Raw genomic sequence first — 215,850 nt, 5'->3', positions numbered from 1 at the left:
ATATATATATATATATATTGTAATAAATTTGCTGCAATGTTTCAAGTATTAATGGATGAAATAAACTACTCAAACTTGTTGTGGTTTGAGGGAAAATTTGTAATGTTGGTCTTGAATATTGGTCTCGTTGCGATTTAATTGCTCAAATTAATCAAATTTCAAAACTAGCTCGCTATTTTGATTATCAGCATACATGACGAATATTGCAATGTTCCTTGATTTGATAAATTTTAAACATTAAAAAACAATTGAAATTGTGTGAAAAATAACTAGCTAGTGGTCTGATGATGTTTCGATATTTGTTGAACTCTTTGTGATATTGTTATTTAATTTCAGTTTAAAATGATTGAGAAAAATTTCCTAATTGAGAGGGTGATTGTGAGTGAGTATAATATATATACTTTTCTTCATTAAATATAAAATTTAATGTTAAGTAGTTGATGAATAGTTGGTATATTATATTACTTGCTGAAATTTTTTTTCTTTTACATAGGATAATATGACTACAAGAATTTCCAAGATATCTCAAGCTACTATCGAGGGGTAGGAGCCACATACTCTATCACAAGATTCCATAAACGAAATATATTACGAGGTTGTTGGAGGGATGAAGAAAAGATGCATTTATGGACTTGGCTCCCAATCAAAAACTGCCTTTCCTTGTGCGATGTCTACTTTTATGGGAAAGGTTCGTCCAAGTAGCTCATCTGTTGAGATACAAGAGTTGAGGGCAGAGAACGCAGATTTGAGGACTCGACGAGGAAAAGATGCGTGAATTTATGGCTCGTATGGTGTTTTCTCAAAAACTAGATCATGCTTCTGTTTTTCCATACTTTTCTTCACCCATTATAGATTCTGATGAGACTCAATCCCCCTAGACACATCCCAATATTTAAAGTTTGAGTTTCGAATGGATTGACTTGGAAAAGTTTGGAAGTGGTTGAAAATTTTGTAAAATGAATTTACATTTGTTTTGAGATATTTCGCACTTGAATAGTTGGTATAAATATTTGTATTGATTTTGGTGTTGATAAGTTGTGTATTGGAGTAGTTGTATTGATGTTAATACTGTGTTGTGCTTTTTAGAATGATATATTGACGGATTATGCATATTGATTGTGTCGTGATTGTTTGAATTGGTGTAAATAACAATAAAAGATGAAGGATTGGTGTTCAGTCTCAAACTTAGAGATTCATTGTACGACATCAGTCTCTCATTTAGCGACCGACTTATGAATCGGTCTCAAAATTAGAGACTGACTTTAATTATTCGGTATCTAAAGTAGAAACCGCACAAAAAATATCGGTCACTACTTCAGAGACCGATGACGTAAATATGATAGCTAATTTAGAGACCGGTTCATGGTACCGGTCTCTCACAATTAACGACCAAAGTTATTGATACCAATCAAATCGATTGCTAATCGGTCTCTATTTTGGAGTAGAGACCGATCCATGTTTTTCTTGTAGTTATTACATTCTAATTTTGTTGGAGAATGGTGAGCAACAATAATTATTTTTAAATTAATTGATTTATTGTAATTTTTTTAAAAATTAATTGATTTATTGTATATTATTAATTATAATTTTGAGTACAATTTATATTTAATAATGCTGTAGTCGAGCTGTAAATCTAAAGAGGATTTGTGTGAAAGTTATGGACATTTGACTGTTTCCCGAGAAGAAAATCAAACGTCAAAAAACAGCTTGGTTTCTTTATTCAACTACTTGAAAAATAATATTATCTCATGACGTAATATGCCAACTTGCATTTGACTTTTATATGAAGTCAATAACAGAATAACATGCATAAGATAAATTGTTTTTTAATTAAAGTAATTTAGTACAGGAAAAATTATCAAAACCGTAATTGTAAATTAAATTATCTTAGATTTTGGTTGTCTTTTTTTCACTTTAAATCTATTTTTTCCCAGAATGCTGACATGAAATGCCCAAAATAGATTAATAGAACGACACAAATGGCATGTATTTATTTTTTCGTAGGTCTTTCATAAGACGGTCTCACAGAGCTTTATTCGTGAGACGGATCACTCATGTTCATATTTACAATAAAAATTTATATATTTGACATAAAAAGTAATATTTTTTCGTGGATGACCTATATAGAATATCTGTTTCATAAAATTGATCCATGAAACCGTCTCACATGAGTTTTTGTGTTTATTTTTATGGCGAACATATAAATACAAAATTTGAAACTAAGATAAGTTTATAACATATATTAATTACAATATTTCGAGCCGGTGAGATATTAAATAATAAAGGAGCTCAAAACTAGAATTCGAATTCAAGTTCAAATGTATACAAGTAATGGAGAGATTAAAGAATAAACACTTGGAAACAAGAAATAATTTTTTTGGATAAAATCATTATTAGTAAATGTATGGATTTGAAAGACTTTGAATAATGTATATTTTGGTTTAATTCGATAAAGTTAATTTGACTATTCTATTTGAGCAATTCTAAAATAGAAATATTTTGGGAACTTAAAACTTTTTTTTTTCTCTCACCTACCTCCACCGCAAGTTGTTTCTATACACACACTCATGCATGTATTTTCTGAATTCTTGGTACTTAGTAACGTAAATTGTATTAGTTATTTCACAATATTTGGATGTATTTTCGCATTATCAGGTTAAATTCAAATTACAAAAAATCTATTGTGAGACGGTCTTATGGGTCAATTTTATGATACGAATCTTGCATTTAGATCACAAATGGAAAAATATTACTTTTTATTGTAAATATGAACAGGCCGATTAACTCATCTCAGGAATATAGATCATTGAGACTGTAGATACATATTCATTCAATTAATATGCTTCAGATAAAATGTATTTGAGTATTCGTTAAGTGATGACACGGTTGAAATAAAAGTTTTTATTTATTTATTTATTTAATAAAAATTATGGTAAAAACTTGTGTGCGACGGTCTCATGGGTATAGACATATATCTTATTTGGGTCATCCATGAAAAAGTTTTATTTTTTATGCAAAAGTATTACTTTTTATTGTGAATATCAGTATGGTTGATCTGTCTCACAGATAAAGATTCGTGAGACGTACTGTCTCACAAGAGACCTACTCAAAAAGTATTCTTTTATTGTTCAAATCAGTACTTCCTACTCAAAAAGTATTATTTTATTGTTCAAATCAGTACTTCAGCTGAATTAATATGAGAGACTAGATACGGACATAGATATATTTTTCAATGATTTAGATTGAATAATCTAATTAAATTCCCTCGAACAACGACCAAATCAAATGGGATTGATCAGTTGAATTTTTACATGAAATTGAGAATATAAAAAGCTGGGATCGAACAACCTTTTTAAAAAAAATTATGTCAGGTACGTATATATACGCGTGGTAGAAGTCAACAGTGAACAACAATTCTTTTTATTTTATTTTATTTTATTTTTACTTTTAATTTGTCCTATAAATAGTTGCCAAGAAACCCATCATCTCCATCAACCTCAATTGCAATCAATATTTTGATTCTTAATCTGAGTGGATAAATAATTTCTCCAATCAAAAATCTTAAATTTCTAATAATGGGTAGCTTTACGAGTTCATTTTGCACTCTTTTTTCCCTTACATCCATCTTGTTTTTACTCTCTAGCATCTCATGTGAAGCACAACTATCCACAAGTTTTTATACCAAAACATGCCCAAATGCACTTGCTACGATTCGAACATCCGTCAGACGGGCGGTATCGGCGGAGCGTCGCATGGCGGCCTCACTCATTCGGCTCCACTTTCACGATTGTTTTGTTCAGGGCTGCGATGCATCGATTCTGCTAGATGAGACGCCTTCTATTCAGAGTGAGAAAACAGCTTTTCCCAATATAAATTCTGCAAGAGGATACAACATCATAGAGGACGCTAAGCGTGAGGTCGAGCGCATATGTCCTGGTGTAGTTTCATGTGCGGACATACTCACCGTAGCAGCACGTGATGCCTCAGTTGCTGTAAGAATTTATACATATATATATATACACATACATACATATATATATATATATATATATATATGTATGTATATATACACTTTCTCGTATAAACTATATAGTTACTACATCTAGGTAAATAATGTTTTTGAAAAAGCAAATTCATACATGCTTAATTTTTAAAGAAATGAAAATACATGCATGCAGGTTGGTGGTCCGACTTGGGATGTGAAGCTCGGAAGAAAAGACTCCACCACTGCGAACCGTGCTCAGGCAAACACCGATCTTCCCAGTCCTTTTTCTGATGCCAACACCCTTATTTCCGCCTTCGCCGTTAAGGGACTTAACACAAGAGACATGATTGCACTGTCAGGTATACGATCTAGCTAGTTTTATGTACATGCATGTACATATTGCATATACTAGACTTTCGGAAGTATGACATATTAATGCTTGTAGGATCACATACACTCGGCCAAGCCCAATGCTTTTTGTTTCGGTCAAGAATATACAGCAACGCAACTGATATTGATCCTGGATTTGCTAGCACTCGAAGGCGCCAATGCCCTCAAACAGGTGGTGACACCAATCTGGCTCCACTTGATTTGGTGACACCAAATTCATTCGATAACAACTACTTCAGGAATTTGGTACAGAGAAAGGGTCTTCTTCAATCCGATCAGGTTCTTTTCACTTCCGCATCAACAAACAGCATCGTCCTTGAGTACAGCAGGAATCCAGGAGCCTTCGCTGCTGATTTCGCTGCTGCCATGGTAAAGATGGCGGAGATTCAGCCATTACTTGCTCCAAATGGGATCGTAAGACGGACTTGTGGCGCTATTAATTAACCAAGTCCAAGCATATTTGTAGCAAAAGCACGTAGATTGGTTTAAATTTCTTGTTACTCTTAATTTGTTATAGTTAATCACCAATTTATATATGTGTGTGTGTGTGTGTGTTGTAATATCTAAAAGTCATCTATCTTCTTTGTATCGTAATAAATTTCACTCTCCCACAATTAGGGTGTTATGTATCTGTTAGATATTTTTGGAATGATATTATTCATCATTCTAATGCGCTTTAGTTCCTTATTTGTTAATCATATAAGTCAATTATTAGTTTTTTTTATTTCTAACTAATATATATATATATATATAATCATATAAGTCAATTATTAGTTTTTTTTATTTCTAACTAATATATATATATATATATATATATACACACACACCCACACATATATCAATTATTTTACCTACCCAATACATGTGCCGAAATAGTAGTATTTTTTGTGAGAGAGACTTTTAAAGGGCATTTGGGGAGATGAAATTGAAATCTATAGATTTTGATTATAGATTATAGTTTTATTGTTAACAATGAAATAATAGATCATTTCATAATTTAGTTACACAAAGTAGAATGAATTCAAATTATATCAATATTGGGTGAATTTGAAATTTATCATAATTAATTTGAAACATTATATACGTTAGGGTGTAAACGAATCGAACTTATTTGCGAGCTTTTCGAGTCGTCTTGATAAATATTTGATTCGTATTCGAATTTATCAAACTCAAGCCGAATTCGAACACGTTCGAACTTTTTTCGAACCGAACTCAGGCCAAAATTATTTTATTCGATAGTTCGCGAGCTTTAATATTTGATTAATATAATATTATTATATATTGAATATATATACGTTTCGAGCTTTCGATCCTACATTCTTGGACCTTAATATCCGAGCAATAGGCAGAATAGCTCGCGGATATATTCTTATAACATTTCGACCCTAACGCAAATTAGAACTTCATTTCGAGTCGAACTTGAGCCAAAAAGTCTAAAATTTTCGAGCTTCAAATATAGCTAGAACTCGAATATACTTAATTCGAACCGAATTTGAACCTTAAATTTTTACTAATATTCGTCTCGATTAGATTCTTTTACACTCCTAATTTATATGCAAGTGATGGATTGCAGTTCATGGTCTTTCTTATCTAAATACATTTGACCTTTGAAATCCATGGATATGAAATTCATGAATCCAAGTGCAACCTTAGAGAAACTAACTTTGGTGTGATCGGTGAAGTTTTTTGTGTTGTAGTTAGGGGTATAAACAAATCGAGCTGGTTCGCGAGCTTTCGAGCCGCCTCGATAATTATTTGATTCATATTCGAAGTTATCGAACTCGAGCCAAACTTGAACATCTTCGAAATTTTTTTGAGCCGAACTTGAGCCAAAATTATTTAGTTTGATAGTTCGCAAGCCTTAATATTATATTAATATAAGATTATTATATTATATATATATATATATATATTTCGAGTTTTTCGGACGTTTCGAGTTTTTGAACCTTCATTATTGAACCGTAGTCTGAATAGTTCGTAAATAGGTTCGAATATTTCGAGCCGAACGCGAATTCGAACTTCAATTTGAGTAGAACTCGAGCTAAAAAATTTCGAGTTTCGAATCTAGCTCGAACTCAAATATGCTTAATTCAAACCTTGCATATTTTTATTATTCGATATGATTTGATTAATTTATCCTTTATACTTATACTTAAAACAACACAATTATTCTAAACTTCAACTCCTATTTTAAAGGTGTAGAAATTATTTAAAATGTTCCATCATTTATAATTTTATTTTAAGAGAGAACACAAAGTATATTACACAAAAACACACAATTGGCATCTCGAAAAGATTTTTTTTCTCATATCGGTGTCTTATTCTAATATTTTAATATGGAAAATATTTCTTTTTCCAATAATTTTTTTTAACTGGGTCCACTAACTTTTTAGTTTTTTTATTTTATTTTGGTATGAAAAATTATGAACTTGCCTATTTTGGTGCATCTACCTCTGAAATGTTAAATTTCAGCAAAAAAATATTGATTAGATAATGGTTAAAACACATTTTGTTGTCACAATCATTGAATGATTATGGTAGAATGCCTAAAATTTGTTTGATTTGTTCGATTTTTTTAATATTAAGTTGCTTCCAAATAAATCGATGTCCCTTCAAAATCAAGAAATCCACAAAATTTTGGCAGCTTTAGATTTAGTCGCCGTGTTACAAGCGTTTTTTGACAAAAAATAACTTTCTGGTGATAGATTAACCAAAATATAGTCAAAATTCAGAAGTTATTGAACCAGAAGTTAATGGACAAAAAAACAAGAGGAGAGAGACAAGTTACTAACCAAAATATTTATTTTCCCTCATAAATAATATTTAATAAATACAAGTTTCACTATATAATTTTTTACATTTCGCATTAATATTATTTTAGATTCTGTAGCAATCATGACTATTAAAAAAATTAATCAATTTATCTATCCGTGTAAAAATTTATTTTTAAATAAAATATATTAATGTTATTTATGTCATTTAATTTCTTTACGTGTATTCGATTATAAGATAAATATTATATATCATCTCATCTAATTTGAATTTATGTTATATTTGCAAAAAAAAAAAAAAATTAATGTTTAACACAATGGCTAAAATTGCCAACATTACATACGCAAAGTGCAGAAAGATATGTAAAACAATTATCTATAAAATTTCAAAAATAATATAAAATTACTGATAAAAATAATAATTTTCTAATGTATTAAAGAAAATACAACACACTTAATTATATCTTCTAGAAAAAATAGTTATTAATTGTAAAAATACTATATATGGAGTACACAATTTATTAAAACATGTATGGCTTCTACATGATCATGCACTACAAGAAATTCTGCATACAACAACGCACATACGACAACGGTTTTTCACAAAAACCGTTGTCGTATGTTTTTTAACAACGGTTTTATCGAAAACCGTTGTCTTTTGGGGGTCAAAGACAACGGTTTTTAAAAACAGTTGTCTTTTTTGGGTCAAAGACAACGGTTTTTGAGATCATAGAACCGTTGTCTTTGAGCGTTTTTTTTGGGTTCATGACAACGGTTCTATGAACTGTTGTCGATTAGCGTGTTTTTTTGAACAATGGACAACGGTTTGAAGAAATCGTTGTCGATTAGCGTGGTATTTTTGACAAACAACAACGGTTTTGGAAAACGTTGCAATATTTAGCGACGGTTATTTCAAAATCCGTCGCTAATTTTAGCGACGGTTTGTCAAAACAGTTGCTAATTTTAAATTCGCGATGGTTTTAAAATAACCATCGCTAATTTTAGCGTGGTTTTTTGACAAACAACAACGGTTTTGAAAAACGTTGCNGGGTTCATGACAACGGTTCTATGAACTGTTATCGATTAGCGTGTTTTTTTGAACAATGGACAACGGTTTGAAGAAATCGTTGTCGATTAGCATGGTATTTTTGACAAACAACAACGGTTTTGGAAAACGTTGCAATATTTAGCAACAGTTATTTCAAAAACCGTCGCTAATTTTAGCGACGGTTTGTCAAAACCGTTGCTAATTTTAAATTCGCGATGGTTTTAAAATAACCGTCGCTAATTTTAGCGTGGTTTTTTTGACAAACAACAACGGTTTTGAAAAACGTTGCAATATTTAGCGACGGTTATTTCAAAATCCGTCGCTAATTTTAGCGACGGTTTGTCAAAACCGTTGCTAATTTTAAATTCGCGATGGTTTTAAAATAACCGTCGCTAATTTTAGCGTGGTTTTTTTGACAAACAACAACGACTTTGGAAAACGTTGCAATATGTAGCGACGGTTATTTCAAAAATCATCGCTAATTTAGCGACGGGTTTGTCAAAACCGTCGCTACGTTTAAATTAGCGACGGTTTTAAATTAACCGTCGCTAATTTTAGCGACATTGTTTTCGCGAATTTTAGCGACGGTTTGAATCCAAACCGTTGTCAAATAAAAATATGCGACGGTTTAACCAAAACCCGTCGCAAACTGTCTATAAATATCTCCACTTTCGTTCCATTTTCCTCCACAACACTTCACAACACTTAAAATTTTTCTCTTTTACACCATTTTATCAATTCACACAACACTTAAAATTTTTTCACCACTTCATAACACTTAAAATTTTTCTCTCTTACACCATTTCATCACTTCACACAACACTTAAAATTTTTTTATCTTACACAATTTTATCACTTTCACACAACACGTAAAATTTTTCTAACCACTTTATAACACTTAAAATTTTTCTCTTTTACACGATTTTACTACTTCACAACACTTAAATTTTTTTTCTTTTACACGATTTTAGTTTGGATAATTAGTTTCTTTTAGATTTATTAAATTATTAAAAGTATTTTTTTTATTTTTCGAAACAAATTAGCGACGGAACTATTGAAAGATGACGGTCGCTAATATTAACGACGGTCATGATTTCTACCATCGCTAATTTTAAATTAGCGAAGGTTTATATAACCGTCGCTGATTTAACTAGCGACGGTTTATGTAACCGTCGCTGATTTAAAATTAGCGACGGGTAGCAATCACGACCGTCTCTATTTTTATTTGCGACAGTTTTAAAAACCGTCGCAAATTTGATCTACCACAACTTTCAACAACACCCTCAGTTACAACAGTTTTTAAATGGCTACGACAACGGATAAAATCCGTTGTCGTTTGCCGTTTTTGTAGTAGTGATGTCTATGTGAAACATGTATATCTAAGGGTATATTATACATATAAATTTACCATGATGTAAGACTAGCTTATCTAATTTTAAGTTTTGATCTACCAGCTTTTCAAATTTGAATTTTGATAAATTAATTTTTAATTTTTGGTTATTTAATTCAATTGATGACATGATATCAGATACATGAACAATTTCTGATATCATGTCAGTATTTTTCGATATCAGATCAACACTCTAGCAAAGTAGGCCCGAAAAAGCTTAAAATAATATAATTTAATATATTAAAACCAAAATTTGAAAAATTAATGTACAAAGTTTGTGAATTATAAAAATTATTTTCTTTATTTATTATTTGATCAGCATTCACATTAAAGGACTGTACGTAGATCGGAATCGCCAAATGTTCGTTATGGCTTTTGAGGCAAAGTCTGAATGAAGAAATGTGTCATATATAAGCACTCATTTTGCAGATTAAATTATTATTACATAAGTTCATGTCTTCTTATTCTAGTAAATAAACTGATATCAAGCCGCAAGCAAGCAACTTGGATATCATAAAGAATCCATCAAATGCATGCAATATATAGTTATGTTGGAAAGAATTTAATGCAATCTTCCGGGATCTGTTAACGAATCATAACCGCGATAGGACTCCTAACCGAATACCTGGTTGAACTCCACTTCAAGAAACCTTGTTGGACAAATGTGATGTTTGAGGTCGTAATATTCAATCGTGTAAACGTCACTTGATATTGCTGTTTCTGGTTAAACTCTGAGAAATCGAGCTTAGCGGGTTGAACAAGGACTTCGATTCCAGGGGGTGGGACAATCTCAACGACGTAAGATGAGTTCGGCTCACCGACATTTGTCACCATTCTTGAATATGTCTGAGGTGTTGAAATATTGAATGATGGAAAAGTGAGATAAAATGAAGGATAGTTGAGCTGCGCTTCCGGTATACTTGATTCCACCAGGCAATCTACCTTGCGTTGAAGAATAACCCCGACTTGTCTGTTTGTATAGTTTAAACCACATAGGTAAGGGATGTAATCTTTCGGTTGGATATCGTAAATCAGTCCTGGATCGTTTGCTCTGGAGGGATTGACATGTCCTGATCCAGTGGCAAAGATGTCTGCAGGAAGAAATGTCTCGTCCTCGATTGGATTCTTGGCGAGATTTACGACATCAGCTGTAGTCATGATTGCTGACTTTATGGCTGCTGGAGACCAATCAGGGTGCACGCTTTTGAGCAATGCCGCGACACCACTGAGGTGTGGGCATGACATTGAGGTACCAGATATTATGTTGAATGTGGACTTGGTGTTTGTGATATTTTCAACTGAGGTAGGCCATGCTGCGAGAATGTTGACTCCAGGGCCTAAAATGTCAGGTTTAAGGATGCCGAGGCTAACCCGATTTGGCCCTCTCGAAGAGAAAGCCGCGACCACTGGGGCTCGATCATCTCCAATGACAGTACCTTTGAATAAAATTGTGGCCGTGGGTGTGGAAGTTGAATTTATGTAAGTCTTGATGGTCAACCCATCTGCATAACTGACATAAGCTGCTGGAAGGCCATAGAATTCTGAAAATGTTGTATTCGCATACCGTGCATTATTCACCATAATCATGGCAGCCGCTCCAGCATTCTTCACTGCTTCACCCTTTTCAGTCGCTGTTACTATGCCTAATTCGCACACCACTATTTTTCCCTTGAGGAGGGATGTTCTGTTCAATGATTCCGGGTCACAAAATGGAGCTAAAGGATCACTTTTGTTAATCGTCCCGGCATATACAAGAGGCAACGGTGTCGTTGGGAAATCCGTTGGCTGAAAAGCGGACTCGCCATCTAATTGTTCGTTGTTTCCAAGGACTGCAGTAGCCCTTATCTTTCTGTCCGTAGTACTTGCACCTACGGTTAGAATCCAAGGGGCCGAATTATGTACTGTTCTGTCACTCGGGCCATTATTTCCAGCTGAGCAGCTAACCAAGATCCCCTTCTCCATAGCACTAAATGCCCCAATCGCTATGTCATCGTCGTAGAGACCAAAAGAGAATCCTCCAATAGAGATAGAAAGCACATCTACTCCATCCTCAATAGCAAAGTCCATCCCAGCAAGAATATCACTGTCTGAACAAGATAAGTAACAAACCTTGTAAATGGCTAAATGAGCAAGTGGCGCGATGCCAGATGCTGTCCCATTAGCACTGCCGAACAAGTTTGCTCCTTTCACAAAGTTTCCGGCAGCAGTTCCCGCGACATGCGTGCCATGGCCATCATCATCTAGTGGACTCTCGTTAAGAGGCTTCCCAAGGTACCGAGCTCCAATAATCTTATTGTTGCATGTTGTGTGATTGAACTCACACTTCCCCTTCCATTTCGCTGGTGGAGGTGGCATCCCTTCATCGCTAAAGGAAGGGTGTTCCGGTAAAATTCCAGTGTCCACTACTCCAACGATCACACCTTTGCCATAATTGGAATCTCTCCAGAACCCCATGTTCTGGTTCAACCCCAAGAAGTTAGGCGAATGAGTTGTATCCAAGGACAATTTTCTTTGGGGACGTGCTGATATGAATCCCTCCTTATTTTCCATTTCTTTCACTTCATCTGCAGATAATCTAGCAGAAAAGCCCTTGAACACGTGATGATATGTGTAAACCATTCGGTCTCCACCGGTTGAGGACGTTGCCATGGTGGTTGGCAAGAACGACCGGTACCATTTGTCCCAGTCGAAGCTGCCTGATTCAGAGGAAAGCTGTGCATCAGGTTCCTCGACACGAACTATGTAAGTCTCCAAATTGGTTTCACCTGGTAAATCTTGAGCAAATGTTGTTGATGAACTGAAATTCAGTATGCAAATAAAGATAACAAATAACAGGAATCTCATGTTTTTAATTCCTTTATTGGTAAATGAAACTTTGGTTTCCAATGCAATTGGTGTTTAGTTTTGGATTTGTCAACTATTTATATAAGTGCTTCGTCCTTAACTTTGAGTTTTCAATGTTATTATTACATAACTAAGTACTCCAACGTCATTGCCGACCAAGACTTGTTCCTGTGACTATGTCGCTGAAGGAATCGACTTGGTCAGATGCTTTTGCATGAATTTTCACAAGGTCAGACACAGGAGAGATTAGGGGTCCGAACTCATGGATGCTGCATTTATCTTTGTATTCGAGCTTGATCTTGAGTTGGTTTTGAATATTCAACTTCTGACTCGAATTAGAAATATTAGAAATCGAGCTTGAATCATTTGGTTCAACCTTAGTATTATAAGTGGAATTTATTCCAAAGTGGAGTCAGTCGAATTAGTAGGGTTCTAAAATATTAGAGTAAGTCTCTTATGAGACGGTAAAGTCGAATTAGTAGGGTTCTAAAATATTAGAGTCTAGAGTAAGTCTCTTATGAGACGGTAAAGTCGAATTAGTAGGGTTCTAAAATATTAGAGTAAGTCTCTTATGAGACGGTCTCACGAATATTTCTTTGTGAAACGGGTCAATCATGCTCATATTTACAATAAAAAAATAATTAATATTTTTGGCATATAAAGTAATATTTTTTCATGAGTAACCCAAATAGAATATTTGTTTCACAAAATTGACTCGTAATATTGTCTCACGTGAGTTTTTGTGAAAATATTACAAGTGATTGCAAAAAATACAGATTGAATAAAAATAATTTATTGGTGACCGTGTCCAATTAATTTCACTTACGAGTATAAACACGCGTATGCGATACATATTTTTTACTAATTCAAATTGCATCATTAAGAAATGAAACAAAGATATGTCACTTGAGAATAAATGGAATTTTCCATTAAAAAAAATTAGACTTTTAAAGGCATGCAATTATTGACCTTTTCTTTTTCTGCAATTCATTGTGTTACATTTATATTAATGAATTTGAAACTAAAGATTTCAAGTAATAACAAGTCAATTAACTTGTTTCGGTAAATCCACCTGAGAATGAATTTCAAATCTCCAAGTAATTTTACTTACCCTCTTTGAGTTATTGTGGTGGATTTCAATTTCACACAATATGAAGTTATTTCAAATCAGTCTTTCAAATATTCATTTCAAATCTAAATATTTCAATCTAAACGCAATCTAAATTGTGTATTCAATGTCAATAAAAATATTCATGAATTTAAGCAAATTTTTTTCCTCTTTTCAAATTAAAATAAGCAAGTAGGCGATGTCTAATTTCTTAATCAACTTTGAGGAATTCAACCCCACGTACCTTGATTATGTTATTTTTGAGGATTAGAATTAGCCAACTGATATAAACTATTTAAATTTTACGAAATAACATTCTCGATCGACTATCGATTTTTTATTACATTGGTCAATAAAGTCAACTAATCTTAATTTAATGACGAGGTTGCTAGTCTATCAATATCATACTCGCCAAATTATGTGGACATTTCCCAGCAAAGATATCATAGATCAGGCGTGAGATACAAGTCTTTTTTTCTTTTAAAAAAACACCATCAGGCTGGGTTTGAGGGTTTGGCAGACCCCAACACCCCAACCTGTATATATATCTCAAAAAGTAGGGGTGGACTAATCCAAACCTCCAATGAATTACCACAACCAGGACTTTTTATAGCCTAAATAGGTAAAGCAGTTCTATCTAGCTTTATACAGCTCAAGTTGTCCCTAGAAATATTATTCACATCATAAGCTTTGGCAAATTTATGAACATGTGCCTCAAGAGCCAAATGATCCGCTGCATAATTCCCTTCCTTATGCATGTGCATGATGAGGCATGTGTCACGCCCCATTTCCGGAGCACATAACTCCGGTGTTGTTTAACATTGTAAAACAACAAGCTTCGTGGTAATCAAATAACCAAAACAAGTCTATTTCATAAAATAGTTCATTGTCTTTACAATGCAGAAGTCAAAACGCGTAAAGTGGATAAGCAATAACAATTTAACTAAAGAAAAACTAAAATAATTGCATGATCTTGAGCTTAATATTTATCACCAACCCAAAAAAATTTTCTTATTCCTCTTCATCTAATTATTTTTTGTTCTTATATGAGGAGAAGAGTGTAAGAGGTCAGTATTTTTAAGAAATACTCAACAAATGTATGTCGATCGAACATATAAATAATATAATATACCACATATATATAGAACTTAAAACTTATGATACATGGCAGAATCATAACATAACCTTGTATATATACGTATGTATATCATTGAACTTCATCTCATTTCTATGGTTTAATGATCAATCTTCAATATGTAATTTATCTAAAAGGTGAAGTTATATATCGGTTATTATTACTCATCGTATCAGGGTAATAATTTGTCGTAACTTATCATGTTTCGGAATATTTTCCTTAACCATTTTTAATTTGAATCATATTAGTTCTCTTGAACTTATAACATGTTTGTGACGAAATGAACATTCTTATCAAATCAAATGGGCCGAACAAAGGTCGAATAGTACAAGAAAACATATTATGCACGATCGAGATAAAACATACATTTTTATTTTAAAACATGAGTCCGTTTACCAAATTATGCTCCACTTGTTGGAAAATTTGAGTTTTTTGTCTCGAAAGTTGGACAGAAACTTCTTCGAGCTCGGACTTTACTTTGCTTGGACTTGAATATAAAAAATTGCTCAAAAATGGACAAAACTTTGACAGAAATGCTTTGAAGAAAATTCTCCTGAATGCTTTGAATTTGGCAGCCTCTTTGCTTGAATTATAGTGAGGTTTTGGTGTGATTTAATTTGCTGGATCTTCAAGGTGGTACTTAAAGGGAGAGAATGGTCAGCTGAATGGACAGGATTTTAAGGCCATTGATCATCACTTTTAAGGCCATATTCAATCACCATTGAGCTGTTACAAGTTTGGGTCAAATTGGTCATCATAGGCTTGCTAAAAATGGTGTTAAATGGATGCAAAGTGGCTATTACAATCTGAATGTCGCTGCATTTTCGAAAATCGACCATTATAGGCTGTTGCAAAGTCGTTGTTGAATGTGTTCAAATTTTCGAATTCTTGGGCTTGGTACAAGACTGAACTTGGCTGCACATTTTCGAGTTCATAGATCCCACATCAAATGATCTTGCCCCAATAAGCTTCTAGTTGCACACTGTTGCCTTGAATTCACACTTACCCTTCCATTTAGCAGTTGGAGGTGGCATGCCTTCACTGCTAAACGAAGGATGACTGGGGAATATCGGTGTGTCAAGAACTCCTATGATGACTGTGATACCCTTGTCCTACATATGAAAAATCAAAGATTTAAAATGAGTTTATAATGGTTTACAATGGACTTCTATAGCAACTTGGGTTAATCATTTTCGTAAAGCGAGGACGAATACGAAGTAGTTGCTATAAGGGTCCATTGTGCAGTCACGCAGGCGCGGGCCCGGGCCCGGGGCGTGACAGAATGGTATCAGAGCCGGTCACCGGCATGGAACACCGGGAAATAAGTGCTATGCAGGGCAAAGTGCTACGTGCATGGGAGCCACCTCTTGAACCTGCGGGGCAAAGTGCTACATGACGGGAGCCACCTCTTGAACCTGTAGGAGCCACCTCTAGATTCTCGGTGCTGGTGGATCGAGGGGTCAGGCCGCGACAAGGACGTCGCGTTCTGAAGGAGGGGTAATTGTGATACCCTTGTCCCACATATGAAAAATCAAAGATTTAAAATGAGTTTATAATGGCTTACAATGGACTTCTATAGCAACTTGGGTTAATCATTTTCGTAAAGCGAAGACGAATACGAAGTAGTTGCTATAAAGGCCCATTGTTCAGTCACGCAGACGCGGGCCCGGGCTCGGGGCGTGACAATGATCCTTGCCAAAATGTGACTGTTCCCAAAATCCTGTTTCTAGGTGCAATCCAAGAAACTTGGGAGAATGTGTTGTTAGAGGATGTAGAATCCTTTAGGGGCTTGCTGAAACAAACCCATCTTTCTCCTTCATGGGCTCAAGCTCTTCAGCGGTAAGTCTTGACTAGAAACCACTGATGACATTCTTGTATGAGTAGAGCAATTTCTAGCTTTGCTCCTCGGATGAACCGATAGCCATAACAGGCAGAAACGACTCGTGATAGGTTTTCACGTCCTCGGATTGGGTAGAGACTACACGGCCCTCGGGTTTCTTCACATGCACAATCTTTGTCTTGAGCTCACTTTTTTCGACCCTGGCGGGGAATCCATTGCCGAATTATGAATCAGGGAAGTTAACAAAAATTGAAATGAGAGCATACATTAAAGTGACTCGCACTGCCATATTCAAAAGCTAGGAGCCTGGATTTGGTTCTTCAAAATTTCCCTGCCAGGATATTTATATTGTCCTATCTATATTCTGGACTTGAGAAGAAAATTGCCCGCAGAAAACATAAGAATTGAAGAAAATTGCTATCCATATTCTTTCCAGGCGGCAAGCAGATATATGACCGTGGTGGTTGTACGCTGCAAAATCAGGGAAAAGAAAAATGAACTACAAACTCTGCATATGCTTGTAAATTTAAATTTTGATTCAAGCTATAACGATACAAAAATTTATGAGGTGGTGTACACTGGGAACTGCAAAATTAATGGTAAAAATCAAAAAATTTAAGAAAATATATTCGTAATTTTTATTTTTATTTTTTGGGTGAATAATTGAAATTGCTCAGCTCAATTTAAAGCAGTAGTTGCAGGATTCCACTTGAGATAAAAGACAAATTAATTAAAGCTTTAAAATGTTCATAAATTACGCTGTGGCGGCATGTCTTGGTCTTAGTATTAAAACTTCATATATAAGTAATTATGTTCAAGTCGCAATCTTAGCATGATATCAGAGCTCATGTTTCATCGTTATGTATTGGACTGTCCGTAGTCAGGACACGTATAAATTTCATGCTCCAGATATTCATTATTAGGCGTGAGTGGGTATGTTACTTATTACATATCGGTTAGATAAAATCTCAGGAAGTTGTATATATGAACTTGATGTGTTACTTGTTCCGCGCATCAGTTGTTTAAAATTCCTGGAAGTTGCATATATAGATTTGGTCAATCGTCTTCTTTGAGCTAACTTTGGAAATGAATTATGTTCAAGTAACAATCTTAACAATAACACTCATTAATTTATCGAAAACCCGTGTAACTTACCATAACAACTACTCTGAGCCGAGCTAGATTGGTTTTTTTAATTTTTTTTATAGTTATATGTGTTAATCGAGATTAATTTAAAATCAGTGTTAAAAATAATATTAATTTCAAATGTACATAATATGGAAATTCTAAACTTATTACCATGAAAAAAATAAGAGACATAATAGACCAATAAAAACGTATCTCTAACATACAATTTTTGTGGTTCATAATACCAATTTTACAGAAATCGGAATTCTAACCGAGTATTTGGGAGAAACCCACGTAATGGATCCTTGAACGTAAGACTCAATTTCCTTGAACTCATGTCTACTAAAGTAAATCTTATACGTCTTCCTTTCTTTCACCTTCGTAAAGGTAAGTACCTCAGGTTCCACGGTCAAGTTCACTTCTGGGACTCTTTCGATTTTGACATGATACGCTGAATTTGCATCGCCAACGTTTGTCACAGTCCTGGAATATACAGGTCTTTCGTGATATCCTAGCTCCAAAGAAACTGACGGATAGTTCAGCTCTGCTTCAGGCAAGCCTTTGTACTTAGAACCATTGCAATCGATTTTATGTTGCACGATGATTGCGGCTTGTTTTTCATTGTAGATATAACACAAGTAAGAGATATAATCATGGGTCGAAATGTCGTAAACGAGCCCTGGATCCAGTGCTCTCGTTGGGTTCACATGTCCAGCTCCGATGGCAAATACGTCGGCAGATTTGTTTCTTTCATCGAGAATACGCCTTTTGTCGAGGTTTGTTTGGGTGGCGGATGTCATGATGGCTGATTTAATCATTGCAGGAGACCAATCAGGATGTGAACTTTTGATCAGGGCTGCGATGCCACTAAGGTGAGGGCAGGACATTGAAGTTCCGGAAATCATGTTAAAACTTGCCCGTTCGTTCTTGTTCTGGTCCACCGATTCAGACCATGCTGCAAGAATGTTCAAACCTGGGCCGATGATATCGGGTTTCAGGATCCCTGGACTTGCAAGATTGGGGCCCCTGGAGGAAAAAAATGCAACACTTGGAGCCGTTTTGTCTCCAATCATTGTCCCTTTGAATAAAATGGTAGCCGTTGGAGATAAAGTTGAGTTTATGTATGATTTAATCCTTTCTCCCGAAGCGTAAGTAATTTCTATAGCTGGAAGCACATGAGGATCAGCAAAAGTGGTGTATCCATCGGGTTTTTCATTCACCAGGATCATCCCTGCCCCACCAGAATCTCGAACTACATGCCCTTTCTCTACTCCATCTATTGGTCCACCTATCTCACACAATACTATCTTTCCCTTCACATCAATGTCGTCCAATGATCCAGGCAGACATAATGATGCACTTCTAAATTTTTTGTCCCCCCTGATGCCTGGAAAAATTAATGGCCAGAACCTAGAATGAAAATTCTTCGGCTGGTATAGCGTCTGACCTTCAAATTCCTCATTGTTTCCGAGCAATGCTGTAGCAACTATTTTTCTGTCGATTGTACTTGCACCAACTGTAAGAATCCAGGGAGCAGCATTAGACACTGAAAATTTATTGGGTCCGCTGTTACCACCTGAGCAGCTTACAAAGATTCCCTTCTTCATGGCGGAAAATGCACCCAATGCTATAACATCTCGATAAAATAGAACAAGATCTGTACCAAGGGAAACAGAAAGAATGTCGACACCATCCTCTATTGCCGCATCCATTGCGGCTAATATGTCGAAGTTGTAACAGTCATAGCCACATGCTTTGTAAATGGCAAGGTGAGCCAGAGGAGCCATGCCAGATGCTGTGCCATTGGCTTGGCCAAATATGTTGGCATCAGGGACAAAGTTTCCGGCAGCTGTGCTGGCTGTGTGAGTTCCATGCCCATCATAGTCGACAGGTGGCCCAGGATCATCGCTTGCAAAATTCCTGGCACCAATTACCTTGTTGTTGCATGAAATTTTATTCAGTTCACATTTCCCCTTCCATTTCGCAGGCGGTGGGGGAACGTTTTCACCGCTGAACGATGGGTGTCCAGGTGTTATTCCGGAGTCCACTACTCCTATAATCACACCCTTTCCATAGTTCGAGGCAGGCCAAGTACCAAGATTCTGATACAATCCCAAAAAGTTCGGACTGTGAGTTGTATGTAAAGAGTATTTTTCTTGAGGCCTGGCATGCAAAAAACCTTCTTTCTTCTCCATTTCCTTAACTTCATTTGGGTATAACTTAGCTGCAAATCCAGTGATCACGTTTCGATACATATACACCATACTAGACGGCGTCCTATTCAGATCCTGTATTCCATCCAAAAATGAACCATACCAGCTTTCCAGAGCCTGTGATTGCCCTGGAAAGTGACCTTCCGGCAAGTTGACATAGATGATGTAAGTTTGTAAGATTCCCTGATGCGCCATTTCTAGATGGAAATGGAATGCAAAAATGAAGAAGAGAAGAAACATGGAAGCCATTCTTAATCGCCAACTTTCTTCATCTACGAATTCCAGGCTTGTGTAAAAATAAATACCACTTTTGTGTTGACATTTTCTGTATTATTGGAACTCATTTGCGTACAGAAACAGGTACTCTTCTATTGTCAAATTTCGTTGGCTGAAATATATATAGAGTTTTGATATGCAGCACACCTCGTTGGCTTACCGTGCATACTTATGTGAGCACCAATGAGGTATCACTCACCTATTGGATGCGCAATTTTTCTATATTTCATCACATCCAATAGATGAGTGACACATCATCGGTGCTCACATAAGTGTGCACGATAGGTGTGTAGCATATCAAAACTATATATATATATATATAGACACACACATTAGACCTTGGTACTTCGAATGAACAAATTCCACCTTAGACTAGGCCTTCATTATTTGAGATCTCAATTAATTCCCCAATTAAAATGTCATCAAAGGTCGTTCAATTTTGAATATAAATTATATGATAATATAAATAGTTCTCCATTGCTTTCCAGTTGCCTCGAGAAGAGGGAAGGCCAACCTATAAACATTGGGTTGTTAATTATTTGATTAAAGTGTTGGAGAATGTAATCAAATAAGGGTTTGTTTTATTCACGGATTTGAGTAGGTCTCATATGAGACCGTCTCACGGATATTAATTTGTGAGACGGGTCAACCCTACTCATATTCACAATAAAAAGTAATACTCTTAGCATAAAAAGTAATATTTTTTCATGGATGACCCAAATAAGATATTTGTCTCACAAATACGACCCGTGAGACCGTCTCACACAAGTTTTTGCCCACGGATTTTGAAATCTTAAAAACCAGTGAAATGTTAGACTAAATTGTTGTCACAGCATAATCCCACCATCAAACACAACCAAAAAAAGAAATTAATAAACAGGAAAAATTGCAGATATTCAGAGTTTTATAAAAGTAATAATTTTATTTGAGATCTAAAAAATTTAATTCGAACATTTCGTTGGATTTGCAATGGATAGTACTCAACTCTAGTTGGAAATGGAACGTGAAAATGAAGAAGAGAAGAAACATATATAGATCGAAGCCATTCTTAATCGCTGAGTTTCTTTCTTTTTCTACGAATTCATAGAAGTTCATCTTGTCCATTTGGAAAATATATATATTTTAAATTTACTGAAATTCAAAATTTTAAACTAGTTTATTATCTTTTTTATTTGAGTCTTTATATCTTATTATTCATTTATTTTACAATAAAAATATCTAGTAATATAATTTCCTTTTTTCTAGTAATATAAAATTTGATCTTCACCAACTTTTATTTTTGTAGTCCTATCGAATCAGACATCTCCTTTTTTTTTTTTTTTTNCTATGATAAATTGTTATAAAAACTCATAATAAAGACATTTAAAATATAAAATGTGTCACAAATGGTTCTTTCAATATTTTTTATATAATTTACTCATAACTACAATATTTAATTCACTTTGAGAATTTACAAATTCATGTATCATCTGTACGAATTATATATTTAAATAATTACATTATCGTTATCCAAATAATAATAAAAAACTATAACAAAATTTTATGAATCAACTCGATTTATTAATTATCATGATCATGATTTATATGCATAATAGTAATTATTTTACACAAGCATCACATGTGCATAATAGTAATTATTTTACACAAGCATCACGTGTGCGTCGTTCGCTAATCTATACTAATACTAATACAAATACATAAAAGTTGAAGACCTCAGTTGTCCGACTTTGTGACACCAATTACTTTTTATGAAAATACTATATTCATTTAAATAAATAATATTTTTCAAATATTTTACTCATAACTACAATATCTAATCGAGTTTAAAAATTAAAATATTCACATTTTATATGTACAAATCTATACTAATATATAAATGTTGAGACTCTTAGTAGTCTGAATTTGTAACACAAATTAATTTTTTACAAAAATATTATATCAGTTTAGATAAGTAATGTCATTCATATAATTTACTCATAAGTACAATATCTAATTCATATTTAATATAATTATATTATCGTTAGCTAAATAATAATTAAAAACTATAACAAAATTTTATAAATCAACTCGATAAATTGAATCTATTAATAATTATGATTCGTAATAGTTATTATTTTATATATGCATGTGTATGCGTTGTTCGCTAGTGTGTGCGTATATATATACATACAATTTTGATATATTACGTACACAAATATGTACAATAGATATGTAACATGTAAAAATTGTGTAGAAAATTTCACCTAAAAATTTCTGAAAAAACGTGAAATTTTTAGAAATGAGGAAACAAAAGACTCGCAGCTCATAAAAAGGCTGGAAAATGGCTTTTTTGCGGTCAATTTTGACAGCAAAAACAACAGCCATAGCAGCGGCCGCCGCAGTCCCAGCGGCCGCCGCAGTCTATTCCTTCTCTTCCTCTTCATTTTCAAGCTCTTCTTCTCTCAAAAGGGTATCCAAAAACTTATCTTTTGGATCGCTCAGTTTTTCTTTGAATCCGAATTACAGGCTCGAAGAATCGTGTCCTTTCAAGAGTTTTGGGCATCCGCCTTCCGCTACTGTTGAAATGGATCAGAACCCAAGGTCCAAGGTAGTAATATCTTTGATTTAGGTGGTAAAGTTGTTGGGTTTGGTTTTGTAAGCGCATTTTTTAGCACAAAAGTTTAAAGCTTTATGTTGGGTTTTTTCTTGATTTTGCCTGCAGAATGGTGCCGCAATACCGGAGCTGATGGTGAGTTATAATCTTTTGGTCTTAGTTCTGATTAAATTGTTGCTCCCAGCTCTGTGGTTTGATAAATCGTATGTAATTGTTATTTTGACTACAATAACATACCTCGTGTTACAGATAAGATTTTGAGGGTAAAATATCCATCTTTTTACATCGTATTCGATATTTTTTTAAGGTAGACAATATTTCTGATGGTCACCCCATTGAACCTTAGAAAAGTATGGATGATTTCATACAGGGAACCTGGGGAGGGGTGTGATTTTTCTGAACTTTAACATTTTAGGCTTTTCTCAATTGTAGATAAAATTTAATGTTTTTTTTCATTTGATTGCTCCGCTGAATCAAGGACAATGTAAAGATATCAATTTTATTCTTCTGCCACCAAGTATCGAAGTTATGAGATGATTGTTGAACTGCTTGTCAATGAATGCATTCTCTCATTGATAAATATGAGATCCCCTTTAATCTATTGTTTGAGACCTTGACCATATCTTCGAGTAGATATATTTGATCGTGGGCTAGTGATATTTAGTTGTTCAAGTGTATGGATTTCCAATCTGAAATGAAATTGCTCAGGGATTGAAGTTAGTTATCCAAGAATATTTAATTCCTCTGGAAGAGGTGTTCTAGATGTGGATTTGATATCCACATCTCTCTGATTTATGTCTGTGTATGTGCTAAAATTGGGTATTGTTGGTGTTTATCTCTATTATTGACAGTTAAATATTTATGCAAATAATATAACTATATAACTGTGCCTGTTGGTGGTAATTTAATTATTTACTACAGATTTGTAACTGTTTAATTGCTAATGTCTGCACAGACTGAATTTATGGTGGATATGTCATGTGAGGGATGTGTTAAATCGGTCAAGACTAAACTTCAGACTGTTGATGGTGAGGGTTAACGCTAATTTTTACGTTATAGTTTAACTTTTGTATCTTCTTCCAATGTTGAGGGCAATTAAACAATAGCTGCTGGTCATTTAACTTTTGTAGCTTCTTCCAACGTTGAGGGCAATTAAACAATAGCTGCTGGTCATTCCTAAACTTGTATTTGTAGGTGTTAAAAATATTGATGTGGACTTAACTAATCAAGTTGTGCGAGTTCTTGCAACTTCACCTGTGAAGATCTTGACTGAAGCATTGGAGCAAACTGGGCGGAAAGCACGATTAATTGGACAAGGAACTCCTGAAGGTGACTGTGAACCGTCTCTTTCAAATTTGAATCTCTCCCATTGTTGTTTTGGAATTAATATCTATCATGAACAATTGTGTCTCGGGAATTTTTTGTCTTCATGATTCTCATATGTATGCAGCATCGAAGATTTATTGTACAAAGAGGTGACTTTCTTTTTTCTCTCTTTTTTTTTGTGGTGGAGATTTTCTTGTTTCAGCTGCTGTTGCTGAGTTCAAAGGTCCAGTTATTTTTGGAGTAGTTCGTTTAGCTCAGGTGAATATGGAATTGGCTAAAATTGAAGCTACCTTCAGCGGTTTGGCACCTGGAAAACACGGTTGGTCTATTAATGAATTTGGTGATTTGACCATGGGAGCAGCAAGCACTGGGAAAGTGTTCGATCCGACAAACTATGATAAAGAGGTTTGTGATTTTGTTTCATACCACTGAGATATTACTTGATAAATGCATGAGGCCCGAGTTTTCTTTATTTTTTAGCAATTTTGCATTTTAAATACTTCCCAAATGTGCCAGATATTCTTGTTCACCAGGTTTTTTCCCCCCTTTTTTGGACTTGTCTCGTTCACCAGGTTTAAAGTAAACTAAGAGGTGCTTTCTAGGCTGTGGTAGCTCTGCAATTGAATAAATATTTCTTTTGGATCAATGAGAACACCTGAGAAATAAATTTTCTTTGCGTATTTGTAAGGGATATAATAAAATTTATAGGCTCTCCATTGATGATGTATCATGTATATTATTGTTTCTTTTTTATTTCATGGACATTCTTGAAATTTTGGTGTCTGTTTTCTTGTTTTTTCAGCCACTTGGTGACCTGGGAACACTAAATGTTGATGTTAAGGGCGATGCCTTTTTTTCGGGTGTTAAAGAAAAGTTGAGAGTAGCTGATCTTATTGGACGTTCCATAGCGGTGTATGAATCTGAAGATAGGTCGGATAATGGTCTAGCAGCCGCGGTGGTGGCTCGAAGTGCTGGAGTCGGTGAGAACTACAAAAAGTTGTGCACTTGTGATGGTACAACTATTTGGGAAGCAACTAATGCTGATTTTGTACCAAGCAAGGTCTAATCTTTCGATCTAGCCGCTTCATGTTTGCTACATTTTGTGCTTTTAGAGTTCCATACTTTACTCTTTCACGACTTATGTAACTTTTATTTGAAAATCATCAGTGTATATCTGTATACAGAGATGATGAAAGAAGTTTGGTTGTACCAAATTTGAGAATTTTTAATATTATTTTATGCAAATCTGGTAGTAACTCATAATATAATATAATATGTATTTATGAATGTATATAATTTGAAGATCTTGTTAAATCGTAGTCAATAATATCCTTCACAGATTATTTTGGCGTATGTTATCTCTGGTTTTTTTGAAATTCTACCGCTTTCTCAAAGTTTACTTAACGATCAAAGTTGGCCATATATTCCAAGTCATATTACATGCGTTTTTCCTGGGGAAAAAACCTCATTTCTAAATAATATATTCTTATATGATCACTCTCTCCAAAATTTTCACTTACCTGAAACCATTGATAAGTTCATGTTTTCATACTTAAAACCATCTCAAGTCCCAAGGGGTAAATAATTAAATCAACGCAACTCCTGCAGATGTTTAATATAATAAAGATAAAGATTCACAAAAGGGGCTCTCTTTATAACCAGTCGTAGCAAAGAAACAATGAAAAAGAAAAGTCGCAACTATTCAGTTTAGACATGTTCAATTTCTGAGAGGGGGCAAGAACCCATCCCTTTTGGCCATTTCGTACAGCGCAATCGCCATGAGTACTTTGGCATCGGATGTCATCCGCCATAGAGTTTTGTAGGGAACTACATGTACCTTTATCAGTTCCCCGTGATCTCTAAGACCCGTTTGCTTCCCTTGCAGCTGTTTAATTATGTCTTTATCGACTCTTCCTCTATACAGAAATAGACCAAGATCCTCATCGCACCCACCCTACTACCAAAAGAGTTGGTTTAGCAGCCATACAGAGAGAAACATGAAATAATAACTTGAATCAAATGTGATACATAGCTAGCTCAAATATTATCACTTAGAAAACGTATGTATAAATCTTCATATTACATTTGGCGGCAGTAAATTTTTCTGCAACGAATACTCCTCGCATTAATCGCAAGACTATCCATAGAGAAAGTAAGGCTCAACATCTGGAAAACCTATCAAGAAATTCAAGGATGCACGATTCTTTGTTTCTTGCTCTTTCGAACATCTCTAAAACTTCTATAGTTCTATAAACAATGACACCAAGTAATAGTCCAATACTGAATATGAAGATAATTAACAGGGCAGCCATGAAATCATGCAGTAGTTTCGAGACAGATTCTATTGAGAAATCTTTCTAATACACCTTTTTCCCGTCTGTCTAATACACCTTTATTTCTTCAAAAATGATGATTTGCATAAAATTTAACCAATAGCTAGTTTAACAATATGTTAATAATCAATATCTTGTATACTAAAATGAATTTTACGCCCTTAAAAACGTATAGATGGCAAATATAACAAGGGCAATACCGGTGAAGGAAAAACTCGGCATCCAGTTGATGGATCCAGAAAAGCTGTGAGATCAATTACATCATTGAGATTTAAGTGTAACCCAGTCTCTTCCTCAACCTGTTAAGACATCTGAACAAAGATGTGAAATTTGAAACCATATCATCCTGAAGCGTATAGGAATTTTTGCATGTTAGCCATCATGATTTTGAATGAACCATGAGCAAAAATGAGAACATAATGTTGTTGATCATTAAACCTTAAAATTGAGATGGTTGAAATACAATGATTTAAAGTCCATCAAATTGAAATTCATCAAGCAATTCATAAGAGAGCTGTAGATGTGCATGCGTATGTGTGTGAGAGAGAGAGAGAGAGACCTCGCGAATGGCTGTTCCAGTTATATCACCCTTGTCATCATCCAACATTCCAGCAGGTAATTCTAAAATAAGCCTTCCAACAGGGACTCTAACCTTCCAATATATTCAATTGAATCGGAGTTGAGAGAGTTAAAACTTAACGATAATTAAAATAAAGTTTTATCACCAGTTACGACTTAACAATAACTAAAATAATTTTTCATTACCAAAAAAAGAAACTAAAATAAGGCTGAACTACCTGTTCTGTCAGCACAGCGTAGGTCTCTTCATCTGAGTCCAAAAGGATTAGCACTGCTACAGCAGGTCCTCGAACAAAAACAATTCCAGGAACCTGTCCAAATTTGTGAATGAATGAATCTGCAGGGTTCTATTTGACAAATAAATAGAGAAGCACCTCTGATAATAAGAAAAGAACCATAAACGAAAAAATCTATTGACACAGCATCATATATTTGTTAACACAGGGATATATAAAAGAAAAGATATTTCTTTAAAACCTAAGACCCACAAAATCAATAACTAATACAACAGCCGATTGAAGGATCTCATGGCTAACAATCTCAGCTGGTTTGTCATCGACCATCTAAATCCATCCTGCACTGTAACTAAAAATAGTACTATAGGAACATAAATGAAAAATGTGGGGAATGACAATTTTAGATATGAGTAATCATTCAGTTGGATGAGTTGGGAGCAATCCAAATGCGTGAATGTGAAATACCTTTTTACCCGTTTCCTTATCAATTACATCAGCTTTGAACTTCAAAAAACCCAAACGACTGCCGAACATATCTACACTCTGTTGCAGCAACATGAAAAGAAGTGAGACATCTTGAGAATAATGAGCTGCAAAGGTCCATAACACCTACAACGTTTCCCAGCATTTAATATGAACTTCTGGTACACGAAGTCACCAAGATTATAAAAGTGCTTGATTACCAAGAATGCAATCACAACTTGGGACTGCCACCAACAGAGATTATCACTTCCACCTCACATTTTACCATAGTTAAACCAAAATTAGAGTAGCCTTTCAAAGAATAGAAGGCACACGGCATCAATACCTACCTTGTCTCTATAGCATTGATTACATTCAAGGAATTAATCTAGAATCATTTTTGGATGGAGCCATTAACATTTATATCCTTACATGTTTAGTACAAAGTAATATAGTTCAAACAATCAGTCAACTCCTTTAAAACACATTCAATACAAAGGAGTAGGTGCAAGTAATATTGCTTAAAAAATATTCCTTGGCTCTGCCATCTAGAAAGCCTATCTGAGTAACTACCTGAATGAGCACTTTCTTTAATGACATGGCTCCATTAGCCAAAAGTCCTGTTTCCATTTGTATGTTTTTCAACCATTGTTTAAATAAGGAGGATTCAATGGCATTCCTGCAACAGTGGATAACTCGATCAAACCAGGCGAGCAGCCATTATGCCATCTATTGAGGAAAAAGCAAGTTATATTTGTCTGAAGTGATCAACAAACCAGAGCGGACCATCTCTACTAAACAAGCATCACGAAAGAGCCCACTCAATTAACACTTGAAATTAATAAAGCATGATAATGGAATTTTCATTCAATTTCGTGTTAGGTGAGATATTAGAATGAAAGAATATTATTGGCACTAAACCAATTGAATAACGGAATTCAGTGACAACAGGTTGTGAGGCACCACAGAACTGCACTTCTGTCAGCACCATTGTATGTTCTATCCATCCATCAATGAGAAAAATAATCACACATCTACTCAAATTTATGGTATAGTATAGGTCCAAAATATGAAATATCAGCACTCTGTTATATTTAAAGTGAAGTTACCTCTTATTTTAAAGGAGGGTGGATTAACCAAATTGAGCTTCAAGATGCAAGTAACACAGGACAAACTTCTATATTCAAAAATCAACAATAAAATCTTAACTAAAGTTGTACCAAAGTAGATTTTGAATAATTAGCAAGTTACACATTTGAGATACAGAGAGACTCTATTTTTACTAACCAACTTAAACTAGATGCTCTAGCACAAAACAAGAATTTCTTTTAATCCTCAACCAAGATTTACTTCATTTCTATTCGAACACCTTCCATATTTTCATAACCGGACCTGAGGGAATGCTCAAAAGATGACACAGCCCAATTTTGAGAGGGGCCAAAAAAATATTTATTGTTAGGCAATGAACCGAATAGACTGGCGACTTACCACCAAAACTTACAAAGAATGAGTGAAGAAATTCTCCCAACTTTAGCTTGATCCTCTAAATTAAATAGGAAATTTTTCAGAACAATCTAAAAAATCCTCTGAAATTAGGAAAAAAATTCTGAAAAATCTAAGATTTTGCCTTGAGTTTTCTCTTATTTCTAATTTTCTTGGAAATTTCATTAAAAGTTGGGTGATTTTGTGAATATTTCTTGAATTACCATTTTTCTTTGTCATTTGATGATAAATTTCTTATTATTGAACTGTTTTCCATCCCTAACATGTCATAACGACAAAATAAGTAGTATTTGATTAATTATTTAGATTTTTTATCTTCTTATTCGATTATGAAAAGAATAAAATTTATTCTTTAATTAAATTTTCCTTTTGATGATATTGTTTTTATTAAATTATAGAGTTTTGCCTTTCTAGACCGTAGATATATATGATAAGAACTTTAGATATAGCATTATTGTTTAAAAGAATTTATTTTCTAACAAAAGTCTTGTCTCTGAGACAAAAGAAGCTCATAAGAGAGAAGTCGAGATTGAGAGACGCCCCAGAAGAGCAAGGACGAGAATTAAAGCTTTACATCGAAGAAATCAAGTGCTCAAGTCGAGGCGTATTGTTGTGTTGCCGTGGAGTGTTGAAGACACGCAAATTCAACACCTAATCACAGTACTGATTAGAGTGTTGTTCATCAAACAGTTTTTCGGCTTCACAAACGCTGCATACGTAGTTTTAGTTATTTGGTTTGATATGTGTTTTGGATACACTTTTGAACCTTCATTTTGTTAAGGGATTTAGATTTTCTTTTATTCACTAGTATTGTTTTTGTGTAAACTGAAAGTATTTTCTAGTTAATCTTTTGCCAAGAGACACCGCACAAGTGTGTTCATTTGCTCATAATTCTGTGTCTTATTTTATTTATATAAAGTTTTGTGCATTAAAATATTCCGTTGTATGTCATTATATGTTACAACATGGCACAAAACACTTAATTCTGAAACACACAATCACTTTATTACACAGTACTTTTATGTCACACAACCACCCTTTCAGATCACATTACAAATATTTCAAATATTATATTAATTATATATTACATTACAAATATTTCAAATATTATATTATTATTTATGCTTCACGAATTTAGTTTGGAGAAACTCTTGAAAAATAAAACCTATTGTTGGTCCCAATTCTGTAAGTTAAGCTCAAACCCAAAAATATAGGTTCTGCCCTGCATATCTCAAGTGTCGGTTGCAACCGGCTTCAAAAGGCTAATCATTAGAGGTTGGAGATCAACAGCATCAACATTTATATCTTATCTTAGTAGCAAAAACACTAAATTTAGTAGACCTGAAATCAGAGTCACAGACGCCAGCGGCAGCCACGATGGTAACGGGTTGGTCGATCTGGGTCGGGAGGTTGATGGTCAAATGGGATGAGGCAGACTCCGTTTCCGCCATTTTTGAACAGAAAGGTCGAGTTCTGCGAAGATTGCGAGTGGGAAGGGAGGAGGAAGTGGGGAAATTCGCGATGAAATTGAGGAATTTGATGCTCCTGGAAACGGCAAAAGGCTTCGAGGGAAGAAGAAGGGACATTCTAGTATCAAAATAATAATATCGTGGATTTTGAAGGGTAATCTTGAATTCTTCTTTTCAAGGAAAAACAAAGAATCAGATCAAATCAATCCATTTTTATGTGGACAAATTATGTTGAGTTTTTAAAAATTTAGAAACCAAAGTATTAGGTAAAACTGTTTGGAGATCAAAATTATTTTAGTGGAAAATATAAATGTGTTTTTCCACATTAACGAACCATTAGAAAACTTTTTAAAAATTTAGAAACCAAAGTATTAGGTAACAATGTATCGATTATTTAATAGTGTTTATCACGAAATTTGCGGGCGTGCCAGGCACATGTTCGTCCGGAATTTGTGAAAATTATCTGACTTCGTTTACCAAACGTTGTCGTTCGTTCTAATTACTTCGAAATGACTCCAAAAACTAAGATCACGGAATGAGAAATATAATTGAATTAACTTGAGAATCTATAAACAACATCAACGTTTGTTATGCCGTTATAAATTCAAATTAAGTTTTTACAATAAACTTGAATGAACATGCTGAAATCTACGGAAAACGATTGCTGGAAATAAAAATAACGACCAAGGAAATAAGAGGGATTTTTGTAGAGAAGTTGCTGTAGCTTTTTTGTGTGAATTTGTTGAGAGCCTTTTTCTGATCTTCTTCACTCACTTTTGTTCCATCCTGTACGGCAGTTTTCCCTTCCCCCATCACTCCACGTTCTTCCACTTTCTTCCACGTCGGGCAATGGCAACAAACTGATACCACGTTTCTTCATTGGGCCACTATAATTTCACTTGGGCTTTTTATCTGTTTGGGCTGTAGCTCCTGGGCTTCAAAGACCTTGGCTAAACAACTGCAAGTTGGGTTAATGACCCATTTATTTGGGCTAAACAATTGCCCCCGTAGCCAGTTTGGCCCATGGGCCAATTTGGCTATATCTTCGCATGTCCCTTTTCAAAACAAACGGAATTCCCTCGCACATTTCCCATTTCATCTCTTCCCCCAACAAGTCACTGATATACGTGGGTTTAGGGCATTCCACAGTTCCCAGATTCACCTCTTTTAAAGGGTCCTGAGTCTCCGGCTGCCGATCTTCCATCTGAGCCGGAGCTAAGACTATGTCTTCCAACTGTAACTCTGTTTCCTCACTATTATCAAATTCATCTTCAAATATTATTTCAGTTCCGTCAATGTCCCATAATCCCTGAGATTATACTTTAGTCATCAGCTGCTGCAATGTGGCTTTCCACTCGGAAGTTGCAGCCACTTCCATCTCTTCCTTAGTAAATTTAATCATCGACCTCCTCGATAATAGGTCGAACCATGGGTCTAGGAGAGACCATGGCAGTGGGTTTGATAATTTTTTCAACTGCTTCCCTTACTTTCTTGGTGTCCATGTAGACTGCTCCTTGCTGTCCATTCACCTTGTAATCTTGAATTCTGATAGGTCCGAAGGCTCCATCATAATATCTAACCTCTACCGTGTTGGAGTTAGACTGATACGGCTGTGAATCAACCTGTACCACTTCCACCTCATCTCCTTTCCACATCAACAGCAACTGGTGCATGGATGATGGTACACAATGATTGGTGTGAATCCAATCCCTTCCTAACAAAGCGTGGAAACTAGCACTGGAATTTACTACGAAAAAGGCTGACAACGAAGATCGGGACCCTACAGTGACGTTTGCTGGCAACACTCCCAAAGTTTTTGTAGATTCCCCAGTAAAAGCCGCCACAGAGACTTCGGTAGGAATCAAATCTTCAACATTCTTGCCCAATTTTTGAAGGATTTTGTAGGGTAGAATATTCACAGCCGACCCATTATCTATTAGTACCCTAGACAATGGCTTTCCATTCACGTGTGCTACAATGTATAGTGGCTTGATATGCTTAGTCATTTCGTTGGTGGGTCGCTTCATCAATACTCTTTTCTCTTCATCGACAAGAACACCAACGCTTTCATTCACCATATCAGATTGAATGGATTCTGCACCATTTTGATTTCCAGTAAATACATCGGTCTCATATGTCCTTTTGCGTTTAAACTCCTCTGGCAACATTAACGAGCCAGTGGCACACTCAAATGAAACGAGGATCTGTCCCACCTTGATAGTAGCCTTCTTGACCTGTTCACTGTCTTCTTCTGATAACAGATCGTCATCTTCTTCCTCATTGTCTTCAGTGGCCCTCCTTCCAAATTTTTTCTTCTCTTTACCTGGTTCCTCCATCTTCAACCTGCGCTCAGCAGCTTTTTCCCTCAACAAACGTCGCTTTTGGGTCCGAGAAAGAGGTTTTGGAAACTTTGGATGTTCTACTTGCCTCCAAGCGCCGTCGGGAACTGCTCTAGGAGGAACAACAAAGCGGGACTTCCTCTCATATTTTTTATCAGTATCCCTTAAAGGATGGCATCTGTCTTGTCTCCTGAAATAACTGTCGGTCAGCTCTCCTCTCGCCATTCATCGACCAAGGATGTGGGCCTCTTCTGAGGTACTGGTCTTCCGACCAAGGATGTGGGCCCCTTCTGAGGTACTGGTTCTCCGGCCTTTTGGCCATGGATTCCCTGTCATACCTCATATTCCTCCCAGCATAATGCAGACCGCCTCCACTGTAATAGTGGTCTTTTTCGTGAACAACTTCTGTCTTCTTCTCCTTGACCTCGAATATCATTTTTCGAGGCAACCAACACTTCTTTATGGTGAATCTTGGTTTGATGGACCTGTCCCCGTATCCGTTCCTTCTCCTCTCATCGATCAAGAAACGCAAGTCAGTACTGCCCATGTTCACATTGGCTACCGGGGGAAAGGATCTTCATCCACTATCATCGCTTCCTTTTTCTCGGGAAATTTCAGGACTCCCTTGTTGATTCTTTCCTGCAAGACATTCTTGAACGCCCAACAAGCATTAGTATTATGGTTGAAGGAATTGTGATACTTACAGTAATCTCTTCCTTTCAACTCCTCCCTCGTGGGTAGCTTGTGATCCGGGGGGAATGTTATGAACTTTTCCTTCACTAAGTGATCGAAGATTTCCTCCGTCTTTGATGCATTGAAAGTATAAGGAGTTTGCACTGGAGGAATGTTTTTCTTGGAAAGTTCTTCACTCTTGCGCTTCAATAAAGGGACAGTGCGTGATCCGGAATTTGCTACTTCTGCCAGTGCAACTTCCTCCATTTCTTGGAAATAAGAACCCACTGTAGACTTTCTTTTATGACTCTCTTCTCTTAATAATTCTTCATACTCTGACACTTTGGCAGCAAGTTCATAAAAATCACGGAATTCCATCACTTGGAATTTCTTTCTAAGTTCAAAATCAAGTCCTCGCTGTGCCATCTTCACGTATTCTGATTCAGGGAGGAAAACTCGGCATCTGCTTCTCACCTTCTTGAACTTACAAATAAAATCATTGGCAGATTCCCCCGGTTTTTGGATCACCCTTGACAATTCCGCTATACTAATCTCAGGTACTGTCCGGAAGAATTGTGTATGGAATTGACGTTCCATTTCATGCCAAGTCATAATAGAGTTCCGAGGCAGTGTTGCATACCATGTGAAAGCAGTGCTGGTCAAGGAATTTGGGAACAAACGTAACTTGTAGTTAGAAAAGTTTTCCAAATTTGCTAACTCCTCGCACTGAATTGTAAATCTGGCCACATGTTCCACGCTAGACTGACCATCTTCCCCAGAGTATAACGTGAAGTCTGGAATGCGGTATCCTCTTGGGTAAGGGTTATCATGATCCACAATATCAGGATACGGTTTATGGAATTCTGGTCAGTTGATTGGCCTCACTCCTGGGCCATACAACTCTTGAATCACATCACGTACCATCTCAAAATCCAACACTGGAGTTTGTCTTAACTGGTGAGGAGGATAGATTACCCCCCGAGTGTTATTCCCCGAACCTGGCACTGAATATCCACGCATTCCTCCATCAACATACATCCCTGGATGTAAGTTAGGAGACGTCACAGAGAACACGTTACCAGCCATTTGTTTACTGTTGCTGCAGTTTTGGAATTTCAACCCCAACTCCTGATCCCTTTTGTGCGGAGGGGTGTATCTCCCTTCCTTGGCAGATTCAGGAATTCGTGCTTCCCCCAAGCGGCGATTTTCACCTGCTTGCGAAACCCCTGATCCTTGGCCTTGATCTTTCAGTAGCTTAACGTCATTCTCTTGAAGTTTATCATTCTCTGGGGTAACCGCTTCGCCTTTTGCAGATTTCTTCCAGTCCTTCATCTCTGCCACAAATTCCATCATGACAGTGGCGAAGGCTTGAGTCATTTCTCTGAGATCACTGCGGATATTTTTCTCCATGGCCAACATGAAGTTCGGTGAAGGCCCACCATCACCAGAAACAGCATTTCCTTCCTTTATAGTCTCTTCCTCGAACTGGTGTACGAGCCTTTCAACCGTTCTTCCCTCTGCATATGTTTCTTCCTCCTGTGAGCGATGACCTTTCCCCTGTGATGGGGGAATTCCTTCGTTCTTTTCTGTGCGCTTTGGAGGCATTGGGTCCCATCGGGCGTGCCAACTTGTTTATCACGAAATTTGCGGGCGTGCCAGGCACATGTTCGTGCCAAATTTGTGAAAATTATCTGACTTCGTTTACCAAACGTTGCGGCTCTCGATTCGATCGTTCGTTCTAATTCCTTCGAAATGACTCCAAAAACTAAGATCACGGAATGAGAAATATAATTGAATTAACATGGGAATCCATAAACAACATCAACGTTTGTTATGCCGTTATAAATTCGAATTAAGTTTTTACAATAAACTTGAATGAACATGCTGAAATCTACAGAAAACGATTGTTGGAAATAAAAATAACGACCAAGGAAATAAGAGGGATTTTTGCAGAGAAGTTGCTGTAGCTTTTTTTTGTGAATTTGTTGAGAGCCTTTTTCTGATCTTCTTCACTCACTTTTGTTCCATCCTGTACGGCAGTTTTCCCTTCCCCCATCACTCCACTTTCTTCCACGTCGGGCAATGGCAACAAACTGATACCACGTTTCTTCATTGGGCCACTATAATTTCACTTAGGCTTTTTATCTGTTTGGGCTGTAGCTCCTGGGCTTCAAAGACCTTGGCTAAACAACTGCAAGTTGGGTTAATGACCCATTTATTTGGGCTAAACAAATAGTTAATTAATAATATTCTATTTATTATCATGTTTATACGTAAACTACACATGGATGTGTAATAATACAACAATGTTTATAGACTATAGTAGTCAAAGCCATTTATTAGACCTAGCTAATTGAAATTGATGATCCTACCATAAATTCACATAAACAACACTGGGAAGGTGATGGGAAAAAACAAAAAATGAGACCAAAATGGTAAATTCACAAATAGTAGGTATGGATGGATAGGCATGGATGGATATAAGCACAAGAGCATAAAAGGTAATTTGTTATACACTTGGCACCAAAATAAAATGTTATATGTTTATGCCAAACTTTGTTTGAAAAATTAACTTCACCAAATACAAAGTAAATGGGATAAGAGGGAATTTCAAGATTGAGTTCAACCCGACAAAACTACTTGCACAGCACATCCACGCCACTGCTAGGAGCCAGAAAAGGCTACGGAAGATGGGAACTGTTACCTTTGCACATGATCAACATTAAACTCGGCGCTGATAGTTTCTTGCTGCTCGTGCAGACTGCTTCGTAGTGCCATCATGAAGAGGCTATTCTCTATAAAATCTAAGAGCAGGCTGAAGGCAAATTCGACATAGCAGGTATTTCAAGCTTTAGTTCAATTGGCATTGGGAGAATGATATGCCATGGACTGCCAATGACAAACCGAATAGATCAATGGAGCAGCAATCATAATTTACTTCACTGAACTGGATCTTGAGGATGGCAACTTGAACATGGGATATGACATACGAGGACCATTGGAATGACCATAGAACGGCTAAGCCTATAAAAGTGTTCCTATTTAACCACAAAAACGACGTTTACATTTCAGACCATTATAAGTTCGTTACACCTGTAATTTCCAAGAACGTCTACTATGGTGTCTATTTTCTACTGCATTCCACACCAATCTCCCATTTATGAAGAATTGAAGATGCATGCTCGAAGATTGAGAAATAAGAAATGGGTGTGCTTGCCTGGGTTGTATATCAGCAGGTTCCACATGCAAAAATGAGTCACATTCTTGACCACCAAGCTCCAAAAATCCCATACTTTTTTGGTCCTAAAAATGGAGAAATTATTGTGCGCTCGGTGATGTCAACTCCAAAGTGAATGGCTACGAGCTGCAACAAAATAACACCACCAAGTTTTCAACTAATCCTATAAAAGGGAAAAAAGACTTCACATCCATGAACCCTCACGCGGATATCTTGGACAGGTGTTTCCACGCGGATATCTTGGACAGGTGTTTCCTTCCTGAATAACCCCAACGTAAAAGTTGGAGTCCCTGATGACGGTACACAGATAACTAGCGCTTTGGGGGTGTATTTGGCTAGCGAAATTTCCTGTGCAGAATTCAAATTTGACCTTAAAGTTCCCTAGCTTGATCCCAACTACCAAAAAATGGAAGGGCGTCCCTGTATAGTCCCATAACAGAAAACTCCAAAGAAATTCCAGATCTTCATGAAGTTAATAGGAAAAGATCACAATTGCTCTAGAACGAGCCTAGATATATGTGCTCCACGTCATGCAGTGCTTTCTCTTGTTTCATTCCTACAAGAATTTTCAAACCACTACATCCAATCCTACAATTTGTTAAGCATCTTTGGGCTAATATGCTTTTCTAATGAATAAAACAAGGTAATCTTCAAACAGGACCAAGTATAATCCACCATGAATTTGTCTTCCTAAATCTCAATCTGAAGTCATTTATGGTGATGTGGTCATTGCACATCAATGCCTAGAGCCGTGAGGTTATTTCTCCAACCAAATCAGGTTCTTTTTTGCCAACAGCTTGAGAACAAAGGTAAGACAGAGACTGCAGCCATGAAATCAATGCTGGCTTCCTTATAACATCATCAGATTCTGCAATTTGTTGATACAACTGATTCAGGAGCATGTTCTGTCCATTCACAGGTAGCTGGACAATCAGCTGGGCCAACAACTTCATTAAACTAGGGAGAACCTGAAATAAGGAATCTCTGGATTTTACTACCTTTGAAGGCCAAAATAAACTGACTAAACGAGGTAGAAGTTTCAGAACGAAAGTACGAAACAAAGGTAACAATTAATAATACTCGAAGGTTGAAGTCAAAGTTGCCAGGATCGAGATCCTAAGTTACAAACTTACACAACATGATAAAGAGAAATTGAAAGCCTACCTCAAGATGCTTGCTATTAATTCATAATTTGTTTCTTGATCAGCGAAATTAACAAGGCATTGCATCAAGAGATGAAAATGTTCATTTCTGGTAAATAAATAACTTTACTATTTTCGGCCATACATTTGAACCAAGGACGATTTGTCTAATTCAAATAACTTTTCAAAACCAGAGATGAATCGAGAATTGCATACACTATCTCACAAGAAGATGCTCTCATTCTAAATTACATGTAATTATATTACGATTAAAAACCAAATGGGACGTTAACCACACCTTCTCCAGCACCAAAATCTACAAGTAAAATAGGGGAGAGACCAAGCATGTGAACAGAACCTATAATTTTTGACACAACACCAGCACAATCCAATAAAACAGCATAAAATTTTAGTTCTACCTGTATATCAACAAGGGAGAGTAGTCGTAAAAGCAGATCTAGCACCTTTTTTGAAGGTTCCAGTTCTCCTTCCCAGTGCTTCCAAAGATCAATGTCTTCACGGTTGACTGCACTGCAGAGGGTATTAACTTTTTCCACAAGACAGTGGATACAATAAAATATAGATGGACAACCAGCAGGAAGATATCTGACAAGAGCAACAACTCCAGAAGCCATTCCCTCAAATGGTGTAATTCCAGGAAATGCCTATATTGCCAATTTGATTGACCAAACAGAAACCTTAATTATGACTAAAGTCAATTTCAACAAGCATGTGGATTACAAGAGTTTCAATACCTCTAGAGATCTCTGCATGTAATAATAAACGAGTTGCTCCTTCAGTGAATCTCTTTCATTCTGACTGGGATCTTTACCTGAAGATATAAAAGCTACGAACATCGAATGCGCATATCTGGCAACTTTTCCATTGGGATGTCCCAAAAAGCTGACGAGATAAATATGTAAGGAACCAATGGCCATAAAAATTAGATATTGACAAGTTTACATACAATTAAAAACTTAGAGGTCCAACAAAGGATACAGGAACATGGTCGGAGCTACAACCTTCCTGAATACAGGGGCTGGTAACTGTTCAATACATGTAGGAATAACACGCATATAAAATATGATACGAGCGGTCTGAACCCCATCTGTGGACCAGACAGACCGCAGCTTCGCCATTTCGGAAGAACCTGCAAGGCATGCAGTATTAAAAATAGGCGGCAGGATTGCTGACAGCTGATGATAAGAAAATGGGTAAAACAAAGGTTACTTGCAAAGATCAAAATTAATACCATGATTGTGTATCAAATCATCATATGAAGGAATAGACTCCACAAACGAGACACAAGCTGATTCATTCTCCTGAACGCTAACAATCACGGCTCTAATTGTATCCATGTACTCTGGCAAACGCATTCGGCGGAAATATTCCATACAAGACAATGCAATCAATATTCTCACTGAAATCTGTAATTGAATTTCTTGGTTTACTCTTGAGTCTAGCCTGTGTTTTGTTACCCCTAGGGAGAAAACTACTACCATGAGAAAAGCAGATTCGGAAATTTTCTCTAGTTCACTGATCAGCTTATCCTGGCAGCCCAGAAGAACCAGTGTCACCTGTCGGTGCCACAAGTAGATTTTCTGACAATAATCCCAAATGAGATTCTCTACAAAACCCCGGGTATCCTCATTGGCTGAGGCATACTGGTTGCACAAAATACGAGTTATTGCTCCAGCTTCCTTGAAAATAACACTACTAATATGTTCTTCGATCTCATTAAGCACCAAATTCAAATTTTCCTTAGGGAGTTTGACAACTTTATCATAGATTCGCTGCAAAGGAAATACTTCAGTCAATAGTGCCAATGAAAGGGACACAAGCAGAGAATCGCGGTAGGCGACAGAACCACTTCGAACCAAAGCAAGTGCTATACACTGCAAAAGTAGATTAGGTTTTGGATTGTTTTCAGAATGGCCAATACATTCGGTTCTAGAAACCAAATCTCTTGCCAAGATCTCAATTCGTCCCTCAGCAGCATTAGCAAGATGCATAAAACCACTAAGACCAGATCTATTAATAGCTCTCAATGTTCCAGCTGCAGCCATGACTACGGCAAATGAAGAATGAGTATGGATAACAGTTTCTAAAACCCCTTTTACGAGATCAATTTTATCCAAGGACTGTGACCTCAAGGAATTAGAAAGAACCCACTCAATCAAATGTAGTAGCATGAGGCCCTGAGAAATAGTGCCAGAGGGGCCATCTTCTTGACCCCAAATTCGAAACAAAATATCTAGAATTTTTCCAAAATATATGCTCATGGAAGAGGAGAGAGCATAACCAATCCCCGCAAGAACATTGGAGACAAGCTCATCAGACAATAATATATCTCTGCAATCTTCTTCCAGTAACTTACAAAGAAACTCCAAGCAGACCCTTTTGGATTTATCAGTTAAAGAAGTTTGGAAAGAAATGGCACCTAGGAGGAGAATCCCTTCAGATAAGAAAAGGGGGCTTCTGTCAGAATGAGATTGAAAAGATAAAAGGTGCAACAAAATGTCAATAGCAGATTCAACAACCTGAGAAGACTGTCTGGATTTCCTCAACCAAATATAAAGAAGCCTAAAGAATAGGAGATAAGTTTCTTGGGGCAAAGACAGGTTTTGCAAGGATAAAATAGAAAGGAGAAGTTTAGCTTGTGGATCTGCAACGTGAAGAGATGCTTGAGAACTGACGAGTAATTTTAAAGCTTGGAGGTGATGAGTATTAAAGGATTGACGTTGAAGTGAATCTCTGATATCAGCCCAAGCTTGAATTATTTCCTGGGCAGAGAAAGAAGAGGGATGTACCAAACCACTCTTCTTGTTATCAGTTATGATGGTATTCCGCAGCCATTCTTCAAGGAAAAAATATTGAGACTGCTTTGCCATTTGAAGATCTTAAGTGTGAAAATAAGTATCCTTGACCACAATACCTACAACGTGCAAAAATAATTTAAAATTTTTCATTAAATAAACTTAGAACATAGGTTTTCGTCTGTGATTACTGTCATATATTTGTTTTCTAAATAAGAGTAAATGTTGAAGCACGCGCAATTACAAGAGATTTAATCTGCAAAATATTAGCTTGTGAGTCATGCAATAGCCATATAGAATCAACTTGGATGTTATTCATTGTCCTGATGTCGATATTTTCAAAGATGAAGGGGGTGAAACTGAGAACTCTTATCTTTCCTCCATAACCGGCAATGAAATATATTAGTGACCAGAAATTAAAAACCGGATCAAAATTTGCATCAGCTAAGACGAATAAATAAACAATATGTAATTGCCGTACAACATAAATTTTCAACATAAAACCAGAGTTAAGATCATTTCGCTGTACTTTTCACCAAATCCAAGTTCAGGTAACGCCAACACACGCCTCTCTGTTTTAGCGACCAAAAAATTTATACAAGCATTACGCATTCGAAATTCACAAACTTAAAGAACTGATATATGTAAATTGCATCTGCTTTTAGCCTTTTACAAAGAACGCCTCGAGAGTTAAAAATGTTGTCAAAAGATCTACAGGCATACACAAAATGTAAAAACATTTCAAAGGGAACAAAACTCCGGGATTAAGACAAGTGAAAAACAAAAACCACTTTCAATTGTAAAAGCCCAAGAAATTATGGGCGGCACAAATATAGTCGAAGCAAAGTAAATTAATATCAAATCCAGTTAAAAGCAAAGAGGGTTTCGAATGGCAAGCATTTACTCAATTTCATATAACTGAGGAGTACTTCCTCGTTCAGGCATTTTATCAAACTGCTGACGACATATGTATATTTCGACAAACACACAACCTCCCCCGTTTGGAAGACTTGCCTTAATTCAAGCCCACCCAACAAATGTTGCTGGAAGAGACGAGCAAAATCACCGCAGCAACTGAATGGGGTACGAGAGACGAAATTGTCGAAGAGGGAAGACGACTATGGAGAAAAAGAAAATTCCCGCAAAGCTGAACTGCCAATCGATATGACAAAGCCTAGATAAACCCGACTCCACAATAAATTGGCTGGCGCGCGGATCCAGTTATCGATATCCTGTTAACTATATCATTTTTATATGAACGAAGAAGAGTATTTTGTAAGACGATCTCACGAATCTTTATCAGTGAGATCGATCAAACTTATCGATATTTATAATAAAAAGTAATACTCTTAGCATAAAAAATTAATATTTTTTATAGATGACTCAAATAAGATATTCGACCCGCGAAATTGATATGTGACATCGTCTCACCAAAGTTTTTGTGTTGAATTAATTATAGTTCTATTAATTATATGTAAATGATTCATTTTAATTATTCTCGTTTTAATTACATAACTAAATTTTAGTTATAATATAATGTTAAATTTTATGACCATTTAATTGAATTAATTATCAAAATATAATTATATTTAATTACATGACTAAATATATCACGCTTAAATTTTAAGACCATTTGATTGATTTAATTATCAAAATATAATTATATTTAATTACATGACTAAATATATCACGCTTCTGATTATATAATAAATTATAATTTCTTATATTTATATTACGATATTGTACGTCATAGTGTTGGTACTTTGACAATTGTCCAGGAACTATGCTTACATGTTTTTTGAGGGGCCATTGCGTCTTCCTTAATTTATTTACATCGATCCATTATTTTATACTAGGTAAGGGGCACCTCAAGAATTGAGGTGTCTTACTCAGGTTTATAGTTCAATATATGAATATTTATATTTGTCTTTAGACAAACTAATCATGTGTTCATATTTGTGTAGGTCTTATTTAATAATTTAATTTTAAAAGTCATAAGTATTTTGATTATTGTAATTTTTTATTTTCTTTTATATCCATAGTCATATTATTAGTATTTCGAGTTGACATTGTGCTTAACAAAGTAAAAAAATATGAAAAAACAAAGAATTTATAAAATCGAAAATAGTTAGGAAAAATATTGAATTGGTATTAAAATAAGAGAATTTTAATAACAAGTCTCAAACTGGACATAAAATATTTGTTCATCTTAAAATTTAATCATAGATCTACTCCATAAATAGGTAATTATAAATTCGAAAATAGAGCATCCATATTTAAATCAGGGTAGTGGTTGTAAGGGTGCCACAATTAATGACATGGTTAACGTTAATGGATTTACGAATGTGATAACTTTAACTTAAATATTAGTTGTAATATGAACAATTAAATAATCGATAAGAACATTTAAAATGTTAGTGTAATCAAAGAGCTTTGAAAACTCGTTAATGTAGATAGGATTTCAATAGATATAACATTTTTTACTTGATAATTTAGTTGATGTATTTATGAATTTTGTAATTTTGAGTTTTTAAGATATTTGAACATGATAATCAATTTAATACACAGGACAGCTGAATAGATGATTACAACGAGAAACTAATAAAAGAAATCAAAGTATCTGAATAGAAATTGTTTGGAACTCGTATTAAGAAGAAAACGCAGGTCAGTAACATGTAAGCAAAAGAAATTAACATAGAGGTGGTTGATGTATTATAAAGAAAATAAAGTAACAAAGTGGGGGAGCAGTTTTCATATACGTTTATTTGATCAAGCGTAATCAAAAACTTATAATATGTCTACACACATGGACTATTACTAAGTATTTTCGATACTATAAGATAAATGTTTTATTATTCATTTAATGTACATGGTTGTTTTGATGGAGCTCGTTGGTATTTAGAGTTGTCTCAATGTTTGTCGCACAGTTTAGCAGGAGCAGGCGCTTTGATTCCATGTTAAGTATTCTTCGTAAGATGATTGTACATACTGAGTTGGAGTAAAATCTTTTTATTAGTTCTTCAACTTCTTTTTGAAATAGATAGTTGTATTGAAATGTCCACAGTCGATACATGTACAATAAAGATTGTTTTCCAATGAATTTAGTTGATATATTGAACATATAATTAGCAAATGATGGGTATTGAGAAACTATAACATAGCAAGTATTTTTTTTTTCCTTTGTATCCAAGGAAAAAAAACACATCACTTGATCGAGCTCCTAATTTTTCTTTCATTTATAACTTCCACGAAAATGACAATCTTGCAAATTTTTTTCTACAAATTTTTAAATAATATTGTAAATGTTTACACTTCAACCTAAAATGACTCGCTATATATCATCACAATTTAAAAGAGTTAATTATTAAATCTTAGTTCTGTCTGGGTTAGTAAATGGTAATAGTAACTCCACCAAAATATTATTGTCTTGTTTGCTAACATAAATTTCAACGCGTATTATGATCAAGTTTAGTCTTCTCATTACGCGGAAAATTATATTTTCAATATCGTAATGTACACAGTTTTTATTTTTTGTTTTCTTTTTATTTTTTAATCGATGAATTTGCGATTTTAGTCTTTAATTTAAATATAGTTTCAATTTTAATAATTTTACTGAAATGTTATCGTAACACCGATAAATACTGACGACGACAAAATATATACAATATAACAAGTGTAAATATTCATTGTATCTATTTGAATATTTGTCATTTGAGCATAAGCTCAGATTTAAGGTACTTTCAGTATCATATATTTTTTTTATCTAAAGAGTTTTTATATACTCGTCTTCTTATCCTATTTAATATTTGATAATAGATACATATGTATATTTGGATTTGTTGAATTTAATAAATAGTGATCAATATTATATACATTCGGTAAAGTCAGAAAATAATTGGATCGCCGACACTTAGTTCAGTTTTTACCATTTTACAGTGGATGCTTTTGAAAATAAGAAAAATGATTTTTTAATATAAAAAAAATCATATATTGCTATGCTTCTACACAATAGAAACAAGAGAAAAAAGACCGTAAATTTGTGCTTCATTTTTAAATATTTGAAGTAAACTACTTGTTAGTTACACTGATGTAAATGAGGAGGGTTTATTTTTTCCAAAAATAATAAGTTTTAAAAATGGTTAAAATCATGTTTGATTTCATTGGTTAATGTTAGATAATTCAAAAAATAAACTTGTTCAGTATAAAATTCAGTCTGTACTTCCATGTGTTTTTTGTCAGTTGCTAATGTACACAACACAACACAAGACAACCACTTTCTTTGAGCTTTCATCTTCTTAATTAAATTTTCTTCATGACTGAGAGAAAAAATAAATTGCATTAAATTCCCACAATAAGTCACTCAGTATTGAAAAAGTATACAAAGATAATCCTGCCATCTGTCACAAATTTCTTAGTTCATTTGCCTTGTTTGCATAATAGAAATCATACATACCCTCTGAGCTATATTTTTTTTATTTTTAAAAAATGATCAGACCTTTGTTTTAGCTGACCCCTAGTTCGTCAACGTGCACTAAATTTGACTGTAATTCACCCAATTTTTTTTCTCAATAAAATGGAGACGTGAGAATGAAATGAAATGAAATCATTTTTAATAATCAAATCATTATTTTTAACTAAATTCAAAATAATAGCTAAAAAAATGTTATTGTTATTGTTATTGTTATTATTATTATTATTTATTAAAAATAAAATAATAATTATTGATACTCTTTTAATTATTATAAAATTATTGTTATTTTTTTAATTAATATAAATTTATACAATAATAATAATTTTTCGTTGGACTTTGATTTAAAACAGCTGAAAAACTTATTTTAAATTTTAATTGAGCTTTAAATCTAAAAACCCAACAAACTTTTCAAATGAAAATATTTTTTTTTATTTTCAGCCGCCTAAGTCCGTGTAGATGCCTAAGTGGTCAATTAGCACTGTTTTGAAGCGGTCGACCGGCGTCTAAGCGGTAGCCTATGCCTATTTTTATATTACTTGTTAAATTAAATATGAGAAACTTTTGGTAGAAATATAAGAATGAGAAGTTTGGAAATAACATTCTCATTTAAATGTGATGTCAAAGTGGATACAAAAAATACATAATTTTAAAAACCTTATTTGAGTGAGACAGGCTTCCCATGAACGTATGGTATATTGATAAAATTTACATTTATATTTTTAATGAAAATGACAATTGTTGTACCCAAAAAAATGTACAGTAAGAATTGTCACATCAAAAAATAATATGATTATGTTATAAGGAAAAGGAGGGAGAAACAGCCTTCATTTTGAACTGTTCCATTGCAAGTACCCAAGAATCAATTGCGATGGCATTGGCCCCTACCCTTTTTTAGACTATGGTTTTTACACTTGGAAATTACAAGCATCGCACGTGCCCAATAGTATATTAGTTTATATGATTTCAACACCAAAAGTATATTAGTTTATACACAAAAGGACCAATGCTTGATTTATATTTTTGAGAAATAAATGTTTGTTTTATCTAATAATGTTAACTAAGTCCATTGATAACGTGGGGTATATGCGGTAAATTCTACACAATTTATACTAAACTCAATGAAAACGTTGGACAACATACCTTTTGTTTTTAAGATATTGTACTAATTTCTCTAAATTTCGAGTTTTGTCTCAACCCAATACATTAATTCAATACATGGATTTACTGGTGTTAGCAAAAATCTTTTGAGTACAATGAAACAAGAAATGGATTACATCTGCATTAGTTTTACCATAAAATCGCCAAATGCAGCAGTGTGCTGAGACTGGAAATGCAAATTTCAAGTGGGAAGACTTGATGATTCATATTCAGATTTGTGAAACGCTTTGCTATTTAGGACAGAAACTAAAAGCGTTTTTACCAGCATATGTGTATGGATTTGTATTTTTAGTACACAAACTCTGGATATCCTCTGCGAGTCGGTGTGACGAGGAAGACAAGCTCAAAATGTTGCGGCTGCTTTCATATCATCGAGTAGTTGTGATGGGATGAGTTACGTGAATTGGAAGCTGCGAAACTTGCGTTAGCGAATCCTGATGATGCTGCGGTACATAAGAAAGGTATGGGAGGATAGCCATGAAAATGATCGGGGGATGTCCAAACAGTCCAATTGGCTAAAGAATTCATTTCCATGACCTTCATTCCTATAATCGTTCCCTGCACAAAACAGATGTTGAGAATGAAGTGAAGTTATAACACAATGAAGGATAGGTACAGCAAAAATGGACTACTTTGTATATGGGATGAAAATTGGAATCTGCTTCACTCCAGACTAAAAGGTGTTCAGCGTTCTGCAGCAAGAAATGAGAAACCGAATGAGAGATCACATTCAAGCTTACAGAACAAAATCATGAGAAAGCAAACTCTGTATTTGAATCTAAACAATTGCCATTGCCTCATCTTGAGGCAGTTTCTCTTACCCAAGGTCGAGCATAAAACTTCCCGTCTCGAGGTTACGAGTTTGTCTATTGGTGACATGAGGGGGAGCTATGCCCAAGTTCAAATCTAGATCATAGGCTTTTCCAGCTAAGAGAAATCAAGGACAGCATGTGAATCAAAACAAGAAATTTTTCAAAGGTCTAAAGCGAAGAGTTGGACAATATTTCGAGCGTGTAGGATTAAAAATGAATTACGTTACTCAACGTGGTTACCTCCATTGTTCGTCTCGGAGTTCATCTCCTCATTGTATGTGCGCGGCTCAAAATTGGTGACTGCTTCCCTTCCATTACACTTGATAGCAGCCTTGTCATATGCCCTAATCAACATCAACAGATGCAGATCAAACCAGCATCCTCAGACAAATTTAGACATGAAGAAGGCTTTACTAAGTGATGTTTCTTGAACATTCACCTTGCAGCCTCTATCTCACTGTCAAACAATCCAAGATAGATATACCTTCAATGCAACATACCAAAAACGATGAATATCACACCATTTCTTGTATATCATTATGATTAATAACATATCAATCTTTTTATAAGTAGTCTCAGTTTTTGTGATGCCGTTTTACTTCTTGCCTAGAACCTGCCCCATCCGTGCTTCCCATCGTCCACATTTGTGCAATGTAACTCCCCGATACTTTGAGCTCCCTCTGGAGACTCGACTATGAGTACAGATGTTCGAATACATCAAGAATCTAAGTTGAGCTCAAATTATGGTGGTTGATAACCTGTGTGCCACCTTGTGCTTCTTAAATAAACTAATGACCTCAAGCAGAGCATTTGCTCAATATCACTCGATAACATGAACCTTAATCGAATAAGAACTTCAATTCAAGGAAAAAATAATTCAATTTTCTAATTTCGATCGCTCGTTTTCGCTTCGGCCTCCTCGAACTTACCCGTCGATTTATCAGCATCTGATTCGGAGGACGTCGCTGTGATGTTTGAGGAGGCATCTTTCGTCGTCGGATCCGAATCCAGATTCAAGAGGTTTATAGGGTTTTCGATTTTGATAGCAGTTGCTGCCGCCGCCGCCATAGCAGGTGCGTATGCGGAGTTTTTCTGTGTATATGTTAGAGCGTGAAGTAAGCCGAATGAAGCCTAAAGTCGACAGAAATGGCAGATGAATTCCTCACGGTTGCGAGTAGATCGATTTTGGCCTTGATGCTGAGCTCAGGAAATAATAAACAAGTGAAGAGAATGTTAGAAAAAAGGAAAGGAAAGAAGAGGGGAGAGATACTGACCTGTTCTTTTTCAACCGGGCCCACAGGTTTCTTTATTTTGTTTGTTGCGGTGGAGGGTCCAGAACAACACACGTAAAATTTTTGTGACCGGGAACGGAACAAAAACAGGTCCATTTTAACTTTTTGGTGCTTTCATATATGTAGATAATATATGTGAAGTTTATCTTAAATCTTTTTATTATTAAATATTATACTAACGATCTCTCATGTCTATATTCGTGAGACCAATTAACATGATTTATACTTATCATGAAAGTAATAATTTTGAGATAAAAAAATCCATATAAATTAATTGAATTGATGAAAAAATCAAGAGTAGATCTCTTGTGAGACGGTCTCACGAATTTTTATCTGTGAGATGGGTCAATCCTACTTATAGTAACAATAAAAAATTATACTCTTAACATAAAAAGTAATATTTTTTTATGGATAATCCAAATAAGAGATACTCTTAGCATAAAAAGTAATATTTTTTCATGGATAATCCAAATAAAATAGTATTACAAAATACGATTTATGATACCGTCTCACACAAATATTTGTCAAAAATCAATTGCCCAAAAAAAGAAGAAAAGACACACGCAACTGAGAATTAACGAAAATAACGAATCACGAAAAAAAAATTCAATTGATAATAAACCTAGATTTGGGGAAGAGATTTTTCAAAACGAAACTTCATTTGTTATACCGACACTCACTGGGCCCCGCCTCAAATCATTTTCATTCCTCCATCTTCATCCAACGGTCCTTATTCTCCCTGCTCATAAATCTAAATCTCCACCGTACAATCAGTTCAAACCACCACACCTTCGTCATCATCAGCCAATCTTATCCCACACTCAGATCTCAGCGTCAGAATCACACACTAAACCCCTTAAACACGATTGCTCTTCTCAGGATTACAGTCATGCACTGTATCTAACACCACGAAGATCGATACCCATTGTGGTTAAACGCCCAAGAAACGCGTACTATACATGAACTGTATCTAACACCACGAAGATCAATACCCATTGTGGTTAAACGCCCAAGAAACGCGTACTATACTCTATACGCACACTTCTCTTCGTGTGGGTGTGTGCGCGCTGGGTGAAAGAAAGTGATCTTCTTTTGTAATGGTGGAGGCACAGTCATGGACGACTAGAAGGGGCAGCAATCCACGGCTGGAACCCAGCAACGATCAGGTTTTGGATATTCCGGTGACCCCAACTGGGGAAATCCGCCAGCAGCAATATGCATCTTTGATCTCTCCCAATATTACGACGGCCGCCATTATTGCGTCTTGGTATTTCTCGAACATTGGTGTCCTCTTACTCAACAAGTACCTCCTCAGCTTCTACGGGTATAGGTACCCTATTTTCTTGACCATGCTGCACATGTTGTCATGTGCTACTTATAGCTTGTTGGCAATTAAATGGCTTGAAATCGTGCCCTTCCAGCAAATACACAGCAGGAAACAGTTTTTCAAGATCTTTGCTTTGAGTGTCATATTCTGTTTCTCTGTTGTTTGCGGTAATACTTCTTTGAGGTACCTTCCGGTGTCGTTCAATCAGGCTATTGGGGCTACCACGCCTTTTTTTACGGCCATATTTGCTTTTGTGATCACTTGTAAGAAGGAATCTGCTGAGGTGTATTTTGCCCTTCTCCCTGTGGTTTTGGGAATTGTCTTGGCTAGTAATAGTGAGCCTTTGTTTCATCTTTTTGGGTTCTTGGTGTGCGTTGGTTCTACTGCTGGCAGGGCTTTAAAATCTGTTGTTCAAGGGATATTATTGACTTCTGAAGGTGAAAAATTGCATTCTATGAATTTGTTGTTGTATATGGCTCCAATGGCAGCATTGATTTTGCTGCCATTTACTTTGTACATAGAAGGAAATGTAATGGCAGTAACGGTGGAGAAGGCCAGTGTAGATGGATATATGGTGTTTTTGTTGGTTGCCAATGCTACAATCGCGTATTTGGTTAACTTAACCAATTTCTTGGTCACAAAACACACAAGCGCATTGACATTGCAAGTGTTGGGGAATGCCAAGGCAGCGGTGGCCGCTGTTGTATCGGTCTTGATATTCAGGAATCCGGTAACGGTAATGGGGATGACCGGATTTGCAGTTACCATAATGGGAGTGGTTCTTTACAGTGAGGCCAGGAAGAGATCCAAAGCTACGGTTCATTGATAGGAAATGTTGAATTGAAGGGATAAGGTTGAAATCTTTGTTTTACCAATGTGACCCTTTTTGTGCCTTTGATTTAAAGCTCGATTCCAAGACAAAAGTAAAGATAATCTAGTTGTCCAGGAAAGCTGGTGTTGGGAAAGGGTTCTCTGTTAATGCTCCTACCTCTTTTGCTTTCCTTTACATATTTGTTCTGATATGGGTTGGTTTAAGAGGATAAAGTTTTCTCTTTTTCTTTCCCTTTATGTCATTCCATTCGTTCTTTTTTGAACGATATTAGAACACGGATAAAGACTCGATTCTTTTGGTATTGTTGATTATAACTAGCCCAAGTAAAATTGTAAACAACGTTGTTTTGCCATAGACCTATCTTTCTTTACCTGGAGGATACTACAGTCGTGAATCACTTTCATCATTATTGCATTGCAAACATATTTTTTCTATACTAAGCTGTGGTTGATTCTAATCTTGTTAATGCGAATTTTCATTTCTATTATCTTATTGTTGCTAAACTTTGACTCTCCCCTTGTTACTGGTCTTTTGTATTGTTGAGCTTGATGAAGATTATGAATTTAAATGGAATCAAATGATGAAAGATTAGGGATCCGTATTCACTTGTTTTCAACAAATAACCACCACAGTTAATTAGTTCCGGAGCAAAGGGATTAATTCAGCCCACTGGTGTTCAAACGGTGAAGGAACTAGGTGACTTCGACGTTAACATTAAACAGTAAAAATAGAGGGATGAAAGAACAAACGACTGCAAATCATTCCCTCAGAAACAAAAAGCTGACCGTTCTGTGATCTTGTCCTTTTGTTGGTGGTAGCAGTCTGGATTCTCATTATGGAGTGTCGAGAAAATTCTTATAATCTAGCAAGATTCATGAGCAGGTTGCTTCAACATATTTCTTCAAAATGTTGAATTGAGTTCATGTTTCAAAGTCTTTTTTTGAAAATGATGTTGAACACACGTTTTTTTCAATCTATCTGTTGATGCTAAATGTGTGGCACAAGTCAAATAAGAGATCTTAGCTACCTGGCATCTCTATTCCCACCCCTTGCTTGTCGGATTGAAGTAACACTTCTACTTATTTTTTTCTCTCTGATAATACACAACATTTGGCTAACTCAAAGCTAGAGACTTGACTATGTCCATCTGTATTCACTGTTGTAACCTGCGACCCTTGACATTCCAAACTTCACTGTATGATTGAAATTTTCTGTGTTCTCTAGTCTTAAAGTTTATGAATTACATCACCTGGTTAACCATCACCATTTACTGAAAGGTGATGAATCTTGTTGGAAACTTTGAAAGGTTAGCAAGAGCATTAAAGTTCTTCAAAAGTTGGTCTGGTTTAGATTTTAAAATTGGCCGTTGCATTTCCAATTCAAGAGAGAATTCAAGAGCGCTGTCCAATGTTAGGCTGGCCTGTTCCATTACTTTATGTTGCTAAAAATAGACAATTATTCAAACAAACTTCACTTTTTTCATGGTTTCCTCTGGTCTCCCTCTGCTGGCACCTGTCGTTGGTACAATGTTCACATGGGAGGATAGCAACTCGATATCCAGCTCATAATATGTTGTACAATTTTTGCTCACAATATTTATTGACTGGTATTTTTTTTAAAAAAAATGATTGAGTGCAATCTTAAATAAATCTCATTTTTTTCAGTACACAAATAAACTGAATTTCATGCTCCCACATACAATGCTAATACCTCGTTTGATTTGATCAAATTACAATCCCTCTTCTCTAAAGACACAAGAAAAGTAAGACAAAAAATCGGTAACAAAATTTGGATAAATTGGGATATTCCATCCAGAAATTCGATGGTAAATGGAAACTTTAAAATATGATATATACTTTAATGCGTCACACATTTAAAATTTAAAAATAGGTAAAAAGTTAAAACCTCTTTTAAGTATTTAAAGCTAAAACTCGAGAATTTTTACATTAATCAAATCCACTCATCAGCGTAAATAATTAACTGAACCATATTAGAATTGCGATAAAATTTAACTGGGGAAAAAATTCCCAAAAACATGGGCTTAAAAAAAAAAAAGAAATACATGAAATTGTGTCATTCGGATTTTGGTGCGACCCATAGGCAATGGTACGGAAATGTAATTGGATAAGGCAGCTTTATATCCCACATCGATAGATCTGTAGCAGCGGAGATTGAAAATGCCTATAATAACGGAAATCCGTGAATTAAGAAGCTCATACCTTTCTCGGCCTTTTGGCTAAGATCAAGTGTAGTATCTGTTCTTATCAGTTTAATATCTGATACGTGGGCCAATGGCTCACACGATATTAAATTTATTTTTTTAGGGGGAAAGCTCACCAAGGTAGCTTGCTGCCTGGGCTTTCGCGCGTTGCTTGGGCGTTGCACTACTGTCTTGGCCTGGCGCACCCCACCAAATCTAGTCTGAAATTAAAATGTCATCACGGTTAACCCGACTTGGCCACCAATCGGCAGTCGACAAAGGGTTGGACCAAGTTATATATGAATACTATTGGCAATAAAAAATTTGGTAGAAAAATGAGTGTCCGTGTCTTGCAAATTTTAGCCCAAGACATGCAGATGTTGATAATTAAAAAAATCAATATTTTTTTAGAAAATAAATAAATATACATCAGGGAGTAGATATTTTTACATACAACAAAAACCGAAAAATATGAGACGTTTCATTACATTAGGGATGGATATGGTTAGATCCAAGATTAGACCCAAGATCCGTCTCATTAACAAAACTTTGATATATTACTCGTCCCACCTCAGTTAAATATTTTTCGAATCCGCCTCACCCAGAATACAAAACGGGATCGCTTAGACCCGTGAGACCCAATTTTTTTTAAATGAAAACAGTAATTTTCTACTTACATGACTGAATTATAAAATAAATCAACCTCCAAATACAAAGTAATAGAAAACTAACCACACTTAATAATAATAAACAAAATATTTTCACGACATAATGAATTACATAAAAATGAGTTATTAGCTCTCAAAAAAAAATATTGACATAACCAAAATGGACATTAATAAAACTAAAACCTTAGAGTATTTATATGCACATATATAGGTCGAATATGAGATGGGTATTATAGGATCCGTGACCCGCTTTATATCCGGACGAGTTTGAAAAATTGGACCCAAGACCCGCCCATTACCCATTTAGTATGCCAAAATCCTCCCCAAACGGGACAACTCCATTGTACCCAGACCCATTGCCATTCTTATATGACATTATTGGAGACGAAAAATCTGTCGGAAACGAAACACCAAAAAACATAATACCACGTCTTCTTCTTGTTCCCCAAACCTCATTGGCCAAAATTTGTTGATAAACTGACATGCTTAACAAGATGAAATGATAGATTTACTGTGTTGTAATCTAGTATTATCTTACGTTTACTTTATATACCACCAAATACAGTTTTTCCGAAAGTCTCGTGAATTATTAAATATTAATAGTAGCAATTATGAAACAAGAAAAATAAATGAAAGAGATGAAAATTATGTTGTATATTTGAAGTAGAAAAATGTTATGAAACACAAAGAACGGCCACAGCTATAAAATATAAATTATACACCGTGTGCATAACTTTCAAAGATGTTTCTTGCCACAAGCTTGGCTGTATGTGTAGCATTCAAACCCGTGGAATGGAAAACTCCCTTCCCCAGCTTTACAGCAAATAGAAGATAAAATGGAACACCTGTATTTGCTGCCATACTTCTGAACCACAGACGGTTTTCATTCACGAGAAAACCATTACAATAAAGCCACTTTTGGAACCAAAAGTAGAAACCATTAACTTCTCTTCGGAATTACAAGTAATCAACCACCTCCGAGATCCTTATTCTCGTGATCCCCCTTTCGAAAGTCAATAATATATAGTGATCACTGATATGTGAAGCTTGAACACAACAGGAGTTGAGATAGTATTCATGGTAAACATGGAAATGGTAAGTACCTTCCCAAGATCCCCTGATGAACAATTTGTTGATATCCATGAGGTGCCAGAAGAAGAAGAAGAACAACAAGAAGAGCAAGAACATCAACAAAATAATACAGTAAAAACAGGGTATGCAAAAGAAGAAAAACAGTTCAACAAACCAATCAAAATTCGAGAATGGAAGAGGCCATACCGGAGTTTCAGCAGGCAAGTTTCCCTGGAAACCGGTTTTTCGGCTTTCAACAGAGAGCAAAAGGATAGGCAATCATTGGCAAGAAGTGGGAATAGTTTTGGAGGATTTGGTTGTGCAGAAAGAAAGAAAGGGGACTTCAATATTTTCAGAACAAGATCTGGTATCGTTAGGCAGAATTCGAGGTTGCCATTTAGAAGGGACAGTGGGACTAACGTTGAGCAAAGTGATGGATTAGGTGGGATTGATGAATCTGTTGAGGAAACAGTGCCCGCTGGAAGATACTTTGCCGCTCTTACGGGACCTGAATTAGACCAAATCAAGGTGTATATACATAATTGTGCGTCTGTTTTTTATTTCTTCGGAAGAGACAATGGCATATCTAATTCGATTATACACATAGAATCAGTCGTTCCTAGTTCTGTCTGAAACCTTTGACTAACATATTTTTCTGGTTGACAAGTGACAACCCTTTCATCCAACTTTGCAGATATAAAGGAAGAAACGAAAAAAAGATCAACTTTGGTCATCCTAGTTTCCCAAACGAAATTCTTCCACGTGTAGTTTTTTTAGTCTCATTTCATACAAAAACTTGCGCCAAAGGGACAAGATTATTGCCTATGTTTTGTTGTATATGTTAAGTTATATAATTTTTTATGATGCATTGAAATTTTTGCCAAAAGTTTTAGTTTACTTGTAATAATTTTTAACACACTTCTTTTGCAGGAATCCGAGGACATACTTCTACCCAAGGATGAAAAATGGCCCTTCCTCCTACGGTTCCCTATCGGCTGCTTTGGTATATGTCTGGGCTTAAGCAGCCAGGCCATTCTTTGGCTTTCTCTATCCACAAGTCCAGCCACCAAATTCCTTCACATTTCACCCTTGATCAACTTATCAATCTGGTTATTAGCCTTATTTGTGCTTCTTCTAGTATTCATCACGTACACACTAAAATGCATATTCTATTTCGAAGCTGTGAAAAGAGAATACTTCCATCCTGTCCGAGTCAACTTCTTCTTCGCTCCTTGGATCGCATGCATGTTCTTAGCCATCGGTGCTCCACCCGTTGTGGCACCAAACATACTGCATCCCGTCATCTGGTGCGTGTTCGTTGCACCTATCGTATTTCTTGACCTGAAAATATACGGACAATGGCTTTCAGGGGGGAAACGTCGTCTGTGTAAAGTTGCAAATCCTTCTTCACATCTTTCGGTTGTGGGCAACTTCGTTGGGGCGATTTTGGCAGCCAAAGTGGGGTGGGAGGAGGCAGGGAAGTTCTTGTGGGCTATAGGGTTCGCACATTATCTTGTTGTGTTTGTGACTTTGTATCAAAGATTACCTACAAGTGAAGTGTTGCCTAAGGAGCTGCACCCTGTTTATTCTATGTTCATTGCTACTCCAGCCGCAGCAAGCATTGCATGGAGTGCAATTTATGGTGAATTTGATTGCTTGGCCAGGACTTGTTACTTCATCGCTTTGTTTCTCTATTGCTCACTGATTGTGAGAATCAACTTTTTCAGGGGATTCAGGTAATCAAATAAATCTTACAAAAATTTATTATAATTGAGTTTTGTTAACGACGTCGGTAGATTGACATTTAAAATTGCCATCAGAAAGACAGACTTCTAAATTTAATCAAAAAATTAGAAATTGGTTAATAGTAGGTTAATGCATCAGAAATTGTTTATTTAATTCGGTATAATCTTAAAGGGCTAATTAATTGATGCAATTTATCAAATTATAACAATCTAGCCTCAACATTATACTTCTGAATTATGATGTGACAATTATATATATTTCTATTATCTTATGGTATTGACAGGTTTTCAGTGGCATGGTGGTCCTACACCTTTCCAATGACAACGGCTTCAATAGCAACAATCAAATATGCAGAACAAGTCCCTTCTGTAATAAGCCAAGGACTAGCTTTGACACTTTCATTCCTGTCATCAACAATGGTGTTTATATTGTTCTTTTCAACTATTCTTCATGCTTTGGTATGGAAAACATTGTTCCCTAACGACCTGGCCATCGCCATAACAAAGAGAAAAGTAGGGAGGGAGAAGAAACCAGTGAAAAAGACGTATGATATAAGACGATGGACCAAGAATATGCCCTCGTCGTATGGTTCAGCTAATGGAAACAACTCAGTTGACAAGGATAATGAAGCCGAGAAATAAGCAAAGCAAGACAAAGGCGTCAAATATCTAATCAGAGCAATAAAAGATGAAACACGTAGGGGAAATGTATGGTCACAAAATATTGTGGATCCTCATTTCATTGATAGGTTAAGAATTGGAAGATGTAAATCAACGAAAGGAAAAATTGTCACAACGAATATGGTCATTACTATAATTATCTTAGTGTATCATTATCCATTTCAAACTGTGTGTTTCATAAGAGCACAAAACCGTTAGTCCATAGAACAATGGCAAATTGAGGTAACTGCAACGTACTTTATTGAACATCGAACAAGATAGCCCAGTTATACCGTTCTTTTCTAAAAAATATTAAAGAATAAAAAGGATTATATTGCTGAATGATCCAAAGTCAAAAATGGTCCTATGCCGAATATTAGCATTTGTGTGGTAATCAAAATTGCTATTATAATATGGTTGAGTATTTCGAGACCACCTGCTCGCCCGTCGTATAGCCTCGGACCGCCTATAGAGACTGCTTTAGACAAAGGCGAGGGTGGTCGAGGCGGCTTCTTAGTCGACCGCCATTTAGAACACTGGTTCTAGTTTTGATAGTTGTTTAATCTGTCATTGTTTAACAGGAAGACAACTCTGTGCCGAATTATATAATTAGTCAAGTGAAAGCCAAAAGTCAAAAGCATAAGAACTGAATATGACACTTTTAAGTGAAGCTATAAGGGGCCATATATTACCTCATTTCCTTGCTGGAAGCAACCCCATCCATCTGTTCTCTTTTGAACCCTGTTAACAAATCAATTTCTTCATAAAAAAATATCAAAATCGTGTTTTTTCTTAACATGATAAAAAGACATCAAGGAACCTTGGTTGATATGCTGGTAGACCGAGCCAGTTGGGACACAAGAATGGTACTCGGTTGTGTTTCAGGTGCAAGAGAGAGCTGTTTGCAAAAAGAAAACTGTGAAGTCATAACGCACGTTTCTTCCATGATTCAATTGGTTGATTAAATTAAAATTACTTTGCAGTAATATGAATTACTGAAGAATGAGAGCAGGAGATGTGGACTGACAGTCTAGCAATTCAGAGCAGCAATTCATTAATGCATCTTGAAAACAGTTCTAATGAAGCAGTGGTAAAGAGCTGGATGAGTGGAAACCAAGCAGATAGTTATTCATAAGCTCACCTTGCTGAATAGATCGATTGGAGGATTATGATGACAGCTCTTGTCTGTGGGAAAATTGAACTCCTGTGATGTAGGCAAGGCAAGTTATTCCACTTTTACACATCACTTACATCTAGAACAGGAATTTCATGGTAATTACCGAATGCACATTTGATTCCTTCTTACGATTGTGGAAAATTCCACTATCCTCCTTGCTTCTCAATATCTAAGACCGAAATAATAATATGAATAAACCCTTAGTGCTTACAAAAATATACAGGTTTAACATTTTTTTCCTAAGGCATTACCTTCTTGTTAAGGGAAAGAGCTTTTAAGCCATGGGATGACCCACAAGCCTCTGGCTTTGAAGCATTCATAAGGCTGAGTCTGAAAAGTAAAGCACAAACATTTATTGTGAAAAAAAGGGTAAAGGTGGCCACGAAACATTTGAAATACCGAAACAAACGTCAAAAGTAGTAAAAACATTAAAACATCAAAAGATCTGACAAACAGGCATTCTGATGAAGAAAACAGTGTGCACTGGTTAATAAGAATACGATGACAATGCCCATGAATAACCATAAGAAACAAGCCTAACCTACGAAAATGATCAACAAGAGTGAAAAAATGTTGAACAGTCACTTCCACCATATAAAATAATCACTGAATATCATATCAAGAACTAGGAAAGTAAGTCACGGTGATGATCATGTCGCAGGGTAAAAGAGTCCATGGCATAAATAGAACAAAACTAAAAATCCCATCGTACTACCTAGAAAGTTCTCGGTTTCCACGCTCTGAGGTCACTGTATATCTATGTGAGGCCTGCAACAATTAGACAGAAATGAACATCGCCTAATCTCAACTAAAATTGATGTTTGTGCATCGTACTAGATTTAGGATAAGTCTACCCTAATCAATACGAAAACCTCAAAGAACAACGAAAAGCATATTGATATTGATAAGTCGATAGCATTAATAAATTGACTGCATTAATTTTAGCAACCTTCGCAGATTGTTGGCACGTGACTGTTGATTTTGGAACTGCTGGGCTGTGGAGCATAGCCCTCTCTGACGTTTTCAAGTTAAATTCCTAAATGTAAGTCGCAAGGAAAATTCAACATCCACATATGCGTGTCAGTTCAATTATACATAAACACCTTGACAAGAAAATGCTGAACAGAACTCTGTTTTTACAACTCACTTGAAAATCTGTAAGACAAGGAGAGTTTCTCTTTGGAAGAAGCGAAGGTGCCTCGAGAATCTGAAAATGTAAGATATGGATCTGATCATCATTTTATAATCTGAAACTGGCCGACCCTTATGGAAGATAATAAAGATACCAACTTTTCTGTTTAGAGGAAGAGCTTTGAATCTAGGAAAATATGTTGGCCCATTTTCGGCTTCTTTATTATGTTTTGACCTGAAACTCAACCATCGAGCAGGACTCTCAAAACCCCATTAGAGTAAAATCTCACTCTACGGCACCTTAGCGCATAGAAACTTAAGAATACAAATGCTGCATGAATTGACCAAACCAACCTCGTTCTTAGAGCCCTTCGTGCCGTCTCAAGATCTGGGTCTCTAGGAATTGTGTTTCTGCCTTTAGAATGAGTTCTGTTTCCCACTGGTAATCCATCCTGTCAAATCATTTAAAAGAACTTAGATCCACATCTTTGCCGCAATTCAATTGTAGGCCCTAAGTTCATTTCATATATCAACAGTTCATAGATCAAGAAGATAACAGCAGACATGATGCTGCACAATGTACTTTCTGCAGTTATTTTATTCTTTCAAATACATTTAACAAACCCGATTTGGTGCCTTATGGACATAACTAGTTTGCTGCAGCTGCATTGTATCCACGACCTATAATGAAAGGTGATAAAGTTTCAGAAGCCTTAAAAAGAAATAAATAATTTCATACAGTCACTACGCTGTTTGTGAACTTATCAAGCAGACAAAGTAGCCTAAACTGCGTCAGCTTTGGCAGAAACAAGACAGACGAGAAATCGATACAGATGAAGTATTCGAAGGGGAAGATTCTGTCACCAACAGAAGCTAAAATAATTTAAATCTAAGTAAAATAATGTGGATGTTCGATATTCCCAGAAAAATCCATTTGCACCTTTTAAAATAATAGTTACCAAATACCAATTAACATTCACGCAAAAGAGGCAAAATTTTAAAACTTTTGCATGAAAATTCATATTACTTTCGATAACAGGACATCAAGGTATCCATCTTTAAAAAAAGAGCAGTAAAAAGCAAGTGAAGAAAAAAAAACTGAACTAGCTATCTAACAAGAAATTTATCCATACCTTGCGAAGAAGACCGTTCTCAAGCTTTTGTCTTTTTGCAGCTTGATTCTCAACCATAGATGTGCTACCTAAGCTTTTGGACATTTTCTCCATGAATGATGCGTTTGACCTGGAATTTGAACCAAAAAAATATATCATCAACCAATCATGACACATGAAATGCCCCTGAGTGATGGATTCCTATGACCGACAATTGTTCAACATTTGAATGATCTGATTATCTTTAAGGTCAAACAACGTAGCAAAATGCAGTTCTACTTGGCAACACAAAACAAAATACTGAAACTGAAAGTGCTGTGAGTCTGGAGACATTAATTTATTTTTGCATTAATGAGGAATCATCATCACCTAGGATAACCAGTCAGGAAAGGACCATTTTGCTTGGCCAATTGGCTTGCCGTTGGCTTCATAAGAGTTGAAGTCCTTGGGAAAGATGGCTTCTTCGGCAACTTGGTTTCAGTTTTTGATGTACTATTGTCCACCATGTGATTATAAAAGGTTAATCCTGCAGACATATAGCATTACGAGAAGACATCGAAAAGTATGTCAATGACAGAAAACAAAAGTCTAAACCATGTATGCAAGGGGATCTTCCGAGATTCTTCATTTAGAGAGGATAACCAATTCATTTGGAGCTAAATTGCGAGAAAAAAAAACATGGGTAAAATACTAGAAGAACAACAGAAAATAAAATTGAGACTTTTTCTATTAAAATGAAAAACAAGGCAGAAAGAAGACCTGAGGGTAAGTTTTTGTGTGGATCCTGAAACTTCTGATCGCTACCAACTTGTAGAGTGGTGCAGTTTCCATTTTTTTGCCCTTCAACATCTAGATGATGAAGTTATATTAAAGTGTCAACAAAATAACATCAATATCAAGATATAATTAATTGAACGACAGAGTCTTGTCATCTGAATGAAAAAAAAAAGAAGTAACCAAAAAAAAACTCACTATCCAGTCCATCCTTTTATGCTAGAACGAGGAGAATATACCACATCTTCTATTTTAACTAAAACACTCTTCATGTTGCAAATTATATAATTAAAGACAGGTGCATGAAAATCTTGTTTTCTAAGCAGATAAAAAGCCATAGCAAGCTGATGCAAATCTTCTTCCTTGGCAATATGAAGGGATACATAATTAAACATATTCCAAAGGAGATGATCAAGAGGGCAACATACCTCACCACATGATTTGGCTAGATCTACATATGCAAGCATGTAACTTTACATCAAGCACAACAGAGCAAAAAAACAATACTGCGAGGCATCTCCAACACTGAACTTTCAGGCCATTTTACACTCTTAAATCCCATTCCCCCCCAATCATCTTTTGCTTAAATGTTCACATTGTAATAGATTACAGAGTAGCAACATAATGTATCGATCTCCTTGATCTGTTTAAGTTGCAGCTCTATCCCCTATATCAGAATATGAGGTGCACTCCGGCTTACACCTTACAAATCTTAACCTCTTTGTGAGCTTAGGGTGAACTTTGATATGAAAAAAGGAGTAAGGTTTTCCTGTTACAATCAAGTTGAAAAATCTATAGCAGCCATGGAAATGGTACATTTGAGCAGCCATGGAACTGGTAGATTTGAACTAAGCAGGTCTCGAAATTAGGTGGATGCCACATAAAAGTTGAATCAAAAGGAAGAAGCACGCAGTCTCATCACATGGTGGTATATACAGATACATTTGTGATTCTTGGTTAACAGAGATACTGAAATTCCTTATGCTGAGCTACTTTTACAATTGTACAAAGGATAAATTATTACACCAAGTGTATCGGAAATTAATAATAAAAAAAATCGCAGCTAGAATTAGAAAACTACCAATTTTCCGTCTAGTCACCTAAAAAAGGTTTAACTGTAGGCAGGAACCTATGAATTTGGAATCTCATTAGTATGCACTGGAGGTAAACTTTAATCCACATTACAAAGAGTCAGCTAATAGATGCACAAGGTTCTATATTAGTTTTATTAACGTAATTCTTGTTGCAAACAATATATGTCTGATGAACACATGATTAAACGAACCTCGGTAGTTCATGTACACAACAGAAGTTTCATGCACCCCCTCAATATCAGAGTCACCCTCAGAATAGTGCATGTTCTCGACATCTTTAGCACCGGGGGAGATACTAATATCTTCCATCGACATTTCATCTCTAGGTACCAACCTTGCCACAAAAGCTGCAAAAGAAAACTGCCAAAGGTTAGTTAATTTCGACTTAACACATAACATAGCAAGCATTCTATAGCTAAAACAGATAGAAAAGACTCTCCAAAATCTTCTAATTGTCATACACCGAGAAAGTTTAAAAATTAATTAAAAGTCCAGATTACAGTATCACAAGCTGATGAAAATGCCGCTCTGAGGTTCACGGACTTCATCACAAAACAAACAATTAACCCTATACAACAGTGTCACGCCGAGGCCAGTGCCTCATACTCCGAATTAATTAATTATTTTTAGGAAAAAAAATAGATGAAAACCGAAAAATTCCATTTCCAGCGCGAGGTGTGAACCATAAAAAAAGAACCGAGCACATCTCGTCAGACTTGAAAAGCAAAAATTTGGTGCGGAGACAAAGAAGAACGTTACGAGAAGGAGGATAGCTTCCGGCGAAGTCGAACCAGACTTCAGCTTGGCGCGCCTCCAGACTCGACTCGGCTCGGCAGAAGTCGAAGAAGCGAGCGGCATCATACTCATAGTCGAGGTCAATCTCATACGCCGTGAAACTGTACTCCACCATATCATCATTCGCAGCATCCTCCACCATTTCTTCCTCCATTTCTGGCCTTCCTCCACGCAACACGAGTGCAGAAATCACTTCAGCTCGAGAATCAACAAAGTATCCGAGGGCATAGAGACAGTGACTGGATTCAGAAAAAGCCGAGAACTGAAGAATCGATTATTTGAAACGCGAGAGAATGGAAATTTGGACTGTGGTGCGTAGCACAGTATTTTCAGTTTTTGGGAGAGAGAGAGGGAAAGGAGCTTCAGGATCCGGAAATTTGAATAATTGGGGCAACATCACGGGTATGGTTGGATCCGACTGTATTGTATTCGTCACCTGACCATTTTGTCCCTTGCAAGAGTTTATTGAATTAATTTAGATCACTATTATAGCTCTTTCTTTTAATTTGCATGTTCAAATATTATTTTAAAATAAAAAAAAAAAAACTAAAATTCACACAGTTGTTCTTAAATAATTTTTAACATATATATTTTTTATAATAATAATTTATTTGAATTGAGAAATTTGAAATTATATTTATTTAATGTCATTCTATGACTTTTCTTCCGAGAAAATGAAAATGAAATACATAATACTATTTGACAATAAATTTCAAATCATAAAATTGTTATTGTTTGAGTCATTGTAATATATTTTAAATTAATTTCAATAAAAAGTCATTTCAAATTAACCTTTAAATCTAAATCCTTCCATCCGAACACAAAAAAACATGAACTAAATTAATTATAATTGCCGCGAAACTAATATTGATATCGAAAAAAATTATATGTGAATTACAACGATTATAATCATATTTTATTTACACAAAAACTTCTTATGAGATCATCTTTCATATCAGTTTTGTGATACAGATTTTCGATCCAATTCGACAATGAAAAATATTACTTTTCACTTTAAGTATAAACAAAATTAATTAATATTGCTATCCAAAAAAAGTTATATATGAATTACAACGTTTATAATCATATTTTATTTACATAAAAACTCTTATGAAATCATCTCAAATATCAATTTTGTGATACGTACGTATCTTCGAGACGATTCGATAATAAAAAAAATATCAGTTCTCACTTTAAATATGAAATGAGTTGACGTGTTTAACCGAAATAAATTTAAATAATCTTTTATTTATTGGTTGAGTAATAAGTGGAGGTTGTTTGGTGCCTTGCATGCTCACCTAGCAGATGATTAGATGCCGCGCAATTAAGTTCGTAGCGGTGCGTATTATGCAAAACAATCATCCCATTGGGAAAGTAATTACATGCAACACATTATTGATGGAAATTAATAATTCGCTCAACTTTAATCAACTGTAATTTGCATATTTACCATTTATTTTCAAGGAAATCAACTTGATTAGGGTTGAATTAGTTTTGTCAGGACCCATCATCGAAATTTTAAAATGCATAGGATTCTTTTTTTCTTTTTTAATTAAATATGCATGGACACAGTTTGGCACTGACAGGAGTTGTTTTTATCTGTGCTTTTCCTCGTGATTGTACTCAATTAAGGACAGCTGATTCCATGCACTTATGGAACCATGATTTTTTATTTATTTTTTTTAAATGTAGGATACGAACTACGTACGTTGGGAATTTTACATAAAACTTCGAATGCAAACAATTCTTGAGATTAAAAAAAAACCATTTAATATGGTCATTTTTTTCATCTTTTTATATATTGATTTTATCATTTACATATACATCTAATTAATATTAAAAAAAAAGTGGGATTTAAACTAAATATCACATGAATATTGAAACAACGCTCTTGCGAATAGGCTAGAGGGTCCTTTGCAAAATATCGATATTATTGATATGCTAAGTTTTATAATCTTTTAGTAATACCATATTATTATATAAAAAAGCGCGTCGAAGCGATAGAGAGAAGTTTCAAGCTTAAGCGGGGTTAATATAAATTTAAGCTAATTCTTTTTTAAAATTTAAGCTAAAATTTTAATTATTTCGAACAAATAAATGGAGTAAAAATGAATAATATATTAACTTTAAGTTCATGGATTAATTTTATGTTATATTCTAATTCAGTAATTCATTTTTATCTCCCGTCTCATCAAATAAAAATCTGTTGTAATTATACTATTTTAAAACATTAACATCGTCGGTATCTGTACTGCATATTCTTTATCGTTACACTTAACTATTCAAGATTAAACGTTGCTTGTAAAAGTTCTAATTTATGTTTATCTTATTCTTGTTCATATTTAAAAAAATCGCACTTCAGTGTTATTAAGCACGATTGTATAATGATATCTTCACTCACTAATGAAATCATTTATATGTATATTGTACTATTTATAATGCATGAACTGTTAAGATTGAAACTTGAACATAACTCAACCCCAAAAGCTAGCTCAAGGGGGAGGATTGTCCAAGTCCATATATGCAACTTCCAGGTTATTTATCCAACCGATGTGAGACAACTAACACACCCCCTCACGCCCAGGAATGAACATTTGGAGCGTGAAGTTTACAAATGACCCAACTATGGGCAGAACGGGTGGCCTAACTATAGGCATTCCAACACATAACGGTTGAACTTGAGCTCTGATATCATGTTAAGATTGAAATTGGACCTAACTCAACCTCAAAAGCTAGCTCAAGAAGAGAGGATTGTCCAAGTCCATATATACAACTTTCAAATTATTTATCTAATCGATGTGAGACAACGAACATGAACTAGTTATATTTGACCTGTTGGTGGTGGTGTTTTTCTCTAGAGTGACTCCACAATCACCAATCTAACAAATTTGTACTCGCAGATATTAATGCTCATTGAATTTGGAGCAGAAAATAATTGAATAGGGTTTGATTTATTTATTTTCCAAGTCCATTAACGATTTCATTAATTGCTTAGGAATCAGATTGGCAGCCTTTTCCCTTCTTTTATTTTGAATAGGTAGCCTTTCCTTTCTTCGTGCTCTTTTGGAAATTGGGGCTTCTGGTTTGACCACTTCTCTTCTTTAGTTTCATGAAATAAATTAATGGACAGTAGTAGGATTATTTACTTTAACAATAATATATTTGGGGTGGAAAATAATAAAAATTATACTTTTAATTCTGTAAACTAATTTATTTTTAGTTTTACTCATATAACTTGTAATGTTTGATTTTCATCTAATAATTTGATTTTTTGTTTTAGTATTTTTCTCCAAATCCATTAAATATATTAAATATTGTTTATTTGATATTGATACTCTTCTACATAACTCATATAATAAGAGTAAAACTGATATATACACATTAAAATTTATCTAAGAAAAAATAAAAAAGACGAGTTTTTTCTTCTAATTTTGAAATATTAAGTGTCGTTTTATTTTAGTTTTCTTCTTTGTTTTTGCTTAGATTTATTTTAGTGTGTGTAATGTAGGTTTATTCTCGCTACAACAGCTACGTAGGAGAATAACGGTGTCAAATAAATAATATTTGATGAGGTTAGTAGTTTTCAACAAAAAAAATATCCAAGTTAGTGGATGAAAACTAAACATTGACAAATCACAAGACTAAAACTCACAAAGATCATATTAAAATCACAATTTTTAATTTAACCGAAGTTGCTTTTGACATTTGTAAAATTATTTTTGGGAAATAAATTCTATAGTTGGTTTTTTTAAAACAAAAATATATAACTGTTATTGCTGATTTCAAATAATGCTAAAAAAATATTGGATAAAATTATTTTAGGATCAATTTCGAATTTAGTTCGGCCTTGGTCAGTATAAGTTAAACATATCAGTTGTGAGCTTCGGTGGGAGCGATAGATGAGATCCTACCTATGTGGACACTACCCTCACTTCATTTTATCGGATAAGATCTTGCCACACATATAATTTCAAAAAAAAAGTGGGTCCTATATATGCATGGACAAATCTTGGTCATCCATCCTATCATGGTGGCAATGCTCATATGGGTAAGATGAAATAAACCGAGGGGAGCATATCGGCCTAGTCTCCGAAAGAACTACTTTGGGTTTAATTGATGATCAATTTGTGCTTGACAGGATGGTTTTGAGTGGGCGGATTTCAAAATTTTTTGACTTGGTTGTATCGACAAAATTCAAGGTTATATTTGAATTGTTGAATTTTAAATCTAATGTATTTTAAATGTATCCAGATGTATATTTGTTATTTAAATAATAAGATCATAAACTCAAATCTATTTCTTATATGTTTATATAGTATTTCATATTAATAAAAACGAATTTATAGTCCATCCAATAATAGTGTCATTTGAAATTCATTCTAGTTTGTATTACTAATATGTAAATAAGTAAGGTGTGAATTTAATATTTGATATATTGTTTCATTGTAAACAATAAAATCAATTGAAACCCATGAATTTCAAATTCATGTCCTCAAGTATCCTAAAGTGAATTTCAATGCACATCATATATGTCAAATCATACATTTTTCACGGTAATTATGATGGTTTTCACATACTCTCAAGATATGTGTCATTTTAAATTCATTTATAAATCATTCTCGAAATCAAATCTCTCACTCAAATCAAATTCATTATTCCAAACACAAAATAAAATAATTGTGATCATAAGTTGCAATTGGATTGACGAATCTAAAGTTAATGATTTCAAATATATGATAACATATATATTATTTTGTCAAGGTAAATTCATTTAATAATGAATTTAAATTCAAACTAATTTTTTTTTTTTATCATTATATTACATTTAAATGTGGAGTCTCTTAATTCAAATATTCTCTCAAATTCAAATCATATCGTCCTCGTTCGGACGGGACGGAAGGATTTGAATTAATGAAACATTAAGATAATGATTTGAAATGACTTCTTTGAACCAATCTGAAATTCATCATAATTATTCGAAAAATAAATATTTTGAATTTGAAATTCATTGCTATATATAATTGTCAAAACAAACCAATAAATTTGTTTATATATTTGAAATCTCTAACGTCAAATCCATATATCTAAATGCAATTAGTCACACTTCTATGATGTAAACATTACAGGAAAGCCAAACCAAAAAGTAAAAATAGACCACTTTGTTGGAGAAATCGGTTATTAGGCTACAAAAAATGGAATAATATTATTGCCAATTACAAACAATCAATGACAGTAACTTCAGAATAAATTCAAAAGAATTTTATGTTTCTTTGTACCATTCAAATAAGTAAATGTTCCCCTCGTTACTGTTTATGACTCTGAACCATTTCTTATAGACTCAAGAACCTGAACAACCTCGGCCATGCTTGGTCTCCTTGAAGGAGATTCATAAGTGCAAATTAGTCCCAACTTCATAACCTGAATCAGCTCGTTTTCTGTAAACCCCCTCAAACGTCTATCGAAACAGTCTGAAGCTGAGCCTTGTTCGATCAAAACTCGCACATAGTCACACAATATCACTACCTCATTGACAGTTGGGCTTTCCACTGGCTTCCTTCCAGTAACCAACTCCAACAGAATGACACCAAAACTGTAAACGTCACATTTATCACTGAGCCTGGAACTTTGAGCGAGTTCTGGTGCAATATATCCCACGGCATTGTGAACTTTCGTGAGTCCATAACTATCCAACAGAGGGAGCAGCTTCGCCAAGCCATAATCGGAAATCTTGGTCTTGTAGTTTTCATCTAAAAGAATATTAGTTGATTTGATATTGAGATGAAGAACCGGAGGCTTGCAATCATTGTGAAGATAGGCTAGAGCTCGAGCTGTTCCGACTGCTATGCGAAATCTTCTGGACCAATTTAACTCAGGATTACCGGCACCAGTGCTGGTACCAGGGTAGCTGAGTCCATGTAAGTTATCATAAAGATTCCCATTCTGAACGAATTCAGACAAAATTAATTGCATGCTTGATGACCAATAATAGCCTTGAACCTCAACAAGGTTAGGGTGTTGAAGGTTTCCTAGACGTCCTATTTCATGCTCGAATTCATCTTGGTTCCTGATTCGTCCCAATGTCTCAAGTTTCTTCACTGCAATTGAAATGTCACCTTCAAACGTTGTTTTGTACACAGTTCCAATGGAACCTCCACCGATTAAACATTCCTTGTCGAGCAATGCTTTTGTGCCAGCTTCCCAATCCTCATACTTCGCGGGTAAATTTTTACTGAAGAGGACCAATTTACCGATAATGACATTCGAGTCTGATGAAGCTAATGGAGTGCTCTCCACAACCATAGTTTCATCTTCTCTTCTTCTCCCACGAGCCTTCATGTTAATAACAGTGATCACACAAACACCAGTTGCAATCAAGGCTGCAGCAACTATAGCTATAATTGAAGAAACACTGAGCTTCGGTTTCCTTGATGATGCAGGAGGAGCACCACTAGAGCACGTGTTCTCTAATGGAGCACCACAAAGACCTGGATTGTGGGAAAAAGAGGAGGATCCGAAGCTTTGGATTGTTTGAATGGAAGGGATGGAACCAGAAAGATTGTTGTAAGAGACATTGAAATGAGTTAAGTTTTTCAGATTTTCGAGCGTTGAAGGTATTGGACCGGAGAGCATATTTTCGGACAAATCTAAAGCATGTAAATTAGACAAATTTCCAAGGTTCAATGGTATTGTTCCATTAAGACGGTTATGATGTAAGTCGAGAATCAAGAGGTATGTCATGTTATCAAGATTTTGCGGAATCTCTCCCTCCAAATAATTTCCAGAGACATCCCTGCAATTATATTTAAAAGTTCTGTCAGTCAGAATAAAATAAAACCGTAAGATATAGACAGATAATGTGAAAATGGGAATGGACTCACAGCTCAAGAAGAAACTGGCATTTGCTGATTTCATCAGGGATTTCACCACCAAGTTCGAGGCTATGTAAATCAAGCACTTCAAGCCATTCTATACTACCAAATTGTGTAGGAATCGTCCCATCTATGGAGTTAGACGCCAATCGAATTACCAAGAGCTTCTTCATATTAGCAATGTCAGCTGGTATGCTTCCATTAAGCTTATTATAACCCAAATCTAAATACTTAAGGCCACTGCATTTAGTGATGCCTGCGGGAATTTCACCATATAAATCATTCCCAGAAACATCAAAAACTTCCAATGACCCAGAGCAAGCTTCTACATTTGGAATCTCCCCCTGAAACCCATTCCAGGACACGTTGAAATACGTAATATTTGCCAATCCAAGAACCTCGAAGGGTGCGAGTCCGGTAAACATATTGCTACCAAGATCCAAGAGCTCCAAGCTTTCACACTTTGAAACTTGGTCTTGAACACTTCCTGATAGCAAATTACTCCTCACAGATAAGTACATCATTCCCGGAATGTCACAAATTTCTGCAGGCAATCCCCCGCTGAGCCCATTAAAAGACAAATCTACCCCTTCAAGATTCAAACAGTTACCAACAGAAACAGGGATTGACCCCGAAAGATTGTTATGTGCCAAAGAAACGAACTTGGTGTGGTAACACTTCTTGAACAAAGCCGAAGGAATCTCCCCATTGTACCCATTTCTTGATAAATCAAGAAGCCTTATGTTAGGTAAATCTCCAAGAAATTCTGGGATCGATCCAGAGAGAGCATTGGAACTCAAGTTGATCTTCCACAAAGAATCAATCTCACCGTACTCAAATGGAATATTGCCAGTGAATTTATTTCCATACAAGGTCAAAGTTTTCAAAAACTTTAATCCAGATAATGCAGGAGACAACACACCACCTAGACCAGTGTCCCACAACACAATCTTCACCACATTTCCATTTGAATTACAAGACACACCGCTATAATATTGACACGGGCTTTTACTAGGATCCCAACTCCTTAAACTATCACAAGGGTCATTCGAAATATTACCCTTAAATTGAAGCAAAATCTCCTTTTCGGTAATCGTGAACCCTTCAACTACTATAAACTCAAGCGAACAAAACACGAAAAGGAGAACGAGGCAGTAGAAATATGTACCTAGTATTCTCATGTTCCCTACATAACCTCAGCATTATATCAGCTGGATCCAGTTCTGCAACCCCCTGATCTCCGCCTCTTCAAATTCCCTTGCTTTTTCCTTCATTAACCTCTGCAATATTTTGTTAATGGGTAGCATTCCCAATGCTGAATCTTGCCGGAAAACTTCAAGAAATTCAATTGCATTGGTGAGTGCTAGAAACAAAAATTTCTTAACGCAATCAATTGTGGGATGATCTCTCTTATGTGAGCATTGAATTTGGAACTTTGGGTGGTTTGTGCTTGAGGGGGTTGTCAAAATCTTAAATTTAATGCTCGCCGAGTCTGAAGAAAGCGGAAGAGTTGTGAGTTTGCGCTGGCATGCTTGTGTAGTGCTGAAATGGACAATAAAAAAATTGCGTGGACTGGCTGGAAAGAGAAGCATGAGGCACCATTTTTTAATCAATTGCCTCCTCTTTGTTATTAAACTTGTGGCAAAGTGTGAATATGTAAATAAAAGAAATTTTGTATTTTTAATTTGTTTTGGATTTTAATATTGTAAATTATTGGAGTTTGATTTTTATCTTAATTTATATTTATTTTGTTTAGATAATTTTTCGTCGGAAACCATTAAATACATCTTATTTGATACTGACATTCTCTTATATGCAAGAATAAAACTTATATTACATACATTAACATTCACTTCAGCAAAAACAAAGATGAAAAATAAAGCAAAACAATACCAATATATTCAGAATATAATGAAAAAAATTTATCGTTTTCTTTTGTTATTGCTTAGATGATTTTAATATGTGTAACATTCACTTGCCACATAGAAAAGTATTGATATCAAATAAGTAATATTCGATAAGTTTAATTGCTTCCTATAAAACAATGACTAAAACAAAAAAAAATTAAGTTATTGAAAGAAAACAAAAATTTGATAAATTAAAGGTTAAGATGCAAAACATGTTAATTTATAACTAAAATTACAATTTCTCTCATAATTAATTCAACCCTCACCTTAATACTATAAGGCTAAATCCAAAGGACCACATTGCATTTTTCATGTGGGAAAAGGTTAGGAAAGACACTTTAAATATCAAGTAACTAATTGCTATACTGGTTTTGTTAATAAACAAGTGTATTGGTCGTTGCCTTTATTTCCTACCATATGGCAAAATAAGGTAGGTGGTAAAATATAATTTGGGGGAATATGATGGTTTTATGTGTTCTGTTTAGAAAAAGCAAATTTAACATGAAAACTTGAATTTCTTAATTTGAGGCTAATGACAGTCACACATGATTTTCGCAAATATAAAATTTTTTGTTTACCAATAAAGAACAATAAAAATTCACATATATATTTTTTAAATCTTGAGAACCCACTGTCGTTATTTTTTGATACGATATGCGTAAATCTAAAGGACCAATGCAGAAGCCTGCAAACTACGCTAACCCCGTAATCCACACTGGACAAACCTTGTGTTACGGACTCAAACTGAGAAGGCAGAGACAGAGAAGAATTGGAACATCTTACATGTTCGTGAATGTCCGTCACACCCTACCATCCTAGCTACCCATTTGGGGTCAAAAAAAAAAAAATCACTTATCGGAATAAGTTTTGATATAAATGTTATCACAATAATAACGAGCATGCGAACAAATTCAAGATGAATTTAAACATGCTAACCATCACATATCTCTTATAAAAAAAAATTACTTTTTTAAAAAATGAACACAAGTGTTAATGATGTGAATGTGCTTATTAAGCAACAAGAGTACTCTTGTCTGCATAGAGTTTGGGCCTATATTATACCATATATGCTTTTATTGTAATGTCTGTTTCATCACAGAAAAGTAGCATTTATTCCTTGCAACAACCTCACCTCCACCACCACTGCCTCAAATCATGCATAATTATTTCATCACCCAAAGTTTGGAAGACAAGAAATTTAATATATGGAACGGAAAGGGATTGAAAATGATATGAGAATAATGGCAAGAGGCTGGTGCAATTTAATTCGATCACTTATTATTTTATGCATTTCAAGTAGTAGTACTCTTTGCCAACTATATCAAATTTTTTCTTTGGGGGAATATTACTAGAAATTTGATGGAAATACTTTTTTGCCAAAAATCGTGCCAACATATGTGCCACCAATAAGGTGATACTCACGTATTGGATGTGACGAAGCATATCAAAATTGTATATTCAATAAGTGATTGTCATCTCATTGGTGGACGCAGACGTTGACACGACTGGTGTGCTGCATAGCTATACTGAATATTGGAAAATGCATAAATAATATGCATTTAGTGTTGGGGGCAGAAGGGTAGTTGGTAATCCCCACAAGGTAGAGATCATGTTGCAGCCTTTTGATCTATACTCCCTCCCTCTCACACAAGGCCAAACAAATCTTACAATGAATTGCTGCACAATGTTGCTTCATCTTCCCTAAACAAACAATCGAAAGTGTTGGAAAAAGAATGCTTACTTTGGAAAACGCGAAGAGAACTCTGATGGGTTGTTATCATATGATTTCAACTGCATTTTTTGCATTATAATTATGCGCGTGGAATCATGGCATTTTGCATCATTTCGAAGGTTTTAAAATGTACATAAAATCATCACTTCACGAAATAATTAATATGGTTGAGCACGAGTATCTTGCATATAAATGTTTATGAATATATAGAGGTAAAGCAAGTATGAGAATAAAAAGTATTTCAGAATTTGATTTTATTTCGAGCGTGATGAATACAATGTCCTTAAGAAATTATTGTTCACAATATGTTGATGCTGGAATAATGGTAATTTCCTTACATGATACTCCAACAAAAAATAATTTATAAACAACAAATATATAAATTCTCCCAAAACAAAGAGAAACGAATTTTGATTGCTACAGAAAATGAATAAAGAGAAACGAAAATTGTTCTATCTGTGTTTATATCATAACATTATATTTATAATATATACATAACATTTAAGAAATGATGTAACTTTTCATACACACACCATTTGGAGTAGACACTTTTTCATTCAAATCCTTTACGAACATACACGCATTGCATGCTTGTATATTATTTTTTATAATTCATTTTGTTTATATTTAAATGAAGATCAAAATATAATTATAAGAAATAGTGAGAGAATGCACTGTAATTTTGGTATATTAATTACAAAAATAAATAGAAAAAAAAAGAAAGAGAAAAAAGGACCAAAGTAGGAATTGAACTTACAACTTGATGTTTAAGAAAATAAGGATCTATCCGTTAAGCTACATTTGACTTGCATTAAAATTTTAACACTTGATATTAAAACAGATCATAACACCAAAAGTTAATTATAACTCTAATGCAATGTTTGGTTGGAGGGATTAGGTGTGTTTATGGTTTTTTAACCCACATAATCTCATGTATGGTACGTTTTTTATTTAACCAAGTCAATCCCTCATATGAATGATTAAGTTATATTAACTGTGATAAAATAATCACTCATCACTCCTTAGGATTATTTATCCCACTCTTAATCCATTCTATTTTTCTAATTTTACTCTTCTCCTAAATCCAAACTCACCACTACCGACCGCCGGCCGACCACCGCCGCCAGCAGTCGGCCGCCGCCTCCGTCGTAGACTGCAGACCGCCGCCTCCGCTACCGACCGCCCCGCCGACCATCCCCTCCTCCTGTCGGCCGCATGCCGGTCGATGGTCGCCGCCCGTCGGCCGCCACCGGCCGCATCCGGCCGGACGACCACCACCGCCACCGATGACCGCCGCAAAAGTGAAATGACAATTTTATCAATTCATCAAAAGATTATTAATTATCTCATTTTTAACAATCATACCAAACATAATATTATTTTATAATTATATATTATATTTCTACTTCAATCATTCTTTTTATCATTTCTCTCTTAATCATTTTATAATTTTATCCTCCAACCAATCGTAGCCTAAAGGTCTTAAACTTAATAATAAAATATATATTATTAAAATAATAATCAAAACTCTAAATCCGGATTAATGTTAATTAATTCTAATTTATCTCCTAGTACCCCAAGTGCTGAACAGCTGAAGTACTATCTTTTGACAATTAAATATATTTTTTTGACAATTAAATATATATAATTTAAACTTTCCCTCCAAATATTTTACCAATATAATTTAAATTTATTTGAAGTACATCTTTTTATTAACTCTTCGTCTTCTTTTTTTCTTTCCACGTGAGAACAATTCTATATAATATACCCACTATTTCCAACACGTTTTATACCATTTTGCTTGTGGGATATAGGACGATGTAATTATACAACTTAAACCAAACATTAAATTGTAATCAACTAATGTTCCATTCTTTGTATCAAACAATGTCTCAGTTGTAATCAAATCGACGTTAATGATAATCCTACCATGTTTGAAGTTTGAATTGGTATATTTCATTATTCGAGGAACACATTAAAGGGTCAAGATGACACCATCATTCGAGACAAAAAGTTGACATCAAACGACAAAAAGATGAGATAGCCCGTCGATAATAAAGTAAACAGGAATAATACTGCACATAATAGGTTAGCACATAAGGGATGTTATTACAAGAGGGGAAGTGGGGAAATAAAAAAGAACATAATCAAATGAGAAGCGAGACATTTTCCGATTTGATTTTTGTTCGGTCTTAATCTCAAAAACTACCGCACACAACACACAATGTCATAGGAAAGAGACCATTGAATGTTAATGTGTAATATGCATCGATTCGGGTGCGCGAGGTTAAAAAAAAAATACTGTAAAAATATGTCGTATGTGGTTAACAATACTCGTTTTTATGTCTATCACATAGAACTCAAGCATGATCTTTTTCATAGTTTTTGTTTATGGTACGTTAGTGTTTGTATTAATAGTTTTTTTTTTCCGGATATATCACCATATGTATATCATACTAGGATATTTGTAAAAATTAAATTGAGAGCTTCGATATTCACTAAGAGAGTATTTTTCCAGTTAGAAAAATATATATTTTGGCTAATATAATAGTAAAATTGTATTCAATGTAGAACTCCGTGAATGTGTGCCATAGTTTGAGTCACTCGTGCTGTGGTGACAATATAGTGAATCCCTCGGATTTATATGTATGTAGTATGAAGGGATGACAACAATGGGGTGGGACGGGGTGGGGAGGGGTGGGGTGGCTTTCCCCATCTCTACCTCTACTACAGGGTCGAAGGACACGAGAAAAATGAGACGCTAAATTTTAGGAAAAATAAAATTTTTAGTCCATTAACTTGTCCAACATTAGGTTTTAATTCATTATATTTTAAATTTTGGTTTTGATGTGCTCACTTTTAATTTTTGTTATTTTAGTCTAATTGCTGACATGATATAAGACAAACCAACAATTTTCGATGTCACGCCAGCATTTCTTGGTGCCATGTCAACAATCAGACGAAACAAGACTGAAAGTTAAAAAAATGTGAAGCCAATGTATCAAAACTAAAGTTTAAAAACTTAGTTGATTAAAACTCAAAACATAGAAAGTTGGATGAAAAAAGTGTGTTCCCTTGATTTTATTGCAACCAAGCCTTTTGGGGGATTGTTTGGTTTTCTTTTTAAAATAATTTAAGATGGTTGAAAATTGGTAATATAATTATTGCACTCAAGAATATCTTTTCTAATAATTGCACTCATGACAATCAATGAGAATCAAACTCGTGACTTTCGCTCTGATACCAAATATAAGACTGAGTATTTGCCACTTTACCAAATCTATTGGGTGTTATAATTGTTCCTGCTAAGTAGAGCAATTGAAACGTAGCGTTTGTACTACTGTGCGGTTTAAAATATTTGAGTTGCACCATTATCACTAGTTATAGCTTTTGATAAAGCGGTAAGCGCTCGGTCCTACAATAATTATTACACCCAAAAATATATACCAACATCATATTGTATTTTTAATTCAACACATTATTAGAATATCAAATACACATGGTCTAAAATAATTGACAATTTTTTGCATGATAATAAAGCCGAATAAAATAATTTTTCTACAGAAATTAAATAAAATTACCATTCATTTCTTTTGCCATTTGGCAAAAAAAAAATTGTATTAACTTCTTTTAGAAATTACCAGAACCCAAAGCTGCTCAATTGATTTTATTGTTTAATTCAATGGAGAATATTTCAAGGAGGGATGAAATCGTATGTATTGTTTAGTGTAAAAGACAAGACAATATATTCTTTTCATATATTTGTTTTAGTTATCAAACTTTTGGATCGAGTTTTTAAAAATATAAGTTATATATACTCTTCTATCATGTATGGATAATATGAAAATGTACTAAAATGAGTTTAATGATATTTTTATTAAAAAAATATATAATTTTTTATAATTTGAGAAAAAAAATTTATTTTTGGTGTATACAAAACAAAAAACTACACCAAAATTAATTACTTTATTCTATCTGAATTGATGAATTTTAAATATATAAATTCAAATATTCAAATATATTTTGTAGTTTTAGAGAAACAGAACCATAAAATTCAAATCATTTCTTGCATTTTTATACAGTGTTTCATGTTAGTTACGATGAATTTCAAATTCATCCAATAATGTATGTATTTGAAATTTATATACTTTACATTACTAAAGTGTAAACATGCAAGATGTGGATTTAAGATTTAATATATTATTTTATTATTAACGATAACACTATTGTCGAAATCCATTAATCCAAATGGAACATTAGTCTCAAATTTAATAAAATAATATAAATATTTCAATATTTTATTCTCATATCATACAAAATTTATCATTACATTTCACGACCAAACAATTTGTTATATGATTCAAAATCAACTTGGTGAACAAGACCAGTTCAAAGAATGTGATATCGATTTTATAAACTGCATGAGACTGATTATCCATATTTGTATGTATCAAATGAAACTCAAGTTTATATATTAATGCAAAATTTTAATTATGTAAATTTCTTTAATTTGGTATTTATTAGATATTAAAGTTTTCAAGCAACCTCACCTACTTGTCCTATACATCTGCCCCCACCAAAAAGGCCTATTTTTAACAATAGTAGCATATACATAAAATTTTAGTGGAAAAAACTTAACTTCTGAATAAATACATAAAATAAACCGTAATAATAAAATATATAATTAACCTAAATTTTCATATCTTATAAAAAAAATCTGATTATATATTGTACAATAACATTTAATACAATGCATTTTAACTTTTTTAAAATATTTATGTTTTATTTTAAAAATTAATTATATATACATACATATTAATAAAAGATGTACACGTATTACATGTGTTATCATTATTTTTAATTTTATTAAATAATACTAAATAATGAAAACAAAATTATTTTTAATTTAAAAGATTTCTTCGACTTCAGCGATAAATTTTATTTAGATTTTGTTTATATAAAATATGGAGTTTTCCACGCCCTCTATTCCTTCGATACTATCCGTGTCAGGGTCAGACACACAAAGATTCCCGCTTCTTCTACGCCGATGATTTACTCCCAACTTTCAGGTCTTTTTCTTGTTTGATTTCTCGCTTTTATGAAAAGAATTGATTACTAGTTATTGTTTTATTTATTGAATTTCAGTTCTTTTGCAGGGATATGTTTATCGAGGTCCCCAATTCATCCGGGCTGTGGATGTTTAACTTAGTTATATATTTTTTAAAAATATTAGATTCATTGATCTATTATGTTTACTGTGCCGAAACAATTGTGTGGTTGCATGTGTTGAATTAATTTAGTTGATTTAGGTGGGATTTCTGGATCATTGTTGGTCGGAAAGTGTGTGCCGGATAGTTTATCACCAGAATTGTCTTCTAATTGTTCATCACAGTCTCCTCAGGTACCACTTGATCATAGTTCTAGTTCTAGTACAAAAATAGTTGGGTTTACTGCATAATATCTCAAATTGATTGGCCCCTCGTCAGATGAAGTTTTTATCATCCAGTATCGCTTAACTAACGGCGTGATGAGTTCGTTGTGAATCTTGATATCTAATGAAATTCGCAGAATTAAACTCTAGGGTGATGGTTCTTGTGGACTATAATGAATCAACGAATGATTACTGCCTTGTCAATTATGAGCTTGTTTCGGGTTATTTTAAACATGTATAGCAATTATTTTAAACATGTTGTTCATCCTTAATCAACTAAGTAAAATGAGCCGGCTGACTACTCCAATAGACAACATGAGATTAAACCCTTCATTCAAGTGGTTCACGAACAGGTTTTTCCTACCTTTCGTTGACTGAATTTGGTTACTCATACAATGCCATCCGCATGTTTTCACTGCATGCTTACTAAAAGAAAATAGTTGTTTCTGTCTTATGTGGTTTCTATAAAACAATTGCAAACTATTTATTTCGGGCTTAGGAGTTTTGCGTTCATTATGAAATGACAAAATGCTGTATCTATTTACCTTGTGCTTTTGATCACATGTTTAAATTATTCAGGTATTATGCTCCAGCATTAGGCTTTTTGATGTTTGCAGTTGGGGTTAACTCGAGCGAGAAGGATTTTCTTGAAGCATTCAGCAGACCAACAACCATTCTTGCTGGCTATGTCGGACAGTTTGTTGTGAAACCCCTTCTCGGGTATCTTTTTGGCACAATCTCAATGTCTGCATTTGGTCTTCCAACCTCCTTAGGTAGAATTTCCTGCACCTTATTTCGGATAAATTGACGATAAAACTAACTTATCCTGTTGTATGGATCAGCCGCTGGGATCATGTTGACTTCTTGTGTGAGTGGAGCACAACTCTCCAATTACGCACTTTTCTTACAGACCCACCAATGGCCCCACTTAGCATCGTCATGACATCTCTATCGACTGCTACTGCTGTTTTTGTTACCCCGTTCTTGTCCTTATTGCTTATTGGCAAAAAACTACCTGTTGATGTGAAGGGGATGGTTTCCAACATCATGCAAATTGTGATAACCCCGATTCTGACTGGTCTAATTTTGAATAGGTAAATGTTTATTCATGTATGCTATCACTTGAAATCAACTTCGATATCAGCAGCATTATTTTGTTTCTTACCTTAATAAACTTTAACCTGCAGATTCTTTCCCTGAATTTGTAGTGCAATTCGGACATTTTTGCCTCCACTTTCTGTTTTTGTGACTGCTCTTTGTGTCGGAGCTCCACTTGCTATCAATGTAGTGTCGGTCATGTCTCCTCATGGGCTGTCTGTGTTGCTGCTGGTGATTGCATTTCATGCATCAGCATTCATTTCCGGATTCGCTTTCACTGGTCTTGTTTTCCATGATTCTCCTGATGTAAAAGCTCTGCAAAGAACACTATCCTTTGAAACAGGTTATTTCATCTGTGCGGTATCATTTAATCAATGCCGGATTACAGTTATAAAACCGTTTGTCAGCGACTGCAACAAAATCAACATTTGACTATATATCAGTTTTAAGTGTCGTGTTTCGATCGCTTCATAAACAGTCACACAGGATAGCATTAGCAATCGCTGCTTTCCAATAACAGTATCGACGTTGTCTAACTTCTAACTGATTTCGTACTTCTTTTTACAGGCATGCAGAGCAGTCTTTTGGCCCTTGCACTTGCAAATAAATTTTTCCAAGATCCACTTTTCAGCATACCTCCTGCTATTTCTGTAAGTCTATATATGCATTATAGCAGAGTGTGACAATCACAATGATGTTTGATTATTTTGCTGGGGCTAACTCGTAGTATTACAATTTACAGACTGTAATAATGTCACTAATGGGATTTTCTCTCGTAATGCTGTGGGCTCAAAGGAAAGAAACTGCTGTCAATTGAGGTTAAGTGGCTATTGGTGTATTAATAAATAAAGTTTTTTTGAGTTTGTTCGACAGCAATCTGCTTGAAGAATTGAGAGCAAATATTTGAAAGCCAGTCGGTTATTTTTCCTAGTTTCGGATTGGTGATTTGATTTGAGAAGTGAAGCATGATTCGCCCTTGTCATCACAACTGCCATTTTCATTCAAGTGCCCTCTGGAGATGATAGACAGTGAAATAATCGACTCCTTCAGCTGAAAACTTCCACCTACTTCATTTGAATGCCAACGAATGTCTCCACAGTTTTTTTTTGCTATTTTGACATTAAAGAGAATCATGTATACAACTCTCATTATTCATCAGATAGGGTAGGACTAGCAAGGATGAGAATGAAGCAGCTAGATTTTCCATGTTTACTCTAGCTTATACATATTGAAAAGTGGGCAGACTGATGTTCTCCACGAACCTCTATTTCCGGCCTATGTATCTTGACATTGTGTAGCTAATGCAGCATTTAGTTAAAAAGTTCCAAGATTTTACATTTCATATTGGAATCGGATCGATATGTTCTTTATTTTCGACGGTCTGGTTTGATGAAAAGGAATATCTTTAGTTACTTAAATCTGTATAGGATTCGAACTCTGAGGTTTTTGTCTCAAATGACAACCAAACTTTAGCTGTACCTAGACACACAAAGTTTTGTTCTCTATGATGGCTGTGGGCTGATCAATCTAGTGTATTGACTGAACTTCTGGACTTTTACACTGTAATGCATGTTCTAAAACAGCAAGGGATCATTCGGGGAAGATCGAATGTTTTTGCTTTACGACCTGTGTTGTTGAATAAGATTATCATTTGAATACCAACGTTCATGTGTTGTATATTATTGTAGTTATCGTCTCTGTGTGTTCAATAAAGTCAAGAAAGGTCAATTATGTTTTACGAACACAAGGTTACACTGTATGATTGTTTGTTTGACAAATGTTGTTAATGTTTTTGGTCCAAATTTGTTTGATTTTTCAAAACACTCTCTCAATAATGGTTTTTGACCAAACACGGGGAATTTCGCACGGTTAATCGAATACATTCTCTACACTAAATAAAAGTGCTTCATTTTGTCGATTTCGTGTTAAAAAAATAATAATAATAATAAAGGCAGAAAACATTTTCGTGTCACGCCTTGAACTAAAAAAATAATGTTCCTGAAAACTCAAAAAATACCGAAGTACAAAAATAATCGATGCAAATTATTTTAAAAAAAATAAAGTTGAGCTTCAATTTTCTTGTTCTAGGCTAATTAATCTGTACGTGGATGCTTGCGAGCTAGATATCTTTTGTTCAATATTTAAAATTTCGAGTACAAATTAAATAGGTAAAATTGTAAATTTGGTATTGGATGTTTTTTTTGTCATTTTATTCCGTCTTTTATGTTAACAAATTTAAGTTTTATTCCATTTTTTATTGCAGTTGTAGTATGTTTTCTACTTGACACTAGAGTGGGGAATGTTATATAACTTCTTCATANATGTCTCACAGATAAAAATTCATGAGACCGTCTCACAAGAAACTTATACTTACATTATTCTTCATTTAGATTGGGTAACGGATTCTATTCAATTCGGTAGAAATGGTTATCTCTAATGATAACACAGAGGACTAAACTAGTAGAAAATCGAACACGGATAAAAAGGAAGAAAAGTTTTTTCCCAATTAAATATTATTGGAAAGAAAACTCCAAAAGTATATATGACAATGAGTACACTTAAATGGTGGTGGAGGATTGGGTGAAGTAGGTGAGTCACTTCTAGACAGAGAGTCATGATCAAATCAAACCCATGCAACGAAATTTAGTGTCACATAAAATATTTTTAAATTTATAATTATAACTTTTAAAAAATATATTTAATTTTAAACACAATCTTTAATTAAAGTACAAAATCTCCACATTTTTCATCCAATTAAGGTGTCAAAATCAAACACGATCTACCAACCTGAAAAAAAATCAGGTTTGAGTTTGAGGTTTTCGGGTTTGGGTCGGTCGGAAAAAATGATCGGGTTGGGTTGGGTTCGTGTCAACCAGGGTTGACCTGAGTTGACCCGAAAATTTTAATTTTTTTTTAAAAATATAATTAATAAATATTGCCTAAAATTCTATATATTGTATGTTTGAAAAAAATATTTATTGTATATTTATATCATAAATTTTTATATTTTAATATTTATTTTGAAATTTTTTTTTTATTTTTTTACAATTAGATTTTCAAATTTAAATCATATATATAAGGGAGATTTTGTTATTATATGTTTAAATTAAAGTATTATTATTATTTTTTGTGGGTTAATCGAGTTGATTCGGGTTCGGACTGAACATTTTTTTTGAACAATATTATTGTTCAACTCGACCCGACCCAAATTACTCGAATTGACACTCTTAAATTAACCTCTCAATTCAATTCTTGATGGCATTACCTTTTGGATAAGGTTGTCTTATAAATCATAATATCTTATTTAATTCAAGACAACAATTATTTTATATTTTAAAAAAGAGAACTATTATTTTTCATTGTTATATGCCACATGGAAAATGATATATAGAGTGGGAAATTAAAATTTTACATAGACAAAAAATTGCTGAAATTCTTATAATATTGACGTTTAAAAATGAAATTAATCTACAATTAGACTTCTTAAGAATAAAAATTAACTTTTAAGCATGAGAAATATCCGAAATGATGAAATAATTAATCGTTAGATCAATATTAAAAATTCGATTTCATCTATCAATATTTTTTTGAACGAACTTGTTGTCAAAGTTTTAAATGTGATTTACTTTGCAAGTTACGGGGAAAAAAAAACTTTTGTATATAGTAAAGGTATCACAATATTCATTTTCTTTATTTTTTTTAAAGAAAAATCTAATATGTAAAAAATACAAAACAGGAAGAAAAATATTAATATTTTATTGATACTGTCGGTTTTCGACGACTTTAATTAATTTCTTCGAGATATTTTGATCATAAACAGTAGCTTATGAATTAAATTTGCAACACCACCAATAATTTAATTTTTTCAAGGTTGAAACAATAAATCAAGGTAACCAAATAACTCGAATCCCTCTCTTATTATGAAATAACTTAAAGAAATACAAAGGGGGCAGTGCATTAAAATATTACATCAAGAAAAATTACTCAAAACAAGATTAAATATGATTTAATTAATATCATTAATATTATTCTGTATCAAGATATCGCTGATTGGAGTTTTAATGGACACGGGATTTATATTATTCCCGGAAAATTTCTTTTGAAATTCAGACACCAAAGCAAGGTTCTCTTGGTGGAGAAGAGTGGCCTTCTTCCTTAATTTTTCGTTCTCTTCGAGGATGCTGATGTTCTCCATGTACAGCTTTATGTTCCTTAATTGGATATCACTTCCAACCTTCTCTTCCCATTGGTTCCTTCTCCTAATCAATAATATTATATATTCATTCTATAAAATAAATAAATATAAACAGTATTGACTCGTTTCGGGAGACCGTGATATTAATCAAAAGAATACATAATCAAATTACCATTTATATACATAACTACAAGCTGTGGTGATATAATTATTAGAAAAAGAGTAACAAAATCATATTCAATTCTATGTTTCTTATTTATTTAATTATTTCTAAATATTTTCATTCAGAATTCGTTAGCAACAACTTCGTATCCATCACAAATAACATACCTAGTGAGCCTGTGGAAATGAACCCTAGTCCGCTTCTGGTTTCGCAAGGAAAAGAGATGTCTGTGCAGATGTAACCATTGAGTGGTACTAGTGCACATACTGATTCAATTCAAGAATCTGTGGTTTAACTGTTCGGTGAATGGAAACTAACAAGATATATATATATAGCAAGAATATAAAGTTGGGATGAAAACGGTGTACTTAAGTATGCAGCAAGTTGTCCGCAGGATTGTACATGAAGTTGTGGGGAGTGTTTAATTTTCAAGAATGGTAATGATGGCATAAGACAAATAGTCATGATTACTAAATTCTGCAGACCCATCTATCTATATGTAATCATAATCATGCATGAAGAGGAAAGCCAAGTTGGAAAATTGTTGTAGCATGTGTGAAGTTTGTACCAGTGGATTTTTGGTTCAAATTTGAATGGATGTTATATGTATGTATATAACTAGAAAATCTTAAATTTGGAACGATATTTCGAGTTTGAGATTCGATTACAACGAACTTCTTTTTCAAATTTAAGAAAAAAATATGTTTGGAACAGAGAGAGTGAAACATATTTATTAAATTTGTGGAAGTACTCAATTTTAAATTGTAGAGAGTAAAGATATACTTACTTTTAGCATGAGGTATCTCGTGAGACGGTCTCACGAACTTTTATATGTGAGACGCGTCAACACTATCGATATTCACAATAAAAAGTAATACTCTTAGCATAAAAAATAATATTTTTTTATGGATGACCCAAATAAGAGACCCGTCTTACAAAATACGATCCGTGAGATCGTCTGACACAAGTTTTTGTCCCAGAAAAATGGTCAAAAATAAATTAATGTCATTTGAATTATGTGTATATATAAAATTATAATGGATGTGGTACATTATGAAGGGGCATGAAAGATCAACGCATGCGGGTGACCAACTCCTTCACCAATCCTCTCCGATTTCAGTCATAGTTTGACAATTTGTTGATATGGTATTATGACTAAATCTTATATTAATTCCACCATGACTTTCTATTATTTTATTTTATTACATCAGTTTAGATATCACTTGGCGTGGATTTATATATTCTCAAGTAGATTTATAAATTTCAATTTTATTTAAGTTTTGCGTGGGTCGGGTTTCCATCTCAATTTTAACTTGATCTGAAGGGTGAATCGGGGTTGAAAAATCTTATTTACTCTATTATATTATATATACGTATATACGAGTTTTGATATGTTGCACATTTATTTGAGCATCGATGATGTGAAATTCACGTATTGGATGTATAATTTTTTCATATTTCATCACATCCAATAAATGAATATCATATCATCGATGCTATAATAAGTGTGTAAGATTAATGTGCAACATATCAAAACTATATTTTTGTTCATGTAAATTGTAGATTAGTCATTTTTCTTTGTTATTTGTCAATTCATGGCCTTATAACTCTACTAATTTGTATTTTTTCTCAATTTTAGTCATTTTTTATTGGAGTGTCGACGTGGCATCGAACACTTAATAATACAACTCTCCAAAAAATTTCTCTTCACAGCCTAAACACCTATCCACCAAAATTGAAAGTGTAGAAATAAATGTTATAGATTAAAAATGAGATAATATCATTTTTTACCTCTGGAAAAACCTAAAAGAAAAAAAAATTTATTAAACGACTGACACTTTATATCCATATGATCAAAAATAGCTATAAAACCCCACGTATATTCTGTTGTATTTACACGCATTTTATGCAACCCATTATACAAAAGTATTTGAACATGAAGTGCATGTAATTAAATACAATTAAACATCGAAGGTTTTTTTTTTTTTTTTTGCTTATTTTAAAAAACACTTACGGTGATGTAAATTACCATTAATTAATTAATAGGGAGGTGTTGTGCTGAAAACTCTTCATGAGAAACATCGATTAACTCTACATGTTTTCAAATCTTGAGCATGCGTACTCTTATTTTACGTGTTTTCATGGATACATGTGCTAATTATTTGAAAACACATGCATGGAGTTAATATATCATTTTTTCATGAAAGGGTTTTCAGTAATATCGAAATTTCACAATAATAACACATCTAATTTTTCCTTGATACATTCACAAAGGGCTAGAACTTTTGTAAATCTTCAAACAACTATTTATTGGTCAAGCAAGGTATTAATTAATACCCCTTCTATGTTCTTGTAATCCTATTTTTGTCTCAGCAGAGTCTTTCAGTGGCATGTTTGGAAGAGATTTATATCTCTGAATCTAAGCTATCTCGTCATAGTCAATCAATCTATTTATCGCAGTCAAGAGTTGTTCCTGAGAGAAATCTTACGACATCAAGCTGAATCAAATTAACTATATATAGAGAAAAAGAGAATAGAAGAAAGAGAACTACGATTTCATATAATAATAAATATCATGAAAAAATATTCAAAGAAAATAATTAAGTTTAGTAGATAGAGTTACAGATTAAAGATCAAGAGAACTAATCTATTCTTACAAAGTAAATTAATCAAATTACTCTGTCACAATCAACTCTGATGTTAAGGTAAACTAATGCATGCTAAGTAGAATAATTTAGAGACCAAAAATATTATATAAAAGTATTTACGACAAAAAAATATTTCAATTCCGAAATGATAGTTTCCCTGAAATTTCTTTGAAACCTCATTTTGAAAAAATTCTGGAAGTTTGATTTTAATTGGAAATGCAAAAATATTTGGTAAAATTAGAGGTCAAACAGAAACATAATGTAACTTAAATAATGTATTTGTTAATTTATTCGAAAAAATTATATTTTTGGTCTTGTATATTTGTTTATTTACAATTTTGGTCATCTATGCTATCGAATTTAATTTAGTCTTGTATTTTCTGATTTTTAGCAATTTTAATCATTTTTAACCTAGAGTGCTGATATGTTACTACACACGTCAGCATCATGTCAAAGAAAATGACTAAAATTTGTAAAAATAAATTATAAACAACTAAGACTGAAAAAAATAATCAAATTGTACCCTCAATTTTTTAACATTTAATATCTATTTTAGCTTATATAATTCTACATGTTTCAAATTATTTTTTCTTCGTCAAGATTCTCATATCAATGCAAATAAATGATGCATTTTCTCGATAAAGATAATTCATTAACTGAGAAATGAATGATAATTATGTACTTGGAGAAGTGCTCGGTTTGACCCAGCTTAAGGTTGTTGATTAGTCTTTGAGAAAATAAAATAAAATCGAATATATTCATTTATTTTGGGGAATTAAATAATACCTGGATGAATACAAAAAGGAGTACTCGATTACGGAAGGAAAATGCGGCACCCCAAATAGTCTTTAAATATCATTACCTTTTACAACTTGATAGAAATAATGTAAACTGCAATTAAAAAAACAAAAAAAATTGAAATTTTAGTCTTATAAATTAATTGATTTTTTAGATTTTAGTTATGTAATTTGTTAAAATTTAGTTTTTATCTCCAACTTTTTTGGTCATTTATTTAGCACAAAGCCATTAAATTCAACGAATATTGCTTATTTGACATCAATGTTCTCCTATATGACTCATGTGACGAGAACAAAATCTATATCATATATTACATGTAACTACGGACTTCAGTAAAAAAAAAAAGATAAAAAATGAAGAAAAAATATACAAACTACAAAACTAAAAATGCAACTTCTTCGTTGACATAACAAAAAAATGAAAAAAAAAAAACATGCAAGTTACGTGAATAAAGTTCAAAATAATTATTAACATAATCAAGAATAAATATTATAGTACCAAAAATATAATTTTTCCTCAGTTACAAACCTAAAATTGAAATTTTCCTCTATGTATATAATATATATACATATACATACATTATATAATATGTACGTATATGTATGGTGGCACAATTTTGATTGAGTTCGAGTCATTTGCAGAGTAAACTTCCACCTATTAATGATATCGATGACAAGCAAAATATGAGGTATATAATAATGGGATTTTGAAGAATACAAGAACCACTCAATCCTTCACATACTTATTGCTTTGTTTTACTACTAGCTAGCCACTGGTATTGTTATAATTATTATTCTTATTCCAATATAGAAAAATGACAATTGAGTTGGGTTTTTGTGGTCAACAAGATAATTAATGAAATTTTATATGCCTTTAAATTTTATTCTACAAAATTTACAAGTGTTTTTGCAGAATTCAATTGCTCTTTCCCTGTCTATTTGGCATGGTTGCAATTATACTTCACATGTATCAATCATGCATTCGAGTGTGTTTGGGCCCTTTCATCATGTTTTAGGGGCTACTTGATGTTGAAGTATTTGCGGGACTAGAGGTGTAAATCGAGTCGAATACGTATTTCATTTATATATATATATTCGAGTTCGAGTTAGAATCAAGACTTATCATAACGAGTTTGTCCTAGTTAGAATTAGCAGACAAACAAGTCTATGTCCAAATCTGTATATCATAAAAGCCAAAATCCATGTCAATAGTGGACTTAAAAAGTGAGTGAGTGGGTGAAATAATTCATCCATTTTTAAGCTATATATGTTTCTATAATGATTGTATTCAAAATATCCCTAAAATTCACACCAATTTCATTAAACATACATGTGTATTTTCAATGGCCTTTCGTCCAAATACCACCAAATGTGTCAAATAGTACCACAAGATATCGACCCCGACCCCGACCCCGACCCCGACCCGCTATATCTATCGGAATCGCCATCAACACCTCTCTTCTTCAAGATGTTTCATCCATATAGGTGAGTGATTCGTGCGTAGATTTTTCCCTAATTTGTTCGAAAACATTTGTTAAACATCTGCCAATATAAAACTTTTAGTGATAATTAATGGTTGAGCATAAAAAAACATCCCATTAATCAAATGAACGCAATTTTGTATCGTCTCTTTGCGAAGCTGCTCAATTTAAATATATAATAATTAGCATACAACTATAAATTCGAGTCGGACTCGATATTTGAGCACGACGCGATTATTTCAAAATTCGAATTATTCTAGATAGATACAATTACAATACCTTTAGTGGGATTCTTTTTATTCTAGATTCAATCAATTTCTGCACAAATATAGGAAAAAAACCCCCATGAACAGTCTTTACCAAGCAATGGTATCTCTTCTGCTCAAAGAAGGTGAAGAGTTAAATACCTCCTGCCCGAGCTCGTTTATCTTGTTGATCAGAAGCATCTTCTCTGTCTCGAGTTGAACCATGTACTCTTCTTGAGTATCATGCAGAGTCTCAAGCTCGCTCAGTGATTTTGAAACACTTTCAAGATCGCTGTCATCAATCAAAGATTGAATCTTGATCATCATCTGCTTCATCTGATCAATCCAAAAAGCAGGTCAGTCTTCTTAGAATAAGAACTTTGCCAAGTTTTTTCATATGAAACATATTTATAAAAATTGGATACGGCCACTTCCAATCTTGTATCTTCTACTACCCATACAGATTGTACATGTTCCTCACTATTTTACCTGCTTTGAGATTTCATGGTGCAGTTTAGTTGGGGACGACTCAGAATCTATGCTTGATTTCTTCTCTGATTCGGGAATTTTTTTGGTAATCTGGATGTGGATTTCACCTTTTTTTACTCCTTGCAGAGGTATCCATTTTTCAGCCATCTGATTCGGAGCTAACATCTGGTATTCGACGACACAATCTCCTATATTGGTTGGGGGAAGCAACGCGTTGTGATCCTTGACATGCAACTCAAGGGGACTACCATCATCGGGGAATTCAAATGTTTGATGCCATTTTGGATCTAATGTCTTGTATACAACCTGCAAAAACATGGCCAAACAATAGTAAGTATGCAGTGGCAAGCCTTGAGTGGCACAACACATGTAAAAGACTCAGACCTCGTACCTTAGTCCTCCTTTTAAGGTTTCCATAGTGAACACTCACAAATGGATCGCTAGTTCCTCGGAGATCAGCTGCAACAAGATCTCTTGCTTCAATTAGAACAAGTTCAACCCAAGAATGGGCTGAACTCCCGTGTGACCCCTGAAAATTACAAAGAAATTGCAATAAACGTCTCATACTCCAACTTCCCACTCTATAATGAATGTCCAGAAGTCTAAATCCAAAAATTACAAAGAAATTGCAATAAACGTCTCATACTCCAACTTCCCACTCTATAATGAATGTCCAGAAGTCTAAATCGTAGCTTAAGCTTTTTGATACATGTACCTTGGAATTTTCAGTATCGGCAACTTTCACCGCTTCTATGTGAAGATGCAGCTCTCCCGAACTGACTTTTTCGAGGGGAATCCATACATCTCTTATGGAACCTTCTACGAGTCCTTCCAAGTTGACTCGAGCACTACCTATGTTATCATCGGTAAATGTCTCATCTGTACAACATCTTATCTTCAAATATTCTCCGCCTGCAACCTCATCAAATTCAAACTTTTGATTCCAAATTGGGTTGGAAGAATGTGAAACACTTCTTGTTCTCTGAATAGCCTGGATCCAAATTTATCCAAGAATTTCATGTTAACTATCCATGAAAACCAAGCTCAAAATCTCGATGAAGAGAGTAGAAGTAGATTGAATCTATTAAATAATGATTAATGGTGGCAAATGGAGAATTAATTATACTTTCCCATACTGCAATTTAACATAAGGGTCAGATTTCCCCATTTTGTCCTTCACAACAAGATCCTTCCCGTCAACCACCGCAATGTGAATTTTCCTTCCAGTTTTCGGGGAATAATTCGATATCCCGTTCACTGGATGATAAGAGCCTCGACCAAAATTAGTCAGGCTATGTGTACCATCGGAAAATTGCCACTCTTTAAGTACAAGCTTCACAGTCAACTGCAAGATAGTTAGGAAAGCATGTCTTAGAAAATTCCATCTTTATTGCATGCTAGATAGTGACAAAGAAGAAACTTTTGACGTTATGTCCAGATAGAGCGGTAAAGCTAGATAGTGACAAAGAAGAAACTTTTGATGTTATTTCCGGATAGAGCGATTTACCGAGAATTTGATATCCCCAGTTGTAATGATCGCTTTTAAATATCGTGAAATTAACTAAACAAAATCCATTGATTCCAACATTTTAAAAAGAAATCCACTGATTCCAAATATGTAGCTAAAGCTTAGAATTTACTACTTTCATTTTGTTAAGAAACATTTTTGTGATCAAACTAGAAGCAAATGATTTCAAATCTGAGGTAAAACCTTCAATCAATATGATGTGACATTATATACGAAGAGCTTCATGTTCCTCAGAGGTCTTCAAGAATATTAAATTTCAACGAAATTACAATCATTATAAACAAAAAGAAAAAAGGCAACAAAAACATACCTCTCCTGAATGAACCCCCTCAAAAGGAACAGTCATTTCGATTTCTTTTCCACAAAACTCAGCATGCTTGGCCATCACCAGGGAATCAGCCCCGATGGCCCAAAATATGGTCGAATCATCTGGAGCATATCTCATCTGGCATTGGATTAGGAGAAAAAGTTGTCAAATTGGAACACAGATAAGTAAACCATAAATCAAACACATCAAGCATAAAACAATACCTTAATTTCGCAGCTTGACAGATAGTCATATTTTACACTTCCAGGAGTGCATTCGTAAAGATTGAATTTAACAGTTCCAGCATTGTCATGTAGGATAAGATTGAATGTGGAGCCCCATTTAGGATTTGATCCCATACTCATGTTCGTTTTCCTAGTTAATTCCTCAAGTTCAACCTCTAAAATTGTACGAAATTCTGTATTGGAGCTGCCATCTTCACAAGTATCTGTTGAAGAGTCTTTTTGTTTCGTGAAAGGGGAGCCCCTAGAATTACTCCGACAAAGTTTACTGGCAGAGACCACTGTAACATATAATACGCCAGCCACAGCTTTCTTTTGTAAGTCTTCAGCTGGCAATGCAAGACACTGGCGTCGAGGTTCGACCATCTTCTTATTCAATGTATCCGTGGTAATTTTAACCTTAAAAAACAAAAATGAAACAGGCATTTCTATAATTGGAGATGCCTAAAATTATTGTTAAAATGTTTGTGATACGACTGTCCCTAAATTTTATTAAAATTTTATGGACACTTTCCCAACTGGTCTAACACTTTTATGAGAAGAGTACAATGTCGTGTCTAAATATCTATCACTAATATGCATATAAAAGATAACGAATGATGTTATAGCAACTCAAGAGTTTATCGTTTTTTTAATCTTTATAAAAATCAAGTGTTTATCACTATACCAAAAGATATACTAGTGATGTAGGAAAATTTAAACTGCCCGACAGCTCACGTGCTGAAAATTGATCGTTGTTCTGCATATGCAGGCAGTCATACAGCCATACAGGACAAGTGAGGCTGCTATTTCTACTCAACCACCACATTGATTGGTATACCAATGGGATATGATGAATCCAAAGACTTCAAACTTATAACAGACATTTTGTCGTTCAAAAGACCTAGAACACAATTAGATGAGATGTGAAAGCCATACCAGCCATGAGGAAACGCCTGGTAGCTCGGTTGCAGGCAGAGACTGGCTTCCACCACTTCCAAAAGCAACACCAATTCGCACTTCAGGAGTTGATACAAATGAGTATACAATCGCTTTTCCATCTAATATAGGCACCAAAAGCAGCTGAAAACACAAATTACAAAACACTACATCAGAGACAAACATCAAACTAATTAAAAGCGGGACCATAAAAGATGGAAAAAGGCGGGTCATTTAAAAATTTGCACAGGATTATTCATGACTGGAAGAACAAGATTATTATATGGTACATACATCACCCTTAATGTGGATGCTATTCACAATTATTCTAGCTGTTCCCAACTGCATGGCCAGTTTAGCAGACAACAGGATATCAATGTCAGTTGTGTCCCAGTCGAAACCCAAACGCATGACTCGCTGTTTTATAAGAAAATGTCCGTCATAATTCAATAGCATCAATGACAGAGAAAATAGAGACACAAAAATCTAAATCATCCAAAGTGTGACCCAATATTTGAAGCCTTAATCAATAACAGATAAAATAAGTAACGAGGATAAGGAAAAATCACAAGATGCTTTATTCTATCAACAAAATAAATAACATTTAACCTGAATTTTTCTGACTTACTAATTTTATAGATATAGACTCGGGTATCACCTAATCAATCAAAGATATCAACTGAAACAGAAAAATTCATAGGAATGATATTACAAATACGTGAATGTGAAACACTTAGCTCTGCCATTTGAAACCATGGTTTTCAACCAAAAATAAAACAAAATCCGTGTTAGAAAGGAGGTTGTGTGAAGCATCTAAGAAACATTTTGAGTCTCACAAATTATTGCAACTGAATCAACAAAAGTTGATTTCAATCTAAATCTTTATGGCAGACAATATAAAATCTGATGTGTTAGCAAGAAGGTTAAATGCTTGAATCACGATTTAAAAATAAAAAAGTATGTCAAACCTGATAACCTGAAGTTGTCCAGCGGATACCATGCAGCCCGAGTAATGGAGGACGTGCACCAAGTGAAAATTCTTGCAACTCGATATTTTCCTGTTGAAGCGTACTCGCACTATCAGCTACCCTTTTACATCAGTTAGTTGCTAAAAATCCTTCAAGTGATGTGACAAAAAACAGAACTTACAATTAACTTTGACTTTGGATGCTTCAAGCGCCTCTGCACATAAAAAGATAAAAAGCAATAGCATATAAGAAACAGGCAAACAGCCTAAGAATTTAGTGCCAAAACGCTTTTGATGTTTGCAAAAGAAAAGGATGCCAGGATAATTAGTTGAAATTTGTATATATAAAAAAAAGATAATTAGTTGAAATAAAAGTCCGTATTGAACAAAAATTTACCCTAAAAACTTAACCAATGAGAGAGTATTTTTTTTAAAGATTATCAGAAGTATATACTTGTGAATACATTCGTGGATGAAAGAAGGCAGTAATGCTGGTCCTAAAATGTCGTTGAGAACAGATAGTCACCTCAATAATAGATGAAAAACGCGAAGAGAGCTTTGGGTTGATATAGTTTGGCCAAATATCAATCAGCAGCTTGTTCAACCATTCACATTGTTCTAAAGGTGTAACTGGCTGTGCATACATAAGAAGAACAATGCACAAAAATAAATAAGCACAAGCACACAGAAATAAAGGGTACGCACTTGTATGTGCATGCGTGCGCACACACACACACACACATATATATGTGTGTGTGGAAATAAGCAGGAAAGATACCGAAGCACGTAAGGTCAAATGCATCCATTTCTTGTTTAAGTCTTCCTCTAATATTCGGCGTCGATAACTTCCATACTACAAAATATAGAATGAGTCAATTTTTACAAGTTTGTCATCATCTGCTCAAACAGGAGCCTTGACACAACAAGTTATTAAAATCGACAACACATGAATAGCATGTTATATTTGGCGAAACAAAAATCATAACTACTATGTATAATGTGATTTATAGAGCTTATGCAAATTGACAAGTCATCACTATAATTCATCACATCTGCTGTCATTTTGTATTCAAATGTAACTTGAATAGCATGTACCTATAAACATCAAGAATCAAGACCAAAAGCAATTTTCGAATCCTGTTTACCAGCATGTGCAATGGATTAATTCTAAGCAACTAATTTATACAGTGATACTGAAGCCATATTAATAATTTGCTCAAAAGCACAGTTTGAGAGCGTAGTCCCAATTACCAAAGCATAAAAAGGGTGCTGCAAAACAGTAGTATTCACTGCATTTGAACTCCTTTCAAGTAGGCCAAGCAAGAAATGACCGAATCAGTGAGCAGTCATTTATACACTCCCTTCAGATTATAATCATTTACTCGATACTTCAAAAAAAAAGGCAAATTTTTTATGATATCCTCTCATATCGATAAATAACTAGCCCAGAATAGCTGTATAAACAGAGAGTAAAGTCACAATCCAAATGAAGGTATGAAGATCAGAACATCTTTTCTTTGTTCGGAATCAGTTCAACGTTTCAAGTTTTGACAATGATAAATATTCAAATCATGAAAACAGTTTGACACTATAGACTTTAAACGATTACAAGAAACTTCAGTGAAACTAGTCACAATAATTTGAGACATGTTAATTAATAGTGTGAGACATATATTTGCAATGTAAAAACTGTTCAAAAAATATTCATGACAAGAAGGAACGCATAATCTACGATAAAAATCAGACAAAAAAGGCAACGGTTGCTTAAATTACCTGAATTGTAACCCAAACAGCAAGAATAAGAGGAATCCAATTGGAGAGATGAAAGAACCATCTCTCGATGGTCCAAAGTACCAGCAACAGAGGAACTACAAGTGGAAGTAGAGGCTTCTCATCCAACAACTTGTTTGAGAGTTCTAAAGCACTATTCCAATCCAAAGCTCTCATTTTTACACCGCCCTTCTAAATATTTTCGCAAAAAAAGATGCGTGGAATTCGACAGATTGCTAAGACTGTCACTTTTCTTGAAGAGATCTATCATAGTGTTAAAGACATCAAAACGAAAGGTTGCCCTTAAAAGAGGGAAACACGAGCGATTCTTGTTCTCGTCTTAAAAATCATTAATCAGATACTTAATACGACTAATAATGATCCAGCAGTTGAGGAGACGCAAAAGGGAACCACAATTTGAAGTGCGTGTTTATGTGTGGCTGCGTCGTGATTTTGGATCCTAAAACAAAAGTCCAAGACTCCAAGTCAACAAAGGGGTGTTCAAGCACTGACAACGAGATTAAAAAGTTAAAGACAACGGAAGTAAAAATATGTCAAATGATAACATCACACCCTTATTACAAAAATGCAGTTGTTTTGACCGACCCTTTTTGTTTTCCCTAGATTCTTGATCCTACAAATCAAGAAAACGAGAAACTTCGCAACCCCAAACAGTACCATTTTTGTCATTTAGTTGATGATTATAATTTTTTAGCCAATACCAATATCTGCACTGAAAAAATTATTATTGTTATCGACTCAACAAATGTCAAATGCCAAAAATAGTTATCGTAAACTTGAATTCCCTGATTAGGAAAATGATAGAAAGATCCTAACTGCTATTTTCATCTGTTGGGAATCAGCAGATTCTTCTAGAAATGCAAGGCGTGTCTGCTGCGATCTTCCAAGGCGGCTTTGGGTTTTCTTTTATTTGAATGAATATTTGCACAATATAATATAAATATCGCTTGGATCCTATTTAATTTAACGAATTTTGTTTTTTTTTTTAAAAAAACGTGCCGTATTTGAGTTCAAGCCCGACCGAAGACAAGAACACTATTGACAAAGAAGACCATACTACGTACGTCCATCTAGAACGAAAGACGATTTATATGCAATGTGATATTCGTGTGACCTTTTATTTTTCTCAGCCATTAGTAGTTGGTTTATTGAACATGATTCTTGTGAGACCATGAAATATTTAGACTTGTCGTGTAGTCTCATTTAACAAAAACATACGTTCCGACAAATATTGATCAAACATTTTGTAAAATACATAATACATATCGGTGAGGGTTATTTTTATGTATAAAAAAATATTTGATCAAGATCATTTTTCTAATTTTTACGATATTCTATCTAGAATAATGCTAAAGGTACAACCAAAATATCGTACAGCGATATTTACAACAATTAAATCGTGAGATTTTGTTATTATATCGTGAGATTTTGCATCGAATTTATCATGAGATGTTGATAAATGGAATTTTTGTATTGAATTTTTTGTGTTGTAAGAATTTTTGTACAAATTTGGTTGTACATATAGCATTACTCTTCTATCTATGAATGATGTCATGTAGTGTCTAATAGAAAAATAATAATAATTTTTATATGAAAAACAAAAACGATCCCAAAATTATAAGTACAAAAGAATTGCAATAATTCACTTGTTTTTAAAGCATATAATTCACATTTTATAACCTGCAGTTCGTCAGTAGTTGATATTGTTTCGAATAAAAATTACATGATTTTATAAAATAAGTCAGGGATTATCTTTATTGAACATCTTATAAGAATTTAGTATCTCATTTTTTAAACATTATATATTTGTTAAAAATTAACAAACACTTATAAATATCAGACTAAAATAAAAAGGTTGAAATCAATTTGTTCAATTCAATTCAAAAAGTGAGCAAATACAAAAGAACAGTTGAAATATGTGTATATATATTTTACAATATATAAAAATCCACATTAATATATTTTCAATATAAAATAAAACTCATATCACACACATCAAAATAAATTTAAACAAAAACAAATCATAAAAATAAAATAAAATTACACTCAATATTTCAAAATTGATGAAAAAAATTTTGTCGTTTTCTTTTATTTTTGCTTAGATAAATGTTAATTTACATGATATATGTTTTATTCTTGTTATATGAGTAATGTATGAGAATGTCAGTTTCAAATAAAAAATATTTAATAGATTTATTAATTTAAGATGAAAAATGATCGAAACAAAAAAATTCCAAATTAAAGAATGGAAATATATTAAACGACTAATTTTAAAAAGGTATCAACTATAACTAAAATTACAATTTTCTCAACTTCTAACTTTATCCACTCAAAAGTCTTTCTAACAAGAAGATGAAAAGACAGAAGTAACCTTCCAATTATCCAATATCACTTTAGACGTAACTAAAGAATCTCTCACAAAATTAATTTCTCAGATAATTACACAGTATTTTTATGATATAAAAATCAATTTAAATAAAATCTAGTTGACGCAAACATCAAGCAATTGATGAAAACACATATCGTGACATTTAATACTTCTTTTTAAATTATTATTTTTACCAAATATCTTAATGTCAGAAATATTTTATTTTAATTTTATAATACCTAACAAACTAACTATAATTTTTACAATATATTTTAAATGAGTAATACACTATCTATATTTACCACTTGTGTAAAAATCTTCCACCAATACAACCCATCCCCTTACACTATTTCAAATACATTTTCAACTCGGAGATCAATATATCATGTTTGGAACACAAATGAAGAAGCAAGGATAGTATAAGCCCCAAAGAAACCCGATCTTTAGGCGACGAGGAAAAGATTTAGTATGCACAAATTTGTGACGCCCAAATTATTTTATCTAGCCCAAATTCGAAGCATCCAAAACTAATCTAAGGTTTACAAACTATTTAATACACCAAATATAGATCGAAGATAATATCTTTTGTATTTGAAACCTAGCTATGAGAATGATAGATTGCGTCCATATAATCGGATTTTATTTAAATAAAGAAATTTATGCATCTAACTAACATTATAGATTCATCTATGCAACTGTCTCATTAATCTATATCCGTGAGACAGATAGATTCGGTTCATACTTATATTGTAACGTCTTTTCCCGAACATCTATATTAAACATAACTAGCATGCAATAATAAAACTTAATCACATATAATCAGAGTATGAAATCCATAACCAACAGAAAACACATAAACCATAAATATCCAGGATACATGTGGCTCCTACACTCACTCAAAGATCTTGAACCTGAAATATCATGGGTCACCGTAGCACACTGTTTCGTAAAGTTAATGAGCAGTTTCCCGTACCCAATCATTCAAGAAAAGAAGGCCGAGTGGCCTTACTCAACAAGTTTATATCAAAGATAACAGATTCAACAAGATATACAAATAGTATATATAATATGATATAAAATACATGCTTCGTATGACACATGAAATGCAACGCATATATATAATTAATAATAAAAATAATAAAGAATATTTTTGATTGTTTTGAAATTTATTTAATAAAATATTTTATAATTAAAAATAACTTCATTTCATTCATGTTTCATTTTTTACCAATTTTTTGACTGAAATAAAGCTATTATTCCATTCATATTCTCATTTCATTCCAAATTTGATTTCATTCATATCTTATTTCATTCCAGTATACCAATCATGACTTTATATTAAAATTTCTAAAAAATTATTTTGACCCTCTCCATTTTTTATGTGAACCACAATATAATATAATGATAAAATAAATTGAGAATATATATAAATTTGGACCCACGCATCACACGTTATAATAGTGAATTCTACCTCAATTAAATGGCGATGCGAAATCCCTATCATCGACCCAACTCATCTTTCCTTCTAGGCTTTTCCACTGCTCAACTATATTCATTTCATGACTTGTAGTTGATCAAATTCATTGTAATCCAACGTTTAAACTCATGTACTAACCCCGCCCACACCCACGCCCACGCCCACGCCGTTTAAACTAATGTACTAACCCCCGCCCCTGTCCACGCCCATCCCCATGCGCGGAGCTTCCATTCGCCCAATGTGAGCATCTTGACGGAGCCATAGATTTGATACTATCCGGGCTAAAAAAATTTCTTACCAGAAAAAAATTATACTACACGTCAATTAACTTCATACCTTGAGCTTTATTTATTTTTTTCTGCTAGGGCTAAATACAATTTTTTTTAAAATTTTTCTAAACTTCATCTTTCATTTTATACTCGTGTTATTTGGGCTAAATACAAGTTGGACTAAAATCTCAATGTAAATAATAAAAAATTGAAGAGTCAACCCAGGATATAGCCCAGGTGGACGTATATTTAGCTTAACCCTTGTACTGGTCCCCAAAAAAATAGAATTTTTTTAAAAACCAAATTGCATATCCTTCTATTAAATTTAATCAAATTTATAAAAATAATAAATTACGTTAGTAATGGTTAAATTATTGTGGACTTCTTAAAATTATAAACTCAAACATCTTACGTCATACATTATATAATTTCATTTCTTCGAAGAAATTAAAATATCTCATATATTACCACATAATCACAATAAATAATCAAAATTTTAATAATAACATATTTTATATATAATCACAGTAAATTACTTTATAAATATATTACTTTATAGAGATGATATTTTCAATTAAATGAGTGATGATTGGATGATGATTGTCTTGTTGTCTACGTAGAGAAATAAATATTCAAAATATAGAGACTTGAAAAAATCAATTGTAAGATAATTATTTTGTGTATGAATACTTGATTAGAAGATTTTTATTTTTATTTTTATTTATTATTTATAATATATTATTGCATAAGTTTTTACGTCGTCTCTGCTCACACCCATTATCTATAAAATAATGGGTTCAAATATAGGTAGATGACATTTCTGTTTTACCTATATAACTCGGCCTGTAAGATAGTTTTAGTGTCATTTAGAGTTTTAAGTTTTATTTGTAACATAATTTCAAAATTGATGATTCATAGCTCAATTTAACGTAAAAAAATCTCTAGTTTGAAACGATATATTTTGTTCGAAACTTAATTGTACCAATATCATCATCGACTTTAAAAAAACGTAATATAATTTTAAAAAATCAGTCACTTGTAGACAATATTTTTTAACTTTTTTAAAAAATTACATAAAGTGGCACGATTGCTTGCATATTCAGCATGTTTTCTTTTCATGAAAAATCATAAAGCAAACATCGGGCTGTGCTTCTTTATGAAGAAGTTAGGTAATATTTCACTATTATCTTTGGTACATCGCGCACTTTATTTTCTTATTACAAATGCACTTACCTTCACGAGTATAAGAAAATAAAGTTACGTCTTGACTAACAACTATAGCTTTTGGAGTAATGGTAAGCACTTGATCCTAACCATCACTATCAGAGCGAGGTGCATATTTGTATACTTCGTGGGATAATATTGAGTTAAACGTCCACGAGTGAGAATGTGAGAGTAATAATGAGATGAGTGACCTCATGAGAAGTTTTCGTGCGTCAAGCTGCTGTCGTTGCGCTGTTTGATTTGGTTGGTTTGGTGGGCCGTAAAAAAATAACGTGAGATCTTAACGGGTCATAATGTGTCTGCTGAGGACATGTCAGACTGTAGGCAAATAGTAAGACTGATATCTAAGATATACGAAACAATATCAGCAGATATACACGCATCTCCTCAAACTAATGGACCTAAGAGCTCGACCTATTAACACCTAAATAGATACACAATGTGTTACCACTAATAATATAAAAAAAAAATAAAATTGTACATTGTGACTAACAACCATAATTTTGATCCAATGATAAATTCTTGATCCTGACGTCCAACTTTACTATATAAAATTAACAACGTTAGTTTTTGCCTCTAATTAAAAATCACAGAGCAATATAATCTAAAGCTATTTATTTTTTATTTGATGAAAAATTACAATGATTTTTTTTATATATATAAAAAAAAGCGAAGGAGATATTTACAACCGAATTGTTTAGATTTATGTGAATGAATTCCATGACCCACCCCTGCTTATGAAATTCTTACCTTAAAAACCGCAATCCATTAAATTTATAAAGAACATGGACGCATCAAATGCAGTCGGTGGACCATATTTAATTGGATTTTGCATCTTCGAATTTCAAATAAAGTTCGATGCATGGCTTTTTGGAGTTAATCGACCTCCATTATTATTTGACAAAAATTTGTGTGAGACGGTCTCACGAGTCGTATTTTGTGAGACAGATCTCTTATTTGGGTCATTCATAAAAAATGTTACTTTTTATGCTAAGAGTATTACTTTTTATTGTGAATATCGATAGGGTTGACCCGTCTCACAGATAAAGATTCGTGAGATCGTCTCATAAGAGACATACTCTTATTATTTTCGCTTGAAACAATTTCTAACGTATAATTAAAAAAAACAACATATTTTATTTATTAATATACCGGAATAGCGATTAAAAACTCACCAAAAAAAAAAGAAAAAAAAAGAAAAAAGAAGTATTTATCCACGTCGCAAAATGGCAATCATGTCAAGTAAATGGGGAAGTGGCCCTCAAATTAAGAATACCAGTTTGTGTAATATATAACTCGTTAATTATTAATTAAAAACAAAACAGAGGGCTTATAAAATTAACTAACGTCCGTGGCACACGATACATATATACATATTAAAATGTTTTTATGTTAAATAATATTTGGTTCAACTTCCAGAAATATATTAAAATATATTATAATTTTTTCTTTTGTTAGAGATGATATAATTAATCATTTGAAAATTCAAAAATATTGATAAAAATAAGAAAGTGTTGATAAGACGAAAAATGTTTTTATCTTTTAGACAAACTTAAAATTACTTCATTTGTTTAGTATACATGATTATCATATCATATTATGTTTTTTGTGAAACGGTCACACAAATCTTTATTCGTAAGATAGGTCAATCATGTCCATAATATTTTTGGCATAAAATTTTTTTGTGAGTGATTCAAATAAAAAAACCGTCTCACAAAATTGAGTCATGAAATTATTTTAAATTTTTTTTTGTGTTATATAATAATATAGATGAAAACTGTCACATCTGAAATAAAACAGCCCTTTTGGCGCCTTCGAAGTTCCAATGCTCCCCCACTTTATAAAATTGTGCCCACTTGTTTTCAAATTAATGACCATCTAATAAAATGGTTGATTTAATTGTTCGCGAATTCACGTTTCTTTACCACCGAGACGCTCGTTCGAACCGACTGAAACGTGATTAATCAAACACTACCTTGCGTTTATACAAAAACTAACGATAAATTCGATGAATATATATATATTTTAGGATGTTTAATATCAACTTCCTATTTAATATAAGCGTGACTCAATTTATCTAATACTATAAAATATCAAAAAATTATTACACGGTGTCTTACGATGTTTAGAAATAAATAAAACCAAGTTAAATGAGTATTAAAGTTGGTTATAAATATGAGAATAATAAATGAAAATATATTTAGTATTAGTAAACATATTTAGTAACGCAATAAAGGACTTTTTTTGTCTTTTTTTTAACGAAAATTTGCAAATAATTTCATAATATAATTCAACTGTTATTTTAATTTAACCAAACAAAAAATATTAATATTATTTACGAAAGAAAAGAATAGAGAAGATGCAAAATAGCAACAATACAAGTCCCGCTGTATACCCTTTTTCCGATAACTAAAAAATAAATAAATTCCAAGTTTCAGTTCATTTCTTCAGCTGTGTGCAAGCAAAGCAAAAGTCTCTTTCGTTCAAAACTCTCTGATCACTTTACTGGAAAGTTATTAGGAGAAATTATGTGAACTGTAGAAAAGTTGGAAGAAAGAAACCCAGAGGAAATGTCGAGCTCTAGTTTCAGAAATGGCAGCGGCGGGGTATCCAGAGCAGGAGCAATGAAGATTGAAAATTACAATCCCAAATATTCCCCTTCTTCTTCCTCGTCATCTTCTTTTAAGTCAAAGGTGCAGCAGCATTCGACTGCTTCTTCCGGTTTTCGGCGCAGCAGCTCCGGTTCACTTGGTTCAAGCCGAGATGATTCTGCTGGTAAAGTTTAATTGATGTACTTGTGTGAGATATGATGTGGGTGTTGGTTGTTTTTGTGTAAAATCTGTGTTTAAGGCTTAGCGAATTCCGTTTTTGGAATATTTTTGTGCGTGTCAGTTGTGGTGCGATGTAAAGATTTGAATTTTAATGGTTTCTTTAGTGTGTGTGTGTGTGTGTGAATGGTAGGTCATAATTGGAGAAAATCGAGCGAGAATTTAGCGTTTTCTCCATTGTTATTTGCAAATTTAATTTGAGAGGACCGTGTTTTTCTCGAATGCATCTCAGCTTTTTGCAAGAAAGTTTTTTATGTTCCCTTGATGATTTCCTTTAGTAGACTTTGGTGCATGTTGCATCGATGGTTAGCGTATTAATTTCTTTGAGAGGTTTCTATAGTTCAGCTGTCGCAGAGTTATCTGCTAAGAAGGGGAAGGTATTTTTGGAACCGGTAAAGGATATTTTTGTCTCATTCGGAAACCAAGAGTTCTGTAGTATGTAAATCCCTCGTTCTTTTCATATTTGGGCTTTCTCTTCTTGTTCTGGTGTATTTTGTTTGCACAAATTGCATTTATCAGTTATATTTCAATCAATAATTTACCGTCTGCTTTGCTGCATTTCATTCCGCTTTTCTTTCATTGATGTAAGCTGATTTGGCTCTAGTAATCACACCCATATTTATGTGTTTTTCATGGTAATAAGACTACTGAAAATTGTTTTAAGGCCTTTTCCCATTCAAAATAGTGAAATTATATCATTGTGAAAGGTGTATAGAAATGGGAATTACTATTACCATTTACCCCTATGATACACCACTTCAAATAAAAATATGAGTGATTTCACCATGAATTGTAGGAATATTGTGATTTTTATTGTCTAGCCCTTCTTCTATTTACCAATCCTAATGACATGATATTACCTGTAATTTGTAAATTGTTGTTTACTTATAGCATCTCAAATATTGAAATCTTTGAAGTAGTTTCCGGGAGGGTTCGAGTTGCTGTTAGATTAAGGCCTCGAAATGCTGAAGAGATGGTGGAAGATGCTGATTTTGCCGATTGTGTGGAATTGCAACCAGAGGTAGAGCCTGCCTGCCATTGTATCGAGATATTTCATTTTGCTATAAACAGAAGATCATTTCTGAGATTCAAATTGGAATTTTTCACGTGAGCTCGAATTTAATTTTTCTTTCTCCTTTTCAGCTTAAGAGGTTGAAGCTTCGGAAAAACAATTGGGATTCTGATACTTTTGAATTTGATGATGTATTAACTGAGTTTGCATCACAAAAACGTGTATACGAAGTTGTAGCGAAGCCTGTTGTGGAGGTAATAACAAACTTGATTTTTATGCTGATACTCAATATTTTTCCACTTCAAATTTTCACATGAAGAAGTTCATGCTGTCACCTTTGGCCTCACTGATGATCCTGAGTCCTAAACTGTAAATATCTAAGACTTCATTTCACTCAGTGTTCCTGCTCTGAGTTGTGCTTGGTTAATATTGTGTTGTTATCATATGGACTTTTGAATTTTCTTTGATTACAGTGTTGGTCAGTTTCCTATGTTGTCTACCCCCCACGTGCCTCTGAACTTTCCAGTTCATTACATTAGTTATATAAGCACCGATGTTTATTGTTTTCTGCAGAGTGTTTTGGATGGTTACAATGGAACAGTTATGGCATATGGACAGACTGGTACAGGGAAAACTTACACTCTTGGAAGACTAGGACAAGAAGACACCGCTGATCGTGGAATAATGTTGCGGGCAATGGAAGACATATTGGTAGAAGCATCACCAGAGAATGATTTGGTTTCTGTCTCTTATTTGCAGGTTGTTACTGATGAAGAATGCTATTTCCCTTTCAAACTGAAAACTCCGCATTTCTTTCTTTTTTTAACACTGGCTGTCTGACTTGAGCAGTTTAAGGTTTTCTTGTTGGCGTTTCTACTTGCGCAACATTGATTTTCTTCCTAAATTTATGCAGCTTTATATGGAAACGATACAGGACCTCCTTAATCCAAGTAATGGTAATATATCTATTGTGGAAGATCCAAAAAATGGAGATGTTTCTGTACCTGGTGCAACACTAGTAGAAATTAGGGATCCCAAGAGTTTCGTGGAATTACTGCAATTAGGGGAAGCTCATCGTTATGCTGCGAACACAAAATTAAATACAGAATCATCGCGTAGCCATGCCATTTTAATGGTGATATTATGCATTTCTACATTATCCTTTGTTCTGTATTAGTACCTTCTTTTTTTTCTTCTTTTTTTTCCCCTAATTTTAACTTTTGTCTTGAATTTTTTCTTTTGTAGGTACATGTAAAGAGGTCAGTTAAGGGAAGAAATTCTTCTCTTTCAAGTGAAAATGGCAGCATTACTCTGACGGGTAAAACGCTGAAGCCTCCCATTGTACGGAAGAGCAAACTAGTTATTGTGGACCTTGCTGGTTCAGAGCGCATTGACAAATCAGGTTATGTATGACATTGTGGGGAATATGCATATTTTCTAGTGCAGAATATCAGCAGCCAATATTTGATTGCTTATTTTATTTCACCGATTTTGGATCCATCATGAACATTCAATCATAAGTTCTTGGATGAATCTTTGTGTTTGTTTTTCTTCTACCATTTCTTTCCAAGAATCCTTGTCTAGTTGTCTATATGTTCTTGTGCCGATTCTTTTCCAGTTTATTTTCTAAAGCCATCATCTAGCAAAACAGTTAATTAATTATATGGCAATGTTGGGTGTTGTTAGTAGACACCCATGAAGTTTGAAATATTACAGCATGCCCTGGTCAATCTTAGGAGTTCAAAGAGGCTGATGTAATTTTTCAAACCTCAAGGGGTTAGAATTTATTTAAACCAAATCTCTGGGTGTCAAAATTTAGTTAACCTTGGAAAAGACCGCTACTATCAACATAGAAGTTTTTAAGTGCTCTTTTTTTTCCTGTATTAGAGGAAGGGATCACACAGGACATTCTCACTGGTCATTTGTTGTGCTTAGCAGGAAATCAAGTGTTAAAGCAATGGATTTGGCATGTCCAGGATTTAATTTCAACTTTAACTTTTCTTCCTTATGTTGAAAATTAGCTGTTTCCATGTTGCAGGCAGTGAGGGTCATACATTGGAAGAAGCAAAATCTATCAATCTCTCTTTGAGCGCACTAGGGAAGTGCATTAATGCATTGGCAGAGAACAGTGCACATGTTCCTGTTCGTGACTCCAAGCTCACAAGGTTGCTTCGAGATTCTTTTGGAGGTGATTATTTACTGAAATTAAGGTTTTTATGAATAATGTGGCTCAAAACAAAATATAGCAACATAAAACTTTGGTGAAAGAAAACAGTGGCCGAAAGACTTGATAGACAATTTCCTCTCTCATCTCTCATTCATTCTTTGTTATTTTATATTTATAATGTCCTGGAAAACCTGGATATTTAAGTCATGTTCATTGGAGAGTCATGATGAATTTAATGAAGCAATGTGTTCGAATTTCGAAGAATATTTTGTCCTGGCCTGCTATACTTGTTTTTTTGTTTCCTTTTTTCCCCCTCAATTTTTTTTTTGCCTATTGAGGTTCTTACATTAGAATATGCGTGTTTCAGCTTCGAGTAATCTTTTATTGCAAAATGAATGTCCAATTATATTTCTTAGTTTCTATTACTCATAGCTGTTTGTTGGATCACTCCTCCCTTCTTGAACTTGATTGTACTTTTGTTGGTCTGGATTGTTGAATGTGTGATTACAGCATCTCACCAGCACAATCCAGATTCTGCCAAAGATCCAGGACCTTTATATTTCCAACAATTCAATGCTAGAATACTAGGACACTGAGTAGGATGAATTCCAATTATGTGATGTTGCATGAGAAATGGTGATCAAATGATTTGTGGCATTTTATGCCGGTGGTTGTTGACTGGAAACTTCACACATTTTGTGATCTCTTCTTCTGCATGGGTGTCTACCTTTACAACCATCGTTTAGACACAATGAAGACAGAATTAAACAAAGGAAATGGTTTAAAATTCCTGTCATTAATTTTTTTTTTTAACTTAATGTTCAATCTTCAGGCACTGCTAGAACCTCATTGCTTATTACTGTTGGACCATCACCACGACATCGAGGAGAGACATCCAGCACCATAATGTTTGGACAAAGGGTAATTCATTTTAACAAATGTGCATCTAGCCTTATCGTGTTATTCAACTGTGGTTTCCAAAGTTCATTGTACAAATTTGTGGTCGTTTGAATGATTTCCTATTGCAAATATTTTTAAGAATGAAGTATGTAATTTTGGTTATATGATATTTAAGTATGGCATCTTGTATAACATGTTAAAATGGGACAGATTATTAATGACATTAAGTTTCCATGACTTATTTCAGGCTATGAAGGTAGAGAACATGTTGAAAATTAAGGAAGAATTTGATTACAAAAGTTTGTCGAGGAAGCTTGATATACAGTTGGACAAGTTAATTGCCGAGCATGAAAGACGACAAAAAGTGTTTCAAGATGAGATTGGAAGGATAGCTTCTGAAGCACAAAAACGTGTTGCTGAGGTGGAACAGAACTATGCTGATGCACTAGAGGTATGTGAATGCACTCAAGGGGTATGATTCTTGGTGCGAATATCCGTCGATTTTCATGCTCATCTTGATTTCATCTGGTATCGGATCATGTAATACATATGATGTCTTCACTCTGAGGATACTATAGAGGGAACTTAGGAACAGGGAACTCGAGAATAATATCGTCATTTTTCTATTTGAGAAACGTCTACATAATTTCAGCAATAAATAATTTACTATTGAACCGTTCGTACCCATAGCATTTCTACAAACCAAAAATAAGAAGCTATAAAATTTAATTCGACATAGTCTCTATTTGTTTTTAAAGTAGTTGCAAGGCCAGTGTTATCTATTGTATCAACTACATTTTCTTAGTTCTAATGCCTGGGGAGTAAAATTCATTAACAATTTCTGTCAATCCTGTTGTTTCAGCCATGATAAAACTCATGTAGTTGAATATATTGAACTGTTATTTCCTAAAATTCCCGAAAAATACGCTGTTCAAAGTTTTAGACCACAGTCACATTCTAAGATGCATATATCTACACATGGAATGGAGAATGTGGGCGAAGTCGTCACCTGATGTGGCTGACTAAAAGATATGGGTTTCTAAGACTATGGAAATTAGCATCTGCGTGCTTTTATGCACACTCTTCTCGTTGTTCGGTTGTTTGTAAACTTGTTGGATAATTGGCTAAGACCTCAAGTTATTCTTTCTCCTTTAATTGGAGATTTGAAAGGGATTTGCAGTTATTTTAAACCTTAGTTTAAGCTGAACTATGATGTGCTGTAACTAGGAAATTTCACGAGCTTTGATTTAACGAGCAAGATGAAGGTTTGATCATCTATGCTCATCTAATGGGTTTACCTGCTTCATCTGTTTGCATCTTATCTTTTTAGCTGGAGAAACTCAAGTATGAAAAGGACTATATGGAGTCAGTAAAGAAGCTTGAGGAACAATGGGCAATAAAACAAGAAAAGCACGGACAACAAAAAGTCAAAGTTGGCCCATCTGAAAATGGCATCGATCAGAGGTCAAATGCGGAGGTATCTCATTTATGATTTGTTTGTGCGTGGTCTTAGGAGCCTTCAGTGGTAAAGTTAACAATATCTTGTTATTATGAGATTTGGGTAAATAACTCCTCGCTACTTTTGCAAGTAATTTGGAAGGATAAAGCTGTAAATGAATTATAATTTCATAGCGTGCACCAGCTGAAACGCCTAAAGATCTTGGTCATTTGCTTACTGTCAACTTTCTTTAAGGTCCCTTGCAATTTTAACTTGTTCGTGGGAGGACTGGAGGAATCAATTATCAAGTGAAATGTGAGAGTTAATCTTTGTTTTAGACATCAAAAGTTAAACGTTATTGTGGTAATGATAAGCCATTGCTCTTCATTAAACTTAGAGTTTTGAAATTAGAAATCTGTTGGCAATTTTTTTAGTCAAAATTAAAGTTTTTTAAAAATTTTGACTATAATTTTTGTCCTATGTTTTTCTGTATCCTTTTTATTTGTTATTTGGGTTTCTGAGACACTTATGATTGTTTTTCCAATGCTTCAATGATAATTCTATGTTACTTATTTCAACAGTTTTATCTAGTTTAAAAAAATCTATGAACTTCCTTGTTTTGTTGATGTAAAGCATTACTATGTTTGATTTACATTCTATAACAAAAACATATATCTTCTATATTATAATAGTTGAGAGGGTTAGAAAAATTGTTTGAGAATGACACCAAAATTTCTTCCCTTTTTACCATCCTCTTCAATACCAAAAAACCTTCTTTTTTCTACCATAATATTTTATTGAAATTAAGTTTAATAGAAAAATAGATTTTTTGTCATACACAACAACATGTACGAATATGCTAATTATAATATTTATATCAAATTACAAATGTCCAATACCCATTCTATAAATTGATTAAACAATACTCCAAAATCTAATATTATGTTATACGCAACGCATGTGCCTCAGTCATTAGTATTTATTATAAGTGAGATTATGCTGATGATATTCATGTGGTCTCAACACTCAACATATCATCCACCTTGACATAGAAGTCAATATATTTCTTTACTGAACAGTTAATGAAAGCCAAAGTCACGTGTTCGAATATTTTCAATCTAATAATTTCATTATTGATTTGAAAGTTTACAGTTTTTTCGTCTTTTCTCGTTTCTTTGAGCTCTAAATATTTTTTATTGTTCGGGAAGTTGGGTTATAAATTTTCCAAGTTCTTGGTACTGGCATTATCAGTAAGTCTAGTCAATTTTATATTCTTGCAGTCTCCTATGCTGTCTGCTTCTGGAGAAGTGGCAGAGATTAAAAAGAAGTTTCAAAATGAAACTCTTTCACGGAAAGCTGCAGAAGCGGAAAATGATAGATTGAAAAGTGAATTGACTCATTGGAAAAAAGCTGAGGTGTGAATTAAGTGTGCGATTGACTATTCTTCACTGTATTATTTCAACTTAATCCCTATAGCTGTGGCTTACCACCTGATAAATATCAACCGACTCTCTAGGCTGCTGGGAATGCTGAACTTGTGAAGCTTCGTAAGATGCTGGAAGATCAAGCATGCCAAAAAGCAAAGCTTGAAGACGAACTCTCACTTCTGCAAAGGCAATTACTGCAAATAAGTTCTGATGCTGATGAGGTATGCCTTTACAAGGACCACTTACTTGATCAGTGAACTGTGTTTCCAAATTAACTACACATGAGCCTAGCAGTGACCTTCTGTCCGACATATCTTTAGGGTGCCTTTCTTCCCAGTTTTCCTCCACTTACAAGTTCCTCATTTTTTTTGTCGTTCTTTCAATTACTTCATCGTGTCATTTTCCAAATTTCAACTTTGATGGGAGCAGGTGGTCATTTTTCGTATTTTTGAAACAATGTGTGAGAATGATTTGGTTGCCAACTCCTAAACTTCGGGGTCTTGCCATCTTTCTGAAATCTGAATCAGTACTAATAGACTTAGTGTTGCTTATTGACTGCACTTGCGAGCTTAGTACTCTTCATTGAAAACATTACAGTCATGACAGTCTTCTAGATGATAATTACCGAAATGGCAACGTCTCTGCCCCTCCGCTTAATCTTTTTTTTTTTTTTTACTGAATATCATTCTGCAAAATGTTGTCCACAACTTTACTTCGACATTGTTGCATCTCCATCTGCTGTCCTTATTCTTTCTGTTGAAAGATTCAAAACAACCGTTTTTGCAATTGTTCTAATAGATGGAACTGATAGTAGAGAAAAATGTAAACTAATTGCGGTTATCTTTAATTAGATGTAAGCTAGGGAGATTGGGTTGGTCAGCCATCGCTGAAAATAAGAATGCTTATGTTGGCTGGAAGTGGATTACCTTATATCTGTGGCGAATTTTCTTGGTCCCTGGAACTTATTTATCTGAGCTTCAACATTCTATGAATTTCAAGTTCAAGTCAATGTTACTTTCAGTTATTAATACTATTTGCGTTGTTTAAGCTAGATTGGCTGGAAATTGTTGCAATTGAATGAACAATAACACCTTCTGCGTATCAGGAATTTAACGTGCTGAATGAACATGTTTATGGTTGTCATTTGCATGAAGATTATCGACTTTTTTAATTTCTTTGGCTGCACAGACAAGCAAAAACCTAGACAGAGGTTTGAATGGACGAGTACCTAGTTCCCTGGATTCTCTCGTCCCTCAGATAAAAAATGAACAGCTAAGAGACACTGGAGATGGAGAGAGAGCTTCAATGGCGAAACTTTTTGAACAAGGTGGACCATTTTTTCATGTTTGATTTTTCTCAAAAATGTGTGCTTTATCCTCATCAATGTTTTCTCCTGCTGAAATCTTCTGCATTGCGACAGTCGGCCTTCACAAGATATTGTCATTACTTGAAGCAGAAGATGCTGATGTTCGCATTCATGCTGTGAAAGTAGTGGCTAATCTTGCAGCAGAAGGTAATGATAGTGACGAATGCCCTTTCTTCTATCGTTCTTTGTTTTCTACTTTGTTCGCCTTTTAACATTCAAGTCTTGATCCAAACTTCTTGGATGACCATATGTTTTATAAGTTTTTGGATGAATGGATTGAGATGGTATTGCCGGTTGAATTGTAAAATCCTTGGGACTCCTTTGATTGTTATTTTTTTCACTTGGTCAGGTTTTTTGTGACTAACGTACTGAAATAGTTAGTTATATTATGTTGACAATGGCAAGTATCTTCCTCTGCCAATTTCCACTTAATTAACTCTTGATTTGTCTTGGAATGTAACTCATTGATTCATGAGGCTTTAGATACTTGTTCTCTGGTGTCAAACCAGTGTTGTTAGACTGCATTTCATTGTCATTCCAAAAAAAGAAGTGATGCAAAGATACCCTGAGTTGTGAAGGGAGGTGGTCCCGTAACAAATCGATTTGTGAATGCATGTTTTCCTCTCTAAACAAACAATCACTGACAGATTATTGACCAAGTTAAAAACAACAAATGAAGGAACTTACGCTTGCCGCACTGTTCACTAAATTCATTTCATATTTGATCACCTGTGTTTCCACCTTGATCTTCTTGTAATGTGTCACGCTTATTATCACATTACTGTCGACCATTTATTATCATTTTCCCTTGATCCCGCTTCTGCAGAATCAAATCAAGAAAGGATTGTTGAGGCTGGTGGACTTACGTCCTTGCTGACAATCCTGAAAAGCTCCAATGACGAGACCGTTCACCGGGTTGCAGCTGGGGCAATCGCAAATCTCGCAATGAATGGTAATTCTCATTACCTACACTGGACTAACTCACATATAAGATTATCCCAGTTTATCACCGGCTTATAAGTTTGATTCGTGGTAAATGGCAGAACTTAACCAGGAGCTCATCATGTCCCGAGGGGGCATCAGCTTGTTGTCTTTGACAGCGACTCGTGCAGAGGATCCTCAGACTCTCCGTATGATTGCTGGAGCCATTGCTAATCTCTGTGGGAATGGTAATCAACCTTACCCATATTTGCACTGACATTAAAAGCCAATGTTTCTAATTAGAAATTTCTTTATCGGGTTATATTGTTTGCTTTTAACAATAACTAATTTTACGTTTTCAGACAAGTTACAAGCGGAGCTAAGAGCTGAAGGTGGTATTAAGGCTCTTCTGGGCATGGTCAGATGCAGGCATCCAGATGTTCTTGCTCAAGTTGCTCGAGGAATCGCAAATTTTGCGAAATGCGAGTCTAGGGCATCCAGTCAAGGTGAAGTTTTTAGGCTCCTGGAGAACATTCCCACCCGATGAAATATAAATTCTTTTCTGCAATTATAAACCATACAAATACGGATATATTTAGTGCTCTCTCTTAATCTCTTTTATACCCTGTTCTGATTCATCGCTGGTGGTTTTCCAATTCTCATTCAAGTTTGGATGACATATTCTCTTCTGAGAGTTTGATATGGAATTCGAAATCTATGCTAAGTTTTGTCAACTTTGCCACCTGAAGTCTGTAAATAACTCAGCATCGACAATTGGTTGTTGCAGGTACTAAGAATAGGAAGTCTATTCTAATCGAAGATGGAGCCCTTCCCTGGATTGTACTGAATGCTAACAATGAAGCTTCTCCAATCAGACGCCACGTTGAGCTAGCACTTTGCCATTTAGCACAGCACGGTACACCATTTTCATTTTACATCCTAAAGAAAGATTCGTAGTATTTAGATTCAGTTCCTTAATTGTTTCATTCCAGAGGTCAATGCGAAGGAAATGATAGGTGGAGGAGCCCTGTGGGAGCTTGTTCGTATTTCCCGAGATTGTTCACGAGAGGATATTAGGACTCTCGCCCACAAGACCCTAAAGTCCAGCCCCAGTTTCGTGGCCGAGTTGAACCGACTGAGGATTGATCATGGATGAAGTAGTGCAGAATGGAATTTGGCATGTTTCGATATGAAGACCGTCATGAGAAAAAAAGATCATTAAGTAGGTGAGCAGGGTTCAAGATTTATGTTATATGTAGTTTATACCTTTCATTTATTTCTCATCCTGTGGCCTTATAGACTTATTTTAAGCTGTAAATAGTCGGTTCTTAATCTGAAATTTGTATCTTTCTAAAATTTATGTATTGGCAATCTGACATTGCGTGGGATGAGCTTGAAAGTATTTGTATATTTATTTGTATTTATTAAACAACTGTTTTTTTTTTATAGATGTTATATAAATGTTACTGATTGGATCTAAATTAGTGGGATTCTGTGTCTTTTCGAAAACATGAAAATGTTACTGGCTTCTGAAAAACTCATACATAATACATTATGAATTGGTCTCCAATATATGGTAAAACACATAAAAGGAAAGAACCATAAAGAAAAGTAACAAATACAAGAGTAGGTCTCACAAATCTTTATTTGTGAGACGGGTTAATCATATCGATATTCACAATAAAAAATAGTACTCTTAGCATAAAAAGTAATATTTTTCATAGATTACCTAAATAAGATATCTGTCACATAAAATATGACCCGTGAGATCGTTTTACATAACTTTTTGTCCAAATTACAATTGCAGGGGCATAGGTATACAAACACACAGATGGTATGTTTTCAGTGCTCAAATTTGACCAAAGTCGTCACACAAAAGATGTATACAGCCAAACATTTCTTATGATAATTAGACAATAATGGGACATCGATCATTTTGACTTATTGAAGTAACCAACCTTCATCAGTGGATAAGAAAATAAAATTCCTTATCCGAAATAATTTTAAAATGCAGGACGTAAGATGATTATTTTGTTGGAGAATTACACCGAAGCGATGCCGATCAAGATGATAATAGTACCCAAAAATGCGGAATAAAATAATCAACAAGAACACAAAGATTTACGTGGTTCACCCAATATAGGCTACGTCCACGAGCACTGCAACTTTTATAACTGGAAGAAATATTACAACAAGTGTATACACCGATACACTCAATATTTCTCACACTCCCAACCCGAGTATACCGAGAAAATAATTTCTTTAACTCACACAAGAGAATTCTTGCACTCAATTAAAAAATATACTATTTTTTTCTATGCACTCTCTTTTTATCAAAGCTGAAAAATTTTTGATTTTGGGATACAATAACTGAAGGAATTGAGTTCTATTTATAACTAATTCCCTCGTTCCGCTTTGCAACTTTTTCGATGTGGGATACGTGAGAAAACAAGTTTTTTTATTATTTAATTTAATGTGGGTCCCACCCTATTAAATTCTTACTTAACAATTCTCCAACTTGAAGACTTGATTTCAATCATGTCTTCACACCATCAGTGCAGCTCATACCTCCTTTGTTAGTCAAGGAGACCAACTGAAGTCAAACACAACTTCAGTTTTTTAATGATAACAGCCTTCGTGAGCATATCAGCTGGATTCTTGCTTCCAGGAATGTGGGGGCCCGTGCTCCTGATTAATATTTAATGACCAAACAACCAGGATTTTTTAATGTAAACAGCGTAAGCGATTAAAATTTTCCATTTTGGGGCTACAGAAATTTCGGCATGACCTATTCGTAAACAGGACATCCCAAAAAATCAAAACATCACAAATAATATTTATATACTCGAAATAAAGTCATAACATCAATTCACAACCTATAGCCGCACTGGCCAGGACTAAACACATGCAGAGCCGGCAAGGCTCGATCACACAACTATCAATTCAAAACATCGTAAAAATAACAGTACAGCTACACGGGGCATCTCCCTGGTAAATGTATGACTCCATAATATAGTATATATATCTGGGAACTCTCAACCATGACTCGAAGACTGGGCACCACTACCTGACGCTCCACCAGACGAGTCAAATCCTCCTGGATAACCTGCTATGGCATCAAAAACAACCACATCATAAAAAGAAACGAGGGGTCGGGCCCCAGTACGACGAACCAGTAATAGTACGACAAATATAACTGACATGAAATGAAATCAAGTAAAAGGCGATGCAATGCGTGAAGGGTAACAACCGATAATGGATACCAAACGGAGTCCAAATGAATCGCATCAACAACAGTAACAGTGGCCACCCGTGCCAGGAACGTAGCAACGCAACATCAAGTCGCCACTCATCCATGCACGTAGTATCGAGGGTAAGGAAGCTACCCCCTCAGCCCTCATGCAAGTCATCAGGAGTGCTAATCCTACCCACCCGCTCCATCGATGACGCAACAACTCGATAGATCAATATCAATAGTAATCAAAGGAGTCAAGGCTCGAAATGCTATGCACTAATAGTATCAACTCAAATAAATACATGAATGTAATCACGTATTCACAGAAGCACATAAAGCACGCCACAACTCATTACAACATACTCAACGTCATCTCACGTCATAATAGACGTCGTAATGAAAACAGTTCATACGTACCTTAACTGACTTTAATGTACCACAAAATATCTTAAATATTTCTCGAAAACTCCAATCCTGTGGCAAAATTATTTATTGCACATCAATTTCTATCTTAGTTAAATTATCAAGGAATTTATTGAAAGAAATTCCAAAATTCACTAATTTAGCCTAAAATTTCAAAAATCCATAATTTAGGCTTTAAAATTCCTAAAACTCATCGCACGTCAAATCTAGCGATTTATTTAACTTCAATCTCTCAATACCGGACAACTTGAAATTTCGAAACTTCAATCGTATCGAATCTGAAATTTCTGATATTTTCTAGGAATTTAACGCCATAAACACATCTCAATAACAATTTAACATTTCAAAAATCATCAATTCCCAACTAATTAAATCTGAATTTTCGAATTTAATACAAATAAATTCCGAAAATCTGTTAGATACCTCTAATTAGCTCTGATATAGCACCTACAATCAATAATACAATACATATTAATTATTGGAGCTCAAATAAATAAAAATACCCAAAATTCAAAACCCTAAAATCTGAATTTTGTACCTCGAACACTTCAAGTTTCGAATACAACTACAGAATTAGATGTAAAAGCTCGAAAGAACACGAAATCAAGGAAAAAGAGAAAAATTCGAACGAGCCAAGGTTCACGGGTTCGAACGAGATCGCGATAAAACCTTGCAAAAGAGGTATCAATGGATAGCTCTCGTCACGGGCTTTCTGAATATATATTTACTTGAATTTTTCGACGACCGGTGCAGCCACAATCGAAGGAAGAAGATTTGAAATTGAAGAAGAAAAGAAAACAGAGCTCGGCCGATGCAACTTACGGGAGAGAAGCTTCTGTTTCTTCTTTCTTTTCTTTTCTATTATTATTATTTTATTTTTTTAATTTTTAACTTACTCCACATGGGCTGGGCTTTAGGGACAATTTGGGCTGGGCTCTCACATTCTCCCCTACTAATAAAAGATTTCGTCCTCGAAATCTAACGTACACAAAATTTATACAAAAGTGGTTTACAAACATTTACCACTGATAGTACATAGGAAAATCAGAATACATGGAATAATTTATTACATTTTCAAACAAATGAGGCCATTCCTGACGCATTTTAGCTTCTAATTCCCATGTAGCTTCTTCTCTCCCATGTCTACTCCATTGCACCATAACCAGTGGAATCGTCTTGTTCCTCAGTTGCTTTTCTTTGCGATCAAGAATTTGCACTGGATGCTCAACATAGCTAAGGGAACTATCTAACTCCACCTCATCAGTCCTCAAGACATGAGAAGGATCGGGCTCGTACTTCCGCAGCATAGATACATGAAACACATCGTGTATCGCAGACAAACTCTGTGGTAAGTCCAAACGATAAGCCAAAGTGCCAATCCTCTCAACAATCGCATATGGACCAATATAACGCGGAGCTAGCTTCCCTTTACGCCCAAATCTCATAGTACCACGAAATGGTTATACCTTCAAGAAAACCCGATCGCCAACCTGAAATTCTAAAGGCCTACGCCTTTTATTAGCATAACTGGCTTGACGATCTTGAGCTGCTTTCATTCTTTTCCTGATCATTGCAACCTTCTCTTTCATTTCTTGTATAAATTCTGGCATAGATAGCTGTCGTTCTCCTTCATCTTCCCAGCATATCGGAGATCTACACTTCCTGCCGTATAGAGCTTCAAATGGTGCCATCCCGATGGTTGCTTGGAAACTGTTATTGTAAGAGAATTCAACAAGTGATAATGATTCCTGCCAACCACCCCTAAAATCCATCACGACTGCTCGCAACATATCCTCGAGTGTCTGAATGGTCCTCTCAGACTGACAATCTGTCTGTGGGTGATATGCAGTACTCATCGCCAACTTTGAACCCAATGTTGATTACAAACTACCCCAAAACTTCGAAGCAAACCTGGGATCACGATCCGATACTATAGTTACAGGCACACCATGCAATCTCACTACATGATCGATGTACATTTTTGCCATTTTCTTATAAGTACAAGTACGATCATAAGGAATAAGATGGGCTGATTTAGACAATCTATCCACAATCACCAAAATCGCATCACAACCACGATTTGAACGAGGCAGGTGTGTCACAAAATCCATAGCAATGTGCTCCCAATTCCACTGTGGCACTTCCAGACTATGTAACATACCACCAGGTCTCATTCTCTCAGCTTTAACCTGTTGGCACGTCAAACATCTAACCACAAAGTCAGAAATCTCCTATTTCATACCTTCCCACCAGTAATGAGATTTCAAGATATGATACATCTTTCTGATTCCAGGATGAACACTGTGTCGACTACAATGAGCTTCTCGAAGTATAGATTCTTTCAAATCTATCAAATTCGGAACCACAAGTCTACCATTATAGCGCATACATCTATCTGAAGCAACAATGAACTTGTCTGATTGACCTGTCATAGTCAATTCTTTCAATTTATAAACATGCGGATCAGTTCTCTGTGCTACTTTGATTTTAGAAACAATTTGTGGTTCAACTTGAATAGATGAAACTATAAAGTAGTCGCCCTTAGTCCGATAAGTCCATCCTGAAGTTCCCAAATGCTCATGAACTTTTGAATTAGTCAAAGATGTCAACATTTTAGACTGAACCTTTCTACTCAGAGCATCTGCAACTTGATTCATCGTCCCTGGTTGGTATTGAATATCACAATCAAAGTCTTTAAGCAATTCTAACCATCGACGTTGTCTCATATTCAAATCAGATTGTGTGAAAAGATACTTCAGACTCTTGTGATCAGAATAAATCACAAATTGTTCCCCGTACAGATAATGACACTATATCGTCAATGCAAACACAATGGCAGCTAACTCCAAATCATGAACTGGATATTGAGTCTCATGTGGCTTCAACTGACGAGATGCATATGCAATCACTCGCCCATTTTGCATCAAAACACAACCCAGTCCATTTAGAGAAGCATCTGTACAGACAACAAATCCACCTGAGCCTGAAGGAAACGCTAGCACTGGAGCTGTGGTCAACTTTTCTTTCAAAGTCCGAAAGCTAGACTCACATTCTGCAGTCCATACAAAACGTCGATCTTTCTGTGTCAACTGGGTCATCGGCTTAGCTATTTTAGAAAATCCCTCAATAAAACGCCTATAATACCCAGCTAATCCCAAAAAGCTTTGAATTTCAGACACATTTATTGGTTTAGGCCAGTTGATAACAGCTTCAACTTTACTAGGATCAACAGATACTCCTTGTGCAGATATAACATGGCCTAAAAATAAAACTCTGTCTAACCAGAACTCACACTTAGAAAATTTGGCATACAATTGTGCTTCTATGAGTGTCTGAAGGACTAGTGCCAAATGTTCTTTGTGCTCTGTTTTTGACTTAGAATAAATCAAGATATCATCAATAAATACAATAACGAATCTGTCGATGAATTCTCGAAATACACGGTTCATTAAATCCATAAACACTGCGGGTGCATTAGTCAAACCGAAAGGCACAACTAAGAATTCATAATGCCCATATCGTGTCCGAAATGCTGTCTTAGGAACATCTTCCTCTCGGACTCTAAGCTGATGATATCCGGAACGAAGATCAATCTTAGAATACACAGAAGTACCCTGCAACTGAGCAAACAAGTCATCAATACGCGGCAGAGGATATTTATTCTTCATAGTAGCCCGATTCAACTGCCGATAATCGATGCACATTCTCATCGTTCCATCTTTCTTCATTACGAACAATACTGGAGCTCCCCAGGGCGACATACTTGGTCTAATATAGCCTTTCTCCAGTAAATCCTGTAGTTGTTCCTTGAGTTCTTTCAACTCTGTTGGAGCTAAACGATATGGTGCTCTAGAAATAGGATTCGTCCCTGGCATCAATTCAATGCTAAGATCTATTTCCCTTTGAGGTGGAAAACCTGGAATCTCATTAGGAAATATATCTGGAAAATCCTTGACAACGGGAATGTCTGAAACTTTCAATCGTTCTTCCCGTGTTGCATCAAGAGCATAAATAAAAAAATCCTTCATTGCCTATTGACAACAACCGGAACATTTCCATTGCACATACTAATGGAATTCGAGACTGTGAATCATAACCATAAAAATTTCATTTGCTGCCATAATACGGTATAAATCTGACAACCTCATGGAAACAATCCACAGTAGCTCGATAATTTGTCAACACATCCATACCCAGAATACAGTCAAAATCAGTCATGGTTAATTTGATTAGATTTGTTATCATAATATTACCCTCAAATCTAATCACACAGTTCAAAACTATCTCACGGGACATCAAATATACACCGGCAGGAGTAGCAACTGACACAGTATCCAACAAAAAAATAGTAGCAATCTCATGCTCATCAACAAATGCAGCAGATAAAAATGAATGAGATGCTCATGTGTCTATCAATATGCGTGCAGGATAGTCAAAAACATAACAAATATCTGCAATCACTCCTCCTGGTGCATCTTGAGCATGGTCCTGAGTCAAAGCATGGACTTGGGCTTGCTGTGGCCCTGGAAATGGCTGCTGAATAGGACCTCTGGGAGGTGGGTAACTAGATTGCTGGAATGATTGGGTAGGAGCATATGGTCTAAAGACTGGTCCACGGGGAACTTGACCAAACGGTTGTGGCTGGAACTGCTGTCTCCCTGCATTAGGACATACTCTGGCGTAATGTCCAATCTGACCACAATTATGACAAGTACCTTGAACTCCTACACATTGGGAACTGAAATGTCGACCACCACATCGGTCACAATGCACCGTGCTAGACGACCCAACAGAACCTCCTCCTCGTGCACTGCCTGAACTGGAGGAGCTGGATTGAGACTTCTTCTTGAATTGCTTTCCTTTTGCCTTGTACCTCTGCTGTTTGGGTTGTTGGTATGACTGTACAGGCTGATATGGAGGTAAATCCACTGGCATTGACATACTACTCCCAGATCCCTGAGAAACTGATGATGGACCTGGCTGTGGGTCTCCTCTGAGCAAACTTGCTTCAAATTTCTTCGCCTTTTCCACTGCTTGAATATACGTATTAGACGATCCAGTCATTACCAAAGTATGAACAGTCCGCTACAACTCGTGCAGAAAACGTGATAGTTTAGCCTGATCATTCCTAGCAACATGTGGAACATAGGCCAAAAGAGCAGAAAACTGTGAAGCATATTCCACCACTGATTTATTGCCCTGCACCAGCTGATTGAACTCTTCTTCTTTAGCAGCATAATATGATGGTGGTGCATATTCTTGGGTAAAGTGAGCACGAAAAGCATCCCAAGTAATAATGTCACCAGAGTCCTTCATTGCTTCCTCTGTGGCTTCCCACCAGAGTTGTGCTAGGTCTTTAAGTTGGTAGATGGCAAGCTTCAATCTAATATATTGGGAATGCTCCAACAAATTAAATAGATGATTTATACTTTTCAGCCAGCCTGCTGCTTTTTCTCCGCTCTCATTGCCAAAGACTTTTTGAGGACGTAATTCCTGGAACTGAGAAATTATTAACTGCATTCCTCCAACTTTCTGTGTCAGCTGTTCCACTTCTTGCTCAATCGCTACCTGTCTAGCTCCAGGTCTTTCAGGTCGAGGAGGTTCTTGGTTCACTTCTTCAACATTTTGAGCGACTTGTCCTCGAGGTCGACCACGTCTACCTCTAATGATATCTACTAGTCCTCGAACATTTTGCGCCTCAGATTCTTGCGCTATTTCTTTTCCTTTTCTACCTCTTCCTCCAGCTGCCATTCTACAAGACACGAGGATTAAATCCACAGGCAGATAACATGTAAAATAAAGTTATAGGCAATTTCTATACATTCAAGCAAATCACACCAAATAATTCAAATAAGAGCACATAGTCAAACACATTTACAATCATGTTATTTGTGTCAAGACTCAAGTGCGCTAGACTCTAATTCGAGCATATCCCAGTTACGCTCTGATACCAACTGTGGGGGCCCGTGCTCTTGATTAATATTTAATGACCAAACAACCAGGATTTCTTAATGTAAACAGCGTAAGCGATTAAAATTTTCCATTTTGGGCCTACAGAAATTTTGGCATGACCTATTCGTAAACAAGACATCCCAAAAAAATCAAAACATCACAAATAATATTTATATACTCGAAATAAAGTCAAAACATCAATTCACAACCTATAGCCGCACTGACCAGGACTAAACACATGCAGAGCCGGCAAGGCTCGATCACACAACTATCAATTCAAAACATCGTAAAAATAACAGTACAGCTACATGGGGTATCTCTCCGGTAAATGTATGACTCCATAATATAGTATATATATCTGGGAACTCTCAACCATGACTCGACGACTGGGCACCACTGCCTGACGCTCCACCAGACGCATCAAATCCTCCTGGATAACCTGCTGTGGCATCAAAAACAACCACATCATAAAAAGAAACGAGGGGTCGGGCCCCAGTACAACGAACCAGTAATATTATGACAAATATAACTGACATGAAATGAAATCAAGTAAAATGCGATGCAGTGCAATGTAATGCAATGCGTGAAGGGTAACAACCGATAATGGATACCAAACGGAGTCCAAATGAATCGCATCAACAACAGTAACAGTGGCCACCCGTGCCAGGAACGTAGCAACGCAACATCAAGTCGCCACTCATCCATGCACGTAGCATCGAGGGTATGGGAGCTACCCGCTCAGCCCTCATGCAAGTCATCAGGAGTGCTAATCCTACCCACCCGCTCCATCGATGACGCAACAACTCGATAGATCAATATCAATAGTAATCAAAGGAGTCAAGGCTCGAAATGCTATGCACTAATAGTATCAACTCAAATAAATACATGAATGCAATCACGTATTCACAGAAGCACATAAAGCACGCCACAACTCATTACAACATACTCAACGTCATCTCACGTCATAATAGACGTCGTAATGAAAACAGTTCATACGTACCTTAACTGACTTTAATGTACCACAAAATATCTTAAATATTTCTCGAAAACTCCAATCCTGTGGCAAAATTATTTATTGCACATCAATTCCTATCTTAGTTAAATAATCAAGGAATTTATCGAAAGAAATTCCAAAATTCACTAATTTAGCCTAAAATTCTAAAAATCCATAATTTAGGCTTTAAAATTCCTAAAACTCATCGCAAGTCAAATCTAGCGATTTATTTAACTTCAATCTCTCAATACCGGACAACTTGAAATTTCGAAACTTCAATCGTACCGAATCTGAAATTTCCGATATTTTCTAGGAATTTAACGCCATAAACACATTCCAATAACAATTTAACATTTCAAAAATCATCAATTCCCAAATAATTAAATCTGAATTTTCGAATTTAATCCAAATAAATACCGAAAATATGTTAGATACCTCTAATTAGCTCTGATATAGCACCTACAATCAATAATACAATACATATTAATTATTGGAGCTCAAATAAATCAAAATACCCAAAATTCAAAACCCTAAAATCTGAATTTTGTACCTCGAACACTTCAAGTTTCGAATACAACTACACAATTAGATGTACAAGCTCGAAAGAACACGAAATCAAGGAAAAAGAGAAAAATTCGAACGAGCCAAGGTTCACGGGTTCGAACGAGATCGCGATAAAACCTTGCAAAAGAGGTATCAATGGATAGCTCTCGTCACGGGCTTTCCGAATACATATTTACTTGAATTTTTCGGCGACCGGTGTAGCCACAATCGAAGGAAGAAGATTTGAAATTGAAGAAGAAAAGAAAACAGAGCTCGGCCGATGCAACTTACGCGAGAGAAGCTTCTGTTTCTTGTTTCTTTTCTTTTCTATTATTATTATTTTATTTTTTTAATTTTTAACTTACTCCACATGGGCTGGGCTTTAGGGACAATTTGGGCTGGGCTCTCACAAGGAATCTTCTCAAGCTTCAAGACTCCATTCACCCGATCTCTAAGGATCTCCATTCCAATGATTTGTTTTGCAGCATCCAAATCCTTCAAAGCAAATTCCTTTGATAACTCTTTCTCGAGTGTATCAATCTCCTCCAGACAAGCTCATGCTATCAACATATCATCTACATATATCAGTAGTATGATATAATAACCACCAAGCTTCACATAACAACAGTGATCAGCCTGATACTTCAGAAAACCATCATTATTCATTACACCATTAAACTTCTTGTACCACTGTCTCGGAGCTTGTTTGAGACCATACAAGCTCTTCTGAAGTTTGCACACCATTTTCTCTTTCCCTCGTACTTCATATCCCTGTGATTGATTCATTTCTTCATCTAGCTTTCCATGAAGAAACCTCGTCTTTACATCAAACTGTTCCAGATGTAAATATTTTTTTACCATCAATCCAAGTACACTCCTGATAGTAGTTAACTTTACCACCAGAGATAAAATATCAGTGTAACCAATGACTTCTTTTTCACCTTTTACACCAAGTATTTCTTTGTAGCACTTGCTACCGTCATGTTCTAATCGGTACTCCCACTTGCTATGTAAAACCTTTTTACCTTAAAAAAGTTCTGACAACTCCCACATATGATTGGATGACAGTGAATCCATCACATCTTCCATGGCTAACTCCCACTGTTTAAAGGTCTCATAAACATCCGATTTATTTTCACAAAATAAACTCAAGATTTTCTGCTCGAATCGTCAACAGTAGTACCATAATATCTTGAGTGATCTCCAAGAGATGTCACAGAAGATGGTCCACATACATCGGTATGTACCAGCTCCAAATCCGCTGATTTCGGTTCTCTAACATCTTTTGAAAAGCTCACATTTTTCTGCTTTCCAAAAAATACAGCTTCACACAGCTTGTGTTCAACGATCTTTAATTCCGGTAGCTTTCCGTTTGAAACAAGCATTTTCATTCTCTTCTCACTCGTATCCCCAAGCCTACTGTGCCATAAACTTGAATTAGCTCCAGCATCCACAGCCGCTAATTTATTTCTCAAACTTGAAGTCATATAAAGTGTTTCAGTTTTCTTTCCTCGAGCAACAATCATGGCTCCCTTTTTCACTTTTCAGGAACCATCACCAAAGGTCACATTATGACCTTCGTCGTCAAGCTGTCCCACTGAAATCAGATTGTGTGTCAACTTTGGTACATGCCTTACTTTGTTAATTTTCCAGACAGATCCATTTGTCATCTTCATCCGGATATCATCCATACAAATTATTTCCAAAGGTTTTCCATCAGCCAGGAAAACTTTTCCGTAATCTCCCACATAGTAATTATCGAATACATCACGATTACCAGTGGTATGAAACGAAGCTCCCGAGTCCATAACCCAAGAATCAACCGGGCTTTCCATGGATAGTAATAGAGCATCATGTACCTCCTCAGTAACAACATTAGCGTCGTTTTTTGTTGATCTGCAATTCTTTTTCAAGTGACCAGTCTCACCACAGCTCCAGCACTTCACATTCTTTTCAAAATTGCTTTTGTCTTTTCCGTTTCTCGACTTGGATCTACCATGCCATTGGTTAAAACTCTTTTCGCCACTCCTGCCCCTTCCTCTATTCTCGAGATTTAGAGCAGAACTTGATGATGTTCCTTCACCAGAATCCATCATGCGAACTTCTTCAGCAAGAATTTGATCTCTGACATCATTAAATTGTAGCTTTCTTTTTCCAACAGAGTTGCTAACCGCTGCCTGCATAGGTTCCCAATTTTCTGGTAAATACGCCAAAAGAATAAGTGCCTGAATCTCATCATCAAATTTAATTTCAACTGATGTCAGCTGTGAAACAATCGTGTTGAATTCATTGATGTGTTTAGCCACCGATACATCTTTTTCATGAGATGTACTTTATTATTTGCCGATGGCTTTTCACACATGTCCGACAAAATGGACATCATCTCCTCCGTTGTTTTTGCCTCCGCCACGTTATGCGCCGCGTTCTTCATTAGGGTCAATCGTATTACACCTAGCACTTGTCGGTCAAGAAGCTTCCAGTCATCATCCTCCATCTTTTCCGGCTTCTTTCCAGATATAGGTTGATGCAACTTCTTGCTATACAAATAATCTATTATCTGTAACCGCCAGAACGTAAAATCTGTACCGTCGAACTTGTTGATACCAGGTCCCGATCCATCATCTCCAACCATCACTTCTCTAGCCTTGACAAAAAATCTTTTCTGATGTGGAAGATCAGACAGAGCTACAACCACAGAGCATACTCAGAATTTTCACAACAAGGCTCTGATACCAGTTGTTGCGGAATTACACCGAAGCGATGCCGATCAAGATGATAATAGTACCCAAAATGCGGAATAAAATAATCAACAAGAACACAAAGATTTATGTGGTTCACCCAATATAGGCTACGTCCACGGAGCACTGCAACTTTTATAACTTGAAGAAATATTACAACAAGTGTATACACCAATACACTCAATATTTCTCACACTTCCAACCCGAGTATACCGAGAAAATAATTTCTCTAACTCACACAAGAGAATTCCTGCACTCAATTAAAAAATACACTCTTTTTTTCTATGCACTCTCTTTTTATCAAAGCTGAAAAACTTTTGATTTTGGGATACAATAACTGAAGGAATTGAGCTCTATTTATAACTAATTCTCTCGTTCCGTTTTGCAACTTTTTCGATGTGAGATACGTGAGAAAACAAGTTTTTTTATTATTTAACTTAATGTGAATCCCATCCTATTAGATTCTTACCTAACATATTTAACTCATCAAAACTCAATTATCTTAATCACATTATTTTTCCTCAATGGGAAAAATTGTGTTTTTTTTGTCTCATTATGATCCTGCAATTTAAGTAGTCAAATTTTCTTTTGGTATGTATCTTTTGCATTTTTATTTATTTTTATGTGAAAATATATTGATGTGACCTGAGATATTTTTAGACTGATGTTAACAAATCGTTAACGTCGTTGTCGATTATCACTGAATTGTCTAGCACTATGTTAACATTCCTACGAAAAAGTGACTAAATTATAAAACCAACAAAGCTTATGAAAATTGAAATTTGATTATCGAAATGACCGAAATTGTAATGCGACCTTTGTTCTCTTCAAGAAGCTGTAACTTCTAATTAGTGTCTTGTCATATTAACAATAAAAAAATGAACACTAGCTTTCTTAAATACACACACACTATAACTACATGTCCATTGATTTTTTCAATTTTGGGTTTTAGTCAATTAAGTTTTCAAGTTTAAATTTTGATACACTGAATTTTAATTTTTGATTACTTTGATCCAATTGTTGATATAACATCGGTCAAATCAGATATTTTCGAAGTCAGTCGGCAATTGTGTCAAAATATTTGAAAATTAAAATTTAGCGTATCAAAACAAACTTTGAAAATTTAATTTCTCAAAACCCAAAATTGAACAAGTTAGTAACTACATATGCAACAATATTTATAGCTTCCAACAATCCATCTATTAATAATTGATATATTTTGAATTCATGTTAATCGAACATATGAAATTTGTCATTAAAGTCAATAATTAGATCGACTGTTTAATTATAGTTGATAATGAACGACAAAATTCAAATATTTATAACTATATTGTCATCTAAATGTACTTCGTTCCAGCCAATATAACACATGGACAACTATTTATATATATTTTAATTCAATATGCTTAGTAATCCAGCTAAGTTACATATTGGTCACACCTGGAAGCTTAAGAAAATGGGTTGTTTCTTATTTAATTTGTGTACCCAAAAAGAATAAATAAGCAGATGCCACAAAAACAAGCCAAAACAAATAAATACTTCTCCCAAACGAACATTTATTATTTGATTTCAATAAAAAAAAATTATAAACTTCTAAACAAATATATATTATTATTTTATAAAAAAAAAAAAGAATGTAATTAAGTAAAAATACCATTCACCTCAAAAAAACCCTTCGTTGTTGTCATCAATCATGGATAATATACTCCTATTGGCTATAAATGAAAAATCTCATGAAACCAATTAGAAGTCAGATAAAAGTCATTAAGTTTTAATAAAATCTAAAAGAGAAGGAAAGCTGACATATAGTGTTCATTCCAAAAGAGGAAAAACAGTTAAGCTTCAAGTACTTTTCTTACATATGGAGTGCGAGTGTTTGAGAAAAAGAAAACATTAATCAATGTTAAGAAGTATATATTAAAAGGGTTTACTTCAGTTCAAAGAATCTGATCGGCTTCTGCCTTTCAGTATTCAATTTTTTGTTCTTAGAATATCCATCTATATATGTGTGTGTGTGTGTGTGTGTGTGTGTGTGTGACAGATCAATTGTCGACTGATGGAGTATAAGCTGTATTGTCCATGTTTAAATCTTATACAATCATATTTAGAATATAAGTTTGATATCATTCTCAATTACGATCTTCTCGAAACATAATCCAGATATCTTATTTCAAAATAATGTTGATTCATTCGTCATTTAACATGAATTGGAATAGAGGTTAACTAAATTTCAAGAAACCTTAAATAGTCCTCCTCCAGGAACTTTGTCCCTGCTGTATTTTGCCTTTACAGTCTAGTCTGTGTGCTTTGCCTCGAAAAAGAGCTTCTTCTCACAATTGTGCACGTGTGTGCCAAGTCCTAGACATCTCCATATTTATAAAATAAACCCTAAAAAATCTCAAAATCTCTGAAATATGAAATCTTGGAAATTATATTATGAAGCCCGGCCGCCCATACCTCTTTGCATCTCGTGAAATGTTATTGAAACAGTCAATGGCTTTAATGAAGCTGGCTTTTCTTTATTTATGAGTTTGGTCAGATTACATGTAATAGCACTGATTACTAGAAAATCTTAATCAGATTCACAACAAACCAACATACAATTATTAGGGTTCTGATTATGGTAAGATATGTTTAACAGTACTCTTGCTACACCAATAAAGTCAAGTTATGAGTTTTCACTGAAATTTCTTTAAAAAAAATATATATATTAAAAGAACAAGAAATTGATCTTGACTGATAATGAACAAAATTTAATAGATATATGTTCTAATTGTTGACAATGCTTTTAAATTAACAAAAACTCTTGATTCGTTAAGGCATAGAAATAGTTAATTGTCTCATGAAAATCAAGCGCACACGCACACACACGTATATAGCGCTCTGATGACTATAAATCAATTCGTCAAGTTCAAACTCAAATGAAAAAATATCAGTACTAATGTAACAGTAAATGAATATATTTTCATAGTAAGCAAGAAGTTTTTTGGGGGTATAGGATGATTTTTTTATGTCAAAGTGGTGATCTCAAAGCTATCTTATTTCATGTACTGGAGTTCTTGCAAATGTAAGTGACTGGAGAACTTGTGATATATATGATCTATCATGCATTATAGTAACCAATCTTTACGTGAAATATGAGATTTAAAACCAATTATTTGTATTCGACACTCACATATATATGAAATCAAGAACTAAGCTAGACAAGTATTTAATTTTACAAAAGTACGATAATGACATTACAATATTCAGCATCATCAAACTCAGAAAAAGCTAAAAGGAAATAAACTCATAGTGATAATTGAAACCCAACAACTGTAATGTTAACAAGAAAACAACCACAGATAATCTAACCTAGATAAGTTTCTTGCTAGAAGTAATTAGTTCTTGATTATAATCTGAAATCAATTTTGAAGACAAACTAGCAAAATAAACAGAAAATGTTACCCTTCTTTGACTTTAATCCCGAATGGAACTAGAAAGATGGCCGACCGGTAGCCCAGAACGCCTCGTTTGGCATCTGAATGGAGTTGAGGAGATTCGGTGGCATTCCTTGAAACAAAGACGGATCAGCCAATATTTGGGGCTGATTTTGCGATGGCTGGCCGCCGATTCCTCCAGGCGGCGATCCTAGTGAAGTTCCTTGAACTTGAATTGCATTTTCTTCTTCTTCAAGCGGCAATCTTTCGTATGCAGCATTGCTAAATGAAGCTGCCATTATAATAACTGGCCCTGATGCCAGAAGCTGCCCCACCACACTGCCCCCCACAACCTGCCCCTGCCCTCCGGCCAGGTATATGGTCAGTCCGGTGGCTGCAGGTGGAGCTGGTGGCGGCAGGAACGACCCCGACAATGACAAGATCTCGAATCTGCCATGTAATGTTACTATTGCTCCTGGGGAAGCCGGTTGCTTTAGGGTTACGTTCGTCACGTTGCCACTTCCACTCATAATGCATATTCCCCTCTGGCGGCGGCGAGCGAAGTTGGAGACACCCTCCATGATATCGCAGCCGTCTGAGATCTCCATGACATGGGTTCGGAGTGCGTTGGCGCTGTCTCGAGTGATGATGATCGGTGGCTTCGGCTTGTTTTTCGAACCGGCGGGACGGCCTCTAGGCCTTCTTGAGCCAGACATTTCTCCTTCTCCGCCGGCGGAGCCACCATCCTGGCCTGCGGAATCACCCTTGCCTTCGTCCCGGTTACGCTTCTGTCCCATGTTTAGGCCTCCTCCACTGGTTTCGCTTTGCTCATCCTCGGAGTTTTGGCTATGGTGATGGAACTGGTGTTGCAGATTGAAGTCCCTGGTGTTGAATGGAGGTGGAAGAGAATGGTTATCCATGGTTATTTTTTCTTGCTCTTTGGTTCTTTACTAAAGAAAATTACGAAAGGAGCTGAGGATATGGTTTAAAAAAAAAAGATTGATTAGTGGAATTAATTAAGGAAGAAAAAAAAGGAGAGCACAGACTTTAAGGGCCTCTTTTCTTCACTCTTTCTTTTTTTCTAGCTTTTGTAGCTAACTTTTGTTGGGTTTATTGCCTTAATTAATGAATCAAGGTTCAAGAAAAGGGGTGAAAGAGTGGAGTTTTTATGTATAACCCACCAAACTCTATGCTGAATCCGCCATTCTTTCCACTTCTACGACACCCCTACACGGCGGCGCTGCACTTATCTGAGGAGGAATTTTTCACTGGACAAGATAACAAGATTGATGTAATTGTGTTTAGATTTCACAGGGTTGAGTTTTGGATTAGCTAGGGTTTCTCATGGGCGGTGGAGTACTTGTACCTCTTTCACGCACAAAACACACTTATACACACAGTGATCATGTGTGTGGAGTGTATCTATTGTATGTGTGTATACACCTCAGCAAAAGAAATGATGCAGAGTTTTTTTATATCCATGTAAATCCAAAACTCTCTCACAAAATTCAACTTTGTCTTTGTCCATATGTTTCACTAGGTCTCCATCAAATTACAACTCAATGGAAGAGTGGCATTTTCTTTTTTGTCAATTGGGAGCAGCTTTGATTTCTTATAATATATATTCTCGTGCTTGTGATGTTTCATTGGTTATTTGCCACGAGTACCCATAAGACTAAAATCCCAATTTTTATTTATTTATTTATATATGAGATTTTGAAAATATTTTTTACTTGATTGGAACGGACACTACTCGTCTCTCTATTTTCTAGAGACGTTTCTACACAAAATGACACTTTTGTATGTACACGATTTCATTTCGAGATGATTACAGATAGAATTGACCAAAAAATCATTAATTAAGTAGGAAAAGGAAACCATGCAATAATTGAGACTACAAAATGAAAATCCAAAATGGTTTGGTGTTGGATTGGGATTCTCGAATTTGAGTAGCTAGGGTAATTCGGATCGGATGTCCTACCGAGTATGGGTTTTTTTTTTTTAATATCCAATTTGAGATACAGAGATGTTCATCGCATATAATCGTGAAAGTAGGTCTCTTGTGAGACAGTCTCACGAATCTTTATCTGTGAGACGAGTCAACCCTACCGATATTCACAATAAAAAGTAATATTGATCTTAACATAAAAAGTAATATTTTTTCATGGATGACCCAAATAAGAGATCCGTATAACAAAATATGATCCGTGAGACCGTCTCACAAAAGTTTTTACCTAATCCGTGAGCCAAAGAGCTAATCTTGTCTAATTATGCTTTTCATAAAGACTAGCAGATTGTGACACAAACTATATGTGTGTTTCTTATAAAAATTAGAGAATAGAGTAGTTTCTGTTATTATTATTATTTTAAAGTGAAAACTATAATTTTTTAGATAAAATAAAATGTAAAAAAAAGTGGTATATATCTTTGGATAATTAGAAAATATTTGTAAATTATAAAGAAACTTTACCACCGTATCAAATTAATTATATGGTTAAGAAAACATATATTTAGATAGATAAACAGAGTTAGGTATATGTTTGAAGAGCAGACGAACGCATGCGAGTATAATATTACATAGCAAAGCATCGAAATGAGAGCCAACTCATTTTTTTATAACAAAACTTAAGACCGACTGTTTTATGAGACGAATTTCTTATATGATCTGACTCATGAAAAATATTAATTTTTATCGTAAAATATTATTTTTCACTCTCGGGTCTATTCGTCTTACAAGATATCTAACTACTTTTTTTTTTATTCAATTCAGTTAATTGATTAGGTCCGGTGGATCAAAAGTGTAGAATCAAGTCTAAATCTATAGGCATAACAGAATTATTTTTGCAACATTAAAGAAGAGGAAGCGGCACCATTTAATTGGGGTCTGACTTAATTGAGATATACGCATGCATTAATTAATTTAAGGCCAATGCTCGACAAATATAGAGTCAAAGTTGTAGATAAAATTATTTAATTTGGCCTTTTTTTTTCCTTTTTACCATATTGATAGCATATCATAGCTAATTTATTCATGAGACGACATANTATAAGATCGATTGATATGTGTAAGAACCAAATAGATAAATAGAATACGAACATGTCTATTGTTAGACAATCTTATGGATTTATATCCGTAAAATGGGTAGAACGAAAAGTAATATTTTTCATGAATCAGATGAAGCAGAATATTTATATCACAAAATTGACTCATTGATATAATATATATTTGGAGATATCTAAAAGAAGGTTGCGGTCCATGAGATGATTTGTCATTTTTTCTTTTGGCAAAAACTTATGCGAGACAGTGTCACGAGTCGTATTTTGTGAGACGGATCTCTTATTTGGGTCATCCATGAAAAATTATTATTTTGTATGCTAAAAGTATTATATTTTATTGTGAATATCGGTAGGGTTGACACATCTCACAGATAAAGATTCGTGAGATCGTCTCACAAGAGACACTCTTTTCTTTTTATGTTTATTTATTCTCAGCACCACATATCATGCATATACCTCAATTGATCTTTTTAAGAATATAAATAGACGAGAGGCATAATCTGTCTGTACGATTTGCCACGTGTCGCCTCCCGCACGATCTGCGGGTCTATTCGTTGAATAGTGGTTAACTGCTGGTCCTCTCCCATGTAAAAATGGCCGATTCCTCCAAATATGAATCATATTGAGTGCTTTTTATAAATGTTCCAAGGATATCTCTTTCTTCTTTTTATTATATGGGTCGGGTACCGTCACCTGGATCCGAATCTCGAGTGTATCAGTAGAGATGTCAATGGGGCGGATATGGCTAAACCCAAGACCCGTCCCATGAAGAAAACTTTGACCCATTACCCGCCCCGCCCCGGTTAAATATTCTTCGGATCCACCCCACCCCAAATACGAAATGGGTTCGGGTAGACCCGCGAGACCCGTTAGACCCGAATTTTTTTTAAATTAAAACTGTAATCTTCTTATCACATGACTGAATTATGAAACAAACAAGTCTCTAAATAAAACACAATAGAAAACTAATTCATGTCTTCGACCACACTTAATAATAACAAACAAATTATTTTCACGACGTAATGAATTACATTAAAAAAAAGTTACTAGCTCTCTAAAAAAAGTCTTGTTATCCCCAAAAATAACTCATCAGAACGTAAACATATCAATGTAAAATCATCGAGTAAGCAATATTTTAGACACATTCTTCATGATCATCTTCCTCTTCATCAAGAATAGTAGGACAAGTTGATAAATTACTTGAAGAATTACCTACAAAATTAAATAGAAAAAATACATTGAAAAAATAAAATTGTAATTTAAAACCGTAAAAAAATGTAATTTAAAGAGAGAAAATATAGTAACAAAATTAAAATGAAAGTACAATAACAAAATAAAATTGTGATTTATTTACCTTCCACTTCATCCCACAACCATCTTCGCGAGCATATCAATTTATATCCACATATATGGGGAGGGTATGGGACAGGTATTATAGGACCATGACCCGCCCCATACCCAGATGGGTCTGAAAAATTAGACCCGATACCCGCCCCATGACCCATTTAGTATGCCCAAACCCGCCCCAGATGAGGTGGGTCCATTGTGGGTCTGAGTAAAACCCGGACCCATTGACATCCCTATGTATCAGAAGTGGGATGATCCAAAAATCTCTTTTTTCCCCATTTATTCTCTTTCTTTATCTAAAAAATAATGCGATTGAGAATAATTCTGATTGGATTAGGTTATTTACATTATTTGTACTAAAAAAATAAAATAAAATATTGATCCATAATATCTTACCTACAACTCGAGAAATATAAATGATCTATATTTGTATTTGATTCCCACAAATTGCGTACACAAAATTAGTAATTTTTGTGATAAAAATAAAATGACCCGATTATCTTGTATAGTTGTTGTAATACGATGCACATTATATATTATTATATTAGTATTTTGACTTGAACAAAGTGGTCCTAAGACACCCTCTCGTCCTAAACTCGTAGGTATATAGTTCAAGATACACGAGTTTGCTCAGCCAGGACAACGGAAATTAAGATTTTACACGACATATTTTGATCATAGCAATTGTTTAATTTAAACCTATCCCGCGTCGCAGGAAATATTTAATCCAATATGCTAGAATTGAGAATTATGTATAGAGAATGGGGTGTTTGATTATTACTATATCTCGTTCATTATATTACATAGCCTATAAAATCATACTTTTTGAACATGTATAAGGTTTGGACATATATATTTTGAACAAGATATTCACGAGTTTAGTCTGAGAATGTTAGTTTGTGTTTGGATTTATAGATTTGAGATTATTGATTTAAGGAGTTACGAATTCCTAGAGTTGCTTGGATAAACAAAATTTAAGTTGATTTAAAATCATTTCATATCAGACTATACAATTCCTTGGGTTTAAGCTCAAATCCCGTCAATAGTGTGAACAGTTACATAATAATTTTGTAGTATGCAACAATATCATACATGTACTTAAAAAAAATACATGTCACCAATTAAAGAATTTTCTTAAAACTACATGTCACCAATAAAAAAAATTTCTTATGAATAAATCTAACATAAATGTTTGTCGGTTCATGTTTATTATTTGAATAATGGATTTATCGTTATCTTTATTAATATGCAATGATGTTAAAATAAATTTAAATTTTTTTTAAAAAAATATAGGTTGTTTTATAATAATAAAAAAAATTAACTCATAACTTTTTTATTGACAAAATTATTTTTTCATAAAATTTAGGCCACGATGGCAAAATCCTTGGTCCTGCCGATCTAGAAATTACTAACGCGTGGATGACGCTGACACCATCACATCACAGAGCAGCAGCCTGCGCCAGTGACCAGAAATCTATGCAATTTGATGCTTATTGTAGGAACAAAATTATTACTATATCAATCACATCAGATTCCGACCTTGTTATCCAAGCCGAATGCGGTAATTTCGAGTCAATTTACAATACTTGGTTTAAGTCATTTTTTATTTTTATTTTTTTGATTACGACTCACGCGGAGAAGAGAGATCGAACTCGAAAAAACCGACTATTCTAGAAAGAAATGAAACCACTTGAATACGAGCCCGATCTAGTTTGAGTCATTTTGATTCAACTGAAACTAAAGTAGACTCATACTTTCTTTGACCTTTTACTTTGGAACAGATTATTCTAAAAATTGATTTTTAATGTGATCTCACGTACCAATTTCGATTTTAAGAAGTACAGATTTCTGTTATTAAATTGGATGTGATAAAAAGAAAATATATAATCGAGTCTATTTTTATAGTTATTAGAGTAGTTACCTCAACATTTACGTGTAATCTTGTGAGTTTCACGTGTTTAGATTGCTATGAATATCAACAGAGAATGAAAATAATGATAGTATAAATATCAGTGTTGAATATAATGTAAAGTAACTTATAATAGCCAAAACAAGATGATACGAAACTTATCATGAGAACGCAGAAAATTATACACGATTTTCAGGAGAAAAAATTGCGCAGACACGACATATCAAAGGTTGGTTCGATAACCTCTTAATCGTCTTTGAATCCAGGTTCAGATATCAAAGAATGGAGCTCCTTGGCTTTCTCATCACTAAATCCTAGGGACACCAATACTTGATGGCCAAGTGATTCTTGTTGCTGCCATAACCCAACAAGCATATGTGCAGTTGTTATTTCCCCGTTTTCACCTGAGTTTTGTTCACAGATATTACACACCCAGACATCTTCAAAAAAATGCACCATGGGAGAATCCAGACCAGAGATTGCATCCAAAACGTTTTTTTTAGAAAAAAACTAATCTTTCGATCTAAAACCAGACATAATCATGAACATGTCTTGCAACAGGAGGAACTGGAACTTGATCAGAATAAAAGAGACTACTTCTTTGATAAGACTGAAACATCCATTCCTATCATTTAAGATAACTTTCAGTTTCTAACTCAGATCATATATGACCGAGATTACATTCATCGATATGAATGGTACGCATTAAAAAATATTTTCCCTTCACATCCAAACACATGTAGATTTTATATTTATTTTTGCTATATTTGTCATAATCAATTTGTCTGCGATTCTGCACTAGGCTTTAAAAACTCATGCCAAATGCAATAACTATTTAAAGCAATCAGATTACCTGATTTTAACTTTTCGTTGATAGCCCAATCGAGGGCCCTTTGAGTTGCTTCAGTCAAAGGAGGATGCTCAGGGCTGAAGAAGAACATATCAAGTTTTCCCCGTTTTTTCCCAATTTCATCACGCACTTTAAGAAGTGTAACACCATTTGCTCGCAAAAACTTTGAAGCAAAGCTAGTTCCTGCTTAAGAAAGTACTGCGGTTAGAAGTATGATTCTATTAGGCAAACAATTTGCATTACTAATTACCATCTTAAGATGCATAGATAAATAAGAATGCTGCATAGGTAATACAAAGACACAGAAACAAAATTCTATAAATTTCAATAGGTTAGGATTCAAAAAGAGACGATTCAAACAATTTATATATAAATACATACTAGTGAGTCGTGACACTTTGCACGCGTTGCGTGTTTATACTTTTGAAATATTTACCTAAACTTGATAATTTCTCTTATTTTCAAATTAATGATTTTTTAATATTTTATTAGGAGTGTTAGATCATGAAAAAATTTAAAAATATAGTTAAAGATAGGATTGAATTCAAAAATAAGGTAAAAAACCAAGTTACCTTTTTCAATAGCTAAATCCTTGGCTTTTAAATTTTGTAAAATGTCCCCTAGCATCACTTCAAAAACAGCAAAACTATACAGGTTGTATCTGATACGATTGTTTATTGTCTACGATACCATATCGGCGTTTTTCTGTTTTTTATTTTAATCCCTGATTACTCTTGTGGCATATGAATACATCGAATCCATCTTATATCCTTCACAATTTCGTAACCAGTGCAGTATCCTAATATGTTTATGGGGACCCATGCATAACAGTACACATGTCATTTTAACTTTTGCTGTGGTAATTCTAGCTGCAAAGTTTATCTTCAGAATTTCTAGCAGTAGCTTACATATAAGCATATAATCCAGTTCAATTAGAATGAAACTTAAAAATGTTTTGCTATTCAGTGCAAAAAAAAAAAAAAATTTGCTACTCACGCGAGCCAAAACTAGATCCTATGGCTTATTTTCTGAACCCTAACGATTAAAGAATAATCAGCCCTACACTTCCACAACATCTCATGAGAATTATTTTTCTCTCACACTCATTGCCTCTCTCTTTCCTAGTCCAACATAATACTTAATGATAACAATGGCTCCAATGTTCACATTGATTGGTGTACTCTTTGCTTTGGCAGACAAGCTTAGCTAAATCAGTGAATCACTGTTAGACAAATATTTGCCCCAATCAGATACTGACTTCAACCTTTCGACATCTAAAAATCTGCGGCAAGTTCCTATTAACGGCCAAGTAAGCTTGGCATCCTTGACTGTGCTTTCCAATAGTATAATTTGTAACTAAATTTCTTCACAGCATTTAATTTTCTTCTGAAAGTAAGTATCGTTGTTTATTTCTGACATATAGAAGGTCTTGAGCTAAGACATGCCAGAACTTATTTACTTGATCTCCAGAGGTTGAAAGTATCCATGATTTTAATTTTTATACTTATGTTATAGCAAACTTCGAAAGTTGAAGATTGTTCAGATAGATCTCTCCTTGATCAAGTTTTTATATTGAGGACGAACAATGTTTATTGACATTTTTTATCATCTTAAGCATCTGAATTCTTGCTGATCTCATTATTGAAATTCAAGACATTCACAAACTCACCTAGATGATTATTGGTAATCCACAGATTCATGTTATCATGATTTTAATAAGAAAGCGTAACAAGATTTTTCCCACACTAAAGGGTAATACTTAATTTGCAACAGCTTATGAGACGCGTCGTGGTATTATTGCTATTTTGCATTCAACGAGAAATACCAAAAGGTGAAAAGAATATCGGAGAGAATGCCATTTTGGTGGTCTCTCGGTTGTCAGATAAAAATGTCTCTTGGAGATATGTGAAATTTGTAAATGGCTTGTTGCAATAATTTAAAGATCAGCAAATCAAAAGAAATTCTCGAGTATAAACTTTTTCAGATCTTCGAATAACCTTGACCAAGTAGCAGATTTTAACAGTTTTAAATAACGAGAGAAATTACAAGGATTTCATGCCAAACGAACATGATGGTCAATGGAAAGATGTAAAAATTAACATCACACAGACTGAGACAAAAGGTTATTTGCAAATGTCTGCATGATAACTTATGTATATACTCGCCGCTCAACATCAGTAACAGTTTTTCCAAAAGTTCAGGCCAATATGGACCAAAGACAATTCAGGGTTGTATCAGCACGGAGAAGACAGAAATGTAGATCAAAATTGAAGCATGCAAAACTTGAGAAAGAAAAAAAAATGGCTGACCCTCAATCAAGATTCCCATAAGAAGAGCTTCTGTGCCTGTGTTTGGGGACTTAATTTTCCTTGCTTCCAACTCGCCCATTGCAAATGACTTTATTGCCTTCGATGACCATCTAAAATAACACTCAGCTCATTAAATAACACCTCGATTCGAACATAACCAAACCAATCAAACAAAAACACCCCACAAACACAAACACGGTACATCCATTTTAAACAGGAAAAGATGAAAAAAAATGATAACTGAATTCATACTCACTTGGGAAGCTTCTCCGCGGAACCAACGGCCTCCGGATTACTGCAAAAGTTTGTGAATAATGCCAGCATCAGCCTTTTCAGATATAAAAGCACTCATTTGAAGCATCAAAAACCAATATAATTATAGACTATCTAATCCACCAACCATCAAACTTTTGGTATAGGTAATGAAAACTTGAATGCTAGTTGAATATATCTCTTACATGAAGATGTAACCGAAGATTACTACGATAAAATGCAAACCACATTTCCAAATATGTGGCATGAACGACCAAAATTTTGATTAGCTTCAAAATATAAGCCATTCTTTCACATATGTATCCACCTGTGATGTGTCTACAACTCATAATTCTTAAGGCTTGAACTATGCTCTCCGCAATAAATTCCACACCTCACAGGCAAAAGTCTCCAATTTACGGCCAGGAAACTGATATCTGAACTATTTATCAACATTTCCGAGTAGAAAGCAAAAAACGACCCTAAAAAATATACAGCAAAGCAAAATATCCGCACAAGCTAAAAAGTTTGAGTTATGCAAAAATTACACGGTGGGGAGGCTCAATGAAACCGTAGCGTTGATAGGAGGGTATTTCGGTGAAAAAGGTCCAAGATTTGAGGGATGGCGCGTGAATTTGATTGCTGTATTTCCAAGCCATTGACTTCGTAGGCTATTACTTGGATTGAGAGAATTTGGTATCAGTAAATCCGGGTTGTGTTGTTTGGTTACGGGTCCCGTCATTCGGTTTGAGACTGTAAACAGTGATTGAGCTGCCATTTTCCAAGAAATGGACGAGCTCTGTTGCGTAGGAACGAGAGCTTAAGGTATTCTTTAGTGGAAAATCTGGATAAAAGGGATGAGCCAGACGACGTCGTTACATATAAGTCCAGTCCACTTAGGCATAAATTGGATCGAGGCCCAAAATAGCGGCAATAGAAATCTCAAGGCCCAATGAATACTGTGGGCATATCTCTCTCTGTACAAAGCCTTTCATCACCTTTTAAATTCATAAAACTTTGGAATTTTTAAAAGTATTAAGGAAAATATATATTAATCTTTTAATAAAAAAATACGGAAAAAAATTATAATAGTAACCCATTAGAATTTAATAATTTGTCTAACAAATCTCGTCTGATACGTTCCTATATCCAGTCACTTCAATATTATCCGCAATTCAATTAAACATTTATTATAATCTATTTAAATTATTAATTTTTTTAAAAAAAAATTAATAATTTATAATAGAATATAATTTTGAACATATAATAATTGCGTACACACTACGCATATTTCAGGTCTCTAGCTAGAAGGACAATTTGTATTTATTATCCACGTGAATATAAATATATATACATTATATAACCCAAATTATAATCAATTATATTTTAAAACTTAGTATTTTTAAAAAAATCGGGCACATTTACTGTATTTTCAAGGGTATTTTACTACCGATTTGTTTTAAAAGGAGATACGTATATATGTTTTTTTGGGTTTTACAAGCAAAGGGACCATTTCCTCCTGGCTAGTGCATACAAATACACTTCATGGCATTAATTAAATATGTCTTAAAATAATAAAAATGAATTATTTTTTTAAATCAAATTCACATGATTTACATAAATTTATCGAAATACATATGCCATGAAATTTAAAATAAATTTTAAAACAATAAGCCTCGAGGACCCTTCTCCGGCTCCGGGTTAAATTATTTTGTTGTGCCTGTAAAATATTGTGTTGAAAATCAAATGCAATTTAATTTGGACGTATGAGACTATAATGTCCGGGTCGAAGAGGAGGGAGAGCAATGAGATAGATTGCTTGTGTTAAGAGGTTACATAAACAAATAACGGCTCTTGACAGCTTTTAAGCGAATGAGAAAATGAATGAACAGATTTCACATTGAAATGAGAGGTATTCTAAGGCCGTTGAGGTATGAGACTATGCAACTAAGGCTTGATTAAAAGATTTAATAGATATTACTCATATCAACAAGATGTAGCATATTTTTGAGAGTTCGTCAAACGACCTCCTAAAAAGTTTCTCCAGATGCGTGTGACAACACATAGGAAAGACCAGTGTTGATATGGTAGAGATATTCGTCGAACGTGGAACATTAGAGAGACTATGATTGATAGAGTTTTATTTTTGTATTTACTAGTATTTATTGTTATTGTTATTACTTCTCTCAAGTTATACTCTTGTATGTATTAAAAAACATTGTTTTTTTGTGGTCATATGTTAATTAACAATAAATCTGATAATTCATTTAGGAGATGCAGTGAGAAGCCACGTAGGAAATTATTTAGTTATGGAAGTTAAGTTAATCAGTTACTCATCTATACTTTTATATTATATTATATTATTAAGTTTGAAATGTTTAGAGTAACTAATTTTTGGTGTCATGGTCTGTTTTATTAATTATATATATAAATAAAGTGTTAAAATTTAAATCAAATCGTGTCAGCCACCAACCACATTTATTGCATGTCGGGCAAAAACTTTTATAAAATGTGGGTTGGCGGAAATTTCCACTGGCGGAAATTTCGTGGTTTCAGATAAAAGAGAAAACACGTATTCACACGGATAAGGGGCTCTATAAATAGAGCTCCCCTCTTCATTTTCAAATCATCCCTTCTTCGAGTTTTCTCTCATTCTATAGCATTTGAGTGCTTAGTTCTATAATATTTGTGAGGTGTTTTGTAATCCTGTATTAAGAGAGTGTGTGTTCTCCTTGGAAACACAGTGAGTGAGTTGTACACTACAAAATATTATAGTGGAAATTCTTTTCATCTTGCCTGTGGTTTTTACCCTAATAATTTTTTAGGGATTTTTCACGTAAATCTCGGTGTCCATTTTATTCTTTATTTTCGGGTTTATTATCTCAAATTACCGCAAGTGTGACCAACAAGTGGTATCAGAGCCTGGGTTTAAAATTTCTTAAAATTCTGAGTATGCTCTGTGGTTGCAGCCTAGACCGATCTTCCACATCAGAAAAGATTTTTTTGAGATTTTTTATTTAAGGCGGGATTATTTTGTCCAGTCTACTAAAATTGTTGTATACATAATGACGGGCAGGTACGAGATAGCAAAGTTCAACGGAAGCAATTTTATGCTGTGGAAAATAAAGATACAAGCAGTTTTAAGAAAGGAGAATTGCTTGGCGGCTATTGGAGATAAACCGGTGGAAATTATGGATGATGGAAAGTGGAATAAGATGAATGACAACGCTGTTGTCAATTTATACTTGGCTATAGCAGACAAAGTTTTGTCAAGTATCTTTGAGATAAAAACAGCCAAAGTTATCTGGGATACTCTGACAAAGATGTACGAGGTCAAGTCGCTACACAACATGATTTTCCTAAAGAGAAGGCTTTATACTCTTCGGATGACGGAATCCTCATCGATCACCGACCATATCAACACACTAAGTACTCTATTTGCCCAACTCACTTCCATGGGACATAAAATAGGGGAAAATAAACGTGCGGAGCTTCTACATCAAAGTCTACCAGATTAATATGATCAACTTATCATCAACATAACCAACAATATTCTTATGGGCTTTCTAAGATTCGACGATGTCTTAACTGCGGTTCTCGGAGAAGAAAGCCGACGCAAGAATAAGGAAGATAGGTTGGAAACATCGAAGTAGGCAGAGGCTTTACCGATGATAAGAGGAAGATTTATGGACCATGACTCCAGTGGGAACCAAAGACGAGGTAGATCAAAGTCGAGAAGTAAGAAGAAAAATATTTACTGCTTTAAATATGGTGGTAAAGGGCACTTCAAGAAAGAGTGTACGAGTATCGAGAAAAGTTCTCAAGGAAATGTGGCCAGTACTTCAGGCAGTGGTGAAATATTATTCAGCGAAGCAGCAACAGTTGCAGAAGGCTGGCACAAATTTTGTGACACATAGATTATGGATTCAGGAGCGACGTGGCACATGACGCCTCAGAGAGAATGGTTTGATAATTATGAACTAGTCTCAGTAGGATCTGTATTCATGGGAAATGATCATGTCTTGGAAATCGCTGGGATCGGTACTATCAAAATTAAAATGTTTGATGGCACCATTCGTACCATACAGGAGGTACCGGGTACGACATGTGAAGGGACTGACGACAAATCTTTTGTCCTTGGGGCAATTAGATGACATCGGGTGCAAAACTCGTATCGAGAACGGGATCATGAAAATTGTGAAGGGTGTGCTTGTGGTTATGAAGGCGGGAAAAATTGCTGCAAATATGTATGTACTTTTGGGAGAAACACACAAGGAGGCAGAACTAGTTGTTGCATCAAATGGTTCAGGAGAAGAATTAACAGTGTTATGGCATAGAAAGTTCGGGCATATGTCAGAACAGGGGTTGAAAATTCTCTCAGAACGGAAGCTGTTGTCAGGACTTACAAAAGTTTCACTACCCTTTTGTGAGCATTGTGTTACCAGTAAACAACACAGATTAAAGTTTGGCACTTCTACTGCCAGGAGCAAAAGCATATTGGAGTTGATTCATTCGGATGTTTGGCAAGCACCGGTTGTATCCCTAGGAGGAGCGAGATACTTTGTCTCATTCATTGATGATTTTTCTAGGAGATGTTGGGTGTATCCAATCAAGAAGAAATCAGATGTTTTCCAGATATTCAAATATTTCAAAGCGCGAGTTGAACTTGATTCTGAGACGAAAATCAAGTGTCTGAGAACTCACAATGGAGGAGAATATACCAGTGATGAGTTTGATGCATTTTGTAAACATGATGGCATCAAAAGACAATTCACGACGGCTTACACACCTCAACAAAATGGAGTGGCGGAGCGGATGAACAGAATCTTGTTGGACAGAACAAGAGCTATGTTGAGGACTGCGGGTCTAGACAAGTCATTTTGGGCGGAAACAGTCAAAACCGCTTGTTATATTATCAATCGTTCTCCTTTAGTGGCGATTGACCTGAAGACTCCGATGGAGATGTGGACTGGGAAGCCAACAGATTATTCTCTTTTGCATACATTTGGAAGTCCTGTGTACGTTCTGTACAATGAGCAAGAAAGATCGAAGTTGGATTCGAAATCCAGAAAATGTATCTTCTTGGGTTATGCTGATGGAATAAAGGGGTTTCGCTTGTGGGATCTTACTCTTCACAAGCTTGTCATCAGCAGGGATGTTATCTTCGAGGAAGATAAAGTAAAGGGAGACAAAGGCACACCGAATTCAGAAACTACCATATTTCAGTTGGAAAATAAGATGGACGAAGGTCAAGTTTCTTGTGAAGCAGTACCAGAGCACGAAGAACAAGAACATGTTGAGTCTGAAATTTCCAATGTGAGGCAGTCAACTCGAGACAGAAGACCACCAGGTTGGCTTTCAGATTATGTCACTAAAAGCAATATTGCGTATTGTCTATTATCAGAGGATGGTGAGCCATCGAGTTTCCACGAAGCTTCTCAAAGCTCGGATATATCCTTGTGGATGATAGCAATGCAATAAAAATTGGAAGCATTAGATAGGAATCAAACTTGGGATCTTGTTACACTACCACGAGGAAGGAAAGCCATTGGAAACAGATGGGTCTATAAGATCAACGTGATGACAATAACCAAGTGGAGCGGTATCGTGCTAGATTGATCGTAAAAAGGTATGTTCAGAAAGAAGACATTGACTTCAATGAGATATTTTCTCCTGTAATTCGGCTTACAACAGTCAGAGTGGTGCTGGCATTGTGTGCGGTGTTTGACCTACATCTAGAACAGCTAGATGTGAAAATAGCATTTCTTCATGGAGATCTTGAAGAAGAAATCTATATGCTCCAGCCAGAAGATTTTGCGGAAAAAGGCAAAGAGAACTTGGTTTGCAGGTTGAACAAATCTCTGTACGGTCTCAAACAGGCGCCGAGGTGTTGGTACAAGAGATTTGATTCCTATATCATGAGCCTTGGATACAACAGACTGAGTGCAGACCTTTGTACGTATTTCAAGAGTTCTGGTGATGATTATATCATTTTGCTGTTGTATGTGGACGACATGTTGGTAGCAGGCCCCAACAAAGATCATGTCCAAGGATTGAAGACTCAGTTGGTTAGGGAATTTGATATGAAGTACTTGGGACCAGCAAACAAGATTCTAGGGATGCAAGTTTACCGAGATAGAAGTAACAGAAAGATTTGGCTTTCTCAGAAAAATTATTTGAAGAAAGTCTTGCAATGCTTCAACATGCAAGATAGTAAGTAAATTTCGACCCCTCTTCCTGTTAACTTCAAGTTATCCCCCGAGATGTGTCCTAGCAGTGAAGCAAAGAGGATTGAGATGTCTCGAGTACCGTATGCATCAGCAGTGGGAAGTTTGATGTTCGCCATGATCTGTACAAGACCGGACATTGCTCAAGCAGTTGGAGCAGTTAGTCGGTATATGGTGAATCCTGAAAGAGAGCATTAGAGCACTGTTAAGAGGATCCTTAGATACATTAAGGGTACCTCGAATGCTGCATTATGTTATGGAGGATCGGATTTTACACTCAGGGGCTATGTCGATTCAGATTATGCAGGTGATCCTGATAAGAGGAAATCTACTACTGGTTATGTGTTTACACTTGCAGGAGGAGCAGTAAGCTGGGTTTCAAAACTGCAGACAGTTGTGGCGTTATCTACAACGGAGACAGAATATATGGCAGCTACTCAAGCTTGCAAGGAGGCAATATAGATTAAAAGGTTAATGGAAGAGATCGGGCACAAACAAAAGAATGTTCCTTTGTTTTGTGACAGTCAAAGTACCTTGCACATCGCAAGGAATCCAGCCTTTCATTCCAGGACGAAACACATTGGAGTCCAATTTCACTTTGTGCGGGAAGTAGTAGAAGAAGAAAGCGTGGATATGCAGAAGATCCATACAAAGGACAACATAGCTGATTTTATGACCAAGCCAGTGAACATTGACAAATTTTAGTGGTGTAGATCCTCAAGTGGTCTAGCGGAAACGTAAGCAGCAGGAAATGACAAGATTGAAAGGATGTGTGGAGATGTGTTTGGTTCTCAATCAAATCTCCAAGTGGGAGAAATGTCAGCCACCAACCACATTTATTGCATGTCGGGCAAAAAAGTTTATAAAATGTGGGTTGGCGGAAATTTCCACTGGCGGAAATTTCGTGGTTTCAGATAGAAGAGAAAACGCGTTTTTATACGCGTTTTCACACGGACAAATGGCTCTATAAATAGAGCTCCCCCCTTCATTATCAAATCATCCCTTGTTCGAATTTTCTCTCATTCTATATCATTTGAGTGCTTAGTTCTATAATATTTGTGAGGTGTTTTGTACTCCTGTATTAAGAGAGTGTGCGTTCTCTTTGGAAACACAGTGAGTGAGTTGTACACTACAAAATATTATAGTGGAAATTCTTTTCATCTTGCCCGTGGTTTTTACCATAATAATTTTTAGAGGTTTTCCACGTAAATCTCGGTGTCCATTTTATTCTTTATTTTCGGGTTTATTATCTCAAATTACCGTAAGTGAGACCAACAAGTCGCATGTAGCTCAGCGGATAGATCTTTAATTTTCTAACCATTAGGTAGGTTGTATGTTCAATTCTTACCTGAATCTTTTTTTTCTGTTCTTTTTTCTTATTTATTTTTTTAATTCATATATCAAAATTACAGTATATCAAAATTACAGTATAGTTTGTCATTATTTCTTATAATTATATTTTAATTTTCATTTAAATTATATAAAATATTGTTGTGTGCATCAGTACAAAAGTTCAATTAATTTATGAATATTTATTAATATACTCATTGCTTGAATGATTAGAAATCTAGTGTGAAGTTCCCAGCCGCCACGGCAGAATGGAGCGGTGGCTGGTGAGGACTGAGGAGCCAAAAAAAGACACTAGGCTTTCTAAATCCCCACTCTCCCTTGATAATGTGATTATGATTGGTTGAAATTTACGTTAAATCTAGAAATTAGATATTTTTTAATACAAATATAAACTTGATATTTATGTCTTTGAAGGTTGAATCTATAATTATTTCCTATAAAAAAATATAAAACCAAATTGATTTCAAGAGAAAACTAGATTGACGGATTTGAGATTATTGATTTCAAAAATTTTGACGTGCTTTGATGGAAAATTGAGGTGAAATTTATATAAACTTCATTTGATCATTTCAAGTTATTTCTCGTGTCACTTATCTTAAAGATAAACATTTATCAATATATATAATGTTTCACTGATTTTTCCATTGAATCTATCTACTGAATATGTTTATTGAGATATGATCTTACAGATCTTTATTCGTAAGATGATCAACTCTGCTCATATTTACAATAAAAAATAATATTTTTGACATAAAAAGTAATATTTTTTTATTAGTGACTAAATAGAATATATGTCTCACAAAATTGATCCGCGAGTGCTAATTATATAGATAAAATTTCATCCTTAGATAAAAAGGGTAGCATGAAAAGTTCCTCAACTTATGTAATTTCAATAATAATTAGGTGAACTTTAAATACATCTAAGATATCATATTTCAAATCTTTTGACTTCCTCAAATTAAATGTAAAATACAAATAATGATTCGTGCGATTCCGTCCTACTAACAACAAAATTACTATATTTGAGTAAGAAGCGTATAATTATTAAATACCCATGAAATCTTTAGATGACAAAAGTGTGCCAAAATTACTATCATGTAAATATATCCTTACAAATACACGAAATGACATCCTTCTAAAAATAACATGTTTTAAGTGCACGCAAACAGTTACGGGCCTAAACCTACTACTAGAATTTCACTTTTGACATAATCAAGCCCACTTTTAGGATTATTGACCCGAATATTTAATGGGCCCCTGATTCTTTTTAAAAATTATGGAGACCATTCACTTAATTATCGCTTCGTGTTTACGTGAAATCCATTTTACACGTGTGCATGCAATATCGCAATTCTTGTGTTTCCTAAAATTAAATTTAGTCGATGAAAAAATTTGGTTGTACTCGGATTGAATTTCAAATTCATAATAATAATAGTAATAATATATTAGTTTGTTTGTACAAATCTAGTTGATAATAAATTTGGAGTTCTAAATAATTATTTTTGAGTCGTTACGATGAATTTTAAATTTACTCTAACATGAAATCATTTCAAATACTCTTCTCCGAATCTATCTTCAATCCAACTTCCCAATCCAACATGAAATCAAATATATTACATAATATTTCCTAATTTCTCCGCGTGTGGTTAATAAATGTTATCAGCCCCACCCAATTGAGCTCCTACATACTAAAGCTATGGCCGCCTATTCTTTATTTTACCGCCCCCAAGTTGACTTTATTACTAGATACTGTTTTAATACCAAATCTTACCTATAAATATTTGCAACCACTCACTTCTCCAAAATTCAAGGTATCAAAATCAGACACGACTCATTAACCCGATACGGTTCAACCAGAAAAAAATCATGTTTCGGTTTGAGATTTTCGGGTTCGGGTCAGATCGGATTAGACAGATAGCTCAATCCGACCAAACTCACTTGAATTGATACCCTTACATGGTCATTTACTTTTCTTGTTAAAGTCCAATAATTACAAATAACAAGAATTACAAGTGCATGGTTGAGTTCAAATGAATTTATGAATTATCTTCACGGTGGATACAATGGTCATCATTGCCCTGAAAATAATTTTATTTTGTTTTAGGCGTAAAATAAATATGTTTGGATCAATGATTTATGATCATCATCAGAATATACAATCATGCCGTTTCTTGAAAAAAACAAAATTAAAAACCACTAATATGTGCTTTATAAAAAAATTCCGAATTTCATTTTCTTTGCTTTTATTATTTATGTTTATATTATCAAATATAAGTTTTTAAATTCATGTGAAAACACAATAATATGTGGAGTTGGTTTTTTCATTTAGATAAAAGATTTATATTGTTGAGTCTGTGTTTCTCGACCGAATCCAGTTGTCACGTGGGGACTCCATTATTTTTTATAGAATTTATATTATGTTATTTTTATTATTTGCATATACGATAGTATATTATTTCGTCATAATATTGTTACTAATTTAATTATTAAACAAAAGTTGTATAAAACTTTTTATAGATAACAAGATTTTTAATAATTACACAAAAACTAATGTTAGATCGTCTCATGAGTCAATTTTTTAAAACGATTTTTTGACTCGATTCGACCCATAAAAAATATTACTCGTTATGTTAAAAATATCATGTTTCACTACAAGTATGAACTGCGTTGACCTATCTCACAAACGTAAATCCGTAAAACGGTTACAAATGAGAGCTACTCTTATAATCGTTAGGTGCCTTGTGAAACAAAGAGAGCTAGCTGTCTGGGGTAGTTATTTTTTCCTTCAAACAAGAGGGATTAGGTCTCTCCTGAGACCAAACAAAGAGAGCTGTTTGGGGTAGTTATTTTTCCTTCAAACAAGAGAGATTAGGTCTCTCGTGAGACAGTCTCACGAATCTTTATCTGTGAGACGGGTCAATTCTATCGATATTCACAAATAATATTTTTTCATAGATGATCCAAATAAGATATCTGTCTCAAAAAAAACGATCCGTGAGACCGTCTCAAACAAGTTTTTGTCAACCAGAGGTAGATATATAGTGAAGGATATGGTATATTATTTCGGTATTAAAGGGACATATTTGATTTTATGTAATAACAAAGTATATATGAAATTGTAATCTTATCTGTTTTAAATCTGAATAGAGGAGAGATGCATATACTATTTATAATCAGATTTGTATCTTTATAGACATCAAACTTGATGACAAGGAGAGCAATCTAGGTTGCAGGCTGTGGCCAAACCCGTGATTTATTTACCAAAAGATCAGCTGAAACTATACATGTTTACCAGCCGGACATATATAAATTTAAGATAAAGATGAGATGTGAATAAAATTGTTGCGAATGATCAGTACTGAGAAAAACGTTAAAGGCAAGCGACCGGCCCTTTGCCTAACGTTTACGTTTTTCTTAGCCACTCGTGCGTGCGTATCTTAGGCCTATCCAAAATGTGTCAAATCGATAATAAGCCACTGGATTGTGATATGTATGATCTTTCTGTGCCCCACAAAAAATGTAAAAGGCTCCCCAAAAATTTAATTGTGCTGCCAGCGCTTTTATTTGGTGTTATCAATTGATGTGACGAGGTAAAAATGGGTATGATATGTCTGGATAATTTCACCGTGTCGGATTATGAAAATGATGAGAGCACAACGAGATGCGTCCAAACCGAAGGTTTTTCTCGCGAGAAAAACTGATGATGTCCTGCAAACATGAAGATAACCACGTGAATGGGCGTCGGAGAGATGTCCGTCGTAGCCACTACGATGCTTAAATCAGTGGGTGAATAAAGAAAATTAATGTAGCAAGGAAAAATGTTGTATTAATGGTGTGTATCTGAGAGTAAATGATGGGGACAGAATATATATGAATGAATTCTTCAATGTTAAACAAACCTGATATTTATAGAAAGAAAGTCAACGATGACCTTGTTCTCACTACACACTTACTAATTATGATAAGGTGGTTGCACATACCTTTTTCTGACACCAACTTGCCAAATTGTCCCTTTCGCCTTGTCAAATCCATACGATTTTGTCAGTAATGATTACTCCGATAAGGTACCACATGCTTGTGCACTCGAGTGCAGTGCTATTATCGAGGTCACCCGAGTAAAAGGCCATCACCCGAGAACTCTTCTGAAAGCTCGGGCTTCTGCTAACCCGAGGAAATGATGTCTAGGGCATTCATTTGCCCAGTTATTATCGGATTGACCCCAAAACTTCTCATAACCTGATCCATGACCCGAGATCATCTAATACCCATGACCCGAGCCTCCACGGGAGCTATCATAAATCTTTTGGATTTACATCCTCTTTTTGTGCATGCATGTTTTCAAAACCAATATGAGAGATGAAGTTTTGCTTCTCTTACCAAGTTTAATTACGCGAAAATTGTTGCAATCAGAAGTTTTAGTAAAAAGGATGGGAAATTAATCGGTTGAGATGACAATAAGAAAAGGTTTTTTTAGGGAAAATTTAAAAATGGGTCTGTTTTCAAATTTCATCATTTAGGAATTGTGATTTTTCAAAAAGAAGTAAGAAAAGTAAGAAAATCAAATGTAATGGGCAAACTTGGAAGAGTAGGTTTCATACGTTTATTTGTGAGACGAGTTGAATAATTATTATGAAGTATAATATTTTTGGCATAAAAAATTATATTTTTAACTTAGTTGGATGGGGTCTGGTCGGATCACAAATCGTTCACAAAATTGACACGTGATACGGTTTCACAATAATTTCTATAAATTCATTAAGAATTATCAATATATGCCTTTATGCATCCAACAAATCTCGAAGGGTATCTCCAACCTCCAATGGACAAAATAGCTCAGCCGCATTTCCTCTGCGACAAATTTGGTGTTGAGTCCAATTTTTTTAATTTATTTTTTGTTTTTATTTATTATAAATATTTGTATTAAAAATTATAAATATTATTTAAATAACAGTATAATATTTATTTTATTATTTTAAAAAATTGATATGGATGTTGTATTGGGTGCAGAAATCACACTATTTTGGTGTAAAATTTATACCAAAATAGATTTTGTAGTTATAGATGACTTAATTTGTATTTCATTTTTTCATTGTGAACCAGATTGCTTTAGGAAAATTTAGATTTACGTGCCTGGTGGCATATCTACGGATTTTAACGAGATGCAAGAACATAAGTTGCTACATATAGACGTCTAGCACATCTAAATTTATTAAATAATGAAATTTAATTCTCATTTTTAAAAATAGTTCTTATCCCACTTTGGTCTTAGATTCATCCAAAGATTAATTATTCTAAAGTACCATTCTCATTCTCGATACATATAATTTATATTTCGTTTCCAATTGAAACAAACTAATCTAAATAACATCGATGTGTATCTCGATATTTATATATCACATGACACATGCAACGAATATGCTTAATCGTTAGTATATATACATATGTAAAAAAAAAAACCCAACAGATTAACCCCTAACCTAATCTCAGCATATGTATATGTTGGACGGTGTTTGAGGTTAGGAGTGTTAAATGATACTGCCGGCACAATTCCAGCTTTCACAACAAACATTGGCTTAACAAATAATATTTTCTTAATGTAAGCATGCTACAAATCGTGCTAGACTGTGGCTTTCACGTGCTTCTAAACATTGACCAGAAACCCCCAAACCACGATTTCTCACATCAATTTAAAAAAAAAATTTAATTAATATAAATTGCATAAACCAACACGAATAGGAAAAAGATTAGTTAGGACCCACATTAAACATGCTTAATCATTGAAAATTAAGCAACACGATTAAGTCTATATCCGTTTAGATTTGCAAGAAAACCTTTCCGCTAAACATGTCCAAACATGTATCGAGTTTTTATTTTTTCTTTAGAAAATAGTTTCCTGCAAGAATTTTCTTTTCAAAATAAAATATTTTGTTCTATTTCATGAAATGTGTTTGGTTATTTTTTTATTTTTAATAAAAAAATAGAATAGATATATTCCCTTTGGAAATTTGAATCTTGGCGGTGATTTGAGTGGTCAAAAAGCATCGTGTAGATAGAGTGTGGATCGTGAGAAACTAAGAATTCGGCGGGTTTCTCAATGAGACAACCTATGACCGGTGACTGAGCTGTCATCTACGTGTCGCTATCAATATAATACGTGAAAATATTTAGTGGGGCCCATTTTCTTAGACATAATTAAAGTTACTGGATATAAGATCAAGGGAGAATTGACGGTCGGTCCCCAAACCAAACCAAATCAAACCAAAATTTTTCCTTACTCCCTGGTGAGAAAAATTATTTTAAAATATGACACCAATACCCTTATTCTTTATATAATTTAATTGATCCTTCCGCGCTTCACAAAATGGTATCAGAGCTTAAAGTTGATTTATTTCAAACACAAAATTTATTGTTATAAAGAAACAAAATGTTTGAGGAGGAGAATTTCGAAAAATTATGAATCCGAACTTATGTTCGAGAAAAATAATTTACATGAATTATTCCAATATGTTGGAATATACACAAGAACATCTAACTATTGTTAGATATCCAGAGCAGAAAGGGAAGCCTCGGCACCCTCAGGTAAACTTATGATTCAATCTAATAAGTTTATGGAAATAGTACCAGATTCTTCAAAGCTCTCTTTAGATCTTAGAGAAATTCAGAAAACAGTACAAAACTATGGCAATAAGCTATATTTTGTACCGCAATGAGTTGAAAAAATCCTTGAAAACCAGGAAGAAATTCTTAGAATATTAAAGGATATTCAAAAAAGAATTCAAAAACTAGAACAACAACCCAGTTCTAGTAAACAAACTTCAAGAGGTTGGTTACCACCATCATTTGGTACTGAACCTTTGTTACATCAACAAGGGAAAGCCAGAGTGGTGTCGAAACCGTTAACTGAAGAAGAAAAAATGATCAATCTAATTAAGTCTGTCTCAGAAAAGAAATTAATCTGATGACAACTCTAAAAAGGATTGGTCTGGAGGATCTACAAGAACTTGCGGAATCTTTCGCAAATCTCAAAGTTGTAGATCTAAATATGAACACAGCAGGAGGTGAAATACCTGCTATAACTTGGTCATCTTCTTAGGAACCACCAAGAGAAAGTATAGGATCTCAGAATATAAATATGAGAGAATATCAACCTGATTTCCATACTGGTGGAGGATTACACCCAGCGGGAACAAGGACAAGGAGAAATCAAATTCCCTTGCACCAAACACCCTATGGGAAAACTGTTTTAGATCCTATACATCCTTACGGGGTTATGCTTAGCCTCGATGTATTAGATTTCAAAAATAGAGAAGAACTTATAGACGATTGGACATCTGCTATGAGAATCGCAGCAGGAACACTTGATCTCAACAGAGAAGGATTCATTAAACTCTTGGAAATGAGTCTTGTGGGATTAGTGAAAATTGCTTGGTACATGACTTCGGTGGAAACCAAAGAATCAGTCCTAGCCGGAGAATCTCTAAGCGAGATAGCCGGAAGAATGGCTACCCTATTTAAAGCACAATTTATAGGGGTAGATTATTTTAATAGTCAAGATACAGAGAAGAGGAAGAAATATACTCAAGCTCTGTATAGTCTTGAATTACATGACATATGTTTAGTAGATGAATACATTATGTTATTCACTAAATATAGATGTAATTCAGGAGTCGAAGGAGACATAACTATGCAGCTTTTCTTCGCAAAAATGCCAAGTCCCTGGAGAGAAATGCTCATAAGAGAATATGTACATGGAAATCCAGATACATTGGCACGAAGAGCTTCTTTCCTTAAAGGAAAATTGGCGGAATGGTGCCATTTGGCAGCATTACAAAATAATTACAAACGATTAAGGGGAATTAACAAACGTACTCCTTTGTGTTGTAAGAAAAATGATCTTCCAACAATTATTAGAAGTAAACCACAAAAGCATAAAAGGAAAAGTTTTAGGACTCATCCTTATACTAGAAGTGGAAGAAGTTCTTGGAAACCAAGAACAGTATGGTCTAGACAGAAAGCCATATCTTATAAATCTGGACAAAGAAGCGGACCATCTAGAAGTAAGACATCCTCCCAAGCATCGAGTACATCTCAAAGCACAGGAAGAACACCTACAAAGAAAACTTTTAGAATGACTCATACACGAGCTAATGAAAGTTTTAAGGACTGTAATTGCTGGACATTTGGAGCAAGAGGACATATCTCGAATAACTGTCCAGAAAATGAAAAAAGATGTATTAAACGCTTCGATCCAACTCCGGATATTGAAGAAGCAGTTTATTACCAAGATCTTATTCAGGTATACCGATTCGAGGACATTGCCTCAGATGAAAGTATATATGAAGAAGAAGAAGTCCTAAGTCAGGAAGAATCCGATGGAACTAAATCGAAATCTGACTGAAAACGAGGTGTTTCGATACGAAACACATGAGGATTTGTCTCGGTTCTTTAGCCAGACAATAATATCTCATAACATGGTCCAAAGGATCATGAAATAAAATCTTAGTCTACAGAGATATCAAGGATTCTCTGCAGGACATGTAGAAAAGTTCTTATTAAATCTTGGCCTAAGAAACAGAAAGCATCATCTGATATATAAAGTTTCTAGAAGGGAAATGACAATCCCAATAGAACTTACTGGAAATAGAATGAAGATGCAGTTAATTCTTTTTGAAGAAATTAAGGAGGAATTACAAAAACTCAAGATCGAAGTAGCAAGGACTATGTCCTGGATTCATATTGGAGCAATCCAGATTATGATAAAAGCTACTTTCAAAGAAGGTATATATTCACCCATTGATATTGCTATATGTGATAAAATAATGGGGAACCTTCAAGATTCAGTGCTTGGAACTATCTCAGAAAATCTCTGTGCAGGCAAGATTGTAGGAGTTATCTATCCAAGGATAGCCTACAATCTGGCAGATCGAGATTTCAGTCGAGCTTTGACATTACATCAAAATTTCAAGGAAAAGAGGCTGATGAAGGAAGGTAATAGACCATATTCTATTACTTATCAGATTTCATATGCTCTATCTAATACACATCATTCAGAATTTTTTATTAGAAATGAGTTCATTGAAATACCTGAGATATTTGGAAAAGTTGCTCAGGCAATTTATCCAGAACGGATTGAATTTTCTATAATACAGGAAACATATATCCAAATACAAGACAAACCGATTCTACAGAGGAATCAGAGTCTTAGACTGGAATCAAGAAGACTATCTTTCCAAGGAGATAGAATTACAAGCTACAGATGGGAAAAAACCCATGTCCAAGAAACCCAACATGAGCTAAAAAGTTTTTCAACAATAGGAAAGCTTAGATGCCCAGAAGGGTGGAAGGAAGTCGAAATAGTATTTGAAATTACGAAACAAAGGAATCAATTTCCTTGTAATACCATCTACTATTTAGAACAACCTATGATAGGAACTTACCAAGGAATGATCCAAGTTGGATAATTGGAAGTTCATATCACAGGGATTCCAGGAAAAGAACCAGATCAATTGGTTCTTGGACTAGAGTTTCTCGAGGAACATAAACCTTGGAAACGTCTAGAGTATGGAATGGAGTTTATGGCAGAATATAAGATGTGGAAAATCCAATGACCACAAGTCCATTCTCCATATACATTCCAGTAGGAATGTTATATCAACAATATAAGGCAGAATATTTTGCTGCTTATATTGATTCAGGGGCTGGAATCTGTACAGCAAAACGAGGAGTTTTTCCAAATAATTTGGAAGAAGAATTACCAAAGATTGCTGAAAGAGATTTTTCCAGAAGAATCTTAATCCTATGTAAAGGAATTAAGATGACTGAAATAATGATTGGCGGTGCTGGGCAAACACCTTGGTACAAGGTAAAAACACCACCAATTTATTTTCATGATACAAGAGCTGATATTTTGTTAGGAAACAATTTCCTACAAATGTTTAAGTCCTATACTCAAGAAAATGAGACTAGAAAATTAGTGTTTACAACTCCTTGTAACCACAAAATTATAGTCCAGAGACTCAGAGAGGCATTTTATAAAAAATTGCCAATCCAGTTTCGCAGTAAACGTGGTGATTCAGGACAACTTCTGAACTCAAAAATGAAAGATTCTAGAAGGTTTGGAGAAACAATGCTCCAGTTGAGAGCAGATAAAACGCTCCAACAAGAAGATATGGAATACCTGAAGATAAACCTACATCAGAATGAAGTAGAGGTTGAATCTAAGGTATCCTTAGAAGATGTCAAGAAAAGGATCAAAGAAAATTATAACGAAGATCCTTTGGCATGGTGGGACAGAAATCAACTCAAAGCTTGCCTTAAAATTAAAGAAGGCAAAGAGTATGAATTTGTCCGTTGCAAGCCTATCCCAATGAATATTATTGATCAAAGGGATATGCAGATTATAATTAAGGAACATTTAGACCTTGGTTTAATCAAAGCAGGAATGTCACCATATAGCAGTCCAGGTTTTCTGGTAAGAAATCATGGTGAGATAAAAAGAGAAAAACCCAGATTAGTTATTAATTATAAAGAAATTAATAAGATTCTGGAGTTTGACGGGTATTTTATACCTAGTAGAGAACATCTAATAAGTTGCATACGCAACGCTAAGATATTCTCTAAGTTCGACTGTAATTCTGGATTTTACCAGATTATGATGCAAGAAGAAAGCAAGAAATTTACAGCTTTCTCCACACCTCAGTGACATTATATTTGAGAAGTATTACCAATGAGATTGGCTAATTCACCTCAGATATTTCAAAGAAAGATGGATAATCTTTTTAAAGATTATTTTAAATTTATGTTTGTTTATATTGACGATGTTTTAATAGCGTCTAAAAATATGAATGAACATGTTAAGCATTTGGAGATTTTCTCTAATGTTTGTAAAAAAGAAGGACTGGTTTTATCTGAAAAGAAAGCAGTCATTGCGATAAGAAAAATCGAATTTCTAGGAATATAAATCGATGAGTCTGGAATTATTCTGCAAGAACACATAGTAGAAAAAGTGCAGAATTTTCCAGAAATTTTCAAAGACAAGAAGCAACTTCAAAGTTTCTTAGGAGTTGTTAATTTTGCTGGGATGTTTATCAAGAATTTAGCAAAACACAGGAAAGTGTTTAGTCCATTATTGAAAAAAGATGCTAGATTTATATGGACGGATGAACACACAAAGAGACTATGCCAATTAAAGGATATTTGTAAGAATCTTCCAAAGATGGCTATTCTTCAAGAAGAGGATGATCTGATATTATATACAGATGCTAGTGATCATTGGTGGGCAGCAGTTCTTACTAATCTCACACCAGATGGAGAACAACCATGCATGTATTGTAGTGGTTTATTCTCAGATGCAGAAGCCATCAGATGACATATCAACAAAAAAGAATTTTATGCAGTAAAAAGGGCTTTTGAGAAATGGCCATTATTTTTACTTGCAAAGAAATTCACTTTGAAAGTGGATAACACACCGGTGAAAGCTTTCTTAAGGAATAGAATTGAATCTAAACCTGAGCAGGCCATATTATTAAGATGGCAAGCATTAGGTCACAATTATATTTTTGATATTGTGATTATTAAATCTCATGAGAATATTCTTGCAGATTTTTTAACAAGAGATGGACAGCATTGACATTGATGCTATTATCAAGATGCAGAGGCATTTGAGGGAACACCTTGAAATGCTTCAAACCGAGTTTAACAAGTTAGCACTAAACGCAGAAGTTGCGGGTAGGCTTCAACAAGCTGATAAGAGAATTGTCTCTGATCGAATTACAGGATGTTTACAGGCATATACTCAGTTATGGTCTGTAATGCAAAGGCCTATCCTCCAAGGCATTGAGAAATCACTGGTTTCACAAATGGAGAGTTTTCGAATACAGGACTCTATACCTGGAGCAGGGGATTCAAATACCCCTAGCACAAGTGTTAAGTCGGGATCATCTCCAGATGAGTCGGCTGAAACAAAAATTGAGACTCCAGATCCTTGTCTCGAGTCCTCAAGTCAACCCTTCAACTCGGGGATTGAAGAGGGAGAGATCAACTTTAGGCCTCGTGCTGACAAAGGCAAAACTAAGGTTGGTACTAATGAAAATGCAATTTCTCCATTTCAGATTTAGCAACAGAATTGGGAGAAATTAAACACAAGAATTGGCATCAACCCAGCCATGGTATGAGTTGATGTTGCAGGAAAATATCCAAGGGTATGGATGAAAAAAAATTCATATTCAAAGGAGGTCAAAGCCTGGTATGAATTTGGGGCTCTTGCCTCAGTTTATACTATTTCGCCCAGCTTCCCGGAGATATCAACATTACCAAAATGGATTCAGGAAGCTGTTCATGAGACTTGGGCAAATAATGATCATTTGTCCAGAGGAGATGTTTTGGAGCTATACTTTTTCAGTGCAGCACCAGAACCAGCAGGGAAAGGCTCACACGAAGCCTTTCAATTCATCAAGCTAAGGAGGCCAGACATGAATTCTCAAAAATTTATAAAAGACCCTCCTACAAATGAAACCCCCTTAGTCTCTTCATTCAATGAAGATGACATATCTACCAGGAGAGCATGGGGTATCTGGGTCTGTCTCACGGAGATGGACAAAGTCAAGTTTCCATTTAAGTTTTACCAAAATTCTTTAAATGGATCATTCCTGTTAAACACTATGACAGGAAAAACTACAAGCTTTGCAGAAGACCTATTCGAAAAGAAAAAAAATCTTCTGTGGAACAGCAAGCTGCCGGCCAGTAAAGAAACTCGCCGAAAATTCTGTAATATGGCACACATAGGAATATGGTCAGAAAACATCTTTCATGAATGCCAGAATCAGAAAGAACCGGAGTTCGGTAAAGGTTTCAAAACCGAGATCTGATCGGAAACATTCTACCGAAGCAAGGACAAGTGGGGAAGGACCACATTCACATTTTCCTCGAGGATACAAAAAGCCTAAGATTCCTCGACAAAATTAAAAGGGACATGTGACCAAGCCCACTCACCAAAAGAAAATCCACTATGAGAGTGGAAGGACAGGACCGCCAATAATCAGTGGAAAAATGACAAAGAACATTAGATACCTTATCTTTAAAGATAAAGGAAATCCAATCAAAACAAGAAACTGGATCCAAAAATTCACAATATAAATACGGGTAATTTGGAACCAGTAAAACACACAAGAAAATCAAAACTCAAATATGTATCGAGTATATCTTAAAGTTTTGAAAAGAAGGATAAATTACAATAGAAGTGAAGCTGCTGCTCTTAGATCAATAATTAAGATGTACAAAGAAAAGGGTAATGAGATAACAACAGATCTATTCCAGACTCATCTCTATTGGTATCTCGGAGAGCTAAAAGAAGATGAGAAGTTGATTTCTAGATTGATAATCTAGAAAAAGACGAGAAAAGTGGAGGGACCATTTTAAAAGAGCACTCAACCACTACATGGTCCTAAAGCAAGCTGTAAAGGCTTATCAAGATTTGAAGTCCGAGTTTCAAATCCGAAGAAGCCTTCTATAAATAAGGCAGGAAGAAGGAAGTGAAGATCATCGAACATTTTCCTCATTTCTTTCAATCATAAGTGTAATATTTTCTCTTTAAGTTTATGAGTTTTTAAAGTTCGGCTACTATCAGTAGCTAAGCAAGTTCCTCCTCCTCTATAGGAGGTTTCAATGTAATAATAAATGTTTATGTTTGAATAAAGAGATCTTTGCTCTTAGCCCCTCTCATGTATTATTTTCAAAATTTTATCTTTTACTGTACACCCTAAGGTATGAAACGAATTAGGGTTGTGTTAAGTGTTGCTGAAGGAATCTGCGTCTGTAACCATCGGTTGCGATCGTGTGGTTGGACTGTGAGGAGCAGTTCGTAAAATACGGTGGATATAACCCGGTGGCAGTCCGGTCAAAAAGGTATAAGATTTAATTTATTTTACGGAAGCATGATGGGCCATTAATATAGAAAAATCAATTTTAAAATATAAGGTTGAGGGATATTTTGGGTAATTGAGAATAGATAGGGAGTGGAAAGAAAGTTTGAGAAAAAAGGGTACTGAATAGAAAGTCTCCCTAAGATCAAATATTCTAAAAATAAAATTAATATAACTAATTTTAAAATAATCTAATGTGTCCGTTGATTCATGGAATGCGTGAATCGTTTTTTGTACGATGATCAAATTCATAATCATTTTTTTTGTGTATTAGATAAATTTTGGACTAATACAGTAGTCTGTAAGTCACACTAATTAAATAAAATACATTGGGCATAACCTGTGCGATAAGCTAACATGATAAAACATTAATAAAAAGAATACAATTCTTGGCCATTAGTCAATAACTTAACTATTCTATCAATTCGAACGTCTTTAAAAAAAATTCGAAGCAATTTTTTGTATAATGTTTAGTGATGTGACTTCGTTGAAATGGATGAGCCGGGTAAGGAGCTCCAACGGTTCAAATCAATAATTTATAGTTTTTAGGGAATTTGAGTGAAGATAATGGCTTCAATAGCACCTGCAAACAATGAAAGGAACTCGTGAATGGGTGCCGGAGGGGTGTCCGGCGTGGCCACTCCGATGCTTAAGTCAGCAGGTTGAAGATGAACCAAAGCAATATTTGGTAGAAAATATGTATAATGCTTAAGAGTTCCCAGATTTCAGAATCTGTAAATGACATTAATACCTGCTATTTATAGTAGAAGATGAGGTAGGTACCTCGATTCCAGTGTTACCTACTAAGTATGACAAGTCGGCTGCCCATACCCTATCTTCTGATGACTTCTAAGACACTCCAAGCCCAAGTTGTTCTGACAGATTAGACGTCCAGTATCAATCATACTCGAGTGTGGTTCAATTCTCGAGGTGGCCCGGGCAATTGGTTACCCGGGTACCTGTATGAGAGCCCGGGCTATGATGACTGCCCGGGAAGAGAAAAAAATGCGTGGGTGCTTGCGCAAGAGACCGAGCTGTTCGGAGAATTTTTCGGAAATATGTAGTGCTCGGGCTCTTGATGGTGTTCGGGTCATCAGCGACCCGGATCCTTATTGGGGTATCACCACCCATCCCTAAAATAGTCGGGCTAGAGCTTGACTCGCTGTCCCGATCAGTCCAAGATAATTAACAATGTACAACATTGGAGCCTTCAAATATCACAGAGATGAGATGAAATGCTGAGACCTCCTATCCCCCGGACTCATAATAACTTATTGTCTAACATTCTTGGGCCCTGTCCTTATTACCACGATGACACGTGTCATAGCATGAATTCCCGCCTAAAAGACGTTTCGCATTCCGAGAAGTGGATAAGTCTGATGCCTCGATAACCGTATACGTCTTTTCACATCTTGGCACCATTTCCAAAAACACATCCTAGACGTTCGTGCATTTATAGATCAACGGCTGTGATTAGATCCTTCCTCCTATACATAGGGCCACTCACCCATTTTTCAATCATATTAACAAATTGTCATCCAGGAAACACAATGACTGGTGCAAGCAGTTCGAAAACTCCGAGTATGACCGAAGCCTTCAAGGATTCTACTCTAGAGATTCGAAAATCTACTATAGAAGATGAAGTGTTTCACGAAATTCTTGACTATTGGGAAGAGCTTTAGGGGCTGAAGCTTCTTTATGACTCTGGAAAAGCTATCACTCCCAGCCTGGTAGCTAAACTGAGGAGAGTGCGAGAGCACTTGCATGTGGCTGAGTGGGTAGACATCTTCACAGATGGTCGTATCTATCAATTAATGCTTCGGAAAGAAATAAAGATCCTTAAGCGCATTGCCGATTCAGACAGCTTCCTGAAGACTTCCACCGGGCCTTTAGCTGCTTGGTTGAAAATATGGATAATTGTTGTAGAAGAAGAATATGATGATGTAGTACGAGCTAATGTTTATTGTTGAATAAAATATTAATTCTAGCCTGTCTTTGTCGTTACTTTGCCGTAATCCTTTAAATTTATCAGTTGATACATATATATCGCGAGTTGAACAAGATTAATTGATAAATTATAATGCCAAGCCTTAACATCTCCTGGGCTTTCCTTGAAATGCCGGGGCCTCATGCCTCCCGGGTTCTGAATACGGTGCTTTATCGGTTATTCTTCTCGGGTATTCCAAGAGACGCCATTATGACACACGCTTCGCATTCATATCATTCCATATTCCAAGAATCTGGTAATTCCGATACATTGATATCTGTAGCTCCGTCTTTCTTCATAAATAAAGAACGTTTAGACTAGCTCACGTCTTTCCACCTTCTTTAGCATTAAATACCACCTGTCTATAAATAAGAAGATGAAAGTGAAATAAGAACAATAATCCAATATGCCGAGTTCGAGCGAGTCCACCGTTTGTAGCAGCATGCATGTCCAGGCGCCTTCTCCGATACGTCCTCATTTGGAGGAACTGAAGAGGACCATTGAGGAATATGTTCTGGTTAAGGTCATGTCCACCTTTTATAAGATTCAAGACCTTCTGTATGCACACCAGAATGGCTTGTCTTTTACTCGACCGCAAAGAGCAGTGGCGAGGAAATACAAGCGGGAGTTTCACGTAAATTATGTTGCAGAGCTGGCCACTGATCAAGTTCTGCTGCAGGCGATGCTATGGAAGGAATCGCATCAGCTAGACAAGATTGCTACTACAGGGTCTTTCGCCAACCTCCGAATCCCCGAATTGACTAATTGGATATCGGAGTGGCAAGATTCTGTAGGCTCTAGAATGGCAGCTGTAATATGGGATCGATTCCATTAATAATATTTTAACTTGCGTACTTTGTTTCTTCATTTTTCTGCAACTAAATTAATATGAACTAAGCCAGATATAAAATAATGTGTCAGGATCTAATGTGTCCTGATCTCTAATTTAACGTGCCGGGTTTTAAATAAAGTATCGGGGCCTCAAATCTCCTGGGCTGATAATAAGATTCCGGGCTTGTTATCATCCGGTCTTGTAATATAATATGCCGGGGCTTCGTATCTCCCGGGGTGATAATAAGGTGCCGGGGCTTGATACCATCCGGTCTTGTAATATATTATGTCGGGGCTTCGTATCTCCCGGGATGATAATAAGATGCCGGGGCTGGTTACCATCCGGTTTGGAAAAATAATAGGCCGGGCTTCGTATCTCCCGGGATGATAATAAGATGTCGGGGCTTGATACCATCCGGTCTTGTAATATAATATGCCGGGCTTCGTATCTCCCGGGATGATAATAAGATGCCGGGGCTTGATACCATCCGGTTTTGTAATATTTTGTCGTTTAGCTTTTCCGGGCTATGAATGCGATGTGATAATGACGCGTGCCCTCCCATTCTAACGGTTAGGAACGTTTCGTATTCCGAGGAGCCGATAAGCCTGACACACTCATGATTTATTCGTCCTTTCGCATACTGGCACAATTTTCGAGGCGCATCCTGATCGTCCACGTGTGCTTGGATCAACGGCCTAGATTTGTTCCCACCGCCTATATATACTAGGCCTCTCGTTTTCGAAAAAACACTTTCAAATTCAAACTCTCGGCGAAGCCCTTGCAAAATTTTTCCTCGAAGCTCCTCGGCGAAAAATACTCAACTCCGACACTCCTACCGTCTTTCCTCCCAAAAATTTGTAAGTTCTCTCTTTCGAATTATGTCTGAATCTACCTCTTCGACTTCAGGAGCCAATGCGCGAGGTTCGCCTTGTGATGAGTCCATCGCGCTACGCTCTGATTCCTCTCCTTCTCCGCCTCGCCGCTCTATTACTCAGCCTCCTAAAAAACCCTCCGTTCACCAAACTAAACAAATCTCTTCTAGACCCTCCGCTTCTAGCCATGCCCGAGCTCTTGCCAAGAGCAAGGGTAAGGGTAAAGCCCGGGCTTCGAGCCCTCCTTCTAACGAGACCCCGGGAGCTCCCTGGTTCTCATCCATGAGCAGCACCCTGCGCTTGGGGGCAGAAGAGGAGCTTCGGGCTCTGGGTTGTATCCCCTCTATTTTTTCCATCCTGATCTCTGGTCCTTCTGATCGGGCAGATCGCCCTCGGCTATACTACATTTTTCCGGGATCAAGTTAGAAATGGTCTCCGGTTCCCCCTCCCTCCTTTCTATATCGAGGTTGCCAATTTTTTGGTGTGCCTGTTAATCAACTTCATCCCAACTCTTTCAGGATTATGGCCTCGACCTATGCCCTTTTTAAAATAAACAACCTTCTCATCACCCCCCTCATCCTTCATTATTACTTTAATTGTCGGCTCGTGGATAATGCATTTTCCCTGACTGCCCGGCTAAAGGCCAAATTCCTTGATGATATCCCCTCTTCTCAGAAGGGTTGGAAAGAAAAGTATTTCTTTATCCAACTCTTGGGCCCCCTCCCCTGTCTTACCGGTTTTCTCCCTTCTCTACCCCCTCAACCTACACTTCCCAAGGCCTATAAATATGAAGAACCCTATCTAATAAGCCAACAATTAGTAGAGGGTAAAAAATACCCCTCCACTATTCTTATCTCCACTGATAACCTGATAGCATACGGGTTGAGCGTCCGGGCCGAGGACCCCCTGGACCGGGTAATCGACGAAGCTGCAGGCTCGGGTTATCAACCCAGTAATGCATCTCTCTTCCTTTTTCTTATCTTTTGTTTTTTGCTTATCTTTATTTAATTTCTCATAACCATGTATCACTTTATTCAGATAACTCCGAGATGCAGGCGGCCTTTGCCAAGAAGCGGGCAGCTGAGAAGGCGGCTCGAGAGAAGGAAATAGCAGCTCGCCGAGTAGCTGTTGAGGAGAAAAAGAGGCGAGTGGAGGAGGAGGAAGCCCTGAGGGATGAAGCGGCCCGGGCTAATACTTCCCGGGATCAAGAAGAGAGCAGAGTCAGGGCTAGGGATGCGGCCGAACTTTTAGAAGATGCTGAAGACCTCATCCCTCTTAGGCAGAGGAAAAGAAAAGCTCTCGCAGTCCCCGAGCAGATTATTCTGGAGGATTTTCCCGAGGGTGGCCCGGGCACTTCTCGGTCTGCTCAATCAACTCCCCTTCGCCAACAACCCTCCAATGAACCCGGTCAAGAGCTCCCTCAAGCTGATCAGCCTACTCGGGCTAATATATTTTTTGAGAGAGCTACTACTACTGGTGTTATGCGTCTCAAGCAGATACTCAACCCTGCTGAGGAGGCACTTTTGAGGAGCAATCCCGCCAGTGTTTGATTCCTGGAGGGATCAAACCGACTCTTATCTGTAAGTTATATCCTTATTTTTTTTCTCTTCTTTTGCTGTTCTTTTGTTGCTATATGCTGTTTGTTGTTTTTTTTACAGGCTGCTCATATGATCATCTCGGCCTTTGAGGAGGTAGCTGCAGTGGCCACGAAAAAGGGGCAGCAAGCCCGGACTGCTCAAGAAATCAATGATCAACTGCAAGGGGAGCTTGCTCGGGCTCAGAAAATTCATGAGGATAAAACTGCCGGTCTCCAAGCTTCCCTAGATAGGGCTAATCAGCAATTGGCCTCTGCCCAGATTGCCCGAGATGAGAGTGTGGCCCGGGAAGAGAGCCTTGGGAGGCGGATTGCCCTCCTAGAGTCCCGAGTTGGCTATCTTGAGTTTGAAGCCAGCATACAGCAGCATCGGGCCGTTGCTGCAGAGGATAGGCTTAGGCTCCTGCAACTGACTCAAGAGGAATGGCGAACCGTCTTCCTTCACTCTTCGGAATTTCAAGCGGCTGTTGAAGACAAGTCTTATAACTACTTCAAAGTCGGCTTCCAAAAATGTCAAGAGCAGTTTGAGGAAGAAGGCCTTATCCCGGCAGACAAGGAGGGCTTCCCAGACATAGATAAAGCCATCGATTCCCTTCCCAAGGACGATGCTGCTGACCAGGAAGTTGAAAAGGTTCCTGAAGAGCCCGGGGAGCAATCCTCTATAGTAAATTTAGAATAGGATTGCTATTTCTCTCTTTTTTTTTTTTGTAACTTTCAGCCTTCAGGTTTTTACAAATAATAGTATAGCTTTCTTCATATGTAATCTGTGTCTTAACGATGCTTGGATAAATCCTTAACCACCCAATCACTAGAACTTAAAAAATTTTAAGTGTTCCAAAATAACCGAGAATTTTGATAAATAACTCTGAATAAGGAACCAGTTACCCGGGTGCAAATCCATGTGCTTCTGCTATATGCAAGAATCATATATATGTATATATTTTAGGTTAAGACATAGTCTTGAAGGACCAGGAAATATAAACCTTGGATCAGGAAGCTTGTTCTGGAATGCAAAAATGGTCGAGATATGGAACCCCGTGCCAAGGTGTTCATACCCTGGGCTTTTAGAACCAAGGTGCGGAGCCTTGGGCCGGGGAACATGTCCCGGGACTTGTGAATGGTCGAGGTGTGGTTCCCCGAGCCAGGGTGTAGTGCCCTGGGCTTTTAGAACCAAGGTGTGGAGCCTTGGGCCGGAGAACATGTCCCGGGACTTGTGAATGGTCGAGGTGTGGTTCCCCGAGCCAGGGTGTAGTGCCCTGGGCTTTTAGAACCAAGGTGCGGAGCCTTGGGCCGGGGAACATGTCCCGGGACTTGTGAATGGTCGAGGTGTGGTTCCCCGAGCCAGGGTGTAGTGCCCTGGGCTTTTAAATTGGTTCTTCCCGAGTCTAAGATACGACAAATAATATAATACTTCTCTTTGAGAAAAACAGATCTTTCATTATATCTTCAACCAATCAATTACATCTGTTAGGCATAGTACTGCTTTAAATTAAATACATTCCAAGGCCTTTTGAGAGAGCGTCCTTGCGTGTCTTCTAAATAAAAAGATCCCGAGCTAACCCTCCGGGTAATTTTATAAGGTCCTTCCCACCGAGCTTCTAGTTTCCCAACATCCCCGGCAGGATTAACTTTTTTCATGACTAAATCCCCTATTTGAAAATCTCGAACTCGGACCTTTTTATTGTATGACTTCATGACCCGACCTCGATATGCTTCCATTCGAATTATTGCTCGATCTCTTCTCTCTTCTACCAAATCCAATTCCATGGCCCGACTTTGATCATTGCTGTCTGGGTATACCCTGGGAGAAGTTTGCCCAATTTCAACAGGAAGGACTGCTTCAGAACCATATACCAAGTTGAAAGGAGTTTCTTGAGTAGGTGCTCGGGGAGTAATTCTGTACGCCCAGAGAACACTGGGTAATTCTTCCACCCAATCTTTCCTTTACCATGTAGCCTGGTTTTCAATGCTTGTACAATAATTCTGTTAATAACTTCTGTTTGACCATTAGCTTGAGGGTAGGCAACAGAAGTAAAAGACTGAGTGATTTTCATTTCATGACACCAAGATGTAATTCCTTTGCCCTGAAATTCTCTCCCATTATCTGAGATTAGTCTTCTGGGCACTCCAAACCGGCACACAATGTTTTTCCACAAAAATTTCAATACTTCCTATTCAGTGATTTTAGCCAATGGCTCGGCTTCTAGCCATTTGGAAAAATAATCCACAGCCACCAGCAAGAACTTCTTTTGAGCCCGGGCAGTTGGGAAAGGGCCAACAATATCCATGCCCCATTGATCAAAGTGGCAAGATGCCCAGATAGGCTTCATGGGAGTGGCCGGACTGTGCTGGAAGTTTGAGTGATGTTGACATCTCTCACAAGCCTGGACCACTCGAGCACAATTTTGGCTAAGAGTTGGCCACCAGAACCCGGCAAGCATTGTCTACCGGGCCAAAGCCATTCCTCCGAGATGTTCAACACAACATCCCTCATGTATTTCTCGGAGGACGTAATCCACTTCTCTTTCAGATAAGCATTTTAGCAAAGGTCCCTGGAACGATCTTCTGTATAAGATTTTATTTAAGAGAACAAACCTGTGAACTTGTCTCTTGATTTTTTGAGCCCGAGTCCTGTCTTTAGGTAATTCATTTTTTGTAATGAATTTGATCAATGGCATCATCTAGGAGTCCTCGGGTACTGGTAATATTTCTTCCTCGGTGGACAGGAACAAACGAGAAACATACAAAATTTCCCGGGTGTCGACTTCTGATAATGAAGCAGCCATTTTTGCTAGAGCGTCTGCCTCTCCATTCTCCTCCCGTGGCATTTGTTCGATATTCCAATCCACAAAGATAGCTGCCTGGGTTTTTATGAGCTGTAAATATTTGAGCATCCTGTCATCTTTAGCTTCATAAGCACCCTTTATCTGCTGAGTGATTAATTGTGAATCAGAATACAAAATAACACGGGAAGCTCCAATCTCTTGAGCAGCTCGGATTCCAGCAAGGACAGCTTCATACTCAGCTTCATTGTTAGTAACCCGAGAATCAATTCTTAAAGCCAATTTAATCTTCTCTCCTAGAGGAGATATTACTACAACACCTACTGCACACCCTGCAAGGCTAGACGCCCCATCCACAAACACCCTCCATACTTCATCTTCATCGGGTTGTACCATCTCGGACAAAAAGTCTGATAAGGCTTGTGCTTTAATGGACACCCGGGGTTTGTATTCGATATCATACTCTCCTAATTCCACTGCCCATGTGATCATTCGCCCAGATACTTCAGAATGAGTCATGATCCTGCCTAAAGGACTATTAGTCAAGACAATTATTCGATGGGACAGGAAGTAAGGCCTTAGCTTCCGGGCAGTCATGATCAAGGCCAGAGCAATCTTCTCCACTTCACTGTACCGGAGCTCGGGTCCTCTCAGAGCATGGCTGACATAATAAACAGGCTTTTGATCGGAGCCTTCTTCTTTTATTAGAACCGAGCTGACAGCATACTCTGTGGTGGATAGATAAACAAATAATTTTTCCCCGGGCTCTGGTTTCACCAACACAGGGAGCTCTGCAAGATGGATCTTCAAGTCCTGGAAGGCCTGTTCACATTTGTCATCCCATCCGAATTGCCGGGCCTTCCTCAATACTTGAAAGAAAGGATAACTCCTGTGTGCTGATCGGGAAATAAATCGAGAGAGGGAAGCAATCCTCCCGGTCAGCTTTTGTACGTCTTTGACAGATCGAGGAGATGGCATGCACAGCACGGATTTGACTTTCTCCTGATTCACCTCAATTCCCCGATCTGTCACTATGAATCCCAAGAGTTTGCCACTCTTTACGCCAAAAATGCACTTGGCTGGGTTAAGCTTGATCCCGTAATGTACGAGAGTGGCAAAGGTTTCTTCTAGATCATCAATAAAGCTGGCAACCTCCCGGGTCTTGCCCAGGATATCATCCACATAGACTTCCACGTTTCGTCCCAGTTGCTTCTCGAAGAATTTGTTCATCAAACACTGGTAAGTAGCTACTGCATTCTTTAACCCGAAAGGCATTACAATATAACAAAATGTACCTCCCGAGGTGATGAAGCTAGCTTTATCCTGATCACTTTTGGCCAGGGGGATTTGATGATACCCCTGATATAAGTCCATGAAACTCAGTAATTCGAAGCCCGATGTGGAATCCACCAATTGAGCAATACGGGGCAGAGGATAATGATACTTGGGACAAGCCTTATTGAGATCGCGGAAATCTACACACATGCGCCACTTTCCGGTAGATTTGGGTACTAATACCACATTTGAGAGCCATGTAGGGAATTGAATTTCCCGAATGTGGCCGGCGTTCAAAAGCTCTTTTACTTGCTCATCAATAACTTTGTCCTTTTCAGGACCAATGTCTCTTTTTTTGCTTTATCGGGTGAGATCCAGGGAGGATATTCAGTTAGTGCTCCGATATCAGGGGAGAGATCCCCGTCAACTCCTGTTGGGACCAGGCAAACACATGAATATTAGCATTTAAACAGTCAATCAGACTAACCCGGGTGGATGCACTAAGGTCCCGAGCCACCCGAATTTGCTGGCCTGGTCCGACTTCTACCATTTCCTGCTCCTCCTCTGCGACAAAATGCACCTCTCCTTTCTCCACCACTCTTCCTCCTACTTCATCCATTCTAGCTTTCTTCCCTTCCCTCTTGGATTTGCTCTGGTTCGCCCGGACTGCTTCCACATAGCATTTTCGGGAAGAAGGCTGATCTCCCCGGACTTCTCCTACCCGGGCTCACACAGGAAACTTTATCTTTTGGTGGTAGGTAGATGCCACAGCCCTTAGCTCATTCATGGCCGGCCTCCCTAATATGTTGTTATAAGATGATGGGGAGTCCACCACAGTGAAAGAGGTCATCACCGTTTTCTTGATATCCTGGGATCCCAGGGTTAGTGGTAAGACAATCTCCCCTTCCGGGTAGACCACATGGCCAGCAAAGCCAAAGAGGGCAATTTTCACGGCTTCCAAATGGTAACCCTGCAAATCCATCTGCACAAAGGCATCTTTAAAAATTACATTTACAGAGCTGCCCGAGTCAACAAAGACTCTCAGAATGTCATAATTTGGCACCCGGGCTTGGATAATCAGAGCATCATTGTGTGGTAGATTCACCCCCTTTAAATCTTCTGGGCCAAAGCTGATTACTGCCTCGCTCTTTCTCATTCCATCTACCTCCATACACTGACTCCTACTCCTCGAATTCCTCGCCCGGTTGGAGTCTCCATCAGTAGAGCCTCCTGATATCATTTTTATCAACCCCGTAGCAGGAGGTGAATTCTTTTTTGTCTCAAGTTCGGGATCTCTTCTCCTCCCGGGATCTTCTCTCGGTATACTCCTCATACCCCCTCCTCGAGCGCTGGACCCTGGCTGTGGAGATGTCCATGGCAATCTCGGCCTCTTATTGGCTTGACTTTGTTCCGGGGCGGAAGTGGTGAAATAGTTTCCCTTCAATGTTTTGCAATCCTCGGTGTTGTGATAACACACCTTATGGAGAGTACAAAATCCTCTTTTCTCAGGCCGGGAGAATTGATGGTCCGGGGCCAGATCCCTACTACACTCCTGGACCTCTCTGTCCCGGGCAATCTTAAGAGGCACATGGTGGGAGAAGTGTCCTGGATTATCCCTTCGCTGTCCTTTCTCCTCGGGCCTAGCTACCCGGTCTCCTCTTTCTTTTATTACAGCTTCCCTCTTCTGCTTCTGGGCTTCCTCCATGTTGATGTATTTTTCTGCCCGGGATAATAAGTCCTCGAAATCCCCAGACACTTTTTTGGTCAACGATTTGAAAAATTCACCCTCCCTCAAGCCTTGTGTGAATGCCGTAGTTTTTGTTTCAGTAGCGCAAGTAGGTACATCCAAAGCCACTCTATTAAATCTTTTGATATAAGCCCTCAAACTTTCATCCAGGTTTTGCTTAACTTCGAAAAGACTAAAAGCAGTAATCTTGTATTTCTTGCTATTACTGAAGTGGTGTAGGAACACCTTCTGGAAGTCTTTAAATGAATAAATACTCTTAGGAGTCAGTCCTTCGAACCACCTTTGAGCTGAGTCCACCAAGGTAGTAAGGAACACCTTACACTTGATTCGATCTGTATAACAGTGTAACATAGCCATGTTCTCAAACCGGGCTAAGTGCTTATCAGGATCCGCATTGCCAACGTAATCTTTGACTTTGGCAGACTTGAAATTCTCGGGAAGAGGTTCCCGGACAATGATATCAGTAAATGGGCAACCCTTAGCAGTAGCTCGAGAAATGCTACGACTCTCCAACTGCCCTTCCAGAAATTTCATTTTCTGCCTTAATTCAAACAACTCCTCAGCTACGGTAGGTGATTTGGATCCAGCACTAGACTCCTCATCCTCTCCTCTCACTTCCTCCTCCCTCCGCTCTTGCTCTTGCTCCTGCTCCTGCTCCTGCTCCTGCTCCTGCTCATATATTTTCCTCCCTCTCGGTGGTGTAACTTGATGAGAAGCTTCTCTCCTGGCCACAGCTTTCTCCACTGCTTCGGAGATTATTCTAGCCAACTCTTCCGGGGTCATGGTAATAAGGTTGGGTCCTGTGGGAGGAACACCGCCACCCTGCCCCGAAGCACGCGTATTATCCCCATGAGCCCGGGAATTATCTTGGTTAGTTCTTCGAGTATGAGCCATATCAACGCCTTAATCTCAACTTTCCCACAGACGGCGCCAATGATGTGACTTCGTTGAAATGGATGAGCCGGGTAATGAGCTCCAACGGGTCAAATCAATAATTTATAGTTTTTAGGGAATTTGAGTGAAGATAATGGCTTCAATAGCACCTGCAAACAATGAAAGGAACTCGTGAATGGGCGCCGGAGGGGTGTCCGGCGTGGTCACTCCGATGCTTAAGTCAGCAGGTTGAAGATGAACCATAGCAATATTTGGTAGAAAATATGTATAATGCTTAAGAGTTCCCAGATTTCAGAATCTGTAAATGACATTAATACCTGCTATTTATATTAGAAGATGAGGTAGGTACCTCGATTCCAGTGTTACCTACTAAGTATGACAAGTCGGCCGCCCATACCCTATCTTCTGATGACTTCTAAGACACTCCAAGCCCAAGTTGTTCTGACAGATTAGACGTCCAGTATCAATCATACTCGAGTGTGGTTCAATTCTCGAGGTGGCCCCGAGCAATTGGTTACCCGGGTACCTGTATGAGAGCCCGGGCTATGATGACTGCCCGGGAAGAGAAAAAATGCCTGGGTGCTTGCGCGAGAGACCGGGCTGTTCGGAGAATACTTGGGAAATATGTAGTGCTCGGGCTCTTGATGGTGTCCGGGTCATCAGCGACCCGGATCCTTATGGGGGTATCACTATTTAGTATTTATAATCTCAAAAAATAAAACATAATTATTTTCAAAAGATAGTATATTTACAGCGGTGCCCCGGTCCTGAAACAATTGGTATCGATGGTGGCGCGGGAAATGGTCGCCATCCCACCACCGTCTTCCGTCCAGATCATTACAATGTCAACCGTGGCGACGGCTATTAGCGGACCGGCGATCAATACGGTCCATGCATCGGCTTATTTAATTGGAGCCCGACATGCGACATGACGAAATCGTGAGAAGTATATTGCGAAGATCGTGAGGTGGGACATTAAATGCAACTTCTTCTTGCAATAAATTCTTGGTTTTTTAAGGCTCTCATGAGCAAGCCTAGTGACTTGCTGTAGTAAAAATATATAGGGAATTAAATAAATAAATATCTGGACTCTTATTTAAAATACAAAATGTGAGATATATATGATTTTTTTTTTAATTTTTGTACTGATTGGGGTGGCACGTCCTTTTTGGTCGTGGGTAGTGGCAATGATCTGATATTACGGCATGTCTTTCAATACACGTGATTGCGGCGAATTAAGGAAACTCCAATATACACGTAGTATTAGTGATTTTTCACATCGAAACATTTTTATCGGAAATTGGAATACTTTAGATAATTTGTCTGATAAAAAAAAAAAAGAATTTCATCGTAGAGACAGTGGCCTCTCCGATAAAGAAGAGGCAAGCTTTATATTTTGATATATTCTTCTAACCTTTGAAAATCAGTGCTGGTTGAATTTCAGACGAAATTAGGAGGTGGATTAACATAATAAAGTAATGAAATTTATATTAAGAATGATAAAATAGAACGTGGTTTCGAAGGGGTATACACGTGCTTGTCAGAGGAAGGGAAACCCCATGTTTTAAGCTGATTTTAGGGGGCGAAAGCATAGTCGTGCTCCTGCGTGTCGATCGGCGTATGGCCGAATATTTTAAATCCAAAAAATTGTTAAAATATTTATAAAAAAAAATTCCGACAAACGTACATGGTAGTGTGGTTCCACGACTCCGTATGACTTCAAGTCATGCCCTTATACTTGTTCGCCATGCCTCATTAAATAATTGCCACTATTAGGCATGCAACTCAGATATACTAAAATCGCGTTAACGTTTTTTAATCGACACGTGACGCGACTTCCACGATAAATGTATTCTTTGACCTAACCGTGAATTATAAACAATTCAGCTTAGTTTTGCAAAATAACTAAAATTGTATTTATTTAATTCATCAACTGAACTCAAAATTAGCTGTCTGTTAACACATTGAAGTCAAATCTTAATTGTTAGGGTCAATGAGAAAGTACGCTAATAGTACATACTATCTCAATGATGTATCTAAAGGTAAAAATGTCATGACATTTTCTGATGTTATGTTTCCGAATGTTTTGTCCGTGGATAATTTTGTAATGTTTATATGTATTATATTTATGTACTTATATCCGTCTGAGAAGTTTTTTTGAGTGTACACTTTAAATATTAAACTTGTTAATTAACTTTATATAGTATTTATTGCAATTTATTATTTAAATTTTTGAATGTAGGAGGGGGTTTGTTACTAAAACTTCAAATTCTATTGTGTGATATGATTTGTCACCCAATAATAATAGTAATAACTAATAACAATGAAATGAAGCAAATCAGTTATTTTTTTAATTTTTTTTAAAATATTTATTTGGTATTATATGAATTGCGAATTTATACGAGGACAAGAGGAGTATCATGCTAGGGTTCGTTATAAGCGGCAGTAGAGATCAGCGCCGCCGAGAAAAACAAGAAACCCGGCCGGGAAAAAGGACAATTAATCAGATGAAAAAAGCCGATTCCATTGGTGTCATCACGTGCCTACGTCATAAGTGGTCGGCAAATCTCGCGTTAATCTCTGATCAACACCTCCCAAAGTTACTAATCCCACCCTGCTTGCCACGTGGATCCATTCCTTTTTATCTCGTGCCCCATTTACTGAGATTCGGTTCCCATAATTGTTTTTGTTTAATTCCTAAATTACCTCAAAATTCGAGTATATTATTGAAATTCCAATATTCTGATATGGTTAAATTTTAGTTGTAATCTTTATTTAAAAAATACACCTATTCTTTTCCTATTTAAGCTATATATGCATAATAATTTAAGTTGCAATAAACACTAGTTGTTTTGCATGAATTGGAAAGATGGAACATGGCTATTTAAGTTTCGCAAAAATGATTTGTGAGACGATCTTATGAGTCAATTTTGTAAGACAAATCTTCTATCTATTAAAAATTATTATTTTTTATGCCAAAAATTTACTTATTATTGTAAATATAAGTATAATTGACCCATCTGACGAATAAAGATTCGTGAGACCGGTCGCAAAATAAATTTACCTTTAAATTTTTGGGAACAAAATATCCGAAAAGATATAATTACATCTTTTTTTTGGATGAAAAGGTTCCTTCGGATCACATTTTAGCGAAATCTGTTTAACAACTATAGGCTTTGTTTTGCATATAAATAAATTTTCACATTTAAAAAATACATCAAATCCCATCAAATATTCTTTTCTTTTTTGCTTCCAATTCATTTGAGTCGAGTACACGCAAAGCACAATACTTTAACAGAAGTGTCGTCCACGCTGGCAATCCGAAACACCTCCCCATGTCCCAGGATCTAGACACGTATCAATTCATTGGTAGTTAACTTACCAGTAATCAAGTAAACTTTAATTAATCTCCTCAATTTATTGTTTTATGCTTTATTTTTAATAATGCTAAATTCCGACATATATATCATCGTATATCGATATTTACAACAATTATATCAACAGATTTTATGATCTTATTAAATTTTATATTGAATTTATCAAGAGATTTTGATAAATGAAATTTTTGTATTTATTTTTTTGTTGTACAAATCTCGTTGTACATACAGTATGACTCTTTTTTCTTTTAATTAGTTGTTTAAACGATAACATATCATTGTACCAAAAATTATGTTTGAATTGTGATTTTACTAAAACATATTTTGCAAAATAGCCTTCAAATACTCAGGAAAAACAAAGTTCAAGCAAAAGTTAATGAATGTATTTTTTTAAACAGAAAAATTCTTCTGAGACAATCTCCACGTATCAATTTTAGGAGATTGACCTCAAACCCGACTCAATTAATAAAAAATATTATTTTTTATAAGAAATATTGGTCGGACCTATTTCACAAATATAAATTCGTGAGATGATTTACAAGAGTCATATTCTCTCTTTTAAACTGCAAGAGTCATATTCTCTCTTTTAAACTGATCACATTCGAATTCCATGTCGAATGTATGTATATTTTTAGAATTTATTTTTTTCGTTTTCCACATGGTTATAATATCACTATCCAAAAAAATTCCAACAGGATATTTGATACTGTAAAATAAAATATCCATAATTTTATAAAAATTAAATAAAGTAGTTGCGAAGAGCGGCGAACCGCGAATACATGCCAATTGTGTGCAGATTTTGAAAGTAGGCATGGCTATTATTTTTTAGATTTCTAATATTTTTTTTTTTAAAAAAAAAGAAATGAGAGAGAAATTTGAAGTTCTCAATTCTTACCCAGTTGAATTTTTTTGAAAAAGGAATTGCCAAATTTGGTCAGCACGGGCAGCCAGCATTAGTCACGCATGTGATTGGCCAATACTTCTCTCCGTGGACCCAACTTTTAAGAAAACTTAAAAAAATCCCATTATTATGGTAATTTTTACCATAACGGATTAATATAATCATATTTAAATTTTTAAAAATAATTATTACCTTATATAAATACTCTCCTTCCTCTCGAGCGAAAAACAAAGCAATCCAGCCTTCTGTGGATGTTTTAGAGAGAGAAATTACTGAACGTGAATGCTTCGTCTGCCAGGGTTTTCCCCAGAGAGAGAGAGAGAATAAGGTCCGCAATATCCACAGAGGTCGAATTCACGGTCTTATGAGTTTCGGGAACCACTGATTTTTTTTTTTTTTTGAATTTTTCAAGGAGTAGAAGAATTATGGAGTGGCCAACGTATTTGGATGAATATGAGAAGCTTATTACTAGAATGTCTACCCCAAGGTTTGATTTCTTCGTCATCTTTCAACTGTGTGTATCAGAGAGTCTCCGATGTTGAAAGATTTGTTTCTATATTTCTTTTTTTTTTTTTGGGAGGGGGAGGGGGTTTTCTGTGTATCGTTCGGGATTTTAAATTTTATTATCCGATTTTGGGGTGTCATTTTGTGCTTATGACGAGTTTTCTGGTTTGTGGAAAATGTTCTGGGTTTAAACTTTCCCCCAGATTTTATTGTAAAAGTTATTTTCTGGGTTTTTCTAGATAAAGCTCCTCTGATATTTTTGGTGGAAATAATTTTTCTTCTGCGATTTCTCAAAATACACTCCCCGGTTAGGATTCAGTTTTTTCGTTTTTAAATTACAGTGATTTTCCGGGCTTTGTAAGATCTGTTTTGACTCGAAAATTTTATAGTTCCATGTTTATCTCCTTCGACAGAGATTTAACTGAACCTGGTATGTTAGGATTTGATGATTATTCCCTATTTTCCTAATCTCTGGAGAGTTAACTCCTCACTCATTGTTTAATTGAAGAAAACTCTACAGAATCATTCAAAATTTTCTGTAATAATTGAATTTTTCGCTGATTTCTTTTCTTTCAAGTTACTCTGACTCCGTCAGTTTTCGGTCTTCAATCTTCCAATCCCTTGAATAAAATTCCAACAATGCCCTCATCTGACTGTTTCCCCGTCGCCATCTTGCAGGGTCATGATCGACAATGCTGGTTGCGCAACCGCTACGCGAGTCATGGTAAGCCGCTGATTAGTAAAAATTAATACAATTCGTATGTTAATATAGGAATATTATGGTTAATTAGTTTCTATTTTCTTGCAGATTGATAGTGGGAGAAAGCATAGGATCCTGTTGGATGCCGTTCAAATTCTTATAGATTTGAATCTGTCGATTGAAAAGGCTTATATTTCTTCAGATGGTCTGTGGTTTATGGACGGTGCGTACCCGACACGCGCCGCTGTTTTTTCCCCTTTAGCTTTAACTGCCATTTAATCCACATAATAAATGGGCTTTATTGGTTTTCAATGAGGCTGTTCTCACTGTACGGTTTCATATTTCTTGTGAAAGCTGCAGTTTTTCATGTGACTGATTTGAGCGGAAACAAATTAACCGACGAAAGCGTGTTGAGTTACATTGAACAGGTAATTATTTTTTCTTTTGTAATGATTTATCAAAGTTTAATCAAGAAGATATTGATAAATTTAATTTAACCTGTTGTTAATTGATGATTTTGGCCTTGCTATTGCAGTCTCTTGAGACAGTTCACTGCAAAAGATCTAGAAGTTTCAACGGCTTAACAGCATTAGAATTAACTGGTACAGATCGAGTTGGTCTTTTATCTGAGGTTTTTGCTGTTCTATCCGATTTGAACTGCAATGTTGTCGAAGCTAAGGTCTGGACTCACAATGGTCGAATTGCTTCCTTGATTTACATAAAGGATGACCATTCGGGCTCACCGATTGAGGACTTGCAGAAAATAGAAACAATCGAGGCCATGTTGAGGAATGTGCTTAAAGGTGATAATGATATCAGAAGTGCCAGTACCGTCGTCTCGATGGCTGTCACACATACTGAGAGAAGGCTTCATCAAATGATGTTTGCCGATCGTGATTATGAGAGGAAACCAATCATCAAGACTAGTGGTGATTCCCCTATTGTCTCAGTTCAGAATTATTTGGAGAGAGATTATTCGGTCGTAAATATTCAGTCCAAGGATCGAACCAAGCTTTTGTTTGATGTCATCTGCACGCTAACAGACATGGAGTATGTCGTATTTCATGCCACTGTTGACACAACCGGAGATAGAGCATCCTTGGTATACATATATTCTTCAACTTTCGTTGAATTTTTTCTTGTGGTGTGTACGACTATTGTATGATTAGAGGTGAAATGGAATAAAATGGTTTTTTTATTGTAGGAATTCTTCATGAGACACATGGATGGAACGCCGATTAGCTCAGAAGCTGAAAAACAACGTGTTGTTCTTTGCTTACGAGCTGCAATTGAAAGGAGGGCGTCTCAGGTCTGAAAGTGGTTCTTTAGTCGTTCATTTGATTTGGTCTCTTCTCTTGTTCGGTTATAATAATTTAACGTTCTTGTTTCTTTTATCACAGGGTGTGAGGCTTGAGTTGTGTACATCTGATAGAAAAGGACTACTAGCTGATGTGACTCGAACATTTCGTGAAAATGGCCTAAATGTCACAAGGGCTGAGATATCCACGGCCGTTGAAACGGCCCATAATGTTTTTTACGTGACGGATGCCCTAGGGAACGTTCCAGATTCCAAGATCATTGAATCGGTTCGCCAGAGGATTGGCTTGAGTAATCTGAAAGTAAAGGAACTGCCCTTTATATGCCACCAAAAAGGCGAAAAGGAAGAGGCCACGGTGGGTACGGGAGGTGCCATGTTGTTCTCAATTGGAAGCCTTGTGAGGAGGAATCTATACAATTTGGGATTGATCAGATCTTAATCTTGATTGGTAAAAAGCAACTTGTGAGGCGAGATATTCTTTGCTTAGAGGGGTAGTATGATGAATGAGCTGGGGCATTTTGTACATAGTAAATGGCATTTACTTACAAAGCGGATTTATTTGGTGATGGTAGTTAAAAGTGGTTGGCTGGACAGGTTTCGGAAATATATGCACAGAGAATGGTAGAGGCAACGGGGGCCCATTCTTTTCTTTTTAAATGTTGGTTTGTTAGAAGGGATAGATTTGAAATTGGTTGGGGGAGTCGGGAATTCATAGAGTGAGAAGTCTTGGGTGGGTGGTCATTACTTGTCTCCCTTAGCTGGCAGAAAGAGAGAGCATGTGTAAATATTTCTACTTTTATTTTCAAGGAAAGGATTTCTCACTTACTTTACAACTTTTTTTGTGTTTGATTTATTACACAACTCTTTCTTTGGGAGGTCACCAGGTGTGGATGAGTTGAATTAAGTCGAACCATTTCTACTCTAAGCAATTTGAATAAAATAGTATGTATGTTACATTGTGTATTCAAACCGGACGGACATCCATTTAAATAATCTAATGCAAGACTTTTCTATGGATCCGTGGTCCGTTGCCCCCAAGGAATTGAATTTCGGACAGCCCTCGAATAATTTATGCTTTAATTTACGTGTGTCCTCGAACAACTGGCGACCAGCTTAGTGTAACGTGCACTCTGGTTGACATTTCCCTTTGTCTGGAATATATTTGACTTCTGACTTTAAGATGTTCATTTCATCCAATCGCGTTAAGATTACGTTCCCACGCCTAATTCTTATTAATTAAATATAGTAATGTCATTTCATAATTATTGAGGATATCACCAAATGTTCTAATATCCATTTATTCCAAGTTCAACAGCTCTAGAAACCTTGGATTCATAAAATATTCAATCAAATAACACCTCTTTTCTTTTTCTTCATACCGTGCATTGAAAGAATACTTGATAATTAATATGATTCAATATCAAAGAATACAAATCTTATGTGAGAAAATTACAATTTTAGTTTTGTAAATTGACACGATTTATGTTTTAGACCTTTAACTTGTCAAAGTTTGGTTTTTCATCCAGTAACTTGAGTTTTTTTTGTTTTGATATTTTTTTGTTCAAAACATATAAATGCACGAGATATCGTTTATTTAACACTTATACACTCTTACGTAACTCACATAACAAAAATAAAGCTTATATATCACACATTATTTGTGTGTATATATATATATATATATATATATATATACACACAAAAATACTGGAAAAGACAAATTTTTTCCTCTCGTTTTGAAGTTTTGGGGTCGTTTTGCTTTATTTATTTATTTCTTGATGAGATGAATTTTAATTTGAGTAATATGAGCTTAATTCTCATCACATGTGCTATGTAGGAGAAATTCAGTGCCAAATATTCGATGAGTTTAATTGTTCGGGAAAAAAAATGACCCAAAAAAAAACAAATTATTGTATGAAAACTAAACATTGACTAGTTACACGACTAAAACACAAAAAACAAGTTAATTTACAAGACTAAAATTGCAATTTTCCCAATAGAAATTAACTCTGTTGGAATCAGTCCATCGCACGCAAGCCGGTCTGTTTCGTTAATATTGAAGATGTTGTCTCATTGATTGTTCCACCCCTTTGTGTAGATTCTGGAAACTGGTTCTGTTCGTCTTTTGTATATATATGTGTGAACAACTATAGTCGTCTTGCCCAAAAAACATTTAATATTAAATTTGGCGATTTTTTTTTAAAAAATTGGTTTGGCTTTTATTAAATTGCTTTGGTTTTATCAACATTCTGATACTCTAATTTCGTCTATTAAATCCTCTAATTTGGTCTTGTGTTTTCGTAGGTGCTCAACTTATTAATTTGATTATTTAAAACATAATCAATATTTTTTTTCCAGACTTTATTGTTAAGTTTATTTTGTCGAGTGTCATGCAAAGCATTGTGCATGCATGACCGACAGGCGCGGGGTCGGGGTGCGCAACAATGTGGCGGCAATTACGTCGGTCTGTATGCTTTTCAGCGGACTCCGCTCTATAAAAAAAATATAGGTTTAAAAATACTTCTAATTAAAGTTAAATTAAGTAAGTTTCATCTTGATATAACATTTTCAAGTTTTTTGGGATAGTAAATGAGGGTGGTGCATGCAATTACCTAAATAAACCATATGTACTCAAAATTCTTCGAAAGAAAATAATACTTTCTTTCTCAAGGTATTATTTCGAGGGTAGCATCGAATTAAAACTGAATTAAGAAATATTTCTAAAAATTATGTCTACAAATTTAAACTTTAAGATATGTAGATACTACTACTACTACGCTGCAAGGCTAATGAACATAAATCTTAACATATGAAAAACATTTTTTTAAAAAAATTAGATGAGTAAGACCATCTCCAACTCATTGCACTACATTCTGTACAACATTTTGCAGTACATTAGTGTTACGTAAAATTCATCTCCAACTCACTACATTACATTTTGTACTACGATAGAATATTCTCATAACATTATTTTTTATTTCGACGTTAATATTTCTATTTTCATGATTTTTATTTTTATGTTTTGTAGTTTTTTAATTTATAATTAAAGATAAATAAATAAATTTTATTATTTAATTGAAATATAAAATAGTTCAATTAAATTAAATTATTTAGGAATTTTTTTTTTAAAAAAATAAAATTGTGAGCAATATCAAGAGTTGTTCCAATCCAGCGTTGAATTGGTTGTTGAATTGCAGCGACTGGAGATGATCTAATAACCACACTTGAAAAACCGAAAACTATGCATAAAAACAAAAAATATGAACTATTCCCATCCAATAACCCATATAATTGACGGTAGATCCCATGAAGCTAGNTAGGTACAAATATTTTTGAAGAAAAAAATGAAATTTCACAAAAACCAATGGTACTTGGATGAACTTCAACGTCTTTTTTTTTTTTTTTTTTTTTTTTTTTTTTTTTTTNCAAATATCTAAATTTCTCAATTCCCTTCACAGATTCTTATATTCTTTCTATTGTTTTCAGAATTTGATTAAGCTCACGAGATAATAATTTATTAATTTGGATCGACTATTCTCGTATCAGAATAAATATTTTCCAAAAGTGGTAGAATTTATGCTTGGAAATGATTCAAAACGATTTTTTTTTTAATAAAAAAAACAATTATTAAGCTTGTAACAATATTAAGATTGGAATATGAGCAGACGCCACCAAGTATATTGGGTGATGATATAAATGACTAAAATTGTGAGATATCTTTAAAAAAAGTGTCCCAAATATCCAATTATTAATCTAAATTTATATATAGAATATGAATTTTGAGATTATTCAAATTTATGTCTTTTTTCTTTTGTCGTACTTCCAGTTAATGGATTCCATATGTAATCTTACATGTTATTGTCCGAATCTCTACGTATAAGGCTTACAAAAGCCCACCAAGTCTACAATTGCTAAGTGTACGTAAGAATTTGAAATTCATGACTTTAAATATTTATTAATTGTTTATATAATTCACATAAAAGAAATTCAAATGCATCTTTCTTTCTTTTTCTTTTTTACATTACAATTGTATTAATCATCATGATGAATTTTAAATTCTTAAAATATTTGATCTTTTGAAATTTATTGTGATTAGTAAAATTATAATATTTAATAATGAAATTTCGAAATCCAATTACAAAATATCTCACATCATACGTTAAAAATAACAAAAAGTATAATATTATTCAAGAGCCAGTAGTTGAGGGAATAAAATTAAATTGTATTGGCTAAGATCGAATATTTATAATTGCTTGCAACTTAATGTAGAAATAATCACCAATTCTTAATGACAAATTTGTTCAAATCATATTGGATAAACATCTACTTAACCCAAACCTAAGAAATCTGTATTTCGTAGTTATATATTCCAATTGAAAACGTAACAATTGTTTATTTTGTAAAATAACCATAATATTTAAATTTTTTTACCATAAAGATTATTAATGCGCCATATAATTTTGGAATATTGATTAGAAATGTAAGCATTAAATTTAAATAATTGAGTGTTTTTCTTCATTCTAACATGCGTTCTTTAGCTTTAGGCAATCACATGTTCTATTCTCTACTATTTTTTTTGGACGAGTTTGTCACACTAGATAAGACTTTCCTAATATAGTTTACTTGATTGACGTAGTTTGTAGAGTATTGCGTTAAATTTGAAGATTTATTCAGTATGCACTTATGATTAGTGACCGCGTTACTGGCTACTGCGTACGTCGAATACTACGTGGCCCAACGAAAACAATATTTAGCAAATAATGGAAGCCCAGTCTCAAGAAACCTGGGTCGAGTAAAATGTAATTGAAGCCCAAAACTTAGATTCTATTTAATTTGAAGTATATCATTTCGAATTTATTTTTATTATTAAATAAGTTAAATAGAAGAAACTCAAATCTATCATATATTTATATACATTATAATTATATTAAACACAATGAATTTTAAACGAGCCTAATGTTATAAAGATTTGGAATAAATTGTGATCTGTATAATTGTATTGTAAATAAGTTGGGAGAAAGAATTTGATTTTTTTGTGTATGTTATTATCTAATCATTAAAAATATATTTAAATCCACATATTTTAACTCATTCCTTCCCAAAATAACTAGGACAAAAACTTGTGTAAGACGGTCTCACAGGTCGTATTTTGTGAGACAGATCTCTTATTTGGGTCATCCATGAAAAAATATTACTTTTTATGTTAACATTATTACTTTTTATTGTGAATATCGGTAGGATTGACACGTCTCACAGATAAAGATTCGTGAGATCGTCTCACAAGAGACCTACTCAATAACCAGGTAGTTGTGTTAGAATTTCCCATGTTTTATTCATTTTCTTCAATCTTCATTCTAAAAAAAACACAGCCTAGGAAAATCACCTCTTAAAATTGTAATGCCCGAGATTTTGATTCTGTTAAGCTGAGATTCTTGATGTTGAATTGATGTGATTATAGACGGATCAGTCCAAGACCGGATTGGGCCAAGCATATGACTTACACAAGTTTTGAACAGAACTATCGACGCCCGAGCGGTAGTTTTTGACCGCCCGAGCGCCATGGGTCGACAAGTATATGTTTTGAGCAGAAGATGCGGCGCCCGAGCGGTAATTTATAACCGCTCGAGCGCCAATGTGCTAGAAGGAAATATTTGGGCAGAACATTCCGCGCCCGAGCGCCGAATGGAATTTAAGAAAATGAGCCACGTATCATTAACCATGCAACGTGATATATATATATGTAACAGCTGTATTTTATCCTGGAGAATTCCGAGGAAAGGTCGAGGAAGAATTGAAGAAAATCCTTACGCTTTTGATTTTATATATTTCTGATTTGTGCAAGATCCGCCCGTCTGATTTTCAATCCGACTTCAGGACTGTATTTCTATCGACGCAGGCTTCATACGGACGTAAGTTTTACTACGTTTAGATATGATTTGAAATTATGGTATTGTCAGAAGCGGATATGATTCATATATGGTGTTTCTGATATAGTAGACATTGTATATTTGAAGTCAGATCGAAGAACAGATTGTTTATGTAATTGTTATGATTTTCGGAATTGATTTGATAAAGATTCGATATCAAGGTTGTATTGTTATTGATTATGAGTTGTACCGATATTGATTAGGAGTTCTGGTATTATATCTGTGATGTTGATATTGACGGGGTTATCGAGATTGTATTGTTATGCCGTCGAAACATCAGTAGATTGATATTGCTCAAATTCACGATTGATTGAGATTGTATCATTGTATTGTTGATATTGATCAGATTGTGTTTTGATTTAAGTATTGATCAGAACAGGTATTGACTTGAGTTGTATATTGATATTGTACCTATTCGATTGTCATTACCAGATTGGGTATGGACAGAGTTGAATTCGAGACTTCGTCGTCGTCAGACCGAGAAGAGAAAGGTATAAATTAATGTTGAGTTGGGATTGAACAACTCGAGTGAGGTTTGACTCGAGTTTCTCTAAATCACATACTTTATTTTATTGAATTGATATTTGCAATTAATGAATGAATTGATATGCTTGTTCTATTGATTTATAGATAGCAGGTATTAAATGATTGGTCTTGTGACAGAAGGGCCGGATAGTGATGAATCGTCATTGGCCCATTACACTTTGTCACAGGATAGTGTATGGCGGAAGTGCCATAGTCTTTGACGGATAGGTCAGGACACCGGATGTTTGGTCATATCGAAGTGGATAGAATTGTAGTTTCTTCTATTACTGATGTTCGGTATGGAAAGGGCCAAAGTCCGTGAATAAGAACATACCACCACCCCGATCGAAAGTGTAGGTGGGTGTATGTTCTTATTCTGATCGGGATCCCTAGATTAGGACTGAGTCGAGTCTAAGTCTGAGAATCACGGAGAGTGATTCATTGCTTGATATTGAATTTTGTTCCTGATTTTGGTACATCTTTAGAATATGATTTATTATTGATATTGATTCATGTTTCGGATTTTGATACATGCGATGGATATTTGATTCATGTTTCTGATTTTGATACATGTTATGAATGCCTGTTATATGCTTTTATATTGTCTGTATGATTGTATGTATACATGGTTTATACTGGGAATGTAATCCTTACTGGAATTATTCGGCTGTTGTCTTGTTTGTATGTGTGCATGACAACAGGTGGGACAGGATCGGGATTAAGAAGAGAACGAGTCAGGACTAGTTAGCGTGGAGATCCGGGCTCAGAAGTAGATTAGAATTCAGCACTGATATGTCGTTGAACCTAGTAAATGTATTTAGCACAGGACTTGTACTTTTAAATTTATATGTACATTACGTTTCCGCATTGCATTTTAAGAAAAAAAAAATTTTATGTCCCACTTTACTTATTTGATATTAATAACGATTAAGGACATGACTTAGCGTCCGGGTCCGCACAAAAATAAACCATAACTCAACTAAAAAATTTTGAAGTCTCCATGTCGAGAAATCAAAATCAAATTATTATATGTATCCATTATATAACAAAATCAGTTTCCCGCATAGCATTTCAATTTCAAACAATTTCCACACCGATATCCAAATATTATTTATATAAATTTCAAAAAAATCGCAATTTGTTCTAAAAAAAATTCCGATTCGAGTTGAAGTGAAAGTTGATCGAGCGGCGCCATATTCTTGAAATGGGGAAATTTCAGGACAATGACATATCACCCAATAACCAATTGTTGGCAAAATTATGGTAAAAGATAGGACCATACATAATAATTTGATAAGAAATTTTGTACGTCTAGCCCTTCGTCTTTGTCTCCTAATTAATTTTATTACCAAATTTGTTTTCTATAATTCATATATTTAAATTCATACAATTTATAAGATTATATTTGAATGGTGATCTTTTAGGTAATATTTGCAAATATTTTTTAAAAAAGTAATTACACTTTTATGTTATGAATCTGTACGACTTTATAAAAAAAAGTTTATAATCATTTTTTTTAATTGCAATTAGGAATGTAAACAATCCAATCCAATCCAAACCAAACCAAACCAAACCGTTGATTAAATTATCGAGTTCAAAATCAAGCTTGAGCTTGGCTTGATATGATTAACAAACGAACTCAAACGAGTTTTTTTTATTGAGCCGAGCTCCGAATAAATCGCAAACGTTTGGTTCGTTTAGATCCTTAATTGCCACACTACCTTAGTCAATAGCTGCAGACTTGCAATTTATATACACACACCATGTTCACTTCATAATATTCGAACACATCGATGCATGTATCTTTGTTGAAGTTTAGCTGACATCACAATTTATTTTGGAAAATTACAATTTAGTTATGTAATTTGATATGTTTTGGATTTGGTCTTTTGTTTCCCTCGAAGCTAATAGGTTAATCAAATATTAATTATTTGTCATCAATGCTCTCTTATGTGGCTCACATAATGAAAATAAAACCTATATCACAAATATTTGTTAGGATTGGTAGAGATGTTTAGAGAAGGTTAACTAAAAATCTCAAAAAATAAAAATAAAAAAATTCTTCTAAACACAAGGGATTTCAATTCATGATGTTAGCAGTCAAAATCAAATTTCGATCTTCTAGCTGCAGCAAACAACTTGGATAATTAGTATGGAAAAAATTCCAAGTGAATTCAACGTACAAAAGTTTCTCAAAATTAATAGACTAGAAATCAGCAGACAATAAAAATGAATAAATTGCAGAAAAATAATTTCATGGGGATTTATTTATGGAAGCTTGAAGGACAAATATATTCTAAGTCTCTTTTTTTTCTATTTTTCTACTAAAAGACATTGATAATTACAAAGATTGCAACTACCCACTTCATCAGGACTTACCAACAGTTTTAATAAAACTCTTAGTACTCAACTTAAATATTTTTTAATAAAATCTGAACAGGAAGACTCTTTCTGTCATTTACAAGACTCACACATGAAATAATGAATATTTGATATATTTGTGAGTGAAAAACTTCAGCACATATTACCCTGAAAATAGACCAGATATGACTTGGAGTGTGCGCTTGATAATATATCAGTAGAGCTTGAATCTCAGATAAAATATGTATGCAATTAGTAGAGTACGTAAAACAGGTTTTGATTCTTGAATTCGGCCTTATATAGAGGGATTGCAACTTTCAGATTTGAACGACTATAATTCAGTCGTACTGATGCCATAAACAAATAGTACTCGATGTCAGGTATCATTTTTCATTTGTATATCATTTGAGCTCTCAAGTATTTCCTTATTTTTGGCATCATCCTACTTGATATATTTAAATAGTTCAGAAATTTGTGCAGTAAAAGAGGCTTACACATTATCTATATATTCATAAAGTTCTTGATGACTCTTCTGCTAAATGTCTACTAATTTGTTCTGGTTGATAACAACAGTAGACCGAGAATCCATCAAGTTAGCCTTGAATAGAAAAAAAGATCAAGTGTGAGAAAATCATATTGAATATTGGTTATGAACTTTTCGAACTAATTAAGCCATCAGAGACTCTGGTATATGGTTTTTTTAATCAGAATTTCAAGGGTCTGGCCATGATGTTCAAGATCAACTAATTTTGATTCAATTGGAGGAATGGACATGTATTCAGGATAAGACTTCTATGGTCATCTTAAAACGTCTCTCAAACAGCTTTGACCCTCACAATGATATCTTCAGGGGTCTATTCTGGATGAATAATCAAGGCGTTTGTATTTTTAGGGACCAGGGGAACAGTTGCCAGAGTTAGATCAGTAGAAAATCGAGAGATGTATGCTGAAATGATCAACTCTTGAACATGAGTTTTCTCTGAGCAACGGCATTAGATACTCGGATTCCTTGTAGTTCATTTGGAGGGTGGAAAGCTGGATTATTTTGCAATTCCTTCATTTCTTGTTGATGATCATCAGAAAATAAACTCAGCTCAGGAATGGATAGAGTGTTCAACTTAATTTCTGGAAGAGGAGCTAGGTAAGACACTTGGGAAATTGAATTCACAACATCATCCACAATGTATAATGCTAAATCTTGTGTAGAAAGCACAAAATAAGATCGATGGAAGTTTTTAGAGGAGGAATGAATAAATACCTCACATAATTTTCTTCTTCTGAGCTTAAGGATCTCAACCGGTGTTAGTAGTTAAGATCACATCTTGATCTTCTGAGTAGAGCAGAAAACTTGTATAATTAGTGTGGAGAAAGTTCTTCACTCACTTAACCAAAGTTTCTCAAAATCAGTAAACCAGAAATCATCAGATAATAGAAGTGAATGAGATGCAGAAAAGTAATTCCATCGAGATATGAAAGTTCGATAGACAAAATCCCTTCAACATTTCCCCTTATTTAGTTTCTAGAAGAATTCCATAAAGTAATTTGATGATCACAAAAATTACAACTATCCACTTCGGTAGGACTTATCCACTTTCGTAATAAAATTCTTAGTACATACTTAAATAATTTTGAATAAAACATGCACACAAAGAATTTTTTTTGTCAGTTACAAGACTCAAACTTGAAATAATTAATATTTGACATACTCGTGGGTGAAAAAATTCAGCACAGATGATCATGAAAATAAATCAGATAATACTTAAAGCGTGTACTTGATAATATATTAGCAGTGCTTGAATCTCATATAAAATATGTATGCATCATAGAATGTGTAGATAAGGTTTTGATTATTGAATTCAGTCATATATACATAGATTGCAATGTTCATATTTGAACGTTTATAATTCAATCGTACTGAGACCATAACAAAAATAATAATCAATAGCAGGTGTCATTTGTCTTTTTCTCGATATGAAATATGACAATAAATTTGAAACACTTAAAACGATTATAAAAAGTTTGTCTTTATATGTAGAACATTATCCGAATCATATGATTACTAATTATTGAATTTCTTCAGTTAAGAAAAGGTTCAGAGTTCAACTGCTATCAAGATTCAGTGGGATCAATTTATATCAAGTTAAATTTCAGTGACGACTTCCCAAACTGAAATCGATAAACCTGTAAAAATATTGTTAGGATAAAGCGTTTACCATTAGACCAAAATCTATAAATGTGTTAGGCAATGCACAAATTTATTTCCTTACACTCGTAACAACGCAGACTGCACTTATTTTTGTGCTAATGGGTCTAGTTGTTAGATCCATGAGTCCGGAGAGGTACATGTCTATATACTGATGTTGTCTCATATCTTTTAGAGATCAGTCTCACTCTTTTCCTACCGCCGGCCCTGTCCTCAACATAGATAATATTACCCGTTAAGATCTGACGTCTCTCTTTTACGGCCTAGCTAGCCGACAAGATCAAGCGGTGCAAATTCAGCAGCTTGACGCATGATAACTTCCAAGGAGATCACTCATCTCAGTACCACTCTTACTCATACATGCTTAACCCAATATTTTACCCCTCCAAGATGTATAGAAATATGTTTCTTAGTAGACTCGAAACCATGACATCCCTCTGATACCAATTATTAGGTTCAAGTACTTACCACTAGGCAAAAAGTTAGAGGTGTTTGCTAAGACACAACTTTATTTTCTTGTACACGTGACAGCATGGAGTGCAACAACTTGTGTGATAATGGATCGGGTTGTTAGACCAATGAGTATGGAGATGTTCCTGTCTTTTAGCGGGTGTTATCTCATATACCTCAGATATCAGTCTTACCATTTCCCTACCGTCAGTCTTGTCCTCATAAGAGACATTATTACCCATTAAGAACTGACATCGCTCTTTTACGACCCACCTAGTTAACCAGGCCAAGTGACACAACGTCAGTTGCTTGACTCACAAGAGCTTCCCAAGAGGTCACCTATCCCAACATTACTCTCAGTCATGCACGTTTAAACGAACAAATGTCTTTGAGATAATTGCAAGAACTCTTTCGAAATATGCTTATGTTGAATTTTAGATATTTTCAGTCAGCAGCGTTTCATAAAAATTTGTAATTCTCAATAATATTAAAATTTACCAAACAAAAATAAAGAAATAAAAGATGTTTTTTTTGTTTTTTGTTTTTTTTGTTTTTTCATTTTGAAACATATATTATATATATATATATAACACAAGCTTTATTTTTTATATATTAGTTGTTTAAAAAATATTGATGTCAAATAAGAAATATTTGATTAGTTTAACGATTTTGGCGAAAAAAGGTCAAAACAAAAAAATTTAAGTTAATTGATGAAAACAAAACTTTGACAAATTTAAAACTAGAAAGAATCCAAAACATGTCAATTTATATAACTATAATTGTAATTTTAGGTAGTTTATCACTATACTGGTGTCACACACACATATATTTTTGTTAATTTTTCACACTTGCTGAGATGTGTAAGATTTGATTTTTCTAAAATATGAGTAAAAAGTTATGGAAATATTTTTTATCGACACATTTTTGCAGATTTCTCTAAGTTTTCAGTAAAAGTTGTTATGCAACATTCATGCTCACCAAGGATGTAAGAGCACAATAATATATACAGCCCACAGCATTAAAAAAACACAAATACAGGAGGACAAAAGACCAATAAAAAAGTGATTGCTGAGAAAAAAAAAAGTATAATTACTGATAGGACAATTTGCAGAATTGATTCAAAATTTCCGATTCTACCTAATAAATTATATGTATAAAAAATGTAAGCATGTGGAGAAAAATAAATGATTACACCTATTAAATAATAATGGCAACAATTATTAATACGTGTGAAAGATGTGCTTTAATTAATTAATAATTAGGAGGGTTATAATTACTGCTTTTCCATTTTTTATTTATTGCTTAGCAATTAATTATCCCTCCAACAAATCTATTTTATATCGTCTACATTTAAATTTGAAAAGCATAGTACGCACTAATTGCTTTATTATATATAAGGATAATATTTGGATCCTATTTTTCTTGCTTTCTTTCGCTAATATTATAATTATTGTGGGAACTGTCTGCAAAAAGACCTTTCAAAATGGGTTGGCAGGGACAACATGTTGAATAAGAATACGCGTTTTTAACGCGTTTTCACACTGACAGAGGCTCTATAAATAGAGTTCTCCCCTTTCATTCTGAAATCATCCATTCTTCGAGTTTTCTCTCATCTTATAACATTCTATAATATTTGTGATGTGTTTGTTCTCCTGTATTAAGAGAGTGTGTGTTCTCTTTGGAAACACAGTGAGTGAGTTGTAGACCACAAAATATTATAGTGGAAATTCTTTTCATCTTGCCCGTGGTTTTTACTCTAATAATTTTTAGGGGTTTTCCACGTAAATCTCGGTGTCCAGTTTATTCTTTATTTTCGGAGTTTATTATCTAAAATTCCGCAAGTGGGACCAACAAGTGGTATCAGAGCCTTGGTTTAAAATTTCTTAAAATTCTGAGTATGCTCTGTGGTTGCAGCCTATACTGATCTTCCACATCAGAAAAGATTTTTTTGAGATTTTTTATTTAAAGCAGTATTATTTTGTCCGGTCTACTAAAATTGCTGTAGACATAATGGCGGGAAGGTACGAGTTAGTAAAGTTCAACGGAAACAATTTTATGACGTGGAAAATAAAGATACAAGCAGTTTTAAGAAAGGAGAATTGCTTGGCAGCTATTGAAAATAGACCGGTGGAGATTACGGATGATGAAAAGTGGAATGAGATGAATGACAACGCTGTTGCCAATTTACACTTGACTATAGCAGACGAAGTTTTGTTAAGTATCTCTGAGATAAAAACAGCCAAAGTTATCTGGGATACTGTGACAAAGATGCACGAGGTCAAGTCGCTACACAACATGATTTTCCTAAAGAGAAAGCTTTATACTCTTCGAATGGCGGAATCCTCATCGATGACCGACCATATCAACACACTAAATACTCTATTTGCCCAACTCACTTCCATGGGGGATAAAATAGGGGAAAATGAACGTGCGGAGCTTCTACTTCAAAGTCTACCAGATTCATATGATCAACTTATCATCAACATTACCAACAATATTCTTATGGGCTTTCTAAGATTCGACGATGTCTTAACTGCGGTTCTCGGTGAAGAAAGCCGACGCAAGAATAAAGAAGATAGGTTGGTAACGTCGAAGCAGGCAGAGGCTTTACCGATGATAAGAGGAAGATTTATGGACCGTGACTCCAGTGGGAGCCAAAGACGATGTATATCAAAATCGAGAAGTAAGAAGAAAAATATTTACTGCTTTAAATGTGGCGGTAAAGGGCACTTCAAGAAAGAGTGTACGAGTATCGAGAAGAGTTCTCAAGGAAATGTGGCCAGTACTTCAGGCAGTGGTGAAATTTTATCCAGCGAAGCAGCAACTGTTGCAGAAGGCAGGCACAAATTTTGTGACACGTGGATTATGGATTCAGGAGCGACGTGGCACATGACGTCTCGGAGAGAATGGTTTGACCATTATGAACCAGTCTTAGGAGGATCTGTATTCATGGGAAATGATCATGCCTTGGAAATCGCTGGGGTCAGTACTATCAAAATTAAAATGTTTGATGGCACCATTCGCACCATACAGGAGGTACGACATGTGAAAGGACTGACGAAAAATCTTTTGTCCTTGGGGCAATTGGATGACATCGGGTGCAAAACTCGNAAAGTGTCATTACCTTTTTGTGAGCACTGTGTTATCAGTAAACAACACAGATTAAAGTTTGGTACTTCTACTGCCAGGAGCAAAAGCATATTGGAGCTGATTCATTCGGATGTTTGGCAAGCACCGGTTGTATCCCTAGGAGGAGCGAGATACTTTGTCTCGTTCATTGATGATTTCTCTAGAAAATGTTGGGTGTATCCAATCAGGAAGAAATCAGATGTTTTCCAGGTCTTCAAAGATTTCAAAGCGCGGGTTGAACTTGATTCAGAAAAGAAAATCAAGTGTCTGAGGACTGACAATAGAGGAGAATACACCAGTGACGAGTTTGATGCATTTTGTCAACATGAGGGCATCAAAAGACAATTCACAACGGCTTACACACCTCAACAGAATGGAGTGACAGAGGGGATGAACAGAATCTTGTTGGACAGAACAAGAGCTATGTTGAGGACTGCGGGTTTAGACAAGTCATTTTGGGCGGAGGCAGTCAAAACTGCTTGTTATATTATCAATCGTTCTCTTTCAGTAGCGATTGATCTGAAGACTCCGATGGAGATGTGGACTGGGAAGCCGACAGATTATTCTCATTTGCATACATTTGGAAGTCATGTGTACGTTCTGTACAATGAGCAAGAAAGATCGAAGTTGGATTCGAAATCCAGAAAATGTATATTCTTTGGTTATGCTGATGGAGTAAAGGGGTTTCGCTTGTGGGATCCTACTGATCACAAGCTTGTCATTGGCAGGGATGTTATCTTCGAGGAAGATAAAGTAAAGGGAGACAAAGGCACACTGAATTCAGAAACTACTATATTTCAGGTGGAAAATAAGACGGACGAAGGTCAAGTTTCTTGTGAAGCAGTACCAGAGCACGAAGAACAAGAACATGTTGAGTCTGAAGTTTCCAATGTGAGGCAGTCAACTCGAGACAGAAGACCACCAGGTTGGCTTTCAGATTATGTCACTGAAAGCAATATTGCATATTGTCTATTATCAGAGGATGGTGAGCCATCGAGTTTCCACGAGGCTACTCAAAGCTCGGATGTATCTTTGTGGATGATAGCAATGCAAGAAGAATTGGAGGCATTAGATAGGAATAAAACTTGGGATCTTGTTACACTACCACGAGGAAGCAAAACCATTGGTAACAGATGGGTCTATAAGATCAAGCTTGATGGCAATAACCAAGTGGAGCGGTATCGTGCTAGATTGGTGGTAAAAGGGTATGCTCAGAAAGAAGACATTGACTTCAATGAGATATTTTCTCCTGTGGTTCGGCTTACAACAGTCAGAGTAGTGTTGGCATTGTGTGTGGTGTTTGACCTACATCTGGAACAGCTAGATGTGAAAACGGCATTTCTTCATGGAGATCTTGAAGAAGAAATTTATATGCTCCAGACAGAAGGTTTTGCGGAAAAAGGCAAAGAGAACTTGGTACAAGAGATTTGATTCTATATCATGAGCCTTGGATACAACAGACTGAGTGCAGACCCTTGTACGTATTTCAAGAGGTCTGGTGATGGTGATATCATTTTGCTGTTGTATGTGGACGACATGTTGGTAGCAGGCCCCAACAAAGATCAGGTCCAAGGATTGAAGGCACAGTTGGCTAGGGAATTTGATATGAAGGACTTGGGACCAGCAAACAAGATTCTAGGGATGCAAGTTCACCGAGACAGAAGTAACAGAAAGATTTGGCTTTCTTAGAAAAATTATTTGAAGAAAGTCTTGCAACGCGTTGCTTCAACATGTAAGATAGTAAGTCAATTTCGACCCCTCTTCCTGTTAACTTCAAGTTATCCTCCGAGATGTGTTCTAGCAGTGAAGCAGAGAGGATGGAGATGTCTCGAGTATCATATGCATCAGTAGTGGGAAGTTTGATGTTCTCTATGATCTGTACAAGATCGGACATTGCTCAAGCAGTGGGAGCAGTTAGTCGGTATATGGCGAATCCTGGAAGAGAGCATTGGAGCACTGTTAAGAGGATCCTTAGATACATTAAGAGTACCTCAAATGCTGCATTATGTTATGGAGGATCGGATTTTACACTCAGGGGCTATGTCGATTCAGATTATGCAGGTGATTCTGATAAGAGGAAATCTACTACATGTTATGTGTTTACACTTGAAGGAGGAGCAGTAAGCTGGGTTTCAAAACTGCAGAAAGTTGTGGCGTTATCTACGACGGAGGCAGAATACATGGCAGCTACTCAAGCTTGTAAGGAGGCAATATAGATTAAAAGGTTATTGGAGGAGATCAGACACAAACAAGAAAATGTTTCTTTGTTTTGTGACAGTCAGAGTACCTTGCACATCGCAAGGAATCCAGCCTTTCATTCCAGAACTAAACACATTGGAGTACAATTTCACTTTGTGCGGGAAGTAGTAGAAGAAGGAAGCCTGGATATGCAGAAGATCCATACGAAGAACAACATAGCTGATTTTCTGACCAAGCCAGTGAACACTGATAAGTTTGAGTGGTGTAGATCTTGAAGTGCGCTGGAGCATAAAAAAGCAGCAGGGAATGACAAGATTGAAAGGATGTGTGGAGATGTGTTTGATTCTCAATCAAATCTCCAAGTGGGAGAAATGTCTGCAAAAAGACTTTTCAAAATGGGTTGACAGGGACAACGTGTTGAATATGAATACGCGTTTTTAACGCGTTTTCACACTGACAGAGGCTCTATAAATAGAGTTCTCCCCTTTCATTCTGAAATCATCCATTCTTCGAGTTTTCTCTCATCTTATAACATTCTATAATATTTGTGATGTGTTTGTTCTCCTGTATTAAAAGAGTGTGTGTTCTCTTTGGAAACACAGTGAGTGAGCTGTGCACCACAAAATATTATAGTGGAAATTCTTTTCATCTTGCCCGTGGTTTTTACCCTAATAATTTTTAGGGTTTTTCCACGTAAATCTCGGTGTCCAGTTTATTCTTTATTTTCGGGGTTTATTATCTCAAATTCCGCAAGTAGGACCAACAGGAACACCATATGAATTTAATATTATTTTATTAAGGAATTAACTTGAAATTCTCCATATAATGTCGATTTAATAAGCAATGAAAAAGCATTTTTTATATTTTTAAAATATGAATAAAATTTGATATATTTTTAAATAAATTTAAAACGTGTATGAAAAATTACGAACAAAAATCAAGCGAAAACTCACCAATTCTACCACTCCCAAAATCTTCAAGCGCAAATTTGATCTTAAAATTTTCTAATGTTTTTTATTGTAATTAATTTTGTAAGGCCCTGTAATTAATTATCCGGTAATTTTGGCATAATTAGAATAATTATTGAGTTATAAATTAAAATAATTATTTATGCCAAATAATTTCAATAAGTGTGTTAAAAATATTTATTTTAAAATATCGGAGAATTTAACGATATAAAATACATATAGAGTTTAAATAACACACGAGAGCAAAATAAATACAGACCGAGATAGATGGGCTTGAGTTATTATTTTAGTAACCAAATACACAAGATATATATATATATATATATACATATACATACACACAATTTACCAAATAAAAGAAGGAAGAACCGAGAAAGGGAAGAGAAGAAAGAAACTTTCCCAAACCCAAATTTTCGCCACCCTTGGAGCAGCTGCGGGAAAATCGCGATAAGTCCTCCGTCCGGCGTCCAAATCTCAATCGGTCTAAAGGGGTGTCTTCCTAACATCCTAGGCTTCGATTCAAGTTAGAAATTGCGAAGTTTGAGCAAGGATTCAGGTAGATCGAAGCTGCTGTTCCGGTGCTCTGTTTCTGCGCGAATTCTTCCGATTTTTGGGTGAGAGTTTTTGTGTTGCTGTGATTTTTTTAACTTGAATTTGTAGAAATAATCTAAATAAACCTTATAGTGCTTTAAGTTTTCTGTTTTTAGCCACTAGAATCATCGAATTTGGATAAGAAACGGATTTGATATGATTTTTCTACCAAAATGTGTCGAATCGAATTCTGCAAGTGTACTGTGCAGAACAACTACTGTAATTCGGGTTTATGACATATAAGCACTCGGATTCTGGGTTTTGGGTTAAAATAAACGTTGTAGAGCTATGTGTTGTCTTTGTAATGATATAATATTTGTTAAATTTCATTAAGAATTGAGCAAGTTATGGTGGTTTTTCTGAAACTGCTCAGTAGGAGAATTCTGTCCGAAAATCTGTTGAGTGGCAGTGTGTTCTTGATAATTCTGGGATTAATCTACTAAGATTTGGAAGATGGCTTCTTCTAGAAAAAGTTAGATATTCGAGTTATCTTTCATTTCCAATTGGCGGATATTGATTTGAGTTAATATTGAGTGAGATACAAATTTTATGCTCTTTTGTGCCAAATCGGACATTGGTATGGAAGGTAGTTTTCATGATCGACTTATTGTGATTTGTTTAGGTCGAGAGTTTTGAAGAGAAGTTGATATTGGAGTTTCAAGTTGTTATAGGTATGTTACAGCTCGGTAACATACAACGGTAAAACATAAATTATGTTTGATTGTCATTCTGTGTTACATGGATTGTGTTTATGAATTGCTGACTGTTATAAATTGTTAAATGCCTTCGTTGTGATCTATGTTTATTATTATGACATATTATTGGCATTTAGCATCGGGCATACAGTTATGACATTCATGTTGAGCCCTATCGTTCTTGTTAGCCCATTGTTGATATCCGTTGTTATCTGGCACTGTTGTTTATCTCGGGATCATTGTGTGGCTGATAGGCCTATACACATGAAACCGTAGATGTGATTGAACAATTCCGTGGTTAGTGCAGCCTTTTGAGGTGAGCGCTGGGATTGTGTCATCTAGTTCGTTCTGTTGTGCCATCCTGTTATAGCGTATCAGCTGTATGGAGGCCGAGTCAGGGGTGTTATTCAGCACAGCTTGGCATACCTCGCATACTTGGCAGGGCGGTTTAGTTGCATGACGATGTAGCTCCCCTGTGTTGTTGCTCGAGCATTATTCCAGTTGTTATCGTACCGTTTGTTGGCTCCTGTTATCCCGATTATTCGTTGAGCCTTTCATGCATTGCATATTACATTTTACTATATGATTATGCATAATTTATGATTATTGTTGTTATTGTTGAACTGTTTCATACCAGAATCCTAACCTCAGTTGTTTACTGGGGGGGCTGCTGTGGTTGCTATTGGGCACCATGGTAGATCTCCCGAGTCGTTTTGCAGCATCAGGCCGAGGTTCCGCCAGTGGAGCTCGGGATTGAGGTTGGATTGCTTGGTTCTGTCAGTGGAGTTTCCCAGTTAGTCTATATGTATGTCTTGAGTTTGTTTCAGTCTTGTATTGTAGTTTATTTGCCGGGGAGATGCCCCGTGTATCTGTAATGATATTTGGTTGTTTTTGTGATGTTCTGAGTTGACCCTATGATTCTTATGATCTGGTAAGTATGTGGTAAGTTTTAATTTCTGTGTAGTCCTGGCCAGTGCGGCTATAAGTTGTTGACTTTGGTTTTTGTTTTTATGACTCTAGTTGGAGTATATTTTGATATAAAATGCTGCTTAAGTTTTTCGGGATGTCCTGCTACGGGGAGGTCATGCCGAAATTTTTTCTAGGCCCTGAGGTCCGTTTTAAAGTATTTTTAAACCATTTCCGCTGCAGTTTTAAATCAAACCATTATTGTTTGATCATTAATTATTGTTAGAGTAAATGGGCCTCACAAATTTTGTATGACAAACTAAAAAAACTTGGCAAATTATATAATATAATAAATTAGTAAAATTCGAGAAATCTCATAATCGAGGCATAGAATGCTTTTGAATTTTGAAAAGTGAAACGAACAGTGGGTTGATGTCTTTTATATCACCAGGTTGAGCTCATGTTGAATGTTAACGAGATTATGTATTACAGTTCATTATATTATAATTATTTTTTACAATCTAATTTAGTATTTGAGTTATTATTTATTATGATTTTTTATATTTTGTAATAAAAAAATTCGTTATTATAGCTCTATATTTTTTTATGATGATAATAATAAACTATATATTTATATGTGTAGGGGATTTTGTTTAACATAAATTATAAATAGTTGTGTGTATCATATCTAAATGTTGTCTCAGATGTTGTAATACTTAGTAATAACACGCTACGAAATAATATAATACAAAAATAAATAACTTAAACTAAAATAACTCAAAAATAATTGTGCACAAGTCTAAATATTTGCATGGTGTCTCAGGACAAACTAATGATTTTAACAAAAACTAATTTTCTCAACATGTTGAGAAAAAATAAATTGCTTTCTAAAACAAACAATCAAACCAAAACGTATTCAAAAAAACAAAAACACGGTGTCGAAAACTGGAGTAATAAAAACACGATCTTCAATCTACATTTCCACGCGTGTTGTTTGTAGACGTCTCCAATAATTTCGACAACAAGTAGAACAACACTCTTCAAAACAGCAACTTCTTTGTGAATTATTTTTCTATGAAGTTCACGACATGCAAAAATGCGAAGACACCAAAAGTCAAGAGTTGAAAACGAAAATCCCTTTCTATCAGTTGATTTCTCTTGTTTATAATATCATTATCTCCTAGGGTTTATCTCCAAAAAAATCCTTCAAGAAATGAAACAAGAGTTTTATTAAAAATAAAATCTTTTTAAATAATGATATCATATCATAAAATCCTTATCATAATTATCATATATTTAGATAGACAAAATCCATAATTAATTATTTTATATAATCTTATCAGAAAAAAATAATTTAAAAAAAATTATTTTAAAGAATAAATTATATCTTAAAAATCAAAAATTATTTTTCTTCTCAATATGTATACTAGATATTAAAGTAGAGAGCTTATTGATGAACCTAAATGGAAATCACAAATATATTCTTAATATACAATACATTAATAAAGAGTTAAGGGCTCTAGAGTAATTAAATTATTTGTAACTTATTTATAATTATAATATTTTATCTACTTTTTAAAATTTTTGAAAATATTTAATAATTTTTTTATCTTTGTATAAACTTTTGAATATTTGATTCATTTTATATTTATAATTTATCTATAATTATCATATTTTATCTGCTTATAATTTCTAAAAATTACTAAATATTTTATTTTATTTATAAAATATATTTATAATTTATCTACAATTATCATATATTATTATTATTTTTTTAATAAATTACTAAATATTTATTTTATATAAATGTATCCCTCGCGTGCAAAAGACACTAAAAATGTTGTGAATATATGTGAGTCAAGTGATCACTTTGGTACCAATTTTTTTCACTATAGGCTCCGACTGTTTCCAAGGAGAGTGACTCAAACAAATTTTGTATCCTACATCAAAAATCTTAACTGTAATAAAAGGAAAAATCCGTTTATTTTAGACTTTTCACAGTGAGAATGAAGAAATAAATTTTTTTTAAAAAATAATTTGTTAACAAAAAAGTAGATATACTATTTTTTTTTATATTTTCTAACGAAGAGTAATAAATATAATAAAATTGTTTTATAAATAATTTTTTTCGAATTTTGTATAGTTTAAAAGAATGATGGTTGTCTTCATGCCTTCGCAACCTATCTCACTTTCCCAAACCACAATTACTTTTTTAATTCTATTTTTTCCGGACTTTAACCATTTTATAAAGAAAAATATATAATTTGTGGCTTTCACATAAGTTAACAAAAAATGTCCAAATATTAATATATATTGTAAATAATTTATACATTATTTTTTATTTACCATTTTTGAAGTCTTAAATTCGGACAATGGTAGGAAATGGTAGGGAACCTAAGCTAAGCTTGCTTTCACCCTTCGAATCTTATTTTCATATTTTATCATCACCAACGAAAGCCCAAAAATCCAATTTCCTCTCCATTAAATCAAATATTTATAAGAAAATCCACTGTTAAGTTTTCAATTTTTTGTTTGCTTTCTCTTCCTGTTTCGTCTTCGCTAAGAACTAAATCATTTTCCGTCTGAACAAATGAGCGCAATTTCAGTTTGATCTCACATTACTTTATTTCAGCTATGAAAAAGCTTGTTATAGATTCTTAAGTGTTAAAGGTGAGAAATCTTGGTTACTTCCTGAACTGGGTTGTGGGTTTTGAGGCGTTTTTATTTTATTTGTTTACTTAATTATTTATTCTTTTATAAAGTGATTCTGAGATATATCTTGAAAGGCTGGGATTTTACTTCCAAGAAACACCATGGGGTTTTGAATTAATTTTTTTGTGAAGTTGTTTTCTTGGAATTTGAAATATGGAAGGTACTAATGCTATGAATAGCAGTGGAGTAACTGTGTTGGGATCAGATGCTCCCACAGGCTATCATTTAGCTTCCAGAACCACCGAAGAAAACCCAAATCAAGTAACTGGATCAGCACCACCACTACCCCCAGTTTCTATCTCTCCTCCGACGGAAACGGCTGCCGTAGTTGGCGGCGCCGTCTCTTTGAAGAAAAAGAGGGGCAGGCCTAGGAAGTATGGCCCTGATGGCTCAGTGTCTACGACCCTTTCACCTAAGCCACTTTCTTCCTCGGCCCCATCAGGGCCATACTAAGCCACTTTCTTCCTCGGCCCCACCTCCGGTGATTGACTTCTCCTCCGTGCAGAAACGAGGGAAGGTCCGATATGTGGGCGGCTCCGCCACCAAGATGCAAGAGCTGAGATTGGAGACTGAGAGTTTGGGTAATTCATAAATACTTCTAGAATATTCGATTAATCGTACACGTGTTTGTTTTTTGATGCATGCATGTTGATGAATCTTTGCGCGTTTACTGATCTGTTTTTGATTTATTTTAAATCCTAATTCCTAAGCGTCAATTATGTTTTCGGAACGTCGAATGTTTTATGTGGAAGTGAAGCAGTGGGACCTGTGCATAAATGCGCAGGGTGATAGGCTAATAGGTTGTGCAAACGGGTCGTTGTAAGCATCAAGTGGGCTTATCTGTTGTCGTGGGATTAAGGAATCTTGAAACTATGACTTTTGTGAGGCACTTTTTCCTTTAAGAGAGAAGGCTTTGGTTTATAAAGTTGGCTTCTTGAAATAATTTACTTGTCAATGTTTTGCCTTTCTTCATCTCTCTCTGGCGAAAGGGGAAAAAAATAATAGAATACTAATGTAACCACCGTTCTTGGATCAGGAAATTGTTTCACATTTATTATCACATTATTTCGGATGCATGACTTACCACTTGGACTGTTTTCTAATGACTTTCATAGTAATTATGCACTCGGCCAGCTTGCGGATGTTGATTGAAATGGTTCAAAGGATATGGTGGGATGTCCTTGTTTATAGAACAGTGTTCCTGTCGGTTGAGTGGTTTGGATTGTTAAAATTTGGTAGATTTTTTCTTCATTTAAATTTCTGTATGATTTACGGTTCATTCTCTTTTGGTCATCTGAAATTGAGTGAAGCTTTTATACTTGTACTATTCTCTATCTCCTTTGTTCAGCATCTCTTTCATTTATTTAAACTGCATCATAGTGAACTTGATTGTGCGTTTTATTGCTTCTTCTGTGTAATTCTGCTGCAAAATTGATCCTCAAAAAATACGAACTACTTTTTGTGATTAATTTTTGTAATTTGAGGTTTTAATCCTATTTAAGATTGGACTTAACTTATTGGACAGTTGAGCATTTGTGATCTTATCATGTGTTCGTCGTATAACTCGCCCTGTTTCAGCAAAGTTGCCCTTGGTTCGGGTTGTTGAACTTTGGTGTTTTTCAAGTATCTAATATTTTTCCTGAAAGCCCATCCTTTGCACTTGGGATGAGTTTGATGTCCCAGTCACATTGAGTGCTCACTTTCCTTGTAGGATACAACCTGAGCTCATCTTTAATGGTACATTTTGCTTCTTTATCTAAAAGTAGACGATACCTTGTAATATGCAAAATCTCTTGAGCTCTAAAAGAAAATGCGCTTAACTTCAGTGATATGCATTTGTCAGCGAGCTTTTCACTATGCGCTGATAACGTTGGCTTGTGCTACGTTGGAAATTCCCTGTATAAATTTATGTATCACGTCGAATATTTTCCCATTTATCTGCATACTTGTGCCCTTTTGGCTGGCAGGGGACAAAATGATTGCTGACATTCAAATTTTGTTAGGTGAATGGGTTTCATGCTCTGTTGGTGCTAATTTTACACCTCATATCATCACTGTCGATGCTGGAGAGGTAAGATATTGATGATATGTGGAATTTCTCTGCCATAATATAAGTGTTCAGTCTCGGGATATTAACAATTTTATTTTTGGTGGTCTTAGGACATCACAATGAAGGTCATATCCTTCTCTCAGCAAGGTCCTCGAGCAATTTGCATTCTGTCGGCTAATGGTGTAATTTCAAGCGTCACTCTGCGGCAACCTGATTCTTCTGGCGGTACATTGACCTATGAGGTACTGCAATCGTTTAGTCACCAAAACTCTACGCTCCCAATTTTCCTTCTTTGCTACAATTTTATATATTTTAACATATTGATTAAGAAATTAAAATTCCTGTCTAGTATAATTAGACATATTGACCACATGCATTGATTAAAATGTTACTTTTTTTTTTGTTTGTTGTCCCACGTCGATTGGATAAAATCCATGAAAGTTGTATATATGGACTTGGACAGTCCTCAATCCTTGAGTTAGATTTTGAGGTGGAGTTAAGTTCAAGTTCCAATCTTAACATGATATTAGAGCTCAGGTCTACAGTTATGTGTTGGACTGCCCATAATTGGGCCACCCATTCTGCTCATAGTTGAGCCACTTGTAAACTTCACACTTCAGGTGTTCATTCTGAGGTGGTGTTAGTTGTCCCACATCGGTCATTATGCTACATCGATTAGATTTAATCTTTGAGAGTTGCATATGTAGACTCGTACATTCCTCCCCATAGAGTCATCCAAGTCTTAATTTTATTAGGGTATCAGATCCTAAGCCCACTGTTGAAGGGGTGTGTTAGTTGTCCCCACATATCAAACTGAGAGTTGCAGGACTTTGACAATCTTCACCTTAGAGCTAGCTTTTGGCCAGTGAGTTAATTTTTTTAACTTATGTTCTTCCATTTTTGGCAGAGTGTGGCATACGTTATGTTCTTTAAATTCAGATTATCTTTTCATGTATCTGATAGCATCTTGTCACTTTTTCTTGATGCTAGCAATTTTTTTTGGTATTAGGCTGTTTTTCATGGACCCATGTGTTTAATAACTTGTTGCTTCTTTTGTTTAGGGTCGCTTTGAGATACTCTCGTTGACCGGTTCATTTATGCCATCTGAGACTGGTGGAGTAAGAAACAGATCCGGTGGTATGAGTGTCTCTTTGGCTAGTCCTGATGGTCGCGTCGTAGGTGGTGGAGTTGCTGGCCTATTAGTAGCGGCCATTCCTGTGCAGGTGTGTCTTTTTTTGCTCCAATTTTTTTCCCTCATTCTAGCTTGTTAAAGTTGGGAAAACATAATAAGCTTTGATGACATGATGTTTCCTAACATTGGTGTTTCTCCGTAAAGTAGATGGTGGTGGGTAGTTTTCTGGCTGGAAACCAGGTCGAGCCGAAGGCGAAGAAACACAAACCCGAGCCACTAGCTATTATACCTGCTACTGCAATACCCATGTCGAGTGCAGGAATGGAAGGCCCTTACCAGACTTCTCCCTTGTTCCGTGGAGACAGCCGGTCCTCAATGCACCCAGACTGGAGTAATAACCCCACCGACAAGAATGTTCCCTCACGTGGATAGTTCGCCCAAGAGCACCCGAAATATTTAACACAATTGCAACTGACCAATTGGAATTGCAGGTAAGGCTAGTGACTTTGTGTAGTAGGTTGAATTTATGTCTCTCGTTGTGCAATAAGTTGAACCCCATTATGTCTTTCTTTCTTTGGAACTGTTGCTTAATTTAGATAGCAAGAGCTCTGCGTTTGCTCCATGTGCTAAGAGGACAAAAATTGAACAGCAACTATTATCTATTCGTTTTGATGGTTGAATGTATACTGTCTGGAAATATGTGTATTTTTTTTACATTCTATTATTTACATGGAATTCAAGAAAGTTATGCATTGTAATTTTGACAGTTCGGTAACTCCGTATTACAACAATGTAGCACATAGAGTGGTGCATTTGATTAATTGTGGATTAATTTTTTTACTGAAATTCGCTCCATGAAATACCTTCTTTTTGCTATTTTGATGGCACAAATATCTTTATTTTGATCTTGAAAAAAAGAAATAATTGCTCACATCTTTAATGTGCGCAACATGGTTTTGTGCACCGTAGTGCCGTTGTTGATTCATGTGGTGGTAATGTCGACAACATGGATCCAAATCACAGATGTAAATACATCAGTGACAGCAGAAATTGTAATGATTAGTCTATCGATATTAAAATGCCAAATGTCACTTCAAATGGAACTATGAAAGCTAGTTTCTCCAAACAGCTCGAGCATCATATTCTTGGCCGGTTGGACCCTTCAAATTATACTTCTGTTTTTTCCTTTTTTCTTCTATTCTATTTTATTTTATCTTTGTTTTTTGAGGACGGCCCCGTTATAGGTCTCGCAGACTTGCAGTTGCTTGTTTTTATTTCTTTTCTCTTCTTTTTAATTAATTATTTCAATTATTTTTTTAAAATAAATTTATTTTAGTATTTTTAAAATTTTTTTGGATTATTATAATTAATTTATATGAATAATTATAACACGGTATTGTTATTTGCATTATTATCTTTATAACTTATTATGCTGATTTGGGAACGGGTCGGGAGACATGCATATCATGGTTACCAAGATTGGACCGATCGATATGATAGTATTTTGAGGAGAAAACGTCGAAGCAGACATATTTGTAAACGAAACATAAAGTTTTATTGTTAACAATGAAATTAACAATAAATGTAATCTTAAATCTATATTTTACTTATTTGCACGTTAGTTATTTAAAATATAATGAATATCAAATGTTTCTATTATTAGATGAACTTGAAATATATGTTAATTAACGTGAAACGGTAACATGCAAAAAGTTGATTTAGAGTTTATAATCTTATTTATGTAAAACTAACAAAAATATATTAGAAATCAATGGATTTAAAATTTATATATCAATCCAAATGCAATCATAGAGATTTGAAAATCATGCAATACAAATTATGAGTCTTTCAATGTTCGATATTTTGTAACACGATAACCACTTGTTATAAAAAAAAGGGTGATTAAATAAATTAATTATATGTAAAAATATTATTTAAATAAACAGCGAATTAATAAATTGATTTTTTTATGAAATTAAAGAACTATGGTAAATACACACACAAACACACTTGGAACAAGTAAACTATTAAAAAGACATATTCTAAGAACATGAAGAACGAAATATACTAATTTAACATAAATCAATTAATTAATATTTGACTGACTTGGTCGATATCTAAATATATAATTCTTGGTTTTCTACCTTTTTGTGTGTCGCTGCTTATGATAAGATAAGATTTTAATAATGAAAAAATTAATAGATCAATGCTACCTGTGTATGTAAATTAATTAATTAATCATAGTCAAAAGTTATGAAATTCAGACTGGGTAAGTTATCCAACTTTATAGTTAAATAAAACAGGACAATTTCAAACCTATTTTTATTAAGGAAATTAATCGACTTGTTCAAATATTTCAACTATAAATACCTCAACAATTCGTGCATTTGAAATCAGTACTTCTCAAGCTCAGCGGCACTACTAATCTATTGCATTAATCCATTCCTAACATATATCTAGCTAGCTTCAATATTTAAGATGGCCATTCGTTTCTTTCTAGGCTTTTTGTTAGTAACTTTGATATGTTCATTGACGTATGCATCTGATCCTAGTCCTCTTCAAGACTTTTGTGTTGCTGTCGAGGATGCAAATGCTTCTGGTAATTAATTTTATGCACGTTCTCATTAATTAGTTATAATATCATTTTTTTAGTTATATCGAATTTATAATGTTGGCTTTTTATGGGGTTATTTTGATCAACTGATTCGAAACTTTATACCATTTTATTTTCATTATTAGTTAGTCATAATTCGGTTTATCCTTGCATATTGTGCAATTTCATGCAAAATTATATGTATGATTGCAGTTTTTGTGAATGGGAAGATTTGCAAGAACCCAAATAAGGTTTCGGCAGATGATTTCTATTTCAGTGGTCTGAACAAGCCCGGAGACACATCAAATCGAGTGGGCTCAAGGGTTACTCCGGTTAATGTAAACCAAATACCTGGACTCAACACTTTGGGCATTTCTTTGGTTCGAGTTGATTATGCACCATACGGGCTCAACCCTCCTCACACGCATCCTCGTGCCACTGAAATTCTTGTCGTAACTGAAGGAACTCTATTCGTTGGGTTTGTGACTTCGAATCCTGCAAATCCCGACCAGAAGAACAAGCTTTTTACCAAGACATTGCATCCAGGAGATGTGTTTGTGTTCCCTGAAGGCCTCATTCATTTTCAATTCAATACCGGAAAAACCAAGGCTGTTGCATTTGCCGGGTTAAGTAGTCAGAATCCCGGAGTCATCACCATTGCAAATGCTGTTTTTGGCTCTGAACCACCAATTTCCATCGATGTTCTTACGAAAGCGTTCCAGGTTGACAAGAACGTTATAAAATATCTTCAAGGACAGTTTTGGACAAACAACTAAAACAGAACCAGACCAAATTAAGACAAAGCTCCATTGTTTTTCTTTCCTACTTGTTTGAGTACTAGAATAAGGAGCATGAATGATTGATTATATATGTGATTCATTGATGTGTTCTCTTTAATCATTTTGGCTAATAAAGAAATTAATAATAAGTTTTTGCAATTTATATTTACAGTTTTCTTTGAAAAAAAGTAAAATGTGTTGACAAACAAGCACCAGCACTTCTCGGATATGTTTATATATAATATTGGTTCGCTTTAGATTCTTGAATTTATAAACATGATTAATCAATAACACTTAACATTCTTTTTAAATCATGATTTCATTGGCAAGTATTGCGAATTAAATTGCATGCATGCATGATTCTATCACAAATATAAAGTGAGTCAATTCTAATTTTGAACCCAAACGTCAATAAACCAAACCAAGTCCATTAATTGGAACTACAATTGTAGAGTTTGGTTTCAAAATTCTCCTATTAGAAACACAATCACGTGCCTGTCGTTGAACCATTATATAGTCTAGCCGTGTATATACCACAGTTGCCTGCATATATACATGCTTTATCCTTCTCATGATTTACTTTAATCGGTATCGTTATTAGTAGTTAAATTTTTATTTTGATATAATATAAATATGTTTCCATTGTTAATTTGGTAGGATGAATTGTAGGGAAATAAAGTTTAGTTCAAGTTTGGGAGGTAGGATGGAGCATAAAATCAAGTCAATGATGTGTGCCGATCACTTGTTGCTTCGGGCGATAAAAGGAAAACCATAAAGCAAAAAAAAAACGTTTTTCAGATTATCTGCGCCACCAATACTTAAACANTCAGATTAACTGCGCCACCAATACTTAAACCCATTCCTTTCTACTCATCATATTGGAATTTAATTGTATTTATAAAAAAATAACTTCAACTCTACCCGAAGCACAACATGGTNGAAAAAAAAACGTTTTTCAGATTATCTGCGCCACCAATACTTAAACACATTCCTTTCTACTCATCATATTGGAATTTAATTGTATTTATAAAAAAAATAACTTCAACTCTACCCGAAGCATTGTCTTTGCCGCAACATCAACTCTAGTTCACTAAAATCATAAATAAGCAAACATATTGTAATTTTTCGTAAATAATAAATGTGTTAGTGGTTGGTGCTTGAAGGAACATATTTTGGACTGACGACAAGATTTGTTTCTTCATGAACTGATGGATGTCTTTTACTACAAACATATAAAAGTCATACCCATTTTTAGCTTATTTAATGTTATTTGGGACTAAGCCAAGCACAGTCGAACACATGGTCATATATTCATCACATATTGTTGTTTGAAGTTCAAGTACCTTGTTTTCACTTGAGTATAAGCAATTAAAATTTTTATTTCCATATATGTCTGATTGCGAGATATTTAAATTCTTTACCCTTGTCTTATAACTCCTCTCACTAGGCCTTTGTCATAGGAAAAATGTGAACCCCTTCTCTCCATACTTCGAGCTTTTCACTCTTATCACCTCAAGATCATCTATTAGGCTCCAACTTTCACCATCACCACCTCAAGCTTTTCTACTTGGCCTTAGAAGGAAAATAAAATTTCCATTTTCTCGCGCCCTTGACTTATCTGCTAAGATAGTCCTTAGCAGGAAAAATAAAATTTTCACCTCTTCACCTCTTGACTCCTCTGCTAAGTTGGGTATTAGCAGAAAAATGAAATCTCCTCCTCTTCACCCCCTTTACTCTTCTGCTAGGCTATGCCTTAGCAGGAAAATAAAACTCTCACTTCATCATCTCGTAACTCTTCTGTTAAGCCGGAGCCTTAGCAGGAAAAATGAAATCTCCTCCTCTTCACCCCCTTTATTCATATGCTAGGCTATGTCTTAGCAGGAAAATAAAACTTCCACCTCCGCAGCCTCCGACTCCTTTGCTAGCCGATGCCTTAGCAAGAAAAAGTTAATTTTTCTCCTCCCCAACTCTTCTCCTCTACTAGACACAGCCCAAGTAGGTAAAATTTAATTTTTATTCTCCCCAACTCTTGTCTTCTACTAAACACATCCCAAGTAGGTAAAATTTAAATTTTCTTCTCCTCTATTAGGCTTATCCTAAGTAGGTAAAATTTAATTTTCAACTCTCCACTTCTTTTCCTCCACTAGGCTCAGACCCAGTAGGTAAAATTTATTTTTCAGTCTCCTTATAAACTCTTCTCCTCTAATAGACGCAGGCCAAGTAAGTAAAATTTAATTTTTAACTCCCCCCTCTTATTTATTCGTTTTGATGGTTGAATGTATACTGTATGGAAATGTGTGTGTTTTACATTCTATTATTTACGTGGAATTCAAGAAAGTTATGCATTGTAATTTTGACAGTTCGGTAACTCCGTGTTACAACAATGTAGCACATAGAGTGGTGCATTTGATTAATTGTTGATTAATTTTTTTACTTAAATTCGCTCCATGAAATACCTTTTTTTTTTTTGCTATTTTGATGGCACAAATATCTTCATTTTGATCTAGAAAAAAAGAAATAATTGCTCACATGTTTTCTGTGCACAACATGGTTTTGTGAACGGTAGAGCCGTTGTTTATTCATGTGGTGGTAATGTCGACAGCATGGATCCAAATCACATATGTAGATACATCAGTGGCAGCAGAAATTGTAATGATTAGGCTATCAATATTAACATTCCAAATGTCACTTCAAATGGAACTGTGAAGGCTAGTTTCGATTATTTTATCTTTGCTTTTTGAGGACGGCCCCGTTATAGGTTTCGCAGACTTGCAGTTGCTTGTTTTTATTTCTTTTATCTTCTTTTTCATTAATTATTTCAATTATTTTTTTAAAATTAATTTATTTTAGTATTTTTAAATTTTTTTTGGATTATTACAATTAATTTATATGAATAATTATAACACGGTATTGTTTTTTGAATTATTATCTTTATAACTTACTAGGTAAAGACCCGTGCGACGCACGTGAAAATACATTTCCGTTGTCAATAATTGTTGTTAAAGAAATGAGATCGGAAGAGATTAATTTACAGAAAATTATATATTAATGATTTTCATGTTATTTTAGTTGACAGAAAATGAGTATGTTACATGTACAACTAAATTTGTACAATAATTCGTACAACACAAAAAAATCTTTAAAAATTTATTTATCAAAATCTCATTATAAATTAAATATAAAATCTCATTGGACAATAACAAAATCTCACGATATAATTGTTGTAAATATCGCAGTAGAATATATTGGTTGTTCTTTTAACATTATCCGTAGGAAATTCAATGTAATATAATTTGTACAACAAGTATTATAAAATGAGTGCAAAATATATTTGTTTAAAAATTTTGTGTTATAAATCTAAGGTTTTTCTTGAATGGAAAGATTTCAATACATTCAATGTATTTTTGTTATTTAGTGAAGTGACATCGTAAACTTCAAATCCACTCATTTCATGTGTATATAGTAGTATTTCATGTTAATTATGATATATTTCAAGTCCACCCAATAATGATATAATTTGAAATTCATTATACTTTATATAATAAATAATATGTAAATAAGTCATGTGTAGATTCAATATTTGATCTATTGTTTCATTGTCAACAATAAAATTATAATTATAATCCATGAATTTGAAATCAATTCATCCAAGCGCAATCTAAATAAATTAATAATTGTTGAAAAACATATTAATAATAAATATTATAATTTTGTATAAATTAGACATTGGCNCATTTTCATCAATTGCAAGATCATCAAATAAGCAATTGTTATAGTTTCTGACCTTTACAAAGACAAAAAATAGTTAAAATTAGTAAAACAATATGTATTCAATAATATATTGTTAAATTTTAAAAATAAACTAAGGCTTTGAAAAAAATTAGTTGGATTTTTTTTATAAAGAAATATAGATAGAATAAATACTCACGAAATATTTATAAGGTCATCTTTCTTCTATATTCGATAATGCTAAATATCATTTTTGTAAAATGTAATTAACTGTGGAACCTTCTTCATGACGCCAACCCACATGATTTAATTATTTGGCATCATTATTTTAATTCGTCGTTTTAAATTAAATAATCTTAATTAATGTAAAATAAAGGATATTTAACATCATGTCCTTACACAAAATTAAGTTTTTTTTTTTTGAAAAAAATTCACTATATTTTCAACCAAATAAAACAAAAGAATTTTGGTATTTCAATATTTTAGAAACTAATTGTTTTGAGAAAAAATTATTTTCACTTCATCCATAAACAAATAAAACCAATGAATTTTTGTATTTCAATATTCTTAAATTAATATTTTGTGGAAAAAAATATGTTCAATTCATCTACAAGAAAATAAAAACCAAAGAATTTTGGAGTTTCAGTCTTCTAGGCAACTCGATCCTTACCTAACACACATAAATTGACAATTTTGACATCATCATAATAATTGATTTTACCAAAACATCCTCACCAAATTAAAGATAAACTTCTTGCATAGATAAAATCATTCAAAATATTATAAATCTACAAAATAAAATAAATCACATTCAAACGAATATTTGTTCACTTCATCTACAAGTAAATAAAAACCAAATAATTTTGACATTGTCTATGGAGAAGTAGTGAGTAATGCTAATGAATAATTTTTATAAAAATTTATTTATCATAATTTTAAAAATTTACAATCAAAGATATATCTTTTAAGTTTACAAAAAGATGTAAATGTTTTGTCAATATATATCTCTTATAAAAATACTCATTCGTTAATTGCAAGAATATCTCATAAAGTAATTGTTATAGTTTATAGCCTTTAAAAAAGGAAAAAATAAATAAAATTAATACAAATATATTTATGCAATCTTATATTGTTGAATTTTAGTAATAAACCAAGGCTTTGAAAAATATTAGTCGACTTTCTTTTTGATAAAGAAATATAGATAGAATAAATATCCACTAAATATTTATTAGGATTATCTATATTTATATCTAATAATTATTGTATCATTTTGTAAATGCAATTAAATGTCGAACTTTCTTCATGACACCAACCTTGGTAAAACAAAAAGAAAATTAATTTAATTATTTGGCTTCATTAGTTTAATTATTCGTCTTAAAATAATTAATCTTACTTAATGCATATCCTTAGAAAAAAATATTTTCACTTTATTTACAAGCAATTAAAATCAAAGAATTTTGGTACTTTAATCTTCTACAAATTAAGTTTTTTGTGAAAAATTCTTCTCACTTCATCTATAAGCAAATAAAAGCAATATATTTTGGTATTTCAATCTTTTCAAATTAATATTTTTTGTGAATTCAATTCATCTACAAGAAAATAAAAATCAAATAATTTTAGAGTTTCATCTTTCTTGGCAACTTGATCATTATCTATCATAAATGTAGTTTGACAATTTTGTCCTGATCATAATAACTGATTTTACAAAAATATCCTCACTAAATTTCTCATGTATCTACAAACTAAGTATATAGATTTTTTAAAAAAAACTTCAAAAAATTATATATATGAAGGACCCCTGATAATCTATACCTTATTTATAAAAATCCAAAAACTCAATAAGGATATATATGTAAAATTCTAACAAATTGCTAATGAATTATCATTACAATTACATTGATTGTAGTAATTTATATCATTTCAAGAATAAAATCTAACACCTAATTAATTTTCTCAAATAATTCATCTTTATACTACATTTAAATGTTTTATCTTTTTAATTTTCTCTCTATATCATATTTTATTATTTTAATGCAAATTTATAATTATATTTTTAGTGCATTTTCTAATTAAGTAATAAGTTATAGTATCACAAGAAGAAATATGAAAAAATTAATTATATATGCAATACGTAGAATAACATGATAAGTATATAATAATATAATAATATGAAGTTTAATACTAACATATTTTTTGGTTTTTAAACTAAGAATTGAAAATAAAGAGTTTAATA

The 215,850-nt window shown here is 34.9% G+C and overlaps 17 protein-coding genes, 1 long non-coding RNA gene, 1 other non-coding gene and 1 pseudogene across 32 annotated transcripts; 10 read left to right on the top strand and 10 right to left on the bottom strand.

Annotated features, from left to right (window-relative positions):
• Nucleotides 1-3,480: 3,480 nt before the first annotated feature.
• LOC140981417 (lignin-forming anionic peroxidase-like) lies at nucleotides 3,481-4,997 on the top strand. The gene is made up of 3 exons (XM_073447805.1): nucleotides 3,481-3,992; nucleotides 4,179-4,344; nucleotides 4,431-4,997. The coding sequence occupies exons 1-3, from the start codon at nucleotides 3,576-3,578 to the stop codon at nucleotides 4,817-4,819; spliced, it is 972 nt and encodes a 323-aa protein (XP_073303906.1). The 5' UTR covers nucleotides 3,481-3,575; the 3' UTR covers nucleotides 4,820-4,997.
• Nucleotides 4,998-9,963: 4,966 nt separating this feature from the next.
• LOC140980360 (subtilisin-like protease) lies at nucleotides 9,964-12,511 on the bottom strand. Its single transcript, XM_073446136.1, has one exon. It carries the CDS (start codon nucleotides 12,426-12,428, stop codon nucleotides 10,170-10,172), a length of 2,259 nt encoding a protein of 752 aa, XP_073302237.1. The 5' UTR covers nucleotides 12,429-12,511; the 3' UTR covers nucleotides 9,964-10,169.
• Nucleotides 12,512-17,794: 5,283 nt separating this feature from the next.
• LOC140981045 (subtilisin-like protease) lies at nucleotides 17,795-20,140 on the bottom strand. The gene has a single exon (XM_073447266.1). It carries the CDS (start codon nucleotides 20,099-20,101, stop codon nucleotides 17,876-17,878), a length of 2,226 nt encoding a protein of 741 aa, XP_073303367.1. The 5' UTR covers nucleotides 20,102-20,140; the 3' UTR covers nucleotides 17,795-17,875.
• A 2,251-nt stretch (nucleotides 20,141-22,391) lies between these two features.
• On the top strand, nucleotides 22,392-25,292 carry LOC140981504 (copper chaperone for superoxide dismutase, chloroplastic). Of its 3 annotated transcripts, none has more exons than XM_073447922.1 (6): nucleotides 22,392-22,718; nucleotides 22,830-22,856; nucleotides 23,677-23,749; nucleotides 23,916-24,050; nucleotides 24,250-24,452; nucleotides 24,850-25,292. In XM_073447922.1, the coding sequence occupies exons 1-6, from the start codon at nucleotides 22,449-22,451 to the stop codon at nucleotides 25,111-25,113; spliced, it is 972 nt and encodes a 323-aa protein (XP_073304023.1). In that variant the 5' UTR covers nucleotides 22,392-22,448; the 3' UTR covers nucleotides 25,114-25,292. The 3 variants fall into 3 exon arrangements, with proteins under 3 accessions (XP_073304023.1, XP_073304021.1, XP_073304022.1); XM_073447920.1 differs by having other exon boundaries at nucleotides 22,393-22,718; nucleotides 24,235-24,452; XM_073447921.1 differs by having other exon boundaries at nucleotides 22,395-22,715; nucleotides 24,235-24,452.
• A 345-nt stretch (nucleotides 25,293-25,637) lies between these two features.
• On the bottom strand, nucleotides 25,638-30,785 carry LOC140981772 (nudix hydrolase 14, chloroplastic). Of its 2 annotated transcripts, none has more exons than XM_073448229.1 (7): nucleotides 30,502-30,785; nucleotides 28,231-28,386; nucleotides 27,661-27,738; nucleotides 27,178-27,270; nucleotides 26,940-27,032; nucleotides 26,581-26,679; nucleotides 25,638-26,001 (listed from the first exon to the last, which is right to left on the bottom strand). In XM_073448229.1, the coding sequence occupies exons 2-7, from the start codon at nucleotides 28,285-28,287 to the stop codon at nucleotides 25,765-25,767; spliced, it is 657 nt and encodes a 218-aa protein (XP_073304330.1). In that variant the 5' UTR covers nucleotides 28,288-28,386; nucleotides 30,502-30,785; the 3' UTR covers nucleotides 25,638-25,764. The 2 variants fall into 2 exon arrangements, with proteins under 2 accessions (XP_073304330.1, XP_073304328.1); XM_073448227.1 differs by having other exon boundaries at nucleotides 28,231-28,336; nucleotides 30,502-30,784.
• A 6,593-nt stretch (nucleotides 30,786-37,378) lies between these two features.
• On the bottom strand, nucleotides 37,379-51,693 carry LOC140980993 (uncharacterized). Of its 4 annotated transcripts, none has more exons than XM_073447170.1 (6): nucleotides 51,514-51,693; nucleotides 39,273-40,955; nucleotides 39,020-39,170; nucleotides 38,776-38,923; nucleotides 38,440-38,685; nucleotides 37,379-37,846 (listed from the first exon to the last, which is right to left on the bottom strand). In XM_073447170.1, the coding sequence occupies exons 2-6, from the start codon at nucleotides 40,909-40,911 to the stop codon at nucleotides 37,622-37,624; spliced, it is 2,409 nt and encodes an 802-aa protein (XP_073303271.1). In that variant the 5' UTR covers nucleotides 40,912-40,955; nucleotides 51,514-51,693; the 3' UTR covers nucleotides 37,379-37,621. The 4 variants fall into 4 exon arrangements, with proteins under 4 accessions (XP_073303271.1, XP_073303272.1, XP_073303270.1 ...); XM_073447171.1 differs by lacking the exon at nucleotides 51,514-51,693 and adding an exon at nucleotides 41,851-42,050 and having other exon boundaries at nucleotides 38,485-38,685; XM_073447169.1 differs by lacking the exon at nucleotides 51,514-51,693 and adding an exon at nucleotides 41,851-42,049.
• Nucleotides 49,546-51,215, top strand: LOC140980994 (probable sugar phosphate/phosphate translocator At1g12500). Its single transcript, XM_073447174.1, has one exon. The coding sequence runs from the start codon at nucleotides 49,667-49,669 to the stop codon at nucleotides 50,720-50,722; it is 1,056 nt and encodes a 351-aa protein (XP_073303275.1). The 5' UTR covers nucleotides 49,546-49,666; the 3' UTR covers nucleotides 50,723-51,215.
• A 1,250-nt stretch (nucleotides 51,694-52,943) lies between the features above and the next one.
• LOC140981881 (U2 spliceosomal RNA) lies at nucleotides 52,944-53,139 on the top strand. The gene has a single exon (XR_012176157.1). It is a non-coding gene; the product is annotated as a U2 spliceosomal RNA (small nuclear RNA).
• A 1,211-nt stretch (nucleotides 53,140-54,350) lies between these two features.
• LOC140980484 (guard cell S-type anion channel SLAC1) lies at nucleotides 54,351-57,224 on the top strand. The gene is made up of 3 exons (XM_073446321.1): nucleotides 54,351-55,195; nucleotides 55,598-56,403; nucleotides 56,697-57,224. Exons 1-3 carry the CDS (start codon nucleotides 54,674-54,676, stop codon nucleotides 57,052-57,054), a joined length of 1,686 nt encoding a protein of 561 aa, XP_073302422.1. The 5' UTR covers nucleotides 54,351-54,673; the 3' UTR covers nucleotides 57,055-57,224.
• Nucleotides 57,225-57,318: 94 nt separating this feature from the next.
• Nucleotides 57,319-63,518, bottom strand: LOC140980485 (protein TPX2-like). Of its 5 annotated transcripts, XM_073446323.1 has the most exons (17): nucleotides 63,120-63,518; nucleotides 62,552-62,707; nucleotides 61,252-61,341; nucleotides 60,862-61,018; nucleotides 60,514-60,622; nucleotides 60,005-60,061; nucleotides 59,735-59,832; nucleotides 59,540-59,615; nucleotides 59,397-59,456; nucleotides 59,199-59,285; nucleotides 58,965-59,017; nucleotides 58,501-58,579; nucleotides 58,353-58,418; nucleotides 58,214-58,276; nucleotides 57,893-57,970; nucleotides 57,765-57,813; nucleotides 57,332-57,663 (listed from the first exon to the last, which is right to left on the bottom strand). In XM_073446323.1, exons 1-16 carry the CDS (start codon nucleotides 63,307-63,309, stop codon nucleotides 57,766-57,768), a joined length of 1,467 nt encoding a protein of 488 aa, XP_073302424.1. In that variant the 5' UTR covers nucleotides 63,310-63,518; the 3' UTR covers nucleotides 57,332-57,663; nucleotide 57,765. The 5 variants fall into 5 exon arrangements, with proteins under 5 accessions (XP_073302427.1, XP_073302426.1, XP_073302423.1 ...); XM_073446326.1 differs by having other exon boundaries at nucleotides 57,319-57,813; nucleotides 62,552-62,720; nucleotides 63,120-63,226; XM_073446325.1 differs by having other exon boundaries at nucleotides 57,330-57,813; nucleotides 61,252-61,332.
• Nucleotides 63,519-68,296: 4,778 nt separating this feature from the next.
• LOC140981477 (probable LRR receptor-like serine/threonine-protein kinase At1g12460) lies at nucleotides 68,297-71,621 on the bottom strand. The gene is made up of 2 exons (XM_073447890.1): nucleotides 70,034-71,621; nucleotides 68,297-69,945 (listed from the first exon to the last, which is right to left on the bottom strand). The coding sequence occupies exons 1-2, from the start codon at nucleotides 71,203-71,205 to the stop codon at nucleotides 68,466-68,468; spliced, it is 2,652 nt and encodes an 883-aa protein (XP_073303991.1). The 5' UTR covers nucleotides 71,206-71,621; the 3' UTR covers nucleotides 68,297-68,465.
• A 7,019-nt stretch (nucleotides 71,622-78,640) lies between these two features.
• LOC140980162 (probable sodium/metabolite cotransporter BASS5, chloroplastic) lies at nucleotides 78,641-81,792 on the top strand. Its single transcript, XM_073445862.1, has 8 exons — nucleotides 78,641-78,732; nucleotides 78,820-78,871; nucleotides 78,973-79,064; nucleotides 79,674-79,814; nucleotides 79,937-80,188; nucleotides 80,303-80,535; nucleotides 80,760-80,842; nucleotides 80,935-81,792. Exons 2-8 carry the CDS (start codon nucleotides 78,824-78,826, stop codon nucleotides 81,007-81,009), a joined length of 924 nt encoding a protein of 307 aa, XP_073301963.1. The 5' UTR covers nucleotides 78,641-78,732; nucleotides 78,820-78,823; the 3' UTR covers nucleotides 81,010-81,792.
• A 7,949-nt stretch (nucleotides 81,793-89,741) lies between these two features.
• On the bottom strand, nucleotides 89,742-96,528 carry LOC140980925 (uncharacterized). 2 transcript variants are annotated; one of them, XM_073447043.1, is made up of 14 exons: nucleotides 95,946-96,528; nucleotides 94,951-95,025; nucleotides 94,699-94,806; nucleotides 94,355-94,387; nucleotides 94,174-94,263; nucleotides 93,500-93,622; nucleotides 93,206-93,349; nucleotides 92,270-92,686; nucleotides 92,049-92,183; nucleotides 91,337-91,555; nucleotides 90,926-91,201; nucleotides 90,602-90,739; nucleotides 90,211-90,516; nucleotides 89,742-90,057 (listed from the first exon to the last, which is right to left on the bottom strand). In XM_073447043.1, the coding sequence occupies exons 1-14, from the start codon at nucleotides 96,117-96,119 to the stop codon at nucleotides 89,833-89,835; spliced, it is 2,463 nt and encodes an 820-aa protein (XP_073303144.1). In that variant the 5' UTR covers nucleotides 96,120-96,528; the 3' UTR covers nucleotides 89,742-89,832. The 2 variants fall into 2 exon arrangements, with proteins under 2 accessions (XP_073303144.1, XP_073303145.1); XM_073447044.1 differs by lacking the exon at nucleotides 95,946-96,528 and having other exon boundaries at nucleotides 94,182-94,263; nucleotides 94,951-94,968.
• A 7,163-nt stretch (nucleotides 96,529-103,691) lies between these two features.
• On the top strand, nucleotides 103,692-114,800 carry LOC140980749 (kinesin-like protein KIN-UB). Of its 2 annotated transcripts, none has more exons than XM_073446795.1 (19): nucleotides 103,692-104,076; nucleotides 105,050-105,150; nucleotides 105,273-105,395; nucleotides 105,715-105,900; nucleotides 106,055-106,276; nucleotides 106,387-106,543; nucleotides 107,180-107,329; nucleotides 108,141-108,229; nucleotides 108,456-108,659; nucleotides 109,539-109,685; nucleotides 110,927-111,061; nucleotides 111,163-111,294; nucleotides 112,262-112,400; nucleotides 112,494-112,586; nucleotides 113,266-113,391; nucleotides 113,483-113,608; nucleotides 113,723-113,866; nucleotides 114,148-114,276; nucleotides 114,353-114,800. In XM_073446795.1, the coding sequence occupies exons 1-19, from the start codon at nucleotides 103,872-103,874 to the stop codon at nucleotides 114,514-114,516; spliced, it is 2,772 nt and encodes a 923-aa protein (XP_073302896.1). In that variant the 5' UTR covers nucleotides 103,692-103,871; the 3' UTR covers nucleotides 114,517-114,800. The 2 variants fall into 2 exon arrangements, with proteins under 2 accessions (XP_073302896.1, XP_073302895.1); XM_073446794.1 differs by having other exon boundaries at nucleotides 105,047-105,150.
• A 1,376-nt stretch (nucleotides 114,801-116,176) lies between these two features.
• On the bottom strand, nucleotides 116,177-117,071 carry LOC140981818 (uncharacterized). Its single transcript, XR_012176140.1, has 2 exons — nucleotides 117,013-117,071; nucleotides 116,177-116,466 (listed from the first exon to the last, which is right to left on the bottom strand). It is a non-coding gene; the product is annotated as an uncharacterized lncRNA (long non-coding RNA).
• Nucleotides 117,072-130,515: 13,444 nt separating this feature from the next.
• On the bottom strand, nucleotides 130,516-132,167 carry LOC140980422 (AT-hook motif nuclear-localized protein 18-like). The gene has a single exon (XM_073446229.1). It carries the CDS (start codon nucleotides 131,582-131,584, stop codon nucleotides 130,721-130,723), a length of 864 nt encoding a protein of 287 aa, XP_073302330.1. The 5' UTR covers nucleotides 131,585-132,167; the 3' UTR covers nucleotides 130,516-130,720.
• Nucleotides 132,168-137,051: 4,884 nt separating this feature from the next.
• On the bottom strand, nucleotides 137,052-141,240 carry LOC140980487 (ATP-dependent Clp protease ATP-binding subunit CLPT2, chloroplastic-like). The gene is made up of 5 exons (XM_073446329.1): nucleotides 140,937-141,240; nucleotides 140,393-140,431; nucleotides 140,137-140,246; nucleotides 137,831-138,010; nucleotides 137,052-137,381 (listed from the first exon to the last, which is right to left on the bottom strand). Exons 1-5 carry the CDS (start codon nucleotides 141,164-141,166, stop codon nucleotides 137,224-137,226), a joined length of 717 nt encoding a protein of 238 aa, XP_073302430.1. The 5' UTR covers nucleotides 141,167-141,240; the 3' UTR covers nucleotides 137,052-137,223.
• Nucleotides 140,862-210,057, top strand: LOC140980488 (germin-like protein subfamily 1 member 14). 2 transcript variants are annotated; one of them, XM_073446331.1, is made up of 3 exons: nucleotides 140,862-140,898; nucleotides 208,990-209,115; nucleotides 209,323-210,057. In XM_073446331.1, the coding sequence occupies exons 2-3, from the start codon at nucleotides 208,995-208,997 to the stop codon at nucleotides 209,883-209,885; spliced, it is 684 nt and encodes a 227-aa protein (XP_073302432.1). In that variant the 5' UTR covers nucleotides 140,862-140,898; nucleotides 208,990-208,994; the 3' UTR covers nucleotides 209,886-210,057. The 2 variants fall into 2 exon arrangements, with proteins under 2 accessions (XP_073302432.1, XP_073302431.1); XM_073446330.1 differs by lacking the exon at nucleotides 140,862-140,898 and having other exon boundaries at nucleotides 208,925-209,115.
• On the top strand, nucleotides 178,377-181,493 carry LOC140980486 (ACT domain-containing protein ACR8-like). The gene is made up of 8 exons (XM_073446328.1): nucleotides 178,377-178,474; nucleotides 178,559-178,633; nucleotides 179,329-179,374; nucleotides 179,459-179,573; nucleotides 179,711-179,778; nucleotides 179,886-180,452; nucleotides 180,555-180,659; nucleotides 180,751-181,493. The coding sequence occupies exons 2-8, from the start codon at nucleotides 178,572-178,574 to the stop codon at nucleotides 181,105-181,107; spliced, it is 1,320 nt and encodes a 439-aa protein (XP_073302429.1). The 5' UTR covers nucleotides 178,377-178,474; nucleotides 178,559-178,571; the 3' UTR covers nucleotides 181,108-181,493.
• On the top strand, nucleotides 203,007-207,215 carry LOC140980410 (AT-hook motif nuclear-localized protein 1-like; annotated as a pseudogene).
• Nucleotides 210,058-215,850: the final 5,793 nt, after the last annotated feature.

This window comes from Primulina huaijiensis, chromosome 7, assembly GCF_012295235.1.
Source record: "Primulina huaijiensis isolate GDHJ02 chromosome 7, ASM1229523v2, whole genome shotgun sequence".
In the NCBI taxonomy this organism is placed as follows: domain Eukaryota; kingdom Viridiplantae; phylum Streptophyta; class Magnoliopsida; order Lamiales; family Gesneriaceae; genus Primulina; species Primulina huaijiensis.
Note: the sequence above shows the minus strand (reverse complement) of the source record. Positions and strands in the feature narration are given on the sequence as shown.

Coding starts and splice junctions, on each gene's coding strand:
- LOC140980488 (XM_073446331.1), top strand. CDS start 208,995: ATGGCCATTCGTTTCTTTCTAGGCTTTTTGTTAGTAACTTTGATATGT. Junction 209,116..209,322: donor CGAGGATGCAAATGCTTCTG/GTAATTAATTTT, acceptor GTATGATTGCAG/TTTTTGTGAATGGGAAGATT.
- LOC140980484 (XM_073446321.1), top strand. CDS start 54,674: ATGGTAAACATGGAAATGGTAAGTACCTTCCCAAGATCCCCTGATGAA. Junction 55,196..55,597: donor CTGAATTAGACCAAATCAAG/GTGTATATACAT, acceptor CTTCTTTTGCAG/GAATCCGAGGACATACTTCT. Junction 56,404..56,696: donor AACTTTTTCAGGGGATTCAG/GTAATCAAATAA, acceptor TGGTATTGACAG/GTTTTCAGTGGCATGGTGGT.
- LOC140980360 (XM_073446136.1), bottom strand. CDS start 12,428: ATGAGATTCCTGTTATTTGTTATCTTTATTTGCATACTGAATTTCAGT.
- LOC140981477 (XM_073447890.1), bottom strand. CDS start 71,205: ATGAGAATACTAGGTACATATTTCTACTGCCTCGTTCTCCTTTTCGTG. Junction 69,946..70,033: donor TGCCAGTTTCTTCTTGAGCT/GTGAGTCCATTC, acceptor ATATAATTGCAG/GGATGTCTCTGGAAATTATT.
- LOC140980422 (XM_073446229.1), bottom strand. CDS start 131,584: ATGGATAACCATTCTCTTCCACCTCCATTCAACACCAGGGACTTCAAT.
- LOC140980749 (XM_073446794.1), top strand. CDS start 103,872: ATGTCGAGCTCTAGTTTCAGAAATGGCAGCGGCGGGGTATCCAGAGCA. Junction 105,901..106,054: donor TTTCTGTCTCTTATTTGCAG/GTTGTTACTGAT, acceptor AAATTTATGCAG/CTTTATATGGAAACGATACA. Junction 108,660..109,538: donor ACTATGCTGATGCACTAGAG/GTATGTGAATGC, acceptor TTATCTTTTTAG/CTGGAGAAACTCAAGTATGA.
- LOC140980485 (XM_073446322.1), bottom strand. CDS start 63,309: ATGGAGGAAGAAATGGTGGAGGATGCTGCGAATGATGATATGGTGGAG. Junction 60,062..60,513: donor AGAACGGTCTTCTTCGCAAG/GTATGGATAAAT, acceptor CTTTCATTATAG/GTCGTGGATACAATGCAGCT. Junction 59,833..60,004: donor TCCATAAGGCACCAAATCGG/GTTTGTTAAATG, acceptor ATGATTTGACAG/GATGGATTACCAGTGGGAAA.
- LOC140980486 (XM_073446328.1), top strand. CDS start 178,572: ATGGAGTGGCCAACGTATTTGGATGAATATGAGAAGCTTATTACTAGA. Junction 179,574..179,710: donor TGGTCTGTGGTTTATGGACG/GTGCGTACCCGA, acceptor TGAAAGCTGCAG/TTTTTCATGTGACTGATTTG. Junction 179,779..179,885: donor TGTTGAGTTACATTGAACAG/GTAATTATTTTT, acceptor TTGCTATTGCAG/TCTCTTGAGACAGTTCACTG.
- LOC140980925 (XM_073447043.1), bottom strand. CDS start 96,119: ATGAGAGCTTTGGATTGGAATAGTGCTTTAGAACTCTCAAACAAGTTG. Junction 93,350..93,499: donor GCATCCACATTAAGGGTGAT/GTATGTACCATA, acceptor TTGTGTTTTCAG/CTGCTTTTGGTGCCTATATT. Junction 91,556..92,048: donor AGGGGGTTCATTCAGGAGAG/GTATGTTTTTGT, acceptor ACTATCTTGCAG/TTGACTGTGAAGCTTGTACT.
- LOC140980487 (XM_073446329.1), bottom strand. CDS start 141,166: ATGGCAGCTCAATCACTGTTTACAGTCTCAAACCGAATGACGGGACCC. Junction 140,432..140,936: donor TCATTGAGCCTCCCCACCGT/GTAATTTTTGCA, acceptor AAACTTTTGCAG/TAATCCGGAGGCCGTTGGTT. Junction 137,382..137,830: donor CAACGAAAAGTTAAAATCAG/GTAATCTGATTG, acceptor AACAAAACTCAG/GTGAAAACGGGGAAATAACA.
- LOC140980994 (XM_073447174.1), top strand. CDS start 49,667: ATGGTGGAGGCACAGTCATGGACGACTAGAAGGGGCAGCAATCCACGG.
- LOC140981045 (XM_073447266.1), bottom strand. CDS start 20,101: ATGGCTTCCATGTTTCTTCTCTTCTTCATTTTTGCATTCCATTTCCAT.
- LOC140980993 (XM_073447170.1), bottom strand. CDS start 40,911: ATGGCAAAGCAGTCTCAATATTTTTTCCTTGAAGAATGGCTGCGGAAT. Junction 38,686..38,775: donor ACATGCAGAGATCTCTAGAG/GTATTGAAACTC, acceptor TTGGCAATATAG/GCATTTCCTGGAATTACACC. Junction 37,847..38,439: donor TCTCCCTTGTTGATATACAG/GTAGAACTAAAA, acceptor TCCTTATTTCAG/GTTCTCCCTAGTTTAATGAA.
- LOC140981772 (XM_073448227.1), bottom strand. CDS start 30,746: ATGTCCCTTCTTCTTCCCTCGAAGCCTTTTGCCGTTTCCAGGAGCATC. Junction 27,271..27,660: donor ATAAGGAAACGGGTAAAAAG/GTATTTCACATT, acceptor AAATTTGGACAG/GTTCCTGGAATTGTTTTTGT. Junction 27,033..27,177: donor ACGCTGTGCTGACAGAACAG/GTAGTTCAGCCT, acceptor ATATATTGGAAG/GTTAGAGTCCCTGTTGGAAG.
- LOC140981417 (XM_073447805.1), top strand. CDS start 3,576: ATGGGTAGCTTTACGAGTTCATTTTGCACTCTTTTTTCCCTTACATCC. Junction 3,993..4,178: donor CACGTGATGCCTCAGTTGCT/GTAAGAATTTAT, acceptor ACATGCATGCAG/GTTGGTGGTCCGACTTGGGA. Junction 4,345..4,430: donor AGACATGATTGCACTGTCAG/GTATACGATCTA, acceptor TAATGCTTGTAG/GATCACATACACTCGGCCAA.
- LOC140980162 (XM_073445862.1), top strand. CDS start 78,824: ATGTTTATCGAGGTCCCCAATTCATCCGGGCTGTGGATGTTTAACTTA. Junction 79,065..79,673: donor GTTCATCACAGTCTCCTCAG/GTACCACTTGAT, acceptor TAAATTATTCAG/GTATTATGCTCCAGCATTAG. Junction 79,815..79,936: donor GTTGTGAAACCCCTTCTCGG/GTATCTTTTTGG, acceptor TGTATGGATCAG/CCGCTGGGATCATGTTGACT.
- LOC140981504 (XM_073447920.1), top strand. CDS start 22,449: ATGGCTTTTTTGCGGTCAATTTTGACAGCAAAAACAACAGCCATAGCA. Junction 22,719..22,829: donor AGAACCCAAGGTCCAAGGTA/GTAATATCTTTG, acceptor TTTTGCCTGCAG/AATGGTGCCGCAATACCGGA. Junction 24,453..24,849: donor CGACAAACTATGATAAAGAG/GTTTGTGATTTT, acceptor TTGTTTTTTCAG/CCACTTGGTGACCTGGGAAC.